The 218,416-nt window shown below is 38.5% G+C and overlaps 8 protein-coding genes across 32 annotated transcripts; 4 read left to right on the plus strand and 4 right to left on the minus strand.

The window, feature by feature from the left end:
- Positions 1-11,471: 11,471 nt before the first annotated feature.
- On the minus strand, positions 11,472-23,307 carry LOC118280477 (nitrilase and fragile histidine triad fusion protein NitFhit). 2 transcript variants are annotated; one of them, XM_035600532.2, is made up of 11 exons: positions 23,165-23,307; positions 22,291-22,467; positions 21,326-21,484; positions 20,175-20,370; positions 19,222-19,354; positions 17,996-18,214; positions 17,247-17,456; positions 15,985-16,099; positions 15,614-15,691; positions 14,663-14,748; positions 11,472-13,396 (listed from the first exon to the last, which is right to left on the minus strand). In XM_035600532.2, the coding sequence occupies exons 1-11, from the start codon at positions 23,171-23,173 to the stop codon at positions 13,279-13,281; spliced, it is 1,500 nt and encodes a 499-aa protein (XP_035456425.1). In that variant the 5' UTR covers positions 23,174-23,307; the 3' UTR covers positions 11,472-13,278. The 2 variants fall into 2 exon arrangements, with proteins under 2 accessions (XP_035456425.1, XP_050558014.1); XM_050702057.1 differs by lacking the exon at positions 23,165-23,307 and adding an exon at positions 22,846-22,993.
- A 427-nt stretch (positions 23,308-23,734) lies between these two features.
- Positions 23,735-36,453, plus strand: LOC118280375 (protein SGT1 homolog). The gene is made up of 6 exons (XM_035600373.2): positions 23,735-23,900; positions 25,690-25,806; positions 28,094-28,295; positions 32,077-32,165; positions 32,705-32,809; positions 33,543-36,453. Exons 1-6 carry the CDS (start codon positions 23,868-23,870, stop codon positions 33,645-33,647), a joined length of 651 nt encoding a protein of 216 aa, XP_035456266.1. The 5' UTR covers positions 23,735-23,867; the 3' UTR covers positions 33,648-36,453.
- LOC126912018 (uncharacterized) lies at positions 28,975-31,230 on the plus strand. The gene is made up of 2 exons (XM_050702080.1): positions 28,975-29,146; positions 30,499-31,230. The coding sequence occupies exons 1-2, from the start codon at positions 28,975-28,977 to the stop codon at positions 31,173-31,175; spliced, it is 849 nt and encodes a 282-aa protein (XP_050558037.1). The 3' UTR covers positions 31,176-31,230.
- On the minus strand, positions 29,141-32,035 carry LOC126912015 (uncharacterized). Its single transcript, XM_050702071.1, has 2 exons — positions 31,589-32,035; positions 29,141-30,423 (listed from the first exon to the last, which is right to left on the minus strand). Exons 1-2 carry the CDS (start codon positions 31,939-31,941, stop codon positions 29,547-29,549), a joined length of 1,230 nt encoding a protein of 409 aa, XP_050558028.1. The 5' UTR covers positions 31,942-32,035; the 3' UTR covers positions 29,141-29,546.
- Positions 36,454-41,003: 4,550 nt separating the features above from the next.
- LOC118280519 (uncharacterized) lies at positions 41,004-60,801 on the minus strand. Its single transcript, XM_035600600.2, has 16 exons — positions 60,341-60,801; positions 58,846-59,103; positions 56,980-57,129; positions 56,063-56,199; positions 52,306-52,606; positions 51,571-51,759; positions 51,029-51,113; positions 50,116-50,337; positions 49,103-49,275; positions 48,115-48,246; positions 46,915-47,002; positions 46,429-46,502; positions 45,569-45,643; positions 45,094-45,185; positions 43,906-44,369; positions 41,004-43,447 (listed from the first exon to the last, which is right to left on the minus strand). Exons 2-16 carry the CDS (start codon positions 58,951-58,953, stop codon positions 43,272-43,274), a joined length of 2,466 nt encoding a protein of 821 aa, XP_035456493.2. The 5' UTR covers positions 58,954-59,103; positions 60,341-60,801; the 3' UTR covers positions 41,004-43,271.
- Positions 60,802-66,533: 5,732 nt separating this feature from the next.
- LOC118280408 (uncharacterized) lies at positions 66,534-75,786 on the plus strand. Its single transcript, XM_035600411.2, has 3 exons — positions 66,534-66,759; positions 72,136-72,566; positions 74,541-75,786. The coding sequence occupies exons 2-3, from the start codon at positions 72,381-72,383 to the stop codon at positions 74,679-74,681; spliced, it is 327 nt and encodes a 108-aa protein (XP_035456304.1). The 5' UTR covers positions 66,534-66,759; positions 72,136-72,380; the 3' UTR covers positions 74,682-75,786.
- A 1,399-nt stretch (positions 75,787-77,185) lies between these two features.
- Positions 77,186-96,194, minus strand: LOC118280197 (sorting nexin-6). Of its 5 annotated transcripts, none has more exons than XM_050702062.1 (13): positions 96,026-96,194; positions 92,735-92,863; positions 91,584-91,754; positions 90,343-90,464; positions 89,813-89,981; positions 89,167-89,304; positions 87,992-88,151; positions 87,495-87,610; positions 86,669-86,778; positions 85,890-85,962; positions 84,202-84,219; positions 82,810-82,919; positions 77,186-81,815 (listed from the first exon to the last, which is right to left on the minus strand). In XM_050702062.1, exons 1-13 carry the CDS (start codon positions 96,029-96,031, stop codon positions 81,722-81,724), a joined length of 1,416 nt encoding a protein of 471 aa, XP_050558019.1. In that variant the 5' UTR covers positions 96,032-96,194; the 3' UTR covers positions 77,186-81,721. The 5 variants fall into 5 exon arrangements, with proteins under 5 accessions (XP_050558019.1, XP_050558017.1, XP_050558018.1 ...); XM_050702060.1 differs by lacking the exon at positions 96,026-96,194 and adding an exon at positions 95,854-95,962; XM_050702061.1 differs by lacking the exons at positions 84,202-84,219; positions 96,026-96,194 and adding an exon at positions 95,854-95,958.
- Positions 96,195-97,323: 1,129 nt separating this feature from the next.
- On the plus strand, positions 97,324-208,742 carry LOC118280223 (neurofibromin). Of its 20 annotated transcripts, XM_050702000.1 has the most exons (69): positions 97,330-97,471; positions 98,663-98,806; positions 99,188-99,374; positions 100,603-100,745; positions 101,680-101,779; positions 103,029-103,138; positions 104,516-104,665; positions 106,082-106,181; positions 107,327-107,469; positions 108,594-108,787; positions 109,414-109,522; positions 111,032-111,190; positions 112,399-112,592; positions 113,385-113,568; positions 114,903-115,089; positions 115,873-115,920; positions 116,570-116,669; positions 117,580-117,718; positions 118,072-118,177; positions 119,865-119,931; positions 120,439-120,533; positions 121,291-121,367; positions 123,010-123,152; positions 123,928-124,036; positions 124,513-124,619; positions 126,594-126,728; positions 127,161-127,315; positions 127,964-128,121; positions 129,681-129,845; positions 131,216-131,394; positions 132,523-132,658; positions 133,373-133,463; positions 134,389-134,563; positions 135,064-135,247; positions 137,655-137,707; positions 138,679-138,891; positions 143,557-143,679; positions 146,595-146,733; positions 147,356-147,520; positions 147,966-148,067; positions 148,754-148,891; positions 150,370-150,550; positions 151,120-151,226; positions 152,500-152,576; positions 153,762-153,955; positions 154,992-155,095; positions 159,048-159,098; positions 161,906-161,992; positions 163,021-163,192; positions 163,824-163,962; positions 165,914-166,096; positions 166,672-166,751; positions 167,414-167,547; positions 175,225-175,365; positions 175,699-175,778; positions 176,293-176,474; positions 177,136-177,248; positions 178,391-178,496; positions 179,399-179,469; positions 183,862-183,939; positions 186,135-186,221; positions 186,825-186,929; positions 192,579-192,708; positions 195,169-195,244; positions 195,811-195,898; positions 196,755-196,853; positions 198,346-198,496; positions 202,244-202,341; positions 203,160-208,742. In XM_050702000.1, the coding sequence occupies exons 1-68, from the start codon at positions 97,412-97,414 to the stop codon at positions 202,300-202,302; spliced, it is 8,541 nt and encodes a 2,846-aa protein (XP_050557957.1). In that variant the 5' UTR covers positions 97,330-97,411; the 3' UTR covers positions 202,303-202,341; positions 203,160-208,742. The 20 variants fall into 20 exon arrangements, with proteins under 20 accessions (XP_050557956.1, XP_050557957.1, XP_050557962.1 ...); XM_050701999.1 differs by lacking the exon at positions 121,291-121,367 and having other exon boundaries at positions 97,324-97,471; positions 120,439-120,610; XM_050702005.1 differs by lacking the exon at positions 121,291-121,367 and having other exon boundaries at positions 120,439-120,610; positions 202,256-202,341.
- Positions 208,743-218,416: the final 9,674 nt, after the last annotated feature.

The raw sequence follows: 218,416 nt of genomic DNA on the forward strand, positions 1-218,416 counted from the left end.
ATAAATGATTGATGATGAGTTTTTTTTTCATACAAAACAATCTATTTATGCGTTTGTTTTGAAAGATCTATCTTTTTCACTGTTTCTCAATTGTTTTCATTGACAAAGCGACGCATAGTGCGTATTTGTGAACCACTTTATGCAGAATAGAGTCAATGTCTATTTAACTACTTTATGTTCTGACATTGGATTAAATGGTTCGAGGTATGAAATTTCTTCACAATCGTAATTTTCAAACACAACACTACCTTCCATTAAAACCGTGACAGATATTTTAAGAACGCCTTATAAATATCTTAGTTTGTTCGGTTTATTATTTTTTTTAAACAAAAAATTGCAATGTAAATGCACGTATTCTTTTCTAATTTTCAAGGAAAATATTAGTTTTTTTTTTTTTTGTAATTCTATGGTGTGTAAATGAAATAAATTATTTGAATAGATTCCTGTATTCTAATGTATGTTATCTAAGTGTGCTAATCCACCAAAGATGTGGTATGTAGCTATGCTACGAAAATGTAAAAGCTAAGCTGTAAAACTATGTAAAGAAAGAAAGAAAAACAGTTTATTTGCACCGATTACAAAAAACAAAACATAAATAAATGATAAAATAAAAGTATACACGGCGTAAAAAGGCCAGTACTTCAGTGGTATGTGACCCTTTTCACCGATACTAAGCTATGTAGCTGTACGAGGAAGATGCGCAGCTTGAGTATGCGATGTATCGATAGTAGGGAAGCCACCCATAGCACATATCCATAGCAACGGCATATCAAAGGCGTGACGATACTTTGTTTTTCTTTTTCATTGTCTCTTTATCTATATATTAATACGTGATGCAAAAACTTTCGACCCCTTTTTACGAAAATTGTGCGGACGTAGGAGCATAAAATTTGGTACACTTATAGTTTATGTGTAGGAGAAGTGCAGTACGCTGATATTTTTCAAAAATAATGCTTATAAAGTACATTAAATCAATAAATAAAACATCATACACACTACCATGTAGTATCGTATTTGACAAAACGTCAAAATTGACAGACATTGCGATGATATTCTCACGTCTCATATGAAAAGAGGTTTCTCATTGAAGGAGGTTTGGTTATTCATGATGCGAAGGAATATATTAATTTGAATTTTACAAAACTAATAGCAATTCGTTAAATAAAAATCATCCTTGAACGTATGTTAAGTGGTATTGTAAATTAAATCGTATATGGTCAGTGTGGTATAAAATCAGCAATATCAACTACACCTGACATAAATGCGTTGTCGATCTTAACATGTATCATTTAACTTGCCGAGAGTCTCCCTAGTAAAATAAGGACAATTCAATTTGGCGTTGTTAGTGCCTAATTTAGGATTAATTGAAATAAATGCTTTGAGACTTTGAATTACTTACAAATTAATACATTTTCCAAAACTATTGTAACTTCACCGTTACAATATAATATTCACCGAGGGAATACGTAAGTGCTTTATATAATAGGCGTAGTAATAATATATTCAAAATGCTTTCTCTTGCTCTTGGAGTAGTTTCAGGGCTTCAAGTTAAACTATCCTAATGGAAATAGGATTTCCAACCTTATTGTTTTTGATATAGAATTGAAAATCTATTGTAATGCTAATGTCAGTACCTAGAGAGTGACAGAGACAAAATAAAGGACAGTAGCATTGTTTTTTTAATATTTTTTATAGATTATAGGACCAACTAGCAAACGGGTCACATGATGGTAAGCGATCAGCGCCGTCCATGGACACCCGCAACACCAGAGGAGATACAAATGCGTTGCCGGCCCTTTAAAAATGAATATGAATATGCTCTGTTCTTGAAGGTTTGAATTATTAGTTAAACGCGGATCTCCTGAACTAATAGGGTAGATGACAAATTTTTATTTTAATGTCCGTCTTGTAGATTATTTTAAAATTATAGACACGTATTTTTTATTTTCTTACGGAAACAAATACTTTCGAAGATATATCCATTTGAAATATCGCGTGACGTCACTTTTAGGTACGTTTTATACTGAATAGTGACGTAGTTAGCTCCCACTCCTAAACTTTGATTCGTTTTATCTAAGTATTGTTATCTTATATGACAAAATAAAAAAATACGAGTCTAATATTTTTTCATTACCTAACTGACGGACTAATTAGATTTTAAATTTTCATACCCCGTCATCATCCCTATTATTTTTGTGTTGGATAATCCATTTATCGAAGAAGGCTATAATCACGCTATAATCAACAGGAGCCGAGCAGGGCAGTTGATACCGCGTGGGAGTAGCTAGTTTTACATAACCCAACGTCATGTCATGAAGAAGATAAATGTGCGATTACCAAGCTAGGGGTCTCAGGTGCGATTCTCGGTTTGAGCAAAGTATTATGTTTCTCGCTTTATCGCAAATTCTCAGTAAAAGAAGGTTTTTATAATTATACCTAGTGTACGTCAATAAGCTCTTATTACAACTGACTCATAATTTAATCGGTGAAAAGTTGCTGTTAATTTGTATGCCTCTGCCTACCCCTTTTCGGTAATAATAGACAATTAATTAAGAGCCATGCTTCGGCACGAATGGGCCGGCTCGACCGGAGTGATACCACGGCCTCACAGAAAACCGACGTGAAACAACTGCGTTGTGTGAGTGAGGTTAACGGAGGCAACTATCCCCTTCCCAATCCCCGATTCCCCAACAACCCTTAAATTCCTAACCCCTAAAAGGCTACAACGCACTTATAAGGCCTTTGGTGTATTGGGTGTCCATGTCCGGCGGCGATTGCTTACCATCAGGTGATCAGTCTGCTAGTTTACCGGCTTATACCATAAAAAAAACAATTGATATCATATTTATGTATATTTCAAGTAGTCATTATCGTATTTGGCTAGCCATTCTGGCACCAGTATGATATATTTATGTATATATGTGTGTATGTATGTATGTAAAACCCAAGTACATGTTATGTAAATAAAGTAAATATACATTGTGTGCCAATAGATGTATTCACAGCTCATTATGTTACCGTTAAACTTATATAAAAGCATGTTTTGCAGGGTATAAACGGAATGCTTCCGAAAAACGCTACATTTTTTTTACATAATAACGTCATGCCTTTTGTTACATGTAGGCAGGTAGGCAGAAGTGCACATTACGGCACATAATACTGCTATACCATGTACACCCACTTTTCACCATTTGTGTTATAAGTCCCATGTAATAGGGAATGTGCCTATTGCCATATACTGGGCGCAATTCCAGACTCCGCTCCACCACTGAGAAATTTTCGAAAAACCAAAAGCAACTCAGTAATACTTTACTTCCGAGAATCGAACCCGATGCCCTTGTGCAGCAGTCGCACGAGCGACCATTCGACCAACGGGGCAGACATTTTTTTTGGTTCTTATAATTTTAATCATTTTAGTTTTCATGTTATTCATGCAACATCAGCCTTAAGCAGTTGATTACAACTATTACTACATAAAATAAATATTGATATTCTTATTTGTTTGAAAATACAACTCGTTTTTTACCATCACCTGTTTGCTGCATTTGGGAGCGTTCCATAAACAACCTGCATACCTCCTACTTTTTTCTACTGATATTACAGAAAATATTCATATTTTTTTTAATGAGACATGCCGGCAATCGAGCAGACGTATTTACCTGATGGTAAGCAATCGCCACCGCCCATGGACACTTGAAACACCAGAGGCTTTACAAGTGCGTTACCGGCTTTTTAGGAGTTAGGAATTTAAGGGTTGTTGTTCGAGAATGGGGATGGGGAAGATTGGGAAGGGGGGAATTGGGCCTCCGGTAACCTCACTCACACAACGAAACATAACGCAAGCGTTGTTTCACGTCGGTTTTCTGTGAGGCCGTGGTATCACTCCGGTCGAGCCGGCCCATTCGTGCCGAAGCATTGCTCTCCCACACTTAAAATACCCCACACTTATCTTCTTAAATATACATTATGTCCTCCACATATATTTTTGGTCCGGTCCAACCGGCCCATTCGTAGCAAAGCATTGTTCTCCTACACTTAAAATTACCTACTGCTCCCTTCCTCTGCTTACCCCTCCAAAGAAAAGCAACCATGATACATACTACGTCACAGACTACTGAAAACTTACATAACAAGTTGTCAAGTGCAGTTTCAGAGAAGCATTACGTAATAACAAGCTTCAGGAGTTGTTTCATGAAAGTCAGTTAAGGTTTCATGTTTTACAGGCAAAATAGATTTAATTTCTGAGTGCCTGACTGACTGCCTCGTTGGTCGAGTGGTCGCAAGTGCGACTGCCGGACAAGAGTTCTCAATTTCCATTCCCAAGTCGGGCAAAGTATTACTGGGTTTATTTCGGATTTTCGAAAATATCTCAGTGGTAGCACGGAGTCTGGAAATGTGCCCAGTATGGCATATGCTTATCCCCTGTTACATGGGACTTATAACATAAATGGTGAAAAGTGGGTGTACATTGTATAGCGGCATTACGTACCATAATGTACACTTCTGCCTATTTGTTTTTATTATTATTATTTTATTATGTAAGTTTTACAATTTACACCCACTTTTCACAATTTATGTTGTAAATGTGATTCGTTTTATGAAAAAAAAAAACTTTTTTAGATTTTTTGTAGATACTTTCATCTGGTTCGTATACCGCGAAATATAATGATATACAACGTGTAACAAAAAGGGGGTATACATATCAAGTGCACGGTTTCTAGATAACATAACAAACGATACGGTAAGGGTTTTTTAAACTATTTTTTTCATGGTACCAAGTTATGAATTTTTCAAATCGCGCCGCAGCGTGATTCAAAATTAGGTACACAGGTACTAGGCGATCAGATTGACAGAAAAAATGTTTCGTAATATTAGCGAGTCATCTCTGTAGTGTTGTGACACGTTTGTATGATTTAAAATCAAGAACCATGCGATACCAAGAATTTGGTACAAAATTTTTTTTAAACGTATTTTAAGCTGAAACTTCGTGTAGAGACTCTATTCAACCTGTATTCTTCAGGGCTTCTTGATGTATATGGGTATTTTGTTACACGTTGTAGAATAAGAAAAAAAACACATAATCGTGGGATCGATGAACTTTTCTCTTAACCTACACCTTTAAGATACCAAATCGTGATATTCCACAACCCCCTACCCCTAACTTTACCACAATCCCTACCTAAATATAGCAGGCCAATGGTTCCCAATATGATTACTTGATTAGATCATTATTAATTCAGGATCAAACTATACTGTATTGATCCGTCTTGTGCCTCGGTAACAAGAATCGATTTACACCATTATAGGGGTGATTTTCCACCAGAGATGTGCTATGTAGCTATGTTTTTTTTTTAACAGGGGAATATCATCCAATGACTTCTCTCACCTTGGGCGAGGCGAGAGGCAGTGTCAGACTCTTACTGACAAAAAACCACCCCGTTCCTTCTCCTGCTTGTCGAGCCGGAGCCCCGGTAAACCCGCTAGGTAGTCCGCAGCTCCGCATATAGCTACGCTAACAAAATTTAATCCTATGTGGCCATTTCCACTGATACTAAGCTATGTAGCTGTGCGAGGAAGATGCGCGGCTCGAGTATGCGATGTATCGATAGTAGCACACTTCCATAGCACGCATCTTTCCATATAAAAAACATAGCTTAACTGAGAATGTTTCCACCAGTGCTAAGCTATGTGTACCAATGAATATGATTGGTGGAAGCTAAACGCATCCACAGCAACATAGCATAGCACATCTCTAGTGGAAAAGCACACTAATATTATAGTAAAATGTGAAAGTTAGTTTGGATGTTTGTCCGTCAATCACGCTGAAACGAATGAACGGATTTTGATGAAATTTGATGTACAGACAGGGTATGGGCTGACTTAGGTGATAGAATAATTTTTATCCCACGGAAACGCGGGTAAAGCCGCTGGCAGAAGCTAGTTCGGGATATTTCCAAGTTTTCTTGACCTCTACAGAAACGGTGACCTCTGAATTTGTTTCGGTTGTTCTTGTAGTAGATTGAAAATGCATAGCGAATTTTTAAAGTTTTGACATGTACGGTGAGCACTGCGTTGCGTCGTTGCAGCGTCGTTTTCCATATATTATATATATACATATATATATACGTTATATGTTCTTGTGACAACGCAACACGACGCAATGGATATGGATAAATTGGGCTTCACTCTAAAAGGTCCCAATTTGCGATTGCCACGCAACGTGTAGCCAACACGATTTTCGCATGGAGCAACTCTTTGTGTGATCCACAAATTGTTGCTTCGGGTCTCGGAAAGAGAAGACATTGAACGATTTTGTCTCCGTCAAAAACGAAATCATTATACAGTATGGAGATCACTCGTATGATTTAAATGAAACTACAAGTAGTACTCGTCCACATAAGCATAATACAACTAAATATTTCAACGAAAACGAAAAATTATAAAAAAATATTACATTCTGGTTGAACATGTCCATGTTCCTTGACCACAGAGCTGTAATGTTGTAAGTTGTCTAGGAATGTTACGGACATGTGGCACGGCTATTATAATGCCGTGTTTGTTAAGAGTTTTTAAATTAGCTCAAAGAGAATAATGCACTTTATGGCCTAACTACTGGGCCTATTTCGCTCATTTTTCTTGTATCGTCAGCCAAGATGATAACAAATATGTGGTTTACATTCAAAGTTAGTCCTAAATATAAATATAACTTCAAAACTAAACACACAACTCTGGTCCGGTCCAAGAACTAAATAATCTGATATACCCGAAGTGGATATAACCCAATTATCGAATTTATGTCACAACCCTAATTTGTTTCGCTCGTTCGGAGTCAATGAAGTTAAAGTTAGGGTAAGTAGCCTCTCGACCCTGAGCGGATTGCCTAGCCCGGACTAGCTTAATCCAGGGGTTTCGCCTGCATTCCTGTGAGATAAAAAGTATCCTATCACCGAAGTCAGCCTATGCCCTGTCTGTATACCAAAATTGATCAAAATCCGTTCTGTAGTTTCAGCGTGATTGACGGACAAACATCCAAACAACAAACTTTCATATTTATAATAGTAGTGTGAGGGTGCTTATCCACGGAGCTTCGGACAACGTAAAAGGTTACCGGGGCTCCAATTCAAAAAGCAGGAGTAGGAACGGAGTGGTTTTAGTCAGTATCAGTATGATTGATGATGAGTGTCCGATTCCCGGGTCGAGCAAAGAATAACTGGGCTTTTTTCGGTTTTTCTAAAAAAATCTCAGTAGTAGCACGGAGTCTGGAATTGTACCATGTAGGTTTTCGAAAATTTCTCAGTAGTAGCACGGAGTCTGAAATTGTGCCCAGTATATGGCAATAGACTCACCCCCTTTTAAATTGGGACTCATAACACAAATAGTTGTAGTAATTTATACAATTTATACAATGGTATAGCATTACGTGCCGTAACGTGCACCTCTGCCTACCCCTTCGGGGATAAAAGGCGTGATTCTGTTTAAACCTTTGTCCTTCCACGTTCGTTGAGAATCGATACAAATAGAGTTAGAGGTATACATGTATAGAGGCAAACGTTGAACTATCGATGGGTATAAATATTTCAAACCTCATTACCGAAGTTACGAAGCGAAGCGAATATAACTACGGAACTGAGGGAGCATTTAAAAACTAATTTACCTATTACGATATTTTTGATTCAGATTTTTAAATGTGGGAGAGTCATGCTTCGGCACGAATGGGCCCGCTCGACCGGAGTGATACCACGGCCTCACAGAAAACCGACGTGAAACAACGCTTGCATTGTGTTTCGTTGTGTGAGTGAGGTTACCGGAGGCCCAATTCCCCCCTTCCCAATCTTCCCCATCCCCGATTCCCGAACAACAACCCTTAAATTCCTAACTTCCAAAAAGCCGGCAACGCACTTGTAACGCCTCTGGTGTTTCATAATTATAAAAAACATAGCTTCGCTGAGTCCGTATCCACCAGTGCTAAGCTATGTGTGCTAATATTTTTTTTATGGATTAAGCCGGTAAAGTAGCATACGTATCTCCTGATGGTAAGCAATCGCCGCCGCCCATGGAAACTTAAAACACCAGAGGCGTTACAAGTGCGTTGCCGGCATTTTGGGGGTTAGGAATTTAAGGGTTGTTAGGGAATCGGAAGGAGGATAATTGGGCCTCCGGTAACCTCACTCACACAAAGAAACACAACGCAAGCGTTGTTTCACGTCGGTTTTCTGTGACGCTATAGTACACTCCGGTCGAGCCGGCCCATTCATGCCGAAACATGGCTCTCCCACACTTAAAGCTTAAAGCATATCCACAGAAAGAGTAAGGATAGACACAAATGTATTCTACCTATTCAGCCATACCTACTTTGAGCATATAACATTAGAAACGTAAATAAATGATTAGTCAATTGTTCTATAGATTATTCAGATGTTGATTGGCTTCATAACTTCGGACCTAGTTGGGTAAACTACTGGGCTGACGTATGGGTAAATAAATAATTGAATTCATTCCATTGTTTACTTTGGAACTACATATATGGGGAGTAGGAAACGTAGTATTGTTGCTAAGTTGTGTTTGGACAAGGACTTGTTATTACAATACTAGCTTCTACACGCGGTTTCGTTCGCGTTCCTGTGGTTATTTTGTTTTATACTTAACCTTTTAACCACCAGATTCGGATAAATCCGACCACGAAAATTTGTGTTTTAACCGCCGCAGACGTATATACGACTAGGTAAAATATTGTTTAATATTACCAATAAATTTTTTACAGCGTGTAACAAAATACTCATATACATCAAGGAGCACTGAAGAATACAGGTTGAATAGAATCTCTACACAAAGTTTCAGCTCAAAATGTGTTTTAAAAAAAATTGGTACCAAATACTTGGTGTCGCATGGTTCTTGATTTTAAATAATACAAACGTCTCACAACACTACAGGGGTCACTCGCTAATATTACGAAACATTTCTTCTGTAAATCTGATCGCCTAGTATCAGTATCTACCTAATTTTGATGTTCGATTTCTGGAATTTTATGTATTGGAAAAATTCATAACTTCGTTCCATGAAAACATGAGTTTAAAAAACCCTTCCCGTATCGTTTGTTATGTTATCTAGAAACCGTGCACTTGATATGTATACCCCCTTTTTGTGACACCGTGTATTGTAACCAATGAGTCTCTCGGCGGTACGGGCATATTTTGTTGACGGTGGCGGTTAAAAGGTTAACTAGCGATCCGCCCCAGTTTCGCAATGGTGATATATTTTGCATGTATTATACACTAGCTACTCCGCGCGGTTTCACCCGCTCTGCTTGGTTTCTATTGGTCATAGCGTGATGTTTTATAGCCTATAGCCTTCCTCGATAAATGCACTATTAAAAGAATTATTCAAATCGGACCAGTAACTCCGGAGATTAGCGCAGTTCAAACAAACAAACAAACAATCAAACAAACTCTTCAGCTTTATAATATAGTATTATACATAAACATAAACCTTTTTCTTGAACATACACATAAACCTTTTACTTGAATCACTCAATCTATTTAAAAAACCGCATCAAAATCCGTTGCGTAGTTTTAAAGATTTAAGCAAACAAAGGGACATAGGGACAGAGAAAGCGGCTTTGTTTTATACTATGTAATGTATAGTGATAGGATAGGTACTGAGTAGAGCCCACCCAACTTTAATTGACGTCGCGACAGGCCCAGATGGAAATGGCGGAAGAACTTGAACTCTTCTCGCCTTTTTTATCCCAGAAGGGGTAGGGAGAGGTGCACATTACAGTACGTAATGCCGCAATACATATAATTTACCTACACCCATTTTTCGCCACTTGCGTTATAACTCCCATTTAATACGGGGTGAACCTATTTCCATATACTAGACACAATTCCAGACTCCGTGCTACTACTGAGAAATTTGCAAAAAACTGAACGATGCCATGTACCTACACCTACCTTTTTTTTTTGAGTGGGGAAAATCATCCAATGACTTCTCCCGCCATGAGTGAGGCGGGAGAAGTCAGACTCTTACTGACTAAATACCACCCTGTTCCTTCTCCTGCTTTGAGCCGGAGCCCCGGTATACCCGCTAGGCAGTCCGCAGCTCCGGAGCACGCCTACCTAACAACAACCTGTTCACTAGGGACTAGTTACCTGATATTTGTATATTCAAGGCTCATCCCTAACTTTCAGGGATGTCCCGTAGGTAATATAATCGGATAACAGACGAAATTCGATCGCTCTCGAACTTGAATCAATTTGGACAACCCTTGTCTCACTTAACGTTAAACAGGTGTTTGTGTGTGCGTTTTGTACCTACATCTTACAAATATGGGGTGCAAATGGAACGCTCCCGAAAAATATGTTTGATCGCGCTGAATGCTATACTAATAATATTATGTTTGAACGCGCTAATCTTCGGAACTACTGGACCGACTTGAATAATTATTTTTGTGTTGGATAGTCCATTTATCGAGAAAGATCGATAGAATTTAAAAAGTTGTATATAATATACTTTGACTTCTGTCTCCTGGCTTCTTTTGACTATTTTTTTATGTTTTATTTTTCTTTAAAAAAAAAACGTTACGCCACATTAGGATTTTCTCCTGTGTCGTGGGTGCGTTTACAAACATACAATTTCACATGCACATGACACCCAGACCCGAAACAACAATTTGTGGATCACACAAAGAGTTGCTCCGTGCGGGAATCAAACCCGCTACACGTTGCACGGCAGCCAGTTGCCCAGCCACCGCACCAACCGTGCAGTCGTATATTCATGGTTTAAAATTTTGGCTATAAAATACAAGGCAGCTCATAAAACGATACGGGTCTGCGAACGGTGAGCAAAGGTAGCTCGCCGCTCAAACAGAAGGCTGACCTAACCAGACCCGTATCGTTTCCAGTGCGCGCCTCAAAGAGCCATCAGACCACCACAGATGGGGCCCAGTAGGGCTGATGCCTGACCCGAGCTGCAGTAAGGCTGACCCCACATTAGGCGTGCGCGATCCTCGGGCGTATGAGTAGTACTTCGGTGTCCAGCTCATACTGAGGTGGCAGCCCTTCTGGATTGGGCACGTTGCCACCTTGTTTTTGGTTTTATTTGTTTTTAATTTTACTTTTGTGTTATTTATTTTTTTTTGTTTTTTAATTTATTTAAAAAAATATAAAATATTAATTTAGAAATGTTTGTATTACTTTATATTATTTTAATTTTTGATTTGTTTTTTGTTGCATCGTGCCCATGGGCGCGCATTTTGCCATTGCGCGTGAATGCGCCTTTTTAAAATCTCAGAAGTAATGTTACGCTGTGAAATTAAGGCTTAATTTGTTATGTTCAGTTTTGGAAAGACGCTTCGATGCGCTTCGACTCTGCGCTAGTATAAACTGACCCTAAGAGTGGGAGAAACCATTGTATAATTTTGCCCCCTTAAAAAAGACAAAGGTCATAAAACGAGGTAAGAAAAACAAAACATATTGAAAACGTATTAATTTATTTAACAAAATATATTACAATTTACAATCTACACATTATACTACATTCGATTGAAAATATGACTATACAGTGTATGTTAACTAACAGAGGGCGTTCCTTTAAACTCGTTAATCTATATCATTAATAGATTAAAATAAAATATCAGCTTAGAAAAATAAGCAATAAATTGCAACGTTGCCTTCCTTGAACTACGCGTGAACAGAGTGTTTCTTTTACGTATCGATTTAAATTTTTTGGTAAAATTTCAATATTTAAAAAAAATAATTTGTCTTGTTTTTGAATGGTAATATTTTTTAGCATGTATGTATGCTATACTATTGTGGGTTAACAGGAACGCCCTCTTAACAACTGTATATACCTCAGTACCTTATTTATATTTATACATAAAAACATTTGTTTGTACATAGGTTCCAAATCACAACATTAAATATCTGCAAATTACGATAATATCTTTTGAGTAATCTTAGTAATAGCAATCTCCAATCCTTCTGCCAAGCGTGGAGATTATAGGTAAGCGTCCACAGGCCCGCATCGTACGCATCGCACGCAACGGATTTTAGTTTGTCTTGTATAGGAACTCATACAACTGCGTCCACTGATCCGCATCGTACGGACCGCATCATCGGCAATGCTTACATGCGATGCGTACTAATGACGGTATACGGAATGCGTACGATGCGGGCCTGTGGACGCAGTTGTATGAGTTTCTGTACAAGACAAACTAAAATCCGTTGCTTTTAGTAACAATAAGGAATACGGAAAAGAATCCAATTTGGTTTAGGAGTTACGCGCGAACATACATTAAAACGGAGTGAATAGAATTAAAAGGGTGAATAGACACAAGAATGTGGGTGAATAGATGTTAGAACATTTTCTCAACAGTTATTCACCCCTCTTCTGTATCAATTCACCCCTCGAATTCTATTCACCCCGTTTTACAGTAATATTAGTAGTAGAGGCGATCTCCAATCCTTCTGCCAAACGTGGAGATTATAACAAACCTTCTTACGTTTAGTTACAATAACGAATACGGAACAAAAATCCATATTTGGGGGCGTTCAAGTATTTCGTAACTTAATTTGGGGGAAGGGGGTATAGAAAAACGTTATGTTGCGTTACGGGGGGGGGGGGTTACTTAAATGCCCCCATTGGTAGAGTCGTTTGAGATTTATTTTATGGCCATACATATATTTTGGCGGCATTTAACCGAATAGGGTAGATTACAAATACTTTCGAAGAGAATATTTGAAATATCGCGTGACGTCACTTCTGAGTACATTTTATACGTAGAAATTACGTATTTGCTCCCACTCCTAAACTTTAATATTCGTTTTATCTAAGTATTGTTATCTTATATGACAAAATAAAAAAGTACGTCTCAAATATTTTATCATTACCTAACTGACGGACTAAATAGATTTTTAATTTTCATACCCCGTCATCATCCCTAATATTTAAAAATGTGTACATTTTTTTTTACTTCGCATTACATAATATATTATTTTTGTATTATAACTATCGTGAGACATATTAAATTAATATTTTTTTACGGCTTACTCACGTAACTGTTGGACGAGGTAACTCAAATAGTTTCGGGAACCTGAGGTTATGGGCCCCGAGCGTAGCTTGAAACTAGTCGAGTTATCTAGTTAAAACTAGCTGATATTTATACATACATACATAACTTCACGCCTGTCTCCCATGGGGGTAGGCAGAGACAATACACCGCCAATTGCTAAGACTCTTGTTGATTTTTATATTAGTTTTTTTTTTTTATAAAAAATACACTTAAACGCTAGTAGTCTCCTGTGAGTGCATTTTTTTTAATTCTTCCCTTAAAAATGCAGCTTCTGATGTCATTTCCTCTCTCGTCCTTGGTGGCTTCGATGGGTGACCGGCTTTGAACCTTAAATTAATAGGTATAGGATTTAAAATCAATTAACATGTATTGCGAAACTGGCATGGGGTAGTCAGAAAGCCTTTAAAGTATTTTTTTAGTTATTATTATTATACCTTTTGTGTGACATAATTAATTGGTAATTATTATTAAAAAACCATTATAATATGTTTAATAGAATAAAGTCGGGCGTTACTTAGCGTAAATCCATGCTACACTAACAATACAATATTTTTTTAGTTTTCAGCTTGTAGGTGTATTTTCAACATACGATGTGCCATCGGGTGGTGGTCCCGCCCGCACGAGGCGACCTTTTTTTTTTAATACGTTGCCCCACACTAGGATTTTCTCCTGTGTCGTGGGTGTGTTTACAAACATACAAGTTCACATACACATGACACCCAGACCCGAAACAACAATTTGTGGATCACACAAATAGTTGCTCCGTGCGGGAATCGAACCCGCTACCCGTTGCGCGGCAGCCAGTTGCCCAGCCACCGCACCAACCGTGCAGTCTGTGTGTGTGCTGTTTGTTGCCCCGTGTAGCGTGAGTATATTAGTTTTACATTGTTCTCACATAGTTGAAGTAATCGAAACAATGTAACCAAGAATTGTATTGTGAATCTGATTGAAAAAGAGTAACCGATGGAGTTTCTTGCTCGTTCTTTTCCATAGGAATCTACACTTTGGAACGACCAAATAGAGCAACTAGAGGACTGACCGACAGACAGACGTTACTAGTATTATTATATTTGCTTTGACGTTTAAAAGTGCCTTCCTTGTTCCTTGTCTATTTGAAATAAATGATTTTGACTTTTAACTTTAGCGAGGGGAGGGTGCTACTACACACCTCATGTTGAAAATACATGTACAAGCGGAATGAAAAAGATAGTAATACCTACTACTTTATCACGACCACGCAATATCATCAACTCATCAGCATCAGCCTATAACTGGCCACTTCTGACCAAAGGCCTCTTCTCGTACAGAAAAGGTTAAACCACGTAATATATTTAACTACAAATATAAATGCTCCCATTATCGCTCACACTGATCCGGAGCTGCGGACTACCTAGCGGGTTTACCGGAGCTCCGGGTCGAAAAGCAAGAGAAGGAACGGGGTGGTTTTTAGTCAGTAAGAGTCTGACACTCCCTCTCGCCTCGCCCAAGGCGGGAGAAGTCATTAGATGATTTTCCCCCCTCAAAAAAAAATCGCTCACAGCGACATCTACCAAACAAATAGATGGAAAACAAAGGAAAGTTAAAACAACTTACTGGTCGTGTTTAGCTAGCTCCAAGTAGATTAGATCGTTGTCTATAAAGTCCCCTTTCTTCCGCGGCATTATGTGGCAGTGGAGGTGCTGAAATTAAAAGTTTTATATTATAACTAACTACTTCCGCGCGGTTTCACCCGCTCTGCTCGACTCCTATTGGCCGTAGCGTGATGTTTTATAGCCTATAACCTTCCTCGATAAATGGACTATCCAACACAAAAGAATTATTCAAATCGGACCAGTAGTTCCGGAAATTAGCGCTTTCAAACAAACAAACTCTTCAGCTTTATAATATTTGTATAGATAGTATAGATATGGTAAGCTAAATTGTGCTGTATAATAATAAATAATATAAAGGTAATTTTTTGAAAATTATTTTAGTAGCATATTACACTGATCAGCACACTTAGTACGAGTTTGCTTTATGTTTAAAGTAATAGAAACTTTTGTGAGACATACTAAATTAATTATTATGTTTTTTGTCATGCTCACGTAATTATTTGACTAGGAACTCGGAAAGTATGTGTGGGAGAGCCATGCTTCGGCACTGCTGGGCCGGCTCAACTGGAGTGATACCACGGCCTCACAGAAAACCGACGTGAAACAAGGCTTACGTTGAGTTTCGTAGTGTGAGTGTGTAACCCCATTCCCAATCCCCGACTCCCCTTAAATTTCTAACACGCAAAACGGCAACGCACTTGACACGCCTCGGGTGTTTCAAGTGTACATGGGCAGCGGCGATTGCTTACCATCAGGTGATCCGACAACTCGTTTACTGGTTTATGCCATAAAAAAAAAACAGTAGCAGCGACAGTCGCCGCGTCGTGTGTCGCGGAATACTGCTCATGAATATGAGCCTCTAGCATGGCTTGAAACTAGTCGAGTTCCTCGTCAAACAGTTACGTGAGTAAGCCGATTACATAATAATTATCACACATGTAAAACAAATTACCTTGACAGTTTGCCCGGCATTCATCCCGTCTTGTATGGTCACCGTGCATGAGTCAGCCTCGTGAACCTTTTCCATCAACTGTTAAAAAAAATTCGTTATTAGTCTAATTTATTATTTGTACGTACTTTATAAACTTTCTAGTTAGACGATGGCCGCATTAGCTGTGCAAGCGAAAGGTGTGCGGGCGGCGAGCAAGGGTAGCTGCGGACTACCTAGCGGGTTTACCGGGGCTCCGGCTTGGAAAGCAGGAGAAGGAACGGGGTGGTTTTTAGTCAGTAAGAGTCTGACAATCCCTCTCGCCTCGCCTAAGACGAAAGAAGTCATTGGATGATCCATACCCCCCACCCCCCTTAAAAAAACATTGAACTCACCCGTTGCACAATTCGTACAGTCTTGTAGAAGTCCTGAGCCTCCTCCTCCGTCATATCGTGGTTCCTCTCAGCCATTCTGATTGGAGCCACCAGCACGTGGCCGGGGAGAACACATCTAAAAACAAAATCAAATTGGTTCACTAAATAATCACGGTTTACTCACGTACATTAATGGATAAAAGCTCTACTAGTTTCGAGACACAGAGGGACTCTTCATCATGAGCAGCGTGTACAGACGCGGCGACATCGCGCAGCCTATTGTAGGCTTTTTTTCGAGGGGGGAAATCACCCAATGACTTCTCTCGCCTTGGGAGAAGCGAGAGGGAGTGTCAGACTGTTACCTACTGACTAAAAACCACCCCGTTCCTTCTCCTGCTTTTCGAGCCGGAGCCCCGGTAAACCCGCTAGGTAGTCCGCAGCTCCGGATCAGGCATCAGACCTACTGAGCACCATCTGTGGTAGTCTAATGACTTTTGAGGCGCGCGCGGAACGCTCGGCGCCACACGCACGGGTCTAGTCCTGGTCGGGCGGCGAGCTACCCTTGCTCGCCATCCGTAGACTCGCACTTATGGTGGCTGGAGATCGTCCCGGGATCCCCGATGCCCGGAGTGCCTCTCGCGACGGCTGGGGACTGAGGTTCGTTCTCTCACGCGCCCCGCCTCCTCCTTAGCTAGCATGACTGCTTCGCAGAAGGAGGAGACGGCATCCCAGTCCCCTCGCTCCGCACCATGGCTTGTATCAGTGCCAGGCGCGAGAGGTCGCCGTCGTCGACCACATCCCTGAGGACTTGGCGGTGCTCAGCCCACGCAGGGCAGACCGCAAGCGTATATTCCACCGTGTCCTCTGGGCGGTCTTCGCAATGATGACACCCGGGCGTTTCCTCCCGCCCAATCAGAAACAGGACGACCTACCGAAACTCCCGTATCCGGTAAGCACCTGCGTCAGGCGGTAGGTGAGGATGCCATGGCGCCTCTCTAGCCACAGCCTATTGTAGGCTTAGAGCTTTTCTCGCAACGGGTTTGATTCCCGCATCGTGCAAAGGGGCATCGTGTTTGTTATTTTTCGGTTTTTTAGAAAATTTCTCAGTAGTAACACGGAGTCTGCAAGCTTATATGGCAAGGTTCACCTCCTATTACATGGGACTTATAACAGAAATGGTGACAAGTGAGTGAACATTATATAGCGGCATTACGCGCCGTAATGTGCACTACTGCCTACCCCCTTCGAGGATAAAAGGCGTGACGTTGCTTTAAAAAACTTACCTCAAATTAACAAAAGCATAAGTTAGCTTAGATTTAAAGAACACGCAGCTTTCAGGCACTTTGACGTGTCCAAAGTCATAGCATGGTTCGTTTGGTAGCGCTGCAATTTGTGTTGTTGTGGGTGTACTTGAGGGGGGAGGGGATTTGCAGGAGTGACAGGGCAGGAGGTCCTTGCGGAGGCTCAGGGAGTACAGGGAGTATACTTTTGGTCTGAAATAGAGAGAAAAGTTTGTCAAAATTTAAAAAAAAACATGTGAAATATTATTTGTACAGGGTGTTCGAAAATATATAGTTTGTTTTAAAAATTTGACTGCACGGTTGGCGCGGTGGCTAGGCAACTGGCTGCCATGCAACGGGTAGCGGGTTCGATTGCCGCACGTAGCAACTCTTTGTGTGATCCACAAATTGTTGTTTCGGGTCTGGGTGTCATGTGCATGTAATAATACCTACTTGACCTAGACCTACATACATATGTAATACATAAAATTGCATATTCTTTTGTTTACAATTCTAAAGTAAAAATATGTACATGTTAAATATATTTATTTATACGATATAATTATAAATCGATTTATGTTTTAATATTTCAACACATGCCTGCTGTTACACCTACTGTTGCCTCTCTGCATCATCTCAAGGTTGACAGGTAGAAAATGCCAAATTAGCATTAATTCCACTATTGTATAATGTACATAAAGATTAAAATAAAAAAATTAATAAAAAAAAAAACGCAACAAAATACCACATACCTCCGATGCTGAAACACGGGCATATTCCGTCTAACCTCTTGCAACTTCGCCTGGTCGATCTCCACCACTTTAAACGTCGGGGAATCGACTCCACAGTCCGCTAGGACTTCGCCCCACGGGTCTATACAAACTGCGTGGCCGTAGGACTTGCGTTTCGCATTATGATCCCCCGCTTGAGCCGCCGCTATCACGTAACATTGATTCTCTATAGCTCTCGCTCTGAAAATAAGAAAATTTTCCTTGAATCTAAGTATAGTAGAAGTACAAAAGTAACGATGGAGTTTCTTGCTCGTTCTTCTCCATTCGAAGCAACACTTTGGAACGAGCGCCTAGCTTCACTGACGGACAGACTGACGGACAATTCAATTTGACGTTTCAAAAGTGCCTAATTTAGGATTAATTGAAATAAATGCTTTGACTATGACTTTATATATGTAGGTGACTGGTAATTAGTGAACGATATTTAAACACGTGATTGTACTCATGATTACAAACAACTTTCCCGAAAAAACTATTTTTGTATACTCATTAGTTTTATTTTTATCACATTATTAGACACCCGCGCGAAGAATGAAGTAGAGTGGTGGTAGGTACATAGGTACCATATGGCTAGCAGGCTATTATGACCCATGACAAATAAAATAATAAGTAATTTAGAATGTCGAATTTACGGTCTTTACCACCAGAGATGTGCTACGCTACGTGGTTTTGGATGCGTTTGGCTTCCACCAATCATATTCATTAGTACACATAGCTTAGTACAGACGGAAATAGACTCAGCTAAGCTTTATTTTTCATATGGAAAGATACGTGCTATGGATAACTTCCCTGCTCGATACATCATATACTAGAGCTGAGCATCTTCCCCACATAGCTTAATATCAGTGGAAACGGTCACATAGTTTCACAATTTAGCTATTACATCCTCGCAGCATATAAAAGATTTTTTTTTATAACGTCACGCCTTTCATCCCCGTAGGGGTAGGCAAAGGCAAACATTTCCCCATTTGTGTTGTAATAGGGGGTGAGCCTATTGCCATATACCGGGCACACTTCCAGACTCCGTCGTACCACTGAGAAATATTCGAAAAACCGAAAAAAGCCTAGTAATACTTCGCCCGACCCAGGAATCGAACCCTAGACCCCTTACCTGGCAGTCGCACTTGCCACCACTCGGCCAACGAGGCAGTCTTTTGGAAAATAACTCTTAGAAAAAACTTTTTTACCTGAGTAATACATGCCAATGTGCCGCTCCCGTGAGTTGTGTGAATGCTGAAGGAAATGTTAATACTTCAGCTTTCATTATACTCAGCGAAGTACTGAGTTCCGGAAACCGCATGTCATAACATATACCTAAACCTGAAAAAGCAAAATACATTTAGTTTCATTTAGAAAACCTTTTTCCAGTTTCATACATCTACAGCTTATATGTAGCCACTGCTGTAACCTGGCTGACCAAAGGCCTCTTCTCACACGGATAAGATTTGAGCATTAATCACTACGCTTGCTCAATGCGGGTTGGCGATTTCAAACTTTTTCAAACTTATAATTAGAAATTATAAGACCTGGTCACGATGTTTTCCTTCACCGTTAGTCAGTGGTGTCTAAATAATCTTAGAAAGTACATATAACTCAGAAAAAGTCACATTGGTACTTTGCTGTTGGTAGGTTTCGAAACCGCACCCTCATACATGAGAAGCGACCGGAGCTGCGGACAACGTAACAGTTTACCGGGTCTCCGGATCAAAGCAGGAGAAGGAACGGGGTGGTTTTTAGTCAGTAAGAGTCTGACACTCCCTCTTGCCAAAGGCCAGAGAAGTAATTGGATGATTATCCAGTCACAGAAAGTAAATGCATGAGAAGCGAGCTTCTTAAACCTCCGGGCCACGACGACGTTTTGTAGGTTTTTTTTTTTGCGTGCGTTGCCGGCCTTTTGGGGGTTAGGAATTTAAGGGTTGTTGGGGAATCGGGGATTGGGAAGATTGGGAAAGGGGGAATTGGGCCTCCGGTAACCTCACTCACACAACGAAACGCAGCACGAGCATTGTTTCACGTCGGTTTTCTGTGAGGCCGTGGTATCACTCCGGTCGAGCCGGCCCATTCGTGCCGAAGCATGGCTCTCCCACACTTAAGTACTATCTATGTATTTAAAAAAATACGTTTAGTTAAACAAACTCACCTACTTTTCCTATAGGCGTATCGACGGGTGCCACGATATGGTTGCCCGGTTCACAGAAGTCACTCTCTTTTAATCTCACATTGCGTTCAGGTATCTCCACATCAAACAAATGTAGCTTCCTATACGCTTGCACTATGGTACCTTTATTGTCTATTATTATGTGAGTGTTGCAAACTTTCGAGGGTAGCTCTTCATCCTAGAATATAAAATAAAATTAATATCATTTACTTAGTAGAAAACAGACAGACAGACATGACGAATCTATAAGGGTTCGGTTTTTTGCCATTTGGCTACGGAACCCTAAAATCATGTATAATTTTACAGCTTAAACCTATAATTAAAACTATAATTTTATTATAACTTTCGTGAGACATACTAAATTAATTATTATGTTATCGACTTACTCACGTAACTGTTTGACGAGGAACTCGACTAGTTTCAAGCCGTGCTAGAGGCTCATATTCATGAGCAGCATTCCGCGACAATCGCCTCTAGAGCCTCTAGCATGGCTTGAAACTAGTCGAGTTCCTCGTCAAACAAATACGTGAGTAAGCCGATAACATAATAATTAAAAAAGTGGTATAATCATTAATGGCTTTTCGAAGGAGTCAAAGATGTCAATCGCTACATGTAATGGTGATTGTGAATCCCGGTCGTTGCTCGAAACTAGTCAAGCACTGTCGAACAGTTACGTAAGGCGTAAATTTTAATTATTGATCGCACATGAAAAAAAAAAGACGCAAACGATTTGTAAATCACTGAAAGATTTGTTCCGTAAGAGAATCGAACTCAGCTCTGGGTTAGTCACAGTAGCTGGTAGACACTACGCCAACCATGTAATCTTAGTCTAGTCGGCCAGAATTAGCAGACATTTCGGCATTTTTATAATAACCATCGAAAGACATACTACATTAACTAAAAATCACGGTTTACTCACGTACATTAATGGAGAAAAGCTCTACTAGTTTCGAGTCACAGAGGGACTCCAATAAGCTGAGCGACGTAGCTGTGTCTGCGCACTCTGCTCATGATGAAGAGTCCCTCTATGACCCGAAACTAGTAGAGCTTTTCTCAATATATTTACGTGAGTAAACCGTGATTTTTAGTTAATTTCGGGATTAGGGTACCAAAAATCTTGAATCAAAACATACCTTTTCATGAATCCCACCCATAGACAACCAGACATTGTGCTTGACCGCCAATTCCTTGTACTTTCCGACGGTGGCGCCACCTATGATTGGTTCAGCGAAGCTTAAAGTATCATTCTTGTTATCACAGAGGTAATCACAGGCTTCAGGGAAGAATATCATCTGGAAATAAAAGTTATTGATAAAAAATAGACTCTCAAACTATTACCCATAAGGTTTAGAATAGTACTAGTGGTGAGACATGGCAAGTGATAGATGACAGAAGTCCCACTAGACGATCGATGAACAAATCAACGGATGACGTCATAAATCCTACATCGCACATGTGAAGTTTACATGCGAATAAACATGGATAGAAATACAAACGAATAATAATTGGACAGAAAGCCCGCCAGGCATGATCACTTCAACTGGTCGCCGCTTAGGCAACTTAACTCACTGTTCCCTAAATACTGAATTTAGTCAGGAGGTCAAAAAATGGTCAGAACTAATTCCTTTTCTTTTCCTGACAAAAATTCCTTCGAAGCTTAAAGTTTGTAAATAGAGCTTCTGTCAACTCTTCATCATATCGCCGCATCCGCGCTCGCTGCTCATGCAGAGTCCCTCTCTGACTCGAAGTCTTAAGTCTTTTATGTATCTAAAACTAGATTTTTTGCTAACTAACTGCTAAAAGAAAACTATCGAAAACTAATCCTCCGCTAAGCGTCGGTCACTTGGAGTCAGCGGTGCGCGCGTGTCATTGCGTTGTATGTCGAATGCGAACGATGCGGGTCTGTGGACGCTTACCTTAAGGTGTCGAAACCTTAGATCATGCTGCTGCACATTTCTAAACTATACTGTTGAAGCTGAAAAGTCACAGAAGGACTCTTCATCATGTCGACGCATCTGCACTCGCTGCTCTTGATGAAGAGTCCCTCTCTCTTATAATTTAGTATGTCTCACAATACCACAAACATTTAAAAAAGTACCTGAACATCTTCCTTCGCAGCTTGGCTGATTAAATTGCTGACTACTTCCATATTAGCTGCCTTGTCTCCTACGGACGTCATCTGACAGACGGCAATCTTCTTCGTACTCATGTTTCTAACAACTTGTCGAACTAAATTATAATGCGCTACTGTTCTTATGAGGCTGTACTGCCAAATCTGGAAAAAAAATCTATAATATAGTATAAGTCAGGTTTTCCTTCCTGATGCTATAACTCCAGAACACACAAACCTATTTCTCCAGTTTTGCATTAGTTGGAATAGTCTTGGGCTCCATGAGGTTTATAGCAAAAATTTTACATTGGTGGCGAAACGGAGTTTGCCGTGTTTGCTAGTTTATATATTTTTTTATGGAATAGGTGCCAAATAATTCACCTGATGGTAAGCGATAATTATGTTTACCAGTGTAGTTGTAAATATTATGTAGTAGTTCACTTTTCACGTGTATTAAATGCTAATTTTTCATAGTATATTAAATGTTCAATAAAATAAAGAAATAAAAAAAAACAAGATGATAAGATTAATTTAATAACATACCTCAATACTCACAAGGCAGTATCTTATTTACATAATTATTTGTTAACTACATACGTATACAAGTTACATTCTAATAATAGATTTTAAAAATTCAGACAAATTAAAGTTTTTATTCATAAACAAATAAAAGAGAAACATTCTCAAAACAAGAGTAACTTCCTCACCTTGCCGACTAATAAATTGATAAGATAGTGAAAGAAAGTAACGACTAATGATAAGAAAAACAAATAAAAATTAATGAAATTAGACATAAACATGAAATAATTTCCAACTATATAACCTCTATCGTAAGTTATAAAAATTGACGTTAATAACTTACCCGCATCATACGAATTAAAATAATGGTATTGAAAAGAGTATTGGAGTAGAAAAATTATAAATATTTTCACTCCAATAGAATTTCTTACCGACGACAAAATCGGTGTTTTGACGTGTGTTGAGATTTCAAATTTTGACATTGACTTTGACGTTGCTTGAATATACGTTTCATTTTGCAAAAAAAATGTCATCTTGTTTAGTTTTTGCTTCAAAATTATATCAGAAAAAATGCCAAGTTATGATCAAGTTAGTTAGTTTACAAAATTATTTTTAATTATTTTATTTTTAATTAATATAATATGGGAACAAACCTCTAAGAGTTTTAATAATTAAAACCGAAAATACACGAGCGTGAAATGGATTAGATAACGTTCAAAAACCTGTAAGCGGTTAGAGTACGATCGCAAAAAAATTAAAGCTAAAGATATAAACTTATGCAATTCACTAAATAGGTTATTTAGTTCTTAGATTTTGATAAAAAGATTATCTATTTGTCGTCTAACGGGTCTCAATATTTTTTTAATACATTTCATTTAAAATGCTTAGCTTAATTACAGTTCCGTATGAAACGCATAGTTAAAATGTCCTACATTCAGAACGCACCACCAGTCTAGAAAAATCTGCTGAATAGTGTCGGTGTAAAAATAAATATTTTTTGAAGATTTCTGAAAAATCTACATTTCTGGAGAGTCAGAGGAGAAAATATGACTGAAACGAAAGAAAATACGGCCGTTGAGGTATGATTTCATGTGTTATTTACATTCAATTTTCATATTGGAAACTAATTCGCTTTCTTTTCGAAATCATGAATAATTTCGTCTTTGTCGATAGTTGGCTTTTGTTTGATTAGACGCTAAGGTTTAGCCCTATTTTTAGCGTAGCTGAACACTGTTATAACGTTGTTTTTTATTCATAAACTTCATAATACTGAATAGGTATGTTACCTCCTACTTACATGTCCCTATCAAAACAATATGTTGTTATAATATACATAAAAATAAAGGTTTTTATTCTTACCTATTAGTGTACTTAAAACAAATACATGATATCATGGAAAAATTGATTTCTCTAACTGGTTGCCTTGGTAATGTTTCAGTAAGTAATAATTAGTAGAATAGTTATTTCTAAATTAAAATAATTTGTTAAATTGCATAGAAATCTTTGGAATAAAATTTTCTTATGTTTTGAAGATGACTAGCTTCTTTGTCTAAATTATACTGGCAAAATGCCAATAAAATAGTAATTAACACATTAAACGCCATGGAGGGAAAAAGTGACCAGTGCTAGCGGAGGATTTGCCTTCAGCAGATTTTTGTTGGCAGTCAAAGTCTTAATGCACTTTAACTTAGTTTCCACCTCCAGCCACTCCTTTCAACCTCCTCTATTTCACTTTTAACAGGAGTAGGAACGGGGTGATTTTTTGTCAGTAAGAGTCTGACACTCCCCCTCGCCTCGTGCAAGGCGGGAGAAGTCATCAGAAGAACTTCCTCTCTCAAACAAAAGAAACAATAAAAGCGGACCCTATTTCATTTAACATAATCTGAGAGTACCACAGACTATCTTTCAGATTTGACACGAAAAATAGAGAAAGTAGTATAAAAGAAAGTTATAATTATAGCTACTTACATAAAAAATCTTACTATGAAATGTTGTGAAGACTGAATTTTAATAGCAAATGCAGATGCAGTATGTAAATACATAATTTCATACATGCCGTCTCTTTTGTAACCTAAATAAACATAATAAAGTTCATTATTCCTTGAAATCAATAAAGTTGTACCGAGTTGATCAGTTGTCAAAGTCAAAGTCAAAGTCAAAATCATTTATTTCAAATAGACCAGAAAGGCACTTTTGAACGTCAAAGCAAATATAATAATATTAATAACGTCTGTCTGTCGGTCAGTCCTCTAGTGAAGCTATTTGCTCGTTCCAAAGTGTAGATTCCTATGGAGAAGAACGAGCAAGAAACTCCATAGGTTACTCTTTTTTAATCAGATTTACAATACAATTCTTGGTTACATTGTTTTGATTACTTCAACAATGTAAAACTAATATACAGTCAAAGTGAAGAAGTTGAAGAGCCCAGTTAAAAATGTTTATGGTATAAGCCAGTAAACCAGCAGATAGGTCACCTGATGATAAGCAAAACCACCACCCATGGACATGCTAAACATCAGAGTTGTTTCAAGTGCTTTGCCGGCCTTTTGAGGGTTGGGAATTTAAGGGTTGTTGGGGAATCGTAGATTGGGAATGTTGTTCCACTTCGGTTTTCTGTAAGGCCATGGTATCACTTCGAAGCATGGCTCTCCCACACTTATTATATGTTATTATTATACATATATCTTAGGTTTTATTTTCGAAAAACAGAAAAAAGCCCAGGAATTCATTGGTCGACCCGGGTATCGAACCCGAGACACCTACACCGGCAGTCGCACTAGTCACCACTTGACTAATTAAGCAATCACCAAATAGCATATGACATATATTTGCAAATATCTATAAATTCACCATTACCCTTGTCCACAGCCGTCGCGGCCGAAGATAAAACATGACTGGTACCAGACAGAGTCGCAGGTGGTCATCACGATACTGGTGAAGAACGCGCCAAAGGATAAAGTGAAGGTCAACTATGGAGAGAGGAGCGTAAGTAGAGCTTCATACTACATTATTCTTAAAGGGGTTGGAAGTAGGCCACATTTTATAATCATAATCATAATCATTTATTTAATTCAGACCATGGTGTCCATTTAGTTAGTAACAATTTTCTTATAGACTAGTGTTAGTAATATACAGAAACAAATTATAAAATTAAAAAACTAAAAAACCCGACTGCGTTTCTTTATAACATGAAAATGTAAAAACCCTAAAACAAGAATACAAGAAAAATTTAAGCAGTCGGGACCCATTCTAAATATTATGTTTTCTAAAATTATGGCTTTCTAGAATGGGTCCCGACTGCTTAAATTTTTCTTGTATTCTTGTTTTAGGGTTTTTTCATTTTCATGTTATAAAGAAACGCAGTCGGGTTTTTTAGTTTTTTAAATTACCTTTTTTTATTTTATTTTCTTTTAGTTTTATTGTTTATTATATTTTGATATATCTAGTGTCACTCTCACAGTAAATACGTATCAAACCACACCTCTCAAGCCAAAATCCATCTAGTCGTTTAGGCTAGAGAGTGAGCAATATTCGAATTTGGCGCCAAAAATCCGCCATTTTGTTTTTTTAAACATTTTGATATATCCAGTGTCACTCTCACAGTAAATACGAATCTAACGACACCTCTCAAGTCAAAATCCATCTAGTCGTTTAGGCTAGAGAGTGAGCAATATTCGAATTTGGCGCCAAAAATCCGCCATTTTGTTTTTTTAAACATTTTGATATATCCAGTGTCACTCTCACAGTTAATACGAATCTAACGACACCTCTCAAGTCAAAATCCATCAAGCCGTTTAGGCTGCAGAGCGTGCCAAACAATTATACATACATACATACATACATACATACATACATACATACATACATACTCTCGAAAAACATAACCCTCCTTCTGGCGCAGTCGGGTAAGAAAAAACCGACTTCAAAAAATAAATATTCCAAAACAAATTACTATGCACTAAAAAGTAAAAGAAATAATTGCGTATTTTTCAACAACTTAATAGATTAACTAACTTTATTAACTCATCACACACATTATAATGTAAGTAGGTACAATTATTGTTATTTTTGGAGTCGGTGTCAGCCAAAAATAAAAACAATGTAAGTAAAGTAAACATAACAATCACCGCCGCGCCACCCCATGACAAATGGCGCTGCAGTGATTGATATAACTGCAATCCAGACGACTAGCGATCATGCTAAGGATGTTGTTGGCGCTGCCACGCACTCTACGCACCAGGGAGGCACATCTTTAACGCATCATAAAAGATGTGTCTCCCTCAGTCGATCAGTTGTCTATAACTTATTGAATTTTCGTCTTGTGCTGTGTGGTGTTGTAAACATTCTGAAATTGGTGATTTTTAATAAGAAATAAACTAGTACACCACACCACATTTGTGTAGTAAATTATTAGTAAAATATAGTTATTACAATCTATTTACGCTATAATCTTGTTGCTGTGTCATACATAAAAGAAGTAACCTTATTACTGCAGTGAATACTTCTTGTACACCATGGAAAACGACGAAATCGGTAATGATTTAGTGCGTTTAGACAATGGATATCTTGTCGACGAAGAGAATAACATACGTTGCGAATATGTCGTAAACTCTGATGATGTGTTGGATGAGTAGAATAATTCGGATTCAGGAAGTAAGAATGCTCCGTTGCGGGAACAGGATAGGTTCCTACCTATTGCAAACATTGCTAAAAAATCATCGTAGTGTAAAAGCAGTCGACGCGATGTTCAGCAAACATCCCTGACGCACTACAGAATCGCCGCAGCCCCATCAACCCTGAACGCATTATTAGATTTTAGATGCAACACCCAGTACCCTTAGTAGGTATAAGTTTATTGCTAGAACAAACCAACCAATCACAGGGTCGAACGCACTCTGGTTTCGATTACTGTAAACGTAAAGCAAACTCATGCTACATGGTCACAATTCTTGCCAATGACAGACCATCTCGCTCACACGGCGAAATAAAATGCAAGTGTTATTTGAGAGACTGTTGTCTCTTTTCGACCCAGCAGTACCGAAGTGTCTGATTCGGAGCTGCGAACTACCTAGCGGGTTTACCGGGGCTCCGGATCGATAAGCATGAGTAGGAACGGGGTGGGTTTTAGTCAGTAAGAGTCTGACACTCCCTAACGCCTCGCCCAAGGCGGCAGAAGTTTTTGGATGATTTCCCCCCCTTAAAAAAAGCAGTACCGAAGCACGGCCATCTCACGAACAACAATGGTTATATTCAAACAATTTTTTTCTTTCAGCTTTCAGTATCAAGTGCGATCCCAGATTCGGACTCGGAATACAGTCTAGAATTAGACCTAGCGCATGAAGTAGTACCTAACCTGTGTACACATGTGGTGACTCCTTCCAAAATCGAGGTGAAGCTACGGAAAAAGGAGGGGTTGCGGTGGACACAGCTGGACGGTGATCGAGCTGATGATCATGTCAAGGCCATACCTCAAGGTAGGATACTAATTATAATTAGATACTTAAATCGTATCGTCACGCCTTTTATCCTTGAAGGGGTAGGCAGAGGTGCACATTAGGACACGTAATGCCAATGTACAATGTGCACCCACTTTACACCGTATGTGTTATAAGTACCATGTAATAGGGGGTGAGTCTATTGCCATATACCGGGTACAATCCCAGACTCCATGCTACCACTGAGAAATTTTCGAAAAGCCGAAAAAAGCCCAGTAATACTTTGCCTGACCCGGGAATCGATGCCGCCCACTCCGACGTCCGCCAACCTCACTCACATAATGAAATACACTGCAAGCATTGTTTCACGACGGTTTTCTGTGAGGCCGTGGTATCACTCAGGTCGAGCCGGCCCATTCGTGCCGAAGCATGGCTCTCCCACACTTAGGCCTCCTACGCACTGGCGACCATGGTCGCCGCGACCTGGCCGCGGCGGCCAGTGAATTCTGGACTTTTATAGCAATCGCTATATAGCCCCTACGCACTTAGCGGCCAGCGACCAGCGGCCACCGTTGGCCGCGGCGTCCAATTTGATGCCACGCGACCAGCGACCAATCGTGGCCGTCGAGAACATCACTTCTGTATTAAAATTCATCAGTGCTACCGCATCGGCCGCGGCGACCAGACGTGTAGCTAGCTACAGAGTGATTATTTTACAATGGCCAATTTCGACACGGAAAGGTTCATAATTGAAGTTGAAAATAGAAGAGGTTTATGGGATTTAGAATCAAATGATTACTCCAATAAAGATGTTAAGCGGCAGTTGTGGCTTGAACTGGTCGATATATTTGGCGGTGAATCCATGGAAGATAAAGAAAAGGCAGAACTTGGTTAGTATTTTATTTTATTATGCCTAAGTAAATTAATAATGCGATGAACTACAATAAACGCAGCAGGTGCTGTAGTAGCATTCGACACGTATATGTGACATGAGTGTTTTTTTTTAAAGTTGTTCCGTTCATTCAAAATCTAAGAAATTTTAGCAAATAGGTAATTGTCAAAAGTATAACTATTTTATTTCTACTATTTTTCGCTTTGCACATGAGTTTTGACAATTATTTGCTAAAATTTCCCAGGTTTTCGTAATGATTGGAATAACTTTTTGAAAAGATTACTCATACCGCATGTGCGTTTGACGCCATTTTGTTTACGGCGCGCAATGGCGGCTCGCGGCGAGCAAGTGCCTCAACGCACAAACTGACCAGCCGTCGTAGGTACGCTCCCATATATTTACAAATTGTGCCAGGGCAAGCGACCGTCGGTACTGAAGTAGTTTGCGAATATATCTCGATATTCGGTTGATGTTCTATTTGCTCTATTAGGTAAACATGCAGGTATTTCAAATAAAGTCTCTGGTACAGTTAACGTGTCCTTGAAATCATATCCGTCTCTTTCTCGCACAAAATTATGAAGCACACATAGAGCTTTTATAATCACAACTGCAAATTCTTTCTTGACGTTTAGGGGTCGGTGAAGAATCTGCCATTTATTGGCTAATATTCCAAATGTACATTCAATATAGCGGCGGGCACGGGATAGTCGATAATTAAAATTAGTCTTTACATTATTCAAGTTTCTCCCAGCATACGGTCGCATCATATGTTCCGATAGTGAAAACGCCTCATCACCCACTAAAACGAACGGCATTGATTGGCCATTTTCTTTGATGGGGTTATTGCTCGGAATATCGAGATCATTATTTAAAAGCCTATGATAAAATACAGAGTCTTTGTAAATTGACGAATCACTGCATTTGCCGTATGCTCCAATATCTACGTAAAGAAATTTATAATTTACATCACATATTGCAAGTAACACGATTGAAAAATAATTCTTGTAATTGTAATAAAGAGATCCCGAATGTTGTGGTTTGATAACTCTAATGTGCTTGCCGTCGATGGCTCCAATGCAATTAGGAAATTGGGCGTATTTTTGAAAACCTTCAGCCGTTTGAATCCACTTATCTCTGGTCAATTGTGGCATCACAATTGGTTTTAATATCTCCCATATTGCTTCACAAACATCAAATACTATTTCCGATACTGTAGGAAGCCCTATACGGTATTCATGACTTATATGAGATAAAGAACACCCAGTAGCCAAATACCTGAAAATAAAATTCACATTAATAAACATAATATTAGTTTTGTAATATGTAATACATTTATTTATTGATTTACAGGCATTACTCTCCAAAAAAGATGGAAAAACCTTAGAGACTGTTTCACAAGAGAGCTGCGCCGTCTTAAAGATGTCAAAAGTGGTTCTGCTGCAAAACGTAAATCACAATACACCTATTTCAACCAATTACTGTTTTTGAAATCAGTGCTGGACACAAACGCAACAGAAAATAGTCTCGAAGAGGCAAGTCAAGAAAATAAAAGTGCAAGATCTTCTGATCTTGAGACTCAACAGTCTGCATCAAAGTCGCTTAGAACAAAAAGGAAGAAAAAAATGCCAAACGAAGAATCCGATACAGACCCTCTAATTTCAGTTCTGCAAAAGACCATAGCGACTACACAGAATGATTCAAATTGTGACAGCCTGTTTCTTTTATCCCTCCTCGAAAGATTTCAAACAATCCCTGCTGCAATGAAGACCAAAGCGAAAATGGAAATCATGGAAATTATAGAAAAATACCAACCGAACTGTACACCTACAACAGCGCGCATAAACTATTCAAGTAATTTCAATACTCTTAACGACCAAGAATATGACCCTAATCGACCGAGTTATTCAGGTTATTCTACTACCAACAGGATATCAGATGATTCAAATTACAGCGATAATCATACTCATTATTCTGATATTTCTCAAAATTCAGAAATGATAGACCTATTTCCCAATTTCAATGATTAATTGTTCACAATTGCCATTTTTTAAGTTATGAAAATACAAATAATTTGATTATCTACTTCAGTTTTTTAATATTTAAAAACATGTTATAAGCAAGCCCTTTTCCTCTCCTTTTCAAAGTCGTAAAATAGAATACTACTGAACAATAGTTCATAAATTTTTTAAAGTGGCAAAACCTTGGTCAATGAATTTTACAGGTTGTTGTGAAAAACACAACAGTGGTGGTTTAGGGCGATTCAGAAACGAGTCTTGTATAATTCAAATTTACAAAAAAATCCATTTAGCAGTTTAAGTAAAAAAAAGGCCCTATCACATTATTTTTATTTTTCCTGTACACAATACTCCATTCCGAAACACCCTTTAAAATATATCACGTATTTTTTAAACATTCTGTATTTAAAAAAGAAAAAGCTTACCTTATTGTTATTACTAATTTTTCTTCTGCTGGAATGCATTTCCGATAGTTGTTACCAGTTCCAGTAATTTTTGGTTTTATTGTATCCAGTAACAGGTTAAAAGTATTCGTTGACATTCTCATGTAATTAAAGAATCTCTTCTCATACATTTTTAAATCCAAAAAATAAGTATAATATAATCCTTTAGTCTTTCTCTCGCAAAGTAATGGATGCACCCAAAACTGTCTTTTACGTGAAATCTTCCGTTTTCGTTTTCGTAGTAAATACACAAGCACAGTTAGCGTGATTATCTTCTGCACGTCCATCTTGACACACCCTTGGAAGTCGACTGCAAATTTTTCGGCCGTCCACATGTCGCGCTTGCCTACGCAACGGCGACCATGGCCGCGGCGGCCTGGCCGCGTCTATGGTCGCCAGTGCGTAGGAGGCCTTAAACGTGTGTGTTCTATAAACCATCAAATTCAAAAATGTTCTCATTCTCTTTTCAGCTGTAATAGACGCTTCAGGACCGGTGCAACAACCGCCGAAGCTATTCAAAAAGGACTGGGATAAAATCGAAAAGGATATCAAGAAAATGGTAAGTTAATAATTTTTTTTATTAACACTTTAAACGCCACGGCGGTCACCGGTGACCGACGTTAGCGGAGGATTTGTCTTCAACAGTTTTCTATTGGCTGTCAAAGACGAAGATTAAGATTAAGGAACTATATTTTTTTAACATTGATAAGTCTGCGTTTCGCTACCATTTGACAGAAACCAGACAGTTGCACTGCAAAGAAACTTTTTTTGTTTACTCATTAGTTTTATTTTTATCACAATATGTAACAAAAACAATCCAAAGACGGACTAGTAGGTATTTTGGAACTTTACGCGCGCGTACTAATGAAATTTTGTTGTTTTGTTATTGTGATAAAAATAAAACTAATGAGTATACAAACAAAGTTTCTTCGGAAAAGTTGTTTGTAATCATGAGTACAATTACGTGTTTAAATATCGTTCACTAATTACCAGTCACCCTATATGTGTACTTCCTTAATCAGCATCCGTAGAAAAAGTAAGAGTAGTATACAAATGTGTTTTATCGACAAATTAAATTGCATAACATTCTTCTTATAGGAAGAAGAGGAGAAGCCAGAAGGCGACGCAGCGTTGAACGCTCTCTTCCAGAAGATATACGGAGAAGGATCCGATGAGGTGCGGCGCGCTATGAACAAGAGCTTTGTAAGTACTTCTAATTTTATTATAACTTTCATGAGACATACTAAATCAATGATTATGTATTGGGCTTACTCACGTAACTGTTTGACGAGGAGTTCGAGTAGTTTCAAGCCATGCTAGAGCTTCATATTCATAAACAGCATTTCGCAACAATCGTCGCGTCGTGTGTCGTATTCGAACAGACGGATCACCTGATGGTAAGCAATCGCAACTGCCCATTGACACTTGAAACACCAAAGGCGTTACAAGTGCGTTGCCGGCCTTTTTAGGGTAAAGAATTTAAGGGTTTTGGGAAATCGGGATTGGAAAAGGGGGTAATTGGTTCTCCGGTAACCTCACTCACACAACGAAACACGATCGTCAGATTCCCAAACTCTATGACAATACCGGTTCCCGATTCCGGGTCTGACACAGGGTCGGCCGGCCGTCCCGACTGCATTTGAGCCTTACCGGAGCCCTTACTTCATAATCTTGACTGCACGGTTGGTGCGGTGGCTGGGCAACTAGCTGCCGCGCAACGGGTAGCGGGTTCGATTCCCGCACGGAGCAACTCTTTATGTGATCTACAAATTGTTGTTTCGGGTCTGGGTGTCATGTGCATATGAACTTGTATGTTTGTAAACGCACCCACGACACAGGAGAAAATCCTAGTGTGAAATCTCAATAAAATTTCACTCAAGCCAAAAGAGCATATATAAAATACATACTAATATAAATGTTTTTTTTTTAATTCCAGGTGGAATCCGGAGGCACAGTGCTCAGCACGAACTGGAACCAAGTGGGACGAGATAAAGTCGAGATGAAACCACCAGATGGGGTTGAGTTCAAGAAATGGGATTAGACTCTAGAAACACGACAACTAATTATGTAATAATTGTAATAGATGGATGTATGATTGTATGGATGTTTGTATGTCAGTGGTAATGGAAGGGCAAGAGGTTTTTTTGAGGGGTATAATCATCCAATGACTTCTCCCACCTTGGTTGAAGTTGGAGTGTCAGACTGTTACTGACTAAAAACCACCCCGTTCCTAATCCTGCTGTTTGAGCTGGAGCCCCGATACCCGTTTATCTTCCGCAGCTCCGGGTCGGGCATCTAGCCCTACTGGGCCCCCATCTGTGGTGGTCTGATGGCTCTTTTAGCAGCGCGTGGAACGCTCGGCGCCGTACGCAGGGGTCTGGTTCTGTACCCGTAGTATAGTTCGGCCGTTCAGAGAATGCGTTCCTGACACGTCGCGATTGAACTGACGACGTAACTTTGTAATGGCGTTGCAGTTACGATAAAAATATTTTTGCTGGTTGTTTACCGTTTTAACCATTGATGAGCATTAAAACAACATTATTATATCAATAATCAATTAATGTTATAATTTTGTGCCAAACTGAGTGTCAAATAACTTGGTAAACAATATTTTTCTAAATCTATACTGCGCTATTACAAGGTTATGTCAGCGCTTTATATTTTGTAGTGCTGTGCTAAAAAAACAGGCAAGTATCGTAATATGTTCTTATACAGGAATCGGATCGGATCAGATCGGAGTCTGATTAATATTCTGTACGCACATTCAATTCAATGTACTTACTTTATTACATAGAAATACAGATTGTAACTTTGTAACAAAGAATAATTTTATTATATGAATATATATTTACAACACACAATAACAATTTTATTATATATTTTTGGTCTCCATTTAAATAACTAAAATATAAATTTTAAATGATTCCGCCGAATTTAAAACGAAAATAATCTTAAAATAATGCGGCGGTTCATTTTGGAGGAACGGTAACGAACTCAGTGTTATGTTGTGCCCACTAGTCGTGGCTAACTGATAGGTGTCAGGAACGCATTCTCTGAACGGCCGAAGTATATATTATTAGAACTTATAACGGGATATTTACCATGTTTATTCATTTTATCGAGTTTCCGATATTTCGGCACTGTTGCAAGCGCCATGTTCACGGATTAACTGGAGTAAATGCGGGTGGGTGTTTACGCCCACCCATCCTCCCGGTTGAATTTCAACCGGGAGGATGGGTTTCAACTGTCGAGGGCTTGGAATCCAGTGGTCCAACTATGTAAAACCCGCAAAACCGCCAAGAAAGAAGAAAGTTCGCGAGCGGACACAGTGAGTTTTGTGTGTCGAGAGTTAAGCCGAGTTACAAGTGACAATGGTAGTGGTATTACTGGTGTCAGCAAAAAACGAACAAGAAAGCGGGTAGACCGATTTGTCTGCTCGTAAACACCCACCCGCATTTACTCCAGTTAATCCGTGATCATGGCGCTTGCAACAGTGCCGAAATATCGGAAACTCGATAAAATGAATAAACATGGTAAATATCCCGTTATAAGTTCTAATAATAGTGTTAGTGACCATGTCAGTTTAAAAACTTATAAGGCCGAAGTATAGTACGACTTTACTTAACGTTTAAAGTAATCAAAACGAGAACGCAATCGGCGCTGTGATTGGCCGGTTCGAATAAACCAACCAATCAGAGGGCTTAGTACTACTTACGTTCAACTAAATCGAAGATTGGTTAGTTATTTTGTTCTGGACAATCAGAACGCCCAACGCGCTTTCGTTCAACGTAAAGAAAATTCGTATTAAGGGTACTTCGCACGCGCCTCAAAGAGTCATACTAAGGGTACTGTTCGGACAGCTACCCTTGTATTATTACCATTGACACCAAGTGTCCTATACATACCACAGTCTATAAAGGCGTGATGATACGACGACGACACGTAGAGAATGAAAGACTATGGATTTTGGAAATCATAAAGACTAATAATTGGCTAAATGAAAATTATTTTGTAATGAATTTTGAGATTAACAAAACGAATATATTATGATTTTTTAGTCAAAAACTTCATCAAAACATTAATCAAAATGTATGGCTTACTCATATGCTCAACTGGTTTCGTTAGGTCATACTTATGGATCCCGGTTGAAGCCCGAAACTAATCGAGTATCCTCGAAAAGTTGCGCGAGTAGGCTGCGTAAAATGTTCAGGACTGATTGAAAGAATGTAGTTAGACTGTGGTATCAAAAATTACATTAGGTACATTTTGTATTACTTAAACTATGATTCTCTCTATAATAAAAGGGGTAGGTAGACTTCTTAGTGTCCTCAAACAATCAGGAAATGTGGGAGAGCCATGCTTTACCACGAATGTGCCTCACAGAAAACTGTCGTGAAACAACGCTTGAGTTATGTATCGCAGTTTTGGTGAGGTTACCATAGGCTCAAATCTTCTTCCCTTCCCCCATCCCCGATCTTCTAGTCCCAATCCCCAAACCCCCAATCCCCAAACCCCTAATTCCCAATCCCCCAGTCCTCCAATCCCCAATCCCCTAATTCTCAAACCCCAAATCCATAAAATGTTGCAGGCGAAGTCTTAAAAAAATCGCATTTATAATATTAAGTAAAGATGTGCTTCTCTGCCTACCCCTCCACGAAATAGTAGATCTTATGTGTCTAATGCATAATATACTATCAATAATTATAATGTATGTCTGTATGTCAGTAGCTTCATCTCTGTCTACCCCACAAAACCATAATAGCGTAATAGTAGGATGTGTTTAGAAATAATAAATATTGCTACATTTATAATTATTATTAAATAAATGTTTTTTTTTTTAACTTAAATCTTGGTTTTATTGGTGTCCTTATGTTTTTAATATATACCGTAAAACGGGGTGAATAGAAACAAATCGGGGGTGAATAGGAACAACATTTTGTTATGTTTCACGTAATTTAAAACTCTTTACACTATTTAAATATTTTTTATTAATTCATTATTAAAACCAAAAATATGAAAACAAACTAATAATCCTAATACAAATTTTGTTTCTATTCACCCCCTGAGTTTCTATTCACCCAATTTTACCCAGTTTTATGAATTTATGGTGACACATGACAAGTGACAATTATTTCATTACCAAATTGCCGAACTAAATAGATAGTTAATTTTCATACCCTGTCTCATAACGGACAGTCTCTCTCTCGTAACGGACAGTCTCTCTCTCGTAACGGACAGTCTCTCTCTCGTAACGGACAGTCTCTCTCGTAACGGACAGTCTCTCTCTCTCTCGTAACGGACAGTCTCTCTCGTAACGGACAGTCTCTCTCGTAACGGACAGTCTCTCTCGTAACGGACAGTCTCTCTCGTAACGGACAGTCTCTCTCGTAACGGACAGTCTCTCTCTCGTAACGGACAGTCTCTCTCTCGTAACGGACAGTCTCTCACTCGTAACGGACAGTCTCTCTCTCGTAACGGACAGTCTCTCTCTCGTAACGGACAGTCTCTCTCTCGTAACGGACAGTCTCTCTCTCGTAACGGACAGTCTCTCTCTCGTAACGGACAGTCTCTCTCTCTCTCGTAACGGACAGTCTCTCTCTCGTAACGGACAGTCTCTCTCTCGTAACGGACAGTCTCTCTCTCGTAACGGACAGTCTCTCTCGTAACGGACAGTCTCTCTCTCGTAACGGACAGTCTCTCTCGTAACGGACAGTCTCTCTCGTAACGGACAGTCTCTCTCTCGTAACGGACAGTCTCTCTCGTAACGGACAGTCTCTCTCTCGTAACGGACAGTCTCTCTCGTAACGGACAGTCTCTCTCTCGTAACGGACAGTCTCTCTCTCGTAACGGACAGTCTCTCTCGTAACGGACAGTCTCTCTCTCGTAACGGACAGTCTCTCTCTCGTAACGGACAGTCTCTCTCGTAACGGACAGTCTCTCTCTCGTAACGGACAGTCTCTCTCTCGTAACGGACAGTCTCTCTCTCGTAACGGACAGTCTCTCTCGTAACGGACAGTCTCTCTCGTAACGGACAGTCTCTCTCTCGTAACGGACAGTCTCTCTCGTAACGGACAGTCTCTCTCTCTCTCGTAACGGACAGTCTCTCTCTCGTAACGGACAGTCTCTCTCTCGTAACGGACAGTCTCTCTCGTAACGGACAGTCTCTCTCGTAACGGACAGTCTCTCTCTCGTAACGGACAGTCTCTCTCTCGTAACGGACAGTCTCTCTCGTAACGGACAGTCTCTCTCGTAACGGACAGTCTCTCTCGTAACGGACAGTCTCTCTCGTAACGGACAGTCTCTCTCTCGTAACGGACAGTCTCTCTCTCGTAACGGACAGTCTCTCTCGTAACGGACAGTCTCTCTCTCTCGTAGCGGACAGTCTCTCTCGTAACGGACAGTCTCTCTCGTAACGGACAGTCTCTCTCTCGTAGCGGACAGTCTCTCTCGTAACGGACAGTCTCTCTCGTAACGGACAGTCTCTCTCGTAACGGACAGTCTCTCTCGTAACGGACAGTCTCTCTCTCGTAACGGACAGTCTCTCTCTCGTAACGGACAGTCTCTCTCTCGTAACGGACAGTCTCTCTCTCGTAACGGACAGTCTCTCTCGTAACGGACAGTCTCTCTCTCGTAACGGACAGTCTCTCTCTCGTAACGGACAGTCTCTCTCGTAACGGACAGTCTCTCTCTCGTAACGGACAGTCTCTCTCGTAACGGACAGTCTCTCTCGTAACGGACAGTCTCTCATAACGAACTTTTTTTTCTTCTTTGACGGGGAAAATAATGCATTGTCTTTTCTCGCCCTGTATCTCAAGACTCGAGGAGGGGAATTACCGATGCTATAACACCAAGATGATGTTAATTTTCCTGCAGCTGCTGTTAACTTTTGCTGCAGTTGACTTATCCTTGTTGGACATCAACACTACACGCTGTTCACATGTGAACATTAGCTCATGACGATACCTAAGTACGTGTGTCGCCTGGACAGTCAACCTCGCTACGTCCTTGTTGACTGGACATCTACACTACATGAGCTGCTGTTTACATGTGAACATTAGCTCATGACGATACCTAAGTACGTATGTCGCCTGGACAGTCAACCTCGCTACATCCTTGTTGACTGGACATCTACACTACATGAGCTGCTGTTTACATGTGAACATTAGTTCATGACGATACCTAAGTACGTGTGTCGCCTGGACAGTGAACCTCGCTACATCCTTGTTGACTGGACATCTACACTACATGAGCTGCTGTTTACATGTGAACATTAGCTCATGACGATACCTAAGTACGTGTGTCGCCTGGACAGTCAACCTCGCTACATCCTTGTTGACTGGACATCTACACTACATGAGCTGCTGTTTACATGTGAACATTAGCTCATGACGATACCTAAGTATGTGTGTCGCCTGGACAGTCAACCTCGCTACATCCTTGTTGACTGGACATCTACACTACATGAGCTGCTGTTTACATGTGAACATTAGCTCATGACGATACCTAAGTACGTGTGTCGCCTGGACAGTCAACCTCGCTACATCCTTGTTGACTGGACATCTACACTACATGAGCTGCTATTTACATTCGTATTCTGATTTGAAACGACATCTACCTAAAGTAGCGGACAAATTCATACGCGGCTTGAACACAAAGTACGCAGTCTTATGCGTTGTATTGTGTTTGAAACTTGATCTGAAATACTCGTATAGATGCCGCCATGAGCACTTTAAAGGTGAATTTTGTACTACACAATATCATCCGTCCCCTTCACACCTTCCCCAAAACATATATTTGCGTCTCCCTCTAAAAATCTTTAAGGGGCGTCTCCAGTATGTTTTAAGGGTTGGGGGTAAAATCCAATTGGATGTTTCAGAGCTTGTTTCAAACGAGAATTCAGCGTCTCTATCATATGTGAGGCAAATAATGTGATAGCAATACTCGAAATAGAAAATCGTTGATAAAAAATTAATGAAAAAGCTATGAATTAATTAAAAAATATGACGAGAAACAGCGTAAAATTTGATTTAAGACTGTATAATTAGTTTTTCATTTATGACAATGGAAGTAGTCTAAAAAAAATGCTGAAGTTGACGTTTCTGAATCGCGCTTGCAAAGTTTTCTCGTCAGTTTTCTCTAGTACGATTTTCGAAGTACATTTGTCGGAGATCCGTAGCTACGCCGTGAATCGGTTTGGCTGGGAGCCGACCTAAGTCCCAGCCGTCAGATTTGCTGAAGTAATGAAGCAATCATTATATGGGAAATACATAATTAATGTCACTATGATGTCAAGAAAATGATAAAGAGAGATTTCGGTCTCAACCCCACGGCCGTAGCTGATTTGATCTCCTTTTGCTGTTTTGAACTTTAATTAAATAGGCAATTTAGTCTTTTTTTGATTGATAGAAATTTAGCTTAACACTTTTTTAAATCTTTTTCTTTATTTTTATTGATATTATGTCATTTGTTTTGATTGTTTTATTAAATACATAGTAACAAACCAGGCGAACTCCGTTTCGCCACCAATGATTATCCCTGTTTTTCTGCTATTCCCTACAATTTTTTCTGAATTTTCTTTGCTATAAACCTTACTAAGTTGGTTACCAAGTCTAGGATCTAGACTAATACATTTTCCTATTTTAAACTTTAATTAAATAGGCAATTAGTCTTTTTTCGATTGACGGAAATGTAGCTTAACACATTTTTACCATTTTTTTTTTATATTCTGTCATTTGTTTTGTTTGTAATATTAATACATAGATTTACTATTAATTAGGCGCTATTTACCAACTTTCGTGATGAATTTCCAAAATTGTTTTTTAAGTAGTATTAAATTATTAACCGACTTAAAATATAGGTTCTCAGTTTAACCTGTATGTATGGAAAATGTATGTTTTTGCATAATTATATCGCATTTGGCTGAACCCGATTTTGATGCGATTTTCAGCATAGTATTTGTCAGATTTAGGAGAAGTTTTTAGGTATAGGTATTACTCGACTAAAAAATGGAGGCGGTTTCCTTTTTTTAAAACAATAAGTTGTTTTATTTTTATGTTACAACAAGAACATTATTGTATACCTAGTTAGAATTATTTGTATGCATGTTCTCTGAAAAATGTGAAGATTTTCAACTGCGATCTCCAACTCGTCTGCCAATTTGACTGTATGGACGGTGCAATGGCTGGGCGACTGGCTGCTTCGCAACGTGTAGGTAGCGGGTTCGATTCCCGCAAAATTGTTGTTTCGGGTCTGGGTGTCATGTGTATGTGAACTTGTATGTTTGTAAACGCACCCACGACACAGGAGAAAATCCTAATGTCGGGCAACGTCTTTATTTTTTAAATCAAAAGTCAATCATGGATATCATTAGATGGTCGTGATAAATAAAACAACAATCATTTCCTCAATGATTTATTCTTAAAACACTATGACTAGAAAAATCACTAAATCACACACACACACGCATGGAAATTCATTTAAACCTATTTTGTCACCACGTCTTATGAAATAAGTTAATTTTTAAGTACTTGTATTTACAAATATTTACGTATTTAGTGTTTTTTTTATGATAGACGGCTTACCGGTAAGTAATCACCGCCGCCCATGAACACTTGAAACACCAGAGGTGTTACAAGTGCGTTGCCGATCTTTTGAGAATTTAAGAGTGATCATGGTTGAATCGGGTATTCTGAAGATTGGAAAGGGGGGTAATTGGGCCTCCGGTAACTTCACTCACACAATGTAAGTGTTATTTTACGTCGGTATACTGTGAAGCTGAACCGTTCGGTATCACTCCGGTTAAACCGACCCAAGCATGGCGGCTCTCCCACACAAAATTACAATGAGTACCATTTTATTATTGCTTATATTGTATACATAACTGGTGAAAAGTACTTGTAACATTTATTACATTACTAGTCCCTACCAACGGCTAAGTGGCCTATGTTATTGCAGTTCGTAATCTACCCCTTTTTCAAATTTTTATTTCGATCCTTTTACGTAGGGAAGGTGGGGTAATTGAGAACGGCGGGTAATTGGGAACACGTTGATAAGTCCCACTTCCCCTCCCCGCATCCCGTATACCTACTTTATTCCTTGTCCGAGTAGTTTAACAGACACCGAACGGCCTAGAAAACCGGACAGTCCAGTTCTCGCCCTAACTGAATTAGGTACACAAATACCAGAACGAACTTATTTGTTGCTATGCTTTTTGTATTTCTCAAAGGTAAAGTTGGCACTCAAAACAAGAAACATTCTGTCCATTTTTGGAATATTATGTAATGTTAATAGATTATGAAATAATCATTGTTTTTTTTTTGTATTTCTTTTATATTTTTTATTTCAAGTTTAACGCCATATTAGATTGAGATATACATAAGCACAACTATACTGATGAGCATACAAAGAGCTACGAGTAGTAGTAGAGAGAATATACTATGAGCTATAAAAAACCAGTTTAAATGGTTTAGCTTTATATTATCCTTCCCCACATTTAACGGTCAGTTTACACTGGTTTTACGTAGCCGTGTATACAATGAACTTGCTTTTCACCAGCTATGTTATTAGTTTGTAAAACGATTCCGTATGGGTTCAGGAGCAGGTCTACTAAGAGGACTCGGTGCCCCTTACAGGTGTTGAGGGTGGCCACCGGGGTGGTTTAAATGAGGTAAAGAGCCCACACTCCCTAATCTTTTATCCCCAAAAAGCTAAGCGCCTTTTGAAGATTTCCCCCCGTCATAAAAAAAGTATAGCAAATTCCGGGTACAAAAACAGATCAAGTACTTGTATTTTTAAGTACAAGGAAAAATTTCAGGCTAAATTATGTTTTAGTATGTTAATTTCAATCAAAATATTCTGTATTATTCTTGGGAATGATTTTTGAGTCCGTTTTGGGCGTCAGTAACATTTATGGCGCCCAATTGGGACTAATAAATAAAACATTTGCAATTAGATTTCACTAAGATTTTACACTTTATTTTGAGAAGGTAAAACCATCCAATAACTTCTCCCGCCTTGGCGAGTCGATCCCTTTCGACTCACGTGTCAAACTCTTACTGACTAAAAACCACCCCGTTTCTACTCCTGATTTTCGAGCCGAGCCCGCAAGGCAGACCGCAGCTCTGGGCCGAAGATTTTATATTTAACAAAACCAAAATAGTTCTAGAAAGAACTAAATCTACCTTCACTGCCAATCACAATCAGATAAAAATGTTGAGGCCCATTTGGGCGCCAATATTTTCATTTGCAACATTTTATTCTGTTTTACATTATTAAGTAATTTTATACATTTGTGTGTGTTTTTCAAACGTAGAAAACAAAATGAAAATTACTCTTACAAATACATCTTATATTACTTAATTATAATCTTAAACTACGCAATCAGATATTGCACTCTTCTTTCAAAATTTAGTCCCATTTGGGCGCCATTTACGAATTAAATACAAAATCAGCATCATACCACGTTCAATTCACTAATGTCCGAATACTCAAACGTAACTCAATTTTAAGACGCTCTCAAAACTAGTTCTGTCCCTATCAATTCTTTATAAAATGACAGAGATAGGACGATATTTAAGTACAACTTAAAATTGAGTAGCCTTTCAGTATTCGGGCGTAAGTTAATTAAAGGACTAACTCTTCAAGACTACAATCTTAAAAAACCTCATCAGCCTTTATGACTACCCACACTGAACAGATCTATTGTGGCTTTGCTGACGGCGCTGGGGTAGCTCTGGACTCTACCTTCCATGATGGTGGATATCTCTCCAGAGCTGGACTGGAGACCGTTCCTCACTGGTGGGACCTTCTTGCCGTTGGTTAAGATGTTGAGGTCCGGTGAGTCTGGAAGAAAGAGCTGATATTTTTAAATTCATGCGTGGAGCTGATTGTTTAGCTTTAGGTGAAGTGTGATTGATTTGATACTATAAAAAACAGGACTTTTGTTTGAACAATTTTATGTTAACACGTATTACGCATGACGTCATAAATCCTACATCGCGAATGTAAAGTTTACATGCGAACAAACATGGATAGAAAATATGTTCCATAAAGATAGTGATGCATTTACTAATAATAAGGGTTTTTTGCCAATAATCAATCTGGAGGCACGGCAGTGGGGGCACTACCGTGCCAACTCGGACTTTTTCTGGTCCGAGAGTCTAACCTGGGATCTCCTATTCGGTAGAAGTTACTATTTGCAAATCGACTGATCTCATCTCAATAACCAATCCATAAAGATTTAATATCAAAGATCTCTTTCCTATTGAACAGAACAATAAAAAAAAATTATATCCACGTACCCTCATCAACATTCTTCGTCTTCTTCAACATGCCAACAATACAAGGCCCTTTAGCGAGTGACCAAGAGGGCACATTCTCCTCCCTCTTAATAGGTTCCAGCATATTCCTCCTTGACCTCATAACATTAGGCAAGTCCCCCCTATTAAAATTATTATTTTCCAAATTCCTATCTGGCAACACAGGCACAGGCTTAGAAACTGGCAACACAGCGGGTTCCATTTTGGAAATTTGATTTTCAACGGTAAATATTTCTTTTGCCGGTTCATCTTTTTGTATGATCGGTTTTATATCAGCTGATGAGTTAGTTTCGGTACTGTCCTGAGAAATGAGGTGATGTTTTGGTGATATGGAATCTATTCTCTTCGGTATATTCCTAAGTTTTGGGGGCTGGTCTTCTAAGGAGAGGGGGGGAGCTGTCGCCATGTATTGGTTGTACATGTTGCCTATTAGCTCTTCTGTGCGTCTGGAAGTATAAACGTTTTATTAGTTAGATCAGCAGGTTTTTTTGAGGTGGGATAATGTAAGGACTTCTCCTGCCTTGGGCGAGTTTAGAGAGAGTGTCAGACTCTTACTGACTAAAAACTACCCCATTTCTTCTCCTGCTTTTCAAACTGGAGCCCCCTGTTAACCCGTTAGGTAGTCCGCAGCTCCGAAGTAGGTTAAAAAAGTAAAGTAAAAAAAATAATGATTATGTAGGATCAGTTCGATTGCAGTGTAAAGTTCAATTGCTATGTCAGACAAAATGTTATCGAGTGTTCGAGTTCAATGTTTAATCAATAAACAAGAATGCTTGAGATGGTTCAGCAATTTTTAAGTCTTAACGTATCAAACTGATCAAAATTGAATTGTACACACGACACACTTATGTGTATCTCTGTGAAGTATAACGTTTCAGGGATTAAATTATATAAATTTATATGAATAAATAAATATATTATTATATAAAACTTATTATACTACACATATTATATATAATTACTATACATTATACTACTGTGTAAACATTTACTACTAATACATAATATTTATCTAATACATACCTCTTGGATCCGACAGACAAACTACATATATAGTTTTGTCGGACTATGTATTAGTTTATAAGTTCATAACATGTACCTTTTAATAAAATAAATAATAATAAAGCATCACCACATAAATTATAGTTAACCTACTTATATATTTCTCACCTAGTCAATGGTATAATGACAGTCTGCGGTGCTGCATTCGTCGGATGGTACGCGTTCGGACCGAAGCCATCAAGAGCCGAATTACCAGTCACCTGCGAATTAAGAAAACACATATTTAACCGACTTCAAAAAAAGGAGTAAAAGGAAGAAAGAAGGAGAAGTTCAAAAGAACGAATGTATGTATGTTACTATTGTTACTGCGCGATTATCTCGCATTTGACAGAACCGATTTTTATTTTTACGTTGCCGGCTTTTGACGGTTAGGAATTTAAGGGTCGTTGAGGAATCGGGGATTGGGAAGATGTGGAAGGGGGTAATTGGGCCTCCGTTAACCTCACTCACACAACGAAACATAACGCAAGCGTTGTTTCACGTCGGTTTTCTGTGAAGCCGCGGTATCACTCCGGTCGAGCCGGCCCATTCGTGCCGAAGCTTGTGGCAAGACTTTATTAGATAGATAAATTAATATGTTTACCTCCATAACTCCTATTTGCGTGGTCCTCACGTGGTATGGGAAGTTTTTATTCGCAAATACTGGTAATGTCAGCAACTGTAATAAAAACAATATTAATATTATCATCAGGGCCTTCAAGACAACTGTGTAAACTGCCTCGTTGGTCGAGTGGTTGCAACTGCGACTGCCGGGCAAGGGGTTTCAGGTTCGATTCCCGGGTCGGGCGAAGTATTACTGGGCTTTTTTCGGTTTTTCGAAAATTTCTCAGTGGTAGCACGGAGTCTGGAAATGTGCCCGGTATATGGCAATAGGCTCACCACCTATTACATGGGACTCACAATATAAATTGTGAAAAGTGGGTGTACATTGTACAGTGGCATTACGTGACATAATTTGCACCACTGCCTACCCCTTCGGGGATTAAAGGCGTGACAACGGCCTTCAAGACACCCAGGTTATACCCATCAGGAAACAGACTCCGGCAAAGAATTTAAGTAACTCCCTAGCAGTTCCTACAAGGAAACTTGAAGCGAAGCGCTTCGTGCGAGTGGGTGGGATATCCATGAAACGGTGGCGCTCCGCCGATTGTCTTGTGGTTCGATGATGGTTTAGGAAACGGAGAGTAAAATTCTCTAAGAAAAGGAGGATCCTCCGACCAGGCGAGGTGATCATGCCTGGCGGGCTTTCTGCCCAACTGTTGTACGTTGGGATTTTCTATCCATGTTAATTCGCATGCAAACTTCATATGTGCGATGCAGGATATTTGTGACGTCATCCATTGATTTGCTAGTCGATAGTCTATGTGCGACTTCTGTCATCTGTCACTTGTCACTTGTCAATGTGTCGCCACAATGGAAAGGACTATACTATTTTTGACTTACCAAGAACATAATATGTCCACTAAAAGTTATAAACAGAAGGACAGCAGTGACCACACTCTCTCGCACCCATTTATCTGTAAGAAGCAAATTAAAAGATATCAGCATTAATATTTTTTTTATGTTACCAAGATGAGTCATAAGAGGTCACCCATACTCTATACATATCTATATGTTGTATATATCTCTATATCTCTATATGTATATATCTCTATATGTTGTATTTTAGTTCATGTCATGTTATGAAATAAAACATCTTAAACCCTCACACAAAAAATGTTCACATCTGATTATGGTAAAATGTAAGCATTGATTTATCAAATTATTAAATAAAAAAGTAGCAATATTGAGTACTTGTCATCGTTCAACGAGGTTGTCGTGCATACTGCTAATATGTAATTACGGGTTCCCGACTCGGCTCGAAAGCGGTCGAGTGACCTCGTTGAGCAGTTACGTGAGTAAGCCTTTTTACTGAATTAAGATACGAACCGATATAAGTGTTAGCAGTCAGTATGAACAGGGGTCCCGCGTAGAACCAGAGTGTGCCACAAATGAAGAAAGGGCAGTAGAACATGTTCTGCAAACACAATAAAAGAACATTTATTACATTACTAGCGGACCCGATAAACGTTGTCCTGTCTACACGTCTTTAATTTGAACAACTACTAATAAATAAAAAAAAACATTGTCCAGCGGACAAATTGTGAATCTAAATCATTCTCACATCCCCTTGAACACACACAAAACATTCCATCAAAATCAGTACAGTCGTTTAAGAGAAGTTCAGTGACATACACACTTACAGAAGAATTATACAATATGATAGGGGTGAGACTTCTAACCCGTTAAGGCTGAGTTCTACATCTAATTTTATCAACAAAAAAAAATAATATGGGGGGTTGAAAATATGGAAAAATTGTGATTTTTTCGGTAAAAATAATTCACAAAGAATTGAGCAAACATGGTTTTATGGTGGCTATGAAGGTGAAGACAAGAACACAAGAAGTTTAAGAACAGCCTATAAGTGGCCACTGCCGACCAAACCTCTTCTCGCACAAAGGTTTAGGCATTAATCACTACGCTTGTAGTCAATGCGTCACCATGCTTGCTCAATGCGGGTTGGCGATTTCTAACTTATAATTAGAAATTATAAGCCCAGGTTACCTCACGATGTTTTTTTTTATGTTAAATGGGCGGACGTTTGGCCGCTATCTCGCCTGATGGTAAGTGATGATGCGGCCTACGGTGGAGCACGTCTGCCCAAAAGCAACCTATTCACTCGGGCTTTGAAGACACCCAGGTTGTACCCATCAGTTTTCCTTTACCGGTTTACATATAACTTGGAAAAAATCACATTGGTACTTGCCGTTGGTAGGTTTCGAACCCGCACCCACGTGAGATACATGAGAAGCGAACGTATGATAAAAGCTGAATGTAATGAATATGTTTTTGATATTTTTTTTTTTAAAAAAAAAAAAACGTTGCCCCACACTACAAACATACAAGTTCACATGCACATGACACCCAGACCCGAAACAACAATTTGTGGATCACACAAAGAGTTGCTCCGTGCGGGAATCGAACCCGCTACCCGTTGCGCGGCAGCCAGTTGCCCAGCCACCGCACCAACCGTGCAGTCGAAATAAATGCCTCTCGACTGGTACCCTAAAATAACGAAATTCCCTTCACCTTCTCAGGATACTTCCTGACTGTGAAGAAGGTGGAGTAGGCGAACATGCACCAGGCCAGGATCCTCAGCACTATCAGCCCGTACCCAGCTGGACTCTCGTACAGGTACAGCACTTCACCTGGGTCGAATGCCTGGAATACCAGTAGTGAGTTATTAGGGTTTATTCTGTTATACTTTCGAGGATTGACCGATGAATTTCGAGCCACAGCGGGGTTCTTAATCATTGATGTTTATATGTCTGCGAAGTATTGTTATGTCAAAAATCAGTTTAGCGTTATTGTTGGCTGTGCAAAATATATAACAAAACTCACATACAAGTTCATATACACATCACACCTAGACCCGAAACACAATGAGTTGCTCCGTGCGGGATTCGAACCCACTACACATTACACGGTAGCCGGTTGCCCAGCTACTGCGCTAACCGTGCAGTCGCAATTGAAATAAATAAACAAACAAACAAATTGCCTCGTTGGTCGTGTGGTTGCAAGTGCGACTACCGGACAAAGGGTATCGGTTCGATTCCCGGGTCGGACATAGCATTACTGAGTTTTATTCGGGTTTTCAAAAATTTCTCAGTAGTAGTACGGAGTCTGGAATTGTGCCCAGTACAGGTTAACAGGCTCACCACCACACGGGACTTATAACACAAATAGTGAAAAGTGAGGTATACATTGTATAGCGGCATTACATGCCGTAATATAGGACAGTACTCTCAACGGATCTTGGCAGGTCTGAACTACGTGCAGAAGGCTGCACAATAAGTGTAAAGGGTCAATTGTATTTAGAAATGGTCAATCTCTAGCCTAGATCGCCGCCCCCCGCACCTCGCCTCATGCCACCATTTGGTTCTAAAAAGACTTATTGCGCAGCCTTCTGCACGTAGTTCAGACCTGCCAAGATCCGTTGACAGTACTGTACACCTCTACCTACCCCTTCGGGGATAAAGGCGTGACGAGCCAATTTAATAATCCTTCTAAAACTCACCTTAGCCTGATATATAAAGAGCACTATATAGGTGACTATATAGCAACACATGAAGATAGTCAGTCGCACGGTGAAGCCAACCTTCAATCGACCTCTAGTTATGGTATACCCTTTTGCCATTAACACCAGAAGTAGAAGGAATGACATCTCCGATAGACCACATAGGAATTGACCTGGAAAAGTAAATAATAGGGATGATGACGGGGTATGAGAATTAAAAATCTATTTAGGCTGCTGACTGCATTAATTTTTATTGTCCTCTAAGTTATTTTCTTTTTCTATCGCTTTGACTGTGTTCAAGTTGTAAGTCTTTCTTATAAAGACACACTCGGTTCCAACACCATACTACTATTAATAATAATATTTATATATAAAAACTACCATGTAGCTCGATAGATGGTGTTGGGATCGAGTTAAATCGCGATATGGTTTCGTTACCGGCAAAACATTAGGGTACTAGGTTTGACAGCAATAAATTTGTCTCGCTCTGAGGTACTGCGTTTCATTGTTGTAGTATCACTGGCTTCATAGGACTATGTGCCGATATTGTTCAGACTGAATATTAGTTTTACATTGTTCTCACATAGTTGAAGTAATCGAAACAATGTAACCAAGAATTGTATTGTGAATCTGATTGAAAAAGAGTAACCTATGAAGTTTCTTGCTCGTTCTTCTCCATAGGAATCTACACTTTGGAACGAGCAAATACGGGACTGACCGACAGACAGACGTTATTCATATTATTATATTTGCTTTGACGTTCAAACGTGCCTTTACCTACCTAGTTACTAGTCTTCCGATAACGCGGGCGCGGGCGCCTCGCTGCTAACAGCTGATCATGCAAAAGCACGCGCGCCCGAAATTTTGTTGTTTTGTTATTGTGATAAAAATAAAACTAATGAGTATACAAAAAAAATTCTTTAGGAAAGTTGTTTGTAATCATGAGTACAATCACGTGTTTAAATATCGTTCACTAATTACCAGTCACCCTATATAGATAAAATTACACTTACCAACAATTTTAGCATTGTCAGTCCCAAATCCGTTTGCAGCATATCGTATGTAGGCTAGGCTCTGCAGCATAACTCCTGAGTGTTGGGACACGACCGACATGAGGAACAGCTTGTAAGTGGAGTGGAGAAGGTGCCTGGACTTCAGCTCGACACTGCACATCACTACAGCTATCATCACCACCACATATGCGAAGGTATATGCTAAAAGTACTGGGAGGACATCTGTCGAAAAAGATTGGTAAGCAATTTGTATCATTTAAAGGCCCAGTAGGACTGATGCCCGATCCGGAGATGCGGACAACGTAAAAGGTTACCGGGGCTCCGGCTCAAAGCAGGAGAAGGAACGTGGTGGTTTTTAGGCAGTAAGAGTCTGACACTCCCTCCCGCCTCACCCAAGGCGGAAGAAGTCATTGGATGATTTTCGCCCCTCAAAAAAAAAATTGTATCATCGTCAAATCAGTTAAAAAAGTCAGCCTCAAGATGTCCTCTGCCTTTTAGATCGAATGGTCGCAAGTGTAATTGCCGGATAAGGGGTCTCGGGTTCGATTCCCGGGTCGGGCAAAGTAAATATTACTGGGCTTTTTTTCGGTTTTCCGAAGATTTTTCACTAGTAGCACGGAGTCTGGAATTGTGCCCGGAATATGGCAATAGGCTCATCTCCTATTACATGGGACTTGTAACACAAATGGTGAAAGGAGGTGTACATTGTATAGCGGCATTAAGTGCCTCACCTCACCTCACCTCTGCCTACGCCTCCAGGGATAAAAGACGTGACGTTGTATGCTTGAACTGGGAATTGAGCCCGATACTGCGTCGCATAAAACTAAAGCAAATATCGATTGATCGAACGAGAATTGTAGGTAGTAATTTATAATTTAAGCTATTTAATGTATAATCTTAAAGCTTTACTCACAAAATTCATCAGCAGAGAAGTGTTCATGCCAGAAGTCACCATCAGGTCCGTTTGTCATCAAGAATTTGTACCGAACGTCCAGACCCTGGGAGAAATTAATATATCGGTTTGCATTATAATTGGTCACTAAGTCTATCATATGATTTTTGTCTAAGAGACAAGTAGACTTATGGGTATGTATGTGGGGATTTAGTGATTGAGGATTGGGGATTTGAGGTCAGTGGATTTTTATGGTATAAGCCGGTAAACTAGTAGACAGATCACTTGATGGTAAGCAATCGCCGCCGCCCTGGACACTTGAAAGAGCAGAGGCATTACAAGCCAACAATTGTCGGCCTTTTGGGAGTTAGCAATTAAAGGGTTGTTGGGGATTCGAGGATTGGGAAGATTAGGAAGTCCAGTAATTGGGCCTCCGGTAACCTCACTCACAGAACGCAAGCGTTGTTTCACGTCAATTTTCTACCAAGCCATGGCATCACTCCGATGGAACTACTCCATTCGTGCCGAAGCATGGCTCTCCTACTTAAACCTAAGCATCTTACCTTACTACTCTCGCAGTTACTGATGGCAATGAACCACCACCGCTCCCTGGCAGACCTGAACCTTCTGGAGTTGTGGCAGGAGACCATCAGGTGTTCCTTCTCGCTCTGACTTGCCAACGCTTTGGGTTCAGCGTTCAGACGACGTCGTCGGTATCTCTCGTACAGATCTAATGACCTTTTTATTTTGTGCTGAAAGGAGGACAGGATAATAAAATTTTGAGGTGTCAAAATTGTTATACATTGAGATGAATAGATTCTGTTCTTTATTTAGATTTTTGATTTTTTAATTGGTCTTGAATTTTTTTAAACCCGAAATGGAAAATTTTGGCTAACATGGTAATCAAATTCAAGAGCTTATACTGTTAGTTGGCTAGTCGTAATGCGGTTTTGCCTACAAAACTAGCAGATTTTGTATTTTTTAAATGATTGCCAGTCCACGTGGCAATGCTGCCAGTTTTTTGGGCACCTCGCGATTCCGATGAGGATTATGTTTTCAACGCTTTAAGTTAGTGTTTATTTCTTTTAAGGTATTTTTGTTGTAAATATTTTAGTCATAGTTATTATTATTATTTAGTTAAAATGGTGTAATATAACATATTTATCAGGGTTACTTTTATAAATAGAGTGAGAATCAAATCCAAAATTAAACCTCAAATTCCAAACAAGACAGAAACCAAACCTAAAACCATCTTCTACTATCCCATCACATCTAGAAAATCATCCAAAAAAACTTACCCCACTCCGATTTTCATTCTCAAAGAGAATTTCCACATCATCCTTCAAGTTTTCAAAATGGCTACCGTTTCCAGGCGCAATGCTCTCCCATAACTCATCTTCAGGAGTCATAGTAGTGAAATTCCCATCAGTCGGTAGCAATTCAAACCATGTGGTGTTGGTATTAGGGTCCGTTATTGCTTTGGGGTCTCGAGTGGTGGTCTTCAGAAATTGGTCGTAGTAAGACGGTTCGGGAGGCGTCAACTTGGTCGAATTTTTTGGTTTTTTTGCAGGCGGATCTGTTGCTATTGGAGTTGTTGTGCTGTTAATAAAATAATACATATGTTTAGATGAATTACACTGTGATATTATAAATGTGAAAGTTTGTTTGTTTGTTTGGATGTTTGTCCGTCAATCATGCTGAAACTACTGTACGGATTTTGATGTGTTATACAGACTTTAAACATGTTTTGTGTATTATAAATATATTTTAAGTGTGGGAGAGCCATGCTCCGACAAATGGGCCGGCTCAACCGGAGTGATAACACGGCCTCACTGAAAAACACACTTTCGTTATGTGAGTGAGGTTACCAGAGGCGCAATTACCCCCCTTCCTAATCTTTCCAATCCTTGATTCCCCAACCACCTTTAAATTCCTAACCCCAAAAGGCCGACAATGCACCTGTAACGCCACTGGTGTCTCGGGTGTCCATAGGCGGCGGCGATTGCTTACCACCTTAGCATCTAGCTTCACTAACGGACAGACTGACAGACTTTTGTTTATTTCTTTCTTTGTTGACGTTTCAAAAGGTTTTGTACATGGTTTACCATCAGGTGATCCGTCAGCTCGTTTACCGGCTTACCATAAAAAGAAAAAATCTACTACTCTGTTAGGTTACTGACATGACACCTACGTCTAAGTGACCATTTGACCTATATTCGTTAACACATTCGTCCGTGGGACGCCCACAATGCACAGAGCTACACAACTACAAACCAGTTTATTACGGTCTCACTTTATAAGATCTTTTCACATATTGGAAGGTCAGTTTATACTGGTCATGTATACCTTAATATGCGTATGTGCTATGCAGTTAGCAGTTAGGCAATAGTTTAGCTTATCTAAAAGCGATCTATGTTTGTTTTAACTATTATTTATTAAGATTGTTTTAACTAATGCTCGTTTAGGCTATTATTTCATCCGACCACTACAGATGGGGGGCCCAGTAGGGCTGATGCGCGATCCGGAGCTGCGGACTACCAAGCGGGTTACCGGGGCTCCGGCTCGAAGAGCAGGAGTAGGAACGGGGTGGTTTTTAGGCAGTACGCCTTACCCAAGGCGAAGACTCAAATTAGATCCTCGATCTTCGGTTAAGGTCTTCGGTTGAGAGACCACATAGATGCCTATAGCCTTTGAAGTTTATTATAATTCTAGATTCAAAAGTCACTGATATTTTAAAATTTAAAACGTTAAAAGTGGGAGAAGTGTGGGAGAGCCATGCTTCGGCACTGCTGGGCCGGCTCGACCGGAGTAATACCACGGCCTCACAGACAACCGACGTGAAACAACGCTTGCGTTGTGTTTCGTTGTGTGAGTGAGGTTACCGGAGGCCCAATTCCCCCTTCCCAATCTTCCCCATCCCCATTCCCGAACAACAACCCTTAAATTCCTAACTCCCAAAAAGCCGGTAACGCACTTGTAAACCCTCTGGTGTTTCAAGTGTCCATGGGCGGCGGCGATTGCTTACCATCAGGTAATACGTCTGCTCGATTACCGGCAAGTCCCTCTTCCGCAAAAAAAAAAAAAAAAAAAAAAGCAAATAAACTACATATTAGAATTAAATATTTAAACGAAAATAGACGTAATGCTCTACTAATCTCAAGTTACCCAGGTCTTATAATAGCATGAGACCTGGGATACTAATGAGCAACCTGAATGAATAAATGTTTCGACAATCACGCTAATAAAAAACATTATCCAAATAAATACATTCGGTCTGGGGCCTTAGTCTGCTATTACAATTGTGTCAGAATGGTCGATCACTGAGCAGTGCGAGAGGGACGGAGCTATGTAGGTTGTATAGCTCCATCCCTCTTGCACTGCTGCAGTAATGCACACCCAAGGGTGTTCCATCAATAATATAAATTGGACCCCTGTAACTCCTGAAGAGTTACAAAAGCGTAGTGGGCCTTTTGGGAAAGCAGTACATACACTCTTCGCATAAATCAGAGTTGCAAAGTACCTTAGGAAGGGTCCAGTAATTGAGTGAGGTCAATATCGCGTCCTTTCTCAGATTGAGCGAGTCCATTACAACATATGGGCCAAGGTTTGAAGACTGCAGCAACTAAGCTTATTGTTTTGTAAACAAAATATATGGTTGAGAGTTATGTAGTGATGATAGTGTAGAATTTGTCACCACTCTTCCCGTGGGTGGAGTAAGATTCTAGTGAGAGACTACACCTTTTACACCTTTTACAGAGACTGAACAGCAACGTTCTCTTATAAATCTGAACCTTAGAGATCTCTCTGAGAGAAAAACACCCTTCGTCTTGATGTAAACTCTTCTTATGTAGAGGAGACTTTTAGTCTAGCATTTTTTTTGTGATTGGATAATATAGAGTTTCTTGCTCGTTCTTCTCCATTCGAAGCTACACTTTGGAAGGAGCGCTAGCTTCACTGAAAGACAGACTGACGGACAATTCAATTTGACGTTTCAAAAGTGCCTAATTTAGGATTATTTGAAATAAATGCTTTGACTTTGATCCATAAATTAGTGTTTCGGGTCTGGGTGTGATGTTCATAAATATGATGTTTTGCGTTTGTAACCACAATACAGGAGAAAATCCGAAAATGGAGTAGAAATTTCACTTTCCCTATCATCTCCGTAACCAGTCTGAACTTTCCCTAAACTAAAACGTAAAACAATTGCTTTTATATTAATAACTAGCTTCTGCCAACGGCTTCGCTCGCGGTTCCCGTGCGATAAAAATGTATCCTATCGCCCAAGCCAGCTCATACCCTGTCTGTTTACCAAATTTCATCTAAATCCGTTCTTTAGTTTCCGTGTGATTGACGAACAAACATAGAAACACAACATAAAATCGAGTAAGGGATCTTTTCCGTGTATGGTATCTAGACACACGGCGTGTTGAGACCTCAGTTAAAAATGATATAACTTGGCAAGTTTTAATAGAAAATTATATACTTGACTCATTGCGTTTAGTAGGTTTATAACAAAGTGTGTGAAAACTTGCCAACTTGTTATATCATTTTTAACTGAGGTCTGTGTATGGAACTTGGTGCTTATTTAGATCTCACTTCTTTTATCGGCGAAGCATTCCAATATTATCGAACTTGGCAGCCTTTCACATTTATGTTTTGGGTGGGATACATTATACATACATACATTTGGTGTCATTTTCAGAGTTTACTAGTCCAAAACAAGACAAAATGGTCTAATTTTTTTTTAACGTTGCACCACACTTGTAATTTTTCCTGTGTCGTGGGTGCGTTTACAAACATACAAGTTAACATACACATGACACCTAGACCCGAAACAACAATTTGTAGATCACACAAACCGCTATACTGAGAGTCATTTAATGATTACTTAAACTATTCCTTAGTAACGATTTTTATGAAAAACAATAGCTAAGGACTGGGTTAAGTAACCATTAAATGACTCTGAGTACGGTGGAAAGAGTTGTTTCGTGCAGGAATTGAACCCGCTACACGTTGCACGGCAGCCAGAAACTAAATAATTCAGTTAAAGCGTACCTCTTGGCAGCTGGTAGCTCCTTGTTATGTTTCGTGATGATGCACCCTGAATACTCCGTGTCAGGGTACCAGTGTGACAGCCTGATGATCTGGTTTTGTCCAGCTCTGTTCAGTACCTCCTCTCTTTGTTTACAGGTCTGCGAATAAGATGGCGAATAAGATGAATACGTAGGTATAGGTTGTGTTTCGTTGTGTGAGTGAGGTTACCGGAGGCCCAATTCCTCCCTTCCCAATCTTCCCAATCCCCGATTCCCGCACAACAACCCTTAAATTCCTAACCCCCACTTGTAACGCCTCTGGTGTTTCAGGTGTCCATGGGCGGCGGCGATTGCTTACCATCAGGTGATACGTCTGCTCGTTTACCCGGCGTGTTCCATAAAAAAAAGTCTTATGTTGGATGGATCGTTACATAAGTTCTGTTGGGACTCAGTTGAAGTGCATTAAAAATATTTTAATGCTTATCTAGAAAATCTTAAGAGAACATAATCGTATAAAAGGAGCTAGAAAAGTATCTGCCGCGGCTTTAATGGGAGGTAGTGTTGTGTTCGAAAATTACAATAGTAAATATAAATTATTAATTATGAGTATCTTTTTTCATACAAAACATTTACGTACGAGTTTGTTATGAAAGAACTATCCCTTTTACTGTCTCTGTCGAAACGACACAAAGCGAAGCATCGTGCGTATTTGTGAACTACTGTATGCAGAGTAGAGTCAATGTTTATTTTACTTCTTTATTTTATCAAATTGGTACGAAATGTCTTCACTATTGTAATCTTCTAACACAACACTACCTCCCATTTAAAGCAGTGGCAGATAATTTTAGAACACCTTATATTTTTTACCTTTTAATTATATGTTTTTCTTTTCTACTGTATAGTACAACGTTATAATATTAAGGAACCTCTCCACCTTACCTTACTGCTGTGGTACACCGAAGGCCATTGGGAGTCATCATCATAGTACAGCAGGAGGTTGGGTATACCGGCGTCCTTGTCATACTCTATGAGGTACTCAAACTGTCCCTCCAGGGAGAGGAAGCAGAAACGAGCGAGGAACGCCCAGTTCTGTGGAAATTAACAAGAGGATTCTTAATTTTATTATAACTTTCGTGAGACATACAAAATTAATTATTATGTTATCGGCTTACTCACGTAACTGTTTACTTCATTTTATTATAACTTTCGTGAGACATACAAAATTAATTATTATGTTATCGGCTTACTCACGTAACTGTTTACTTCATTTTATTATAACTTTCGTGAGACATACAAAATTAATTATTATGTTATCGGCTTACTCACGTAACTGTTTACAATCGCCGCGTCGCGTCGTGTATCGCGGAATGATGTTCATGAATATGAGCCTCTAGCATGGCTTGAAACTAGTTGAGTTCCTCGTCAAACAGTTACGTGAGTAAGCCGATAACATAATAACTAATTTAGGATTCTTAATTAGATATTAAGAATCCTAAATTAATTATTAAATGTAAAATTTCCATGTCACAATGTTAGTTACCGTACTCCTCCGAAACGGCTTTACCGATTTTTACCAAATTTTATATGCGTATTCAGTAGGTCTGAGAATCGGCTACTATCTATTTTCCATACCCCTAAGTGATAAGGGTTGTTCAACGTTATTTTTTTTTCTCCAAATAGTAGTTTTTATAACATCATGGTAATTGACTAACTTTTATTTGAATGTCCGTCTTGTAGATGATTTTTAAACATTAGACACGTATTTTCTATTTTCTTACGTAAACAAATACTTTCGAAGATATATCGATTTCAAACATCGCGTGACGTCACTTCTAGGTACGTTTAAGGCAGAAATGACGTATTTGCTCCGACTCCTAAACTTTGATTCGTTTTATCTATGTATTGTTATTTTACATGACAAAATAAAAAAATACGTGTCTAAAATTTGTTCATTTGCAAACTGACGGACTAAAAAGATTTTAAATCCTATTGTTTTATTGTATATTTCTATATGTAGAGTTTGCTATAAAATATACCTAAGTACCTCTCCTACAATTAAAATACAATAACGATGTTTTATAATGGTCTGTCTTATCACTAATAGCCATCTTTTAATAACTAGAGAACAGTATAAACGATGGTTGCTCCCACAAATACGTCATTATTACGTATAAAACGTACCCCTTTTTTTTGAGGGGTGAAAATTATCCAACCACTTCTCGTACCTTGGACGAGGCGAGCTGGATCCTCGTTAAAACCGCTAGGTATAAAACGTACCTAGAAGTGACGTCACGCGATATTTCAAATCGATATTATGTTTGTAAGTATTTTTTTCGCCAAGAAAATAAGAAATACGTGTCTAATATTTTAAAATAATTTACAAGACGAATATAAAAAAAAAATAGTCATCTATTATATTCAGGAAACGAACTCTTAACTCTGAGGATCGAACTCAACAAGTCATTATAACTATTTAAACTGACATGGTCACTAACACTGTCATTAGAACTTGAAACGGGATATTTACCATGTTTATTTATGTCTATGAGTTTCCGATATTTCGGCACAGTTGCAACGAAAAACGAAGTTTCGTCCGAAACTTCGCAGATTTCATACTGCAATACCATTTATTGCGAACTTTCGTGAACAAAAATGAACGAATGAAATGAAGATACATAAATAGATTTTGATATGAAATATAAATAATTTCATTAGTAAATCAATAAAACCGGAGTGGACCTTTTCTCTCAGGACAAGCCATAGAAGGAAAGCTAGTTAAGAATAATATGAAACGCGGAAACTCACATCTTTGGTATCGATCCTTCCTTCCACCCATTTAGCTTGCACCCCTGATAATGCCCAAACCAGGAAACAAACCCCTGACAACAGGAACATTATTGATCTAACATCCATAAAACCTTTCCCGAATCTTCTTTGTTTTTGAAATCAGTTAAAAAGCTATCTTGAAATGATTGTACATGGTTTTGTATTTCCTCTTAAAAGTATCATTTTCTTTTGTATATTTTTTATTTGTATCGAGTCTTCTGATTGACGTGAACGAATCTGTAAATAAACATTTAAAAATGTAATATAAAATTATGTTTTAAACGGCTACTTATTTAGTTAATGAAATGGAAACTTATTTAGGTAATGAAATGGAAAAATTCTTGTAATCACACTAATCATATAATATTATAAATGTTGTTTGTCTGGATGTTTGTAAAGCAAAGTTTTATGAGTTCGATACTTTAGTTTTTTAGTTTAAGTTTGACTCTCCCGTTTACGGCTATCTTGATGCGAAGTTTGGTTCACAACCCCTGGTCTGACACTCTCTACTCCACTGACAAACGGCTTTCTCTACATACATAAGATGGTTCACCATCATACCTATATTATATCAAAAAAAAAATAGTTTTTTTAAACATCCCCGTCGACCCCTTGAACCAAGGGGTGTTGTCATCAAGTGTATCGGTAGCCCCCAAACTAGGATAATCCTGTATCTTGGGGACTTGAGTTGAGACATCTTGAGTACCTTACTAAGTAGGACTATTGAACGAATCTATATAATAGCGAAATTGATAGATTATTTAGATTCGTTCAATAGTCCTACCTAATTTGATAGATATTAAAACATAAACTAAGTTGAGTTATACAGCAATATGTAGCATACTAAGTAAGAGCCTGAAAATTAAATAGTACATGGTGCAAAGTTCTTGAATCACAAAATAAAAATGTTAGAAGTTTCCAAATCTTAAAGTAAAACAAAATCACAAAATAAGGTATGGCAAGGACTATGTAAGTGATTATTTCATTTCATTTCATCATCATCATCATTATATAAAAATCAATTGCTGTTCGTTAGTCTCGCTAAACTCGAGAACGGCTGGGTCGATTTGGCAAATTTTGGTCTTCAATTATTTTTAGAAGTCCAGGGAAGATTTAAAAAGTGAGAAAAACATTTTTGAGACGGCACGAAGTTTGCCAGGCTAGCTGGTACAAAATATGATTTAATGTTTTTTAGAAAGCATATATTTATTGATTTTAGATTAACACTGAAATAATGATAATCTTTATTACGTATGTATTGTCATAAAAACGATTAAAAAGCATTAATTACTACATTGAATTTAAACAAAATCACGATTTCAATACCAAACGAAATTCATTAAAGACCATTAATAACAAAATTTCTTTTAAATAATCCATACCCACTAGTAAATTAAAACAAAACAAAAAAATATTACATACTTAAAACACAAAACATCATAAATTTAGGTCAATAATAAAACGAATTGCTTACCTTGACAAGAAAACCTTGAAATTTTCAAAAACCACACACATGTAACAATTAAAATATAATTAATATTAAACTATATAATTATATATTTAATTTCTATTCATTATTTCACTTATATGGTTAATCTAAACCCGTGTTGTTTTGGCTTAGAATTTTGTTGTGGTGCCCGTTGCTATGGCAATGCGTCCATGGTAAAACTTAGGGTATTGGGACTTGCATGATTACTGTAATTAAATGTCGTAGTGTCTATATGTTTGCAAATAGTGTAGACATAATAGACTCTGAATAATTTAATGTTTCGATGATTAGAACCTCTTCGCTAATGACTAATTTTTATTAAACAACTTGCACGGTTGAAAATTGGTTTTGCCTGGACTTTAAAAGAGACTATGACCTCTGTGTTTGTTTCGGCATTTCTTCTCAGATTAGTTCGATAGGACATGCCGCCTCATCTAGTTATTTAAGAGATTTGACTGCACGATTGGCGCGGTGGTGGGCAACTGGCTGCCGTGCAACGTGTAGCGGGTTCGTTCCCGCCCGGAGCAATTCTTCGTGTGATCCACAAATTGTTGTTACGGGTCTGGGTGTGATGTGTATGTGAACTTGATGTTTGTAAACCCACAGGAGAAAATCCTAGTGTGGGGCACCGTTTTTACAAAAAGAATAAAGAATTTAAAAAAGAAAGAATAAAAAGATTGACGTGTAAAAGAGTTTTATTGTAACCTATTTGATAAATATCATTTATCAAATACAGATTAGACACGTATTTTTTATTTTCTTACGGAAACAAATACTTTCAAAGATATATTGATTTGAAATATCGCATGACGTTAGTTCTAAGTACGTTTTATACGTAGAAATAACGTATTTGCTTCCACTCCTTCGCTTTGATTCGTTTTATAAGTATTGTTATGTTATACGACAAAATTAAAAACCGGCCAAGTGCGAGTCAGACTCGCCCATGAAGGGTTCCGTAACAGCAAGTAGATCACATAATATTAAAGTTATAAAATAACTTGGTTTTACATAGTGTTTGTATGAACGACAAAGTTATATTTGCGGTTTTTCAAAATGTTTTATTTCTTAAAAACTAATAATGATATCTGGTTCAAACCAATTTTCGTTGTTAGTTTCTAATGAAATCTACAGCATATATTTTTTTTAGTTTTCTCACTCTCTTATTTTAAAAGTTAGAGGGGGGGGGGGACACTCATTTTCCCACTTTGGAAGCGTCTAACTTTCAAACGGTTGATTTTGACGAAAAATGGTATTAGGAACCTTAATGTCTTTTTTAAAGACCTATCCATAGACACCAATCACGAATATGTTAGCTGAAAAAAAAAATTTTTGAATCAGTTCCATGTATGAAGTTTAATTTATTAATTTTTATTCAAAATTCGAATAGCGGTTACCGAAATACATCAACCTACAAAGTTTCAACTATGTAGGCCCAACAGTTTCGGAAATAAATGGCTGTGACATACGGACGGACGGACGGACGGACAGACGGACAGACGGACGGACGGACGGACAGACAGACAGACAGACATGACGAATCTATAAGGGTTCCGTTTTTTGCCATTTGGCTACGGAACCCTAAAAATACGTGTCTAAAATTTTTTCATTACCTTACTGACGGTCTAAATAGATTTTTAATTTACATACCCTGTCAAAGTTATCACGATGTCCCTAGAAAAATCTCTTTGTAATATTTAGAACTAAATCAATACATTTTTATACATTCGCTAATTCGAATGAAAATCTTCTATGAGGTCGTAGTATTATCTTGTTTGTTTGACTGCACTAATCTCCATGTATTCATCCGTCGGTCCATTTTTTTTTTATGGGACATGCCGGTAATCGAGCATACGTATTACCTGATGGTAAGCAATCGCCGCCGCCCATGGACACTTGAAACACCAGAGGCTTTACAAGTGCGTTACCGGCTTTTTGGGAGTTAGGAATTTAAGGGTTGTTGTTCGGGAATGGGGATGGGGAAGATTGGGAAGGGGGAATTGGGCCTCCGGTAACCTCACTCACACAACGAAACACAACGCAAGCGTTGTTTCACGTCGGTTTTCTGTGAGGCCGTGGTATTACTCCGGTCGAGCCGGCCCGTTCGTGCCGAAGCATGGCTCTCCCACACTTGAACCTTGAACCACACATTTATTGGGAATGCTCTAAAACTTCACGCTATGATCAATAGGAGTCGAGCAGCGATATGTAGGAAGAAATAAAAAGCGTAAGTACGCGTTCTATCATGATAATAACAACGCAATTTTGGACAAAATGCGTCAGTACACGTCCCGTGACGAACTTACGTCACATAATTTGGTCCAGAGTAAATATTCCACTGCGTAGGTAAATTGTGTAAATTCGGAAGAGGCCTTTTAGGAACATTCAATTAGGATACGCGTAATGTGTATGATTGTCAACACGCCTGCTTTCAAGGTTAGGTAAGTGAATTTTGTCTATTAAGTAGTTCAATACACGCGTGTTTTCTTGGCGTTTTTTGTGGAATATATGGGGCAAATGAGCAGATGGGTCACCTGATGGTAGGTGATTAGCGCCACCCATGGTCACCCACAATATCAGAGGAGTCACAGGTATTTTGCCAGTCTTTACGCCTCGACACAGGAGAAAATACTGGCTAGCGTGGTGTACCTAATGTTTAAAAATACTAGCTAAGAGATTGACGTGGTGTAACCTAACTTGTTTAAAAAATATAGCTCCTAAAACATTACAATATTCATATTATATCAGCTTCATAATATTAGTATAGATTTGCAAAATAAATATCATTTATCATTTACCCAGACCCGGAACATCAATTTGTGGATTACACAAATTGCGGGATTCGAACTTATTTGATAAAAAGTGAATTTGAATAATAAGTTAATTTGTACATAGGTACCCTACTTAAGTTGTCGGGGAAATACGTTGTTTATAAGTAAGTTAGTAAATATGAAGATAAATTTTACTTACCTACTTATATGAAATGTGTATGATGTCACCCATTAGATAAATATTTACATATAGTTTAATCTTAAATGACTATAATGTTTTCTGTTGTTGTTTACATGACATATATAGACTTTTTATGGTACTTATAAGCCGGTAAACGAGCAGATGGATCACCTGATGGTAAGCAATCGCCGCCGCCCATGGACACTCGAAACCCCAGGGGGGTTACAAGCGCGTTCCTGGCCTTTTGGGGGTTAGGTATTTAAGGGTTATTAGGGAATCGGGGACTGGGAAGATTGGGAAGGGGGATAATTAGACCGCAGGTAACCTCACTAACACAACGCAAACGTTGTTTCACGTTAGGGAATCGGGGACTGGGAAGATTGGGAAAGGGGATAATTGGACCTCCGGTAACCTCACTCACACAACGCAAGCGTTATTTCACATCAGTTTTCTAATCACTTCGGTAAATTTCCGTGCGTTAAGGCGTTTTTGCCATACCTATTATTGGAAGCAAGTATAACAGCTCACGCATAGGACCCATTTAGTATTAGCATTTAATATTTTAGTTTTAAGTAAAATTTCCGTGGTGCTTGGCGACTGGGCTTCTCCCAGTTGTGCAGAAATTTGTGCCTTAAGGCTTAAGTCATCCTGTCTCCTGCATTAAATTCACCGAGGGAAGTGGAAACTATCGTTTTCTTTTCTTCTCCTCTAATAACATCTTCTGATTTGTTTCGTTATCCAAGAGTCATTCATTTCCCTGGGACGCGCCGGACTTCAGTGTTCCGGTGTTTTCATGTTTGTATCTACTGTAGATCCTGGCTTACAGGAGTTGCAGCGGTGTTGGAGGTTGTGGCGGGCTTGTCCCAATAAAAAAAAAAAAATCACTTCAGTCGTGTGCTTGGATACATTGTTTCAATTATGTGAGAACAATGTTACCTCTACCTCTGCCTAACCCTTTATAGAGCAAAAGCCGTGACTTTATGTAACGTTATCTTCCAATTAGCATATCACATGTTTGTCACTGACCTGGCCACACTTTAATTCGACGAAATATGGTCATATCTGAGTGACTAATGTCTAACTCGATGATATATGATCTTGGACCTTTTGGCAAAGCAAACTGATTAACCCCTTCCTGTTGACGCGTCAGGGTATGATGAGTATGACAAGTACCAAATAATTATGTTATTTTTCTTATTTTTTTTTAGGCGCAGTTGTCGTAGTTTTACGTATAAGTTTTAGAAATGTGTTTTTTGTAATAAACGATCGCCATCGCCAATTTAAAAAAAGTGAATAAAAGCAATAGGTAATTAATATCTAATTAATAAAAAGGTTATTAATGATACAGAAAGCTCAGAGAAGAGTGGAAGGAAGCCTTTGTCCTGCAGTGGGACGATCACGGCTAAAAAAAAATTAATAAAAAACTTTGGTTCCAAATCTACTGCATTCAATTTATAAATTATTTCAACAAGTATTGTAAGTTTGCTTTTCAGCAACAAAGCTTTTTTCGGGGGTGAAAATCGTCCACTGACTTCTCTCGAAGCGAGAGGACAGTGGGCAGACTCTTACTAACTAAAAACCACCCAGTTCTTACTCCTGCTTTTCGAGCCGGAGCCCCGGTAAACTCGCTAGGTAGTCCGCAGCTCCGGATCAGGCAGTAGCCCTACTGGGCCCCATCTGTGGTTCAGCAACAATGTTACAATACTTTTTTTACTTACTCTAAGGTTACGGATCGCCAGAAACATTTTCTCACCATCAAACATTTTTATTTCCACTAATCAAAACAACAATTCATAAAATAAGTGACAGACAATTTTGACTGAGGAAACATCCCAAGTGGCCAATAACAGGGCCGGATTATCGACGCAGCAAAAGTAGTATTTGCAACGGGCCAGGCCGCGTAAAACTGGGCCCCCTTAGCGAAACAAATTGTCCACTTTAAATTACTTTTAATTATTTAGTGACTCTTGATGTCGTGGTGGCTCGGAGGTTTAAGACGCCTTTTGTCATGCATGAGACTGTTGTTTGGGCTAGGTTCGAAACCTACCAACTGCAAAGTACCAATGTAACTTTTTTCGAGTTGTATGTACTTTCTAAGATTATTTAGACACCACTGGTAAACGATGAAGGAAAACATCGTGAGGAAACCTGACTCTATAATTTCTGATTATAAGTTTAAAATCGTTCACCCGCATTGATCAAGCTTGGTGATTGATGCTCAAAGCATCTCCATGCGAGAAGAGGCCTTTGGACAGCGATGGCCACTTATAGGCTGTTGATCGATGACACTTATGGGACTCAAACTTAAAAACTTTAGGAATGACCTTTCCTACACACCTGTTAGGCTATTCTGCTACTTTCAATTAAAAAGACTGAAGGGAACTTGCTCGCGGTATGCTATGTCATTGGTTTTGAGACTAATCTGGAGTAATGATGGGCGAGAATGCGATCAAACTTACTTTGATACTTCGAATAGAAAGTTACAAATAACTATTTAGACAGCAGAGTAGAACACATTATTTAATAAATAACGCGATTTATTAAATAAATAACTACGCAACCGCTATTTCGTTTAGTAACCATTATTTTTTTAGTCAACATATTATATGTATGAAAATTAATTATTGCTGTTCGTTAGTCTCGCTAAAACTCGAGAACGCTTGGATCAAATTCGCAAATGTTGGTCTTGAATTATTTGTGGAAGTCCACGGAAAGTTTAAGAGGTGAGAAAAAAATATTTAAGGCGATACGAAGTTTGGCGGGTCAGCTAGTTATTTATTATTAAGATTAGGATTGCCAGATCCAGACTGATAATTTCCTGGACATTTCTAGGAAAACAAACGGATCTGAGTTTTGGTGTCCCATCCGAGACTAAATGGTAAAAGTAGGAATTAAGTATAACCTAGAACTAGGTTGAGTTCTAGGTCCCGCCCCGCCGCTCAACTCAGGCAGCGCGACTTGCGAGCATATTGCGACGTTTGGTTTGACTTTTCCAGCCATAGTATTGTATTTTTGTGAAAAAACTAGTATTATTTCATTCCGGGATAGCAAGGTAAAGTTACTGGACACGGGACAGCACACAACATTCCGGGACAATCCCGGAAATCCAGGTCAGGCTAATTAAGATCGGGGCCCCGTCAAAAGTTTTCTACGGGCCCCCGCGTCTAATAAATCCGGCTCTGGACCCAATCAGCACTGGTCAGTCGAGTACATTCGAGACGGTAGCCTCGGTCGTTAGCACTTTATAGTCAGCCAACAGTCAGTTACTATCGATCCCCGTTCGCAAACACGCATCGCGTTTGAACAACGTTTCAAATACGTATTGTTTAATATTAAAGTGAGATATAGAAAAATATATATTATATTATATTTGTTGCTTAGTGTTAATTGAAGTTATTTTTTTTTTTGGATGTTGAGCGTTGAAGTTTGTTTTCTGAAGACTTTTTTTTCTAAAGGTTGGTTAAAAATTTTTTTCTTGAATTTTTTTTGGTTTTATTTTTTTTTTATTATGTTTGGTAAGCTCTCTAAGGGGTAAGTAGAATTAGTGTTATTTTAAGAATTATATTTTATTTTGATCAATCTTAATAATTTTTTTTTTTGTTTGTGTTGTTTTTTTCAAACTACTATGCTAATATTTGCTACTTATCTCGTTGGTAATCAAGTTCGATTTCCGAGTTGGACAAAAACCTATAGGGCAACTTACATCTATTACATTTTTTTGATTTTGAAAATTTTATGTCAATAGTACAGGGTAATTTGTATTTCAACGTATTCCTCTCGATAATAATACAACAAATTTCCTATAAAATTAGCCCTGAGGTTCCTGGCCCGAAAGTTGCTAGTTTCTGAGATATTCATTTTTTTTTTGATTTTGTTCAAAATATCAAAAATATCAATAAATAAACAAAATACTGGTTTGATTCAAATTGTTTTAGTTTTTGTAGTTGCATAAACATTAATAATTATTAACACTAATAATGGGAGAAATATTTTTCGTTTTAAAATAGTGAGTAAATTCTTATCATATTTTAATATTAATTCGTTCCTGCTACTGCATTTCGAGCCGGAGCCCCAGTAAACCCGCTAGGTAGTCCACAGCTTCGGGTCAATAAAACACTGGATTTATTTTGAAATTGATATTAACTATAAGAAAAACTTCCTTGGTTTATTGGCTACCCAGAAACGTCAAATTATATAATAAAATTCTCAAAAAAATAAATAATAACTTGATGATACATAAGTAGAGTGAAAAGAGAAAAGGGTAATTTCAATATTTAGTTTAAGAGTGACCGATACAGAGATAAGGAAGCGTATCTACATGTATTCAATGTAGAGGAGGTCATATAGAAAACATTTTTGCACATAAAGATGTTGTTTTTATAATAACTATCGTGAGACATACTAAATTAACTAAAGTGAATTATGATTTTATTGTAACTTTCGTGAGACATACTAAATTAATTATTATGTTATCGGCTTACTCACGTTATGTTTTGACGAGGAACTCGACTAGTTTCAAGCCATGCAAGAGGCTCATATTAATGAGCAGCATTACGCGACACACGACGCGGCGATTGTCGCACTGCTGCTGAGTAGCAGTGCGACAATCGCCTACAAACTAGTCGAGTTCCTCGTCAAAACATTACGTGAGTAAGCCGATAACATAATAATTAAAGTGAATTAACTAAAATAAATAAATAAAAAATAAAACTAAATTAACTAAAATAAAAGTGTTGGAAATGTCGCTGCGTTTGTATAGTCGCCGCGTCTGTATAGTCGCCGCGTCTGTACAGTCGTTGTATACTTGTATAGTGCTGTATGGACGTCTCAAAAGTGCCTAATTTAGGATTAATTGGAATAAATGCTTTGACTTTGATTTTGACATAACGATAAATCTTTATATATATAATTCTTCTGTAAGTGTGTATGTCACTGAACTTCTCTTAAACGACTGGACCGATTTTGATGAAATTTTTTGTGTGTTTTCAAGGGGATCTGAGAATGGTTTAGATTCAGAATTTTGTCCGCTGGACAATGTTTTTTTAATTAATTTTTAATTTATTAGTAGTTGTTGATTTTGGAATGTTTTACATTGGATCCGACAAATTTTCAAATTAAAGACATGTAGACAGGACAACGTCTGTCGGGTCCGCTAGTATAATTATAAAGTTTTGGCAAACATAATTTTGCATAAAAGTAACTTAAACACTTATTAACCACGAACTCCAATTACAAATTACTAATATTCAACTCCCGGTTTGGGTAATTTCCGATTTCAAACTTACAGTGGCGACTACCAATTCTCGTCCGATGTTTAGCAATGGGGGCTACCTAATAACATAACTACGTGTCGTAAGGATACGGGTCTCCCTGACCCTGGTAACTCTTTCGAGAATGTTCGATTTCACCAATTGTGTGTTAGAGTGCGCACGGAACTAACAGTCGACTCCTTAAGTGGCAATAGGGGTGATAGGTTTGCCTACTGCTTGCAATGTATATGAGATTAGACAATGATGGCCAATTTCTAAATAATGTGAACAAATAATTGTAAAATTAATGACCAGAATATTGTTTTGTTATTTAATAGAACCGTTGCTTTTTTGTGGAGGTAAAATCATCCAATAACTTCTCTCGCCTTAGGTGAGGTGGGAGGGAATGTCAGACTCTTACTAACTAAAAACCACCCCGTTCCTTCGCCTGCTTTGAGCCGGAGCTCCGGTAACCTGTGACGTTGTCCACATCTCCGGCACCACACTAAGATTTTCTCCTGTGTCGTGGGTGCGTTTACAAACATACAATTTTACATACACATGACACCCAGACCAGAAACAACAATTTGTGGATCACACAAAGAGTTGCTCCGTTCGTGAATCGAACCGGCTACCCGTTATACGGCAGCCAGTTGTCCAGCCACCGCGCCAACCGTGCAGACAAAAGTAAATAAAAGATAAATGAACATTTAGAAGTGTAACGCGCACGGCCAATTAGTTCCACGCGCACTATACAGTATATGCCCGCGACTTTGCCCATTCGATCTAGTAGGAACGGGGTGGTTTTTAGTCAGTAAGAGTCTCTAACTCCCTCTCACCTCGCCCAAGGCGGGAGGATTTTCCCCTCTCAAAACTAGACAGCGTTGTTTCACGTCGGTGTTTTTCCGGTCTCCAAGCATGGCTCTCCTCTCCCACGCTTTAAAACTATGAGACAAAGGCGGAGTTTGTCGGTATATTTGTAGTATATTTGATTTGCCAAACACCAAACACTGTTAGAATATTAGGTATATCGAGAACATTCATTCCTCAATTTAGGTGTTTGATATGCAAAAACTTTAATTACTGACGGGTTTTTTGTGTGACTAACAAAATTACTAAGCGCAAGATCTCAGTTTTGATACCAAACTCATTCGGAACATAGTAGTGTTAGTCTAGAATTATACCTGCAAAAAATAATAGCATATAATCGGCTCACCTGTTAAAATTAAGCGTCCACAGGCCCGCATCGTAAGCATCGCACGCAACGGATTTTAGTTTGTCTTGTATAGAAACTCATACAACTGCGTCCACTGATCCGCGTTCGTACGGACCGCATCATCGGCAATGCCTACATGCGATGCGTGCTGATGACGTCATACGGAATGCGTACGATGCGGGCCTATGGACGCTTACGTTAAATGTGTTAAATGAACCGGCGACACGTTGCACAGCAGTCGGTCACCCAACCACTGCGCCAACCGTGCAGTGTCGATGTTCACTAGTGCACCTCTGTCTACACCTCTTGCTAGGCTTTTTTTTGAGGGGGGAAGATCATCCAATTAATTCTCCCACCTTGGGCGAGGCGACTCTTACTGACTAAAAACCACCCCGTTCCTACTCCTGCCTGTCGAGCCGGAGCCCCGGTAAACCCGCTAGGTAGTCCACAGCTTCGGATTAGGCATCAGCCCTACTGGGTCCCATCTGTGGTGGTCTGATGGCTCTTTGAGACGCGCGCAGATCACCTCTTGTTAGGCTACTTTGCTGTTAGCTGTCTCAACTAATTATACCTACCCAAAAATGATCTTAGTCGCTATTAAGGTACCTATATACAAAACATACCAAAACGTTACACTTTTTTGCACACTTTGAATACATTTACAAATAAGGAAAATCCGTGTACATTCCATACAACATACAACAATGTGCCATTAAACATAAGAAAGACCTCTATTTTTTATTGGTTGAACGGGAGCAAAGGTACTACGCATTAGCAGATTTGCTACAACGATTTCTTTATTTCAAAATCAAAATCAAAGTCAAAGTCACGACGCGCCGTACGGGTCTGGTTCTGGTCGGGCGGCGAGCTACCCTTGCTCGCCGTCCGCAGACTCGCACTTACGGCGACCGGAGATCATTGCGCGACCCCCGAGTGTCTGTCCGGAGTATCTCTGGCGACGGCTGGGGCTTGAGGAGGTTCGTTCCCTCACGCGCCCCGCCTCCTCCTTAATATTTCCCGACCCGGGAATCTACGTAATCAGACCAGAAGTCACGTTTACTAAGACTCAATTAATGACACAGTAAGAAAAAGCACGTCAGTCCATCCCTTTCAAAGAAATACGTGATATATTGTTAAATAAAATTCCTAGTGCTTATATGTAGGTAATCTAGGTCAAGGCTAACACTAGATACCTGCGGACGATTTATACGGAACTGACAAAGGTGGTCATTTGTGACGGCCTGTCCGTATATAATCGATAATGTGGGAAGTCTTGTATATGGTAGTCATATTATTGTGGCCAATTTTATTTGCTTTTAGTTTTTTTTTTATGGAACCGGTAAAACAGCAGACGTTTCACCTGATGGTTAGCAATCGCCTATGTCCATGGACACTTGAAACACCAGAGGCGTTACAAGTGCGGTGTCGGCTTTTTGGGGTTAGGAATTTAAGGGTTGTTGGGGAATCGGGGATTGGGAAGATTGGGAAGGGGAGAATTAGCCTCTGGTAACCTCACTCACACAACGCAAGTGTTGTTTCACGTCGGTTTTCGGTGAGGCCGTTGTATCACTTCGGTCGAGCCGGCCCATTCGTTCCGAAGCATGGCTTTACCACACTTTAGTAGTTTTATCTTAGTAGACACCTTTATGACCATTTTCGTATAACGTTCGACTATTTTCGAGGAAACCTCGATCGTTACTTGAAAATGATAAGAGTAAAGCTCGAAAGTATTTGACGACGCTCAAAAGTGATCAAGGACGCCCGATTGTTTGACGTGCGATGCTAACGATGCGGGCTTGTGGACGCTTACATACCTTTAGTAAGCATTAATATAAAAAATACCCGTACCAAATCTTATTTTTATAAATAAAAAAAGAAATATTAGGTATCTGAATGTGATAATCTCTTGAACTGACGAATTTAAGACCATATTTTTATATTTTGGCAGTCTGATTATGAGCAAGGTTATAGGCTATCTAATCATATAGACATGCAACACTTGAAAACTTAATAGTGCGTTCACATCAGAATCTGACAACCGCTCTTCTAGAAAGCAGAGTAAACAAAAATAAGATATTTCTAGCAACCTACTAGAAAAATTCGAGAATTAAGTAGATCATCAAATCTATGAATTAAATTGTGATTATTTTTAAATATTTTATTGTATTGAAAAGTCGAAATAATTTATTTTTGACTGAGAAAACTGCCCAATTCTTAAAATACCAAATCATCATCATCATCAGCCGAGATACGTCCACTGCTGAACAAAGGCCTCCCCTTTAGTCCTCCGCGTAGAACGACAAGCCGCCACCTGCATCCACTGACTCCCTTGAAATACCTTAATAATCTTAGTTTTTCTTTTCCAGTTCCCAACTCACACTGCCAAATAAATCGGTAAATAATCATCAGCCCCAAGACGTCCACTGCTGAATACAGCCTTTACGACGTACAACAATCCACCATCTTGAATCAACGGGACAATAAAGTATTGGTGTTGGTGAAAAACAGGATTGTATTGTGTTGTATTTTGTTGGGGGACAAACTTGTATTGTATTGTGTTGGTAAAAAAAGTGTATTGTATTGGTGATAATTAGGAAAAAAGGTGTGAAAAATGAAGTCGTTTTTAATATTTTGTGTGTTTATATTAACATTGAGTTCAGTGTTAAGTTCTACTTATTTCTTTGGTGAACAAACTAAGAAAACTAGGATAATATATCAGGACAAAGTGCGGTACGAAGCTATACCTTTGAAGAAACGTGTCAAGACCTATACGTATAATGGGACGGTGCCTATCAAGGTAAGATTTACTGCCGCACTCAGAAATATTTAATGGTTACTTAAACTTTTTTTATGGTATAAGCCGGTAAACGATCAGACGGATAACCTGATGGTAAGCAATCGTCGCCACCCATGGACACGGCGTTACAAGTGCGTTGCCGACTTTTGGGGATTCGGAATTTAAGGGTTGTTGAGGAATCGGGGATTGGGAAGGGGGTTAATTTGGCTTCTGGTAAGCTCACTCACACAACGAAATACAACGCAAGTGTTGTTTCACCATTTGTGTCATAAGTCCCATGTAATAGGGGTTGAGCCTGTTGCCATATACTGAACACAATTGTAGACTCGGTGTTACTACTGAGAAATTTTCGAAAAATCTAAATAAAACAGTAATAATTTGGCCGACCCGGGAATCGAATATGAGACCCCTTCCCCGGCAGTCGTACTTGCCACCACTCGACCAACGAGCCAGTAATTATTCTGATGGTAAAAATAAATCCAAACTTACTCCTCTAATTCCTCCTTCATCCTGAGAAACTCCTCCCAAGTGCAACAAGGCACTCTCTCAAGGAGTATATTGGCCACACAATCACGTCTGACTGTTGATTCGGACGTGGAAACTCTTAAATTAATGTTAAACCAATTTTCATATCATCTATACTAATATTATAAAGCTGAAGAGTTTGTTTGATTGTTTGTTTGTTTGAACGCGCTAATCTCCGGAACTACTGGTCCGAATTGAATAATTCTTTTTGTGTTGGATAGTGCATATATCGAGGAAGGCTATAGGCTATAAAACATCACGCTATGACCAATAGGAGCCGAGCAGAGCGGGTGAAACCGCGCGGAAGTAGCTAGTTTGTAATATGGATAATGAATAACCAACTCAAGTTGACCCAGGGATCGATCATCGAACCCGTAACCTCGTACTTGGCCTTGATTCGTAGTTTAATAATGGGTTCACAGACATATATTATAATTAATTTATTATTTAATTCCATCAATATAAGTTATACAGTATGTTAACTAACAGAGGGCGTTCCTTTAAACTCGTTAATCTATATCATTAATAGATTAAAATAAAAATATCAGCATAGAAAAATAAGCAATAAATTGCAACGTTGCCTTCCTTCAATTACGCGTGCACAGAGTGTTTCTTTTACGTACCGAATTAAATTTGTTGGTGGATATTTTAATATTTAAAAAAAATGTTTTGGTTTTTAATGGTAATATTTTTATAGCATGTATGCTATACCTACTATTGCGGGTTAACAGTAACGCCCTCTGTTAGTTCACATAGTGTATATTGTTATGTAATTTTTTACCCCACACTAGGATTGCCTACTGTGTCGCGAGTGCGTTTACAAACATACAAGTTCACATACACATGACACCCAGACCCGAAACGACAATTTGTGGATCACACAAAGAGTTGCTCCGTGTGTTGCACGGCGGCAGCCAGTTGCCCAGCCAGAAACTAGTGTTCCCCCAGCGAGTACCCAGTGCCCCATTTACTAACATTTTTTGTGGAAAAATCATCCAATGACTTTTACCGCCTTGAGTGAGGCGGAAGGGAGTGTCAGACTCTTCCTAACTAAAAACCACACCGTTCCTTCTCCTGTTTTGAGCTGGAGCCCCGGTAACCCCCATATACTAACCTTAATTAATAGTATAACGTCACGCCTTTAAGCCTTTAATCTCCGAAGAGGTAGGCAGAGGTGCACATTATGGCACATAATTCTAATGTACACCCACATTTCACAATTTATGTAGTAAGTCCCATGTAATATGTGGTGAGCCTATTGCCATATACCGGGCACATTTCCAGACTCCGTGCTACTACTGAGAAATTTTTCGTAAATCCAAAAAAACCCCAGCAATACTTTGCCCGACCCGGGATTCGAACCCGAGACCCCTTGTCCGGCAGTCGCACTTGCGACCACTCGACCAACGAGGCAGTGTGTTAATTAATATTTTTTAATTTTCGTTTCAGGCGATAAGCTGCTACGACTTCCAAAACAGTGAAGCCTCAGTGAACATCACAGCCGGGGGCATTGGGTACAAATACGTTGAGTTGCGGTTAAAGAGCCAACGGAGTTACAGATTAGACTACGCTATTGAAATATATGCGTAGACATTAAAAACAATTACCACCCCTATTCGCCCCGAGGGTGTCATATATCCTGATTAATAACATTGGTACACACATGTTGATATATTAAATACTAGCTTCTGAAAGCAACTTCGCCCGCGTCCCCGTGTAATGAAAAGACTATGTGTTATTCCAGACTATAAGCTACCCCTGTTACAAATTTCATCCCGATCCCTACAGCCGTTTTAATGTGATTGAATAACAAACATAGACACAAACACACCACCTCATTTATGCCGAGTGGTGGCATCGGAGTAGAATAGGTACAGTAAAGTTCCCACCGCTACTCTTTCCGTTTCACAACCTAAGGGAGTACAAGCTTAAACAACAGCATTTTAGAACTGAGTATAATACATTCCATCACCAGCCTCCTCTTTCCACGGGTATCATATACGCGACTAAGGCCAGCCGTACACGGACGGCTTCAAGCAGTTATAACCGACTGCTTGAAGCCGCGACTGCACGATGAACTATAGCCATTCATTCGCTGCCGTACACACGACTGCTCGAGCAGTCGCGACCGCTTCAAGCCGTCAACTGCACGATGAAATTCCATCGTGCCGTCGACCGCTCGCGAGCAGTTGCAAGGCATACACGGACTGCTCGAGCCGTTGACTGCTCTAGAGCAGTCGACAGCTCTCCGACTTCCCTCCCCCGCCCTTTGCGGCCTCGCGGCGTCTGCTGAAAAAATCAAAAGAACATCAACTGCTCGAGCAGTTGAGTACACGCTACCCAACTGCTCGAGCAGTCAACAACCGACGGCTCGAGCAGTCGACGCCGACCGCTCGAGCCGTCCGTGTATGTCGCTCAGCCGCTAACTGCTCGAGCAGTCCGTGTACGGCCGCTCTTAGGGTCTTCATCTACTACATATATTTGACAGAGACCGTGCAGCAGCGTTCTCTGATGAACCTAATCCTTTTAAACTGCGATCTTCAACCCGCTTGTCAAGCGTGAAGATTATGTCAAACCTCTTATTTGAAGACTACTTTTAAGTGTAAATACGTACGGAGTTTATAATTAATGATTGTAAATAGTAATTTAATATTGTACATAGATAATTTTTATAAATAAATGCATTTAATATTTTTGTTTTTTTTTTTATTGGTATTACCTGGTAAACGAGCAGACGGATCATCTGATGGTAAGCAATCGCCCTTGGACATCCGAAACACCAAAAGTGTTACAAGTGCATTACGGGTATTTTGGAGATTCAGAATTTAAGGGTTGCTATGGAATCAGGGATTGGTGAGATTGGAAACGGCCTCCGGTAACCTCACTCACCCAACGCAAGCTGCGTTTCACGTCAGTTTTCTGTGAGGCTGTGGTGTAACTCCGGTCGAACCAGCCCATTCCAAGCATGGCTCTCCCACACTTAGATTGGGGAAATCCGGCACCACTCATGGTAACAGTAATCTAGACACACGGCAGTGTGTCCGCCAAGTTCGAGCAAAAAAACCGATACACCGGCCGTGGGTTATATTACACGAACCATTTCGGGCCAAGTTCGACCCACCTATAACTCAAAATCTATTTTATCTACGCATATGAAATTTCTAGTATCCGAGATCTACTTACTTATCTAAAATACAAAATTTCATTAATGTACCTATTGTAGGTCTTGAGATATTGACGTCAGAAAATCGCTATTTTTACTATACACTCACTGACTGACTCACTCACTCATCAAAAACCTAGACCACTTCCAATGGTCGTATTGACTTGAAATTTGGCATGGAGGTAGGTCTTTAGGTCAAGGTAAAGGAAAAAATCTGAAAATGTCCAAGTGTGAGTCGGTTTTAAAAATAATGAAGGTGTAAATTCATACCCCTAAGGAACTAAAACAAAAAAAATATCTATATCTTCCAATGGTCGTACCGACCTAAAATTCGTTACGAAGGTTTGTATTTAGTCAAAGTAAAGTAAAATAAGAAAAAAAGAAAATAAACCTTACAAAAATAAATGAAATCCCACCCAAAACATAAATGTGAAAGGCTGCCAAGTTCGATAATATTGGAATGCTTCGCCTATAAAAGAAGTGAGATCTAAATAAGTACCAAGTTCCATACACAGACCTCATTTAAAAATGATATAACTTGGCAAGTTTTAATAGAAAATTATATACTTGACTCATTGCGTTTAGTAGGTTTATAACAAAGTGTGTGAAAACTTGCCAACTTGTTATATCATTTTTAACTGAGGTCTGTGTATGGAACTTGGTACTTATTTAGATCTCACTTCTTTTATAGGCGAAGCATTCCAATATTATCGAACTTGGCAGCCTTTCACATTTATGTTTTGGGTGGGATACTATTTACTTACTGGGAATTTCCGAAAATCAATGATCTTAATAAGTAACGCATTGCTGAACTCTGGAATCTACCCCGAGAACCTCGAAAGAAGAGAAAGAAAGAGAGAGAGAGAGAGTGAGAGATAGAGAGAGAGTGAGAGAGAGAGAAACAGATAAGTAGAAAATAAAACTCAAAAAGTATGGATAATCATATATTTTCTTAAAATATAAACATTTTAAAATTGAAAATAACATATTCTTTTTATCTTACACGATACATTTAATGTTTTACAAAGACTTTGGTTAAAGCGAATAGTTTTAGTACAAGACGGGACCACATATATTTTTTTAAAAGACGCTACTGCGGCAATCAAGTATCCTCACCATCTGAGGGCTTAGTATGAGTTTATTTACTGACAATCGGTGAAGGGAAACATGTAAGGAAACCTGGACTTATAATTTCTAATTATATGTAAGTTTTAAATCGTCAACCCGCATTGAGCAAGCGTGGTGATTGATAGTCAAACCTTCTCCGTGTGAAAATTGGCCTTTGGTCAGCAGTGGCTACTTATAGGCTGTTGTTTTCTTGAAGATTAAGCAGTGGTTTGTATTAAAAGAGAGCGCGTTCGGCGCTCTGGATGGCCGGCTCTAAAAAACCAACCAATCAGCGTCGAACGCTCTCGTTTCGATTACTTTAAACATATAGCAAACTCGTACTAAGGGTATTGATTGGCCATAACTCATACTACGTACAATTATGTTACGACTTTACGTGTCCCACAATAATTTTGTCTTGCACATAAAACATCGCTCTAAAATATTACTTTAATAAAATATTTTTTTGATTGCATAGCCAAAACAAGTGAACTTTACTAAACTTAAACTTTACAGAGCATGATTTACATATAATATAGTAATAAATTTAAATACACAGTCGACTCTAGTTACTTCGAAACTGGGTGGACTCGCAACTATGAATATGGTAGATGACTATTTTTTTTTAATGTCCGTCTTGTAGATTATTTTAAAATATTAGATACGTATTTATTAATTTCTCACGGAAACCAATACTTTCGAAGATATATTGATTTGAAATATCGCGTGACGTCATTTCTATGTACATTTTGTACGTAGAAATGACGTATTTGCTCCCACTCCTAAACTTTGATTCGTTTTATCGAAGTATCTTATATGACAAAATAAAAAATAAGTGTCTAATATTTTTTCATTACCTAACTGACGGACTAAATAGATTTTTAATTTATATACCCCGTCATCATCCCTATTGCTAAGTGTATAAAAATGTATTGATTTAGTTCGAAATATATAGAGACTTATTAGGGACATTGGGATAATGTCAAATTATAGAGAGTTTCGACTTATCAAAGGTTTAAATTAACGAGAGTCGACTGTATAAGAAAGAAACAATAATGACAAAATAAATCAGTACCATCCTTTTTTCTATAATAACATTATTATCATAATTACAATATACCTTAATCTTTACAATATATAAGACTTTAATTTATTTAATGAAAAGTATTTATTAAGAATTTCTCTTAAAGTAAAAGACAGATAGGGCTTTATTTAGTTATTTTAGAGATTGACGTGTAAAAGAGTTACAATGTAACCTATTTGCAAAAATAAATATCATTTATTCATTTTGCTAGAAATTTCGGAAACTGAAAAAATGTATCGTCACGTCTTTTTTATCACTGAAGGGATAGGCATAGGTGCACATTACGGCACGTAATGCCGCTATACAATGTACACTAACGTTTCATTATTCATTTATCTTATAAGTCCCATGTAATAGGGGGTGAGTTCATTACCATATACTGGGTATAATTCCAGACTCCGTGCTACTACTGAGAAATTTTCGAAATTCCGATAAAAGCCCAGTAATTGCCCGGGAATCGAAGTCGAGATCCCTTGCCCCGGCAGTCGCACTTGTGACCAACAAGGCAGACTAAAAAATCTAATAATACTTTACTCTACCCGGTAACCAAAACTGAGACATCTGGCTCACCTATCATGCTTATGACAACTAAATTAAAAAAGTAAGAAATTATTAAAGCATTTCATTAAATAAATTAAAATCCCATTATTATTTAACCTCTTGTCTGCCGATATTATATAGGTGACTGGTAATTAGTGAACGGTATTTAAACACGTGATTGTACTCATGATTACAAACAACTTTCCCAAAGAAACTTTTTACGTATACTCATTAGTTTTATTTTTATCACAATAAGGAAACAAAATTTGTTTAGCACGCGCGCGTAAAGTTTCGATGATGCGCGCTCGGACGCCTCGCTGCTAACAGCTGATCATGCGAAAGCACGTGCAGTGCTAATGAATTTTTGTTGTTTGTTTATTGTGATAAAAATAAAACTAATGAGCATACAAAAAAGTTTCTTTGGGAAAGTTGTTTGTAATCATGAGTACAATCACGTGTTTAAATATCGTTCACTAATTACCAGTCACCCTATATGAGACACAATAACACACATTGTGTCTCGCTAGATCTACGTTCCGACATAGCACGGGTTAAGTTATATTTTATCTATGACTAAGAGGCAATACCTCTGCTTACACGCCTAAAAGCCGGTCAAGCGTGAACCGAATTTTGGCACCGTACCGATATCAAGATAAAAAAATGTAGTACGGAACTCCAAAATTAAAGACAAGAAATTTTAAATAGAAAAAGCATTAAAACATATAACAATTTAAAAAAAAAACACTTGGTCCGCATTTTTATTATAACTTTCGTGAGACATAGTAAACTAATTATTATGTTATCGACTTACTCACGTAACTGTTTGACGAGGAACTCGACTAATTCAAAATCTGGGTCAGCCTACAATGTTGCGGGTCTGGAGTGTGATACAGTGAGCGCAGTATGTAACACCGTTTTTGCGTGAACCGGGATTCGAACCCGACACCTACGTAGCCGCCGAAAAGTGGGTGTGATACCAGACAGAACGCAAAACTCGAGTCGCCAGTAGCAGCGCGACAGTCACCGCGTCGTGTGTCGCGGAATGCTGCTCATGAATATGAGCCTCTAGCATGGCTTGAAACTAGTCGAGTTCCTCGTCAAACAGTTACGTGAGTAAGCCGATAGCATAATAATTAACTTGGTCCGCAGTTAAATACGAAAAAAAAAAACATAACGCCTAATTTTATTCATGTGATAGGTAGAACAGTATAATTACAGCATCACGCCTTATAATCCCCAAAGGGGTAGGCAGAGGTGCACACATACAATGTTACACAGACTTTTCATCAGTTATGTTATAAGTCCCATGTAATAGGGGCTGACGGCCACACTCAGAGTCATTTAATGCTTACTTAAACTATTCCTTAGTAACGATTTTGTATGGAAAACAATTGATAAGGACTGGGTTAAGTAACCATTAAATGACTCTGAGTGCGCGAGTTAGTCTTTTAATTTTGATATTTAATGAGTTGACGCTTGGCCACTATCTCGCCTGGCGGTAAGTGATGATGCGGCCTACGATGGAGCACGTCTGCCCATAAGCAAGTCTATTGCTATCACATAAAAATACACTCTATACAAACAGACTCAAATTAAAGATTTTAAAAGCCCTACATAGTACATGGCTGAAAATCAAACCTGGATCTTTATGTTCAAAGTCTAGCTCTAACAGTAATAATGTTTTTTACAACATATTGCACCATTCTTTTAAAAAAGGAGCTAAAATCAAACTGAATTATTGTATTTCATATATTTCCATTACTAAAAACATTTCATATTTCAATTCTAAGTCAAAATAACAAAGAAACTATATCTTTATATATATAATTCTTCTGTAAGTGTGTATGTCACTGAACTTCTCTTAAACGACTGGACCGATTTTGATGAAATTTTTTGTGTGTGTTCAAGGGGATCTGAGAATGGTTTAGATTCACAATTTTGTCCTCTGGACAATGTTTTTTTAATTAATCAGACGTGTAGACAGGACAACGTCTGTCGGGTCCGCTAGTAGATATATAAACCATATTTAAAAAATATCGATCAGCCGAAATGTATGTATGTAGGTAAACGCAGAACTCCTAAACGACTGCACCGAATTGGATAATTTCTTTTTCTATCGTATTCCTTATATATATGAAAGAAAAATACGAAAAGAAACTCCATTATACATTGGGGAGAGCAGCCATATGGCTCTAGATAGACGGATTGCATTTTAACTGCAATCCAACTGCAAATTGCATTCAAGGGCAGTTTGAATGCAATTGACACGACTGCAATGGTACTGCAAGCCAACCGTGCAGCCTAGCATTATGTGAACTGCACACCGACTGCAATTCAACTGCAATCGGACTGCACGTTTGATTTGCAGTTCTATTGCAGTCGTGTCAACTGCATTCAAACTGCAATTTAAAGTGTCTTCTTTTAATTTAGCTTTTAATCAATTTATTGTTGTCTTCTTTTTAAATGTTTGTTGTAAAGTAATGGCCTGAAACACAGGTTTGTTACAAGCCTAGATCAGGCAGGTCGCTATATTATAGTTAGAATTAAGTTGTACCTCACATGAAATTAATGTAAATCTTTAGTTGTATAATTTATTGAATAAATTATAAAAAAAATAATAATAAAAATAAAATTTGCAATTGAAATGCAGTCCGCCTGTCTAGAGACTAACATGTAAATTATAATATTTAATGATATTTATATGTAATAATAATTAGATTACATGGTTATGTATAATTACTGGCATTCCTTCAACACCTGTAGTGACTTCCTGAATAGCTCCTGCTGGGAGCGCGCGTGTTTGATCTCCAACTCTGCTAGGTCTAGGAGGCTGGAATGAGAAAATAGAGATACAATATGGTAACTGGTAATTAGTGAACGATATTTAAACACGTGATTGTACTTGTGGCGACACTCTGACAAGTAACAAGTGACAGATGACAGAAGTCGCACATAGACTATCGACGAGCAAATCAACGGATGACGTCACAAATATCCTGCATCGCACATACGAAGTTTACATGCGAAATAACACGGATAGAAAATCCCAACGAACAACAGTTGGGCAGAAAGCCCGCCAGGCTGATCACCTCGCCTGGTCGGAGGATCCTCCTTTTCTTAGGGAACTTTACTGTCTGTTCCCTAAATACTCATGATTACAAACAACTTTCCCGAAGAAACTTTTTTGTTTCATTAGTTTTATTTTTATCACACTAACAAAACAACACAATTTCGCGCGCATAAAGTTCCAAAATACCTACTAGTCTTCCGACAACGCGACGCCTCGCTGCTAACAGCTGATCATGCTAAAGCATGTGCGCGCGACACTTTGTTGTTTTGTTATTGTGATCAAAATAAAACTAATGAGTATACAAAAAAGTTTCTTCGGGAAAGTTTTTTGTAATCATGAGTACAATCACGTGTTTAAATATCGTTCACTAATTACCAGTCACCCTAAAAAACAACACACTTTATATCAGGGTTTGGAAATATCTGATATTTATTATAATTATCCAACTGCACAGTTGGTGCGGTGGCTGGCCAACTGGCTGCCGGTCATCGTGTAGCGGGTTCAATTCCCCCACGGAGCAACTCTTTGTGTGATCCACAAATTGTTGTTTCGGGTCTGGGTTTATGAAACGTTGCCCCACACTAGAATTTTTTCCTGTGTCGTGTGTACGTTTACAAACATGCAAAATTCACATACACATGACACCCAGACTCGAAACAGCAATTTGTGGATCGCACGTTTGTAATGGCCCAATTATAATACAAAAGCCAAACTCATTACCTTCCTTTATTACAACAATCAGTTAAAAACTCACCTCTTCTTAAACGCGGCGACTCTTCGAGTGCGGAAGTCTATGAGCTCCTCCCGCGCACGCGCAGACAGCTGCTCGAATTTGGCGCAAGCGTCCGCTTGGGCTTGTTCCGCCTGATTTAACGAGAAAATTATGTAATACTATACTATAAAACCAGGCTCTATTTTAAAAGAAAACTAACTTTCCGCCCGCGGCTTCCTACGTGCCTATTTAAGGGGGTGGGGGGGGGGAGATTTCCAAAAAAAAAAATATGCACGTTATTTCACTTGGTCACAAGTAGTCCACATACTAATTTTAAACTTTCTATTTCTATATCGAAAATAGCGGAATGATCAATACAAACTTCCACCCCTCATTTTAGTAAAGTGAGGGGGTTTAGAAAGTGACAGAAAGTAGCATTTGTCACTCTCCAGTCCCCCAACTAACTCCACAAGAAAAATTATGTCATAACCTCACTCCGTTGCAACGTGAACATTGACGAACAAACTTTCTTCCGTGGTACGAAATATCTTCACTATTTTAATCTTCAAAAACAACACTACCTCCCATTAAAGCCGTGGCAGTTACTTTTAGAACACCTTATATATTAAAATACCTATAATATTACCTTTATCTACTGTAATTATAAACAACACAAACTACATACAATCATGCACACACATACATACATACAAAGAACATTAAAAAATAACAAATATGGTGTGTTACTGAAACACTATAGACTAGATAAACTTTCTACAATGATGGGAATCTAACTAGAATCTCACGGGAATAAGCACTACAAATTATTATAATATTCATTCAGATATTACAGGATCGGGACACATCGGAATTCAGCGGGAATCAAGGGAATATGACGGGAATCACGGAAATACGATGGGGATCACGAGCATTCGACAGGGATCAAGGGAATATGACGGGAATTTAACAGGGAATCACGGAAATATGGTGGGAATCACGGAAATATGGTGGGAATCACGGAAATATGGTGGGAATCATGGACATTTGACAGGGATCAAGGGAATATGACGGGAATTTAACAGGGAATCACGGAAACATGGTGGGAATCACGGAAATATGGTGGAAATCACGGAAATATGGTGGGAATCACGGAAATATGGTGGGAATCACGGAAATATGGTGGGAATCACGGAAATATGGTGGGAATCACGGAAATATTGTGGGAATCACGGAAATATGGTGGGAATCACGAGCATTCGACAGGGATCAAGGGAATATGATGGAAATCACGGGCATTCGACGGAGATCAAGGGAATATGACGGGAAATTTAACGGGATTCAAAGGGATCTCAGAAAATTGTGGTTTAACTAGCATATTAAAATCATTAAAATTACAGATACGAGATGTGTAGTAAAGTGCAAACTAATGATTACCTCCTGAACTTCCAAAGGCTGCGTTTTACATAAAAATGGTACATGTCAAACATTTGTGGTACGTTGGGCACATGTTGGGATGTTGGTGGCCAATATTTGAAGTTAAAAGTTAATTTGAAAGTTATGAAACAACGAAAGACAGATTAAAAACAACCTCATCATACCCACATTAATTTTATAAGTATGTTTATTCTACATGTCTAACGTCACGTCTTTTATCGCCGAAGGGGTAGGCAGAGGCGCACATTACGGTTCGTAATGCCGCTATACAATTTACATCCACTTTTCACCATTTGTGTTAGAAGTCCCAAGTAATAGGGGGCGAGCCTATTGCCATATACTGGGTACACTTTCGAACTCCGTGCTTCTCAGAAATTTTCAAAAAACCGAAATACTTATAAAAAGCCTAGTAATACTTTGCCCGACCCGGAAGTCGAAGCCGAGACCACTTGCCCGGCAGTCGCACTTGCGACTATTCGACCAATGAGGCAGTCGTAATTGTGTTTGGAAAATCATTTAGGTTAAATTTTGTTTATATAAATTGCTTATCATTTATTTTAACAATTAAATGGAAAACAAAAGATTCAACGTCTCAACATGTACCCAGCAAAAAACAACACAGTGTCAACGAAATAGAGTCACAATTTCAACGCCACGAGTGCTCAAACAATATCTATTAATTAGATGTAATCCTACTTCATACTTCGTAAAACAAACCTTAAACCGTTATGAAAGAGTAAAGAACATCGGGCATTTTTGTATGGGACACTTACCTACGGCGAACAAAAATAAAATTAGGTACGGTGGATAGGCAATTAAATCTAGTTCACAATGGTATAGTTCCCATATCTGTGGGTCGTGGCAATAAGGAGAAATTGGACATTTAAAAAATATTTATAAATGTTTTTGGGCAATAATTGAAGAGGAAAAAGGGAATCAAAAATAATTAAAACAACATATTTTTCTCTTAACTTTTGGCGAAGGACTGCGATGATGATGACGAAGGACTGCGATGTAGTAAGATAAGCTAGCTACCTGCGCGAGCGCAACATAATACCAGTTTTAGGACTATGGGCGAGAGTGAGAACGAAACATGCACATCAACTTGACGGATTTAGTCTGATTGGGTTTACAAAAATACCACGGAGTGATATTTTAACTTACTGAGCGGTCGTTTAGTAATTAGGAAAAATAGTCAACTTAAAATATCATTTTCATTTTACTAATTATTTCCATTTTCCCATTATTGTGAATCAAAATAACTACACAATATTAAATATGATTGCAAACACTTTCATTTAAAAATGTTTTGGTTTATGTTCGCGACTTTTAAAAAATCGGGTAAAAAACGCCCGATGTCCTTTTCGTTAAGCAACAATATTTTTAATTTCATCATTCATTAGTTAACACAAAATCAACTTTAAAACTTTAAAGTTAAGGTTCAAAATCGATTAGTTTTGCAAAATGTCGACATTCATGTGTCATAAGACTTTCTCGTCATTAGTCAATACAAAATCAACTTTAATACTTTAAAGTTAAGGTTCAAAATCTAGTTTTGCATTAAAATATATAATAAATTTTTTCTCTCGTCATTGGTTAATACATATTCAACTTTAATACGTTAATGTTAAGGTTGAAAATCGGTTGGTTTTGCATTAAAATATATAAAGTCGTGTAGGTATACTTACAGCATGTACATCCTTATTCTTAGCTCTGGCTTTCTCCAGATTCCTATTGGCTGCTTCGTAAGCAGCTAGACATCTGGAAATAACATCACTACTGTTACTGAAGGTATATAGGGTGACTGGTAATTTTTTTTTTTTTTTTTATTTATTTCTTTCACATATTACATTACACATATAACTTAAACTAGGCACACAATTAGACCTCTGGGGTCTGTCTCAGCATGCCATGGCCAGCGATTGGATCAACGCGCTCATTACAGTTATGCATTGATTAGGTCAATGAAGTAATCTTTCAGTTTACGTTTTAGATTTTTACTGTTTAGTGAGTCTCTAAAGTCAACAATTAGTGAACGATATTTAAACACGTGATTGTACTCATGATTACAAACAACTTTCCCAAAGAAACTTTTTTTGTATACTCATTAGTTTTATTTTTATCACAAAAAACAAAAAAAAATCGCGCGCACTTGCTTTCGAATGATCAGCTGTTAGCAGCTAAAGATACTAGGCTTCTGATAACGCGGCTTTTCACCATTTGTGTTATAAGTCCCATGTAATAGTGGGTGAGCCTATTGCCATATACTGGGCATAGTTCCAGGCTCCGTGCTACCACTGAGAAATTTTCGAAAATCCGAAAAAAAAGTCCAATAATACTTTGCCCGACCCAGGAATCGAACCCAAGGACCGCATTAACGACCACTCGATCAACGAGGCGGTCTACTTATAAAAATGTTTATAATTTCAGGGTTTAGGATCCAGTGCATCTGCCACCTGCATCATACCTGAGTCTCCGGACGAGCACCGCCTTGGCAGCGTGAGCGTCTCTCATGTAGTACCGGAGGGTGTCTGCCAGCTTCAGATCCTGGTCTGATGCCATGCGACCCTCGATTTTCTGTAGAGAACAGCATAATACAAATTGTATTTGTGAATAGTCATTGAAGTATCCATGTATTAACACGGATGATGGCTGGGTCAAAAATAATTATTACAACTTTTAAATACAATAAAATATTTTAAAAAAATCACACTCTCATTCATAAATTTGATGAACTACTTAATTTTTTATTTTTTCTAGCTATATTTCTAGAAATTAATCTAAAAGTTCATAGGAAATATCGTTTTTGACGTTTCGAAAAAAAGTATTGAATTTGACTAGTAGGAAACTAGCCTATTATATTTCTTTTTTAAATCATTTATTCATTTTTAAATCAAAGTTTACATATTTAACTTTTACATCAAAAATCGCCAAACTGTATTACAGTTTGTGAATAGTGTTTTTGAATAGTTATTGAAATGTCCATGAATAGTTTGAATAGTTATTGAAATATCCATGTATTAATTGGGTAATACAGCGACATCATAGCGCTTCTATCCTCATGGATATAAAACTTTATGTACCTTGAAACTAATAAAATAACGTTGCCCCACACTACGGGAATTAAATTCTACACGTTGTACGGCAATCGATTGCCTAGCCACCGCGGCAACTGTAGTGGTCTGGACAACTGGTTTGGGTGTCATGTGTATGTGAAATTGTATGATTGTAAACACACCCGCGATACAGGAGAAAATCCTAGTGTGGGGCAAAGTATTAAAAAAATTACTTACCCTACACTTGTCGAATGTCTCCGCAGCCCTGGTGAGGAACCTCTCGGTGGGAGGCTGTTCCCTCGTCGCCAGCTGAGTGATGCAGGAGGACAGTCTGATGTGGGCGTCTGCCACCTCTGGTGATTAAATGGTGAAATAATCTTACTTTTGTATAAGAGAGCCAATGGATCATTTGATGGTAAATAAACAACACAAGTGCGATTCTGGACATGGGGGGATTAGAAAATTTGGCGAAGAGGGATGGGGAATGAGATTTAGGGGATGTGGAATGTGATATAGGGAAAGGGATGGAGTATGGGGGATAGTGAAGGGGAAGGTAATGGGATATGGGGGATGGCAGTTGGAGAATGGAAGATGCCAGATGGAGAATGAAAGATTGGACAGGGGGGGGGGGCGAATGGGACAAAACAAAACCAAAATAATCTCTAGTTAACCCAAAATGAGCGTTATTCCCCACCAAATAAGTTTCACTATCCTAAATCAATAATAAAGCATACCTTTATGCTTGGTAGTCATCCGGTCCACCTTTGCCACAGCTTCCTTGAGATGTGAATAATACTCCTGAAGGAATGTGGTCTCTTGTTCGAAGAAATCGTTGACGTCTCGCACCGTGGCGCCGAGGTAGATCTCATCTGTTGTCGTCGTCATTGAACGCATCTGTGGATGTTAATTATGTTAGGTTAAAGGGAACGGAAATATAGATAAGTAAGATTATATCTATAAAGATACAGGGTATAAACCCTGTTTATTCCGGCCTCATCTAGCTATTTGAAATATTGACGTGTAAAAGTGTTATTTTATAATCTATTTACAGAAATAAATATCATTTACCACGCCTACCCTGCTTATCACTCTCCCCACCTTTCTATCTCTATCTCTCTCTTCTCCCCTCTCACAATCCAACCTCCCCCTTTCTCATTCCCTACCCCTCTGTCTCTGTCCTCCCCTCTCCCTCTACGACCTATCTCTTTCTCTCTCCGTATCGGACCTTTCTCTCTCTCTCCTTCTGCAACCTATCTGTCTCTATCTTTTCTGGAGAGAGGATCTATCTCTCCTCTTCTCCCCCCCTTTTTCAGGCTTCGCCCACGAAAATATGTTTTTTCGAGTACATAATTGATATAATAAACGACGATATTTACAACAAAAAAAAGCAATCATGAAAAGCTACATCACTATAGCAACTATAATCCAGAAGGGGTAGGCAGAGATGCATTTATACAATGTATACCCACATTTCACCAGTTATGTCAATAAGTCCCATGTAATAGGGGGTGAGTCTATTGCCATATACTGGGCACAATCCCAGACTGCTTTTTTATGGTATAAGCTGGTAATACGGATCACCTGATGGTAAGCAATCGCTGCCGCCCATGGACACCCGAAACACTAGAAGCGTTACAAGTGCGTTGCCGGCCTTTTGGGTGTGAAATTTAAAGGTTGTTAAGGAATCAGAAACGTATTAGGAAGGGGGGTAATTAAGCCTCCGGTAACCTCACTCACACAACGAAACACATCGCAAGCGTTGTTTCACGTCGGTTTTCTGTGAGGCCGTGGTATCACTCCGGTCGAGCCGACCTATTCGTGCCGAAGCATGGCTCTTAACACTTTAAAGCCGCGTTTACAAACATACACAAACACAATTTTTCACCATGACAAGTTATATAATATTTACCACATCCGCCTGTTTCGGTTTTTTCGGAATCGGATCGGAATTTCGGAACAAATTGGTTAGAAAGAAAGAAGTCTGTTTGGTCTGCTCATAGACATGCTTGCTGAACGATTTTGACTCTCCACTGCCAAAACCGAAATTCTAAACAAACAAATATTATGGTAAATTAAATGGTGACCGACCAAGGGATCTTTAGGTTCGAATATTGGATGAGGATAAATAATTACTGAGATATTTTTACAACTCCAATAGAAGAAGGTTCTCTGTAGGTATGTATATTTGGCTACGATTATTTCACGATTGACTGAACCGATTTTGACGCAGTTTTTAGCATATTATTTTTCAGACTTAGGAGAAGGTTTTAGGGATATTTACTTGGCTTATCAATTGGTGGCGGTAAAGAACATTGAAGGCGTTTCCCTTTGTATAAAAAATAGTTATTCATAGTCCAAATTGGCCTCTATGTATGTATGTTTATTGGCAATTATCTCACGATTGGCTGGACTGATTTTGATGTGGTTTTCATGGTGGTGAAAAGTGGTACATTGTAGAGTGGCAGTGCTGTAATGTGCACATCTGCCTACGTCTTCAGGGATAAAAGCCTTAACAATAGCTAGGTATAGTTTAAAACTGACATAAATAAGCTTACCAATCCACCAATGAGATCCATCTTCCCTCTCGGTTTGGCACAGAGATCTTGCTCATACTCCAGGAACACTCGAAGATGGGAGTCGTTCCTGAACACTGGGTGCGCGGCCAGGCGCTGCAGGAACACCTCGTGCATCGCCACCGTCTTCTTGAAGGTTGCTAGGTATTCACTGTAAGGTAAACATATTTTAAGTTAGGTGTGCAGGGGAATTTCGACCCACAGATGGGGCCCAGATGACCGATCCGGAGCTGCGGACAACGTAAAAAGTTACCGGGGCTTCAGCTCAAAGCGAAGCAAAGAACGGGAGTGACAGGTCCTCTCGCCTCACCCAAGATAGGAGAAGCCATTGGATGATTTTCCCCTCTCAAAAAAGGGGGATTTTCGACTCTAGATCTTTTTGCTTTAGAAATGGCGATCACATGTATCTACAATTATTATTCCAGTGGCAAAAAAAAGAGCCAGCTGACCACCCAGGAGATAAGAGAGGTCTTTGGATGATTTTCACACCTCAAAAAAAAAATCACACTTACTCCTCCAATTCCTCCTTCATCTTAAGGAACTCCTCCCTAGTGAGTGCTCCCTCCCCCTCGCCGAGACGCTGTAGCTTCTCGCGAGATGCGTCGAAGTCTGGCCTAGGGGGCGCTGGTGGGATCTGGTAACAAAACGTAAGTTATTTATCATCAATACGTTTTTAATCTACAAACAATAAATATTTTTCATGTTATACACCGGTAAACGTGCAAATGGTACGACGCGACGTATGGATCACCTGATGGTAAGCAAACGCCGCTTTCTATGAGGTTGTGGTATCACTCCGGTTGAGCCGAAGCAAGGCAAGCATGTTCGTGTCGAAGCAAGGCTCTCCCACACTGCACATCTTTTTTTGTCAAGTTTGTTTAGAGATAGTTAAAAGGCTGAAGAGTGATGTAGGATACTTTTTGACTCTCAGAGAAGACGGTGGCACAGTGGTGACGTGCTGCCGTGCAGCTTGCACAGCGAGGCTCATGGGAGGCACTCGGCTCCCTAGACATGTGCCGTAACTGGCGTTGCACCATGGGGCTCCGGAGCAGGTCTATTAAGAGGACCCGGTGCCCCTTACAGGTGTTGAGGGTGGCCACCGGGGTGGTTTTAGTGAGGTAAAAGTCCCACACTCCCTAGTCTTTTATCCCCAAAAAGCTAGCCCTTTGAAGGTTTACCACCGTCATAAAAAAAGTCTACTTTTTGACCACAATATGATCTGTAAGTATGGAAGAGCCATGCTTCGGCATGAATGGGCCGGCTCGACCGGAGTGATACCACGGCCTCACAGAAAACCAACGTGAAACAACGCTTGCGTTGTGTGAGTGAGGTTACCGGAGGCCCAATTCCCCCATAGTGTCCATGGGTGGCGGCGATTGCTTACCATAAGGTGATACGTCTGTTCGTTTACTCAGCGTATTCCATAAAAACAGGCATTTATTTATAATTTAACAACAATACTATACTATATTGTTGTTAAATTATAAATAAATGCCTAAATTTCTGGTAACAGTAGTAAGTTGTAATAATTATCTATACTAATATATAAAGCTGTAGAGTGTTTGTTTATTTGTTTGTTTGTTTGAACGCGCCAATCTCCAGAACTACCTGTCCGATTTTGATAATTCTTTTTGTGTTGGATAGTCAATTTATCGAGGAAGGTATAGGCTATAAAACATGACGCTATGACCAATAAGAGCCGAGCAGAGCAGGTGGAACCGCGCGGAAGTAGCTAGTAAGAAACAATACTCACAATGTACCCGGCATACTCCTCGTTCTCCTCGTATCTGTCGTGCAGCCACACAAACTCCTCGTGCTGCCGCACCACTATAAACTCCGACTTCTGGAACTCCGGCAGGGTGGTCTTCGTGTGGACCGTGAACTTCACTTTCTCCTTCTCGCTTAGAGCGTCTGATATGTCCACCTGTGGGGATGAGGTTTAATATATTATGGTGATTAATGTTTTTTTTTTTTGTAGTTTTTTTGGCATTATGGGTGTCCATTGGCAGTGTTGATTGCTTGACACCATCAGGTGATATTGTCTTTTTCTTTATCTTTTATCTACTATTCCACTAAAACTGTATTTTTTTATGGAACACGCTGAGTAAACGAACAGACGTATCACCTTATGGTAAGCAATCGCCGCCACCCATGGACACGATGGGGGAATTGGGCATCCGGTAACCTCACTCACACAACGCAAACATTGTTTCACGTTGGTTTTCTGTGAGGCCGTGGTTTAACTCCGGTCGAGCCGGCCCATTCGTGCCGAAGCATGGCTCTTCCATACTTAAGTATAGTAAAGAAATGTAGTAATGAGGTGTATTTTTCACAACATTCATAAATCACTTATTTACTTCCATACTTAAGTGGCCATAGATAGGGCAGAATGGAGAAGATTGGCTGATGCAAATTATTACTGGGCTCTTTTCGGCTTTTCGAAAATTTCTCAGTAGTAGCACGGAGTCTGGAATTGTGCCCACTATATGGCAATAGGCTCACCCTCTATTACATGGGACTTATAACACAAATCATGGGCGTAACCGGGTTTTGGGGGTTCAACCCCCCCCCCCCCGAAAAATGCGTACCTAGACATTACAGAGCGTTATTTTTCTAGTTAGCATAGTACATCCCCTGTTTGGCAAAGGTCTCTATGACTACCTATGAATCTGTTTATTACATATTACATAAATTGTTTTTTTTTGGTCATGTATGAAGGTTTTTTTTCACACATTTAATGGGTCGACTTTCTTGAACCCCTCCCGATACTAAAACCTGGCTACGCCTATGACACAAATGGAGAAAAGATGGGTGTACATCGTATAGCAGCATTACATGCCATACTATGCACCTATGCCTACCCTTTGGGGATAAAAGGCTTTAACTTTTTGTAATTTCTCTTACCAGCAAGCTATTATCAGCCAAGCTGACGTTTTCATTAGGTTTCTTCTTCTCCAGCTTAGGATCTATGGAGCCAGGGGTCTGGGCAGCCGGCGCTGACAGGGGATCATGGTTGGTTTCTTCCACACAGTCCTGGAAAACCAGAAACAATTGAATATTAGCTTACAGACATATTTTATTTGTCGTGCACTATGGCTGAGCAACTGACTATCATGCAACATGTAGCAGGTTCGACCTCGCACAGAGCAAATCTTTGAGTGATTCACAAATTGTTGCTTCAGGTCTGGGTGTTATGTGCATGTGAACTTGTATGTTTGTAAACGCAAACAAAATACTAGTGTGGGGCAACTTTTAAAAACACATAGAAAAGATATGTTCTATTCCATACATTTCAGGAAAAGCACCTAGCTTTATTGATAGATAGATGAACTTATCAAAGCCTTTAGACCTCTTTAGCGTAAAATAGGAAAAATTCATCACACAAACATACAGTTCAGTCTGTATGTCTATTGTCTATCTGATGGTAAGTCTGTGGATTGCTGATATCACCAGGGAAGTCACAGTCAAGTTCGAGCCTTTTTGTGCCCTTGACATGTTAAGCATTGTCGAAAATATAATTAACTAGCAAACCTGGTGAACTCCGTGTCACCAACAATGACCTTGAGGGTGGAGAAGTTGGAGTCGCGCCACAACACGAACTTCAAGTCGTTCATGGTGCGAGTTCCAACTCATCACTTCGAGACCTTCCTCAAGGAAGAGTTTTGGCCGAAGGGTGTCGTCTATCGGAGATTCCGAGGAAGGCTACGCGACACCACGCAGCGTAACACGACGCCGACCATTCGTGTGCATTAGTTTTTAAGTTATTTTTTATATAAAATATGTATTAGTATATAGTTCAATTGTATGTAATATCTATGTATAGTATTTTTCTATGGGCCTTAGATGCCTGAATCAAATAAATAAATAATAAAAAATAATAATAATAATGATTTTCCCTGTTTTCCTGCTTTTTAATAGATTTTTTCCTGAATTTTCTTTGCCCTTAACCTCACGAAGCATGAGACCTTTCCCATGAATGCAAAACCGTGGATGTTATTTAGTGCATTCTGGAGTTATAGTGTCAGGAAGGAAAACCTGACTTATTTTTATATTATAGAAGATAAAAAACAGAGTACATGGATCAATTAACATACTTAAATGCTTTGGTTTTGATATGGAAACCACATTGATATAAAATAAGAGTTAAATTCTTCCTCTTTGATTCGAGTGCTACTGTACCTAGTAAAACAGGAATTTCATTAATTTTACAAAAGTTTTATTATAACTCATTAGTTTTCTTTTGATATTTATTTAAAATTCTCTACATACAAAATAAAATAATATTTAAAAATATAAAAATAGGAGCCGACCAGTAGCGGGAGCATGGTCCAAGCCACCGGTGGTTAGGGCTCCAGAGACAGAAATCTCCTCACAATACGTGCCGTTTCGAGGAGTACTGCCTTCTGCATCAGGCCCTTGATCCATCCGCCCAACCCCAGCCTCCTAAGGTGGTTGTCGAGGCTGTTGGGTATTAATCCTTTGGCCGACACGACTATCGGCACAACGATAGCCGAATCCACATGTCGACAACCTCGTGAGCCAAGTCAAAATATTTTATTTGTTTATCTTTTTCAGCTTTCACAAGGTTCTCGTCATGAGGAATGGTGATATTGATTATCGTGCGAAGCGCTTGTCGGACTATCACCACTATATCAGGTTTATTGGCTACAATAGTCCTGTCAGTGATGATAGATTGATCCCAGTACAACGTGATATGGCCATTTTCGAGAACTGGATCGGGCACATAATTGTAGTATGGAACCTCAAACTCAACAAGTTGGTAGTGCAAAGCAAGTTGCTGGTGGATAATCTTGGCCACCTGATTATGTCTATGCAAATATTCACCATTAGCCAAACGACCACAACCAGAAATTATATGTCTTATGGTTTCACCAGGACTATGACATGCCCGACATTTGTTAACGGTCCCATCCTTTTATTATAACTTTTTTTATTTGTTTAACATTCTCTAGATTTACATTTTTAAATACTACACATATAAAATAAAATAATATTTAAAAATATAAAAATAGGAGCCGACCAGTAGCGGGAGCATGGTCCAAGCCACCGGTGGTTAGGGCTCCAGAGACAGAAACCTCCTCACAATACGTGCCGTTTCGAGGAGTACTGCCTTCTGCATCAGGCCCTTGATCCATCCGCCCAACCCCAGCCTCCTAAGGTGGTTGTCGAGGCTGTTGGGTATTAATCCATTGGCCGACACAACTATCGGCACAATGATAGCCGAATCCACATTTCAAATGCCGACAACCTCGTGAGCCAAGTCAAAATATTTTATTTGTTTATCTTTTTCAGCTTTCACGAGGTTCTCGTCATGAGGAATGGTGATATCGACTATCATCGCGCGGCGCGCTTGTCGGTCTATCACCACTATATCAGGTTTATTGGCTACAATAGTCCTGTCAGTGATGATAGATTGATCCCAGTACAACGTGATATGGCCGTTTTCGAGAACTGGATCGGGCACATACTTGTAGTATGGAACCTCAAACTCAACAAGTTGGTACTGCAAAGCAAGTTGCTGGTGAATAATCTTGGCCACCTGATTATGTCTATGCAAATATTCACCATTAGCCAAACGACCACAACCAGAAATTATATGTCTTATGGTTTCACCAGGACTATGACATCCTTTTAATAAACTTATTATTATTGCTGGGAACATTTTTTTTTAATATTCTAAGAACTTGGCTAACAAATGTTCTAATTTCAAATTACTTATTACTCTTATAAGCAACGAGGCTGATTGCCTATAGAATAATTCCAATAAGAAAGTTTCAAAAACATGAACTACTCATATAGAACAACCAACAAACTAATTAACGGATTTATCCTTCACACAATTATGAAAATTAAGCTACGTGAAAGATTCAATTATCACGGGCACAAAACATCAATAAAAACAAGGTCGCGTCTCCTATCAGAACGAAAAAAAAAACAAAAAGCATAGGTCCACGTCACACAGCCAATTAGCGAAAAACAAAACGAAATTAAACATCTCTTACAGAGAAATACACCACATAGTCTTTATCTTGAAGTAACTGAGTCATAACCTTTAGATATCAGACGAAATTAACAAATAATACACCAATTTTTGAACACGGAGACGCCCCCCGGCAAAGTGCGAAAAACATATAAATTACCTGAAAATATTAGTGTTATTGCAGGAAAACTTACCATCATTTTGAATAACAAGCTAGCAGCTAGTGGCTGGATATAAATAAATTGAATTTATTTCCTTTCTTCCTTAAAATCAACAATCAATTCGAGCTACAAGTTTCCAATACAATTTGACACAACAGGAAATTCAATGATGATTGTCAAAATTGATCCTGTCAATACGAGACTGACAGTTTTGAGTTTGTGTTATCTTTGACAGTTAAATATAGTGTTGCCAAGTATTTATAATACTATAAAACGGTAATATTTCCAGAAATTCATATCGGAACGTCATATCTCTGAATTTGTTCTGATGTTCTGGTTATAAAGCAGACCAAATAAAATGTTGATTAACTTAAAAAAGTCGAGTTCAGGTAGACGCTGAGATTAAGTTTGGTTAGATGCTTATACATTCACTAAACCCATGCGACCATAGAATGTAAGGAACCGGTGCGATAGGGCTCCATCCATTGGGCGTTTTTATACATAAATAAAATGTTCTCACTTAGATAGTAAATAAACATTTAGTCATTTCATACTCCTTCAATACTTATTGCTTTTTTTCTTATTTAGGTAATCAATGCCTACTCATTAGACAAGTAACGCATTCAGTACTTGTTGCATGGTGTATGGTTTATGTAAAAATACTTTTTTACTGTACATCTTATCATGCAACCTAGCCATTGCTTAAAATAGCAGATAATACAGATTACTCTTAAGTCTTAACATAATATTATTATGATCTTGATTACTAATAATCTTTGTCTAAAGATCAACGAAAGTTATTCATTTATTAAAAGTCTAAATTCGTATAACGAATCTGGTCTGTTTTCTTACGTTTAATAAATAAAGTTTATGGATATTGCAGAAATAAATACGTCGTTATCAATAAGCGTATAAAAGCAAATTAATAAGTAATATACAAAGTATAGCCGGGCCGGGATTTGCGGCGCGCATGCGAGTTGCGAAACAGCTGGCTATACAACGATTTTTATACCTTAAAAATCGATAAAGTACGGCGTAGATATTTACAAAACGCATGCCACAGTTTATCGATTTTCTTTTGACAGCAACTTGTATTTCAGCTGAAAAAACTGTAACAAAACGGTAGGAGTAAGTACATGATTCTTTTATTTATGAGTGAAATGCAATCCATTGCTAAGATTTGTAGAAAACATAAGATTCTTCTGTTTATTTTACATCTACTAAAATTGCATATACGAGTTACAAAACTCAAATAGATGAGAAAATTCGCTACCATTTAGAGCTAAAGGTAGAAATATCCCAAGCAAAGCTGGTATCATTTTAGTAGTTTATAGAAATCGAAGATCTGTAATGGTACTCCAAAAAATAAATTGTTGTTTTTAATTTATTTACACAAAATATACAAGTTTAATTCACAAAATGGGGACGCAGAAACCGGGAGAATGGGCGAATTCGCTAATTGCCCGTTTCGAAGAGCAGGTGAGTGTTAAAAATATATATTTAATTTATTTTCTAAGACCCACCCATATATGGAGTTTTGTAGGAAAGTAAACAAAAAAATATTTTACATACGAAAATACTTTCTTATTTAACGTTAAATGATAGACAAAAGTGTAGTGTTATTATATACCTATTTTTGTGTTCGTAGTTTTTGCTATTTATTGCGTATGTAAGAAGTTTTTCTATTATAATATCTTTATTAAATTTTTATTAAGGAAGTTATTTAATTTATTAATCTACCCGGCTTTAGTGTTTTAATTTTTAGTAGCTTGATATAATTATTTTTTTCATGTTTTCCAATAATACTTGTCAAAAATATAAAAAAATATTTTTATTAAATTATTTTCTACTGTTTTTTTTTTATTTTAATAAATGTAGAATGGTATACAAATTACTAATATCTACATACTGATTATTTTATTGGTTCTGTGATAGTTTTTTTTTTAGAGATAAATGAGGGTACATAATTATTTTATAGCTAAGCTGGCAATACTGAACTCTTATTGCATTATAATAAGATTCAAATTTGAACTTAAGTTCTCATTTGTTTTTAACTAAAACTTAATAGTTTTAGGCTAAAATATTGTTCCTAATTGAAACTAGTTGCATTGGACTTTACATTAGGAAAGATAAATATAAAAATGGCAGATTTTTTGTTGATAATGGCATTACAGAGGGTTAGGTAAAAAAATGGCTAGTTAATATTTTTTTTAATTTTAATTCTTGCATGTTTTATGTTATCAATCGACTACATTTAAATTTTGCATTAGCATAGTGTCTGAGAAAACAGTCATTGATAATGATGCAGGTTTAATTCCCACATAGAATGAAATATAATTATTTTTTTTCATAATTATACTTATGTATCTTATTTAACATGGACAAACACACTCACACAAACAAATGTTGTCTGTACTGTAAGAAATCACTTTGTGCAATATGAAACTTCACACCTTATATCCCCGAAGGGGTAGGCAGAGGTGCATATTACGGCCTATTGTACACTATGCTTATTTATGTTACCCTATGTGTTTATGGATGTTTCTACGTGGAGGACCAAGGGGGAGGCCTTTGTTCAGCAGTGGACGTCTCTCGGCTGATGATGATGATGTGTTCATGTGGTATACAATTAAATTTTAGTTAATAAATAAATATAATTTTAATTCCCAGCTCCCATACAAGACAGGCGCTCAGAACCTTCACTCCCGCATCAACGAGGAGCAGTGCAAAGCCTGCCTCGTCCAGATCAGCAAGCATCGCTTCTCTCTAGTCATATCCGGCCTCACTAAGATACTACAGCGGGTTAATGAGCTGGTAAGTAATTGGTATCAGTTTGAAATATAATATGAGGGGTGAAAATCATCCAACGACTTCTCCCGCCTTGGGTGAGGCGAGCGGTAGTATCAGACTCTTACTGACTAAAAACCACCCTGTTCTTTCTCCTGCTTTGAGCCGGAGCCCCGGTAACCCGCTAGGCAGTCCGCAGCTCCGGGTCGGCATCAGCTCTGTTGGGCCCCATCTGTGGTAGTCTGATGACTCTATCAGCCGCGTGCTGAACGCGACGCGCCGTACGCACGGTTCTGGTCGGGCGGCGAGCTACCCTTGCTAGCCGGGGCTAAAAGATCAGCTTCAGATCCCCCACTATGTTGGACACCTATGACGTCACATTCTTTAACCTCCCATCTCTTCTTGCAGTACCAGCCCACAATATCAATGGGCTCGAATCGTCCCCAGACAGAGCAAGAGAAGGGCTACCACGACAGCCTGGTGATAGTACTGGACACGTTGGAGATCTGCCTCAGCTCACAGCCCAAGGATACCGCCAAATATGATGAGGCTATGAATGTTAAGATACTACTTAGAGAAGTCTGCCAGTTTATATGTAAGTAGCTTTTTTTTATTCCTCTGCTCTCTGAGTGGAGCCCGCTCAACGTCCACAGACGTCGCGGCAGGCCCAAAAGGAGATGGCGGGACGAACTTAACAGCTATGACAAGGATTGGCCGCAAAAAGCTTTAAACAGAGAGGAGTGGAAGGAAGGTAGGGAGGCCTTTGCCCTGCAGTGGGACGATCATGGCTGAAATCTAAATCTAAATCTAATCTGCTCTCAAGGGCACAAGGAAGGTTTGGGGACCCCTTCCTCTCAAGTTTGATTCCCAGGTCGGGCAAATTATTAGGTAGGTACTGGGCTTTTTTCGGGTTTTCGATTTCAAACTTGTACTAAGGTTATCCAGTGCCGGGCTTCTTTAAAAGACACTATGTTGGCCACTTAATCTAGTTGACAATCGACGTCATCTGTTGATTTTATTGTCAAATCTTGTATAAGTACATAAATATGGCTTTATGGGTCACCACAAAAAGTATTCGATGAAGAAACTCATGAAACCGCCAACTGCGACTGGTCAGCTCCAGACCAGAACAAGATATTTTATTGTCCTGAACATTTGAAGTTTCTTGCTCGTTCTTCTCCAACTATACAACACTTTGGAACGAGCAATTAGCTTCACTAGAGGACTGAACGACTGACTGATGCCTTTTTAATATTGTGGCGACATATTGACAAGTAACAAGTGACAGATGACAGAAGTCGCACATAGACTATCGACGAGCAAATCAACGGATGACGTCACAAATATCCTGCATCGCACATATGAAGTTTACATGCGAAATAACACGGATAGAAAATCCCAACGAACAACAGTTGGGCAGAGAGCCCGCCAGCCACGATCACCTCACCTGGTCGGAGGATCCTCCTTTTCTTAGGGAACTTTACTCGCTGTTCCCTAAAATATTATAAAATTTGCTTTTGCATTCAGAAGTGCCTTCCCTATCTATTTGAAATAAATGATGTTGACTATTTTTTTAACTTTTGAAACCTACAAAGCTCTCCTTTTTAAAGCAAAACTAACATCTACCAATCTCCCAAAATATTTATCGTTATATCGTCACGCCTTTAATCCCTGAAGGGGTAGGCAGAGGTGTACATTATGGCACTTAATGCCACTGTGTACACCCACTTTTCACAATTTATGTCGTAAGTCCCATGTAATAGGTGGTGAGCCTATTGCCATATACTGGACACATATCTATATAATCTCCCAAAATATTCCAGTTTCAATATACTACTACACGGACATGCGCAATGAGAGCACGGTGAACAACACGTTGCTGCGTCAGCTGGCCAGCAAGGTGCTGTTCGCGCTCAGCCTCAACTTCTTCAACGCTGTGTTCAATCGGATCAGTGCACGGTTACAGGTACGTATCTTTTTTTATGAGACGTATTACCTGATGGTAAGTAATCGCCGCCGCCCATGGACACTTGAAACACCAGAGGCGTTACAAGTGCGTTACCGGCTTTTGGGTGTTAGGAATTTAAGGGTTGTTGTTCGGGAATCGGGGATGGAGAAGATGGCTCTCCCACACTTTATTCCGATGTATAACAACTATGGATTATGGAAGACTTATAGCTAAATAAAATTAAAGTCGGTTTTCTGTGAGGCCGTGGTATCACTCCGGTCGAACCGGTTTATTCATAAAATTAATTATTATGTTATCGGCTTACTCGCGTAACTGTTTGACGAGGAACTCGACTTTTTAGTTTCAAGCCATGCAAGAGGCTCATATTCATGAGCAGCATTCTACGACACACGATACACTGATGCATAACAGTTACGTGAGTAAGCCGATAACATGATAATTAATTTACTATGTCTCACGAAAGTTATAATAAAAACAAAATCAGAAAAAAAAATCAAGAGAAAATGATAAATGATAATTAATGATATTTATTTCTGTAAATAGGTTATAAAATAACACTTTTACACGTCAATATTTCAAATAGCTAGATGAGGCCGGCATTTCCTATCTGACTACTCTGAGAAGAAATGCCGAAACAAACTCAGAGGTCATAGTCTCTTTTAAAGTCCAGACAATGAAATAGAGGATAATGTGAGAGAACCGTGCAAGTTGATTCTGTAGTGGTCTTTAGAGGAAAGAACCACAACAGTATGAGCGGACCTGTTCAGATGGCAGTACGCATGTGTCAGTTTACAATCAGCTCAGCTAAAGCAAAAAGCCCATCTGGTGGCGAAACGGAGTTCACAGGAGTTTGCTAGTCTTTCTCTAATCTATCTAAATGCTTTTTTATACTTAGCCTTTATATAATAGCTATTTTCATGTCAATTTTCAGGAACTATCATCAAGTTCAGAAGAAAACCCCGACTTTACAGACATAGAATTAATTCAACACGTGAACCTCGATATATTGAGGCTCATACGGTTACTAACAGGTATTTTTTGTTTAATATTTTTTATTATATGCTATGGTTTAGTGGTCTGTGGTGCGGCTGTCGAGGTATGGTTCGCAGGATCACGTTTGTTAAAGTGTTTTTGATTGTCTATTTCTAATTTGTGGAGTGGATTTTAACAATTAAAATTGTTTGTTAGGATGTCCATTGTCCATGGCCCATGTCTAAATTACAATTATTGAAGTTAGTCCCATTGTTTTATCAACTTTTGCAGTACATTGCGTATTTCTAAATATTTTTGGATTAAGGTGCTCCCACACAGCGGTTATATAACGTTATACAACAATGTGTAACAATAACATTTGTGTTTAAAGAAATTATAACAGTGGTTGTAGAGTATGTTACATGCTATTATAAATGTTACACAATGTTGTATAACGTTATACCTATAACTGCTGTGTGGGAGCACCTTTCAAATCCAAGAAATAAGGAAGTGAAAAAACTAGAATCTTTTTGTATAAAAGATATTTAGTATTACTACAGTTAGCTTTACAACCTTGTTCACAGCATAAACAGCTCGTGATTATTAGCCCCCTTATATCCCGAAAACAGTTGAGCATCCATAATTCACTATTATATTTCATACATCACTAAACTTACTAATACTATCTAATCTTCATCCTCTACTATTTAAAACTCAATAACACTTTACCTGACTGATAGACCAACATACAAACAAGTTATATATAAATATACTAGCGACCCGCCTAGCTTTGCTTAAGTGCAAAGGTGATATATTGTGCATGTATATACATACATTAAAAAACCGCAGCAAAATGCGTTGCGTAGTTTTAAAGATTTAAGCATACAAAGGGACATAGGGACAGAGAAAGCGACTTTGTTTTATACTACAGTAGGAACTCGATTATCCGGCTCCCGGTTATACGGATTCGCGATTATCCGAACTACCGACTCATTATATTAAAATTACCTACAAGTCGAATTTATGCAACGTAACGTACATGTATGTATGTAATCTAAGAAGATGTATCTCATAATAATTATTAATAAACATTGATTTTCATTCATATGTGTTTGTTGTTTTTAATAAATACATAACATCGTATGTACAACATAATATGTATGCACAAAATTCGCTTTTCTTCGTAAATTCGATTATCCGGATTTTCGATTATCCGAATGCCTAATGACAATAATTAGTCCGGTTAATCGAGTTTCTACTGTATGTAGTGATAATGAAGAATAATACATGACATAATAAATACCCTAGTTGTTACAGAATCCATACAGAAATACAAGCTTTTAAAGAAGAATGCCCATGTGGTGCTCACCTCGTCGCTCGAGAAAGCTATATGGAATTGGATGGATACTTATCCACAGGTAAATGTTAATACAAATGTTATTGTTTTTATATTTTTGAATAACAAATCAACAAAATTTGTTTAGCACGTTTTTATTGTGATAAAAATAAAACTAATGAGTATACAAAAAAAGTTTCTTTGGGAAATTTGTTTGTTATCCTCTACTATCCTTTACTAATTACCTTATATAGGGTGTCCCAAAATTAACGCAAGATTTGAATTAAATAGAAAACGCCGTTTTTAGTCTTTTGATAGTTATATTTTTATTGATTCGTAAAGTACATAGGATAGGGTTATGTGTGGAATAACACATCGGACAAATGGCCTCCACGGCTTTGCGAGACAAGCGCACTCTTTTGTTGAAATTTTCCATGACCATTCTGCATAAAGTGGCTGAATTTCGTTGATGCAGCGTTGAATCTCCTCTTTTAATGCACGGGTGGTTGTGGGCTCGTTGACATAGACTTGTGATTTCAAATAACCCCATAAAAGAAGTCTAATGGTGTAAAATCACACGATCTAGGAGGCCAATTTTGATGACCGAAACGAAAGAGTACACGACCTGGAAATGTCTTTGAAATATTCTTTAATAATGAAAACACGTTGTTCTGTCGTGTAACGCTCCATTTTTAATAACCCTATACTGTTAGCTGTCAAATTGCTTTTTTCAGGGTTGCCAACACTTCACTGCACAAATGGCGGCAAATTCAAATCTTGCGTTAATTTTGGGACACCCGATATAATCATACTTTTATTAATTGAGGAAAACTCCAAATATAAACCTTACTCACGTAATTGTTTGAAGTTATTATGAGCCCCAGTCGAAGCTTGAAACTCGTCGGGCTACCTCGAACAGTTACATGAGAAAGCTATGTGTACCAATTATATTATTCATCTTACCACAAGCAAGGGATATCAGAGGCAGGCAAAGTATTATTTCAGTGTTTCGGTTTCCCAAATTTTATTTATGAGTCGGTAAACGAGCAGACGTATCACCTGATGGTAAGCAATCGCCGCCACCCATGGACACTTGAAACACCACAGGCGTTACAAGTGCGTTGCTGGGCTTCTCCCAGTTGTGCAGTCACTTTTGTGACTTTAGGCTTAAGTCATTCTGTGTCCTGCATTAAATTTCACCGAGGGGAGTGGAAACTCTTCTCCTCTAATGATACCTTCTGATTTATTCCGTTGCGGGATCCAAGACAGTCATTCATGTCCCTGGGATGCGCCGGACTTCAGTGTTCCGGTGTTTTTATGGTTGTATCTACTATAGATCCTGATGCACAGGAGTTGCAGCGGTCCCCCTCCGGTCGAGCCGGCTTGTGCCGGCCCATTCGTGCCGAAGCATGGCTCTCCCACACTTAACATATTGTATGTATTATATTTCTTTTTTCAGGAATTTGCAGAGAACCAATGTCGGCCTAACGATGAGTTGAGCAAGTGTTGCGATTTGTTATTTGATCTGTTGCAAGACAGTTTCTCAGATAATAAGAAGTCTAGGGTCACTGTGTGGCCGCTACAGATCATGCTTCTCTTATTGAACCCTGTGAGTATTGGTATAAGGTTTAATTTTGAATAAGACGTTATGTTAATGAAAATTGCACTCTGTTTAATAGGTATGTATAAGGTTTATTTTTGAATAAGACGTTATGTTAATGAAAATTGCACTCTGTTTAATAGGTATGTATAAGGTTTATTTTTGAATGATTTGAACGTTTTAGGTATGTAATTGATTGGTTTGAATGTTGTTATTTGGTTATGTGCTGTGGGATGTGGAGTTAGGGTCAACTCACACCGAGACGCGACGCGACGCGGCGTCACGAGACGCATCTTAAAATCGTACCATCAACGACACCTCACTGCGCAGCAAAAAGTCGCGTGGCGCAGCGCAACGTATCTGGGGCCTTAGTCTGCTATTACAATTGTGTCAGAATGGTCGATCACTGAGCAGTGCGAGAGGGACGGAGCTATGTAGGTTGTATAGCTCCTCAAAAATAAATTATTTTGATATTTCAATATAATCAAATATCCCAAAATAATCGTATTTTCATTCATTCATTTGACGATATACTTATTTATTAAATTTTTCTTGCTATTTTTTGAGTAATAAGTATGCTATTGACGCAAAAAAAATATGACGTCATAATTTGCAATGTCATACAAAATTCATAGAAAAGTAACGTTTTTGACATTTCGATAAAAGTATTGAATTTGACCAGTAGGATAATACCCTATTGTAATAGCAGACTAAGGCCCCTGAATTCTCAAATATGTGTATCGTTGCGTGTAGTAAATAAAGTATATTTTGAGTCGCTCTATGTAAAATCTTCGCGCACCGTCGCGTCTCGTCGCGTATCTCGGTGTGAGTTGACCCTTAAGTCGATATTTCTTTTAAATCATTATTTAATTTTCTTTAACAGAAAGTTCTAGAAGAAATAGTGAATGCGGACACTACTATTTGATTTTGCCATAAATGTTACATAGACAACTTTAGTTCCAGCCATCCAATTATGTACTTAGAAAGAGAATGCTTACTTTTCTATGTTATGGCGGAAAAGTAGCTGATTTTTTTTTTTATGAAACAAGCCGGTAATCGAGCAGACGTATTACCTGATGGTAAGCAATCGTCGCCGCCCATGGACACTTGAAACACCAGAGGCGTTACAAGTGCGTTGCCGGCTTTTAGGGAGTTAGGAATTTAAGGGTTGTTGTTCGGGAATCGGGGATTGGGAAGATTGGGAAGGGGGAATTGGGCGTCCGGTAACCTCACTCACACAACGAAACACAACGCAAGCGTTGTTTCACGTCGGTTTTCTGTGAGGCCGTGGTATCACTCCGGTCGAGCCGGCCCAGCAGTGCCGAAGCATGGCTCTCCCACACTAAAGACAAGATTTATCAGACAAGGGTTTAAAAATGTATTTTTTTTATAATACTAATACTGATATTATTTTGTCCCTACCAGAAAGTTCTAGAAGAAATAGTGAATGCGGACAGCGGAGCCCCGTGCAGTCCGCGACACACGAAGAAGAAATTATTCATAGATTGTGTCAAACGAGGACTCAGTGAGTATTGTTTTTGGTCACTAGACTCCATTTAAGGCCCCCAGGCTTTTAGGGGTCTTAGCTACTCGTTAATAATATCCTCTGCACCCTAAAAGAGCAGATGTAATTATGTTTACTGCTCTGACTGGCCAATCGCCTGCTATGTAAGGTGTTAGAGGTTCGATTTCCGCACAGAATTGGCCCAATTCCCCCCTTCCCAATCTTCCCCATCCCCATTCCCGAACAACAACCCTTAAATTCCTAACTCCTAAAAAGCCGGTAACGCACTTGTAAAGTCTCTGGTGTTTCAAGTGTCCATTGGCGGCGGCGATTGCTTACCATCAGGTAATACGTCTGCGCGATTACCGGCATGTCTCATAAAAAAAACAGAACAATTTTTACATGCTCTTCAGGTTGTTTTCAGTTTTTTGATATTTAGTAGAACTTAACGTATTTTTTAACCATATTTTTTTGACAATTTGGGACCTATAATATTTAAGTTAAGTAAGTTATATCGTCACGCCTTACATTATACATTATGGCACAGTTTGCCACTGTTCAATGTACACCCACATTTAACAATTTGTGTTGTAAGTCCCATGTAAAAGATGGTGAGCCTATTGCCGTATAGGCACCCAAAATAAATACAGATTTAATATTGCCAAAATCCTTAAAATCACAAAAGACATGGGGTCAAAAGACCCGAATCACGGGGTCGATAGACCCAGACCCCTTTTCAAATTAATCACATTTTACATAAAATAATTACGTAACGCAACGTCACGCCTTTTCTGCCCGAAGAGGTAGACAGAGCTGCACATTACGGCACGTATTACCGCTATACAACGTTCACCCATTTTTCGCCATTTGTATTATAAGTCCCATGTAATAGGGTGAGCCTATTGCCATATACTAGGCCCTTATATAAAATAACTAGCTACTTCCGCGCGGTTTCACCCGCTCTGCTTGACTCCTACTGGTCATAGCGTGATGTTTTATAGCCTATAGCCTTCCTCGATAAATGTACTATCCAACATAAAAAGAATTATTTAAATCGGACCAGTAGTTCTGAAGATTAGCGCGTTCAAACAAACAAACAAACAATCAAACAAACAAACTCTTCAGCTTTATAATATTAGTATAGATGATGTATTTAATGTGAACAGGTCCATCGAACAATTCTAAGCAGATGACGGAAGCTGCGGTAGTGACGTGCGTCAAGTTATGCAAGGCGTCCACCTACCTCAATATTGCCGACTCCGGGAACGTTACGTTCAAACTTGTCAAGTCCGTTATTAATGATCTTAAGGTAAGGATTTAAGATTTTAAACTGTCATACTGCCACACTCAGAGTCATTTAATGCTTACTTAAACTATTCTTTAGTAACGATTTTGTATGGGAAACAATTGCTAAGGACTGGGTTAAGTAACCATTAAATGACTCTGAGTGCGCGAGATAGTCACTAACACTAATCTTGGCGCTTGCAACAGTGCCGAAATATCGGAAACTCATAGACATAAATTAACATGGTAAATATCCCGTCTTATATTCTAGTAATAAGGTAAGGATTGACATACTTTGTTTAAAATATAATAAAATTGGTTATTTTGTTTTATGCGAAATAACTTTTAATTGTTTATAAGAGTAGACAAAAGTGAATACATTCATTTTGCCGTATGATGGCGTGAAAAAGGTGATTTTTTTTAACACAGTTCTAACGTGTGAGCGTTTATTCAATTACAACATCGGGGATAGCCCTGGATCACTTCTCTCAGTGACTTGTTTGACCATGGGCACTTGTTTTCTGTTCTGTGACCGTTGTACATTTTACGGCATTAAAGCCATTACACGGTATAACAAAAAGGGGGTATACATATCAAGTGCACGGTTTCTAGATATCATAAGAAACGATACGGGAAGGGTTTTTTAAACTCATGTTTTCATGGAACGAAATTATGAATTTTTCCAATACATAAAATTCCAGAAACCGAACATCAAAATTAGGTAGATACTGGTACTAGGCGATCAGATTTACAGAAGAAATGTTTCGTAATATTAGCGAGTGACCCCTGTAGTGTTGTGATAAGTTTTTATGATTTAAAATCAAGAACCATGCGATACCAAGTATGTGGTACCAATTTTTTTAAACGTATTTTAAGCTGAAACTTTGTGTAGAGGTTCTATTCAACCTGTATTCATCAGCGCTTCTCGATGTATATGGGTATTTTGTTACACGCTGTATACAGTCCACAAGTTTCATTTGTTGAATGTGCTCTTAAAGTTCATTATTCTTTGTCTGAAATAGCTAGCTGCAGAGTCTTTTTGGTTTGGTTTGTGTTTTTGTTGTGAGGGAATATGGGCCTTACTGTAGTTTTGTTGTTTAAAGTCCCGTTAGGGCTCCTACGCTCACTAACAAATGCTTTTTCTTCCAGTCTCTCCTATTCAACCCCGCGAAGTCCTACATCCGTGGCAACCTGGTGTCAGGGTACTCGGAGATCGACCTGATGACGGACTGCTTCGTGTCCCTGTTCCGCATCATGCCTCACAACAATGACGCCCTCAAAGTCTGCCTCAACCTCACCACGCATATATCCTACCATTACGTCATCATCAATTCTTTGTTGAGGTAAGTTCTGAACTGTTACTTTTTTTCGTTATATGAATATAAACCCCTCATGCCCGAATACTCAAACGCTACTCAATTTTAAGACGTTCTCAAAACTAGTTCTGTCACTATCAATTCTTTATAAAACGACAGAGATAGCACGATATTTAAGTACAACTTAAAATTGAGTAGCATTTCAGTATTTGGGCGTCAAGGGGACGAACGGCCCCTAATACATGTACCATTAATTGGTTGTTATGTATCATTAATACCTTAGTGACGTAATTTATTCTCTAAAAAATCAATTTCTGTACGTTAGTCTCGCTAAAACTCAAGAATGGCTGGACCGATTTGGCAATTTTTTGTCTTGAATTATTTGTAGAAGTCTAGGGAAGGTTTAAAAGGTGAGAAAAAAAATGTTTGTAGTGTTACGGAGTGTAAGATATAGTGTATTTCTTATATAGTTTGTGCTATAAATACGGGCATGCTCGACTAATTTCGAGTTCACGTGGAACCCTTAGTTATGGGGCTGCGTATATTGTGTATGACGTCACGCTGTGATTCCTTCAGTAGCTGAAAATTGAGGAACCCTTGTGAGCTAGAAATTATTTTTTAAAGTTTATAATATCTTGTTAATATGTGTCCAGGATAATAAAGCAGCCCCGGCTGCCGTGGTGGCCCCAGATAGAGTTGTTGTACCCGCGCGCCGCGGAGCTACGCGCCATGTTCACTGATACCTCCAATAAGGCTACGCAGGTAAACTAATACACACACACACACAACGTCACGCCTTTTATCCCCGAAGGGGTAGGCAGAGGCGCACATTACGGCACGTAATGCCGCTATACAATGTACACCCACTTTACACCATTTGTGTTATAAGTCCCATGTAATAGGGGGTGAGCCTATTGCCATATACTGGACACAATTCCAGACTCCGTGCTACTACCGAGAAATTTTTCGAAAATCCGAAAAAAGCCCAGTAGTACTTTGCCCTACCCGGGAATCGAACCCGAGACCTCTGGTTCGGCAGCCGCACTTGCGACCACTCAACCAACGAGGCAGTCAGTAAATTAATACATTATTTTCAAAATATTTCAGGCTACAGTAATTTTATGTGAACAATGCTGTCTAATAAATAAAAAATAAAATCAAAACCAAAATTTAAATTTAAATTACTACTAAAAAGCCTACTATGTTTGGCAAATATTAGGTTTAGGTTTAAAAAAGTATTCTCATAAGAATCATCACTTAGAATGAGATACAAGTAATTGATATCAAGATTAGTATTTTAGATATACAGTGTGAGCATTTACGAGACCTACCCAATTGTTCTTTTGGTTGATATTGTTCGTCGGATCATTCAGCAACAGCCGTTAGCTGAGCTGATTGTAAACTGACACATGCGTGCTGCCATCTGAACAGGTCCGCTCATACTGTTGTGGTTCTTTCCTCTAAAGACCACTACAGAACCAACTTGCACGGTTCTCTCACATTATCCTCTATTTCATTGTCTGGACTTTAAAAGAGACTATGACCTCTGAGTTTGTTTCGGCATTTCTTCTCAGAGTAGTCGGATAGGAAATGCCGGCCTCATCTAGCTATTTGAAATATTGACGTGTAAAAGTGTTATTTTATGACCTATTTACAGAAATAAATATCATTTATCATTTTATCATTTAGATGTTCGCCTCTGATGCGTTCATGACATCAACGGTTACATAATATTTATGTTTCCTTAATTAGAATTAAATATTGGTTGGTTGATAACGAATTATTTTTTTAGAAAACTGTGTCTTCTACTCTGTGTTATACAAATTCTAGAACCATTTCAGTACCCCGTAGCACGAGTTTGCTTTACGTTTAAAGTATACCAAACTCATACTAAGTATCTATAGATTAAATCAAGCATCAGTTTTTCTAAAAACATTTTTTTTTTATGAAACAAGCCGGTAATCGAGCGGACGTATTACCTGATGGTAAGCAATCGCCGCCGCCCATGGACACTTGAAACACCAGAGGCGTTACAAGTGCGTTGCCGGCTTTTGGGAGTTAGGAATTTAAGGGTTGTTGGGGAATCGGGGATGGGGAAGATTGGGAAGGGGGAATTGGGCCTCCGGTAACCTCACTCACACAACGAAACAAGCGTTGTTTCACGTCGGTTTTCTGTGAGGCCGTGGTATCACTCCGGTCGAGCCGACCCATTCGTGCCGAAGCATGGCTCTCCCACACTTGAATTGATTGCATCTCTCTCTCTCTCCACAGGGCTACGTAGTCCACACCCCTCTAAGGATGATATCACTCTCCCTGAAGTCCAAAGAGGTCCAGTCGAAGTTCAACAAGAGTGAGGAGATGCCCGCGTACCGACATCTGTTGCTGTGCATCGTCAAACTCATACATGCTGATCCCATGTTGTGGCTTAGTGTGAGTGTACTACTTATTTATTTATTTATTTTATTAAAAGGTACATGTTATGAACTTATAAACTAGTATACAGTCCGACAAAACTATATATGTAGTTTGTCTGTCGGATCCAAGAGGTATATTTCCTATTCATATTATACATACATAACCTCACGCCTGTCTCCCATAGGGGTAGGCAGAGACAATGTAACATCACGCCTTTTATCCCCCAAACTTATACATACTGATCCTATGTTGTGGCTTAGTGTGAGTATACTACTTTCCTATTCATATTATGCATACATACATACATACATAACCTCACGCCTGTCTGCCATAGGGGTAGGCAGAGACAATGTAACATCACGCCTTTTATCCCCCAAACTTATACATGCTGATCTTATGTTGTGGCTTAGTGTGAGTGTACTACTTTCCTATTCATATTATGCATACATACATACATAACCTCACGCCTGTCTGCCATAGGGGTAGGCAGAGACAATGTAACATCACGCCTTTTATCCCCCAAACTCATACATGCTGATCCCATGTTGTGGCTTAGTGTGAGTGTACTACTTTCCTATTCATATTATGCATACATACATACATAACCTCACGCCTGTCTCCCATGGGGGTAGGCAGAGACAATGTAACATCACGCCTTTTATCTCCGAAGGGGCAGATGTACACATTACGACACGTAATGCACCTATATACGATACAAATACCCGAATCAGAGATTTTACAATGTTTGTCTGTATGCCTGTTTGTTCCGACTAATCTCTGAAATAGCTGGACCGATTTCGACGGGACTTTTATTGGCGGGTAGCTGATGTGCCTAAGAGTAACTTTGGCTACTTTTATTAGTTACAAATTTCGTAATCCTACCGCCATCCTTTCAACATAGGATTAGTAGAAAGTCGGCCCACTATCATCCCTATAGAGTGGACTTCCCTTGGGTGCGAACGAAACGGTTCGAATCCACGTTCCTAATCCGTGCAGCCAGGGAATGGAACAATCTGCCGGCTTCTATCTTTCCTGAGAAATACAACCCGGGTCTTTTCAAGGTCAGAGTGAATAGGTACTTTCTAAGTCTGTGTGCTCCATCTTCGGCCACAACTTTGCTTCGCCGTCCTGGCAGTGAGCGGGTTGGTGAAGAAAAGTAACCCACGCGAGCGAAGCAACTCGCATTAGCTAGTTTTACCTAAAAATCTCCCTTTTTCCACCAGAATCCTGGTCGTTCAAGCATAGAGATCCAGTCGTCGACGACGGAGCTGATGAATGGCCTGGTCTCGTTGGTCCACCAGACAGGTATGGGGGAGATCTCCCAGGCGGCCATGGATGCTATACTGGCCCTGCACAGGCCTGACAGGGTCCATATGTGGAATCCGGAGGCTCCTTTGAATACCTTCTGGGATATTAGGTAAGGAACTTTTAGCTTTTTTGATTATTTTTTTAATAGGTCCTGATCACCTGATGATGGATGAAGCATGCTGCGCCGCCCATTGACACCCAGCAACACTAGAGGTGCTACTATTGTGTTGATGGCCCTTTGGGATTTGGGATGTCTTCGGTAACTTCACTCATGCGGCGTATAAATCACTCTTCAAAATCCTTTAGACCAGCATTCAGTCAGTATTAATATATAATATATATAAATTATATATTAACTAAATAAATATATATTAATATCATTAGACTGCACGGTTGGCGCGGTGGCTGTGCAACTGGCTGCCGTGCAACGTGTCGCGGGTTCGATTCTCGCACGGAACAACTGTTTGTGTGATCCACAGATTGTTGTTCCGGGTCTGGGTGTGATGTGTATGTGAGCTTGTATGTTTGTATACACTCCTACGACACAAGAGACGATCCTAGTGTCGGGCAACGTTTAAAAAAATATATTGTAAGGAGAATGAAACCACCTCTACAACTTACTAAATAGTTTTAATATTACTAACACAAATACAATGCTTGATATTACCAATTTCTGGCTACAAAGGATAACAATAAAGAGATACGATTCAAAAGCGATATCATGCACCGGTCGCGGTGCGGTCTGGAGCGGAAGTGGGCGGAAGTGACGCTTGTCTTATCCTGTCAATTGAATTTGACAGTTCGACAAACGTCAAACCGACGACGTTCCCTTACAATATATATATATAGTCAGTCAGTTACCTTTAAAACAAAATTAATTTAACACATGTACTTGTTCCAGCTCGCAAGTCCTATACAATATAAGCCAGAAGCTGATCCAACGCCAGATCTGCAACTACCGCGAGGTGCTGCGATGGTTGCGGGACATACTGACGTGCCGCAACGAGTTCCTCGCCAAACACAAGGAGTACGCCAACGTGGGATCGCAGATACCTATCTCGAAACAGGCGCATATTAAATTGGAGGTCAGTGCCTTTTTATTCTTAACCACAACTATAAATATTTACAAAAATACTAACGCATTAACATAATTTTACTATCCACTAAATTACATTTACCGACGGCTTAAGTCAGCCCACCAACGCGCTGAGACAGCCGACCTGTCCCAGCAGAAGGCACCCGTTCCCGAGTATGACGTGTGTGTCAGCAATAGGGTAGTTTCCTAGGTCAAAAATAAATTATTACAACTTTTCAATACAATAAAATATTAAAAAATAATCACACTCTCATTCATAAATTTGATGAACTATTTAATTTTCGATTTTTTCTAGCTAAATTTCTAGTAATAAGTCTGCTATTTGACGTCAAAAACTTATGACGTCATAACGCACTATTTCATACAAAGTTCATAGAAAATATCGTTTTTGACGTTTCGAAAAAAGTATTGAATTTGACTAGTAGGAAAGTAGCCTATTGGTCCGGTCAACCATTTTGTTGGGAACGGAACAACCCAACACACAGCGCCACCGACTGCAGGACATAATTAGAGCTTAAACGTTATGAGCAGGATATTAATACTGCCTCTTAGGCACTTGTCTCACCGGCAACGATTAACGAGTAACGAGTAGAGCTAGAACTAGAAACGAGTTAGCGAGACGTGGCGAGCGAGTGTGTAGTTCCGATATTTGTGAAGCTTGGCTATAAGCGAGTGTGCGAGTGAGGCGAGCGATTACTCGCAGTCGCAGCACTACAGCAGCCACTACATAAATCCTATCATAGATTCATCATCATCGTCGTCTGAACTAGATAACAATGATAATTCAAATGATTTTTCGATATTCATAGTAAAATAAAAAAAAAAACGTGTCATTTTAGATACGCATTGTAGAGAAATGACCACCGGTTGCTCTCTCGGCGTGAATCCTAATCGCTTGGCGAGTGTCGCCGAGCGAGTGTTATCTTTCATAGCTCTTGTCGCTCAGCGACAAACTAGTGAAGCGAGCACTCGCCGGCAGTGTGAACAGTCAGCGATCAACTGTTTGTATATATGTATATGCATCTCTTTTGTTCACACGGAAAGTATATACCTGCGACACAGTTTAATACTATTGCTGTTATCATCGTTTCAACTTGTTTGTTTTTGTATGTTTTTCTTGTTCTTGTTCCAAATAAAGAAAATAATATCTATTGTACGTTTTTTGAGCGAGAAAATAGCCGATAGTTAGTCGTTTTCTCGTCGTTGGTGGGACAACTGCCTTACTTGCGCAAAAATTTTGCGCAAACACAAGTCACTTGCGCAAAAATTTTGCGCAAACACAAGTCGTTTGCGCAAAACTAAAAGTAAAACCTTTGTCCACAGGTAGTGTTCTTCATGTGCCTATGGTCGATCGACACGGACGTGGTGCTGGTGGCCATGTCGTGCTTCGCCCTGCTGTGCCAGGAGGCCGACATCCGCTGCGGCTCCGACGAGATCACCACCCAGTGCCTGCTGCCCAACTACGCCGTCTTCCAGGAGATCGCGCATACCTCCACTGTTTTGACTACCGGTAAGGTGGCGGGGAGCAAACGGATGTAGCTAGTGGTTTGTCGTTCTACGTGGACGACTAAGGGGAAGGCCTTTGTTCAGCTAATATGTTTTTGTTGTACATTTGAAATTAGGATGTCTTGTTATTCGATGCGGTCCACTAGGGCTAAGAGAAAACGACCCAAACTGAAACAAAAGGGGGTGACTTTAAAAAAGATGCCTTTTTTTTACATTTAATGGGTCGACGTTTGGCCGCTATCTCACCTGATGGTAAGTGATGATGCGGCCTTTTCTTTAAAAAAGGATTTTATCCTGAGTCTCAGGTGCCTTTATAAACATACAAGTTAACATACAAATTACAGCCAGACCCGAAACGACAATTTATGGATTACACAAAGAGTTGCCCCGTGCAGGAATCGAACCCACAAATCCCCATACAAATAGAATCTAGTTTAGGAAATATCGAGTAAAGTTCCCAGAAAATGATTCGACCAGTCAAGGTGATCGTGTCTGGCGGGCTTTCCGCCCAACGGTTGTTCGTCGAGATTTTCTATCCATGTTTATTCGCATGTAAACTTCATAATTATGTGCGATGTAGGATTTATGACGTCATCCGTTGATTTCTTCGTCTATGTGCGACTTCTAACATAATTAATGTCACTTGACACGTGTTGCCGTGTGCTAGTATTAGCAACGTCACGCGATGTTGCGCAATATTCTACCAGTTATGTTATAAATGCGAATAAACCGAAGAAACTGATTTTAATAGATATGTTATTGATTTCATTAACGTTTCACTTACAAGCGGCCAGTCAGGATATGGGTAGAGGATGTTATTACAAAAATATACACAGTAAGTATATTATTATTATTCTTTTTTGTATTCTTATTCTCCGAATTTTTACGATTCACGATTCACCATAACGGTGCTTTTCCACAAGAGATGTATACTATAGTACGTATGAAGATGTCATAGCTAAGCTGTGAAACTATGTGACCGTTTCCGCCGATACTAAGCTATGTAGCTGTGCGAGGAAGATGCGCAACTCGAGTGTGCGATGTATCGATAGTAGGGAAGCCATCCATAGCACGCATCTTTCTATATAAAACATAGCTTAGCCAAGTCCGTCTACCAGTGCTAAGCTATGTTGAAATATCAGGTGACGTCACCTCTATGTACGTTTTATACGCAGAAATGACGTATTAGCTTCAACTCCTAAACTTTTTGATTCGTTTTATCTAAGTATCTTATCTTAGCGCCGGGAACGATCAGGGGCGGGTTATTTAATGACTCTTGACTTGTCATTTTAATTGTGAAATGACATGAAAAATTGTATCAATCTCATTCCATACTGTTTGTACTATTTTCTAATAAATAGTATCTTATACGACAAAATAAAAAAAAAAACATACGTGTCTAATATTTTCTCATTGGCTAACTGACGGATTAAGTAGATTTTTAATTTTGAATTTTCATACCTCGTCATCATCCATATGAACAGGTTCAGCTGCACTGCAGAAGCGTATAATGGCGTTGCTACGGAAGATAGAGCATTGCGTCAACGGGGTGCAACCCGTGTGGGAGGAGACGTTCCGTTGTTGGTACGTAGAGTATTTTTATAATAACTATCGTGAGACTGCCTCGTTGGCCGAGTGGTTGCAACTGCGACTGCCGGGCAAGGGGTCTCGGTTTCGATTCCCTTGTCGGGCGAAGTATTACTGGGCTTTTTTCGGTTTTTCGAGAATTTCTCAGTAGTAGCACGGAGTCTGGAAATGTGCCCGGTATATGGCAGTAGTTTCACCACCGGCATTGGGTGTACACAGTGGCATTACGTGCCATAATGTGCACCTCTGCCTACCCCTTCGGGGATTAAAGGCGTGACGATATGTATGTATGTATGTACTATCGTGAGACACTTATACTAATACGCTGCTCATGATGAAGTCCCTCAGTGACTCGAAATTAGTAGAGCGGAAATTAGTTTCTCGATGTATTTACGTGAGTAAACCGTGGTTTTTAGTTAAAAAAGCAACGTCACGCTTTTTATCTCCGAAGGGGTAGGCGGAGGTGCACATTACGACACGTAATGCCGCTATACAATGAATACTCACTTGTCACAATTTGTGTTATAAGTCCCATTTAAAAGGGGATGAGCCTGTTGCCATATACTGGACACAATTCTAAACCCCGTACTACTTTGAGAAATTTTTGAGAAACTAAAAAAGCCCAATAATACTTTGCCCGACCCGAGAATCTGGCCCGAGACGCAGCCAGTAGTAATATTAAATCTTAACGACTTGGTAATTGTTTCTTGCCAAAAGCAGATGTGTAGTATTGTACAAATTTAGTTATTTTTACTATAAAGCTAACTTACATTTTCTTTCTTTTCTTTTTTTCTTTTTCTTTTTTTTTATTTTAGTTTTTTTTATTTTTTTTTTATATTTGTCGATTGCACATTATTATTTTCTCCCTAAAAAAAAATTTTTTTTAACTATCCCCCCTTCTACCCAGGGATTCCCTCTGCAAGTTGCTCCAGAAGTACCCCAAAGGCCAGGGGGACAAGGTGGACGACTGCCAGATGGAGGCAATACACAGAGCCGTTGCTAAGCGACGGGTCTCCCACCACACCAGCAGTGAACATGACTTCGAGGTAACATACATTTTTTTTTTATGAAACACGCCGGTAATCGACCAGACGGACTCGCTGACTGACTGACTCACTCACTCATTCTTTTCTTTCTCACTCAGTCTGTCAGTATGTCATTCATTCTCGCTCACTTAAGCATTCCCTGCTTTTTTTTTTATGAAACACGCCGGTAATCGAGCAAGCGTATTACCTGATAGTAAGCAATCCCCGCCGCCCATGGACACTTGAAACACCAAAGGCGTTACAAGTGCGTTGCAGTCGCACTTGCGACAACTCAACCAACGAGGCAGTCTGGTACTCTTTCAATGATATTAATCAAATACCTTTCTAAAACAAAATATCTTTATATAAAACAGATGCAAATCCAAGAGTGGGCGAACATAACGTCGTTCCTATGTGCCCTGGGCGGAGTCTGTCTACAACGCAGGCCCACTACTTCATGGTCGCATCTACACGGACATGGTGAGTGGCATCATAAGGTATACCTTATTTTACAGGAGATATTTTAAGTGTGGGAGAGCCATGCTTCAGCACTGCTGGGTCGGCTCGACCGGAGTGATACCACGGCCTCACAGAAAACCGACGTGAAACAACCACAGCGTTGTGTTTCGTTGTGTGAGTGAGGTTACCGGAGGCCCAATTCCCCCCTTCCCAATCTTCCCCATCCCCATTCCCGAACAAAAACCCTTAAATTCCTAACACCCAAAAAGCCGGTAACGCACTTGTAAAGCCTCTGGTGTTTCAAGTGTCCATGGGCGGCGGCGATTGCTTACCATCAGGTAATATATAATGTGCGGGGGAATTGCACAACTTGATTCCTCCTAGTCCTTTCCATCATCGAACCACAAGACAATCGGCGAGGCGTCACCGATTCATGGTGGATATCCCACCCACACGCACGAAGCGCTTCGCTTCAAGCTTCCTTGTGCGAACTGCTAGGGAGTGGAACTCCTTGCCGGAGTCTGTGTTTCCTGATGGGTATAACCTGGGTATCTTCAAAGCCCGAGTGAATAGGTTGCTAATGGGCAGACGTGCTCCATCGTAGGCCACATCATCACTTACCATCAGGTGAGATAGCGGCCAAACGTCGTCCCATTTAACAATAAAAAAAAATACGTCTGCTCGATTACCGGCATGTCTCATAAAAAAAAGATATTCGACTTTATTTACTGAGTGGTATGGTTGCGAATGATTTGGTAGGTGGCAGCTTGTAAAAGTATACGAAATTGATAAGTGTTTTTTTTATGGTATAAGCCGGTAAATGAGCAGACGGATCACCTGATGGTAAGCAATCGCCGCCGCCCATGGACACTCGAAACATCAGAGGCGTTACAAGTGCGTTGCCGGCCTTTTGGGGGTTTAGAATTTAAGAGTTGTTTAGGAATCGGGGATTAGGAATTCTTTTGATGATTACCACCCTCTCGAAAATAGCTTTATTTCTATTAGTGGAGCGCCTGGGGGTTTTCACCTCGAATTAATATAATAATTCAATAATGAACTGTAATTTTCATTCTAATCACTTACCAAATTAAGCAATACAAAATAATTTGTAATAGTTCAATATAAAAACGTCGTCTTCAATACACCTTTCAGTACAAAAATATACAAGAATTTTTCACTAAAAAACCAAATTTTCACTGTTATAGAAGCACAATATTCACAGAATACGTGTTACTTGCAACTAAACTAGCCGAGAAATACTATTGTATACATATAATAGCAGCTGTCGCTCCGCTCTCCCCTCCACGTTTTTCTACCTGTTCGAGATCCCTACTGCTATTTTTATACACAGGTATCTTTGAAAAATGTTCCTATATGTCTACTCAGGTAAGATTTAACATATAAATAAAAAAAAAATACTGTTTAAAGTGAAAATATATGGTCAAACATAAATTTTTTATAATAATTTGTTTAAACAATGAAAAAATGGAGTGCACAAAAAATAATTGGGTAAACATTACAATTTATAGTTTAATAAACAATATGCCACATTGATCATATTCATTCATTCACTATAACTCTAATCCGAGGTTTTACGGTTTTGAATGCTCCATTTACTCCACTATATGTAGTACGCATGAAAATTCTATCGATTGTCTCCAAATCTTCGGGTCACTGTCTAATGTAAGTTTTATTTTTAATTTTTCAGCAGATTCAAGAAAATACAACGTTTTAGCGAACAGTTCCCAGGAAGTCCAATATTGTCCTGTTACTCAGTAAGTATAGTTTTATTGAACACTTTGATATTTTTAAAGTAATTGTAATTAGAAAAGAAAAGTAATAGTAATTCAATCTTCAATGTTTGAAACCGGTTAATATACTTAAACCTGCACATAATTGTAACAAACACTTTTTTGAAAACCGCATGAAAATGGGTTCTTTGTGTGATCCACAAATTGTTGTTCCGGGTCTGGGTGTCATGTCTATGTAAACGTATCCACGACACAGGAGGAAATCCGTAACTCCCAAAAAGCCGGTAACGCATTTGTAACGCCTCTGGTGTTTCAAGTGTCCATGGGCGGCGGCGATTGCTTACCATCAGGTAATACGTCTGCTCGATTACCGGCATGTCTCATAAAAAAAATCCTAATGTGGGGCAGTGTCTTTTTTAAAGAAAAAAAAACAAAGTAAAGTTAAGTAAAAAAAAAGTTATTAATTAAGTGTCAAAAATGAACGAGAAAAAAATGACCTACAAAGTATTAAATGTATATATTTCTCACCAGATTCATAGGCCAACTACTCCGTCTCCTGCTATGCAGCAACGAGCGCTTCGGTCAGCAAATACAGACGCATGTCAAGGAGCTGGTGGGACACGAGATGTCTCCCGCTCTATACCCGATACTCTTCGACCAGATCAAAGCTATCATTGACAAGTTCTTCGATCAACAACAGCAGGTATGTCGTTGGAATAAGGTTCAGTTTTGATTGCACTTGTTTCTTTATTTTGGTCGGTAATGAGATGTCTCCCGCTCTATACCCGATACTGTTCGACCAGATCAAAGCCATCATTGACAAGTTCTTCGATCAACAACAGCAGGTATGTCGTTGGAATAAGGTTCAGTTTTGTTTGCACTTGTTTCTTTACTTTGGTCAGTAATGACGTGTCTCCCGCACTGTACCCCATACTGTTCGACCAGATCAAAGCCATCATTGACAAGTTCTTCGATCAACAACAGCAGGTATGTCGTTGGAATAAGGTTTAGTTTTGTTTGCACTTGTTTCTTTACTTCGGTCGGTCATGAGGTAGATATGGTCGGTATCTCCTACACTATATCCGCGATCAACAACAGCAGGTATGTCGTTGGAATAGGGTTCAGTTTTGTTTGCACTTATTGTTTCTTTACTTTGGTCGGTAATGAGGTAGATATGGTCGGTATCTCCTACACTATATCCGCGATCAACAACAGCAGGTATGTCGTTGGAATAAGGTTCAGTTTTGCTTGCACTTGTTTCTTTACTTTGGTCGCCCATGAGATGTATATTGGCAAGTTCTTCGATCAACAACAGCAGGTATGTCGTTGGAATAAGGTTCAGTTTTGATTGCACTTGTTTCTTTACTTTGGTCGGTAATGACGTGTCTCCCGCACTGTACCCCATACTCTTCGACCAGATCAAAGCCATCATTGACAAGTTCTTCGATCAACAACAGCAGGTATGTCCTTGGAATAAGGTTCAGTTTTGATTGCACTTGTTTCTTTACTTTGGTCGGTAATGAGGTAGATATGGTCGGTATCTCCTACACTATATCCGCGATCAACAACAGCAGGTATGTCCTTGGAATAAGGTTCAGTTTTGATTGCACTTGTTTCTTTACTTTGGTCGGGCATGAGATGTCTCCCGCACTGTACCCGATACTGTTCGACCAGATCAAAGCCATCATTGATAAGTTCTTCGATCAACAACAGCAGGTATGTCGTTGGATTAGGGTTTAGTTTTGGTTGCACTTGTTTCTTTATTTTGGTCGGTAACGAGGTATCTCCTACACTATATCCGCGATCAACAACAGCAGGTATGTCCTTGGAATAGGGTTCAGTTTTGATTGCACTTGTTTCTTTACTTTGGTCGGTAATGAGGTAGATATGGTCGGTATCTCCTACACTATATCCGCGATCAACAACAGCAGGTATGTCGTTGGAATAGGGTTCAGTTTTGATTGCACTTGTTTCTTTATTTTGGTCGGCCATAAGATGTATATTGACAAGTTCTTCGATCAACAACAGCAGGTATGTCGTTGGAATAAGGTTTAGTTTTGCTTGGCCGTGTAATGACGAGAGGGGCGGCGTCTTGCGTGAGCGATCTAGAAGCGAACGCGAAGCGGTGCGGTGACACGCGAATTCAACGCGATGCGGTGTGACGGCGGCTATGTCCTACGTGCATGTGAATCGTTTCGTTTTGTTTCTGTTTCCGACATTATAAACAAAAACGTGACGGCACCGCGTCCAGTTCGCGCGACAATATAAGTTCATTGACTACACCGCATCCCACGTGCGGTTGGCCACATAGGCCGCGTCAATACATTTTGACAGTTTCCGCGCCGCAAGGCAAAGCATCGCCTTCGCATCTAAGGACGTAGCGTTACTCTTCCCGCGGGTGTCGTAAGAGCCCACTAAGGGGCTTTTTAAGGGGGGATAATCATCCTATGACTTCTGCCTTAGGTGAGGCGAGAGAGAGTGTCAAACTCTTACTGACTAAAAACCACCCCGTTCCTACTCCTGCTTTTCGAGCCGGAGCCCCGATAAACCCGCTAGGCAGTCCGCAGTTCCGGCCACTAAGGGGCTTCACATTTAACAGAAACAGCGCAGTAATTTTCAATTCACATTTTTAAACGCCATTTGAAGTGGATATATTGCATTTGGACAAGGCGGTTTGTATGTGTGTAAGTGTGTTTGTAAGTGTACATGTGGGCACTATGTTTGCCCGCTATTTTATTTTATATTCTTACAAATTAGTTTTATTGTCCCATAGTTTTGACGTTGTATTGTCGTTACATTGTTCCTACATATATATACAATAGGTAAATGATCAAATAATGTATCAGAGATATTGTAAAAAACATTTTTTGAAAATAGTAACGAGGGAGTTTCTTGCTCGTTCTTCTCCATTCGAAGCAACACTTTGGAACGAGCGCCTAGCTTCACTGACAGACAGACTGACGGACAATTCAATTTGACGTTTCAAAAGTGCTTTATTTAGGATTAATTGAAATAAATGCTTTGACTTTGACTTTGTGTCCAAAAATATAAAGAAGCAAACATATTAATGAATACATTACAATATTACTTTCTTTCCACCAGGTAATGCTGACGGATATAAACACACAATTCGTGGAGCATACGATATTTATAATGAAGAGTATACTGGACATCAAGAAGAGTGGCCAGCCCAACGAACACCTCAGCACCACCTCCATCGAGACACTGATGCTCTCCATCGTCAGGTAAGCGGTCGATTCCCGAGTCGATACCAAGTACTTTGTTTTTTAGTCGCGATAATGTGAATATAGGAATGAGAAAAAAAATAAAAAAAAACGAATGTTTTGTTTATGCTAACTTATTTATGCTATTTTCGGGATATGCCCGACTAGTTTCGGGTCACACCGGGGCCCTTAATATCTGTCAAAGTTGAGTTAGGTAAGCGTTTGCGTTTAAGTAAGCTGAATTCGAGGAGTCTGATTTATTTTCTTGGCTAAAGTATAAGTAATTTTCGGTAGTAAATGTTGATTATAATCACCTAATAGATTTAATTTATAAATCGCTAGCAAACCCGGCGAACACCGTTTCGCCACCAGATGACTTCGCTTTTTTTTTTAATCAGAGATGTGACTGTATGTGAAAAAAGACATTCCTCTTTTCCTGCTTTTCTCTTGAATTTTGTTTTCTGAATTTTCTTTGCTATAAACCTCACGGAGCCCGAGACATTTCCAACGAATGCAGACATCGTGTGTTCTGGAGTTATAGCGTCAAGAAGGAAAACCCGAGTTATTTTTATATTATAGACTAGCGACCCGCCCCAGCTTCGCATGGGTGCAATGGTGATATATTATACCTGTATTATACATAAAAACCTTCCTCATGAGTTACTCTATCTATTAAAAAAACCGCATCAAAATCCGTTGCGTAGTTTTAAAGATTTAAGCGTTCATAGGGACAACATGACACATGACAGAAAAAGCGACTTTGTTTTATACTATGTAGTGATTATGCTTGTTACAGATACGTGCGCCACCTAGACATGACGGTGTTGTCTGTGCACATTAAGACGAAACTCTGCCAAGTGGTCGAGGCAATGATGAGGAGGAGAGATGATCTAGCCTTTAGACAGGTAACCTAGAAGAAATACTAGGTCAAACGTAGTAGTATATCGTCACGCCTTTTATCCCCGAAGGGGTAGATAGAGGTGCACATTATAGCACGTAATGCCACTGTACAATGTACAACTCACTTTTCCCAATTTGTGTTATAAGTCCTATGTAATAGGGGAGTGAGCCTATTGCCATATAGCCGTTGGTCGCGTGGTCGCAAGTGCGACAGCCAGACAAGGAGTCTTGGATTCGATTCTCAGGTCGGGCAAAGTATTACCAGGCTTTTATCGGTTTTTCGAAAATTTCTCAGTAAAGCACGGAGTCTGGAATTGTGCCCAGTATATGGCAATAGGCTCACCCCCTATTACAAAGGACTTGTAACACAAATTGTTGAAAGTAGCTGTACATTGTATAGGGGCATTACGTGCCATAATGTGCACCGCCTACCCCTTCTGCGATGAGATGTGTGACGTACCGTTGTCCCCCCCCCCCCCAGGAGATGAAGTTCCGCAACAAGATGGTGGAGTACGTGACGGACTGGGTTCTGGGCACGAGCCACCAGATCGCGCCGCCACTGCGGGCCGACGCCTCTTCCATCACCAGGTCGGGCCAATATTCATTTATCACAAACTAGCGAGGCACCAGCTTCGCATGGGTGCAATGGAAGCATGGCAGAATTGGGTACTATCCTCGGTCAAAAATAAATTATTACAACTTTTCAATACAATAAAATATTAAAAAATAATCACACTCTCATTCATAAATTTGATGAACTATTTAATTTTCGATTTTTTCTAGCTAAATTTCTAGAAATAAGTATGCTATTTGACGTCAAAAACTTATGACGTCATAACGCACTATTTCATACAAAGTTCATAGAAAATATCGTTTTTGACGTTTCGAAAAAAGTATTGAATTTGACTAGTAGGAAAGTAGCCTATTATCAGAAAGAGTGACGTGCTTTAGCTTGGAATTGGCAATTCATTCTGTTTTTCTAAATTATTAGTTTTTTTTCACACCTTATTTTGATTATTTTTTTTTTTATATTATTGTGAACTTAAAATCATAATATGCATGCTGTGGTTACCCATAATTGTAAATACAGATAAGCCTAAGTTAGTTTGTATGTAATTGTTATTTTTATTGTGCAATATTGCTGTATTTATGTTGGTGACACTTAAATAAATAAATATACCATGCATGTATAACACATATAAACATTCCTCTTGAATCACTCTATCTATTAAAAAAAACTGCAACAAAATTCGTTTCGTAGTTTTAAAGATTTAAGCGTACAAAGGGACACAGGGACTTTGTTTTATACTGTGTAGTAATAGGTATTAGGTATTTATTTTGTTACTTTTTATTTTATTTGGGAAATAAACAGTACCTCTACCATGAAACGCAGAAACTAGAAGAAGTATCATTTAACAAAATTAAAAATTACTACGGGAATCATTGTCGCCAAACTCAGGCAAATGAAACGCTTATCATACATTGCACTACAAATAAATAAATATTTTGATTTGTCGTTTCAATTTAATCAAAACCAACTTAAGTCGCATTGTTTTCATCCGAAAATAAACCTTAAAACCGTTTGTGTAGGATTTATTTTTGCTTTAGTGCGGAGTGTATTTCTTTCCCTTTCCTTAGTATCGACAAAAACTGATGTAGTGAACTCATGGTAGAAGTATATAATTATAATACGATAATTACATAAAAAAATAAATAATACATAGTCTAGAAAAGTTGCCACATGAAAAATATGTGCCCGCGGCCTCAGTCGCCTTCTTTTAGGGTCTGTTCACATAGACCGGATCGTATACGCCTAGAGTCGGTAGCAGCGGATTCGCCAACTATTGCCCGATTACTCAAACGCTACTCAATTTTAAGACGCTCTCAAATGCAGTTCTGTCACTATCAATTCTTTATAAAATGACAGAGATAGCACGATATTTAAGTACAACCTTAAGTTGAGTACCATAAAACGGGGTGAATAGAAACAAATCAGGGGTGAATAGGAACAACATTTTGTTGTGTTTTCACGTAATTTAAAACTGTACTGTACTGTGTGTAGAAAACCACAAATGCTCTATTAAAACTAAAAACATGAAAACAAACTAATAATCTTAATAAAAAACATTTTTCTATTGACCCCCTGAGTTTCTATTCACCCTATTTTACCGTAGCGTTTGAGTATTCGAGCGTATGTTACATACACCGATTAGAAGCGGATACGCTTGGAGGCAATCGGTTGCGCGAGCAAGAAAGAACACGCGATTGGAGCCGGTCAGCTCCGTTTATTATTTCACACCAAGCGCCGTCAAGCATTTTTAATGACAAAACAGTGCACATTAAAAAATAAACCTTAATACAAATACATAAAACTCTGTTTTCAACGTGATAAAAATTTGCTCTCCTCTTCGAGCTGGTCTGTGTGAACGGACCCTAAAGAGGTTGGGGCCATGTTTTACAAAAAAAAAAAAAAATTACTGCAAAAGATACTCCTTAATGGCGATCGAAATGCCCACTACCGCCATCTAGATTCCGTTTCCAAAACCCTATCTCCTTACACAGATACCTGGTCTGCTGCAGAGAACTGGACCAGGCGTGTATGGAAGCAGTGGCTTCGTTGCTGAAGGGTCTACCTCTTCAGCCCGAGGAGTCGGATCGAGGGGATCTCATGGAGGCCAAGAGTCAACTGTTTCTTAAGTAAGTCTTGTGTATTTATTTTTTCATTAACAAACGATTTTTTTGTGTGTATTTGTAAGTTTTTCTTATTTATGGAACAGACCGGTATACGAGCAGACGTATCAACTGATGGTAAGCAATCGCCGCCGCCCATGGACACCCGAAACACCAGAGGCGTTACAAGTGCGTTGCCGGCCTTTTGGAGATTAGGAATTTAATGGTTGTTGGGGAATCTGGGATTGGGAAGTTTGGGAAGGGGGGAATTGGACCTCCGGTAATCTCACTCACACAACGAAACACAACGCTAGCGTTGTTTCACGTCGGTTTTCTGCTATCACTCTGGTCGAGCCGGCCCATTTGTACCGAAGCATGGCTCTCTCACACTTCTTACTATTTCTTCTTCTACTTCTTACTTACAGATACATCATAAGTAAATTAAATTTCACCTTTCAGATATTTTACTCTGTTCATGAATCTCCTGAACGACTGCAACGAGGTGGAGATGGCCGAGGGTCCGGGTCGGCTGGAGACGCTCCGCAACGCGACCATACAGGCCATGTCCAACCTGCTCAGTGCCAACATCGACTCCGGACTAATGCATAGTATTGGTATGTGTTTTATCTTTATCTTTATACAATGTGATAGGGGTGGGACTTCTAACCCGTTAAGGCTGTGTACTACATCTAATTTTATCGACAAAAGTCGGGGGTCGAACCCCTAATTGAAAATCCCCTGAAAAATAATGGCTATTTCGGTAAAAATATTTTCAAATTACTTTTTTTGATCATCAAAACATTATCAAACGGTAGAAAAACATAATGACCTTGGCTAACTAAGGTTCATTAGCTTTTTTTATGTGTTTGATAATGTTTCTACGACGAAAACAATCCTTTGATATCAATAAAAGAAAAAAAAATATTAAAATTCCAATATTTTCAATTAGGGGTTCAACCGCTTCGACCCCCGATTTTTGTCGATAAAATTAGATGTAGTACTCAGCCTTAACGGGTTAGAAGTCCCACCCCTATCACATTGTATATATAATTCTTCTGTAAGTGTGTATGTCACTGAACTTCTCTTAAATTTTTGATGAAATTTTTTGTGCGTGTTCAAGGGGATCTGAGAATGGTTTAGATTCACAATTTTGTCCGCTGGACAATGTTTTTTTAATTAATTTTTAATTTATTTATTAATGCCGAAGCATGGCTCTCCCACTCATATGAAAATTTTTACCATAATGATGATTTTTGTTTCAGATTTGGGCTACCACCGCGACTTGCAGACTCGAGCGGCGTTCATGGAAGTGTTGACAAAGATACTGCAGCAAGGGACGGAGTTCGATACCCTGGCCGAGACAGTGCTCGCCGACAGATTCGAACAGCTGGTCCAGCTAGTCACCATGATATCTGATAAGGTAGGGGGGAGAGACACTATATTTCTTCTTTTATTCTTATGTTCATATATTTATTTAAAACACTCTAAAATTATATTTTTAAACATTACTTATAAAAATAAAAAACAAAATAACATTTAAAAATATAAAAATAGGAACCGACCAGTAGCGGGAGCATGGTCCAAGCTACCGGTGGTTAGGGCTCCAGAGACAGAAACCTCCTCACAATACGTGCCGTTTCGAGGAGTACTGCCTTCTGCATCAGGCCCTTGATCCATCCATATTCTTATTATTATTAAACGTTCTATTTAGCTTGACTTGTTTCTTTGTTTAGGTCAGATTTAGTAGTTGGAATTTCACCCCCTTCCTGACATTACCAACAGATCGATCTGATATTTGGTATATACTTGATGACCATACAATATTTATTAAAACGAAAGGGCTTTATTGATAGAACAGGGGCCTTAGTCTGCTATTACAATTGTGTCAGAATGGTCGATCACTGAGCAGTGCGAGAGGGACGGAGCTATGTAGGTTGTATAGCTCCATCCCTCTTGCACTGTCCAGAGCTTATTCAAACTTTTAAAACGATTTTATCAGGTCGTCGTAATAAAATTTAAGAATCTGAATTACACACACTTGTAATTGTTGTATCATTATGAAACTTGGCAGTTGTATGTAGATTAGATGACAATACAATATTATGGCATCATAAAACTTCTTTGATGATGGAATTGAAAGATGGCTGATGGAACCTTGGACTGCTTATTAGTAAACATACCAAGTTTGGGCCCATTAAGTATATCAATTTCTCCTGATGGCGAGAGATATATTCAAAAATGTATCCTTAGTATTTTTTTAAGGAATAACTTGAAAACGAGTTGACGGATCACCTGATGTTAAGCAATCAGCGCCGCACCCGTAACACCAGAGGAGTTACAAGGGCGTTATTGGATTTTCAGGGATTAAGAATGTTAGGATGGAAGTACTTTTGTATTGTAGATTAGGGAGGGGAGGATTGTTCAATCATTTACATGGCTTTCGCCGTGTTTTACGCCTGTTTTTGTAATAATAATGTTGATTTTTTTTAATATTATTATCTACTATGATTTTACTGTAACTTTCGTGAGACATACTAAATTAATTATTATGTTATCGGCTTACTCACGTACTGTTTTGACGAGGAACTCGACTAGTGTGACGTGTGTCGCGGAATGCTGCTCATGAATATGAGCCTCTAACATGTCTTGAAACTAGTCGAGTTCCTGAGTAAGCCGATAATATAATAATTAATTATTATCTATATAAGTTTTTAAACTGACATGGTCACTAACACTATTATTAGAACTTATGACGGGATATTTACCATGTTTATTAATTTTTACGGATTAACAGTTAATCCGTGATCATGGCGCTTGCAACAGTGCCGAAATATCGGAAACTCACCAAAATTAATAAACATGGTAAATATCCCGTCATAAGTTCTAATAATAGAATTATTATCTACTTTTTATGTCTTAATATGTAATGTTGAAAGGTAAACAATATTAATGTGTTGTTTGTATGATGAAATATAAAAGGCTGTCTCCCACCACACCCAGGGCGAGCTCCCGATAGCCATGGCTCTGGCCAACGTGGTCAGTACCTCGCAGATGGATGAACTGGCTCGAGTCTTCGTCACGCTGTTTGATGCCAAACATCTGCTAGCACCCTTGTTATGGAATATATTTTATAGGGAGGTTGAGGTAAGTACTTATATATTATACCTACATTTTTATCTAATAACTAGCAAACCTTGATTTCCCTGTTTACCCGACTGCGCCAGAAGGAGGGTTATGTTTTTCGAGAGTATGTATGTATGTATGTATAATTGTTTGGCACGCTCTACAGCCTAAACGGCTTGATGGATTTTGGCTTGAGAGGTGTCGTTAGATTCGTATTTACTGTGAGAGTGACACTGGATATATCAAAATAATAAAAAAAACTAAATGGCGTCAAATTCGAATATTACTCACTCTCTAGCCTGAACGACGCGATGGATTTTAGCTTGATAGGGGTTGATTGATTCGTATTTACTGTGAGACATTTCCTGCTTTTCTCTTGAATTATCTTTGCTATAAACCTCACGGAGCCCGAAACCTTTCCAACGAATGCTAAACCGTGGAAATCGGTTCGTGCGTTCTGGAGTTATAGCGTCAGGAAGGAAAACCCGACATATTTTTATATTATAGATTAACTATCGTCAGACTGAGACATCCTAACAGCAAAGCTACATAGCACATCTCTGGTGTAAAAGCATTCTTAGTCCTCCACGTTAAACGTCAGCTCGCTATCTGCACCTATTCACATCAACAGCCTCTCGCATTAAGAAGGTTTGAGCATTAATCACCATGTTTGCTCAATGCCAGTTGGCGATTTCAAACTGTTAATCAGAAATGTATAAGGCCAGGTTTCCTCACAATGTTTTCCTTCACTGTTAGTCAGTGGTGTCTCAATAATCTTAGAAAGTACTAATAACCATATAACAATAAGTACAAATAACGTATACAATTTTTCATGACATTTTCGAAGAGTTAACTCGACTGGTTTCGGGCTACGACCAAGGCTCATTATGAGCCACAGGCGTCAATTTATTCAATCTTTAGTGGTTAACTTGTCGCGGATTCTATTCCCTGACGGAATAACTGTTTGTGTGATGATTACCTGGCTTTAGATGTCATTTATTGTAAACGCACCCAGGACACAGAAGAAAATACCTTTTTTTATGAAACAAGCCGGTAATCGAGCAAGACGTATTACCTGATGGTAAGCAATCGCCGCCGCCCATGGACACTTGAAACACCAGAGGCGTTACAAGTGCGTTGCCGGCTTTTTGGGAGTTAGGAATTTAAGGGTTGTTGTTCGGGAATCGGGGATGGGGAAGATTAGGAAGGGGGGAATTAGGCCTCCGGTAACCTCTTCACACAACGAAACACAACGCAAGCGTTGTTTCACGTTGGTTTTCTGTGAGGCCGTGGTATCACTCCGGTCGAGCCGGCCCATTCGTGCCGAAGCATGGCTCTCCCACACTTAACCTAATAATGTGTTGTCCATAATTGGTAAATGTTCTATGCAGGTATCAGACTGCATGCAAACCCTATTCCGGGGCAACTCCCTAGGCAGCAAGATCATGGCATTCTGCTTCAAGATATATGGGTACGGCTACCTGCAGAACCTGCTGGAGCCACTCATCACGGCACTCCTCGACCAGGCTGATGAGAGGGGGGATATCAGCTTCGAAGTGGATCCTGCTAGGTAAGCTTTCTATTCATTGTAGTTTAGGGAACAGAGAGTAAAGTTCCCGTCCGACCAGAAAACCCGTGCGTGAGGCGCGTTGCGACCAGCGGGCCTTAGTCTGCTATTACAATTGTGTCAGAGTAGGTCGATGCTTGATCTGGAGCAGTGCAAGCGGGACGGAGCTATGTAGGTTGTATAACTCCATCCCTCTCGCACTGCTCAGTGATCGAAGGCATTGGATGACAAAAAAGGTTAGGGAACAGAGAGTAAAGGCCCCAGGCGAGGTAATCGTGCCTGGCGGGCTTTCTGCATAAATGTTGTTCGTTGGGATTTTCTATCTATGTTTATTCGGATGTAAAATTAATATATGGGATTTTTTTTATATTATAAGTTTGTAAACGAGCTGACGGATCACCTAATGGTAAGCAATCGCCGCCGCTCATAGACATCCGAAACACCAGAGGCGTTACCAGTGCGTTACTACCAGCGCCTTTCAGGGGTTTGGAATTTAATTGTTGGGGAATCGGCAATTGGGAAGATTGGGAAGGAGGTGATTGAGCCCCTATATTCCATATAATATGCCGCATTTCATAAGCACTTTAATCCTGCCGAACAGGGATTTCGAATTCTATATTATGAGTTGGGCAATTATACGTATATCGCGTTTTTTAAAAAAATATTTTGGAATAGCCATAGACACACAACACTAAAAGAATTACAATTGCATTGTCGACTTTTTAGGTATTTGGGTATTTCAGGAATGGAGGTGTTATTTAAGTATATTTTTTTTATAACGTCACGCCTTTAATCCCCGTAGGGGTAGGCAGAGGTGCATATTATGGCACATAATGCCAATGTACACCCACATTTCACAATTAATGTTGTAAGTCCCATGTAATAGGTGGTGAGCCTATTGCCATATACCGGGCACATTTCCAGACTCCGTGCTTTACTGAGAAATTTTCGAAAAACCGAAAAAAACCCAGTAATACTTCGCCCGACCCGGGAATCGGACCCGAGACCCCTTGCCCGGCAGTCGCACTTGCAACCAATCGGCTTACGAGGCAGTCAGATAATAGGGGATGTGAGGAATAAAGGAGTTATTTAAGTATGATGACGATGATGACCTATTTTCTTATATTTCAGACTAGACCCAAATCAAGACATAGAGATGAACAGGTCGAACCTGATAGACCTCACCAAGGAGGTCTTCGACAGGATAGTGGGGTCGGCAGAGAAGTTCCCCCCACAACTACGGAGCATGTGTCACTGTTTGTATCAGGTAATGTGGAATGAAGCTTTATTTTGTTCGGTGTAGCGTTGAAATTTGTTTGTCAAGGCAGCAGATTTTGGTTATTATGTTTTGTGGGAAGTAAAAGTGTTATTTTTACAAAAACTTGAATATTTATATATTTGTACAAAAAAACATGCATAATTTTACAGCTTGAGCCAATAGTAGCCAAGCTATAACTGTTTGACGAGGAACTCGACTAGTTTCAAGCCATGCTAGAGGCTCATATTCATGAGCAGCATTCCGCGACACGACGCGGCCACTGTCGCTATTACTGAACCTTGGCTTTATACTAGTCGAGTTCCTCGTTAAAGAGTTACGTGAGTAAACCGATAACATAATAATTAATTTAGCGTGATTTGTTTAATTCGAAATTCTCAAAAATAGTAATGATTTTTACTTACACTTACGCACACCTATATTAAAATTTTTGTTACTGTGCAAATAAACTGTTTTTCCTTCTTCTTTCATGTGATTCTATGTTATTAATTGCCATATTTTTTTTTTTTTTTTTTTTATTGTTAAATGGGCCGACGTTTGGCCGCTATCTCACCTGATGGTAAGTGATGATGCGGCCTACGATGGAGCACGTCTGCCCATAAGCAACCTATTCACTCGGGCTTTGAAGACACCCAGGTTATACCCATCAGGAAACACAGACTCCGGCAAGGAGTTCCACTCCCTAGCAGTTCAATATGTTTGTAGGTACTCAGCAAGAGGTTCGCCCAGTTCCCTCAGACGAGCGTGGGTGCAGTGGGCACCGTGCTGTTCCTGAGGTTCATCAACCCTGCCATTGGTGAGTTTCTATACAGAATGTATACAACGTGTAACAAAATACCCATATACATCAAGAAGCCCCGATGAATACACGTTGAATAGAATCTCTACACAAAGTTTCAGCTTAAAATACGGTTAAAAAAAATGTACCAAATACTTGATATCGCATAGTTCTTGATTTCAAATCATCCAAACGTGTCACAACACTACAGGGATCACTCGCTAATATTACGAAACATTTCTTCTGTATATCTGATCGCCTAGTACCTGTCTATCAAATTTTGATTCGCGCGCCGGCCCGATTTGAAAATATCATAACTTGGTACCATGATAACATGAGTTTAAAAAACCCTTCCCGTATCGTTTGTTATGTTATCTAGAAACCGTGCACTTGATATCTATACCCCCTTTTTGTTACACGTTGTATAATACCCGATGTACTTTTAGAGACTATATGAAAGAATTAATAACGGCAATGCATAGACTATAAAAACATATGTTTTTTTTTTTCTCACTACAACACAATATTTTTATGATATAAGCCGGTAAACGAGCAGACGGATCACGTAACGGTAAGCAATCGCCGGCTCGATCGGAGTGATACCACGGCCTCACAGAAAACCGACGTGAAACAACGCTTCCGATGTGTTTCGTTGTGTGAGTGAGGGTACCGGAGGCTTAATTACCCCCCTTCCTAATACCCGATTCCTCAACAACCTTTACATTTCACACCCAAAAGGCCGGCAACGCACTTGTAACGCCTCTGGTGTTTCGACTGTCTATAGGCGGCGGCGATTGCTTGCCATCAGGTGATGCCTCGTTTACCGGCTTACACCATAAAAAAATATGTATCATAGGCTACATCGTTCGTCTTACCATGAGATAGTAGGCAAACACAGCCTTATTAAATTTATACGTCTAATAAATATGTTTCCCCCCCCTAGTGTCCCCCCAAGAGATGGGTATAGTGAACCGGCCCGTCCCCCCTCACGTGAAGCGCGGCCTGATGCTGATGTCGAAGATCCTGCAGAACATCGCCAACCACGTGGAGTTCTCCAAAGAACAACACATGCTACCATTCAACCACTTCCTCAGGGCGCACTTTGAGGCCGGCCGCAAGTCAGTACTGGAATACTATCTACACTTTACAATGATTACTTAACCCAACTTAGCAGATGGCTAAGTTGTTTACGATACAAAATCCTTACAAAGGAATAGTTTTAGTAATCATTTATTTATTTAGTAGAAAAAACAAGCATAATTTTACAGCTTAAGCCAATACATATTACATTTAAAATGATATAAAATTAACATTATGTAATTACTTATTTAAAAAAAAGAGAGATTTAAGAGTAACATCCTAACCATTATCCTTTGCTACCTGCTGTTAAAAAGCACACATTCTCACAATAAATATTTTAATGCAAACGTCACGCCTTTTATCCCCGAAGGGGTAGGCAGAGTCGCACATTACGGCACGTATTGCCGCTATACAATGTACCTACACCCACTTTTCACCATTTGTGTTATAAGTCCCATGTAATAAGGGGTGAGCCTATTGCCATATACTGGACACAATTACAATTACTACAAAAAAAAAATCAATATCCCACCAACAGGTTTTTCATCCAAATCGCATCGGATTGCGAGTCCGTAGACCAGACGTCGCACAATCTATCGTTCATTAGCGACGCGAACGTCGTCGCCTTGCATCGACTGCTGTGGAACCACCAGGAGAGGATCGGAGACTATCTGTCGTGCAGCCGGGACCACAAGGCCGTTGGGAGACGGCCTTTTGACAAGGTAAGGCTAAAAAAATAAGCAGTTTTAAGTTGGTTATTGAAAAAAATTGCTGTAGCGCTACGGTGTAGTTGCTGTAGTGCTACGTCGTAGTTGCTATAGTATTACGGTGTAGTTGCTGTAGCGCTACGACGTAGTCGCTATAGTATTACGGTGTAGTTGCTATAGTATTACGGTGTAGTTGCTATAGTATTACGGTGTAGTTGCTGTAGCGCTACGACGTAGTTGCTATAGTATTACGGTGTAGTTGCTATAGTGTTACGGTGTAGTTGCTATAGTATTACGGTGTAGTTGCTATAGTGTTACGGTGTAGTTGCTGTAGCGCTACGACGTAGTTGCTATAGTATTACGGTGTAGTTGCTATAGTGTTACGGTGTAGTTGCTATAGTATTACGGTGTAGTTGCTGTAGCGCTACGACGTGGTTGCTGAAGTGCTACGGTATAGTTGCTATAGTGTTACGGTGTAGTTGCTGTAGCGCTACGACGTAGTTGCTATAGTATTACGGTGTAGTTGCTGTAGCGCTACGACGTAGTTGCTAAAGTGCTACGGCGTAGTTACTATAGTGTTACGGTGTAGTTGCTATTGTATTACGGCGTAGTTGCTGTACCGCTACGACGTAGTTGCTGAAGTGCTACGGCGTAGTTGCTGTACCGCTACGACGTAGTTGCTGAAGTGCTACGGCGTAGTTGCTATAGTGTTACGGTGTAGTTGCTATTGTATTACGGCGTAGTTGCTATAGTGTTACGGTGTAGTTGCTATAGTGTTACGGTGTAGTTGCTATAGTGCTACGTCGTAGTTGCTATTGTATTACGGTGTAGTTGCTATTGTATTACGGTGTAGTTGCTATTGTATTACGGTGTAGTTGCTATTGTATTACGGTGTAGTTGCTATTGTATTACGGTGTAGTTGCTGTACCGCTACGACGTAGTTGCTGAAGTGCTACGGCGTAGTTGCTGAAGTGCTACGTCGTGGTTGCTATAGTGTTACGGTGTAGTTGCTATAGTGTTACGGTGTAGTTGCTATAGTGCTACGTCGTAGTTGCTATTGTATTACGGTGTAGTTGCTATAGTGTTACGGTGTAGTTGCTATAGTATTACGGTGTAGTTGCTATAGTGTTACGGTGTAGTTGCTGCAGTATTACGGTGTAGTTGCTGTAGTGTTACGGTGTAATTGCTGCAGTATTACGGTGTAGTAGCTGTAGTGCTACGGCGTAATTGCTGCAGTATTACGGTGTAGTAGCTGTAGTGCTACGGCGTAATTGCTGCAGTATTACGGTGTAGTAGCTGTAGTGCTACGGCGTAATTGCTGCAGTATTACGGTGTAGTTGATGTACCGCTACAACGTAGTTGTTGCAGTGCTATGTCGTAATTGCTGTAGTATTACGGTGTAGTTGCTGTAGCGCTACGACGTAGTTGCTATAGTATTACGGTGTAGTTGCTATAGTATTACGGTGTAGTTGCTATAGTATTACGGTGTAGTTGCTATAGTATTACGGTGTAGTCGCTATAGTATTACGGTGTAGTTGCTATAGTATTACGGTGTAGTTGCTATAGTATTACGGTGTAGTTGCTATAGTGTTACGGTGTAGTTGCTATAGTATTACGGTGTAGTTGCTATAGTATTACGGTGTAGTTGCTATAGTATTACGGTGTAGTTGCTATAGTATTACGGTGTAGTCGCTATAGTATTACGGTGTAGTTGCTATAGTATTACGGTGTAGTTGCTGTAGCGCTACGACGTGGTTGCTGAAGTGCTACGGTATAGTTGCTTTAGTGTTACGGTGTAGTTGCTATTTGTATTACGGTGAAGTTGCTATAGTGTTAACCGTAACACTAACTACACCGGTAGTTGCTATTGTATTACGGTATAGTTGCTATTGTATTACGGTGTAGTTGCTGTACCGCTACGACGTAGTTGCTGAAGTGCTACGGCGTAGTTGCTGAAGTGCTACGTCGTGGTTGCTGTAGCTCTACGGCGTAGTAGTTGCAGCTCTGTGACGTAGCAAAGATCTACAAAGTTGTAATGATAGTGCTACACCGTAGTTATTGCAGCTCTATGGCGTAGTAAAGTACTACGAAGTTGTAATGTTGTAATGGTGCTGTTAATGAAGTCAACTCTGCGGCGTAGTTTTGAAGTACTGCGGCGTAGTATAGTATAGTGAAAATATATTATATTTTAACGTAATTGCTACGCCTTAATTAGTGTAGTGCTACGGAACAGTACCCTAAACTAGCACGAGTTAGCTACATTGAACAAAAAGAAACGAGAGTGCGTTCGGCGCTCTGATTGGTTAGTTCATTTTCGCTGACCAAATGTTTCGTTTCGTTTTCTTACTATAGCGCTACGGCGTACGACCATTGAACTACAACTTAGGCCATGTAATATTAACACAATATTGTCTTGTTTTAGATGGCGACACTACTGGCTTACTTGGGACCGCCAGAACATAAGCCAATTGAATCGTAAGTATTAATACTGTACTTGACAGGATCATGGAGTATATCATAGTTAGGCAATAGGTCATTCATATTTCTAGTAGTCTACGTATATTCTAGACTGTCTTCTTAAGCGGTTTCTGGGCACACAATTCATCAGTTTTGATCGTACTTAATTTAAAATTTATTACAATTTTAGTAAATTCCTTTTTTAATATTTTTTGACCGCCACAGTTGACTTTGAGCCAAACTGCTACTATCAGTCATAGCCCATATTTAAGCCCATAGATTTATACCATACTACACAATACCATCCTATAGAGTACTATCCTATAAAGTATCATCCCATACAGTCCCATCCCATCCCGTCCCGTCGCGTCCCGTCCCGTCCCGTCCCGTCCCGTCCCGTCCCGTCCCGTCCCGTACCTTATCTTCCCGTCCCGTCCCGTCCCGTCCCGTCCCATCCCATCCCATCCCATCCCGTCCCGTCCCGTCCCAGCCCGTCCCGTCCCGTCGCGTTATATCCCGTCCCGTCACATGCAATACAATACTGTACCATCTAAAAATACTAAAAAAATCTTGAAACTTTAAAACAAGATGACTCTGACTCAGTCTCTCCTCCAGCACATCGAGCCTCCTGTTCTCGTCGTACGCGCGCTGGTCATCCATCGATATTTCCTCAACGAACTTCGAAGAGTTCATAGTCAAGCATAACATGCATAAAAAGGAAGAATTTAAAAGTATTAAGAGCTTGAACCGTCTCGACCTGTCCCGGCCAGCCCAGTCCCGTCCCGTCCCGTTTCGTCACGACTTTCCCGTCCGGGACCGTCCCAGCCTGTCCTGGCCCCATCACATCACATCCCGTCCCGTCCCATCCTGACCCGTCCCGTCACATGCAATACAATACCACACAACACAACACTAGGATATTCACTTTTATTTTTACCAAAACAAAAAAAAAAATCTTGAAACTTTAAAACAAGATGACTCTGACTCAGTCTCTCCTCCAGCACATCGAGCCTCCTGTTCTCATCGTACGCGCGCTGGTCATCCATTGATATTTCCTCAACGAACTTCGAAGAGTTCATAGTCAAGCATAACATGCATAAAAAGGAAGAGTTTAAAAGTATTAAGAGCTTGAACATATTTTACCAAGCTGGGACTAGTAAGCTTGGGAATCCAGTGTTCTATTTTATATCGAGGAGATATAAGTAAGTTGTGGTTTTCATTTTGTTAGTATTATTTAGATTTTTTGTGGTATAAGCTGGTTAGAGCAGATGGATCACCTGATGGTAAGCAATTGTCTACATAGACCGTAGACGTCTTGTGGCTGGTATGACGACGATGATTCATACCAGCCACAAGACGCTCATTATTGCGTTCTATGTAGAAACATAGAACGCAATAATGAGCTTTTTTACTTTTAACAATAATCTATAGTCCGCAAAAACAAGACAAAAACAAGAAGTCGACTCTAACATTTGCCATTTCAGAGTCGACTTCTTGTGATTGATAAAAATAAAACTAATGAGTAGGTATACAAAATGTTTCTTTGGGAAAGTTGTATGTAATCATGAGTACAATCACGTGTTTAAATATCGTTCACTAATTACCAGTCACCCTATACAACGTGTAACAAAATACCCATATACATCAAGAAGCCCTGATGAATACAGGTTGAATAGAATCTCTACACAAAGTTTCAGCTTAAAATACGTTTAAAAAAATTAGTACCAAATACTTGGTATCGCATAGTTCTTGATTTCAAATCATACAAACGTGTCACAACACTCGCTAATATTACGAAACATTTCTTCTGTCAATCTGATCGTCTAGTACTTGTCTACCTAATTTTGATTCGCGTGCCGGCGCGATTTGAAAAATTCATAACTTGGACCATGAAAACATGAGTTTAAAAAACCCTTTCCGTATCGTTTCTTATGGTATCTCGAAACCGTGCAATTGGGTACTATCCTCGGTCAAAAATAAATTATTACAACTTTTCAATACAATAAAATATTAAATGAAGTCGGTTAAAAATAATCTAACACTCTCATTCATAAATGACAATGCCAGAATATCTATAGAGCTTTGCCCCACCAAAAAATATATTGTACAGGCATACCAAATGTAGCATTCTATTGCTGCTCTATTAGTGATAACTAAATACAGGATTAAAAGCCTTTAGAGCTTGCGGTTTCTATATAAATCTAAGAACAAAATATTATATTTAGGTTAGGTACCGTAAAACATGGCAACTTTACCATATTTTGGAACAAAAATCGAAATATATTTTTAACCATAAGACGCATAGAAACCAAAACTATATATTTAGAATTGTAGTCTATCTGGCTCACTTTACTGTAATCGTCATTATATACAAACGCTTACTTTAGCCGTAGTAAAGAAAAAACAACATGGGTAAAGATACCAAATTTTTGGCAACTTTACCTACGCGCCGTACTCATCGTGTATTGCATATTAAAGAGTTGTTGAGGTACAGAGGGCTTCATCTAGGACCTCTTCGTATTATAATGCAAACAATATGAGGAAATCTATAAAGATAACGGCTACACAGACAGTAGGTATAGTTGCCACGGGTTTCATCGTAATTTACATACAAATAATTTGTTACGCTCGGGGTTGTCAAAAAATGAGAAATATTTTTATGACATGTATATTTAAAAAAAAAAATTATAAACCTTAAACCTAAAGTAAAAAAAAGCATAAATATCTGACAAAAATATTGTTCCTTTTTAAACTAAATTAAGTTCTAAAATTTTAAGTATTTATGTTTAAAATTGTAAAAAAGGCTACAAAATAATGTTTTATCTTTTGACTTTTTAATTTTTTGACTTCACTATCTCCATAGCTAATTTTAACATTACTTTCGTATACTCGAGTATTGTCTAGCTCCGAGTTTTCTGCGGTTTTGTTTCATGTGAGCCATTTTGGCCCTAAAACAAAAGGTATTATTAAATACATTATAACTTATCATCCAGGATATTCACTATTATGCTGGGAAATTTAGGTCTTCGAAAATGGTTACATACACACAAACAAGGCAAAAACATTTATTGCCAACCCTAACTGTAGGTAAAGTTGCCACAAAGCAGGCCGTGGCAACTTTACCTAACCTGTGTCAACATTACCGAAGCGATTATTTATCAATAAATTAAAGAAAAAGCAATTGCTGACATTACAACAGTAATCCCAACTATATTATACATACAAGATCAAAATTTCACTCACCTGTGACAAATAATTTAGGCTCTGTGAGCACAATTTAGGAACTACTAACTTTTAGCACATTTTCACGCACTACACTGTAACGGCGATTACTGGCATAATAGCAGTCTTACGTCTACGCAAAATATAGTAAATACTAGCTTTTGCCCGCGACTTCGTTCGCGTGGAATAGTGACTTCCGGCAAATTTTTGGTTTTAATCACATAGTTCCCGATCTCGCGGGATCTCTTCAAAAATGAGATGTGGAAGATATTCCAGGGAACTCTTCAAAAATCAACATAATGAGCTCTGCGTTTGAATTTAATAGATGTATACTCACTTAGGGCATTGAAAAAATAGTTTAAAAACGGACTTAAACTAACTTAAAACTAAAGAAAGCTACGAATTACGAATTTATAACAATTAAAAAAGAAACTATATTACAACCTATCCTCTATGCTATAATAACCAAGCTTAAACTAAATAATTTAAAAGAAACGACTTAAATCTAATCTAATTAATTTATAAATTAGACTTACAATTTTATTAAAAAAACTAACTACAGTAACTACTAATAATCGATATCAAACTAAACCTACGTTAAATAGTTTAACCAAAAAACCAGGAAAACCCAACAAATAAACTTATTAATTGACAAATACAACGAAACCAATTTAGAATATACGAAACAGCAGGACCACTACAGACAAATAATCATACGACTGATAATACACTTTTTCTACGATAGTACCGAAGCGCTCGGCCGATACCCAACCAAATGAATGTAACGAAACCATAGCGCGATCTATTTCGATCCCAACGCCATCTATCGAGGATAAAGACAACTTGGATTATTTATTTATACTCCGTTCGGGCATTTTCTTTGTACTAAAAGTTTAATTATATTGATATTATTTTTTTCATACCTTTTTACTATTTATTTACTTTTTTTCGATGAATTAAAACAATAACATGAACCGAAGTCGTGTAACGATCGACATAGAATTATCTATACTCCGTTAGAGCATTTTCTTTGTACTAAATGTTTTATTATATTGATATTATTTTTTTCATACCTTTTTACTATTTATTTACTTTTTTCGATGAATTAAAACAATAACATGAACCGAAGTCGTGTAACGATCGACATAGAATTATTTATAAATAATTTATTTCTTATTTTTATTTTTTGATTTTTGAAATAAAAATATATCTATGTCCTTTCTAAGGTTCTAAACTATATCTGTACCAAATTTCAACCAAATCCGTCAAATAGTTGCGGAGATTAATGGTATAAGCATAGAATGTTCGACGTGATTCTTTAATTTGACATAACTTTTTTATTTATGAACCGATTGACATGAAACAAACACTAAATGTAAATTTAAGCATCCCACAATATATTCGTGAAAACCGCATCCAACTCGGATCAGCCGTTTCTGAGATTAGCGCGCACAGACGAACAGACAAACAGACAAACAGACAAACAGACAAACAGACAAACAGACAAAAAAAAAGTTAATTACATTTTTGGGTTCGACATCGACATAACAATAACCCCTGCTATTTTTTTTATTTTTATTTTCAATGTACAGACAGCACTTTTCTACGATTTTATTATATGTATATAGATTTCCTTTTAAAGTCTAAAAAATACTACTATTACAAAACAGAATTCTAGTGGGTAGATTTTTAGATAAATGAGTTTATACCGAATACCTATAGTATGGTAAAGTTGCCAAGGGTCTGGTAAAGTTGCCATAGTTTACCGGTACCAGTTTAGATTAATTGCAGTTATAATGGTAGAAATAATTAAATTAAGTGCTTTATATTATTACAATGCTATCATAGGGTGTTTAGCTATGAAAGGAAGGAATGTCATCACCAATATCACCTTTAGTAATCCTACTTTTCATTCATAGCCATAACGAAACAACAATGTAAACAGAACAGACAGAGCGAATGTCAAATAATGACTTTTTTGACATAACTGACACAAGCACGCCAATGACGTTTCGTAACATCTGATCACTTACGTTCAAATACGAAATAATAATTAGAATAAGCATTCATTATAATATATATTATAAAAATAAATAAATTAACTAACAGTATGTATTTATACCAAATTCATATTAAAATCCGTACACATTACATTAATAAATCTTTTTTTTATTGAATGACTCGTTTTGTTCCTTGTGCAAGCGTACTAAGAAACGCAGATAGTCGCGATAAATACAGGAAATAGGCCTTGGATTTTTTAAATTCTTTTTATTTCCTAATTTTTATCCGCAACCTTATTAGAATAATAATTAAGTAACCAGGGGTCTTATTTTCATTGCATAATATTGATTAATTTACATTTCTTGTACATTGATGAAATTAAGTGGGGCAGGATCTGGCATTGTCATTTGATGAACTACTTTAATTTTAGATTTATTCTAGGTAAATTTCTAGAAATAAGTCTGCTATTTGACGTCAAAAACTTATGACGTCATAACGCACTATTTCATACAAAGTTCATAGAGTTTTTGAAAAAAGTATTGAATTTGACTAGTAGGAAAGTAGCCAATTGATGTGTATACCCCCTTTTTGTTACACGTTGTATATTTACACTTAAAATGTTAACACTCCATTTTCTCCAACAGAATAGGCGAGGTAAACGCGGACCTCCTGATCTACCACGTGATCCTGACCCTGAAGCCGTTCTGCCAGCAGCCCTTCGAGCTGATCGTGGACTTCACGCACACCAACTCTGACAACAGGTTCAGGTGACGATCTCTTCGTAGATTAGGCTCGTTTGCATTAGTCGACATTTTTAACCTTTTATACCTTATACCCTATAGGATAGAGTTAGATTTCCCTTGCTCTCTAGTTATGAGTCGAATTTTCAACCTTACTCTCTAACCATTAGTCGACTTTTAACCTTATTAGTTATAGGATAAAGTAGATATTCCCTTGTTATACAGAAAATTTATTTATTTGAAGATAGCTGTAAGATGACTATTTTCTTGTTCTCTAGTCATTTATAGAATTTAATTTAATTTTACTTTTAGGATAGAGTTAGATTTCCCTTGCCCTCTAGCCATTACTGGAATTTTAAACCTTATTCTTTATAGGATAGAGTAGATTTTCCGTTATGATACAGTAAATTAGCTGTGATTGCTCTCAGGCTCGGGTGACGATCTCTTCGTAGATTGGGCTCGTTTGCATTAGTCGACATTTTTAACCTTATTAGCTATAGGATAGAGTTAGTTTTCCCTTGCTCTCTAGCCATTAGTTGAATTTTAATGTTACTGGTTTTAGTACAAAGTTACTTTTCCCTTGTTCTCAAGTCATTAGTTGAATTTTACACCTTATTCTTAAAGGATAGAGTAGACTGTCCCTTGATATACAGTAAATTTTATTTATTTTAAGGTAGGTGAAACCTTGATAGCTTTTTACTTACTCTCTAGCCATTAGTCAAATTTTTAACCGTATTATTTATAGGATTGAGTAGATATTCCCTCGTTATACGCAAAATTTTCTTTATTTGAAGAAAGGTAAATCCTCTAGTTGTTAGTCCGAATTTTTCATCTTTTTACTTTGAAGATAGAATAGCGTTTCCCTTGCTATCAGGATAAATGAAACAAAACCCATAAGGTAAGGTTTCTAATGAGAATATCACAGCTGGAGTTACCAACGATAGTTTCTTCTTAGTATTATGAATTTAGTACTCTATAACTCACACAATAGAGTTGATTTTTCTTTACTTCAGCAAATCTCTCATTAGAATACAATTTCTGTAGTTTCTATTTCAGTCTTCCTACGTTTCTAATCCTTCTTTCATATTATAATTATGATGGTAAGCAATCGGCCGCCGCCCATAAACACCCGAAACACTAGAGGCGCTACAAGAGCGTTGCCTTTTGGGGGTTAGAAATTCAAAGGTTTTGGGCAAATCTTTGATTGAGAAGATTGGGAGGGTAATTAGTTGGGTAATTGGGCCTCCGGTAACCTCACTTACACAACGAAACACAACGCAAGCGTTGTGTCAATACGATTTTCTGTAAAGCCGTGATATCACTCCGGACGAGCCGGCCTATTCGTGCCGAAGCCGTACTCAGAGACAAAAGTAATCCCCCACATATAAAATGCGATCAAACCCGCCGGTAGAAGTTAGTCTAGTAAAAACAATTCTAACCCTAAGCATGATCTAGAACTCTAGCTGACATTTAGTATCGACTAGTGTGAATGAGCATTACTTTAAGATGCTTGGTGCTTAAATTGCATGACTTGTCTATCGCTTTCTCTGCTATTTTAATAATTATACTATACAATGTGATAGGAGTGAGACTTCTAACCCGTTAAGGCTGAGTACTACATCTAATTTTATCGACAAAAAATAAAATATGGGGGGGGGGTTGAAACCCCAATTAAAAATATTGAAAAAATAGCGATTTTTTAAATAATTCAGAAATATTTTGTTTCTCACCAAAACATTATCAAATATATAAAAAAGTAATGAATTAGTTAGCCAAGGTTATTAGCTACCGGTTGTCGTTTTTTTTTGTTTCTACGACGCATACAACCTTTGATATCACATAAAGTAAAAAAATCTTAAAATAACCATAATTTTTAGGGGGAAGGGGTTTAACACCCCATATTATTATTTTTGTCGATAAAATTAAATGTAGTACTCAGCCTTAACGGGTTAGAAGTCCCACCCCTATCACATTGTATCTCTTAAATTACTAATACTTAACTTACACCCGAATACTGAAATGCTACTCAATTTTAAGTTGTACTTAAATATCGTGCTATCTCTGTCATTTTATAAAGAATTGATAGCGACAGAACTAGTCCTGAGAGCGTCTTAAACTTGAGTAGCGTTTGAGTATTTGAACATTAATCTTATCGACTGCATCGTTGGTCGAGTAACAATGGGTCTCGGGTTCGATTCCCGGGTCGGGCAAAGTATTACTGGGCGTTGTTTTTCGACAATTTCTCAGAAGAGGTTCTGGAATTGTGCCTATGGCAACAGGCTCACCCCCTATTACATGGGACTTATAACACAAATGGTGAACAGTGGGTGTACATTGTATAGCGGCATTACGTGCGTGAGGTGCACATTACGTGTGCACACGTAAGGTGCTCTATCTATTCCTTCGGGGATAAAAGGTCCAACGAGGCTACTAGTCTGACTTGATTATGCGACTGCGACTGTCAGGCAGTCGATCGTGGGTTCGATTCCCATGTCATCTTAAATAAGAAACCCAAGCTCTGGATTTTTTAAAGAAAGTTACTACCAATTTTGTTTTAATATCGCAAACACAACTGATGAACATGGTCTCGGGTTCGAATCCCAGTTGCAACAAAGTATCTAAGAAAGTATTTTCTTGCTCCGGGTCTAGAATTGATGTGTATTTAAAATGTTGGGGTATGGTGGGGGCCCCTTGTGGTGGGGCCAGCCTATGTCACTTGCGTTTAAATCCGGCACTGAATATTAGATTCTAAGTATGTAATGACAAATATGGCAATAGAACCACCCTCTATTACATGGGACTTATAACACAAACGGTGAAAAGTGGGTGTACATTGTATAGCGGTATTATGTGCACCTCTACCAACCCCTTCAGGGATAAAAGGCTTGACGCTGCAAGTAGGCAGTGGAAAGGTAGTATTCACATTTTCCATGTAATTTCAGGACGGATTTCCTTCAGAAATGGTTTACAGTGCTGCCCGAGGTGGCGTACATCAACATTCATGCGTGCTACATATACAATTGTAACAGCTGGGTGCGCGAGTACACCAAGTTCCATGAAGCTATACTCGCGCCTTTGAGGGTAAGTAGAGTTATTATATTATGTATGTCAAGTTTAATACATGCGCAAGTTGCTCTTAACTGTGGAAGGACAATTGTTGATAGCAAATCCTCCGTTACGTGTCGGAAACTAACCTGTACTGTAACTTGTTGAAAATATTTGGCAAAGCACATTTGCTAAACAATCTACTGCACGGTCAGTGCGGTGGCTGGGCAGCTGGCTGCCGCGCAACGTGTAGCGGGTTCGATTCCCACACGGAGCAACTCTTTGTATGATCCACAAATTGTTGTTTCGGTTCTGGCTGTGACAATTTTTACAATAACAATAAAAAAAATGTATGTATGTTTGTGCGCGATTATCTTGCATTTGGTTGAACCGATTTTGATGCGGTTTTCAGCATAGTATTTTTCAGACTTAGGATAATAATTAAATTGTTCGTTCTTCTCCTTGTGAATCTAAAACAGGCGGCTACGTTAACTAAAAGAAATACTGACAAAAGAATTATATTACAATAGTCCGTAATATTTTACATTTTCAATCGACTTGCGCAAACTGACATTAATTTTGCGCAAAACTGCGAAAAATTATTAATTATGATTTAAAACATATCACAGCCTAAACTGACCATAAATCTAATCCTCAGGGTAACCGCAAGCTAGTATTCATAGACAATCACAGCAGATTGTCAGAATACGTAGAGGTGGAACAACAGAAGTTGCCGGGCGCCACTCTAGCGCTGGAAGAAGACCTGAAAGTATTTAACAACGCCCTGAAATTGTCACATAAGGATACTAAAGTAGCTATTAAGGTGAGAGAAATATTTGTTCTTCAATTATATAGGGTGACTGGTAATTAGTGAACGATATTTAAACACGTAATTGTACTCATGATTACAAACAACTTTCCCGAAGAAACTTTTTTGTATACTCATTAGTTTTATTTTATCGCAATAACAAAACACTAAGATTTCATTAGCACGCGTGCGTATAGTTCCAAAATACCTACCTAGTTACTAGTCTTCTGATAACGCGGGCGCGGGCGCCTCGCTGCTAACAGCTGATCCTGTGAAACAACGCGCGCGCACACGATATTATATTGTTTTCTTATTATGTGTTTTTTCGAGTTATGTTGATGTTATATTATTCTATTGCCCTTAAAACTCTTACTAAACTACTTATACTCTTTTATATCAGATTCATTACTTAAGTTTTTCAATTCTAAAAGTGTATTTATAATTCCGTATTTCTACCCAGGTTGGACCCACAGCGTTACAAATTACTTCAGTAGAGAAGACCAAAGTACTCGGTCTACCCGTCCTGCTCAACGACGTCTACTACGCTTCGGAGATAGACGAGGTAAGCAGAAGACTAGCATTTACATTTTTTTATGGTATAAGTCGGTAAACGACGGATCACCTGTTGGTAAGCAATCGCCGCCGCCTATGTTGTACCCATGCGTAGAAGAGCCATCACAGATAGGGCCTAATAGGGCTGATGCCTGATCCGGAGCTGCGGACTGCCTGGACTAGCCTAGACTGCCTGACTGGTTTAACGGCTCCGGCTCGAAAAGCAGGAGTAAAAACGGAGTAGTTTTTAGTCATCAAGGGTCTGACACTCCCTCTCGCCCAAGGCCGGAGATTGGAGAAAAGTAGAGCCTCTTCTACATTCTTATGTAGGGGAGGTTCATTCCAGTAAGAGCCAGTCCACACGGCGCGTTCGACCGGAGTGATACCACGGCCTCACAGAAAACCGACGTGAAACAACGCTTGCATTGTGTTTCGTTGTGTGAGTGAGGTTACCGGAGGCCCAATTCCCCCCTTCCCAATCTTTCCCATCCCCATTCCCGAACAACAAACCCTTAAATTCCCAAATCCCAAAAAGCCGGTAATGCACTTGTAAAGCCTCTGGTGTTGCAAGTGTCCATGGGCGGCGGCGATTGCTTACCATCAGGTAATACGTCTGCTCGATTGCCGGCCTGTTTCATAAAAAAAAACATATAGGTATATATATAATTCAGTAAACAATGATGATGTTGTCCACAGGTGTGCCTCGTGGATGACAACCAGTTCTCTCTCTCGATCATCAACGAGTCCACGCCGCTCAGCTTCATCCACAACGACTGCGACAACATCGTGCAGTCCATCATACATATTAGGAACCGGTGGGAGCTCAGTCAGCCTGTAAGTATCATTATTTTCTTTTTTAATTTCTTCAAAATAATATTATGTATTGTTAATATTATAACAAAATAATTGTCTATTAGCATTTCTATGTACACTAGCGTCATCTGTTATTTCACTTGTGTAACTTACCAACTTTTATTAAATTGTCTATTCTGGAACGTCATACTGCGTATTATTTATCATGTAGGTATAAGTGTAAGAAGAAAGAACTGCCTCGTTGGCCGAGTGGTTGCAACTGCGACTGCCGGGCAAGGGGTCTCGGGTTCGATTCCCGGGTCGGGCGAAGTATTACTGGGCTTTTTTCGGTTTTTCGAAAATTTCTCAGTGGTAGCACGGAGTCTGGAAATGTGCCCAGTATATGGCAATAGTTTCACCACCTATTACATGGGACTCACAATATAAATTGTGAAAAGTGGGTGTACACAGTGGCATTACGTGCCATAATGTGCACCTCTGCCTACCCTTTCGGGGATTAAAGGCGTGACGATATGTATGTATGATGTATGTAAGAAGAACTGGTGGGTGATTCTTCAAAAAGTTTACGGCGTCATTATCCTCAACCAAAAGTTAACAATTTGGCCGATTGAAAGTTATAAATTGAGTTTCAATAAATTAAAAAACGACACTGCTCTTAACCAATCCAATAAATATAAGGATGATAATAAGTTACTACGATGCTTAATAACGCGGGAGAATAATGATTTGTTAAATAAATGTTATAGTTTTTTGAAGAATCCCTCTTACTATTACCATTTACTTTTTTTTGTTATTTAATTGTATCTCTTTTGTTATTTTTTTTGTTTAACAAGATATTCCGTATAATATATTGGCGTTAGCTGTAATGTCAATATATGAATGTGTAAATAAGTAGATATTATATTACGAAGATTTCAATTTGATAGTCTTGATTGATGTTACCAACCTATAAATAAATTTTAATATATTTTTTTAATGGAAACGTAACCTATAAATGTTGTAATTACGATGATTTTGATACTTTTTGAAACAATGTTACCAATTGGGTAGTATCCTCGGTCAAAAATAAATTATTACAACTTTTCAATACAATAAAATACTGAAAAATAATCACACTCTCGTTCATAAATTTGATGAACTACTTAATTTTCGATTTTTTCTAACTAAATTTCTAGAAATAAGTCTGCTATTTGACGTCAAAAACTTATGACGTCATAACGCACTATTTCATACAAAATTCATAGAAAATATCGTTTTTGACGTTTCGAAAAAAGTATTGAATTTGACTAGTAGGAAACTAGCCTATTACTATGTAAGTAGATTAAGTACTATTGCGTTGCCCAATAGTTGGAACATATTACTTTACTTTATAAAATAAAATTGTAGACCACACTGTTCACTGATTGATTTGATTTGATTGTTGTTGATTTTGATGAATAATTGAAATAAATGAAATAAATGCTTTGACTTTGATTATTAGAAGGTATCTTTCTCTCCAGGATTCAGTGACGGTCCACCAGAAGATCCGTCCGAAGGACGTGCCGGGCACGCTGCTGAACATGGCGCTGCTGAACCTGGGCTCGTGCGACCCCAACCTGCGCACGGCCGCCTACAACCAGCTCTGTGCCCTCACCGCCACCTTCCATCTCAAGATCGAGGGGCAGCTGCTGGAGACTTCTGGTCAGTTCCAAATTTTTTCTTTTTTTTTTTTAAGGTAAGCGTCCACAGGCCCACATCGCACGCAACGGATTTTAGTTAGTCTTGTATAGAAACTCGTACAACTGCGTCCACTGATCCGCATCGTACGGACCGCATCATCGGCAATGCTACATGCGATGCGTACTGATGACGTCATACGGAATGCCAATGTAAAAAATCCGAGTGAAAGTGGTATCGGCAATCCGATTGCTAATAATCTGAACGCTATCGATACAGTGGACGCAGTTAATCAGTTTGATGCGATCCGTCCGATGCGTGCGATGCGTACGATGCGGACTTGTGGACGCTTACCTTTATATTTGATGGGTCGACGTTTGGCCGCTATCTCGCCTGATGGTAAGTGATGATGCGGCCTACGATGGAGCACGTCTGCCCATAAGCAACCTATTCACTCGGGCTTTGAAGACACCCAGGTTATACCCATCAGGAAACACAGACTTCGGCAAAGAATTCCATTCCCTAGCAGTTTGTATAGGAATGCCCATATTGCCTTACACCGTTTCTGTACATGCAATATATGTTGTCGACAGGCCTATGCATTCCGTCCAACAACACGATATTCATAAAGTCGGTGAGCGAGAAACTGGCGCACAACGAACCACACCTCACTCTTGAGTTCCTAGAAGAGTGTATTCAGGTAAATATATCACTACAGAGTATAAAACATCCCCCCCTCTAAAGCATCCCAGTCCCTCTCGCTCCACACCATGGCCTGAACCAGTGCCAGGCGCGAGAGGTCGCCGTCGCCGACCACATCCCTGAGGACTTGGCGGTGCTCAGCCCACGCAGGGCACACCGCCACCGTAGAACATACGGTGGCGGTGGCTCCGTGTAGTAAAAACACCCCTTAGGTTGTTTATATAGACTGGTAAAACAATATTTTTGAAAAGGTTAAAGGGGGAAAGTCATATTCTTTGCTTAAATCTTTAGAACTACGCAACGGATTTTGATGTGGTTTTTTTAATAGATATATTGATTCAAGTGGAAGGTTTATAAGTATATCATCATTGTACCCAAGCGAAGTTCGGACTAGTCACTAGTATCTAAACCATGGATGTACAGACCGCGGCCCGCCGGTCGAATCCTGGTGGCCCGCCGACATAAAAATATTGCTACTTTGAGCCAAATATAAAAAAAGATTGTAAGCACTATGCAGTGCCACGCTTCAAATTAATAAATTATTTTTCAATTTTAATACATTATTATCAATTCTTTATTAATTACCTATACTTCTGGCGGCCCGCAATCCGTTCATAATTTGTCCGAGTGGCCCCTAGGTAATAAGTCTGTGCATCCCTGATCTAAATATATTTACTTTGTAAGTAGAGCGTGTAGCCAAATGTTTTTAAGGCTTATCACCGAGAGAGTAGAATAGTCAAAATATACGTCAATCCCATATAATTTAGTTTTCTACTCTGCAAGTAGACAAGCGTTATGTGGCATTCACATACACATGGCACATGAAACAACAATTTGTGGATCATACAAAGGGTTGCTCCGTGCGGGAATCGAACCCGCTATTCGTTTAACGGCAGCCGGTTACCCAACACGTCAACCGTGCAGGCAATCATTATTATTAAGTTTTCATTGTGTGTCGTTCTTTAAATAATGAAGATCGTCATAGGCAGCCAGGTTTTAGTTTCGGGAAGGGTTCAAGAAAGTCGACCCACGAAATGTGCGACAAAAATAAACACTTTATAATATGTAATAAACAGATTCATAGGTAGTCATATATAGAGACCTTTGCCAAACAGGGGATGTACTATGCTAACTACAAAAATTACGCCTCTGTAATGTCTAGGTACGCATTTCATTTCGGGGGGGGGGGGGGTTGAACCCCCATCCCCATCCCCCTGGCTACGCCTATGAAGATCGTCATATACTTAATAAGTTGTATTTAATTTATGCAGGGTTTCCGAGGATCCACGATAGAACTCAAGCATTTGTGCTTAGAGTACATGACGCCCTGGCTAGCCAACTTAGTCAGGTAAGTTATAGTAATAATTTTATTCTTCGGAGTACACTGACAAATATCAAGATAGAACAGGACCAACTAGGTTGCTTTTCAAACCTTCTCCGTGTGAGAAGAGGCCTTTGGTCAGCAGTGACCACTTAATAGGCTGTTGATGTGATATGTGCAATGTGATAGTCATCTCAATGCGGGGTAAATGCCTCCCTACCCTCTTTCCACTCCTCTCTTCTGCATAGGTAACATCTTATTTTTATGGAATAAGCCGGCGAACGAGCAAACGGATCACCTGATAGTAAGCAATCGCCGCCGCTCATGCGCACTTAAAAAACCAGAGGTGTTACAAGTGCGTTACCGGATTTTTGGGGGTAGGGATTTAAGGAACGTTGGGGAATCGAGGATTGGGAAGGGGGGGGGAGTGATTGGACCTCCGGTAACCTTACTCACACAACGATATATCGCTCACCTAGTAATATATTGGCACATGACTTTATGACTTTATAGTATGAAGTAAATTTGGCATTTTTTGCAGATGTGCCAATAAATATTACTAGGTGAGCGATATAACAATATCTATTATATAAAAATAAGTCGGGTTTTCCTTCCTGACGCTATAACTCCAGAACGCACGAACCGATTTCCACGGTTTTACATTCGGTGGAAAGGTATCGGGTTCCGTGAGGTTTGTAGTAAAAAAAAAAAACAGAAAAAATTCAAAAGAAAAGCAGGAAAACGGGGAAAATCATGGTAGCGAAACGGAGTTCGCCGAGTTTGCTAGTCGTATTATAGTTACTAGTGGTCGCCTAGTGGCCGAAATTCGACCATATATGATTTAATTTACAATACCACTTAACGTACGTTGAAGGATAATTTTTATTTAACTCAAACTCTTTTATAAAACTCTTTTCATATGAGACGTGAGAATATCATCGCAATATCTATCGATTTTGACGTTTTGTCAAATACGATCAGATACTATGATGTGTGTGTAATGTTTTATTTATTGATTTAATGTACTTTATAAGCATTATTTTTGAAAAATATTAGCGCTATGCACTTCTCCTACACATAAACTATAAGTGTACCAAATTTTATGCTCCTACGTCCGCGCAATTTTCGTAAAAAGAATTACAAAGTTTTTGCTTCACGTATTAATATTATAGTTATAAAGACGAAGTACAAAACAACCCACCTCCCACACAGATTCTGCAAACCATCAGAAGAATCGCGACGGCAGAAGCAAGTGGCGCAAATATTAGAGAAGTTAATCACCCTGACTATAGAGGAGACGGAGATGTATCCGTCGGTGCAGGCCAAGATCTGGGGCTCCATCGGACAGGTGCCCGAGCTCATCGACATGGTGCTGGACAGCTTCATCCAACGGAGCGTCAATTCTGGTGAAGAAATTAAGTAATAAGTAGCTAGAGAGAGGAAAAACAGAATGACTTCTCTCACCTTGTTCGAGGCGAGAGGGAGTGTCAGACTCTTACTGACTAAAAACCACCCCGTAAGTATTTTCCCCCTCAAAAAAAAAAAGTAGTCCGCAGCTCCGGAAGCTTTAATCCACTTAACATTTAATGAGCACATAGCTTCACTGACAGACTGATGGACAATTCAATTTGACGTTTCAAAACTGCCTAAAAGTAAGCGTCCATAGTCCCGTATCGTACGCATCACACGCATCGTACGCATTCCGTATGACGTCATCAGTACGCATCGCATGTAGGTATTGCTGATGATGCGGTCCGTACGATGCGGATCAGTGGACGCAGTTGTATAAGTTTCTATACAAGACACACTAAAATCCGTTGCGTGCGATGCGTACGTATGGCAATCTCTCAAGTATGGCTTGAAAATAGTCGAGTTCCTCGTCAAACAGTTACGTGAGTAAGTCGATAACATAATCATTAATTTAGTATGTCTCACGAAAGTTACAATAAAATTGTAGCCTAAACAATGTCTAGGCCCTATTAGGGCTGATGCTTGATCCGGAGCTGCGAACTACCTAGCGGGTTTACCGGGGCTCCGACTCGGAAAGCAGGAGTAGGAACGGTGTGGTTTTTAGCCAGTAAGAGTCTGACACTCCCGCTTGCCTTACCCAAGGGGAGAGAATTCACTGGATGATTTCCCCCCCTTAAAAAAGCCTAAACAATGTTTAAGCCAAGCAAAAATCACCTCTATTTCTACATCTTCTATACTATATACTAATATTTGTTTGTTTGTTTGTTTGTTTGTTTGTTTGTTTGTTTGTTTGAACGCGCTAATCTCCGGAACTACTGGTCCGATTTGAATAATTCTTTTTGTATTGGATAGTCCATTTATTGAGGAAGGCTATAGGCTATAACACATCACGCTATGACCAATAGGAGCCGAGCAGAGCGGGTGAAACCGCGTGGAAGTAGCTAGTTAACTATATTATATTTTTGTTCTCAGGCCTTGGATCCCCGATGATAGAAATAATGGCTGACACCGCCGTAGCCCTGGCCTCAGCTAATGTCCAGCTAGTCTCCAAGAAAGTCATCGGTCGCATGTGCAGGGTAAGTCGTTGTTACCGAGGTCCGGAAATGGATGGGTGGGCGATGTTTCTCATTATTAGTTGTTTGTTTTTTATTTTGATAGTTGATTTTTTTGAGAGAGGTTAATGTATAGCATATTGTAGTTTCCTCAATTAAAAACAGATTGTTTTCGCTCGATACAATAAGTTATTTAAAAATAATCACACTTTCTTTCTGTACCTACGTAGTCTTAGTACTAGTTTGCTTTACGTTTAACGAGATTGAAACGAGAGCGCGTTCGGCGCTGTGATTGGTTGGTTTTGTTGGACCGGCCAATCAGAGCGCCGAACGCGCTCTCGTTTTATTTTAAACGTAAAGCAAACTCATAGTAAGGGTACGGAAATTTCGAAGAATGACATGGTTTGAAAAAAATACTAATAACAGACTCGGTAATTTTAATATATTTTAACTTCCATCTCTGTATCTGTACTATACATTGACCACCTAAAAAATCAATTATCTATAAAAAAAAAAACATTAAAAAAGAAGTCATCAAAATAAAATTGTTAATTTTACATTAAACTTGTATGAAATAAATGTTTGATATATTAGTTATCATCAATGCATGATTGTGTTGCTATCTGTGTATAATATGTATTGCATATAAAATTATAATATTTTGACACTATACAGTAAGGTTATAAGCAGATATGTTACATTTAACGTAAGAATCCGCCTTTTATTCCCTGTAATCGGATAGAAATCTATTCGCTAAAATACTTCAAAAAATGGAAAATTTATAGATTAGATACATTATACAATGTGATAGGCGTGGGACTTCTAACCCGATAAGGCTGAGTACTACATCTAATTTTATCGACAAAAAAAATAATATGGGGGGTTGAACCCCTAATTGAAAATATTGGAAAATAGTGATTTTTTCGGTAAAAATAATTCACAAATGATTTTTTTTCTCACCAAAACATTATCAAATATATGAAAAAATTAATGAATTAGTTAGCCAAGGTTATTACCTACCGTTTGTCGTTTTTTTTTGTTTCTACGACGCATACAACCTTTGATATCAAAAAAAGTAAAAAAAATATTAAAATAGCCATAATTTTTAGGGGGAGGGGATTCGACCCCTTCGACCCCCGACTTTTGTCGATAAAATTAGATGTAGTACTCAGCCTTAACGGGTTAGAAGTCTCACCCCTATCACATTGTATAGTGCGTAGGGTGACTGATAATTAGTGAACGATATTTAAACACGTGATTGTACTCATGATTACAAACAACTTTCACAAAGAAACTTTTTTTGTATACTCATTAGTTTTATTTTTATCACAATAACAAAACAACAAAATTTCGCGCGCGCGTGCTTTCGCGTGATCAGCTGTTAGCAGCGAGGCGCCCGCGCCCGCGTTATAGGAAGACTAGTAAGTAGGTATTTTGAAATGTCTTATGTAAAGACATAAGAACCACTTTGTTATAATCTCCACGCTCAGCTGGCTGGTTGGAGATCTTAGTTTAAAAAGTTCAGGTTTATCAGAGAGAGCTGCTGCTCTATCGCTGTAAAATTAGTCTTCTAGTCGGCTCTTACGACAACCACGGGAAGAATAGGATTGGTGACAAATGTACTCTGTCGTCAGCTCACGGCTAATCTCATGTTAATAGTAATTTATCTGCTTAAGACCTTTTGGGATGAAGTTAGTGCTTTAAAATGTGGGAGAGCCATGCTTCGGCACTGCAGGGCCGGCTCGGCCGGAATGATACCACGGCCTCACAGAAAACCCAAGTGAAACAACGCTTGCGTTGTGTGTTGGTGAGGTTACTGGAGGCCCAATTATTCTGCCCAATCTTCCCAATCATTACTCCCAATATTCCCAATCTCCGATTCTCCAACAATCCTTAAATTTCTAATCCCAAAAAGGTCGGCAACGCACTTCTAACGCCTCTGATGTTTCAAGGGCCAATGGGCGGTGGCAATTGCTTACCATCAGGTGCATCTGCTCGTTCACCGGCTTATACCATAAAAAATACCTTCCAGGTCGTTCAGCTGGCAGCAACTCGATCTACGGAATCCGTATGATAAAATTATTCTCTTGCCTAGAACACAATAGAAAACATATTGTGTCTCGCGTAGATCTGCGTTCCATTCATACCTGCAAACCACGGGTTAAGGAACTTTAGAATGTCATTATAAAAAACAATAGGTATCCTCTCCTATCCCAATTTAGGGAACATAACAACCCGTTCCCAGTACTAACTTCATCTTATTTACGCGACGTCCTGCGTCAGCAATCTAGAAGCGAACGCGAAGCGGTGCGGTGACACGCGAATTCAACGCGATGCGGTGTGACGGCGGCTATGTCCTACGTGCATGTGAATCGTTTCGTTTTGTTTCTGTTTCCGACATTATAAACAAATACGTGACGGCACCGCGTCCAGTTCGCGCGACAATATCAAGCCAGTTAACTACACCGCATCCCACGTGCGGTTGGTGACGTAGGCTACGCCAATACATTTTGACAGTTTGTTGTATTCGCACTTTATCGCCTTCGCGTCTACATCGCTCACGTAGGACCTCACTTTACTATCTTAGTAAGTGTCAAATGACTATCAATCATCAATTTGAATTATCTATCTATCTCTAGATTTGCTTACTACAGATACAATGTTGACATAAGCTCCATAAAAAACGTGCCAAAATTGCACCTCTAGTAAGCAAATCTACAGATACAGGGGTTGTTGAAATTGGCTTTATAAAATACAAATACAGTATGGAGATCACTCATATGACTTAAATGAAACTACAAGTAGTATTCGTCCACAGAAGCATAATACAACTACATATTTCACAATGAAAACAGAAAATTAAAAAATAATTAAATAAATCAAGTATTAAATTCTGTGTGAACAGCTCCATGTACCTTGACCACAGAAGAGCTGTAATGTTGTAAGTTGTCTAGGAATGTTACGGACATGCGGCGCGGCTGTTGCAATGCCGTATTTGTAAAGAGTGTTCTAATTAGCTCATAGAGAATAATACACATTTTGGCTTAACTACTGGGCCTATTTCGCTCATTTTTCGTATATTGTCAGCCAAGATGATGACAAATATGTGGTTTAAATTAAGTCTTATGTGTATACTCCATACGGTATATTATTATTCAACATTGCCTGTAAGATACCGCGGATTACAGACAAACTTTACTATTACATGCTTACTACATATTATATTTATTTGTATATGTACTAATATAACATAACACTAACATTAAGACATAAGGCCAAGCCTTTTAATCCCCGAAATCGTAGTCGAGACGCACACATTCTAAAACTATCTCGCACGACTTTAATAGGAGGTAGTGTATTTGTAGTGTGTAGTGTATTTAGATTACAATAGTACATTGGAAAAACCGGTGTACGAAATTTCTTCACTATTGTGATTTTCAAACACAACACTACCTACCCCCCATTAAAGCCGTTGCAGAAACTTTTAGAACACCTTATATACAATGTACATTGTACACCCACTTTTCACCAGTTATAAGTCCCATGTCATATATTAGCAGTAAAACCTATTGTTACACACTGGACACAATACACAAAAAATCTTCAATAATACTTTGCTCGATAGTCAATAATATTAATTATTATGTTATCGGATTACTCACGTAACTGTTTGACGAGGAACTCGACTAGTTTCAAGCTATGCTAGAGGCTCATATTCATGAGCAACATTCCGCGACACACGACGCGGCGACTGTCGCGCTGCTACTGAACAGTTACGTGAGTAGGCCAATTTACACATTAACAGTGTAAAAAATAACTGAGAATTTTCGTCAATCGAAGTTTTTTTTATTCAAAAATGTCTGTAATCTGCGTGACATATCCATTTATTATATGTATATGTTGTGTGTATGTATATATGTATAGTGTTAAGTAAATAAGTAAGTACATAGTATATTATATGTTGTCTCTGTCACAGGCCCTATCCAAACTGCCCAATAATATCCTGGGTCCTGTCACCCCGGCCACTGTGAGTTTTTTTTTAATTACGACAGTTTTTTATTTTAATTTTAGTTTCTTTGGATTTTAGTTTTAGTTTCTTTGGATTTTAGTTTTAGTTTCTCATTTTTTTAGTGCGACGGTTTTTTGTGCACTTTTGTTTTTGTTTTTTTTTTTTTACTTTAGTGCTGCTTCTTTGGCGAGTTATTTTTTTCATAGATTGAGATCTTCACGCCTTTTTTTGTAAAGGGGCTCGGCTGTGGTGTAGGTAGGTATGTTGAGTAAGTACACTTTTTCGTCAGTTATGTTTTTTATTCCTGTTTCAGTAAAAACATGGACAATTTGATTCTGTGGTAAATACAGAGAATTAAAAATCGAAAAATTCAATGGTTTTGCTGATCTACAGTTCAATTCTGAACCGATTTTGTGTAGATTGCTACACAAAATCAAAGTGCTTCATAGATTCTTTTTAGTTCTAAAATAATCTTATGGATTGCCATAAGATTATTTTACAACTAAAAATATTTTGCAATATATAACTAAATATAGTGCTTATCTCTTAATCTTCTCTAAGTTAAAGTTATTATTATTAAATTAAACAAACAGACTGATTGGTTAATTAACTATATAGATAAATTTCTTGCACAAAAGTATGCAATAAGCTGTCACATGCTTTGAACCAATACGACCGTCAAGAAAAGATGCCTTCGTAAAAGGCGGTGGAGTACCTTTAGATATTTTGACTTTGCTTTGTGTTTAAAGTAATCGAAACGAGAGCGCGTTGGACGCCTGATTGGTTGGTTCATTCGAGCCGGCCGAACAGAGCGCCGAACACGCTCTTGTTTCGATTACTTCTAACGTAAAGCAAATTCATACTAAAGGTAATGATCGCTTACTCGACTCGCTTAGACGATTATTCGACTTGTTTGCGTCTTAAAATTAATACAGCCAAATATTACTATTTATTTGCATTTACTTTTCAGTTTTATTAAAACAATTGGCCGTTAAAATATATCCAAAATTCCAAATTCCTTGTGTTTATCATTATTTTTGAGATGATTTTTAGTGATTTTTAGTTTGGAACATGAGTGAGTTTTAGTTGTTGTTAGTATACATGTTTTGTTTGTTCATTTGCGCTATGAATAAATAGTATAAGAAAGTTATTTTAAGTATAACGCGACGTCTTGTGTGAGCGATCTAGAAGCGAACGCGAAGCGGTGCGGTGACACGCGAATTCAACGCGATGCGGTGTGACGGCGGCTATGTCCTACGTGCATGTGAATCGTTTCGTTTTGTTTCTGTTTCCGACATTATAAACAAACACGTGACGGCACCGCGTCCAGTTCGCGCGACAATATAAGTTCATTGACTACACCGCATCCCACGTGCGGTTGGCCACATAGGCCACGTCAATAGATTCTGACAGTTTGTTGTTTTCGCACCGCTTCGCGTTCGCTTCTAGATCGCAAGACGTCGCGTTAAAGATGATGATTATAGAAATAACAATAGACTAGCGGCTCGCAACATGAAAGAAATACAAAGAGGAGATGTCATTACTGGATTTCCCTTTAACATAATGCGTGACACTTTACAGGGAGCGCGGGACGTTACAAACCACGCCCTTCTCTATTTTCCATCAAACGGTCCCATTCTATAAACACGTTGCCAATTGTCCACATTTTAATGTGTCACTTTCTGAGCGCTTATAACCTATCTACACCTTTTTATTACTTAAAATATCATTGAACAGGGCTTTTTTGTGTCACACTGCACAATCACATTATGGCATCTCCTCTTTGTATTTGCTTCTTGGGGTGCAATAGGGATGATGACAGGGTATGAAATTTAAACATCTATTTAGTCCATCAGTTAGGTTATGGAAAAATATTAGACACGTATTTTTTATTTTGTCATATAAGATAATACTTAGATAAAACGAATCAAATTATATAAGAGGGAGGAAATACGTCATTTCTACGTATAAAATGTTCCTTGAATTAGAAGTCACGAAATATTTCAAATCGATATATCTGCGAAAGTATTTGTTTTCGTAAGAAAATAAAAAATACGTGTCTAATGTTTTAAAATAATCTACAAGACGGACATTAAAATAAAAATTAGTCATCTACCCTATTAAAACATGTTCATACATGATCGACAACGTACTTGTGATACTTATAGCGTTGCAGGTGTACTCGTGTATTCAGGCTGCGATGTCCGCTTACCATCAGGTGGCCGTAAGCCTTAGGTATATAAGATGACTGGTAATTAGTGAACGATATTTAAACACGTGATTGTATTCATGATTACAAACAACTTTCCCAAAGAAACTTTTTTGTATACTCATTAGTTTTATTTTTATCACAATAACAAAACAACAAAATTTCGCGCGCGCGTGCTTTCGCATAATCAGCTGTTAGCAGCGAGACGCCCGCGCCCGCGTTATCGGAAGGCTAGTAGGTATTTTGGAACTTTACGCGTGCTAATGAAATTTTGTTGATTTATTTTTGTGATAAAAATAAGACTAATGATTATACAAAAAAAGTTTCTTTAGGAAAGTTGTTTGTAATCATGAGTACAATCACATGTTTAAATATCGTTTACTAATTTACCAGTCACCCTATATATTAAAAAAAAGCTGTCGCGTAACGCGTAGCGGGTCCGATGCCCGCACGGAGCAACTCTTTGTGTAATCCATAAATTGTTGTTTCGTGACTGGGTGTTATGTATATGTGTACTTGTATGGTTGTAAACGCACCCAAGACACAGGGGGGAATCCTAGTGTAAGGCAACGTTTTAAAAAAGTAAATGAACATAGCATTTTTAATACAATTTCAGGTGGTAGACAAAACCTGCCACTCGCCCACCGCCATGCTGGAGCAACACATGATGTGGGATGACATCGCTATACTCGCGAGGTATTTGGTAAGTAACGTATATAATGATGGCATATAGTTTCAAATGGAATATGCAGAGGTGTTATAAAAAGAAAGAGAGAGAGAGAGAGAGAGAGAGAGAGAGAGAGAGAGAGAGAGAGAGAGAGAGAGAGAGAGAGAGAGAGAGAGAGAGAGAGAGAGAGAGAGAGAGAGAGAGAGAGAGAGAGAGAGAGAGAGAGAGGGAGAAAGAGGGAGAAAGAGAGAGAGAGGAGAGAAGAGAGAGAGAGAGGGAGAAGAGAGAGAGAGAGAGAGAGAGAGAGAGAGAGAGAGAGAGAGAGAGAGAGAGAGAGAGAGAGAGAGAGAGAGAGAGAAGAGAGAGGGAGAAAGAGAGAGAGGGAGAAAGAGAGAGAGAGAGAGAGAGGGAGAAAGAGAGAGAGGGAGAAAGAGAGAGAGAGGGAGAAAGAGAGAGAGAGGGAGAAAGAGAGAGAGAGGGAGAAAGAGAGAGAGAGAGAGAGAGAGAGAGAGAGAGAGAGAGAGAGAGAGAGAGAGAGAGGGAGAAAGAGAGAGAGAGAGAGAGAGAGAGGGAGAAAGAAAGAAAGAGAGAGAGAGGGAGAGAGGAAAATTTCACAATATGTCGATCGGAATTGGATTCAAGAGTACGCCCCTAGTTCGGATGCGACCTCTTACACTGTTACATTAAAATATAAAAAGTTACTGGTATTAAGTCCGCCTACGTAGGTACTACCTAATTAGTTCCTGTACCCTTAATACGAGTTTGCTTTACGTTTAAAGTAATCGAAACGAGAGCGAGTTCGGCGCTCTGATTGGCCAGCTCAAAAAAAACAACCAATCAGTGCGCCGAACGCAGATTCGTACTAAGGGTACCGTAAAACGGGGTGAATAGAATTCGAAGGGTGAATAGACACAGAAGAGGGGTGAATAAATGTTGGTCAAATATTCTAACATCTATTCATTCATTCTTGAGTATACAATACACCCTTTGATTTATATTTACCCCGTTTTACCGTTACTGATATTAATAGAAGAAATATTTAACTAAGTCAATCTTACTTGCAGCTAATGTTGTCATTCAACAACTGCCTGGACGTGGCGCGCCACTTGCCCTACCTGTTCCATACAGTGACGTTCCTCGTGTGCTCGGGTACGGTCTCCATGCGGGCCGCCACCCATGGCCTGGTCATCAACATCATACACTCGCTATGTACTTGCACTACGCCAAGCTTTTCAGGTGAGTCACAGATCATAAACGAGCAGACGGATCACCTGATGGTAAGCAATCGCCGCCGCCCATGGATGCCCGAAATAGTAGAGGAGTATCAAATGCGTTGCTGGTCTTTTTGTATTTTATATTAAATAGGCTATTTGACAAGATTTTAAAAACTGTTTCACTTACTAAGTGTGGGAGTGCTATGCTTCGGCACGAATGAGCTGGCTCGTGAATGTGATACCACGGCCTCATAGAAAACCGACATGAAACATCGCTTGCGTTGTGTGAGTGAGGTTACCGGAGGCATTATTTAGACACCCCCCTTCCAAATCTTCCCAATCCCCGATTCTTCGACAACCCTTAAATTCCTAACCCCCAAAAGGCCGGTGATACACTTGTAACGCCTCTGGTGTTTCGGATGTTCATGGGCAGCGGCAATAACTTAAGGTGATCCGTCTGCTCGTTTACCGGATTATATCAAACAAAAAAAAAAAGAAAAAACACCTAAACAGAAGCGTTCTCAGCTACCGACAGACAACTGGTTAAATATGGTACATTGAACGCCGTGGTGGCCACCGGTGACCGACGTTAGCGGAGGATTTGCCTTCAACAGTTTTCTATTGGCAGTCAAAGACTTAATACTTATTTCCAGAGGATACCCAACGCGTCCTAAGGCTGTCCTTGGACGAATTTGCCCTGCCGAAGTTCTACCAGATGTTTGGCATCTCGAAGGTCAAGTCGGCTGCCGTCACCGCCTTCCGCAGCCCTTACAACAGGCATACTAATGATTGGTAAGTTCAATTATTAGCTAATCTTTACTTGTAATAAAAATAAGTACCGTAAAACATGGCAACTTTACTATATTTTGGAACAAAAATCGAAATATATTTTTAACCATAAGACGCATAGAAACCAAAACTATATATTTAGAATTGTAGTCTATCTGGCTCACTTTACCGTAATCGTCATTATATACAAACGCTTACTTTAGCCGTAGTAAAGAAAAAACAACATGGGTAAAGATACCAAATTTTTGGCAACTTTACCTACGCGCCGTATTCATCGTGTATTGCATATTAAAGAGTTGTTGAGGTACAGAGGGCTTCATCTAGGACCTCTTCGTATTATAATGCAAACAATATGAGGAAATCTATAAAGATAACGGCTACACAGGCAGTCGGGAAAGTTGCCACGGGTTTCATCGTAATTTACATACAAATAATTTGTTACGCTCGGGGTTGTCAAAAAATGAGAATTATTTTTATGACATGTATATTTAAAAAAAAATTATAAACCTTAAACCTAAAGTAAAAAAAGCATAAATATCTGACATAAATATTGTTCCCTTTTAAACTAAATTAAGTTCTAAAATTTTAAGTATTTATGTTTAAAATTGTAAAAAAAGGCTACAAAATAATGTTTAATCTTTTGACTTTTAAATTTTTTGACTTCACTATCTCCATAGCTAATTTTAACATTACTTTCGTATACTTTTTATATTGTCTAACTCCGAGTTATCTGCGGTTTTGTTTCATGTGAGCCATTTTGGCTCTAAAACAAAAGGTATTATTAAATACATTGTAACTTATCATCCAGGATATTCACTATTATGCTGGGAAATTTAGGTATTCGAAAATGGTTACATACACACAAACAAGAAAAAAACATTTATTGCCAACCCTAACTGTAGGTAAAGTTGCCACAAAGCAGGCCGTGGCAACTTTACCTAACCTGTGTCAACATTACCGAAGCGATTATTTATCAATAAATTAAAGAAAAAGCAATTGCTCACATTACAACAGTAATCCCCACTATATTATACATTCAAGATCAAAATTTCACTCACCTGTGACATATAATTAAGGCTCTGTGAGCACAATTTAGGAACTACTAACTTTTAGCACATTTTCACGCACTACACTGTGACGGCCATTACTGGCATCATAGCAGTGTTGCGTCTACGCAAAATATAGTAAATATTTCCTTTTAATGTCTAAAAAATACTACTATTACAAAACAGAATTCTAGTACCGAATACCTATAGTATGGTAAAGTTGCCAAGGGCCCGGTAAAGTTGCCATAGTTTACCGGTACTTATTCATGTCTATCTATACAGGGTGACTGGTAATTAGTGAACGATATGCAAACGCGTGATTGTACTCATGATTACAAACAACTTTCCCGAAGAAACTTCTTTGTATACTCATTAGTTTTATTTTTATCACAATAAAAGAAAATTTCATTATCACGCGCGTGCGTGTAAAGTTCCAAACTACCTACTATTCTTCCGGTAACAGCTGATCATGCGAGAGCACGCGCGCGAAATTTTGTTGTTTTATTATTGTGATAATAATAAAACTAATGAGTCGATGATCGATCCCATAATCGAGAACAGCGTGCACAACAACAGTTTTTATAACTTCACGCCTATAATCCCTGAAGGGGTAGGCAGAGGTGCACATTATGGTACATAATGCCAATGTACACCCACATTCCACAATTTATGTTGTAAGTCCCATGTAATAGGTGGTGAGTCTATTGCCATATACTGGGCACATTTCCAGACTCCGTGCGACCACTGAGAAATGAAAAAGTCCACCGAAAAAAGCCTACTAATACTTCGCCTGACCCGGGAATCGAACCCGAGACCCCTTACCCGGCAGTCGCACTTGCAACCACTCGGCCAAAGAGGCAGTCAATAATTATATAATGTATTTTTAATAAAAAAAATCTTTTTCAAAGGTACTCTGAACACTCCTACGCAACATGCTCAGAGTCCACTAGTACGGGTACCTGCGCGGGCGCAACGCATACAGACCGCGAGCGACTGCCGCTACAATCTCTCGAGATCATCACTGATGCTCTACTCGAGATTATGGAGGCGTGCATGCGGGACATACCGGACTGTGATTGGCTGCAGACTTGGTGAGTGTTTACCATGGGGGGGGGGGGGGGTTGGGGGTTCAAACCCCCCTAAATAATACGTTCGTCCTATTTTACATTAAAGATAACTATAAAAAATGAAATTCAAGAAAACAAATTTTCCATCTGTGATCGATAATTTAATCGCCTTGTAAAATAGCAACCCTTTTAATTGTAGTTCTGTCAAAATACTGACATTGACACATCTTGTATTGTTGTCAATGCAATAATACATTTTGTTATAATGTCTCAACAGTTACGTTGTATTAATTGTGGTATAAATGTGTGCCGAATGCAACGGCATTTAGTTGAATTTGACGATGTCCGTTTTTTGTTACGGCAATACGATTCATATTACCAGAATGTAAACATAACCTCCAATTAAAAATATTTGGATAACTTCTTTAGTAGATGTTCAATGTAAAAGTGGAAATCACAGTAATGCTTTTGACATTAAACAACACTAGGAAACGTAAGAATATTCACTGTCCGTGACAAATTAATATTGAGCCAAAGTTACTATGGGCATCTGATATCCTCCTTTCATACCCCGTCATCATTCCTATTCTTGTCCGCAGGACGTCTCTGGCTAAAAGCTTCGCGTTCTGCTTCAACCCAGCTCTACAACCGAGGGCTTTGATAGTCTTCGGGTGTATTAGTAAGTTTATATTTATCTATAATATATTTAATTAAATAACTATAGGATTTTAGGGAACAGAGAGTAAAGTTCCCTAAGAAAAGGAGAATCCTCCGACCAGGCGAGGTGTTCAGCCTGGCGGGCTTTCTGCCCAACTGTTGTTCGTTGGGATTTTCTATCCGTGTTATTTCGCATGTAAACTTCATATGTGCGATGCAGGATATTTATGACGTCATCCGTTGATTTGCTCGTCGATAGTCTATGTGCGACTACTGTCATCTGTCACTTGTCAGAGTGTCGCCACAGGATAATACATTTTGCCTAAATATTTACTTACATACAAAAGCATTAAAAAGGTATATTAATATAACACCCTATATGCACTTATCTTTTTAAAGTAACAGTACCTAATTACGACACTTTCTATTAACAATTTATTGCTTTTATCGTAGAGTTGTCAATTACTCTCAGATCCGTTCCCACACTGATTTTACAGACAGATATTTGCCAATAGTATATTGTGATAAAAATAAAACTAATGAGTATACAAAAACAGTTTCTTTGGGAAAATTGTTTGTAATCATGAGTACAATCACGTGTTTCAATATCGTTCACTAATTACCAGTCACCCTATACATCCATAACTTGCACAAGTTAAATATAATTCATACAATTATTTCCAGGTAAAAACGTAACAGACGACGATATGAAACAGCTACTCCGTATACTAGTGAAGGCGCTTGAGTCATTCAATGACCTCGCGTTATTGGAGGCTCTGATCATGGCACTGACTAGGCTACAACCTCTGCTGTACCCGGTATGTACTTAGCTTGATGATATGTCTTTTAATCGTCATCCCTTTTATACCAGTACCAAAGTCAAAGTCAAAGTCAAAGCATTTATTTCAATTAATCCTAAATTAGGCACTTTTGAAACGTCAAATTAAATTGTCCGTCAGTCTGTCTGTCAGTGAAGCTAGGCGCTCGTTCCAAAGTGTTGCTTCGAATGGAGAAGAACGAGCAAGAAACTCCATCGTTACTCTTTTCAAAAAATGTTTTTTACAATATCTCTGATACATTTTTTGATCATTTACCTATTGTATATATATGTAGGAACAATGTAACTACAATACGACGTCAAAACTATGGGACAATAAAACCAATTTGTAAAGAATATAAATTAAAAAAGCGGGTTGTTTCAAACATAGTGCCCACATATGTACACTTACAATTTTGAAATAATGCTTCTATACAAACAAAAAATAATCTTTAATTTAATTTTTCAAATAAAAAAAAAATGAATAACTGCTTGATGCCACAGGATCCCTAGACTACATTGGAATAAATTAGTACTTTAATTTAACGTGTAACTAGTGATCGTATTAGAGCATTGTCTAGTGTGAGCGAGTGTCCAGTGGAGCCGGACCAACATGCTGCCACACATTTTTATCTTCAATATAATCTGACAGTTTATAATATGCCTGTTTACACAGTTCACGCTTTATACAAGATTTAAATTTTTTCTCGTTCAGATTCAGTATGGTGGTTGGTAGTTTATTGTAACACTTAACACAAAATCCCATGAAGGATTTCTGCACTTTGGACAATCGGAATTGCGGTATAGCTAACTTATTTTTACCTCTCGTATTAAAATTGTGTCTGTCGCTTCTTTTTTCAAACAATTGTTGATTTTTTCTCACGTACATAATATTTTCGTAAATGAATTGAGAAGGCACTGTAAGAATGTTTATAGTTTTAAATAGTTCTCTCAAAGATTCGCGACGGGGCAAGTTATATATTGCTCGAATAGCTCGCTTTTGCAAAATAAAAATTGATTCTACATCCGCAGCTCGCCCCCACAGCAAAATGCCGTAAGACATTATGCTGTGAAAATAACTAAAATAAACAAGCCTTGCCGTACTTACGTCCGTTAGCTGCCTAATCTGTCTAACTGCATAAGCAGCTGAGCTTAGTCTTCCCGAAAGTGCTTTTATATGGGGCCCCCATTGTAATCTGTCATCTAATGTGATACCCAAAAATACAGTCTCCTTAACAAATTCCAACTTTTGTCCGTTCAAAGCAACATAACATTCGTTATTTTGTACGTTTGGCAAGCAAAATTTAATACATTTGGTTTTTTTCTCATTAAGCGCCAAGTTATTAATAGTAAACCACTCATAGACTCGAAGAATGGAGCTGTTCACGTCGTCAAAATTATAAGTACGTCGACCTATTTTAAAAATCAGTGATGTATCATCTGCAAACAGAACCATTTTTGGTTCATTTTCGAATATGAGTGGCAAATCGTTTATGTACACTAAAAAGAGGAAAGGACCCAATATTGAACCTTGAGGAACGCCCATTTTTATCTCAGACCCTTGTGAATTAACACCGTTAATATGAACTTTTAGCTGCCTATCTCCTAGATATGATTTCAATAGACGGAGCGCAGTGTTTCTAATCCCGTAATGATTTAATTTCAGCAAAAGTGTCTCGTGGTCAACGCAATCAAATGCTTTTGAGAGGTCACAAAAAACACCTATGGCATCCTGTGCTTCCTCCCAGGCACCAAATATTTCTTTCATTAAAGTAACACCGGCGTCAGTTGTACAACGACCTTTAGTGAAACCATACTGCTGATGGTGGAAGATGGAGTTTTTATTAAAATGATGAAGCATCTGAGACAGTATCAACTTTTCAAACACTTTGCTAAGGACCGGCAAAATAGATACAGGCCTATAATTATTAGGTTCTGTGGTTTCGCCGCTTTTAAATAGTGGGATAACCTTGCTATATTTCATAAGGTCAGGAAAAACACCGTCATCTATACTTTTATTAAAAATCATAGCCAGATAGGGCGCTATAGTTTGAATAATTGTTTTGCAGACTTTCACTGATAGTCCCCAAAGATCTTCAGTTGATTTTATTTTAATTTCTTTAAAGATCTTTACGATCTCTAGAGGATTCGTATATTGAAAAATAAAGTCATGTTGACATGATTTTACATTTTTTTTAAGCAAACTAGCTGAGAGTGTAGCTGAAGAATTTAAATCTCTAGTTATTTTAATAGGAATATTAGTAAAAAAAATTTCAAACTCCTGTGCTACATCACATTTTGAAGAAATTTGTCCAATTTCAGATCTTAATTTAATTTCTGAATTATGTATTTTTTTCCTACCAGTCTCATTTTGTATAATTTTCCAAGTTGTCTTTATTTTGTCATCAGCTGATTTTATTTTATTGCTGATATAAAGACGTTTTGCGGCTTTGCACACTAATCTAAAAGTCTTTGAGTACGATGTTACATATTGTTGAAAATGGGGGTCGTTATTATATGGTTTCATGCCATAAAGATCAAAAAGTTTATTTCTACTCTTTCGAATACCTACAGTAGCCCAATCGCTAAATACAAATTTGGTATGAATATCTTTATTTTTGAGTGGCAAAATATTGTTAAATTCCTTGTTTAATAATTCAAAGAAATCGTTGTACAACTTATTCACATTACTAATATCAAATGTCTTCATACTTAATTTACTAGCTAAAGAATTGTTTAATTTCTCCAAATTTCTAAATGTAGTTTGTCTAAATCTTATTTGAGTTTTCAGCAAAGGTAAATAAGAGCTATACGCAACCATCAGTCCACAGTGGTCGGATGGCAAGCTATTTATAATATGTTTTTCTTTGTAATCACAATTACAAAAAACATTATCAATGCAGGTGGCGGTCGAGGATGTTATTCTAGTTGGTTCTAAAAAAACATTTTTTAAATTAAATGATCCAAACAAATTTAACAATTCCATACTGCTTGTACTATTTTCTAATAAATTAATATTGAAATCGCCACAAACAATTATTGACTTGTGACTAGTAGAAACCTTTCTTAAAACATCCTCCATGACAGAATCAAATAAAGGAAGATTCTGATAATTAGGTGGTCTATAAACACAAACTACAACATGTCTATCCAGCTCAACACAGGACAACTCAATGGTGTGTTCAACTGACAGTGCTACAATGTCTTTCCTTTCTTTAGATTTAATACTATTTTTAACTAATATTAGGGACCCACCATGTAATATTTGTTTTCTACTGAAATTACTAATTACATTGTAGTTTTCTAGATTTAAAGATGTTAGTTGGTCCTCCTTTAACCAATGCTCTGATAGACAAATTAAATCAAACTTAGTTTTTTCTAAAAACAGCTCTAATTCTAAGATTTTTGAGGAACAGCCTTGAATGTTAATATAAAATAATTTAAGGTTGTGCTGCCCCTGTGTATAATTATTTTGAAATAGTTTTATACTGCCAGAATTTACCTTATCATTCATATGATTTATAAAGGTACCTTCTGTTGTCTTATAATCTAGTTTAAACCTAGTGTCTCTGTGCTGTTAGACACTCTAGACAGCACAGATTTGTCACTACAACTACTATCTGTTATATTAGTTATAACAGTGTTAATATTATTTGCTATAAGTATAGCAATTTTCTGTCTACATTTTTTTGAAAGGTGTATACCTTTCTTGTTAAATATAAGATTACTAATAAATTTATTAGTATCAAAAAATAAAAGTCTGTCATTTTGTGTAGTATGTTATTGAGTACACCTATGTACTTATTCTTTGAAGAAGAAAGTGTATTTGAATATGGGAAAGCACACACAATTATTTTCCCACTATTTGATTTTAATAAGGTGTCCACACCATTCACAACATCCCCCTTGTTAAACCTAAACTGTTGCCTACCATTAAAACTAAAACTGATTTTTCATCCAAGTCAGTATGAGTTATTTGTTTTATAATTTTGTTATAACTCATATTGTGGTAACTATTGTTTATATAACTATAACTATGATCAAGATGATCATACCCTTAGTACGAGTTTGATTTACGTTTACCGAGATCGAAACGAGAGCACGTTCGGCGCTCTGATTGGTTGGTTTATTCGAGTTGGCCAATCAGAGGCCAACGACCACACGGCCAACGAGGCAGTCATGTTACTTTCAAAAGGTAAGCAAAAGGCAGACGAATCACCCGATGGCAAGCAATAACAATTCGGCACTGGACGTCAGCAACACCAGAGGAGTTATAAATGTATTGCCAACCTTTTGGGGGGATCTCTGGTTACCTCACTCAGACAAGCTGCGTACAACGCAACCGTTGTTTCACGCTGGCTTACTGTAAAGTATCAATCCGGTCGAGCCTACCTAGTCTGCCAAAGCCAGGCTCTCCCACACTGAGGGTGCTTTTCCACCAGAGACGTGTTATGTAGCTCTGCTACGAAGATGTAATAGCTATGCCATGCGAGGAAGATGCGTAGCTTGAGTATACAATGTATCAGTAGTATGGAAGCAGTCTATAACACGCATCTTTCCATATAAAAACTTGGCGCAGTCGGGTAAAGAAAGCACCTTTTGCTTGCTGACACTTTTGTCTCACACAACTACACTGCTTGACAATTCTCGCAACGGTTTACAATTTAAAATGAAATTCGTCCCACTTTGAAATAACGGCTGTGACATCAGTGTCATTTCTAAGTTGCCAAAGTAAAAATTATATTAAACAATTATTATTAGAAAATCAGATACAATATTAGTTAACATATTTTGATAGGGTTGCCACAGTGAATTCCATAATAATTTTATGAAATCATACATTTTTATAATCAAAGCACTGAAATTACAACATAAAACACAAAACAAAAGGTAAGAACTAAAAAGCAAAAAATAACAGAACTATTATTAGTACTGATAGGTAACCAATTCCCATTTCGACCAAGTTAGGATCTGATGATGGAATCCTAGGGAAACCAAGGAGAACTTTCGAAAATTGTAGGAACGAGTAATGCGTTTATTATGTTATTGAATAAAGATTTTGAAACAATAAAATTTGATAATGGTCTGAGGTGGATTTGATGATGGAGCCAACAGACAGTCGAGGGAACTCCTCAACGGTTAACAGTAACTACCCTGTGTTTGGACTTGATTAATTTGTGTTGATGAGAACTTTACACCAATGTAGATGGAGTGGGACTGTCATGTAAGGTCTGATGATGAAGAAGCATAGTTGTTGAGGGAACTCCTCAACGGTTTACAGCAACTACCTTGTGTTTGGGCTTGTATAATTTGTATTGATTAGCACTTTGCACCTATCTGAATTATAAGAGGTAATGGATCTATATAGGCTTATACTAAAAATAAATAAATAAAAATATAATACTGCGTTTAATTAAAAACCCGACTTCAGAAAACCAAACATTAAAAACAAAACAAAAGGTAAAAACTAAAAAGCTAAAATTAACTATTATTTATTAGTAATACTATTATTGGCGGATTGATCGTATTTGGAAATAGAAATACCAAAGGTTAGGTTTGAGTTGGCTAACCTAAACCTAACCTAAACCTAACCTAAACCTAACCTAAACCTAACCTAAACCTAACCTAAACCTAACCTAAACCTAACCTAAACCTAACCTAAACCTAACCTAAACCTAACCTAAACCTAACCTAAACCTAACCTAAACCTAACCTAAACCTAACCTAAACCTAACCTAAACCTAACCTAAACCTAACCTAAACCTAACCTAAACCTAACCTAAACCTAACCTAAACCTAACCTAAACCTAACCTAAACCTAACCTAAACCTAACCTAAACCTAACCTAAACCTAACCTAAACCTAACCTAAACCTAACCTAAACCTAACCTAAACCTAACCTAAACCTAACCTAAACCTAACCTAAACCTAACCTAAACCTAACCTAAACCTAACCTAAACCTAACCTAAACCTAACCTAAACCTAACCTAAACCTAACCTAAACCTAACCTAAACCTAACCTAAACCTAACCTAAACCTAACCTAAACCTAACCTAAACCTAACCTAAACCTAACCTAAACCTAACCTAAACCTAACCTAAACCTAACCTAAACCTAACCTAAACCTAACCTAAACCTAACCTAAACCTAACCTAAACCTAACCTAAACCTAACCTAAACCTAACCTAAACCTAACCTAAACCTAACCTAAACCTAACCTAAACCTAACCTAAACCTAACCTAAACCTAACCTAAACCTAACCTAAACCTAACCTAAACCTAACCTAAACCTAACCTAAACCTAACCTAAACCTAACCTAAACCTAACCTAAACCTAACCTAAACCTAACCTAAACCTAACCTAAACCTAACCTAAACCTAACCTAAACCTAACCTAAACCTAACCTAAACCTAACCTAAACCTAACCTAACCTAAACCTAACCTAAACCTAACCTAAACCTAACCTAAACCTAACCTAAACCTAACCTAAACCTAACCTAAACCTAACCTAAACCTAACCTAAACCTAAACCTAACCTAAACCTAACCTAAACCTAAACCTAACCTAACCTAAACCTAACCTAAACCTAACCTAACCTAAACCTAACCTAAACCTAACCTAAACCTAACCTAAACCTAAACCTAACCTAAACCTAACCTAAACCTAACCTAAACCTAACCTAAACCTAATCTAAACCTAACCTAAACCTAACCTAAACCTAACCTAAACCTAACCTAAACCTAACCTAAACCTAACCTAAACCTAAACCTAACCTAAACCTAACCCAACTCAAACCTAACCCAACCCAAACCTAACCCAACCCAAACCTAACCTAACCGTTTTTAATGTTTGGTTTTCTGAGGTCGTTTTTTTAATTTTATTATTTATTTTTCGTATAAGCCTATATAGATCCATTACCTCTAATAATTCAGATAGGTGCAAAGTACTAATCAATACAAATTATACAAGCCCAAACACAAGGTAGTTGCTGTAAACCGTTGAGGAGTTCCCTCAACAACTATGCTTCTTCATCATCAGACCTTACATGACAGTCCCACTCCATCTACATTGGTGTAAAGTTCTCATCAACACAAATTAATCAAGTCCAAACACAGGGTAGTTACTGTTAACCGTTGAGGAGTTCCCTCGACTGTCTGTTGGCTCCATCATCAAATCCACCTCAGACCATTATCAAATTTTATTGTTTCAAAATCTTTATTCAATAACATAATAAACACATTACTCGCCCTTGCAATTTTCGAAAGTTCTCGGTTTCCCTAAGATACCAACATCAGATCCTGACTTAGAAATGGGGCCCATTTCCATCACTTTTTTTGGTCGAGAGGTTATTCTCGGAAGAACTACTGTGTTTATAAGATTAGGATTGGTTCTGACAATTTCATAATGTTCTAAATTATCAGTAGGTAGGCAATACAATGAATAATACTTGGCAGACTGGTAGAGAATGCCATACGTACGTATTGTGTATATATATTAAAGATTAAACAAATAAGTAATAATATATATTTTTTTGTTATTACTTTTATTTTTAATTGATGGTTTTCGAAGACGTTTTTTTGTTGATTTAGTCACAGGCCTCATTTGCTGCCTCTTGTTATGTGGGCTGATCCGCCAATGTTCGTAATTCATCACAAAAGTATATGTATGTTGAACAGGCGTCTCCAATCCACAAGGCGCTATTCTGGGTGGCACTATCAGTTCTACAACTGGACGAGCCGACGCTATACGCCGCTGGACTTGCCTTCATGGAACAAAATCTACACACGCTGGAGTCTCAGGGACAGTTCCAGAGTAAGGTAGGTGTTTGAGAAGGAGTTATTATTTTTATTACTATCGTGAGACACATTTTTTTCATGGAATAAGCTTGTAAACGAGCAGACGGATCACCTGATGGTAAGCAATCGCCGCCGCCCATGGACATTCGTAACACCAGAGGCGTTACAAGTGCGTTGCCGGGGGGCCTTGTGGAGGTTAAGAATTTAAGGGTTGTTAGGGAATCGAGGATAGGAAAGATAGGGAAGGGGGGTAATTGGTCCTTCGGTAATCTCACTCACACAACGCAAGCATTGTTTCACGTCGGTTTTCTGTGCATTAAAATGGAATCTCAACATGGTTTCTGTTGTTCCTAGACGCTGGAACAGGTGATGATGGAAACCAGAGAGCCTCTGGAGTGGCATTTCAAGCAGATGGACCATGCTGTGGGACTCAGGTAAGATTTTTTTTAAGTTATAAGCCGGTAAACCGAGCAGACGGATCAGCTGATGGTAAGCAATCGTCGCCGCCCATGGACACTCGAAACATTAGAAGCGTTACACATGCAACGCACATGCGTTGCCGGCCTTTTGGAGGTTAGGATAAAAATTTTGGTGGGGAATAGGGGATTGAGAAGATAAACACATTGATTAAACATTAATTGCTGTAATGTTGTAAATTTATCTACGCATGTATTTACCTTAAAAGGCTTCATTTGGATTTTCTCACTCTGTATGCAGCTATAACATTTTATGAACGTCTATGTAAGGAATAAACGGGAATGTTACTTTTGCATAACCAATAGCATGATTTATCATTATTTTGTTAGCATCGTCCCAATAGAAAATGGATGTGCGATAATTGCCCTAGTATCGTGTGTTCTCGTTCTAATAGGACGATGCCTTATACCACACCAAGCAACTGCCCAAAATTGGATATGCATATTGATATGATGTTCCTCTCCCCCCCAGTTTCCGGTCGAACTTCCACTTCGCGCTGGTGGGCCACCTGATCAAGGGCTACCGGCACCCGGCCGCCGCCACGGTCTCTCGCACCTGCCGCGTCCTCGTCAAGCTACTGGCACTCGTCGCCAGCCCCCACACCCACCGCGACAAGTTCCACGTCACCCCGCACACCGTCGCCTACCTCACTGGTCAGTCACTCTTTCACTCACTCATTCATTCATTCGTTCACTCACACACTCAGTCATTCATTCGTCCACTGACTCATTCATTTATTCGTTCACTCATTCATTCGTAAACTCACTCACTCATTGATTCGTAAACTCACTCACTCACTCACTCATTCATTCGTTCACTCACTCTCTCTCATTCACTTTCTCATTCATTCGTTTACTGACACACTCTCTCACTCATTCACTCACTCATTAATTTATTCATTCATTTATTCCTCAATAACTCACTCACACACACACACTCATTCAATCACTCACTAACTATCTCAATCACTGACTTACTCACTTACTCATTAATTCACTCACTCATTAATTCACAATATGCATGCTTACTAATTAGCTTATTTAACTAATTATTTCACCCCTTTACACACACATTTACTTGCCATCTAGATTTTTTTATGTAAACAGACTACTTTTATACAGCGTGTTCGAGATCGTTTTTCTGATACATATTATCTGTATACGCAACTCGATTATAACAAACCTACCTTATACAATTAGAATATTATTCATTAAAAAAAAAATCTAAGTACAAAGTAGTTCAATAATTTTATTAAAATATATTTTGTAGAAACTCTCGTGTACTCACAATAAAGGTCCCCTCTTATTCCCTCAGCGTTAGTGTGTGTGAGTGAGGAGGTCCGGTCTCGGTGCCACGTGAAGCACTCCCTACCGAAGTGGCTCCCCGACAACTGCGACCACTACTGTCCTACCGCTGAGTTGCACCAGGTGAGTCTATCTGTCATCTTTCGAAATTAATACTTCTACTATCTTCTATCTAGACCCGTGCGTACCCGGAGCTGCGGACTACCTAGCGGGTTTACCGGGGCTCCGGCTCGACGGGCAGGAGTAGGAACGGGGTGGTTTTTAGTCAGTAAGAGTCTGACACTCCCTCTCGCCTCGCCCAAGAGCGAGAGAAGTCATTGGATGATTTTCCACCCTCAAAAAAAAAAAAAAAAATGACCCGTGCGTACGGCGCGTCATGTTATGTACGCCATCAGACCACCACAGATGGGGCACAGTAGGGCTGATGCCTGATACAGAGCTGCGGACTACGAAGCGAATTTATCGGGTCGAAAAGCAGGAGTAGAAACGGGGTGGTTTTTAGTCAGTAAGAGTCTGACAATCCTTCTTGGCTCGCCCAAAGCAAGAGAAGCGGTTGGATGATTTTTTCCCCTAAAAAAATGCTTAACATTTTATTGCATCTAGTCTAGTGGACGAGGCGAGAACAATGATCCTCATCAGTGAGAGAAACTACTAAGAAAATAATGTAGTTTATTGTGTATGGAAAATCATCCAATCAAAATATTTACATAATCATACAACAGATAGAGATAAAGGTGTAAACACTGGCTTTTGTTCCTCTACCATTAGTACAATTACTATTAGAGAGAATAAAGAGAGAGAGAGAGAGAGAGATTGATGAGTATTAGCGTATCTCTTTTACTTACTTTAATTGATTTTGTCTGGACTTTAAAAGAGACTATGACCTCTGAGTTTATTTCGGCATTTCTTCTCAGAGTAGTCGGATAGGAAATGCCGGCCTCATCTAGTTATTTAAGAGATTGACGTGTAAAAGTGTTATTTTATAACCTATTTGCAAAATAAATATCATTTATCATTTACTAGCTACTTCCGCGCGGTTTCACCCGCACTGCTCGGTTTCTATTGATCGTGGCATGATGATTAATAGCATATAACCTTCCTCGATAAATGCGCTATCCAACACAAAAAGAATTATTGAAATCAGACCAGTAGTTCCTGAGATTAGCGCGTTCAAACAAACAAACAAACAAACAAACAAACAATCAAACAAACAAACTCTTCAGCTTTATAATATTAGTATAGATAGATGTGTCTACGTGTTGCAGTCGTCGATCCTGATCCAGCCGTCGTCGTCGCACAGTTCGTGCCACAGTCGGCGCCAGAAGTCGTGGGACGTCCTCGACCAGGCCGCCATCTCCTCCGCGCATGGAGGTGAGGGGGACCTTACTAATAAGTAATCATCATCACTTACCACCAGGCGAAATAGCGGCCAAACGTCCACCCATGAAATATACAACGTGTAACAAAATACCCATATACATCAAGAAGCCCCGATGAATACAGGTTGAATAGAATCTCTACACAAAGTTTCAGCTTAAAATACGTTTAAAAAAAATTAGTACCAAATACTTGGTATCGCATAGTTCTTGATTTCAAATCATATAAACGTGTCACAACACTACAGGGATCACTCGCTAATATTACGAAACATTTCTTCTGTCAATCCGATCGCCTAGTACCTGTCTACCTAATTTTGATTCGCGCGGCGGCGCGATTGGAAAAATTCATAACTTGGTACCATGAAAATATGAGTTTAAAAAACCCTTCCCGTATCGTTTGTTATGTTGTCTAGTAACCGTACACTTGAAATGTATACCCCCTTTTTGTTACACGTTGTATATAAAAAAGAAATAATAATACATACGCAATTTCTTTATTTATTGAACACCATATGTATATAATTTTAAAACGGAAATTCATTTATTACATATTTACAAATGCACATTAATTCGGCATAATTAATGCCGAGAGGCTTTCTCTACCTGCCAACTGTTTACAGTCTTAAGTTTTTTAAAGTAGTTGTACGTGTTTTTGATCGGATCTCCTATAAGTACTGTAATATATTTTATTTTGGGAAGTTGTGGTGGGTTTGTCCCAATAAAAAATCACAATATAATATTATAGGTTTTAGTATCAACTGATCGTTGTAACATGTAAGTGATCCTGATACATTTTCTAAACTTTTAAACTGCGATAGCCAAGTAGTATGCCATAAGGCAAACTCAACTCCTTTCCTTCTAAATTAAATTCAGTATAATAATACCATTTGTCAGGTAAATCTCCCACTTTACAATCGTCGAGCAGTGGAGGCCACAGTCCGCACCTCGTCACTGTTCCCCATCAGGTAATATCATATACAACTCTATATACTATATAATATTTACTATTTATATATCTTACTTATACAAGTATTATATAAGTAATAAGTATATGAAATTATTGCACCATTACTCTTTAACTAGATAAAAAACATACTATTCTATAAAAATATATTGATACTAGTTTCTACCAACGACTTTGCCTTTTTCTGTGGGATAAAAAGTAAGGTAATTGGGCCTCTGGTAACCTCACTCATACAACGTAACACAACAAAAGTTGTTTCACGTCGGTGTAGTGCTCGGCCGTGGCATCACTCCGGTCGAGCCGACCCATTCGTGCCGAAGTATGGCTCTTCCACACATAAGTAATTTTAAAAAATGACTAACGTCTATGTATCCTTGTATAAAAACTTTCTCATTTAAAGTATGATTAGCTGTGTACCCAACCGTTATTTTTTTTAGTTAAATGCCTTTTACCAAATTCTACTAAATTCTACCAAATTTAGTAGAATTTTGAATTGAATTAAACTCGACCCAAAAAATTAAATTATAATACCTGGATTCTTCACAAAGAGTAGTGGTGCAATAAATTCAATAGAGATTGTTATGTCGGTGTTTAGTATAGGTATGGCAGGCAATGATATCATTTTATTATTTACTTAATTACCACTTCTGATATGGGAAAGTACAACTACAGTTTTTTTTTAAATTGTTATGTTATCGGCTTACGTAACTGTTTGACGAGGAACTCGACTATTTCAAGCCATGCTAGAGGTTCAGATTCATGAGCAGCATTTCGCGCCTATTGCGCCCTCTGCCTGGAATCAACAATTTTTTTTATACGGAACGAACATTTTTTTATATCTAAACTGTGCTATTATAACTACCTACCCTACCTACCTAGTGCGCTGTAGCATGGTGCGGGTGACAGTTGCCTGTATGACGTTGACGTCTCTCATTAGGGATGGACATCAGAATTTTTTTTTATCGCTGTCGATACTCGCAGCATACATTTAATTCTCTTTAATTTTGTTATTAAATGTGTGTGTTATTTAGTTGTGCAGTGTAACTACGTGTATATACTTGTCAAAATAAATATTTTATGACCGAGCCCTGAGGTGTTTCAGAGTTTCAGTTTTACAGAACCGTGAAGAAAACAAGTGTATATTAGATTGTATTGTATCACTACTCACTACATAGTATAAAACAAAGTCGCTTTTTCTGTCATGTTGTATGTCCCTATGAACGCTTAAATCTTTAAAACTACGCAACGGATTTTGATGCGTTTTTTTTTAATAGATAGAGTAACTCATGAGGAAGGTTTTTATGTATAATACAGGTATAATATATCACCATTGCACCCATGCGAAGCTGGGGCGGGTCGCTAGTATATTACTAAAGTAACCACGATCTTTCAGTTTAAGTAGTACCATTGGCCACCACGCATTACCAAAGGCGCCGGAAATGTCTAGAAAAATGCCTACTACATACATATTTGTGCTCAGATAAAGTCACTGTGGTTCGGGCATTTTCGTTTTTTATTCTAAAAAAACATCGACTACCATCCATCGTAGCAGTACATCTCATCACTAAACACAACTATGGCGTTACGTTATACGCATATCACTTTATTTTTCATTCCATTCGATTTTATTTAAAGACTAGAACATTCCGGTTGCTTTTAATTTAATTAACTACACTTCCAAATGATTTAACATAATACGAATGTGGTACAGCTAAAATACTAAGGCATAATTTTTAAATCGCAGCAACTTTCAAGAGTGATACGAAACGTTACTGAATCTGTCAGCCGCACCATGCTACAGCGCACTAGGTATAAACTGAGTACTTAAGCTTAGTACGAGTTTGTTTTACGTTTAATGAGATCGAAACGAAAGCGCGTTCGGAGCTCCGATTGGTTGGTTCTGCTTCCCCGACGGAGCAACTCTTTGTGTGATCCACAAATTGCTTTTCGAGTCTGAAAGAAAAAAAAATACTTGGCCCAGCCTCAAATTCCAGGTAAAACTAAACACGAGTACAACTTTTTCACTAAATTGTTCAACGAGGTATCTCAACTGATTTCCAGTCACGCCGGGGCTCATAAACATCGTTAGACTTTCCCAATCAGATGTGTTGTTAGCTTTCTAAGCATTTGTTTGGAACGAATGACGAGCTTTTGTGTAACAGTGACATTTATATCATGAAACAATTGAATATTTCATGTAAAACTATGGAAATATTTTGCGAAAATGTCTTTGGTTACTTGTAGTTCATTAGCAAATAAGATTGCATTTATTTCACAATATATGGACGTTATTGGGAGTTGTGTTATAAGTTGTTCCTTATTATAGGGGTTGAGTAATGAAAGGGTTGTTGAGGAATCCGGATTAGGAAGGGGAGTAGTTGGGAGTCTGGTAACCTCACTCACTCAACGCAAGCATTATTTGACGCCGGTATTCTGTGAGGCCGTGGTATCAATCCGGTCGAACTGGCCTATTCGTGCCGAAGCATGGCTCTCCCACACTTAAGTTATTTATAATAATATTGATAACTCTTAATATGTACCTACTTATAGTATTTCCTCAAGGAATTTGAAACTGAGATTCCTTTGTTAAGCAATAGAATAAAAGACATTCAAATGATGAGGTAAATCAATAATTATGAGGACATTCTTGAGACATTTTCATAAATATTTTCATCTTTTAGCTCTGGTATAGAATGATCAATTCAAAAATTTCGCTCAGTGAAATAAATAGACAAGACTTATACACCCTACTCCAAAGCAGGTATCTTAAAAATATTGGTTACTCACCATCCTCAAATTATGTGAATACAAATATCAGATTCCGTGGATAAAATACTTGTTGTTCACTATATTATTTGGTATCATATGTCGTATAAAAGGCAATTGAATTATCTTTAAAATAATAGCATTTTGTTGTATATTATGTATTTTTTTAAGTAAAGAGAGTTCTTCAAAATGATACAAAACACTAGTTGTTTTTGAAGTTAAAATAAAGTGCTGTTATTTCATCAGTTGTTGATGATGATGATGATGATGGCTTGGTCATTACTATACCAGAGTTATACTACTCAATATGTCAACCGTACTATATTGGATCATGCAATCATTGTGTACTAGTCAGTAATTAGCTACTACTACGTCTTGTACTCTTTTATAATTTCTTTCTATAATGGCGGATTGAAGAGGTCTACATACATACATACATTTATACACACATACAAACATATATAGGGTGGCTGGTAATTAGTGAACGATATTTAAACACGTGATTGTACTCATGATTACACACAACTTTCGCAAAGAAACTTTTTTCGTATACTCATTAGTTTTATTTTTATAACAATGAGAAAACAACAATATATCGAGCGCTGTGCTTTCGCATGATCAGCTGTTAGCAGCGAGGCGCCCACGCCCGCGTTATTTGAAGACTAGTAGGTATTTCGGAATTTGACGCGCGTGTGCTAATGAAATTTTGTTGTTTAATTGTTATATTATCCTCACAACATGTCTCCCATTGTGAAAGACGGGACAAAAAGTCTCACTTAATCATACAATACAGATAAAATAAAATGTTGTCAATAAGCTTACAACTTAATAAAACCCACTGTTAAGGTACTGAATCGTATCTACTACTAATAGTAGTTACAGAACAGTAGAGCTCAACTCTTCATAAAATATTACAATATGAATAATTCAGAAATATATTACTCAAAATCAAAATCAAATCATTTATTTTAATTAAACCATAAATAGGTACTTTTGAAGTGTTAACAAATAAAGAAGTAAATAATAGTCTGCCAGTCCGTCTATCAGTGAAGCTAGAAGCTCGTTCCAAAGTGTAGCTTCGAATAGAGAAGAACGAGAAAGAAACTTCAATCATTACTCTTTTAAAAAATACGCGTTTACTTAAACAACTCAACAAATAAAGTATCATGAATGAATGATATTACAAAATTACTGCCACAAACACAACCATATAAAAACAATTATTAACAACGAAACAACCGTTATTCAATAACTAGTTACATGTAATCCGTTATCCCCTCTTCAACCCGCCCTCAACTAATTCTACTTATCTTCCAGTTAGTCCACGTACGTACTCATATCACTGTTGTCTTTTACACGCTCCTGTTGGATTTGGTTACATTTTATCGTTTGTATTACTTATTCACCATAACCCGCATCGCTGTAACGCGTTATAACCGTTTTCCGCCAAAAATAACGCTTTTATAACACATTAAAAACACGATTATAACGCAACATATCACTTCAAAATGACAATTATTTACGTTTAATGTTTTACAACTGGTTTTTTTAACTAAACAACGGTTGTTTGTAACGTAAATGATTGTGATGTCGTATCAATATGCTTTGCACTGCTTTTATTTAATAGACATCAGCTAGAATGCTTTTTAAAACGCAGAGGTCGTTCTCTGTGCCTACTTCTAAAGACACGATCGGCCCTCCAAGAGTAACGTGTTATCCTACCGTTATTGTTTTGTAACTAGTTTAACGTTTTGCGATAACTAGTTATCGTTATTTTGACATGAAGTTAGCGGTTATCGCTTTGTGTATTTTCCTAATATTTTTAACTTAAAATATGCTGAAAATGGTTATCGCAGAATAGTTACTTTTACCCTTAATTCAAATGGAATTTTAACCCTTTTTATGACTATGAAATAGATGCCCATTAGTTTTCCGAAACCCCGGTTAATTTAAACCTTTAGTTCAAAATTGAAACCTGCATGGTTTACCCTTATGATTGGCTATTCAAACTGACTATTTAGTAAACATTAACTTTGTTAAAATTGTGAGAAGGTTACAATTTTTTATATGTTATATGTATTTTTATAATAACTATCGTAAGACATACTAAATTAACTAAAAATCAGGCTTACTCACGTATATGAATGAAGAAAAGCTCTATTAGTTTCGAGTCACGAAGAGGACTCGACGCGCCTTTTATCTCCGTCGGGGTAGACAGAGGTGCACATTACGGCACATAATGCGGCTATACAATTTACACCAACTATTCACCAATTATGTTATAAGTCCCATGTAATAGAAGGTACACACCGTGCTAATACTGAGAAATTTTCGTACAACCAAAAAAGTCCGGTAATACTTTGTTCGACCCGGCAAACCCGAGACCTCTTGTCAGGCAGTCGCACTTGCGACCACTCGACCAACGAGGCAGTTGTTCTTTATAGTCTGTTACAAAAATACAGTATGAGTAATGATCACACATTAACAATGTATAGGCCTTCTCACAATTTTGATATGAACAAAATTATAAACTAACAAAATATACCTGGTACTCTTAAACTATTATAAAACGATAAATAAATTTACTGACGTCTCATCATCAGTATAAAAACGTTGAGGCAACAAAATGTTCTACAATTAAACTTAAAAAGGTATTCTAAAAGTATCTGCCACGGCTTTAATGGGAGGTAGTGTTGTGTTTGAAGATTACAATAGTAAATATTAATTATTGATAGTTTTTGTTTTCATACAAACCAGTCTTCGTATCAGTTTGTTCTGAAAGAGCTATATCTTTCACTGTCTATCGTTATTGCTATCAATTGTTTTTATTGACGAAGCGACGCATCGTGCGTATTTATGAACCACGTTATGCAGAGTAGAGTCAATGTTTATTTAACTTCTTTATGTTCTCAAATTGTATACCTGGTCCGGGGTACGAAATTTCTTCACTATTGTAATCTTCAAACACAACACTACCTCCCATGAAAGCCGTGGCAGATACATTTAGAACACCTTATATGATGTTATGCTAAAAGAGGTCATATATGCACAGCAATCCACGCCTACTTTATTAACAATCGTCTTTTGCAATACTTGACACTATTATTTTAATATTTTTTAATAAAAATGGCGTAAAATTCAGCAAAATAGAAACAAAAATAGAACAAGAAATATTTTATCAAACTTACTACTACACACTAAAGCACCCAATAGTGCACTTACAATTAACAAGAATCGAACCTCAACCTAGCGAAACACTACCACAAAACCACTGAATAACACAGCGTGCTTCTAGAACTAGCAATTAAAAAAAATTAAAAATTCAACTCAAAATATGTACAGATACATATATAGATAAATAAAAACACTAGATTTTTAAAAACAATACCTAGATAATGCTTTGGAATTTTTGTCCTATTGTATTTTTATTGTGTCCCCCTTCCCCCTCAAATGTCCAAAATGTGTGTCGTTTGTACGTGGTTTCGAAGTTTCATTTGTCACCCCTCACAAAAGAAAGAAGAAGGAGGGAAACCTTCAAAAGACGCCTAGCTCTTTAGGGAGAAAGACTAGGGGGTATGGAATTTTTACCTAACTAAAACCACCCGGTGGCCACTCTGAACACCTGTTAGTAGATCTCTCTAGTCCTCTTAATAGACCTATCGCCTCGCCCAAGGCGGGAGAATGGAGTGGATGATTGTCCTCCCTTAAAAAAAACTATAGCCAAGAAGCACTCCACTTACACAAAATAAAATGTTTGTTAAAATTGTATCATACACTACCTATAAATTATCACCTATCTTATAAAAAAAAACTTCGAAATCACTCCACTTAAATGTCCCCTACACCTAAATGTGTCATCGTTTACCAGTATATATGGTAATATCTTCACGCTATATACAGGACAGCGAAGGCAGAGCACATAGCATGCAGCACGGTCCTACTGGAGAGTCGGCGAGGGAGCAAGGAGATGGTGATAGCGGGTTTGATGTAAGTTTTAGTTAAAATATTAAATACCCAATCACCAATCCCCAATCCCCAATCCCCGATCACCAATCCCCATCCACCATCACCCATCCCCCATCCCCCAACCCCCATCTCCAATACCCAACCCCCAAACCCCAATCCCCAATCTCCAAATCTTCAATACCTAAAAAGTTTGAGCTATTTATCCATGGGCAAAGCTGATTGTATATTCATCACACTAAGCCATAAACATACATAGGTAAAGAATTGTTGCATTTGGCGATCCATAGTCTCTGCCTACCCCATGGGAGACAAGAGTCGGCGCGTCGCGTTCTGCGTGCGCCTCAAAGAGCCATCAGACCACCACAGATGGGGCCCAGTAAGGCTGATGCCTAATCCGGAGCTGCGGACTACCTAGCGGGTTTACCGGGGCTCCGGCTCGACGGGCAGGAGAAGGAACGGGGTGGTTTTTAGTCAGTAAGAGTCTGACGCTCCCTCTCGCCTCGCCCAAGGCGGGAGAAGTCATTGGATGATTTTCCACCCTCAAAAAAAAAAAATGGGAGACAAGAGTGAGGTTATGTTTGTATGTAATTATACCATAGAAAAACCCTATGTTCTACGTTACAGATGGTCGAGGACGATGGCCGCGGCTCTCCCGGCAGCACTGAGGACACGGAGCGACCGTCGTCCACTAAATCCGGAGACAGCGACTACCCTGAGACTTCAACTAAGGTATTACGCATTTATTTATAAAATAGACTTTTAGGCTTTTAAACGGACCCCCCTTCCCAATCCCCGTTTCCCCAACAATCCATAAATTCCTAACCCCCAAAAGGCCGACAACGCACTTGTAACGACTTTGGTGTTTCGGGTGTCCACAGCGGCGAGGATTGCTTACTATCAGGGGCCTTAGTCTACTATTAGCTGGCAAACGGGCAGTTTGATCACCTGGGGCCTTAGTCTGCTATTACAATTGTGTCGGAATGGTCGATCACTGAGTAGTGCGAGAGGGACGGAGCTATACAACCTACATAGCATAAAATAAAATATTATACCATAAAAAAATCATCACTAACTTTCAAATCCCGTTAAAAGATTTTTAACATGATTTTTACAACATAATTTTCTCCTGAGACGTGTACGCTTTTATGAATCGTATCTAACGGTACTTTTCTATCAAAGATGTGCTATCCTACGTTGCTGTCGATGCGTTTAGCTTCCACCAATCATCTTCATTGATACACGTAGCTTAGCCCTGGCGAAAACGGGTTCAGCTAAGATCGAATTTATATATGGAAAGATGTGTGCTATGGATGTCTTCTCTACTATCGATACATCACATCTTACATAGCTTAATATCAGTGGAAACGATCACATAGTTTCACAGCTTAGCTATTACATCTTCGTAACATGGCTACATAGCACATTTCTGGTGGAAAAGCACCCAAGCAATACTAACTATTTTATTTCTTGACTAGCTACTTCCGTGCGGTTTCACCCGCTCTATTTTGCTCCTATTAATCATAGCGTGATGTTTTATAGCTCATAGCCTTCCTCGATAAATGCACTATCCAACACAAAAAGAATTATTCAAATCGGACCAGTAGTTCTGGAGATTAGCGCGTTCAAACAAACAAACTCTTCAGTTTTATAATTAATTAGATCGGACTAACTTACCTGTGACGTCCGATCCTCAATTGTGTAGGTAGCATCATCCTCGCTAATTATACTTGTAGTACGCACTTATTAGGGCACGCTGTCACAATATTTAAAGATGAACACATTCATAAAAAATATTTATACTCTGTGGTCATCTCTTACCACACTGGCAACATCATTTACTTCAAAGCATACCTGCAACACAACTCAAACAGGGCAAAAATAAACAGGTTCCATGTTTATAATCCGGGAAGGGTAGGGACTTAGCGAGGATGATGCTACCTACACAATTGAGGATCGGACGTCACAGGTAAGTTAGTCCGATCTAATTAATTGTATAGGTAGCATCATCCTCGCTAATTATACTTGTAGCTGTTCAAAGAAAGAGTTGTGTTGATAAACAACACTGTTTAAATATTTGAACATTGTTGTACCTACTTAAACAAGACATATATGGTATAATAAAATCAATGTCCCGAGTACTGTTAGGTACAAGAAGAAAATTAAGTAAGCAAAACTAAATTAAATTATGTTTAGAATCTCTCAAGATGTACCTAAACCATTAAAACATTTCTATAACTAGTGCTACAACCACTCGTGGTTTGCACCATTTTTATGAACCAAAAATACTTCTAGTATCAGAAAAACTTATACCTACATTATTTAGTAGGTATTTTACCAATATTAATTGAAGAGATCTAGGTATTCGTTAGTATATGTATCAAACGCTTTAAAATTGATTATGAATAACTAGTGGCGCCACTTATTGTGTGCATTACCTATGAACAATAATTTTATGTTTAAATAAATCCAGTCTATTATGAAAATCTAAGATCTTTCATAAGATAGGTACTTATTAAGAATTATCAAATATTCTATACTTAGTTTAAAATGTTTAAGTTCCCAATTTTCAGTAAAACTATAATCTGATCATAAATCACACATCATTAGCTACAGAGCTTATTGCAACCAATATCAAGATTGTTGACAATGGATCTATTATAAGAACAACCAAAGAAGACGGATTGACTGACCAGACAGTTGCATTATTTAAATGATTCCAATACAGATGCATCCATTTGAGACTTTAGCAGTAGATACATGTCCACTGCCTAGACATGTATTCACTTCAAACTATAGAAAACATATTGTTAAGTTTACTCTTCATCAGCTTTAAACCTAACAATAGTCATTTCACTGACATTCAAAATTTGCATTGTCCCTGCTAATAGCAGCAAGCTTTTGTTTCATAAGATTTACTTTGTTAACAATAAAATTGACTTCCAACATTTTTGAATGTTTTTAGTCAAATCCAAATAACTTATGACAGATTTGTCCCAGGACAATTAAAAATTATTCTTAATAAAAATAGTAGGTACTAAAGTAAAGTTCTAGTTCATTAGGATTTTCATTTTCATTCATGCTATCAATATTGATATAGTTTGAATTATATATGTGATAGTTAACAGTCCTAAACTATACTTAAGCTATGATTTCATAATTAATAAATAATTTATATTTATTTGTTGAATATATCTTATCTATCTGGACTTGTGTGTACCATATAATAAAAACAATGGTAGGTACATAAAGTGAATTAACATTCAAATGGTAATATTCTCTGCCAGTCACCCTTAGGGTTTAAATAACAATGGTACATATTATGTATTTTAGAATAATAATGGAGTGTGGGATACACTTCATATTAAGGTTTCTCTGGCCTTAATTTGAATACACTTCTAAAAAACCATGTTAATAATTATCTATCTGATAGTATTGAAAAAATATCTATGATAAGCCATCATTAAATTTAGAAGTAAAAATATCACATGATATACTTATGCTGTAAAAGAGTGTATGTCAAAAGTGATCCAAGGTAAAATCATATTAGCGTTTTATTTCATTTAACAATATGAAATACCAACATTATTCCCATAAAATGGAGTAGTAAGTACTCCTTTTCTTAGGAAAACATTCCTGATAATATAATAACAATCAGTGTGTATTCTTGTGTAAAGATGATAAAGATGATGGACTCCTGGGAGTTCTACCCTTGAGTTGCACCATGGGTATCACATCACTCAGGAACCCAGTTAGCTGTTCTTTACCCCTCCCCCCCCCTTTTTGTCTCTTGGTACTAAAAAGGGAGAAAGGGATATACAAAATAGTCCTGTACTGAACAATGAAGGCATCAGTGAAGTAGACATCAGGGTCAGAAAGCTATGATATTTATATATTTCGGCCTCTTGTACTTGTTTTCTCATGTATGTATACGTATGTAGTATGATACGCAAAGTAAATTAGAAGGCGAACTTTGAATCAAATTCGAGCTCAGAGACTAGGATCTGAGTTTATTTTGGTATTTCTACTTGGAGTAGTCAGTAGGAAATACCGACCTTATCTAGCTTTAATAAAATGAAAACAAGTAACCATGCAATGTGTTAAAATAAACAATCATTACCAAGAATCTATTATTTTACTGCATTACCAATATGGAATACAAAAAAAATTATAGTTTTTGTATTCCGTGACTGCCACCAACAAGTGATTCACAATTACATTATGCTATCTTCCGATATCATATTTTACATTGATTTGATTCCAAGTACCAAATTTGGAAACTGGAAATCTCGTATCAAATATTTATTTATTCAATTACTGTGTAATGTACATACATTTCAAATATTAGAACCATAGGGTAACATCAACCGTAACTTATGTTTTATTACAGTTGTAGATGTAAATATTAGTTATAAATAGAACTTGACATCAGCCATGGAGACCTCTCAGGTCAAAACCGTTTTTATTTTAAAATGTAAATATTTATTTATTTTCTTGGTCTCAATATTGGAGAAAATCTTAAAATACCATGTGTCAAGTTGTTTTTGGTAAAACAAACGTAACTGACATCTGACGTTTCCAATGTAAGTAAATATGTCAACAAAAAACATAAACATTGTTTACGAAGAATCTTTGCTCTGCGTAATAGTTACAATTTGGACCTTGTAATTTCCATTATTATTATCCCAGGCCATTGATTGGTGGTTTTCCATGATATATATATTATGGTAAAACCAGCCAAGTTCTATAACTGGATATGCCAAACATACAATGTTAAACTTAAAGTTGAACCGAATCAAAATTCTTGATAAATTCCACCTTTCTATGTGGTAGTTTTATAGACAAATGTCTAAAGCATAAACGATTACCTTTTTCAGTATTAGTAAGTAATACTTACCAAGTTTACAAGGATACTTTTGTACAGTACCGTAGTATTAAAGTATAGACATTGCTTATATTCTCGAAAGGCAAAGAATATCAACATAGCAGCATGTAGCCAGCAATATACAATGTGTATGGCATGGCCCCTCTTTAGGAAAACAAATGGTGCTGTAATGTCATATTGAATAAAAATCTCCAGAATAGAAAACATAATTCTTTGTTATCATGTGTTTTATCCTCGCTCACACCTATGAAAATACACTTCAATGCATGAGTTTAGGACCAGTTCATAGATCTGTAGTTAAAATAATAAGTAATCGCATAATAGTAATGCTCTTTAGGAATTATGCATAATTGCCTAAAGTACTACTTGATCCGGGATGTAAGATACTGGCAAAAAATCATTTATCGACAGGTACGCATGGTACTGCGGCACCTTAGCTTTAATAATTTTCCTTCAGGAGTAAAATTATTTTGCTTTTATGAGTATCTTGTGGTATATTTGTCGGAACAGGAATATCATTGAAGGTAATCCATACCTATAAACCAACTAAGTATGGTTGGGGGACTTATAGTCAAACTCCATAGTTCAGACAATTAATGTGATTTACCTGTGAAAGCGAAGATCTGGACCACAGCAACATGAGTAATACTGGAAGTTCTACAGAGGATTCCTCGGAGTTGTTGATCTTAATGTTTTAAACCCAGTTCAGTTTGGGCTTCTACTCACTCACGCACCATACTTGATATGGACTTTTCTTGGATGTGGTGACAGGCTTAAGTAATAAATTGTTATATTGGGTTGTTCTCCAATTTACATTCAGACTAACATTATATTTAAAAAATATACTATATATGTATATGTAACACTCCCTTTTATGTTCTGAAATTTGACCTTTATGTCTATACTAAGGGGTCCCATGTTATTAGGTTCTCATGGAACAATCTACATGATGTGTCTGACTGTATTATAAAGTACCATAATAGGTATGTTAAATACTTAAGCCGGCAGTAGCTATTGCTCCTAGGATCATTTAATATTTATGATCCAATAGGATTAATATTTACAATCCCATTTCCATTCCGTAAAGCCCTTGGTTCCTTGTTTATTTTAAAAAAGTTGGGAGGAATTAGATTATACTATAATCTAATTAGATTATAGTAGAGGGCAATTAAGCTTAACCTCTCGTTTGCGGGTATATGAGACAACAATAGAATACACATTGTGTCTTGCACTGATGTTAGCTTCACAACATAATTTTATAGAAAATTTCTCAGGTACGAAGTGACAGCTCGTGCACAAAATAGCACAATGATGTTGCCAGTGTGGTAAGAGATGACCACAGAGTATAAATATTTTTTATGAATGTGTTCATCTTTAAATATTGTGACAGCGTGCCCTAATAAGTGCGTACTACAAGTATAATTAGCGAGGATGATGCTACCTATACAATATTAGTATATTAGTATAGATTTAACCAAGCCCTCCTAACTCCACAGCAAGCGTCCACAGACAAAGACACCAGCAGCCCGGAGAGTAACAGTCTGCTGGACCCGTCAGTACTGGGGGACTTCACGACGCAAGCACTCGTACTCACCGTGCTAGCAACGCTCGTCAAGTATACCACAGGTACGTGGCATTTCTTTATCGTTCTCTCTCTCTCTCCCTCTCTCTCTCTCTCTCTCCCTCTCCCTCTCTCTCTCTCTCTCTCTCTCTCTCTCTCTCTCTCTCTCTCTCTCTCTCTCTCTCTCTCTCCCTCTCTCTCTCCTCTCTCTCTCTCTCTCTCTCTCTCTCTCTCTCTCTCTCTCTCTCTCTCTCTCTCTCTCTCTCTCTCTCTCTCTCTCTCTCTCTCTCTCTCTCTCTCTCTCTCTCTCTCTCTCTCTCCTCTCTCTCTCTCTCTCTCTCTCTCTCTCTCTCTCTCTCTCTCCTCTCTCTCTCTCTCTCTCTCTCTCTCTCTCTCTCTCCCTCTCTCTCTCTCTCTCTCTCTCTCTCTCTCTCTCCCTCTCTCTCTCTCTCCCTCTCTCCCTCTCTCTCTCTCTCTCCCTCTCTCTCTCTCTCTCCCTCTATCTCTCTCTCCCTCTCTCTCTCTCTCCCTCTCTCTCTCTCTCCCTCTCTCTCTCTCTCTCCCTCTCTCTCTCTCTCTCCCTCTCTCTCTCTCTCTCTCCCTCTCTCTCTCTCTCCCTCTCTCTCTCTCTCTCTTCCTCTCTCTATCCTATCCAGTAACTGAATCCGTAACAAATTTTTTAAAATGAATCAATATCTCATTGATTAATTATAGCATATAATCAAGCATGATTGGAAATAGTAAAATTATTACCAAAATATAACACCTCTGCATATTCCATTTGAAACTATATGCCATCATTATATACGTTACTTACCAAATACCTCGCCAGTATAGCGATGTCATCCCACATCATGTGTTGTTCCAGCATGGCGGTCGGCGAGTGGCAGGTTTTGTCTACCACCTGGAATTATATTAAAAATGCTATGTTCATTTGATTTTTTAAAACGTTGCCTTACACTAGGATTTCCCCCTGTGTCGTGGGTGCGTTTACAAACATACAAGTTCACATATACATGAAACCCGAAACAACAATTTGTGGATCACACAAAGAGTTGCTCCGTGCGGGCATCGGACCAGCTACGCGTTACGCGACAGCTTTTTTTATATATAGGGTGACTGGTAAATTAGTAAACGATATTTAAACATGTGATTGTACTCATGATTACAAACAACTTTCCTAAAGAAACTTTATTTGTATAATCATTAGTTTTATTTTTATCACAATAACAAAAGGAGAACACAGGAGGGGTTATAGCAGTAGGTCCAATAGGCCGAACTGCTAAGGAGTGGGATTCCTTGCCAGAGTCTGTGATTCCCAAAGGGTATAATAACCTGGGTGATTTCAAGGCTTGAGTAAATAGGTTGCTTATGGGTACCTATTTACTCAGGCCTTAGACGGGCTCCATCGTAGGCCGCATCATCACTTACCACCATGCAACATAGTGGACAAACGTCAACCCATTACACAAATAAGGCTCCGGTTCAAAGCGAGAATAGGAACGGGGTGGTTTTTAGTCAGTAAGAGTCTGATACTCGCACTCGCCTTACCCAAAGCGTAAGAAGTCAGTGTAAGTCACTATACCGACTCTTGCGGTGTCACAGGTGCCTACTAAGGGCCCATATTGACAGAGAGCAGTACCCTTAGTACGAGTTTGATTGGTTGGTTTATTTGAGCCGGCCAATCAGAGCGCCGAACGCGTTCTCGTTTCGATTACTTTAAACGTAAAGCAAACTCATACTAAGGTACAGACTGCAGTACTCCCTGATAAACCTGAACCTTTTAAATTGACTGCACGGTTGGCGCGGTGGCTGGGCAACTGGCTGCCGTGCAACGTGTAGAGGGTTCGATTACCGCACGGAGCAATTCTTTGTGTGATCCACAAATTGTTGTTTCGGGTCTGGGTGTCATGTGCATGTGAACTTGTATGTTTGTAAACGCACCCACGACACAGGAGAAAATACTAGTGTGGGGCATGGTTTAAAAAAAAATGTGATCTCCAACCCGCCTGCCAAGTATTCAGATTACAGAATTGATGTACAGTGAAACTTGGTTAAGTGGGACCTGGATAAGTGAGAAACCTCCACAAATGGAACTCATACTGAGGTCCCTACCCATTGGCACTGAATTACCTCTATTAGTGGGACAAACAACCCTCTATATCTGGGATTCGTTCTTTCGATTTATCATCTTAGTTACCTCTATAACTGAGACAGCAAGTGAATTTTAATGCATAAACCTCAGTAACTGAGACAACATCGTTTTGTTTGTTGGCTTACTTATTCTTATTCATTTATAATGTGCACATAACACATTGTTTTATTTAAAAATCCGCCTCTTTATGTGAAATAACCCGTATGTTCACCTCCATTAATGGAACCCTCTGTAAATGAGACAAATGTTTATTTATACTTGGTTATCTGAGACACTGGGTTAGTGGAATACCTCTATAAGTGATACCAATGTGAAGGTCCCTTGATGTCTCACTTAACGAGGTTTCACTGTATTTGTGTGGTGGTTACAGATGAGGACGAGATAAGAATACTATATCAGTACTTGGCGGAGGGATCCGTCGTGTTCCCGAAAGTGTTCCCAGTTATGTAAGTACATAGCTAATAGGTTCTGTATTTTTATGTTTCACTGCCTAGCAAGGGGTCTCGGTATCGATTTCTGGGTTTTTTTTATGAAACAAGCCGGTAATCGAGCAGACGTATTACCTGATGGTAAGCAATCGCCGCCGACACTTGAAACACCAGAGGCGTAAGGGAATTGGGCCTCCGGTAACCTCACTCACACAACGAAACACAACGCAAGCGTTGTTTCACGTCGGTTTTCTGTGAGGCCGTTGTATCACTCCGGTCGAGCCGGCCCAGCAGTGCCGAAGCATGGCTCTCCCACACTTGGGTCGGGCAAAGCATTGGCATTTTTCGGCTTTTCCAAAAATTTCTCAGTAGTAGCGCGAAGTCTGGAACCGGCTGGACCAGTATGTGGTAATAGGATCACCCCCATGGGATCACAATGGGATCACATGGGACTTATAAAGTTATAACACAAATGGTGAAAAGAGGGAGTAAATTGAATTGGAAATTATGACAAGGTCTCGAATTCGATTCTAACGTCATTTCAAAAACGAATACTGTAACAATTGCATTGTTTACCCCCATAGTCACAGTCTACTGGACATGAAGATCAACCACGTGTTGATGCACTGCCACGACCAACTTATACTGAGCGCCGTACAGAGCATCATACAGGTAATTGTAATATCACTTATTATCTATTATCTATTATTCTATTATCTATATTGTGGCGACACATTGACAGATGACAGAAGTCGCACATAGACTATCGACGAGCAAATCAACGGATGACGTCATAAATATCCTGCATCGCACATATGAAGTTTACATGCGAATTAACACGGATAGAAAATCCCAACGAACAACAGTTGGGCAGAAAGCCCGCCAGGCTGATCACCTCGCCTGGTCGGAGGATCCTCCTTTTCTTAGGGAACTTTACTCTCTGTTCCTTAAAATATATATAAAAATCAATTGCTATTCGTTAGTCTCGCTAAAACTTGAGAACGGCTGGACCGATTTATCAGATTTTGGTCTTGAATGATTTGTGGAAGTCTAGGGAAAGTTTAAAATCTTGGTGGTGGTACGAAGTTTGCCGGGTCAGCTAGTTTATTTATAACTTTCATAAAAATAATCTCTCTTATAGTACACAATAATATCTTTGCCACCGCTTCTCTTCTCGTGGGTGTGACATACCCGACTAAGAGACTACGTATTTAGCAGAGACCGGACAGCAGTAGTCTCTGATAATAAAAAATATTAACAAGTTCGACTGCCGAACAAAGGGTCTCGGGTCCGATGCCCGGGTCGAGCAAGGTATTACCTACTGGGCTTTTTTTAGTTTTTCGAAAACTTCTCAGTAGTAGCACGGAGTCTGGAATTATGCCTTGTATATGGCAATAGGCTCACCCTCTATTACATGAGACTTATAACACAAATGGTGAAAAGTGGGTGTACATTGTAATGTTTACCTCTGCCTACCTCTTCAGGGATAAAAGGCGTGACGTTGCGACTAAAATACGATGTGTTTCAGAATATGATAGCGAGCGAGGACGCGAGCCAACAACAGCTGCACTACATGCAGAGCTGTGGCTTCGGCGGGCTCTGGAGATTCGCGGGACCGTTCACTAAGGTAAGTACTAGTAGATAGTCTCTACCACAATAGGCTTTTTTTTTTTTTTGAGGGGGGAAAATCATCCAATGACTTCTCCCGCCTTGGGTGAGGCGGGAGGGAGTGTCAGACTCTTACTGACTAAAAACCACCCCGTTCCTTCTCCTGCTTTGAGCCGGAGCCCCGGTAACCTTTAACGTTGTCCGCAGCTCCGGACAATAGGCTACTTTCCTACTAGTCAAATTCAATACTTTTTTCGAAACGTCAAAAACGATATTTTCTATGAACTTTGTATGAAATAGTGCGTTATGACGTCATAAGTTTTTGATGTCAAATAGCAGACTTATTTCTAGAAATTTAGCTAGAAAAAATCGAAAATTAAATAGTTCATCAAATTTATGAATGAGAGTGTGATTATTTTTTAATATTTTATTGTATTGAAAAGTTGTAATAATTTATTTTTGACCGAGGATAGTACCCAATTGTTTATTTATTTTATTCTATGTACACCATTCACACCAGCCGCTCCCACGCGGTGTCACCAGCTCTTATATGGGGTGACTGGTATGCTCATCATTACAAACAACTTTCCCAAAGAAACTTTTTTGTATACTCATTAGTTTTATTTTTTAACCCCCGACGCATGAATACGGACTGCACACCGCCGCGCCGCTATATTTCTATTTTCTGTGTTATAGTTAAGTACTTAAACATCAATTTACTTTAATGTTAACACCAAGCATGTGATACTTATGAACAAATCGTAGAGAAGTAAGAAATAATTAGGAGCGGTCCCCCAACGCGACGTATTTTTTTAGAATTATTAGTACATTCTTAGGTACTTTAAGATTAAGTTTCTTTTATTATTTTTTACTTTTTAAAGATTCGACATTTTTTTGTGTCTGTGGTTTTTTAAATTTTTAATTTAATTTTTTATATCACAATAACAAAATAAATAAATTTCGCCCGCCTTCCTTTGCATGATCAGTTGTTAGCAGCGAGGCCCCTAACTAGGTAGGTATTATGGAACTTTACTTATTGTATTTTATTTTGTTATTGTGATAAAAGAAAACTAATGAGTACCTATACAAAAAAAGTATCTTTGGGAAAGTAGTTTGTAATCATGAGTACAATCACGTGTTTAAATATCGTTCACTAATTACCAGTCACCCTATAACATACCTCGATAAATGGACTATCCAACACAAAACGAGTAATTCCTGAGATTAGCACGTACAAACAAACTCTTCAGCTTTATACAGGGTGTAAGCGGAACGCTCCCGAAAACGCCACAAATTGTTTATGTTTTTATAATTTTAATCGTTTTTGTGTTTGTATTATTCATGCTATATTAAAATTCAGCATTAGATTACAACTATTATTACTTAAAATAAACATTGAATTCTTTATTTTTTTTTAAATAATACACGTTTTTTACCATCACCTGTTTGCGACGTTTGGGAGCGTTCCGCTTACAACCTGTATATTAGTGTTTTGCCAATTATTTTTCCAGAACCAATGCACAGCAGAAAGCAGTGAGCTGTTCGTCAACTGCCTGGAAGCGATGGTGGAGACCTGTCTCCCTGGAGGGGATGAGGCGCTCACCAGGGCCCCCCCACCGGACCCTGACCATCCAGACCCCTGCGACCAGCATCGATACCCTGGTGAGTTAGAACGCCTATTTCAAACAACAAAATATTAAAAAAAAAGTAATAGACTAACTGCCACACTCAGAGTCATTTAATGCTTACTTAAACTATTCCTTAGTAACGATTTTGTATGGAAAACAATTGCTAAGGACTGGGTTAAGTAACCATTAAATGACTCTGAGTGCGCGAGTAAATGATTAATTTTAATTTTAATATCCGTCTTGTAGATTATTTTAAAATATTAGACACGTATTTTTTATTTTCTGACAGATACAAGTACTTTCGATTTTATATTGATTTAAATATCGCGTGTGGTCACTTCTAAGTACATTTTATACGTACGTGAAGAACCTGGGCTTCTAATTTCTAATTATAAGCGGTCGTGCACACGACGCCGCACCGTTACACTGTATACAATAGGAGTCGCGCGAAGCCCGTCACCGCGCTGCCGCCGCGCCGTCGCCGCGCTGCCACCGCGTGCTCGCTTTCCCCTCCCTGACTGTTTCATTCCATTACCGGCCGCGTAAAATTAATGTGCACGTGCGTCACTTTTTAAATAATTACAATGGATAGTTTTGAAATCGAAACGTTTATAAGTTTAGTGGAGGACAGACAAGTTTTATGGGACAAAACATTGGAAATATATAAAGACAAGCGTAAAAGTTTAAAAGCTTGGTTTGCGATCTGCAATACATATAATGATTGAGAACTTTGCAGAACTACCTGATACGGAGAAATATAAATACGGTAATCTTTTTAAAAATTTTTTTTTCATTATGTTAGAAATGTTTATTTCACTTGCGATCTTGCGGCGTGCACATTCGTACGCGGCCGGTAATGGAATGAGTCAAACAGTCGGGGAGGGGAAAGCGAGCGCGCGGTGGCGGCGCGGCGACGGCGCGGCGACGGCGGCGGTGGCGGGCTTCGCGCGACTCGTATATACAGTGTAACGGTGCGGCGACGGCGCGGTGGCGGGCTTCGCGCGACTCGTATATACAGTGTAACGGAGCGGCGACGGCGCGGCGACGGCGCGGTGGCGGGCTTCCCGCGACTTGTATATACAGTGTAACGGTGCGGCGTCAGCGCGGCGACGGCGCGGCGGCGGCGCGGTGGCGGGCTTCACGCGACTTGTATATACAGTGTAACGGTGCGGCGTCAGCGCGTCGACGGCGCGGCGGCGGCGCGGTGGCGGGCTTCACGCGACTTGTATATACAGTGTAACGGAGCGGCGACGGCGCGGCGACGGCGCGGTGGCGGGCTTCGCGCGACTCGTATATACAGTGTAACGGAGCGGCGACGGCGCGGCGACGGCGCGGTGGCGGCGCGGTGGCGGGCTTCGCGCGACTCGTATATACAGTGTAACGGAGCGGCGACGGCGCGGCGACGGCGCGGTGGCGGCGCGGTGGCGGGCTTCGCGCGACTCGTATATACAGTGTAACGGAGCGGCGACGGCGCGGCGACGGCGCGGTGGCGGCGCGGTGGCGGGCTTCGCGCGACTCGTATATACAGTGTAACGGAGCGGCGACGGCGCGGCGACGGCGCGGTGGCGGGCTTCGCGCGACTCGTATATACAGTGTAACGGAGCGGCGACGGCGCGGCGACGGCGCGGCGACGGCGCGGTGGCGGGCTTCGCGCGACTCGTATATACAGTGTAACGGTGCGGCGACGGCGCGGTGGCGGGCTTCGCGCGACTCGTATATACAGTGTAACGGCGCGGCGACGGCGCGGTGGCGGGCTTCGCGCGACTCGTATATACAGTGTAACGGTGCGGCGACGGCGCGGCGACGGCGCGGCGACGGCGCGGTGACGGCGTCGTGTGCACGAGCGCTTAGTTTGAAATTGCTAACCGGCATTCAGTACGCGTGGTGATTAATGCTCAAATCTTATCCTCGTGAGAAGAGAGAGGTCTTTGAGCCACTCATTCGCTGTTGATGTGATGTGATTAATTTCGAATTGCTTTTTTTTATTTTTAATGCGAGTGTGCATTGTATAACGGCTTTACGAGTTTACGTGCCGTAATATGCACTTCTGCCTACCCTTCTGGTATATATAAAAGGAGTGACGATATTTTTTTTTTATCTTAAAATTTTAATTTTCTGATGTGGGGAGGTCTCTTTCTCGGTTTGATTCGGTGAAAATAATTTCTTATCTAATGTTTTTTCGGATTATTTGATCTAATCTAATATGTATTAACTTTTTTATTTTAGTATTGGTTTTATTATTTATTATATTAAAGTTTTAATTTTAAAGCATAATAAAACTCAGAAGCCTCTCGGCTTCGAGCTTATATCAAAAACTACCAGTTATGTTTTAGTGTCGAATAGACGACAGTCATAGACACGTCGCTCGCCGATCCGCGACCCCAACCCAACTCATGTAACGAAACCATAGCGCGATGCAGGAAATGTACGGAATTGTTCAACGCCATCTATCGAGCGTAGGGACAACTCGCGCGTGTAATTATTGTAATTTTTAGTTTTGTTTTTATGTTATTTTTTTTTGTGAATGTGTATTGTTTTTTTTGTAATGGTTTTTTTGGGTAGTGGTTGTAAATAATATTGTGTTATTTACGTTGTTAGGTGAAGTTGCGTAATTTTACCATTTCATATTATTATTTGGAATGATATATTATATGGGTTTAGGTTTGTCAAAATCAATCCGTTTTTTCGAAGTATCAAAAATACAGATAGATTAAAAATATTTTATAACTATTAGGAAACATGATAGATTTCCATGAATTTTAAACTCAAATTAAAGCTTACAATAATATATTACGTGAAACGCATTTTCAATTCTTTTTATTTGAAATAGATTATTTACTTACTAATTATTATTTATGACGAAGGAGAGAACTCCGTTGTGTTTTTAAAAAGTTCTCATGATGACCACTCATTTTGGGTCTTCTCAGAAAAACTTCACGAGTACTTGTAAACTTCGTTTATTCAACGGGCAGCGTAACGATGTCCCAGAGAGGTCCGTACTGTACGGCGATCGGCGTGCAACTGAGCCGATTGCCTACAGTGCGGCCGTATTTATAGGACTCGGCGCACGAGCACGTGCTTACAAGTTTTAGGTTAAGTATTGAAATTTTTAAAAATGTCTGTCAGTAAATATAAAATACTGTAATATATGTAGGTATATGCATAACTCTCGAATATGGATATTTCATTACACAAAAATATTATTATTTCATCTCACAATTTATTTAAGTATTTAACAATAATGCCGCTTCTAAATATAAAGGAACGCCTAAGCTAAGATAGATTAACTTAGGTACACCTTTTATTAATTGATTTCTTTTTAAACTTAGTTTTAGTATATGTATATACAACGTGTAACAAAAATAAAATACCTATATACATCAAAAAGCCCTGATGAATACAGGTTGAATAGAATCTCTACACAAAGTTTCAGCTTAAAATATGTTTAAAAAAAAATTGTACCAAATACTTGGTATCGCATATTTCTTGATTTCAAATCATACAAACGTGTCACAACACTACAGGGATCACTCGCTAATATTACGAAACATTTCTTCAGTCAATCTGATCGCCTAGGACCTGTCTACCTAATTTTGATTCGATTTGAAAAATTAATAACTTGGTACCATGAAAACATGAGTTTAAAAAACCCTTCCCGTATCGTTTGTTATGTTATCTAGAAACCGTGCAATTGATATGTATACTCCCCTTTTTGTTACACGTTGTATATTGTAGTTAATGTACGTATGTTGGTGTTCCTCCGTTATGAACAGGTACATAGATTTGTTCGCAGGCGTGCACCGGCAGGCCACCCTGTATTGCGCGCCGCAGGATACCTAGCAAGAGGAAGACGAGTGAATGCGGGCCCAGTGTTTACTCGTACGTATATCATTCTACTTTTATTTCATTTGGGAAACAAACAGAATTATACCCGAAAAAAACATGCAAATTAAATAACACATACAGTAAAACGGGGTGAATAGGGATCGAGAGGTGAATAGGGACAGAAGAGGGGTGAATAGATACTATGAAGAATTTCCCTATACCTATTCACCCCTCTTCTGACCCTATTCACCTCTCGATCCCTATTCACCCCATTTTACGGTAGCCAAAAATGGTTTACACATTCTTTATGTTTTCTTTTTTTTAAAAAAAACGTTGCCCCACATTAGGATTTTCTCCTGTGTCGTGGGTGCGTTTACAAACATACAAGATCACATACACATGAAAATATTCTTTTCCTCTTATAATATCTTCTGATCTATTTCGTTGCGGGATCCAAGACAGTCATTCATGTCCCTGGGACGTTGGACTTCAGTGTTCCGGTGTTTTCATGGTTGTATCTACTGTAGATCCTGGTGCACAGGAGTTATAGCGGTATGAGAGTGTACCATGTACCTTTAAAAATAAAAGGGACAGAGCAGCAACGCTCTCTGATAAACCTGATTCTTTTATAATGCGATATGCGTTGTGATGATCAACTGGCCTACCCAAGCTTCGAAATTTTGTCAAACCCATTAATGTAAAGGAGGCTTATAGTCATAGCCCAGTAGTGTCACGGGCAGGAAGAGCAGAGGCATTTTTTTTTTAGTATTTTGCATTATTTTGTAATTAGTTACTTGGAATACAAATCTGTCTACCTCTTGAAAATTATGAAATTCAACTACTAAGTAATATACTTTTTTTTCTTTTTACAGGTTCCCAAAAAATATGACGTTATTTGAACCCCAAATACAAAGGGAATGTAAAGTACAAGAAACAGGTAACCCCACCATTACAGATAGATTTATCAATCGTACATTTGGTATCAATCATACATTTGGTATCAATCGTACATTTGGTATCAATCAGACGTTTGTTTGTCAATCTATCAATCAAGCATTAGATAATTTAGTGTAAGTTAAAAGTGCCATAGAAATAATGTTTTTTTTTAGTAATTAATATTAATTGTAGTTTATATGATATGTTTTTGTATTATTTATTTATAATTTTATGGTATTTACTTAAAACAGTATATTTGTAATAATTATCATGAGACATACTAAATTAAATGAAAATCACGGTTTACTCACATATATTAATGGAGAAAAGCTCTACTAGTTTCGAGTCACAGAGGGACTCTTCATCATGAGTAGCGAGCGCAGTCACGCAGCCTACTGTCTCAGTATATATTATATAGTATATAGGCTACTGGTCAATCGTTCGTTGTCCTTGTTGAGCGACCATTGCGGCCTCTGCCGTCAAACTAGTAAAACTTTACTCCATTAATATATGTGACTAATCCGTGATTTTTAGTTAATACAAGTATTGTTGATTGTAAGTCATAAAATAACTTGAAATCTTATTTATAACATTATATAAACATATTTCAGTATGTTGATTACCTCGGTTCGTTTACCCAAACTCAGTTAATTAGAGTTTTCTATTTTGCACATGCTAGGTGACGCTAGTGATACATAAGGTCCGATTACTCAAATCAGCTTAGCTTTCATAAGTTGGCTAATATTTTTGTGTGTGGGAGAGCCATGCTTCGGCACTGCTGGGCCGGCTCGACCGGAGTGATACCACGGCCTCACAGAAAACCGACGTGAAACAACGCTTGCGTTGTGTTTCGTTGTGTGAGTGAGGTTACCGGAGGCCCAATTTTTTAAAAGCCGGCAACGCACTTGTAACGCCTCTGGTGTTTCAAGTGTCCATGGGCGGCGGTGATAGCTTACCATCAGGTGATTCGTCGGATCGTTTACCGGTTCATAACATAAAAAAAACAAATGTTATATTAGTCAATACACCTTAAGGTACACTAGCGCCCTCCAGTTGCGTGAAAATCTTCAATTTAGTTCTATTTATATAACGTTCAATAACTGAAGTATGTTTATATAAAGTGGTTTCGTAAAAATGCTATAATAAGAAATACGGTAGTTCACTACTAGTCAAATTCAATACTTTTATCGAAATGTCAAAAACGTTACTTTTCTATGAATTTTGTAGGAGATCGCAACTTATGACGTCATAATTTTTTTGCGTCAAATAGCATACTTACTTCTCTAAAATTAGCTAGAAAAATTAAATAAATAAGTAGGTATACCGTCAAAATAATGAATTAAAGTACGATTATTTTGGGATATTTGATTATATTGAAATATTAATTTATTTTTGACCTAGGAAACTACCCAATTCTGTTATAAGTGCTTTATATGAAAAATATGCATACAATCAGCAATAAAAATCTAAGTAATTCGTTTATGAATGTTACTGTGTAATGTGTCGAGGATTCGATTCCCGCACGAAACAACTATGTATATTTATTTGAGCAAAAATTGTTGTTGATGTGATGTGTGTGTGTAAAATTATATGTTTGTAAACGCACCCACGCCACGGGAGAAAATTCTTTAATTATTTAGAGTCAAATAAATACATACTTTAACATGATTGAATTAAGATTGAATTTACGTAAACACATCTAGGACTATGTTTAAAACAGTTTATGTCCTATACTGCCCCACTCAGAAACATTTAATGGTTACTTAAACCAGTCCTTAGTAATTATTTACTAATGCAATACTAAGGACTGGGTTAAGTAACCATTAAATGACTCTAAGTACGGCGGATAGTCAAAGAAAAACATGCGTTAACACGTTTTTATTAAGATTGAATTTACAATGAGTGATAGATGTGAAACTGTCATAATTTATGCCAAGAAAAGAGCATTTAAAAATTATTTATTTATATTTAGCTCCCATTAGTTAGTTTTTAATGTCTACGTAGACAGAAATAGGCAATAATATGACACAGATAAAATACGATTAAAACCTTTACTAATACAACCTTACACGGGTTTTGAATCCAGAACAATTTTAGATCAATATGAAAAGTCGGATTTAAATGACGGGTATGAAAAAAAATAAACATAATATATTAAAAAATTTTCGATGTACTAAAATGTGTAGAAATTAATTGAATAAAGATAAAAATTAGGACGCACAATGTATAACATCAATTTATTATAAGTATAATTATATATAATATAAAAGAAATATGTATAAACTGGGGTCTCGGGTTCGATTCCGGGTCGGGCAAAGTATTACTGGGCTTTTTTCGGTTTTTCAAACATTTCTCAGTAGTAGCACGGAGCCCGGAATTGTGTCCAGTATATGGCAATAGGCTCACCACCTATTACATGGGACTTATAACACAAATAGTGAAAAGTTGGTGTACATTGTATAGCGGCATTACGTGCCATAATGTGCACCTCTGCCTACCCTATCGAGGATAAAAGGCGTGACGATATAATTATATAATATTATAATGCAATTACCTCAATATCCTGGTACTAACTAATATACGGTGAAGGAAAAAATCTTAAAGAAAAGACGTAAGAATTAATTGACTGCACGGTTGGCGCGGTGGCTGGGCAACTGGCTGCCGTACAACGTGTAGCGGGTTCGATTCCCGCACGGAGCAACTGTTTGTGTGATCCACAAATTGTTGTTTCGGGTTTGGGTGTCATGTGTATGTGAACTTGTATGTTTGTAAACGCACCTACGACATAGGAGAAAATCTTAGTGTAGGGCAAAGTATAAAAAACAATCAAACTAGAAGTTTAAAATCGCCAATCTGCTTGTAACAAGCATGGTGATTATGAATGGTCATTCCTTCTCCGTATAAGAAGATTTTACTCAACAGTGGAAAATAAATATAATTACATAAACACCCCGAAATTTAATGCTGCTCATGAATATGAGTCTCTAGCATGGCTTGATACTAGTCGAGTTCCTCGTCAAACAGTTACGTGAGTAATCCGATGACATAATCACCAATTTTATGGTTTTTATTTTGAGTAATCGACTTGCCTGTATTATGAATGTGTTGTGAAGTGAAAAGAGTATGGTATGTCCTCGGTGACAGTGTAAAACCGTGAATCTACCATAGGTAAAGGCCGCGTATCTGCATTTGATCTAATTTTACAGGGGCAGGTTAAAACTCTTTAATATCGTTATTTTAAGGCGAAATGGCCTCATTTTTACATAGATAGATAATAAAAAAACTGTTTTCTTTGTATTTTTACATAAACTCACGACAGCGAGAAGTGTGCCAATCGGGATCTTATGTGGAATGCCTGCGAAATTGAAAATTGGCTACATTTGTCAGATACGCGAAATTATCCAATGCTAAATACGTGGATTTGCACTATCCCTACGATATGGCATTCTTTTGTCTCTGCCTACCCCAATGGGGGATAGGCGTGACTGTAATTATGTGTGTATAAGTGATCATTGGTCGAACTTCTTAAAAAAACATCTTCAATTAATTTTGCTGTTTCTAAAATTGGAATTCAAAGATTTTAAACAGTTTGGGGTAGTGTGCGTGAGTGAATGATTTGAAACGCGAATGAATGAGTGAATGTAAACTGAATAAATCAGTGAATGAATGAGTGCATGAATGAATTGATTATAAAATGTTTGAATAACAGATCTAGTATTTTTTTTCATTACTTTAATTAGCTAAACATGTAAGTAATAAGATTTTTTATGGAGAAACATTCGTAGCCATGAATTGATGTACAGTAAATAAGTTCCTAGACGCTTGACGTGGGTATAAAATGCACCTGAAATATTTCATGTTTAATGTATATTGATGTTTTAATATTTTTAGGCCTAATTCTAGATTTTAAAGTCTTTAAGATACCTAATTTTAGTTTTATATATTAAACAATAGTAGTTTTACCCGACTATGACTAATCCTAAACGGAGAGGTTATATCTATTTTTTTACATAAGGTGTTCTAAAAGTAATTGCCACGGCTTTAATGGGAGGTAGTGTTATGTTTGAAGATTACAATAGTGAAGAAATTTCGTCCCACGGACCAGTTAATTCGATTTGAGAATTTAAATTAATTAAAATGGTTTACAAATACGTACGATGCGTTCGAGAAGTGCATGCGAAGCGGCTGACAGTGAACGAGATAGCTCTTTCATAACAAACTAAAATGTAGACATTTTTGTATGAAAGAAAATTACTTATAATCAATAATCAATAATTTATATTTACTATTGTAATCTTCAAACACAATACTACCTCCCATTAAAGCCATGGCAGATACTTTTAGAACGCCTTATATAGGTAATATCCATTCTGTACACATACATGTGTTACGTACATAAATAAATAAATTATGTATCTTTTCGTGTCTAATTATATTATGTATTTGGTTCAATTTTAATTAGTAGAAAACAGGAATTGAGTACTTAATATTACGGAACACGGATGTTTTTAATTGACTCTGCCTACCCCAGCGTGGTATAAAAGAGATTTACTACCGAATACTGAAATGCTACTCTAAGTTGTAATTAAATATCGTGCTATCTCTGTCATTTACAAAGAATTTGTAGAGACAGAACTATATTTGAGAGCGTCTTAAAATTGAGTGACGTTTGAGTATTTGACTTTTACTACTTTATTTGGATACTTATAACTTAATTATCACTCCATTTATTCTCCGAAGGGGTAGGCAGAGGTGCTACATATACTTATAAACCCTCTTTTCTATAATTTCAATCCTTGATTTTCTGCTAAATAAAATTGGCCTTATTATTATTATTTAATTAGACTTATCTGTTTAAGTAAAACTACAAAATTTGAAACGTAATAGTGAGATTTTTGTGTAAACTACATTTCATGTTGATTGGTAAAAAAGTCATTGGCAAATATAAAAAAAAAACATACTTATTAAAAATAATTAAATGTGTTGCTTTTTAAATTTCTTAGTTAATCTATAGCTTTTTTTAAAAGGGGCAGTAAGTTGAAAAATATGTTTAATATTTTTTATAACATACTAGCTTTGCACGCGGTTTCGTTCGCGTTGTCAGTTAAAAACATTACTTTAATACATTATAATATATGATAATACAATACATGCCAAAAATCTTAATAATACGAAGTCCTTTACAAAACCTATTTTAAATTCTGTAATATAATTATTATTTTACTTATTGCCCTCTTTATAAAAAGCTAAAGATTAAAACCTTACGTGTATGTACTTATTTTCTACAAAAAAAACAATTTTAGAGGCATTTTACATACTTTTGATATGATTTGACTTTCAAAGAATTTTAGATTGGATCTGACATTTTAAGCAAAATGTTTTATTTAATGTTTTTGCTATGAATTTAGCTCGACAACTGACATATTTGTATATTATTCAGTATTATTCGTTGTTTTGTAAGACTAGATTATGTATATTGATGTATTTAATTCAATAAATGCTGTATATTTCCATGTGAATGGTTGTTTTATTGTTTTCAATCCTTATTCCTTATTTGTGCTCACCATAGGGCATTAGTGTAGCTTATGGTCGCTTTTGTCCTATAGAGAATTAAGTTTTAAAATCCGGAGCTACGGATTACCTGGGTTTACCATCACTCCGGCTTGGGAATGGTATGGTTTTTAGTTAGTATGAGTTTGACACTCTCTCGCTTTACCCAAGGCGGGAGAAGCCAAAGGATGATTTTCCCCCTTAAAAAAACTAGTTTAAACCATTGGACAGTCATCAAGCAAACAATGTAGTTTACCATCAGAAATTTCGAAAACGAATTTAATTTCAAATTCAATTCTTTTATCGCATCAAACATGGTAGTTTAGGTACACTTACTAGGTTCAAACAGTTCTTATAAGCATAATTCGTGGGGGCCCGGGGTTTAAAGACGTCCGTTTCTCATGCATGAGGGTGCGGGCTCGAAACCTACCTACGGCAAGTACCAATGTGATATTTTCGGGTATTATGTACTTTCTAAAATTATTTAGACACCGCTGACAAACGGTGAAGGAAAACATCGTGAGAAAACCTGGGCTTATTATTTCTAATTATAGGTTTGTCATCGCCAACCCGCATTGAGCAACGTGGTGGTTAATGCTCAAACCTCCTCCGTGCGAGAAGAGGCCTTTGGTCAGCATTGGCCATTTATAGGCTGTTGATCTGAATTATTTTTAGTTTAGTTACACATTTGGCCGGTACACAGAATGCAATAGTATACATACATCTATATATTAATACGTGATGCAAAAAATTTGGACCACCTTTATACCCATTTTTACGAAAATTGCGCGGACGTTGGAGCATAAAATTTGGTACACTTATAGTTTATGTGTAGGAGAAGTGCATAACGCTAATATTTTTCAAAAATAATGCTTACAAAGTACATTAAATTAATAAATAAAACATTACACACACATGCATAGTATCTGATCGTACTTGACAAAACGTCAAAATCGATATAGACATTTCGATGATATTCTCACGTGTCATATGAATAGAGTTTAAATAAAAGAGTTTGTTTGAGTTTGAGTTAAATAAAAATTATCCTTGAACGTATGTTAAGTGGTATTGTAAATTAAATCGTATATGGTCGAATTTCGACCACTAGGCGACCACTAGTTATAAAAATTTGTCTGCACAACAAATAAAAGCCATAACCATCATCTATGCTTCACTGAATCCGGGGGCACGGCAGTGCCCCCACCAAGTCGAGCAAAAAAAGCCGCACGGCCTTACTATCCTTTTCGCCAAGAATAACACTCTAACAAGAACCACTTTCGCAACGCAAAACAAAACTTATTGAAGGGTAGTTGAATAGCTGACCCAAGTAAAGCATTGTGAATTAGAGGTGCCATATAAACGCGGTTCCGTCGAAACAGATTCTACTTTAGGACTGGTATTTCAAAATGCGACTTTTTTAAGGAATAGGTGGCGAACGAGCAGACTCTTCACCTGATGGTAAGCGATCAGCACCGCCCATAGACACCCGCCCAGAGGAGTCACAGGTGCGTTGTCGGCCTTTTAAAAAGGACGCTCTGTGCGGTTTCCTTTTATTTGTATTTTCCTTGGGTTTAAATAATTCAAGATTGGACGTAACAAAACTAGCGACTTTGTAAATATAAATGCATGGGACAATTAATATAGGCCTGAATATAGACCACCAGTAGTCACCACTGCATTTTCCGCACAAATCGCCGGGCAAATTTTACTGGACTTTTTTAGGTTTTTTGAAAATATCTCAGTATTAGCATAAAGTCTAGAATTGGGCCCAGTAATATGGCAATAGGTTCACCCCCTATTACATGAGAGTTATAACACAAATGGTGAAAATTGGTTGTACACTGCCTACCCCTTCCTGTCGGGGATAAAAGGCGTGACGTTAGAAAATGTCTTGTTTTAATTTAGCATACTCGGGGATAGAACTCAGAGTAGGGACACACGATGCGCTGCAGCGCCGCTCCGCAAACGTTTCATCGTGTCAGCCTTCTCTTTTTTGTGTTTTTTTTTTCACGGGGAAAAATCATCCAATGACGTCTCTCTCGCCGCAAGGCGAGAGGGAGTGTCAGACTCTTACTGACTAAAAACCTCCCCGTTCCTTCTCCTGTTTGTCGAGTCGAAGCCCCGGTAAACCCGCTAGGTAGTCCGCAGCTCCGGATTAAGCATCAGCCCTACTGGGCCCCATCTGTGGAGTCTGATGGCTCTTTGATGCGCGCGCAGAACGCGACACGCCACACGCACGGGTCCGTGTCAGGCTGCGGTTCCACTGACGCGGAGCGGGGCGGAGAGGGCTTAGCGGTGCACGAATTGACCAATCACTATGCTCCAAATCTCCGTTGCGCTTCAATGAATAAGATTTCGAGCATAGTGATTGGTCAAGATTCGTGCACCGCTAAGCTCCTCTCCGCCCCGCTCCGCGTCAGTGGAACGCAGCCTGAGTGGTACACGAGCGGTGGGGCACCGTAATGTTGTTACGTCGCAGCAGCGGTGCAGCAGCGTTGGACAGTCTGTTAATGCCCCTCCCCACCTCGTCTTGGTTGCAAGTCCGGTGCATCGTGTGACATGCCACAGATATTTCTATGTAAGACGACGAAGCGACACCGCTCCGGCGACGCGGCAGCAACAAGGGTTGCCAGATTCAGACTGATCATTCCCTAGACATATCGGGCCACGAACGGAATCTGAGTTTTGGTGTCACATCCAAGACCAGACTGTAAAAGTAGAAATTAAGTAACCTAGAACTTACCCTTCCCGCCCCTCAATTCACGCAGGGCGACTTGCGAGCACGTTACAACGTTTGGTTTGACTTTTACAGCAATAGTTTTGTATTTTTGTGAAAAAACAAGTATTTTTTCATTCCGGGACAGCAAAGTAAAATTACTGGACACGGGACAGCACATAGCATAAAAAGTTAGTAGCAGATGTTTAACCTAACTTTATAAATATTTTCTTTATTTTTTCAACAAAATTTAAGGAATTCAGGTTTCAACTCACCACTAGAAGGCGTCAATCCTACATAAAGATTTTTTATCTGTAACTTTATCTAGAAGTAAAGATTTAATTAATTTAAAGGACTCTAAACGACACAAGCGCCACCTAGCGTGAGTAAAAACGAATATTTAACATTGCAATTGCAAATTGGGACAATCCCGGAAATCCCGGCCATCTGGCAAACCCAGCCGCAACGCATCGTGTGCCCCACTCGCACAACCAGTTCACATATTCAGAGAGGCCAAAGCAAAATACAAAAGTGTACAAAATAAACATCAAAAAGCTCTCAGAATCATATTTTTATTATCATTTTTATAACAAAATAACACCCGACGGTTATCCCAAATGTCTACAACTATGAACAAATTCGAGTCTTGCGTTATAAACGAAATAACATTACTCATCTACTAGTAGTCCAGCTTGGTAGATAAAAAGGGGTTACCTGGAATGTTTTCCGGGAGTTTTGAAAATTGGTGAATTTATAGAAATTTTAACTTTCAGTACAACCGCCGTAGCACGGAGCCTCTGGAATATGCATTTTTCGAAAAAATATTTATCTACAAAATTAAACTAGGGAAAATTTTCCGGTACTTATGGTAAAATCATATAGCGCCGAAAAGTATTATTCATCTGCACCACCTATGTACAAACAATGTGTGTTGTACAACGATCGCAACCGAATTGCAGAGGTAAGTCCCCTGTTTAAGGAGTAGAGGCGCCATGGCGTCCTCAGTACCGCCACAGGTGCTTGGATACAGGATTAGGATCCGATTGGGCGGGAGGAAACGCCCGGGTGTCATAACTGCGAAGACCGCCCGGAGGACACGGTAGAACATATAACATAACACATATAACATCAGAAACAGGAACCTACCGAACCTACACACATTGTTTGTACACGTGGTGGTGCAGATGAATAATACTTTGCGGCGCTCGTACGCCAAAAACTATTGATTTTATGAAAAGGTTATCAATACATAAATGTAATGATAAATATTTTATGTAAAAACGATATTAATAAAAAACCGTTTACAAACAATGTGCAATTGTACAAAATTGTTTGTACGTAAGTTTCGGTAGGTTCCTGTTTCTGATGTTATATGTGTTATGTTATATGTTCCACCGTGTCCTCCGGGCGGTCTTCGCAGTGAGGACACCCGGGCATTTCCTCCCGCCCAATCAAGAACAGGATCCTACCGAAACTCCTGTGTCCGGTAAGCACCTGCGTCAGGCGGTGGGTGAGGATGCCATGGCGCCTCTCTAGCCACTCCTCAAACAGGGGACTTACCTCTGCAATGACAGCGAGCCCAGCCCTCGGTTGCGACAGTCGTTGCTGCACAACACACATTGTTTGTACACGTGGTGGTGCAGATGAATAATACTTTGCGGCGCTCGTACGCCAAAAACTATTGATTTTACGAAAAAGTTATCGATACATAAATTGTAGGAAATTTTCTCTAGTTTAATTTTGTAGATAAATATTTTTTCGTAAAATGTGTCGAAACGGAGATATTAATAAAAAACCGTTTTTAGGCGCCATTTTTTCAATATGGCGGCGCGAGCGGCGGTTGTACGAGGTGGCAAAGTTGAAATTCGAAAAGAGCATACCCAAATCTATAAATTCACCAATTTTCAACACTCCCGGAAAACTTTCCAGGTAAAACTACCAAATGACTGGACTATAGAATGGGTAGGCAGAAATGGTCATATACACTTCATTAGTTTATTATTATTACATAGCTTGCAATTAATATTCAATTCTTTTGAATAACTAAGTTCGATGTTAATATTATGACATTTTCATATTAATTATTATGTTATTGGCTTACTCACGTAAATGTTTGACGAGGAACTCGACTAGTTTCAAGCCATGCTAGAGGCTCATATTCATGAGCAGCATTCCGCGACACACGACGCGGCGAGTTCCTCGTCAAACAGTTACGTGAGTAAACCGATAACATAATAATTATTATAATTAATTTAGTGTGTCTCACGAAAGTTACAATGACATTTTCATAATTAGAAATTAAATTGTGTACCGTAAAACGGGGTGAATAGAATTCGAGGGGTGAATAGATGTTGCGAATATGTTCTAACATCTATTCATTTCATTCTTGTGTTTATTCACCCTTTGAATTCTATTCACCCCGTTTTACTGCTTAACTTATTACAGTTACAAACAGATATTCTGCATTCAACCAGTTTTTACAAAATCGGTTCAAATGTAATTAGAAAATTATGCGAGAATTCATTATTTTACATATTGTACTTTTGACAATTTGACTTCAATAACAATTAACTTTATATTATTGTGATAAAGTCGATGTTTCGTTAAAAAGTTAGTAGGTAGTACATATATAATCAAGTTTATAAATAAATGTTTTTTCAACAATATTTAAGGAAATCACCGCTAGAGGGCGTCAACCTGATATAAAGATCTATAGAGTATAATCTGTAATTTTATTTAGAAGTAATGATGATTTAATTAATTTAAATGACTCTAAACGACAAAAGCGCCACCTAACGTGAGCAAAAACTAATATTTAACATTACAACGTTTATTTGTCTTTGAAAATTACTCATCAATGCGAAAATTACTTAATAAAGCCTTGCCTGCCACCCCTCAATTAATAAAATTACTCATAAATTTTTGTTAATTAAAGGAGGAAAATTCTATAATAATAAATAATTCGTTATTTAACATATTTTTACTCCTCCACACGAGACACTATCTGCCGTACTCAGAGACATTTAATGATTACTTAAACCATTCCTCAGTAACGATTTTGTATCGAAAACAATGACTAAGGACTGGGTTAAGTAACCATTAAATGACTCTGATTGCGGCGGTATGTGTTTTCTATTGTTGTCTTATATACGAGAGATTAATTACACAATTTCTTTGAAATTAACAAAAATAGATTAACAAACAACATAATTAGTTAGCTTTGAGCAAATATTAAATGAGCATTATATACAAATATTTGTGCTTTGTAAAAAAAAAGGAAAAATCGTATAGATATACAAGCAATTTTAGGAATAAATGCATAATATCGACGGTTAAAAAAATAACTTAAAGTGAATTTAATTCAATTAATTACATACGTAAGTATTCCCATTATTTTTATTAATAAAAAATCATGAATTGAAAAAATAAAAAATTAAATAATCACAATAAATTACAATTTATGTACATTGTTACGCTAAAATGTAGAGGATTTTGTCATTTGCATTGAAATAAAAAAATGGAATGAGTATATACAATAATATGTTAACTAACAGAGGGCGTTCCTGTTAACCCGAAATAGTATAGATTCCATAAATGCAAAAAAAATTATTATCATTCCAAAACAAAACAATTTTGTTGTTTTAATATTAAAATATTCACCAAAAATTTTGAATCGTTACGTAAAAGAAACACTCTGTGCACGCGTAGTTAAAGGAAGGCAACGTTGCAATTTATTGCCTATTTTTCTATGCTGATATTTTTATTTTAATCTATTAATGATATAGATTAACGAGATTAAAGGAACGCCCTCCGTTAGTTAACATACTGTATAACGCTTATCCTTAATAGGGTAAGCAAAAGTATATTATACTAGCTACTACCGGATTCACCCGCTCTGCTCGGCTCCTATTGGTCATAGCGTGATGTTTTATAGCCTATAGCCTTCCTCGATAAATGGACTATCCAACACAAAAAGAATTATTCAAATCGGACCAGTAGTTCAGGAGATTAGCGCGTTCAAACAAACAAACTCTTCAGCTTTATAATCTTTATATAATATATAATATATTATATATTATAATTTATAGGTTTTGCATTCGTTGGAAAGGTCTCGGGCTCTGTGAGGTTTATAGCAAAGAAAATTCAAGAGAAAAGCAGGAAAACAGGGAAAATCATTGGTGACGAAACGGATTTCGCCGGGTTTGCTAGTTTTAAATATTATTTTTTATGAATAATTTTATCTCGACTTTTAAATAAGAAACAAACCACTTTTCAATATTGTACTTGTAATTTTTAAATGACTAGACGATGTAACAAATTCTTTAAATACAACAAATATCAACACAAACGATGATTTCCCCACATTTTTAGTTTCAGCAAAAAAAAAATAGAACACAAGATTACGTAAAATTGCAACCGCAAAAAATACAACATATTTTTTTTACAATATACCAGGTAAAATACAACATTAATTATTATGTCTGTCTTTAAAAAATTAAGCAAAATATAATTATACAGACAATGCATTCACTATTTGTACATTTTTATGCGAAATCCAAAAAGAAATTGGCATACCTATTTAAAAGAAAAATATTATTTTTGTGCGAAATCCAAAAAAATGGCATAGTTAAAAAAATATATAATATTTTAGTGGGACAAAGATTAAACCCACTTCAATATGCAGCTTCGCAACCTGCTAAGTACCAAGTACCAAAGTGATTATTCGTTCTATAAGTTTTTAAACTGACATGGTCACTAACACTAATATTAGAACTTGAGACGGGATATTCATAGACATACATAAACATGGTAAATATTACGTCTTAAGTTCTGATGTAACTGATTATTCGTTCGTAAATCCCAATAAAAAACAATTTTAATCATTCTTTCAGTACTGAACTTTTCCATTATTGAATATTTATTATTATTTTATATTTTTTAACGATTTTCAAGCATATAAGAGCCTCAATTAGGCAATTGCGATAGACACTAAAGTAAGGATTATTATACACGGTGTAACAAAAAGGGTGTATACAAATCAAGTGCACGGTTTCTAGATAACATAACAAACGATACGGGAAGGGTTTTTTAAACTCATGTTTTCATGGAAAGAAGTTATGAATTTTTCCAATACATAAAATTCCAGAAACCGAACATCAAAATTAGGTATATACAGGTACAAGGCGATCAGATTTACAGAATACATGTTTCGTAATTAGCGAGTGTTGTGATACATTTGTATGATGATTTAAAATCAAGAACCATGCGACACCATGTATTTGGTACCAATTTTTTTTTTAGCGTATTTTGAGCTGAATCTTTGTGTAGAGATTGGGACATCGGGCGATCTTGGGCGACATCGCAGCGACATTGGACGTGTCCACATCTTCACGTCACGGCGTCGTCAACGTGGGACGGTGCGGTAACGTGTCACGTTACGTTGCCGCGTCGTTCTAGTGCACGGTACGGCAACGTCGCCGTGGGACATCGCGTCACGTCGTCGTAAGCCGACGTAGCTCGATGCTCTCGCTCAGTTAATGCTTCAATGTCAATGTCTTTTTAACAATAGCAGAAGCAGAATACTGTACTGTGTGAACAATGTGCGGTCCATATCTCGAACGAGACTGACGCATGTTAGTGAAGAATGTACCAGAATTTTACAAGGCACGGCGACATGTTACGTTAAAAAAAGTTCATTTTTACGTTACGTTAACGTAAATTTGCACGTCACGTCAACGTAACGTACTGACGTGGAGATGTGGACAGGCCCATAGTCGACTGTGCGACAAGGAATAGTTTCAACAATGTCGCCCGACATCGCCCGATGTCTCCGGGGCCACATGTCACTCAACAAATGTTCCTAGTGGGGATCGAGGCTTAATGCTCAAACCTTCTCCGTGTCAGAAGAGGCCTTTGGTCAGCAGTGGCCACTTATAGGCTGATTATGATGAGATTATAATGTCTATTAAGTATCGATACTACAGAATTATTTAATTTAGTTTTTATTTTAATAGACTTAAGTCTTTAATTCCATAGGTAAAGCTTTTAAGAGTCAAATCTACAAGAATATAATTATAGGGTGACAGGTAATTAGTGAACGATATTTAAACACGTGATTGTACTCATGATTACAAACAACTTTCCTGAAGAAACTTTTTTTGTATACTCATTACTTTTATTTTTTATCACAATAACAAAGTAAATTTTCAAAATACCTACTTAGTTACTAGTCTTCCGATAACGCGGGCGCGGACGCCTCGCTGCTAACAGCTATTTATTCGAAAGCACTCGTGCGCGAAATTTTGTTGTTTTTTTATTATGATAAAAATAAAACTAAAGGTGCTCCCACACAGCAGTTATATAACATTAGAGACTGACTTAACATTTGTGTTTAAACAAATTACAACAGTAGTTGTAGAATATGTTACACGCTATTGGAAATGTTATATTGTTACACATTGTTGTATAACGTTATATAACTGCTGTGTGGGAGCACCTTAATGTATACAAATAAAGTATCTTTGGGAAAGTTGCTTGTAATCATGAGTACAATCACGTGTTTAAATATCGTTCACTAATTACCAGTTACCCTGTAGACATATTTATTATAATACATATATGTATGTATATGTCATATAAGATGGCAACACGCCTTTAAACTGCCGAAGGGGTAGGCAGAGGTCCACGTTTACAATGTAACACCCATTTTTCACCATTTGTGTTATAAGTGCTATATAATAGGGGGTGAGCCTATTGTCATATACTTGGCACAATTCTAGACTCCGCGCTACTACTGAGATATTTTCTAAAAACCGAAAAAAGTTCAGTAATACTTTGCCCGACCCGAGAGTCGAACCCGAGACCCCTTACCCCTTTGTGACTCGTAAATCGTAAATCGTACTCGAATCGTTAGTGTAACCATGTGGT

The sequence above is a fragment of the Spodoptera frugiperda genome, chromosome 21 (genome assembly GCF_023101765.2).
Source record: "Spodoptera frugiperda isolate SF20-4 chromosome 21, AGI-APGP_CSIRO_Sfru_2.0, whole genome shotgun sequence".
NCBI lineage: Eukaryota > Metazoa > Arthropoda > Insecta > Lepidoptera > Noctuidae > Spodoptera > Spodoptera frugiperda.

Bases quoted from the DNA above. Each gene is read 5' to 3' on its own strand.
- LOC118280477 (XM_035600532.2), bottom strand. The intron at 20,371-21,325 runs GTATGTTTTGAT...TTTATATTCTAG, and splicing joins TGGGTGGGATTCATGAAAAG to GATGAAGAGCTACCCTCGAA. The intron at 18,215-19,221 runs GTAAAAAAGTTT...TCTTATTTTCAG, and splicing joins CATTGGCATGTATTACTCAG to AGCGAGAGCTATAGAGAATC.
- LOC118280375 (XM_035600373.2), top strand. From the start codon at position 23,868: ATGACTGAAACGAAAGAAAATACGGCCGTTGAG. The intron at 25,807-28,093 runs GTAAGTAGAGCT...TTTTTCTTTCAG, and splicing joins TCAACTATGGAGAGAGGAGC to CTTTCAGTATCAAGTGCGAT. The intron at 32,166-32,704 runs GTAAGTTAATAA...TTCTTCTTATAG, and splicing joins AAAAGGATATCAAGAAAATG to GAAGAAGAGGAGAAGCCAGA.
- LOC126912018 (XM_050702080.1), top strand. From the start codon at position 28,975: ATGGCCAATTTCGACACGGAAAGGTTCATAATTGAAGTTGAAAATAGA. The intron at 29,147-30,498 runs GTTAGTATTTTA...ATTGATTTACAG, and splicing joins TAAAGAAAAGGCAGAACTTG to GCATTACTCTCCAAAAAAGA.
- LOC126912015 (XM_050702071.1), bottom strand. From the start codon at position 31,941: ATGTGGACGGCCGAAAAATTTGCAGTCGACTTCCAAGGGTGTGTCAAG. The intron at 30,424-31,588 runs GTAAGCTTTTTC...TTTTATTTTCAG, and splicing joins AAATTAGTAATAACAATAAG to GTATTTGGCTACTGGGTGTT.
- LOC118280519 (XM_035600600.2), bottom strand. From the start codon at position 58,953: ATGGATGTTAGATCAATAATGTTCCTGTTGTCAGGGGTTTGTTTCCTG. The intron at 51,760-52,305 runs GTAAGTTTTTTT...TCCTCCTTTCAG, and splicing joins AGAATGAAAATCGGAGTGGG to CACAAAATAAAAAGGTCATT. The intron at 45,644-46,428 runs GTAAGTCAAAAA...TTTTTATTACAG, and splicing joins GTGGACATATTATGTTCTTG to TTGCTGACATTACCAGTATT.
- LOC118280408 (XM_035600411.2), top strand. From the start codon at position 72,381: ATGAAGTCGTTTTTAATATTTTGTGTGTTTATATTAACATTGAGTTCA. The intron at 72,567-74,540 runs GTAAGATTTACT...TTTTCGTTTCAG, and splicing joins ATGGGACGGTGCCTATCAAG to GCGATAAGCTGCTACGACTT.
- LOC118280197 (XM_050702060.1), bottom strand. From the start codon at position 95,898: ATGACTCAGTTACTTCAAGATAAAGACTATGTGGTGTATTTCTCT. The intron at 92,864-95,853 runs GTAAGAGATGTT...CTGGTTTTCCAG, and splicing joins ACTATGTGGTGTATTTCTCT to GACTGTGTGGAAGAAACCAA. The intron at 91,755-92,734 runs GTAAGAGAAATT...TCATCCCCACAG, and splicing joins TGGCTGATAATAGCTTGCTG to GTGGACATATCAGACGCTCT.
- LOC118280223 (XM_050701999.1), top strand. From the start codon at position 97,412: ATGGGGACGCAGAAACCGGGAGAATGGGCGAATTCGCTAATTGCCCGT. The intron at 118,178-119,864 runs GTGAGTGGCATC...TTAATTTTTCAG, and splicing joins GTCGCATCTACACGGACATG to CAGATTCAAGAAAATACAAC. The intron at 161,993-163,020 runs GTAAGTAACGTA...TCTTACTTGCAG, and splicing joins CTATACTCGCGAGGTATTTG to CTAATGTTGTCATTCAACAA.